Source organism: Ixodes scapularis, unplaced genomic scaffold (assembly GCF_016920785.2).
Source record: "Ixodes scapularis isolate PalLabHiFi unplaced genomic scaffold, ASM1692078v2 PGA_scaffold7__128_contigs__length_106722199, whole genome shotgun sequence".
NCBI lineage: Eukaryota > Metazoa > Arthropoda > Arachnida > Ixodida > Ixodidae > Ixodes > Ixodes scapularis.
Genome location: NW_024609882.1, coordinates 49,743,292 through 50,031,649, shown reverse-complemented (window position 1 = coordinate 50,031,649; position 288,358 = coordinate 49,743,292). Strand labels below are relative to the sequence as shown.

General features: G+C 44.3%; 1 protein-coding gene and 1 non-coding gene across 2 annotated transcripts; both read left to right on the top strand.

Moving 5' to 3' along the window:
* Positions 1-68,313: 68,313 nt before the first annotated feature.
* On the top strand, positions 68,314-266,811 carry LOC115324113 (Down syndrome cell adhesion molecule homolog). The gene is made up of 25 exons (XM_042286225.1): positions 68,314-68,317; positions 70,857-71,027; positions 101,924-102,061; positions 128,481-128,598; positions 130,459-130,649; positions 142,187-142,465; positions 151,537-151,956; positions 171,985-172,146; positions 196,741-197,019; positions 199,601-199,720; positions 219,925-220,098; positions 225,557-225,704; positions 227,210-227,358; positions 230,453-230,584; positions 235,645-235,803; positions 237,341-237,411; positions 238,515-238,728; positions 242,293-242,397; positions 243,165-243,359; positions 251,936-252,238; positions 258,068-258,244; positions 258,872-259,012; positions 261,444-261,492; positions 262,934-263,018; positions 266,738-266,811. Exons 1-24 carry the CDS (start codon positions 68,314-68,316, stop codon positions 263,010-263,012), a joined length of 3,978 nt encoding a protein of 1,325 aa, XP_042142159.1. The 3' UTR covers positions 263,013-263,018; positions 266,738-266,811.
* Positions 233,165-233,237, top strand: Trnaa-ugc. Its single transcript has one exon. It is a non-coding gene; the product is annotated as a tRNA-Ala (tRNA).
* Positions 266,812-288,358: the final 21,547 nt, after the last annotated feature.

Genomic DNA, 288,358 nt, shown 5'->3' with positions numbered 1-288,358 from the left:
ATAAACGAATACCAGCGCCCCTCTATATAAGCAGACCGTGGCTTAATACCCTCGCGCTGCTTGTATTTTTTCAGGGGCCTTTTTATTGGGTAACACAGCAATCTAAAGACCTGTGGAGCGATAATAATGCGATTGGGAGTACATTTTAATGCGAAAGCATTAACTCTTTCATGGAGCAAAGGCGTCGTTGTCTCTAACCGTCTGTAGCAGCGAAACGGCACCTAAATTCCCATTTACCAGAGCTCAGTAACGCAGACGCTTCGATACGGAGTCTTAGAACCAAAGTTTTAAGCGATTAGTTTTCAACAAAGTTATACGGAACGCTGAAAAAAAAAAGATTTGTTTCTATATTTTTCTCTGCCATACAGATTGTTTCTAATCATTTAAATTCTTTTCTTTAAAAAGCCGTGGAATCCGCACTAATGAGGTCTGTGGAAGCAAATTATACGGCCAGGGGGACTTAATAAAAGGGGCTAATCGTCACGATAAGCCAAATAACCAGCAAACATTTGCTAATCAACTTCTTAATTAGTGCAGATGAAGCGATAGTTTCAGTTACGAACTTGCTGAGCGTAATAGAAAACCACGAAATCAGTAATCTTTAGATAGGCTTCGAGCGTCTGGGAAGCGCACACTCATGCGCTAAAGTTAGCACTCGTACAAGCGCAAAATACTAACTAAAAACAAAAGCGGAAAAAAAAAAAAACGCTTGGGCACGTTATAGCACCGGTAGCCGTCTACCTGCTGCACGAGCTGTAAATTTGGCGGTCCACCGTGTTTCTCACGTTTTTTCAAATCCTTGAAAATTTGCTGATTTAGTCTTTTGCGATGACGCACTGCAAATTTCCAATACTAACCATATGTTTATATTCACAAATTATAAAGCTAATTAGCATGCTTTATTTAATTATTCGACAGATCGTGACAAATATCCCGTCAGCATTACGTCCCCAGGCCTTATAACTCACCTACACAAACCGCATTAGTGTAGATTTCACGGCGTTTCAATTTATTAGCATTAAAAATATCGTTTTTAAGAAAACTCGTCTGTGTCAGTTCGTGCGTACGTTTATTATCGCCATGCATTATGTCGTGACGTGAGGAGGGTGGTGCGAAGGGCGTGTTTCCAGATTCAATGCCTCACCATGACGGAGGGGAGAGAGAAAAAGAGAGACGCTGTCTGACGTCAGCGCTTTCAACCAATACGAGCGTCACACAGCTGACGCGGAGCCAGAGACGAGCAAGCGCCCCACCGCTTTGGAATGCTGCCCAGCTCAGTTGCTTTTCATGACTGATACAGGGGATGTAAAAAAGATTGAAAACTGGTTATGCACGATTCCAAAGGCGTCATAAACAAATGGGTAGAGGTAATAAACGACAGAGAAGCCTTGATAAACGAATGGCAAGTGGCCCTAAACGAATGAGAAGGGGTAAAAAGGGGCTGAGAAAGAACCAATGCTACCAAATTTTTGATGGGTTGATTCCTATTGACCTTCAACAATTTTATAACCAAATCTCTGAAGCAAAAAAACAAACAAAAAACACTAGGTAGCATCGAAACGTTGGGTGTTTCCTATCGGATCATGAGACTGAGATACAGGTGCTGTCGTCGCGACGCCCTTCATCAACAAGAGGTGGCCGTGAAGTTCACCAAACACATAATAACAATATTTGCCAGATTTTTTTTAAATACAAGTATATATTAGATATATTTAAATCTGGAGAACACGATACAAGGCAACCACTAGTACAGTTTTATTTAGGAGCAATGCAAGTTTATTTAGACGACATTAAGAGTTGTTATTGTTTCGAGAATCAAGAAATAATGATTAATGTAATTAAAATATCCAATCAAAATTTAGCAAACTGAAAATCTCAATTTTAATTAAGTGAAGATGGCTGGTAATATAGTTAGTTTTAGCCGGTGATGTAAACTGTGAAGAATCAAACACCACTCTTTACAATAATCGCATCGCCCCTCTCTTCCAAAATGCACTAAGAAATCTAGGACCGCCTAAGACGTTGATGTTCAGTCTCAGATTTATTTGTGGCGATTAAAAATTAGGGCCTACATAATTGTGACATTATGAATATGTCAGTGTTAAGTGGTGCAAATTATTTCGAAAAATGTCGATTGCCTGTCTATAAAAATTAGGTTTCTCAAGCTTTGGTCTTTAGCCGAGGTTTTTTAAATGTGCTAATTTAAAAATAATTTAATATTTCTTTAAATGTGTAATTCCGCTTTAAAAAAATAACACTTGTTTTTGTTTTTATATGGATTTTGTTAAAGCAACGAAAAACATATCATCAATGTTTTGTAAGCATTACTCCACGGCATGATGTACATTTTGTTGTTAGTTGAGAGGAGAGGTCACACAAAAAATGAAAGATGTTTACGATCCCCTGTAACGCCGAATTAAGGCGCACCTCTTGAGGAGTAGGAGGGGAACGTACGGAGAGGAGGTTATGCCGGTCCTCCCCTCCTGCTTGCCTCCCATCTAGGGGAAAGCTTTCGCTCTAAATTTGGCGGAGTTTCTGCCGCTAAATTCAGCGGGGAAATTTTTTGCAATAAATTTAGCGGGAAGTTTTTTTCGACAACTTTAGTGCAGAAATTTTTTCCGCTAAGTTTAGCGGGCAATTTTTCCACTAAATTTAGTGGCGAAAATTTGGTGCTAAGCTTAGCGGGGAAATGTTCCCCGCTAAATTTAACGGGAAAATATACCCATAATGCAACGCGCTGTGACGTCATCTATGACGTCAGTTGTGACCCTAGTGAAGTCACACGTGACGTCGCGTATGACGTCATTATGGGAAACGTCCCAGAATGCGCCGCGCGGTTACGCCGACGCCGCTCAAGCCGTAAAGGGGCGCCTAAGAGCTGCGCTCTAAAACAACAACCGCGCCTTTAGAAAGAGCTACACATATTCGCTATGGGTAAATACGGGACACTCGGCACGAATACGAAGGCTGCCTTCCAGATGAGATGTCAAAAGAACACGTAAAATAGTCCCTGAAAAGATTGAAACGGAAGGTCATCGTAAGCTTCGTATACCTTCGATTACTCTTCGGCGTCTGCGCCGTCAAGGGACGTGTGAATTTTATGATCACGCGTGCTGCAGGCCGGGCATCGGAAAGAGAAACCCTGCCCTTCTCATAGTGACAGTGACCATACGAGAAGCAACTCTGATAGAAAAAGACGAAAGTACGCGGGGGCACAAGAACACCGAGCTTCTGTTAGAATGGTTGGGTGCAGAGGCCAACCTAGCTGCCCCTGTCTCTCTATTCTCAATCTCCGAACACGTTCGAAGGCGAATAGAACGCGATCGAAAAGTGAGTAAACATAAGGTGGCTAGCCTTTTAGTTCTATCCACTAATCGATCCAGTCGGAGTTGGACGCTCTGGCGTCCCCCTGCTGCCTCGTCTCCTCCTCCCCCTCGGTTTCTACCCGCATGACTTCTGGCGAACGCGTCTTCGACCTGGAGTGTATAGAGCCTTGCCATATGCGGAGCGGCATTGAATATGCGCCCTCTTTTACGTCCTCTCCGGCCAAATACCAGACATGTATGTATTAGCCTTTCCATAAAGCTTTTCTTTATATATTTTTTATCAGTGATACTGCCGGCCCGTTGATCCTAACAGGAAAAAAATGTTTATCGCATAAATATACTTTTTACAGCTTCAAATACGAATTATCAGTGAAGAAAATCATTCTTAAATAAAACGGAAGAAGTGCCAAAGGCGACCAAAGACAGCGTGCAAGAAGGAAAGAAGGAAGGACGTAGAAAAAGTAAAGGAGATATGAAGGAGAGTAACGAGGGAACTTCCAGGCGTGCATCACTTTGAAACTTCAAAAAGGGAGAGACAGAAATCCGGCAAGAAATGTATTTTAGAAACTCCCACTCTGCGCTTAAAGGAAAATGCACGGAAAAACTCATGCTCACCATCGCGGGAGTCACGCGGCAGAATACAACACACGTAGTCTTTCGCCGAAAACACGCGTAGTATTTTTTCCCTTTTAGTCATGATAACGATCAAATGATATCTGAATGTTGACACGTCAGTACGGCAAACAGTACCTTCTAAAAGCTTGTTAAATACATTTATTATAAGAAAATGTATTGAAACACGGCAATTGTGGTCACAGGTTGTCGCGAAGACAGTAAATGCAACAATTGCTTTGCGAGCCCGATAAGATAATCCGGCTCGGAGCTTCGGGCTCACATTTTCTTTTTGGTTTTGTCGTGCCAGATATGCCGAAAATGAATCGCGTGAAATTAAAAGACATTTAATCGCAAAATACACAGACCGTTCTTCCGGCCGGTCATGCATCGTTTATTTCTGTTGGTAGTTCGCCAAGATTGTAATTTAATTTAACTTGGCTTATTTGTTGTTTACAATATAAAAATGAATGTAGGCTTTATCCTTAGTTATTTGCAATGAATGGAAAAATAATTTAAGCCGCGTTTTTTTATTCTAATCACCGATGATTCTAAGTCGCAAATACGCGAAATTTTCATAACATCGAAAGTTCTTGTATACTCATGTGTCAAACGCGTGCTGCCTACCTCTGTGCACGCTCTAGTTTATTAATATCAGTGTTAGGCACAGGATTCCAAACAACCAAGACACATTGTACAGTCGGTTGTATTAAATGTGTGTTAATTTGCAGCGAGTCTTATTTCCCCATAGAGTTATTATTGTCAAAGTGCTTCCAATAAAACTAAAGCAGTCGCCAGATTAACCTTTATATGCCTATTCTTGTTTCAATTAATTTCCCGTGAGTACCAGTTGTAAGTACTGATTTTCCCAAAAACGCGAAAACAATTGAAAGGGAAAGCGTCAGTTCTTAAAGGGGAGGCGGAGGTATTTTTAATGGGAAATCAATTTGCTGTTAGTATTTTTATATCGTTTATTTAGGCCCACGTGAGAAAAAAAAACAAAAAAAAACGCGCCAACTTGGTCCCCCAATACTGATATTCTGCTGCAAAATCGCGAATGAAAAATCTAATTTTCTGCAAAATCTCCAGCAGTGTTTCGGGGACTGCGGCGAAACGTCTCTAGGGGACACGCGGAAGCCAACAAAACCTGTCCACCTCCGGCGCTACATTCGCCGTCAGTGCCCTGGCAAACCGTCCTTTGTGTCGATCGCTCGGCGCGAATTTGGTCGACACTAATCCGTGAAAAGTCGACAATCGCGGAGGAAGCTGGTGTGGGATAGACAAAACCCAACGGGAAACCAGGTTTTCTCTCAAAGCACGTCACTCCAAAGGCGACGTGAGAGTTGAGGGGCACTTTGACCTTCGATTTCTTTCATTTTTTGTTTTAAAAATGAAAAACGTGTACGCTGTAACGCTGAATTAGAGCGCAGCTCTTGAGGAGGAGGAGGGAGGGGTACATCCTCCCTGCTACTCCTCCTCCCCTCCCTCCTCTTCCTCCTCCCCTCCTCCTCCCTCCTCATCCCCCTCCCCTCCCTGCTCATCCCCTCCCCCTCCTCCTTCTCCCTCCTCCCTCCTCATCCCCTTCTCTCCTCCCCCCTCCCACTTCCCTCCCCTTCGTCCTCCTTCCTCCTCCTCCCCCTCCCCTCCTCCTCTCCCTCCTACTTCACACCCCTCGTCCTCGTTGTCCCTCCTCCTCCTCCTCGCGCGTTGCATCATGGGAAATGCCCTATAAGGCACCACGCGGGACCCTCGTGACGTCACGTGTGACGGCACGAGTCCCGAGATTTGCATTATGGGACAATTCCCCTAATGCACCGCGCGGTTACGCCGATGGCGACGGCGACGGCGAGGGCGACGGCGACGCCGCTCAAGCCGGAAACAGGCGCCTAAGAGCTGCGCTCTAAAACCAGAGCGCGTAACAAACCCCGTTTTCTGTTCATCGTTCCATAGGTGACGCAGACTAATTCCCCAGTTCAGTGGCCAAAGTCCGAAAATCATTGCACCACCCCTTTAAACTATGTTCTACTTTATATTAAAATATAAACCAAAAGGTTTCCTTTTCAAACACATGACCACCGCGATACCTCAGCCTTCAAATAAAAGTAAACAAGCTTGATGCGACAAGGATAAGCCAAGTGGTTCTGTTTAAGCAAAACTTTTAGGCAGTTTCATATTTACGTATAAAAAAAAAAAAAAAAGCGCGCCATGGCTAAGAAAAAAACACGCTTTCCCTGTAAAGCTCGTCGAGCTATGACGTGCATGCTGAGGCCCTTCCCACATGCTTTTCAATGTGCGGAACGCAAACAAAGAGAGTTCGAAATAAGGACTTAACGCAGAACGCTGGTTTTCCTTCTCGAGCGCCTCATAATTTGAAAAGCATTACACGAAAAGCATGTTTTTAGACCGGAGTTTGGAGATTGTGTTCTTTACAAGAACATGGGTCTAAAGTTTTATATATAAATTTAATATAACAAAACAATTCACGGAAGACATTAAAAAACAATACATTTTTAAACAAAAACTATCCCAATAATATGAAGAAGACCAATTCGCTTACAAAAAGATAAAAACAAAACAAGCATAAAATGATTAGAATATTTGCAATTTCAGAGAAGCACAATGAGCAATTCCTAGGCAAAGTGCCAGATTCTAGACTACCTTCTCCTCGACCTTAAATGTTTCAGAACCCATTCCCTCATACGATCAACACCATACCACAGCTTCAAACGAGAGTCCGCAAGACTCCTACGAAAAAACACTACGTGTCACTGTATTGTTTAAGATCATTCGTGCTATGCTGAAGAAGTTATTTAAAAATAATAAAGAGTACTGAATTAAAAACTAGATTCCATAACGCCAATCCTAAGAATGTTGTACCCGAAAGAGCTGAACAAAATTAATCTCGTAAAAAAATTCCAAAATAATCAAGAAAAAGCGAAGCGTTACAACGACAGTACGAACACTTTATTGGGCCGCATAAAGTAATAACCAAAACTCTCATGGCCGTCACTTTAAGAGCACCTCAAGCAGCTTCTGTATAAACATAGGCCCTTTTTCACAACTGTTCAAACAAAAGGGACATCAACGGCGCGTTCGGTGCCCTCAAACCCTGCAATTCGAGAGACCATTTTTGCCCGGACTGAGCCCAGGACGATAGAGGGGCTGGGAAGGAGAGGAAGGAGAGTGAGAGCTCGGAGGACTGCGAAAGCAATTTCCTATTAATTATCTCCCAAGCAGATTCAACATGTTCGTTCACATCCTTTCCGGATTGCTATATGTATAGAGTTTGCCCAACGTCCGTTCTTCTGGCGTCACTGTTTGAAGCGCGACATTGCGGCGGCTCTCGAAGCGCTGCGCCCGGCTGTCTTTCCTTTTTGTGCGTTTTGACGTCAGAGTTGTTTTATTGAAACGTTTTTCCCCCTACGTTTCAAATTAGATCAAGATGCAGCCTGGCGAATGTAATTAACTATTCAACCAAACTAGATGACAACAAACCCAACCATGCCCATGGAATAAAGACATGGTTTCTAGTCATATTAACTTTGGAAATCCATGCGTTGGACATAGGTACATCAGCCATTTCTTTCTGTTTCGCATTTGATAAGAATACTTTCAAATCGTGAAGTTGCCATTGAACAAGACCTCTACGAAACACTATTGTTTTGAGCACCCGGATTACCCGATAGGTTTAACCCCCAATGAAATCCTTGGTCGACATATATACGTTAATTACGAAAAAAAAAGGTTAGAATATTACCTAATAGTACGTAATTTCAGAAAGACAGCGGCACCTCGGTTTGCGGTCACGGAGAGTTTTTAAGAAACACAGCGTATGACTTATTATCTTCACTCTTCTTTTTTCGTAATTCGTGCTTTGGGAAAACCAACAAGCCCGGCTCGGTACACTTGTTCGTTTTTTTTTCTTTGCTATTGGCGTAATAAGTTTGTCGAGGCTCACCTCGCACTGCGTTTCTTAAACATTCAGCGCTTGGAGTGTATTTGCAACGCTGAGAGTCTGAGGTCACGTGCCAAGCAGCTCTAATTTCAAGTGGTTCGGATCTCTCGTAGCTTCCACAGGGGTCCACTTTGAAACTGAGATGAAGTCGACGTAACCGGGAGGAAACCCACACGCCGCCCCCGGACAGATAAGGAAATAGACGCGTTTGCAAACGGCCTGCGGGTGGGTGGTGCGCCGCTTATGCAAATTAAATTACGACCGCTGGAATTGCCGCCCAAGCGTAGAATGACTGCACAGAAAAGGAGATGTTCAGGCTCCGTGCGCGGGGCAACTTCGTGCGCGATGCGGGGTCGAGGTTCCTAGTTATATAAATAAACAAAAAGTGAATGTGAGTGCGCGGGAGCTTTATTATCATGCGGTACGCTGCACCGAAGGAGAACGAGTTTCTCCATATTGCCGACTCGAAAGGTGCCGCTCTCCTTTGTGTAATTATGTGTGTTTCCGCTAGGATGTATGAAATTGAGTGCGCGAAAGTAAAAAAAAGAAAACAAGAAGATAAATAAATGTGCCTCGTAATCCGATGCAGCTCTTTCAATGCTAAGATACGAGTGTCCGACGTGATGTTTTATGGTCGGAATTTCGTACAAGTTTAAAATGTTAAGTCCTCGTGTTTTTTTTTTTTGTTTTTTTTGTTTCTCTTTCTCAATGGTTGTCTGCTATATTAAGACTTACTGACAATTTAGATACTTCTTCAAGTGGAGATTACGTATAGATTCCTGCTGATGCATTAAATGGCATATATTTTTTAAATAAGTAAACGTGCCTCGCGTATTAATTTAATTGCTATGTTTACATTGTGTAAAGAGTTATATGGACATATAATGGCCTTCTTATGCGCCGCAAGTAGTGTTTTGTTCAGAACAAGCAATAATCACGCTAATATAATTTAATCCCTTAAAGCTTATTTTGTTTTACATGGTCAGCGTAATCTTAGACTAATGTGACGAGGTTCAAAATATTGAACACAAAAAAATTAGCATCATTTTTGAACCTTGAATACTTCTTGCATTTTTGTTCGTTTAACTTCAATTTATCTTTACAAAATGGCTTATCCAAATAATTCAATAAAAAAATATTATTTCTCTAGTTTCTCTGTTACCTAAAATACATCAATCGACCTAAAATATAAGGCAGTACTAATGGACATTATTTCAGGTATCTAACCCATTTAAAGGGAGAAAAAAAAAACTAAGCGATTTTGCTGTCAAAGCATTGCTCTTCATTATGAACGGAGAAAATGAATTAGATTATCAAAAAAGTAATTTAATTTTACACACACACACACACACACATATATATATATATATATATATATATATATATATATATATATATATATATATATATATATATATATATATATATATATATATATATATATATATATATATACACACATACAAGAAAGATCCATGAACTGAACAAACACAAGAAAAGGTTTATTGACGTGTCGAGAGGAGGGCTGTCTTCTTCAGAATGACGACCGAGGGAACTTTGTACAATTTTTCTGTACTCCTGCAAAGTAAAAAAAAAGGAGTTAGGCGCCTCGTCCTGTCTGCTTCACTCCTTGTGTCCTCGTTGTTTTGGCGCTCACTTCAAGCAATTAGGCGATGGCATGACATAGGATAATACCCTCCAGATGTGTGCATATATATATACATATATATATATATATATATATATATATATATATATATATATATATACGGTACATTACATACTTGCAAAGTGCACACATGTACGATCAATATGCTGACCGAGATTGTTTTAAAATATTTTTAGTAGTATAGGCAAATGCAAAATAAATAATTTCTTCATGTTTGAGATGACGCCTTATAACCGCGCCAATGAAAATTGGTGTGGAGCAGATGTACGGGCAAACACATGCACCCGTTTTCATCGTTATCAAACTTATCCTCTTCCATCTGGATTGGGTGCTTTATATTTAGTCTCATTGTAATTCTCGGATACTCTTTGTTCTTCTCAGCTTTTTTTTTTTTGTAAAAGAAAATAGCGGAAAGTATGTTGATTCCCCCAAAACTCAGATGGTTTAGGTAATAAAAGAAGGGTGCTTATGTATGCTCTAAATGCGCGCAGGGAACAGGAGAAAACTTTGCACGAAGCGGCTTGTGAAATTCCTGCCCCCCCCCCCCCCCCCCCCCCCAGTCACTAGCTGATATGTTATAGAAGACACAGCGGTACCTTCACTGTTACACTTAGGCTCTCGTGTTCTCCTCGATAAAAGAAAAAAGAAAAAACAGGTCAAGCAAGTTCTAGATATTGTTATTCTTTCATTTGTTTATTTTATGCGCTTATGAATACGCTACGACGTATTAATTATTCAAAAACAAGATAATTACACAAGTAAAAAAAATCTCAGATAGATAAGTTGCAAACGTTATATATCCGCACCATCGAGTGCTTTACAAGTTTGTCATGCGGGTAAAACAGCTAATATATGATGCAACAAAATCGGGATTTCTGAGTGTATCGTCAGATCACCGGTTCAGCAGTCATGAAGAGACGTCTCGCCAGCCTCCTTTCTAATCTGAAAAAGAATAATACCATCATTCCTTTAAACATCCATATTAATGTGACTACGTCATTTGGGCGTTTTAGAGAAAAAAGAATAGAGCCTGTGTTGAAAATTAAGATTAAAACGATCCTTCCTCGCGCGCGGGATGGGAGCGGATAGAGAGAAAAGGAGGAAGTCGAAGTAAACCATTCACCGGAGCTGGGTCGTCCTGTTCCCTTTCCCTACGAGCGCTTTCAAGGCGCAACATTTGGTGCTGAAACCCGGGAATATAACGAAATTGGACGCCGCATTGGTGAATATGGATCGACTAAAAAAGAAACGAACGGTTCGACGAAGCCGGAACACCAAGCTCGTAAATGAGATGCGAGCTGCGCTACCGTCCGACCTCATGGACACCAAGGGACTTGACATGTTGCGTGACAGACTGCTTGCTAGCAACGACGAGCTTCGGAAAGTCAATGAGGAGAAAAAGTCCCTCGTCGATGAAAACAACTTGGAGGAGGACTACAACACCATGGCTGACTTCGAGAACGAGGTTGCAAGGATCGTCGGCGAGGTGCGAGCCCAGACGACACCGCAACCGCCACGCTAGGGAGGCAACAATGGCAGCAGCTCTCACATGACTGGAGTGAATCTCCCGAAACTACAACTGCTGCAGTTGCAAAGTGAACTTACACCATGGCAACCCTTTTGGGAACAATTCGACGTCGCGGTACACCGCAGCACAAGTCTTTCTGAGCCGGAAAAGTTCCAGTACTTGCGCTCTGTTCTCGTTGGACCAGCAGCCCGTATGATCTCTGGATTACGAGCCACCGCATCATGTTACCAATATGCAGTAGAGATGCTGACCGAGCTCTTCGGTGATAAACACCGAATCGAACGTGAATATCTGGGAAGACTGCGTAAGCTACCAGCCGTGAAATTTGAGCACGACGTACAGGGACTGCGGAACGTTTACGACCACGTGCAAACAAAACTCCGTGGCTTGCGTTCATGACGTATTTCGTGTGCTACATACGCAACTATGCTGGTTGATATACTTCTGTCCAGCTTGACACCAAATATCGTAGTGGAGTACTACCGCATCAAGAGCTACATGCCACAACTGGCTTCTCATACTCTCACCGAACAGACTACAGCCACTTCCAGTGGTGGGACACGTTGTGGGGATATGGTTGATACATTGACGAATACCGGAGAAGAGCTGGATAAGCTGCTGCAAATTCTACGGGTGGAAATCGAGAGCCGCGAGGAATCCTCACGTGACGAGCGTCCATCGGCGAGTGTGTCCCCATTGGCTTTCAGACCTCGACAGACTATCTCAATTCCTTCAACAAGGGGGCTGCAAACCTCAAGTCGTCTAGATGAAGCTTGCTTCTTCTGTGGAAAAGAGGATCATGGTGCCAGCACATGCTCTTTCGGGAGCTCAATAGATGAAAAGAAAAGGCGGCTTGCACAGTATAGCCGATGTTTCCGATGCACAAAAAGAGGCCATCGCTCAAAGGACTGTCACAGCAAGGCTCGATGTAGCACCTGTAGCGGGAGACATGCCGTCTCTATGTGCAACCCAGAGTGGCGGCTACAATCACTTCTTCGTAGACCTCTGGCCGAAAGTCGAGAAACTGCCGACGTCTTAACGGCGGGTTCCACATCTTCACCTGGAGGCAACAGCGTTCTCCTGCCGACTTTCAGGGGCTGGATTGTGACTGACAAGAAATCTGCTTACATTCGCGCCATCGTAGACGGTGGAAGCCAGAAAACGTTCATCCGTGAGGATGGGGCAAAAAGGCTTAAACTGGGCACTATAGGGTACCTTGACCTGAAATTTAACACCTTCTCAAGCACAGAAACAAACAATCCCAGCCAAAGATTAAAGGTCGTGCGTCTCCATCTGCGAAGCCAGTACGCTACGGCGAGCTATATGTTGGATGCCGTAATTGTCCCGTTCATATGTAAGAAGCTTACAGAAACGCCGGTCGATCACTCGTTCATACGAACCATCTCAGTTGAGCTCGCGGACGAGTTGATGTTCCCCTCAGTGAAACCAGAAGCTGGTATAAGCCTTCTGATAGGCGCTGACCAGATGTGGCGACTTCTCATGGGAGAGTTGACGCGCTGAAATCGCCACTGAGCTGGTGGCCATTTCAACTCTGCTGGGACGGACTTTCCAAGGGCCTACCAGTGCTGCGCAGGCGCTATCATATTCCATGAATGCGGTTGTGTGTGTTCTCAGCGTTAAGGATAATCACGAAGACGACTCCACCGCTTTGCGAAAATTTTGGGATTTAGACAGCCTTGGGATCATGGATGAGCCAAGAACTACACTGCAGCATCATAAGAGCGTAATGGGACACTTCAACGAAAACATCCCGATGAAAAGAGGGCGCTATCAAGTGGGTCTCCCTTGGAAGGACACCTCATCAATCCTTTGAAACAACTGTGATGTAGCGCACACAAGACTAACATCCTGATCAGACGACTGAAGTGGGATAGCGCCGTCGCAGTGTCGAACGAGGCAGTCCCGCGCTATATGGATGATGGGCAAGCAGAAGGAGTCGAGGAGAACTCCCAGAGCAGCGGACCAGTCTGCTACCTGCCCTATCGAGCGGTGGTTCTTGCGGAGTCAGCGATAACGAAGCTTCGAGTCGTCTTCGACGCCGCAGCTCACGGGCAAAACACTGGATCCCTGAACGACCACCCTGAAACGGACCCGAAGATGAAGACGAAACTCTTGCCAGCAGGTCTGACTTTAATTATTGCTAAAGCCATAGTTGCTCCTCTCAAGACGCTATCCCTGCTGCACCTCGAATTGAGGGGAGCACGAGTGGGAGCACGACTTGATGTATTCTTGCGAACAAACGTATTTTACACTGGCATCGAAGTATGGTAGTGGTCGGACTCCATGATAGCGCTGGGTCGGACCACGGGATCTGCGACCGATTGCAAACCATTAGTATACAACCGGGTTATGAAAATTCAAGCCAAGGCTGATCCCTCCAGGTGGCACCACTGCCCTGGTTACATGAATCCACCTGACTTGATGACTACAGGAAAGACCGCGAGGCAGGTAAGTGCTGGCGATGAATGCTGGTTGGGACAAGATTGGCTTACGCGTGACAGGATAGACTGGCCCCCTGCGGCTCCTCCAGCCAATGGACTGTCCAGCGGTATCGAAGCGGAAAGACGGCGCAATCTGAATGTCTTGCTCAACGATGCAAATATGCCAACCGTGCTTCTGACTTTGGAGAAATTCGGAAGCTACACGAAGACGCTGTGGGTCACGGCTTGGGCCCTGCCCTTCGTTCAAAATTGTCGGCCACCGAGAGGGCTAACGGAGCTCTCCTTGTCGGCAGCGGAAATTCGAGAGGCAGAGCACATGGGGGTCAGACATGCCCAGTATAAATGCTTTGACGCCGAGATTCGGGCTCTGTCCCGAAGTGAAGACATCTCGGCGAGATCAACGATAATGGGTATGCAACCTTTCATTGACGAAGCTGGTTTTATGCGGATCCGTGGCCGACTGCAGCATGCCTTGCTTCCGGAGGGTGCGGGGCATCCTATTATTCTACCGAAAGATCATCACCTGAGCAATCTGGTTGCCGCCTCGGCCCATCAGCGCACCTTGCATGGAGGCGTTCAAGCGATGATGACGGAGTTACGTGAGATGCTTTGGCTACCCAGCGTCCGGAGGACGGTAAAGGCGGGGATCGGAGGGTGCAGGGTATGCCAACGCTTTTCTGCGCAGCTAGCCACTGCACTAGTCGCACCGCCACCGCAGAACAAAGTCCACGAGGGCCACACCTTCCAAGTCGTATCAGTCGATTTTGCGGGACCTTAGTTCGTCAAGACCGACGGTGGCGACGTAAAGGCGTACATTGCCCTCTTCACTTGCCCAACCACTCGAGCTGTAGACCAAGAACTTGTCTCTTCCATAGCCACAACGCCCTCTCTTCTGGCCCTTCGAGGTTTTGTGGCTCGTAGAGGAATCTAAAGCATGATTTACGAGGATAATGTCCTTACATTCAAGACGGCTGCGAGAGACTTGAGGACTCTATGGGAAATAATGTGCAGTCGAGCGTCGCAGGATAACTGCAGCGCTCCAATAATCACGTGGAAGTTCATCGTGGAGAGAACGGCATGTTGGGAACGACTGGTGCCTTCGGTAAAGGTCTGCCTCCAAACAATACTTGGACGAGAGAGCCTATCGTTCGAGGAGCTCACGACTACCTTGATTGATGGTGAGGACTACAGTAAACTCGCGGCCCTCGACATACCGTGAAGCAGATGCTGCGAGCCAGCAGTCTTAACGCCAGCACAAATGCTTATCGGGAGAAGACTGACCACACTGTCCGAAGTCAAGCCGCTCAGGCGTCGTCTCAACAAACCCTTTCCCGGCGCTGGAAGTAGCCGCAGCGCCTCGTGGAACAATTCTGCAGACGTTGGAAGCAAGATCTCCAAGAGCTTCGCTCAGCACATCTCGCCCGAACCGCTGGCAGCTGCCCACCGAAAGTTAGGGACGTGGTTTTACTGCGCGATCACCGCACCCCACGTCACCTGTGGAGAACCGTCTGCGTCACCGAGGTTTTTCTTTGTAGAGACAGGCACGTACGAGCATGCGCCATCAGGTTGTCCTCGGGTAAATCCACACTAAGACCCATGCAGCCGCTCTACCCACCTGAGACCTGGTGATTCAATGAGCGGCTTGCTAATTTTTTTTTTTTTTAGTGGGGGGGGGGGGGGGGGGGGGGGTAGGGGGATATTGAAAATTAAGATTAAAACGATTCATTCTCGCGCGCGGGCATGGAGCGGATAGAGGGATAGAAGGAAGTTGAAGTAAACCATTCACCAGAGCTGGGTCGTCCTGTTCCTTTCCCCTACGAGCGCTCTCAAGGCGCCAATGGCATCTTTATAACTTTTAGAAAAATTTAAATATTAATTGAACGAACATTCGAAAAAAGATAGAGCCTTTAACTGGAAGTTTAAAAGAATGACGCTATTTATACGTTTATTTAAATATAAATATATGAAACACCTTCTGAATTTTTGAATGCAACTCCTGAAATACGCGTATTTATACCATATTGACAAAAATTATTTTATCTTGACTATCGTTGTCTACTTTATAACGCGCATTTTACTTTGTTCAAAACACATGTGTCTTTCTGTTCTTTCAGTCAACAAAAGTTCATGTGCTGTCCTTATCCTGCTTCGATGAAGCTATCGCCAGCATCACAATGTCAGCGATGGATTTCGGTCAGATTGATCACATTCTCTTCTTTCCTTTTTTTTTTTTACAACATAACGTGTCTTGTTTTTCGTAATATTTAAATAACAAATCCTAGATTTGTTCAAATCGCGTCTGTGCTGGAATTTACCTTTTGACTATGAGATTGATTTTGCTTTGTTAGGCATTTTTCCATCCACATGTTGATGACGTGGTCGGGACAACTCTACCTGTGGTCACGAAATTGTTTAAGTTTTGGGTTTGCTGCCTATGGGTGTACATAGATGCTAGTGGGAAACATTGCAGCTGCGGAGAACTTTTGTTTGTTCCTTTTCGCAGGCCATGCGTCTCGCAAAAAGAGAAAGGCGTTTCGTTAAAAAATGGACCCCCCCCCCCCCGCCTCCCCCCCCCCCCTCCCTACGCTCGCACACGCACACCTGGGTGTGCGCAAGAGAGTTGCAACGATTTATGAACCCACCAACGCAAAACGGCCTTATAAAGAAAGTAAATTACGAATAGCTCACAGTACACTATTTACTGTAAAACTATTTCACAGTACATTATTTACTGTAAAGTATGCACTTGGGCTTGTTGGTGATACATATTTCCGAGGGTAAAAGCGTCAAAAACAACGGACAAGTAAAAAAGGCGAACAACACAGAGCGCTTTGTGTTGCTCGTTTCTTTTACTTGTCCACTGTTTTTAGCGCTTTTACCCTCGGAAACACTAGTTATTGGTTGGGTTGTCAAAACTCCGGTTTATTCTGTTGTATTGTTGAATTTTTCTCAAAAGAAAAGTATAAGCTCTAAAACCACATCGCTACTTTTTGTGATCACGTCATAGGACCAGATACTAATTTTAGTTAATCAGTTATATTTAAAATTGATCGAATATAATTTATTATCACCTACAGTGCTCCCTATGTGTTTGTTTACACCAATGACCCCTACTAAATATTATCAGAGTAGTGTCTCCCGGGGAAATTTCAAACAACCTTCAATTTATAACCCACACGGTGTGCAGTCGATCCCTTCTCTTGTGCATCGTCCTTCGAATGGCGAACCGCGCCAAGTTTCACTGCGCTCTTGGATAGGCGGAAGCACGGGTGCGGTGCATTATTTGGAGTTCCGAATGGTACACAAACACCAAAGACGCCACCGCTTTCCAGTTTTTTTTTTAGAAACTCCATGCTCGTCGCTGCTGTAAGACATCATCCTTCTCTTGAAAGCAAAAACGAAAATAAAATAAATTAGGTCTCACCAAAACCGTCAGCAGCCCCTAGCAGCGAAGCTTCGTAAAGAGAGCGCCATGCGGGTCGTGTGTTTCCCGCTGCTTTTTGTATATCGCATTCCACCGTTACATCGACAGCGTTCCGAACCCGTTTTACGGCATTCTTATGCTCGCTTTTATGGCCACCATAGGCGAAAAGAGGGAGGGAAAGGACATCTATGATTCCGCCTTCTACGGTCCACCCTCATGGATGGCAGCGCATGGATCCTTTATATCCGTGAAGGGCACTTGAGCAGGCGACGCCGAGCCTTGCTCCCTTCCCAACAGGAGCCCGCTTCGGCGTCGTTCAGTTGGGCAATTCAATCAGGTTTCCACTCCCAAGTTACCGAACGCGAGGGAGGCGCTTCATGGCTTTAGGTTTAACGATACACTAGGTTCCCCCCCCACCCAAACGCAGCGAGTACACACTCGAAGCGAACCGCGGCGAACTCTACTCTGGACCACTGGCCAGTGAAACAGCCTATGCGAGTCACGTGATCGTCCACGCCCTGTGTCGTTACTTAGATTGTGAGGGAGGTTGGGCTACATACCCTTTCTCTGTAATTGGCTCGGATTTGATACTAGCAGTTGTAGTGGTCCAAGTGATGGCACCAGACACAGTTGAAGACGTTGGCAACGCTGCGCCCAATCGGTCGAAACGTTTTTCTTTTTTTTTATTTATTTATTTTGTTTGGGTGTGTGCAAGTGTCGCGTGACCTCCCGGAGGAACGTCGCGACACCCTTGCCGTGTAAGCACGTGACACGTTTACAGCGCTGGATTGACTTGGAAGGCTCATGGCGTTCCCGGCGGTCTATGGTAAAGTGCAACGGAGTATACGGCAGGTGGCCTGTTCGCGTTCCTGTTTCTGCCTTGTTTTGTGAGTGTCGCTCCTCGTACTTTCATTGATAGTTTTATTGTTTGTTATTTCTATTAAAGAAAAAACAAACAAGACAGGAAAGATGTTGGACGATAAAGGCGTAGCTGTGTGCGTCTGTACGCGTTGCCTGGCATTCTGTGGGAAATTTCAAAGGTGCCGAGGCTTCCTCGGTTGTCTCTTCTTTTAATTTTCCCTTCGGCCGTTCACTCGTGAAAATAAGAAAAGAGACGCGGCTGCCTGCCGCATCTTAGTGTGAGCCCAAATAGGTGGTTCCTAGCTCGCGTTTTACGCCCCGTGCTTTTCTTGCCTTTCCACGCTTTATTTTTCTTTTTTTCGGAAGCCTCTCAAATGTCCACGGTTTTCCCTTTATGGGAGTACCTCGATGAAAGCGTTCGAGGATTCTGCTGCCGCCGTTACTGCGGGCGGAGCGCCGAAGCGAGCCAATCGGCGTTTCCGGGCAGCTAATAAAGAAAGTTGAATGTGGCGGTTTAACGCGTAACTGGAGGCCGACGGGGGCTTCGTTTATGAGACTCTGCAGCAAGAAAGGGTTCTCTGGCACGAATATATTGGCAATAACTTCGCTGCACACCATGCAATTTGTTTCTTTTTTTTTTCTTTACATGCCGACATCTTTTTTTTTTGGCATGGCTGCAGAGATTAAATTAAATTCTCTGCATGCTTAAATTTGTTTGTATTTTTTGTATGGGAACAAATGATATCTCATCAAAATTTGAAGAAAATGGGCGCCCCCTACTTACATTCGAAAGAATGGCTATATAATGACGTTTCAACGAGTTTTGAATATGGCTGAATAGCGAGAAATTATTTTCGAAGTGCATTGAGCTCTTTTTTTTTTTCTGAACACGATTATTACGAAAAAAGTGCATGAAAGGATTCGTGCGTCTGTGGAAACTTTGGCCCCTGCGCCATGCGTGCTCTCTTTATTGTTAAGGGCGTATTTGGATGGTCGCTATGCATTATAGTGGATGTTGGGAGCGTCGGATATGCTGTACAAAAATGAACGGTTATGAATGGATTTTGAGAGTCCTTATTGAAAAGCAAAGAATAAGAACATACGATAGCTGAGAAAATGAAATTAAAAGCTACCTTAATTACTTAGCATGCTATTACGCACATATCGATGCGCTTTTTTATTAAGAAAACTATCTACTATTTTGTAAAGCTACTAATACTTGCACAGAGTTGGAAGTACGGGAGCATAGCATAATAATGCTGCACTACTAGGAAATCAGTGCATCTAATTTTCTGCGTAGCGCATCAAGAAGCTAATCGAAGCAGTTTGCGTAGGGACTACAACCTCAAGTGACGAAGCTGACAATAAGTTTAGACTAAATCTGGCTGTCTGCGTTGTTACAGAGCGCAATAGGTTTTGAGTACGCAGCTCATACTCAGCGACACAGCGCAACTGGTATTTTAGGTATATACATATATTCACCTTCGTCGTTCGCCCAGCGCCTCCCATAGATTTTAAATTTTGACTATCTAAAGTGTTATCGTAAAAGTAGGTGCACCACGTTTTTTAAAGCAAAGAAACCAATTACTTCCCGGAAATTAGAGTCCCAGGAAGAAGCGTATACACCCTATTGATAATAACCTACCAGACCTGATGTGTCACGGGAAGTTCTCAGCCCTTCAAACATCATCAGCTCATGAAACCGCCCAGTCTATCAAACCGGTTCAGCACTTCAAACCCCCTCATCCCTTCAAACCCCTTTAGCCCTTCACACCTTTCAGCCTTTCAAACCCTTACCGCTTCAACAATTTAAAAATTTGTGTTTATTTAATTACTGATAGTGCGACTTCTATGAGGTCATTGTAGAAGTGGCATAAATACAGACAGAAAATAACAGTCGAACAATGCAATATTCAGTTGAACATAACAGAAATTAAAAATGATTACGTCAAGTATTAGTGAAAATACATAGGCAAAACCGCGCTTATAAAATCACGATAGGGAATGGTACGTATTTGCCGATCAAAATTATTTCAAATTTGAATACTACGTGGAAAAAACGAATATTCAAAGCAGTTAGTATGAGTCTGAAACGGAACAACATTTAATGAATGAGATCGTCTGGTGCGTGTACTAGTAGAGGAGGAATTATATTTACTTCGTTCAATTTCACAGTCCTCATTAATAATTCTGTGTAGCATTTTATTTCTATCGCTTGTTCGCCTCGAGGAAAATGCTCCAGCCGCAGAGATGAAAAGGCCGAGGAGGGAGATAAATTACGGTCATACATATTGAAAACAAACATTACAGCCATGACCTGAACAGATTCAATGAGATTAATGTCTTTCTTAAGATAAGTATCCTAAACAACAGATGCGTACTCTAAGATTGGCCTAACAAGGGTATATAGGTCCATAGTTTAACCTCTTTAGTAGAGCGCATAAGAGTAGGTTTAATATAGCCTAATTTTTAAAGAGCGCGAGAACAATTAAAGTTGACGTGCTTGTCCCATTGGATGTTGGTTGGGAAGAAAACACTTAAATATTTGAATTTGAACCGCCCTTAGGGCTCCAAACCATGAACCAAAACTTAGTTTAAAGTGTTATTAGATGTTTGTTTCACGAATTAAGTTTTACATGCATGTTGTAACTTAAACATACAATAAGAACCAATATGTATTAAACGCGGGCGCAAGCTGCTGTAGACGAAAAGGAATATTTCGATGTACATACACAAAAACGTTATATGGGCAAATAATTGAGATGTGCGATATTTCAACAAAAATAACCTAGCAGATGCACCAGACACAAATACACACTATAAGTAGCACGCTTCGCGAAAATCCTGAACAGGAAACTAACGTCCGCCGCGATTGTCGAAATCCTGAGCATGGTCATGGTGTCGAAACTGGCGCCGTCGCGGTGTCGTTTCCGGCGCCTCTTTCGCTTGCCAATAGGGTTGTGAATCCGGACGGATCGCCAGGCGCAAGAAACAGGCCACTTACAGACCTTCTTTCTTATGCGCACAGCGAGCTGCTCTAGAAGAAAGATGTCACTCGTGGGACGAAAAGCAGACACTGAGCGTCACTCGCTGCGGCAACCCCAGACGAAAAAGGCCAAGCGGCTTCTCAGACGCATGCATCCTCAAGGGTCGGGTGATCTGTCCCACAGACCTGTTAAAACTAATTTTATTGTTCACGTGCTTCCCGAAAAAAAAAATAGAGACAAATCCCACAGGCCTCTTAAAAAAATATGACGGGTCTCTTACACTTTAAACAATTATTGAAGGGGACATGAGGCCCACAGGAAAACTTGACGGACATTTGAAACCCTAAAAAAAAAATTAAAGGGTGCGTCAAAAGCTCTTACAAATCCTGGTGGATTTGTAAGAGCTTTTGACGGTGTTTCAATAATATAATTATAGAAAAAAAAAGTTACATACGCGCGTTGTCTTTCGTGGTGTATATTAGAGAAGCAATAAATAAAAGCAAAGTGATCAGTAAACTAACTAAAGGTTTCCTGCCCGGGGTTATTCATTAGCGACGCGGATTTTAAGAACCTCCGCAATTGCCTGAAAAATTAGAACGCCAAGAAACAAAAAAAAATATTTCCGTGCAGTGAGAATGCATAAAAAGAAGGCTGAAGTTTGTAAGGTGAGACTTTTGCTGTGTTTCCTCTCCCTCCCCTTAAGTTGTGTCGCCTGCTGATACAGTCGTTCGAAAAGGTGCCCTCACTACAGTGGCCTACCTTAACGCGCAGAACCTGTATAGCGTGTGCAAGGCAAAAATGAACACGAAACTGCCAACATGAGTTAAAAAAAAGAAAACCTGTGTTTTTTCATTTTATATCGCCAATTGCTAATTTAAAACCAAATTCTAAAATCACTCCTCCGTGATACACGCAAAACTCCCGAGATTCAAGGCCGCACACAGTGTTCCTTGAAAACTGCAGCTCTCTATAGCCCTAAGACGCCACGTTCTTGGAACTCGCTCTCAATCTGTGCGAAGCATGACGTCTTTAACCCGATAACAATAGCCAAGGTGATAATTGCAATGTGCCTTTGTTTAGGCAGCAGGAAGTGAGTCAGCCCCAGTGAGCATTTGGGGACTCTAATGCGGATGAAAATTTTATCGAGTGCAGCACACACTGCTAGCCTCGGCTCGCCAACGAGCATCAAGGTGTAGTCGCACACACACACACACGACCGTACTACGGTACGTTGCACATCGAGATCGAATCCGGCTGGTAAAGGCCTTTAGCCCAGTGTTCTGCAGCGCGAGCTTCCGCTCCACATAGTACGCGCTGAGGTGCTCTAGGACACTTGACCATCGATCCCCGAAACGCTACAGAAGTATCTTGCCACCTGCTTCGTACAATTTCCTAAAAGTCACCGAGATCTCAAAACGAAACATTTTGTGCCATGAATGGTCAACACAAGTAGATAGATAGGGACACAAAAAATTATTCCCTTGCTTCTTACAGCGTTCCTTTGTGTAGTGGAACCCGGAATATGTTGTAGAACCTCTTCTTAGCCTCTCAACTCGACGCCTATCCTTTTGAGAATCCCCATTACGAACCATAAAGAGACGCCACTGCGACTTGGGCTTCTCCAGGCCTGAGTCGCTTTTCTAAGTGCTACCGATGAACCGGTGGCATTTCCTTTCCGCGAAATAAAACCTACTAGGAAAGAGAACGTGCTGCCCCATTCAATCAGATCCCATTGAAGCCTAGCTTCTGCTACGGTACGCGAACACTAGCGCACGTAAACCATGAAGGAGGGTAGATGCTCCGGGTTAGAACACCGGCACGGTCTGACCCGGATTGGCCTTTTCTCTATACGCGTAATTCTTCAATTTATTTTCTTGTTTTCTTTTTTCTTTTTCGCTTTGTGGCATCGGAGACCGCGGTCGGACCGTTTTCCTTCTCGGTTGTCCCAAGAGAGTTCTTTTAGTGTATCGTGTGTGTTCCGTTGCTCCGGCGTCCTCGTTTCCAGGAATTGCGTCTTCCGGCGGGAGGGGCTCTTGGGTATTGCATTCGGCCGTCGATGTGCCGCCCATGCGGCGACGGGAAGGCTTCTGCGGGCAGACGAGGAGAAAGAATCCTGCGCTCAACATCGTTGTACAAACGTTCTGTTCCGGTTATTGGAGCAAACTTGAATTACACTAGGACTCAGTCTCATGCTTCGTTCTGGCATAAGCCACGGCACAGCCAATGCATTGAACCAATGCGGCAGCGCCGGAAATGCAACGTCATGGCGCTCAGCGTCTTTATTTGCGTGCGCTATCACGGGTTTGGCGAATTAAGCTCGGAGAATGAACCGCTACCTGCCTCTGCCTTTTTTTTCTGTGTCTTATAGGTGTTGACCGCGCTCTGGAGTTGTGACAAAACGAAGCGCAATCCAAGTTGGTACGCCTGTCTTGTGTGGTACAGAGGCGTCTCTGATATTTTGATTACGATAATAGGAAATGATGTAGGACCGGTTTGCGTGAGTTATATTATATGCTAATGTTTGAGCAGGAGTTATTGTAGAGTTTAGAGAAATGTATAAGGGCTAAATATACCCTATGCCGATGACCTCAAAGCGTGGAGGTGAAGTGACGTATAAGCCACAATGCAAGTTAGTTTTCTCCACAAAGATTTCCCTTGGCCCACATTTTATTGTTGCCACTCATAAACCGATATCAGTCAAGTTTAACAGATGTGCTTCTATGTAGCATGAGTTTTGTTTTAGTTTTCTTTTTTTTTTCCTAGTCTTTTTCCTTACTAAATAATCCGTCTAACTTTTTTTTATGAATTTTGAACAAGCACTTGGAAACGTCTTGTAGATATTCTAGTCGCTTCGTAAATAATCTCACTAACATTACTACCCTGTGTTTTATTACTTGCTTCCAAATTTTCAATCAAAATAACGCACACTTAACCAGCACAATCTAGCTCTTCAAAACGCGCCCTATTTATTCCACAATCCAGCTTTGGCTATACAGCATTTCCTGCTACTGATGCAAGCTTTTCAACTGTTGCCCTGTGCCATGCCCCCGACTTCCCAGACGAAACAGCAAACAGATCCCGTCTTCCCTTCACAAAAGAACTTCAATATCGAACGAAATAAAACGACGGAGAAGGGAGCTCTTGACTTTGAAGTACCATCCCAACCGAGCTTCGATCGTCACCGCAGCTCAACTCCGTACCCTGTGCCAAAGACGAGATCCTTCGTCCAAGAACCGAAAGGGGAAGCTACTTTGCCATCAAAATACACAAAAGGCGCTTTCGAGGAGTGTTCACAGTCGGCCTCTCGAAGGAGGAACAGTGTCGGCATTATCTAAGAAGCACCAGCGCCGTCTGCGGAGCTCCCAGGAGAACATGGCCGCCTTTTCCGGCTCGAAGAATCGACGGCCGAGCCGGTCTTGTTTACACGCCTGTCCCCCATTTCCCCCCTAACATGATAGTAGTGGGAGTATTGGGGAAAAGAAAGGGAGTGGGGCAGCTAGGTCAGAGAGTTTCGGCTAATGTCACGACCGTATTTTGTACGTACCTGTTTTATGGGTTGCACAGAGCTTAAGCTGAAGAAATCGGGAAGGGAGTGTGGATTCTTGGCGTTGTATTTAAGGTTATGAACTATTATATAAAACTTATAAACATATATTAAAGCTTAAATAGACTTCTCTCCCCCCCCCCCCGCCCTCCCAGGAGAAAAAATATAAATAAACAAAAGATTGCATGGACCAATTGGATACGTACTTGACCGAATAATGTTTTTCAGAATAAAAAAATAATAAAAAAAAAAATCTTTACATTCCGAGACTCATTCTGAGAACGGGGCGATATGGAACATTCGTCAGTTTTGGAGATCGACCCCCAAAATTAAAACATGATGTGGTACTGCTCCTACAAACGTTAAACTCCCACCCCCTCCCATTTTCAAATAAAATTTAAAAAAAAATGACGGGGTATTTTATTTTAATTTGAATCACATTGCTGCCATTTTTAAATTTTGACAATGCATTTCTTTGGCTCGGCGAACATCATGATAAACTGATCATCATGCGTCATGGCAACATGCCTAATTAGCTAAAAAAAAGCAAATTCACTTCTTAATTTTCGACTTTCGTGGTTACGTTGCCATTTCGGTTTTGAAAGAAGCTAATATTAGAGTTAAAAGAATTTCAGAAATTTTATTTCTTTAATATTATTTGATTCAAGTCTCGCATTTTTAAACCTGATTAAAAACTCGTTTCATTCACGCTGTCACTAGTGTCGTCGGAGCACCTGCCAAGGGTACGCTGCCGAGAGTGTGGCGACATTATTAAAATAGCTATATTTCACCCACTTTAAATATAGAGAATTGATTTAAAATAAAATGACTGTATTTTTATGCGCCCGGATTAGATACGTGAGAAAATAAACTAAAAAAAAAGGAACTTAGCGCAGTGTTTGTTTTAGAATAGAGTGTCCCTTAAGAGCGGTGGACCGGGAATGCTTCGTGCAAGTTAAGGTTATTTTTAGCCGCACCTTTACTGAAAAGATGGTGCAGGAATTGTATCTAGCTGTAGTTCAAGGGTACAACTAGTACGCTACAAGATAACTGGACTTATCAATATTGTCACGAATGACGAGGTGAGTTAGAGAATAACTGAGGAAACTGAAACGTTTAATGGGGCGAACCTGTGGCCAACAAAAATAAAAAAGAAAGGAAAAAGAAGAAAGCGGAGCGTCGCGAGCGTCGAAGTCGGCGTGAAAGCAGAGTCGAACGCTCGGGCGAGACTGGCTCCGGCTTGCCACGCGGAGCCCCTTTTGTGCACGCGTGGGCTTCTGGGACAATGAGCGTAGAAGCTTCGACGTTTAGAACATTCTAACCTGGAATTAGAAACACTGTTCTCGAATTTACCAGAACATCACATTAGAGTCAACAAAAATGCGTATCAACGGCAAGGAATCGAACCCTGGCTTTCTGCGTGGAGGGATAGCGCAATACCGTGAGTCCACGGCCGCGCTGCCTTCTTGGCTAGCTGCGCGCACCGTGATATTACAGTGAGAAAACAGACGCGGCGGTGTGCGAGTTAAATCTCGCCAGACGTCAAGCTCTAATTGACATGACATTTTTTTCCCTACGGTACATGCGTATTCTACCTGTTTTTATATATCTCTGCATTCGTTAGGAACTGCCGTGATTTTCAGAATCGGTGTTAAATTGATTTGCTTGTGCCTCTAGAGCGCCCGGCACATGAACAGGAAAGTATAGTACAGTTGACGAATAGGCTGGTTGGTAGTTCATTTTAACGGGTGACAAACAGCGCAGGGACACGGACAGAGTTGAAGACGGAAGACAAACACGGCGTTCATTTACAACTGAAGTGCAATGGATCTGAGAGCGAGTATAAATGCAAATATTGCCCGAACCAAACTTCAAGTAGAGAAAGAACACTCAAAAAGGACTACACGTGTTCTTAGAGTCATCTGCGGGTATTGCTGTTCTCCGTTCTGCAAAGAAACATGCGCTGCTTTCCCGACAGGGCATGGCGACGTGGCTCTAACAAATTCTGACCCTTCTTGCCTGATAGCGCGCGTTTCCATAATCTCACGCGTGCGCTTATCTTTCTGTTTATTGATGAGCGTGCATCTTTCAAAGACTGAAGCACAGTCGCGGAAGTGCACACCAGTTACCCTGACATTTCCTGTGGCACATTATACCGGTGCTCTCTTTAACTCTCATTAAGACAGCGTCCTGTCCGCCCCGCGTATCTGCGGCCGCCAGACAGGGGAAGAGGACACACCACTTCCACGACGCATGCCACGAACAGGTTTTGGTGGTGTTTAATTGTGCACACTCGTTTCTCTCTTACACAAGAAGTAATTTCCTTGGACATCCTTGAATGTTTGCCGGAGCCAAGAAGACCACATGAATACCGACTCGACGTCGCACTTCTCGCGCGTTCCAGTCCCCTGTCCTCGGTCGATCGCAGAACAGAAGTGCACAGGTAACTCTTGGAACATGTGTCGTCCCTCTTAAGTGTTGTTTCCCGTCTTCGCTTTGGGTTTAGTTCGGCCAAACTTTGCACTTATGCTCGTTGTCAGATCCATTATTGCTCACTTGTAAGTCAGCGCCGTGTTTACCTCTCGTCTTTTACTCTGTCCGTGTCCCTGGGTTGTTTGTTACCCTTTAAAAAGAACAACACAACGTCAACGTATTTGTTGAACGTGTCCGAAAACTGTCCGAATCTTATTGGGTATCGGCCAATCATGGCGTCGCGCGAACGCACGGGAAACCGTGATTTTCCCGTGACCAGTCGTATTCGGACACCTTTCTGGAGTGTCGAGCAACTTGCAGAACTTTTCATCGTACATGTACCTCGTCTTCAACTCTTCTTTTTTTTTTACTGTAATGTTGCAAAGGATATCAGTGTTTTATTACCAGAAGCATGATACTTCGCCATTCATGCCATATCTTGTTTAGGTGAGTTCAGCAATAACCTACGTGTTTTCTGCCTTGAAGGGAGAGAGTGAAGAAACTCGTGTCGCAGAAAAGCCGGTGTCGTGACGGGAAAATCCTGATTGGTTGATAGGGGCATCACGTCACAGCCACGTGACCTCGCGCTGGAATTTCAAGCGACCCACGACGCTCACGTGAAACGCTACCTAACGTGTGGAATGAAAGTGATTGAAAAGCTTAACATGTATTGCGAATCCAAGGTCGACGTATGCCACATTATAAAGTAGTTCATTTGCCCTGAACAAAGATTTGACAAATTTTGGGCGGGATTCAAAGCCACGACACGTCGGTTGCGAATCGGACACATTACTTATTAGGCCATGTCCGCGGCGCTTTCTGCTCACTGGCAGGAAGAGCAAAAGGAGCGAATGAGAAGGCAAAGCAAACAGGGCCCCATAACGCTATCGCGTTCCTCTCTTAAAAGCTAGGCTTAGGTGTTCGCCTAGTTTTGTGCAACGTTACATTTTAATGAAAAGATTTACGTGGAACGTGCATCCAAAGAATGTGATTTCTCGGTTTGTCATTTCGGGACTTTTTCGTAACTTGCTTACTTTAAAACTCTTGTCTTAACTTCTTTCACAAAAGCCAATTCTTTTTATATACCTTCATTCGTACTAAATTTCTAAGATAAAACCGCTCAAAATACTAGGTTTTTGTTTACTACGCACACTTTCCCTAGATTACGTTCTCTACGCTGTGAATGAACATTTCTAATCAAAATCTTTTTTTAAGAAAAAACTTTCTTAGGATATTGTTTTTTGCCAACTGCATGTTTTGAATCCTTCGATCTTACAAAAAAACAAAGTATTCATCTGAAGCCGCGTGGTGTCACATAGAGCAGCCCGAAACTACGTATTGATTTCTGCGCTTGAAGGATGTTCTATGACAAAGCCTTATGGAAAGACCAGCAAAAAAGGAGTACCTCCGGGCAACCGAAGTTTGATTTTACGCCACTTGGGCTTTCTAGTTCCCTTCTTTCCTACATTTATCTGCGCTTTTCTGCCTTCTTGTTCTACGTTTCACCGCGCTTTCTCGCACTTTCGCGCTCTTTTCAAACACTTCCCGCGCACACAAGCCCCCTCTTTTTCTTCGATTTTTGCTGCTTCCGACTTGTCCTCCGATGGGCGACGTCTGTCATCGACAGGGTCGACGCAGCGCGCTTTTACGTCGATGGCGTTAACAAAGCCGATTGCTCGGGACTCCAGGTGATAGGCGCTGTCTGTGGTAATGGCCGACGCCGAATCTTGACATTCCTTGAGGGGTGTCGTGCGCAAGCCCACGCCCAACTAGAGCACAGCTCTTTGGGCCATACTTTTGCTGGCTCTGGCAATTTAGGGCCCAAAGAGCCCAAAGAAGGCGTAAAAAAACCAAACTTGATATTCTTTGGCAAGTTTCTGGGTATTGTGACCTTAAGTGACACAAATACAAGGGTTCTGTTGTTGATTGGCGTCTTTGGGCCTCAGTTCCCGAACAAATGGCACAGTTGGGCTTTACATCTAATTGCTCGGTCGCAGTTTGGAATCTATGAGCCTAAATTTCCAAACAAGCGCCATAGTTATGCTGACATCTGATTGTTCGGGTTTTGTTAGGCATCTTTCGCTCATGTAAGACACTACGAAAACTGTGCGGTACGCGAAAGAATAGCCAGATTTGGCATTTTTCTGGTTAGTTAAGGTCAAAGAAAAGTACTTTGTTGTAGTGTATAATTATTAGTTTTTCTTGGAAAGTAATTATGACTTTTACGGGCTAACTACAGCCTTTAAATAATTCACAAAATAACCAAAGTACAACCGTAAGGGCCAGTTTTTTGTGTTTTTTTCAGCCATGCGTTTAGGTCAGTGCACAGTACGGGCTAGATTATCTGCCTCATTTTACTTCATGCATTTCCCGCTTACTAGGTTTCTCTTGTGCGCATCGGGGAAGAAATTTGGCAGGTAAGCAAAAGTGAGCTTGGTTTTAATACTTAAAGTTGTTGAAAAATGGTAACTGCATATTCGGGCTTCTTTTATGAACAGCCATGGAGAACCATCACAGCTAATACAAGACTACCCTACAACGTCTGCTGCGGATTGCGGGTCCCGAGGGCGCGAGCTCAGGTCGCCCTCAAAGTGACGGCACGAGCTCGCTTAAAGGGGCCCTGCAATGACTTTTTGACTGGTTTTTAATTTGCACTGAACCTGAGCGTACTGAACGCAGTAACTTAATCCAACTTTTCTTTTCTCAAATTTCGCTTTATTTTAAAAGTTATAGGCAAATTAGAATTACAAAAACAAGCAAAAAATAACCTCCTTCATGACGTCGTAGGTCCTGGCGTAAGTGGCCTTGAACTAGAGGAGGAGTAGTGAACTCATCGACCGCACACGGCTGCCGCACTCCGTATCGACGGCTCGAGAGGGCGCCACTGAAGCACGTGTTGGATAGGCTGTATGAAGCGGGCGGCCAGGGCAGCTCGCATTGCATTTGCTGCGCGACTAATCACTAATTCGGCATAACACTTCATCGGCCGCAAACGACAGTAAACACGGGGTAAAGATCAGTTCAGAAAAGGGAGCCACTTCGCGCTGACGCACCGCCAAATGGCCAAATCGCCAGCAGGGCCCGCGCCGAAGGCCTTCGGAACGCTGGGAACCGGTCGGATTCTTGAGCCGGTATACGACCACAACGCCGCCGCGTACATCGGGGACCTTTCTACGCTCCTCGTTCGTCGTAGCCTCATCCCACTAGCCTTTTCTAGTATGCGCCGTTTTTTTCCGCCGCTTGGTGGCGGGTATGTCGACGGGTCATTTCTCGTTTCCGTACTTTCTAAACTGCATTTGTTTCTTTTCTGATCTAAAATAGTGAACAAAAACTACTTTCATACATAATTGAAACGGTTCGCGACACTTTCATTTTGTATCTCGACTAAAAAAAAAGCTGTTAGCGGCTTTGACCAGTGGCAAGCCCAGGACCAAAGACGTCACATTTTGCGCGCTTTCGGTACCGTGGGTCGCCCTCGTCGGTGGAGGAGGTTTCCGCGCCGTCCGGTTAAAATATGACGCACTGATATTTAGTTACTCTCTCCGTGCCCGCTGGCTTGCCCGAACCTCAAGAGACGTGGAAACCGCAAAAAAGGTAGATGCTTAAATATGATTGCAGGGCCCCTTTAAGCGAGGCAAAACTTATGCATGCACTTGCGTGGGAAGTATGAAAAGTTTGGAATACCGTGACAAGTAAGCGTTGTTTCACTATTGAATCATAAGGCAAGATAGGGAAACAATTATTAGCCGTGTCCAACGCACAGCTGGCGATTTATGCTTCTGGAGATCTTTTTTGAATCACGGCAATGGAAGCAAATATAACGTGAGAAAAATTTTCCCCTTTGTGCATAATACGATGCTGCGGCCTTCGACTGCCCAGAAATGCCTGATACCCTGCCCTATTCCCATCGGTACATTACTTGAGAAAGCGCGAGGCCAACACGGCAACTGAACGAGGCTCTAGCATCGTCTGCTCCATGAACGCCTAATGTGGGCGCTAAGGGCGCGCCTCGCCAGGGGCAAGATTGGCGCTGCTTATGCGCGGCGAAACTTCAGTAGCACAGCCCTATGAACAGTTTGGTAATGTACAAACATATTCTTCCCAAGTTATTTTGTTCCCTTTTTCTGTGGCAACACACACTCATAACGACGCACTCGGAATGATATATCGAAAAATTTCTCAGTTTTAAATCAACCAGAATGGCTTTCCACTTTTCTGGGAGTCCTAAACGCTCGAATAATTGAACTGTTTGCCTTCCTTTCTGTCTTTCAAAAAACAGTAGGACATATTTCAAATTCCTTAATGTTTGTCATTCGAACCCCGCCAGAAAAAAAACTAATAGAAAAGTGTTTTTGAGTTTTGCTTATTAACAGGCGCCGAAGGTTTCTTGCTCGTGACACACTGCCTCGCGGCTTCAAGAGCTGAACTTTTGGCATTCCGAAACGGAGCTTAAAACACCTTAGATACGACAAAACCCTGTTTTCATGGGAGGTCGACACAACAGCAAATTAGTAACACGAGGTTAGAATTAACATTATTAATTCTACTTTTTTTTTACGTACGTGTCTACTTAGACACCACCGTGTCCACCGAAGCGGTAAAAATAAAGAAAAAAAATCGAGGGTGATATGTTTTTGTTCTCGCGGAACATGGACGATGGAACCGCACCCAAGGCTGCGACACCCTCCCGGTGAGAAATTTGAGGCAGAACAGGGCGTGGGCGGGGCTTGAATCGGGCCGATATATATTCTCCAAAGCCCGGGGCTTGAACCTGAAGCGCGGATATCGATTACGCTTCCCGGTTTCGCCGTTTCTCGGGGCTTCCAAAACGAAATTCTTGTTCCGACGCCCCAAAACGAGCGCAAGAGCACTGTCCCGTGAACACTACTTTTTCTTCTTCTTTTTTTTTAGATTTGTTTCTTCTTTATATTTTTTGGTTCATTTTATTTTCTTTTGTTTCCCTCCCAGACGCCCGGTTCTCATCTCTTAGAATTAAAGTTCCCTTTATTTTGTTCTTCGGAATTTTCTTTTTTCTTAATTTTTGTTTAAGCTGGTTACCTTAGGAGCAAGGAATCATTGCTGCACTTTCTATTGTTCCCGAAAACAAATAATTTATGAAAAAAAAACGTATATTTTAAAATCTTTTTAAAGGCTTTTGGTCTTTTAGTTTATACCGGAATTAAACACATGGGGTTGGGGGGGGGGGGGGGAGGTTATTTCACTGGAAGAAAACTTCATGGAATGTTTTGTTCTAATTCGATATGGAATGTTTCGTCTGATTTCCAATTCGTTGCGAACTTCAGATATTGCGTAGTGCTTCCTGACCTTTACGGGAATCGAATGGGAGGATGAGATGAAAGCGCGTGGATAAGTCATAGCGCCAAGCCTTGACGGGAATGAGTAGCGGGTTAACGCAAAGCTGGTTGCCTTTGTCTCGTAGTCACTGCTCGAAGTGACTCGTTCGACAGCTTTGGAGGGGCGATTAGAGAAAAGGACAGCAAGTTTTTGCGACTGTCCACTAATCATTTCAACAAAAGCTTGGTGCTCGGACATCCCCGTTCGCTCTCGCCTCCTTCTCTCCCTTAGTGTCTACCCGATCTGTGAGACTTGGTTTCTAAACGGTAGGACAGATCTCCACACCAGACCGTTCCAGTAATAGCTTTGTTTGTGCGCTTCCATCTTTGCCTATTGGGCTGTCAAGCGCGTTCTGACCAGGCGCACAGGCTCGGTTCTGCCAAACGTCAGACTCCGCCCCCCGCACAGTGACTGGGCGTTTTTCGTGTGCCGAACAAGTGGTGGAAAGGTCTCTAGAGTCATTCAGAATTTGAGAAACATAGGGCATCACAAGTATTGAGCGTCTTATTTTTGACTCCTCTGCATACGAGATCGAGGCCTTAGGCAACAAGAATGCCGGAAGACGAATCACAAAGCGAGAGGCGTAGCCATAAATGCTTCTCTGAATATGTCACTGATTGCAATTCACTTCAATTCCACATAGGTGCTATGTGTAGGTTGCTTTATTCTCTAATCAGCATTTGGAACCTTCATTGTTTTGCAGATCTGCAAAATGTAGAGGTCTCCGATTCCAAGTTACGGAGACTTGTATTTAATGAAGTACCATGAATCAATATTGAAGTAAAGCAAATCATTACCCTCCAATTTGTTGTACAAATTGCATTAACAATACTTTGCCCATATGCACTAAAGATATATATCTAGACGCGGATTTAATGTTAAAAACAACATAGGACATAACGTTAAATTTTCCACATAGCCACGTTCAGCGTAAAAGAGTCAACATACACAAATATGAAGGTACTATATTCCTGTTCAGTATTAGGAAAACCCCTGCGGCTCGGAGCCCAGAAGTGGACACATCTTTGGCGGCACGATTGCTCACACACTTCGCGGCACTTTATGATATCATTCGCTGGTATTTATGCGTCTTTTTTTAAATGACCACCACACTCCCAGACAAGTATCGTCAAAAAAAAAAAAAAAAAACGCTCAAATGTAAGTGCACTGCAGGCTTTTAATATATAAAGTGGGTGCAAATCATTTGCAACGAAACAAAACTCACATTACAAACTTTCTGCACGCATGACCGTATAATTTTTAATATGACTAAAGTTCCAAAGATTCGGGGAGGGACTAATGTATCTGCCATGTTTCCTAAATGCCTTTGTGTACAAGGTAACTCCTGTACAGTTACCTGATTTCCAGCTCGGACAAATAGACTGTATCGAAATTAGTTTCGCCTGTACTGTCAAGCCGAATCAAACAAGTATGGCGAATGACACGCGTATGATCCCTCGCAGATTTTGAGATTCGCACACAGTAAAACACAAAGTTTATGTTTCTTTGCCAGAAAATTATTGTTTCAAACTAAGGAAATTATTAAATGGCATGTATACGCGTTATGTCTTTCGCGTGTTTCTTTCTAATATCTGTAGTAATCGTGATCGTCTTCTGAAGGCTTTATTACAAAACAGCTGTCGACGCAGTGTACCAGCCAAACCTTCGTTTTCTTTTAAAAATGTGTACCTTGTTCTTCAAGATATATTTTTGTTAGAAAAGCCCTTTTTATTTTAAAGTGATTGGTCATTGTGATTTGTTACCGAATTAAAAACGAAGCCATAAAATATAACGAGGACTACCTTATAATTTGAAAATATCTCGTAATTCAATTATTGTAGATATTATTTTCTCAAAAATTCAACATATTCAATATAAAATCACCAGAAAATCTAGAGAATTATATAAAAATGTGATCACACCTAAAGAAGTAGTGGCGGATTGAAAAAAAAAAAACACAGTTGGTGAGTAAGTAATCAATTATTTTTGAGGTCATTTCGCATATAGGAAAGGGCACATACTGCATCCAGCAAGGGCAGTAAAACCTACCTGTTCGATAACTAAGCAAATATATACGCAATTAAAGGTATCATCGAGTCCAGTGGCGTTAAGAGATTAAGTCCTGTACTAAAGGCAGCTTCTTTACAAATCAATACTTCTTCAAGATTTGGTTTAAATTTATTAACTATAACCTACGCTGTGAATTAAATCACAAAAATTAACGTCTACCAGTCTGCTGTGTCAGATGTTATACCCTATCTATAGTAACCAGGGTTGTAGAGTACTTATGTACTAGTAACTGCAAATTGGTAATTAGATACTTTTTTTCTAAGATACAAACATAGGTTGCTTTTATTACTCTGTATCTGTATTTGAACCTAGGTACCTTTATTACTTTGTATATGTACGTGTATCTTAGGTACGATTTCGAGTGGCTTGTAGCTTAGTCAATGTTTTTTTTTTGTTTTTTTTGAAGTGAATGTTTTTGCAATATTTTAGAAAATAAGAACAGGGAAATTATAGCGCACTATATGCAGCCGAAGGGCATATTCGGCCTAAGAAAACGGACATCGAATTAAATTCAAAAGGTCTTATTTGCTTGCCGTGTTCTACACATAAACGCATTAATTTTCATAGAATGAGACGGCATGGTGATTGTCGACTGCGCACTACGTTGTAGACGCTACCGAAAATAGCTAACGAAATATTCTCCTCTTTACTTGCAAACAAAAGTGATATCTTGGCGCCCCTACGTAACTTCAGATGAAAAGGAACACGTTACAGATAACAATAAAATTAAATGCACGTTACTTCGACATTAAGTTTCTGGTATAAGACTATATAACCATCTAAATGGTGTGTTCACGACGCCTTAGGCTTTTTTCTTTTTTTTTGTCTCTCCTGAGGGCACGTTTTCTTCTGTTGAGGGAGGCCTTGCAGGTTAGAAAGGTATCGTTAACTTTTAGGAAATCTCTTGCAAGATTTTTGGCCAGAAAACGTCCTAACGCCGAGCAGAACAGTGATAACCTATGGCGCGATCTTTCCTTCGCTGGGATCGTGCACAGATAAATTCTATCAGCCGTTTCTTATTACCATGGTTTGAAAAGCGTGGGAGAGACAGTTGCCAATAAGCTGCGATCGAGGATGTCAGACAAACCCTTAAAGGGGGCACTGGTCTTAAAGACGAATAGAGCAGCGAAATGACAAAATGTAACATGCTGCTAAAGGTACATGAATGACGGCGTTTTTTTTTACTTATGTCGCTGACAAAGCAATAAAGCAGTTGTTCCGAAGTTGTGCATCCCCATAAAAAAAATTCGGCCTTATTGCGACACTTTTCTCATAATTTGGAAAGACACATTTGGATATAGAGACGGCATGTTTTATGATATTTAACAGTTTGTTTATTTTTCACAAACTTATGAGAGAAGGAATGCATAGATATGGCTCCGCACGTCAGGTGGTTATTTTTTCCGATCACAGCGTACGGCTTTCTGCTTCGCCCATTTTTCTTCTACTGTGGTGCCTTTAGTTCTCTCAACTGTGACTTTGACCTCCAAACGACACATTTTTTTTTCTCGCTGTCTCTCTTTATATATATATATATATATATATATATATATATATATATATATATATATATATATATATATATATATATATATATTGTTAGCATATTTGGACATTTCATTACGGCTGTTGCAAACCAGTTTTAATTTTGGTTAATTCTATGATTAATCATGTGCTAAATTTTTGTTTTCTGTCAACCGACGACTTTTTTTTCCAATCTTCAAAACTAGAATTTGTAGGCCATGGGGATCTCCGTCAAACTAACTTCCGCACGACATTTTTTTGGTCAAAGTCTTCTTACCGTTCGCAAGTATTTGCCGTTTTTCTGAAAATAGAAAGCATAATTTCAGCAACTATATTTGTACTCAAGTACATTCTTCAACATGCATCTACATCCGCACCTCAGGTACCGCTTGCATGAGTAAGTGTAACTGTATCTTAGGTACGTTTCTGAGGTAACTTTTACAACGCTGATAGTAAGCGACAGCGAAAAAGAATGGCCAGACTCGAGCATATTATAATAGCTTTGAATCCAAATATATTACGGTATTCGCCTATAAGAAAGCGAAAGGACAAATCACAAAGCAAGTATAGCGAACGCGCTGAACCACGTCCTGCATTTGTTAGACTGTCACTGACTCTAGACAAAAGACAACCGGTCGTATCACTTCGTGTGTTGATCATGCGACCGCGAGCAATTGAAAGCACTTAAACCTGAGCCGAATAGGCTAATATTATTAAATAAAGTTGACTTATTTTTATTATACCCATTACAAGTATATACTTATATATAAATAAGATTCACAATCACAAGGGAAGAAACCTTGTGGATCCTTTGATCGCCCGCTTTCCTGCAGGAGATGCAAATATCTTATCAGAGATTGATGAAGGGAACGAAGAAATGGAACTGGACACCTAAAATTGATTCTTAGCCAAACTTTTAAATGGTGTTAAATCCTTACTGCGCGTACCACATTAAATGGTGCAAAATGGTGCAACATACTGCACCATCTTGGTCCAATATCTTGAACCAAGGTAGTGCACGAACTTGCACCGATTTTGGCGCAAGATAACACCAGGATACAATTTCGTGTAGATCGCACCAATATTGCAGCTTAGTGCGATCTGCTTGCGTGAGAACATTTGATATATCTTTCTTTCGTGCTCTGTTGTGTCTTACAGATTGAAAGAACACTGATTTAAAATGGACAATCTTAAAAGGCTACTTACGGCATGTATTTTTATAACAAAAAATAACTAATAATAACAATTTTTATAACAGAAAATAAAATTCCTGGGCGGGGCCTAGATCGGGCCCCTGGGCGGGGCCTGACCTAGGCGCCGCCCAGGAACGTAGTGAACAACGCTCCATTTCGCGGCTCTCATTGCTTAGTAACTTGATTAACGTGGGGATTGTTCGTTGTATTTTTTTTCACCGTGCCGCAATAGTATTTTTATTTACAATATAAGATATGTTAGGGGAAAAATTAATCTAGAGAGTTATTATAGTTTTCAAGAGTATCAAACGATTAGCTCTATGGAATTAGTGTGAAACAATAACAAACATGGCTCCCGGCGTCTGCGGAGCGCTCTTTGAGCGCAGCTCTGCAAGCATGTCCATTTTCATGATGGAGAGTTGTTTTGCATTCACCGATTTGTCTAGAGGAAAATATCCTTAACCGACCTAGTTTGCTACAAACAACTGTTGCACGTAGACGTTTTCAGAAGTGCTGTGTGGGTGTTTTTGTTCGTAGCGGGACTGGCCTAAGCCTAGAGTCCCACGTCAACTTTGTTGCTCGACCTGGCTTGATTTTCTTTTTGTCCGTATGTTGATGCTGAATAAAAAGGTTGGTTCACGTAAAAGTGGCCCCTCTGCTCTGTGAAGTGTGAAACCATCGTGATTGCAACCATGGTTTCAATGCCAAGAAAATAACTACACAGGTAAGAATTTGCGAGCCATTTGTTTATTTAACGGTAAAGCGAAAAAACAAACAAAGAAACTCACCGATGCACGCAGACTAAAAAATTACACAGTCACTCAGCGCTGACTCAAAACTCTTGGTTTGTATTGGTTATATTCTTCGTCCACTTACAATAAACAACTCTTTTTCTATGCACACAAATATAGTCTCATTTATACTGAAAATGCCTGCCCACTTTTTGGCTTTCCAATGGTTTGGCGCCGTTGCGCCGGCGTCGCCTTATCACAGCCAGGGGCACAATAAAGATAAGGATTGTCTGCTGCGCGCTGCTACTGCCGCAACGTACGTTATAACAGTAGTTAGGAACGTATATTTTGATAGCGGGCGAACAGCAGTATATTATTGTGGAACACGAACGCTCGCATCGCATAAAAAGTGGTGTGCAAGACGGAGGCTCACACCGCAATGAGCATAGTGTAAACAATGGGGGTGTGAAGGAATGGACACCATTAGGGCTTGACGATGGAACCTGACGAAACAAGGTCTTCGGATTGCGTTCTGCCATAATGTTATGCGGTTTCCAAAAATAGTAAATTTGAGAAATCAGTAGGTATGACCCAGGGCTGATTACAGATACTCCAAAATGTATTTGGGAATACAAATACTGAGATAGATGTAATTTAAGGCCCAAAATACAGATAGCGAGATATGTTTGTCTTTTGTGTAAAGGGATATTCCTGAGATATTTCTGCAAAAACAGCGAAAAAGTATTCCACAATAGAGATACAGATACTTATAGAAATACATCTGTTCCCGAAAGGTGCTAGGTGAGGAGGGTGTAGTTCGTGGCGAGTATGAGTGGCAAATTATGCTTGTGCTCCTTTTCGGTGCCATTTTATGCTGTTTCTCTTACTTCGAATTCTTTATTTATCAATAATGCTGCTAAAGAACCCATGTCACCCCCGTTGAACCACATAGTTACAGAACGGTAAAGACTGCGTGCAAAGTTTGACAAAAGGTGTCTGCCCGAAATTAATCATGTTTTGCCGTGAGGGTGCATCTTAAACTATCATAGTATAAACTTCTAATTCACCCATAGTGTGGGGAAGCTCAAACCAGGGAGGCGACAGGGAGGCCCAAACCAAGCTGAGCTTTGAGTGAAGCTTCAGCCGAAGGCTGAGGTTCCACTCAAATGTGCTTAAGGAAATGCCTGTCGGGACGGGCAATTCAAAATAGAGAAGCCATTTCAGTCCCAAAAAAGCTCTATAGCATGTGCAAAAAGCTTAGCTCACCTTCAAGTAATGCAGTATGCAGTAAGCTGTTCCAAGAAGCACAGAGCGAGATTTGTTTCCTGTGCAGAACGTGCTATTTATTCCTTCCTACATTCCTGTGGGGAAATGTAAATAAGGCAGACTGGACGGTGTCTAAATGACCGCCTTCGAGAGCATGGCAACAACATCGTAAATGGCTACTGGGGACATTTAGAAGTTCACTGTAGAGTCTGCGGCTGTTTGGCGCTTTTAAAAAAGTGTATGCTGCTGTGCAAGAATCCCAAGGAACTCACCAGGGTAGTTGTATAAGCAGCAAGCATTGAACGACGGGATGACAGGTGTGTCAGCAGCAGTGTTGCGGAATGGGCACCCGCATTCCATTCAAATTCCATTCCGGGAATTAGAGTTTCCGATAATTTAATTCCTTTCAACTCCTACGATTGGGGACACTGGGCCCATTCCCACTCCTGAAATGGCTGAATCGTTCCATTCCATTCCTCCAATTCCTAAACGTAAAAATTGGGACTTGACAGCTACATTTCGCAATGTTTCCGGCATAAAGCATAAACAATTGCAAAAAGAAAAAAAAAAAGCTAAATGCTTTAAAAAAAAACACTAATTTTACTAGGCTCACGGTGCTGGATGGCCTGGAGCGAAGCGTCCGCAGCGGTCCATCACAGGTGAAACAAAGTATGCAGAGACTAAACTCAAAGGAAATGAGCGGGCATCCGCTAGCTTGTTTGTAACCCCAACCCACTAAAACATATAACACAGAAAACAAGCATTGGAACAAACACCAAGTAAAAGATAGACTTACACGTAAAATGCAGTATAAAAAAATAAGCGTCGGAGCAAAGCGCAAGAGAAGTGAGAAGTGAAGCTCGCCTTTTTCGCACTTCAAAGGAGTGCGGGCGAATCAACGTGGAAGGCAGCAAGGTTGGCCACCTGCTAAACAACGCTCCTCGAACTACAAGAAAACAATAACTGATAATCTTTCTGCGGCGGCGTGCGAGTCAACGAGTTATCAGACCTCTGCGGGTTATGAGTCGCCCCCCGCTCCCAGATCTCAGTCTGTGCGCGCGCGTGCATCCTCCATGCCGTCGCAAAAAAAAATAAAAAATAAAGTAGTACAAGAAGCACGTTGAGGAGCCGCGCATGGCGGCTTCTTTCTTTGCCGCTTTCTTCGCTTGGTGCTTGGTTTCTCGTTTCGCTCTCGTGTAATACCAGTAAAGCCCGCCGTCTGCGCGTCCGTGAAATCCGCCACCGCCACCCCCTCCCCTTCCCCCCCCCCCCCCCTCCCTCATTTGGGCATTGCTCTGATGCTTGTTTTTTTGTATTGCTAGCAGTTTCCCGCACATTTTTTTTCTGAGCAACTGAATCCCTGACTGGCTCCATTTAGCTGAACGTAACCCCCCCCCCCCCCCTTCCCTCAAAGAAATAATAAAAAAAAAATATTAATACAGACCGGGCCCATTCCATTCCGGGCAAATGACATCTAATTCCATTCCCATTCCATTCCCCTCATCGTTGCCGCCATTCCATTCCCATTCCATTCCGAGGTCGCGAAAATGCGGAATGATTCCGGGAATCATTCCAACTCCGATGTGGCAACTCCGCAACATTGGTCAGCAGCTCATATATAACCCTTTCGAAATAGGGACTATAATATTTGGCCGAAGGGTCTCTCAGGCAGCAACAGTGAAAATTCTTTTTGCTTTTTCATTTTTCAATTTTTATTTTTCAACTTTCATTTTTGTTTTTACTTTTATTTTTTTATTATTTCTGTGAAGAAATTTTGTAATTTTTGAATATTTAAAACTTTGGATTGGCATCTTGTTTTTAGTGCAGAGAAAAAGAGCTGTTTATTCTAAGTAGAAGGAAAAGGTAGCCAATAGAAACCAACAGTTGTCGGACAACCAGCACAAGTATTCCTACGATAACTGTCCTTACCTTAAATACATTATGAGCGCCGCTCTACGTGCCATATATGCACCGACGCGTCCAGAACATTTCACCAGTCTCTATCGATATTGTGATCCCCGTAGTCTCACTTAATACTGGTTATCAACTTTCTCATAGGATGCACTCGACAGCTGCTGAGCTAGTAGCTATTTTCAAAGCGTTAAGAAACATTCAGGCAATTTCTTCTCGTTCTTGGACAATAGTCACTGACTCTATATCATCCCTTGAATCACTCCAGCTCTCAGATCTGAAGAGCTCAAACAGTCAACTATTATTGGACATCATCAAACTGCACTGGCACGGAATACGCAACGGTCATTCGGGATGCCTCCAGTGGTCGACATGTCACTGCGTCCCCGTCCCAGGAAATAAATTAGCCAACACTGTAGCAACAGGTGCCCATAACTTCATCACCGAAGTACAAGTCCCATATACAAGATAAGATATAAAAGCAACAGTGAAATCCTCGGGATGACCATGAACGAACGACTACGGGACAGCGCTACCGATCAAGGGACACTGCTACCCATTATCGACCGGGACATGTTTCACGTATCTCGAGGTCTTACCCGTCGGCGTCAAGCCGTGCTACATCGAATACGCCTAAACACGGCATACACAAACAAGTACTTGCTCCTTATAGGAAGAGTTCATTCGCCAGTCTGCGCTAACTGCAACACTTTGGAAGATTTAACACACATGTGCTGGATTGTGGCAACTATGAAACTGAACGGACACAACTAAGAATGTAAATTGAGTCGTACCCTCAAAAAGACCTAACCCTCGACCAAATACTGGCACCGTGGAGAAACGAAGCCACCGTCACACTTGCGACAAATAACGTCCCTTCTGCAGTTCCAGACCACGACAGGTCTCATCCAGAAACTCTAATGTAAAATAAGTGTATGTTTTTTTTGTGTGACTTTAATTTCACGACATTTTCCCGTTTCCCCACCCTTACCAGAGAAGCCAGTCAGGAGATACCTCCCGGTTAATTTCTGTGGTTTCTCCTTTATTCCATCAATAAATAAATAACCAAGAGTTGTGAGTCAGCGCAGAGCGACTCTGGTAGTTTTTAATGTGGCTGTTTCCGTGAGTTTTTTTTTTTTTTTTTTGAGCTGTAACGTTAAATAAAATGACCCACCAACTTATCCAGTCAGCCGTCCTAACAGAGACCTTTGTATCGAGGCAATTCAAAGGTTGACACAGCGAAAACAAAGAACTTATCGTGCATTTAAGAAAAACCCGATTGCTGTTAATCTCAACAAATTGAAAGCAATATCCAGCGAATTAAAAACTAAAATAGCCGAAGCGAAATGTGTTTACTTTGAATCATTTCAGGGTAAAGTTAAAGAAAATCCGAAAGAACTTTGGAAGTACATTAAGAAAAATAAAAAAAGATAACGTATCGGTTCCTACCCTTCTAGATAGTGACAATATCATTAACAAACCTATTGATAAAGCGGAATGTTTCAACAGCTATTTCAGCTCCGTATTTTCGTTACTTGTGGCAGATAATGTCCGAACTGAAAGGCCTGTTTGGGGTGGAGTAGCGCCCATGGAAGACATATTGTTTGATTCACATGGGATAAACATTTTACTGGGGCGATCAAGTGTTTCAAAGGCTGCAGGCCCGGATGGCTTACCAAATGCCCTGCTAAAATCCTGTGCACGTTCGATTACTCCATATTTGAAAGTGATTTTTGAGAAGTCTTTGCATGAATGCGCTCTTCCTAATGACTGGAAAATAGCGTCTGTTGTTCCCGCTCACAAATCAGGTGCTCGTAATGTTATTTCAAATTACCGTCCTATTTCTTTAACTTCCGTTTGTTGCAAAATTCTGGAACATATTTTATATACGTCTATTCTAAAGCACATTGATGGTCATTCTTTGTTTAACCCATTCTAACACGGCTTCCGGAAAGGGCTGTCGTGCGTGACACAGTTAACAGAATTCACCCACGATATTGCACAAGCACTGGACAACCGTGCAACTGTAGACTGTGTTTTTATAGACTTTCGGAAAGCATTCGACTTGGTTCCCCATACATTATTGGTGCAAAAATTATCGAATTTTAATATTAACCCTAAAGTTATTTCCTGGATTGCTGAGTATCTCCGTGAAAGGCGTCAGTACGTCGTAGTTAGTGGTGCAGCATCGACAATCGCTGATGTGACATCAGGGGTGCCACAGGGATCAGTCTTAGGACCTTTACTTTTCTTAATTTATATAAATGTTATTAATGAAAACGTTACGTCGTGTATGAGAATGTTTGCCGATGATTGCGTACTGTATAAAAAAATAACCTGTGAAAGTGATAATCAGATAGTACAGAATTATTTAGATGCAATTTACACCTGGTGCGAAAAATGGGGGATGAAACTGAATCTAGATAAAACTGTGTCCATGACGTTTTCGAGAAAGCAATTTAAAACTAATTTTCGTTATGTAGTCAACAATATTATTTTACAAACAGTGTCTGAATATAAGTATTTAGGCGTCTACTTCACAACCTCGCTGAGTTGGCATCGACATGTGGATTTCACTATTGCAAAAGCTAGCAGATCTTTAGGGTTCATAAAGCGCAACACTAGACAGTTTCCGCATGACATCCGAGAACTCTTGTATAAAACTAATGTGCGCTCCATACTAGAATATGCCTGCACGGTATGGGACCCTCCGACAAACACCGACAAAGAGAAAATAGAGAAAGTGCAAAACCTAGCCGCTCGGTATGTGTTAGGAAAACCAAAACGGGGTGGTGATTTTAGCGCGACGCTTGCAAGACAAACATTAAAATGGGACACACTCGAGCACCGTCGAGCAAAGCTTCGTTTAAAGCTTTTCCATAGCATATATCATTCACAATCTGGTATTCCATGCGAAACCTATATTTCTTCACCACATTATGTATCTGCTCGTGTGGATCATGCCCACAAAGTGCGTGAGCTTAGATGCAAGACTGTAGCATACAGTAGCTCTTTTTTCGCTAAAACGATTTCCCAATGGAATCGGTTGCCTTCAACCATAGCGTCTGTTATAGACAATGATGCTTTTTATGCTGCCCTGGAAACAGTCACGTCATTCGATTGAATAGGTTCATAGCATGATTCTAATAATGTTTTTGTAAAACTTGTTGCAATCTGCTCCGTGTGTCGCGATAATTGTGACTTTGTTGTTTCATGTTCGCGAAATCCTTTTTGTTCGATTGGTTGTCTTTTTATGAATGTTTCCAATGTAGTACCTGTGACTTCATACTTGATTTTTTGTGTATAACCCCCCCCACTGTAATGCCGAAAGGCGCTGTGGGTATCAAATAAATAAATAAATAAATAAATAATCCGCACGCATCGGGTTTGTCCAAGTATTTACCCGTCATTTCGCGTCGAAAGTTAAGTAACTCAAGTTCTGCAGTGCACCTGGCCTGCCAAAGAGTAATATTTGTTGGTAGGGGTTTGATTGTGCATTATGACGGACACTATCCTTTCTCGCAGATGTCATGAGAACAAAATAACAAGAATAGAAAAGCTGAAATGGCATATGTTTGTCCTCTAAGAAGTTTTTAACGCAAATAGCCGCTGATAGCCCCTTTTATGTAACCGTGCCTCGTGCATGAGGGAACGCTTGAACGCCGCTTTTATGGACGCGTCTAGTGAGCGTTGCAGAAGTTTTTAGACAGGGTCGGAATGGCAGACTGATGGAGACGAAGACGGACGCCGACGCACAGATTTCGTGTCCGCGCCTCACGGGTATAGCAGACGACGATAGACAGTGGTGGAAGAGCAGACGATGCAGGAGACTGACGCACATCCCCTCGCGCGACTAGCAAATTACATCAGACGCCAGGCTAGACGCAACAGATGTCCTGAAAGGGAGACACCAGGCTTAATTATTGCCGCGTTCTGCCAAGCAACCAAGCCAATCCAGGAGTAATGGGCGAGCCAACTGATCTGTGGACAAGGCTTAGCGCGTGTTGTGACATCCAACTAAATTGGATTTAACAACGTATATGCTGCGCAAACAGAAATTGTGTTTCGTGAAACAAAAACTGGTCGCGTGTATGTTGTTAAAAAAGAAAAAAAAGAAATTTCAGCCTTTTTACTTTTGCGAAGACGGAAGACCAACCAAGCTGTACTATGGTGTGAACGAAGTAATGGCCGGCCGCAAGTCAGCAAGCCAGACTGCAAAGGCTAGAAAGGTTTCCGCCATCTCGGAGCGACGGCGGCAGCCAGACAGCCGGGAAGCCGGCTGTCTGGTTGCCACCATCGCTCATAGATGGCGGTAGCTGTCCGGAGTGTTGTGCGGAAATTTATTTGCTGTCGGACACGATCCTAGGGAAAATGGCTTTCAACCGCTCCGCTGTAAAGGACGTTTGTTCTTTTTTTTTTTTTTTTTTTTTTTATATCAGTTATATATTTCTTTTTAAGAAACGCAGGGCGTGGTTAAGTATGTTCAAACTTTTTGCATTCCAATTCGTTTTTCATCGGTCTCAATGGCCAATGCAGCCATCACATTCACAGCGGATTGATAACAAGATGTTGGAGACTCAGCGTGCCTTGCGTTTCTGAATTCGTGAGTGACCACGGTGTGATCGACCCTCTTCACGGTGTGCCGAAATGTAGACGCATATTCACGATGAGAAAGTGCACACGGTGAGGCTCCGCTATCCCCGGTTCCTCGCTGGACCTAAGCAAGCGCCTATGGAGGCGTAGAATTGATCTCCTAGATTGGGCGTTATCGCGCGGTTCCTGCCGTGTCAGTCACACATTACCTCCGATGAATATCGATTCTCTAATCCGGGGCGGCGGCGGCAGCGCTTCGGTTCGCAACCTATCTTTTTGGGGTTATATCTTGCGACCACACGCGAGCCCGCCTGTCTGCCTACCAGAAGCGACCCTAATCTGCAAACAAGAAACATGGCGTGCTAGCAAATGTTCTCGTGTTCATACATCTTTTATTTTTTGTCATATTGATTTTATTTACGGGTTTCTTCTAGTGGTGTGCTAGAATGTCATCTATATATTAATTTTGATGTGTTTTTTACAGAATTATTTTTCTATTCAGCCCATTAACACGCCACAGACACAGAACTTAACAGATCGCATATCTACGTGATACTTTCTGTGTTTCTTTGCCCACGAGTTTCGCTTCAACCATTTATTGTTTCTCGGAGACACCGAGTATTCAACATAACGTTAGAGATTAGGTGGATGTTTTTTTTATGTTATATGATAGCAATACATGTATGATTATCAAATGCCTACACAATGTATGGTAATACAATGTACAAAGCATGAACATGAGCGACAATGGAGTATTGGTTATTTTTAAAAGAATTAAAAAATAAAGGTCTAGCCAAACTCGGAGTTATATCGTCGCGGAATCTGAAGTGCATTTCATCGACTTGTACAAAGAAGTTTCACTACGCCTCATCTCTATTATTCAAACGAGAGCTTAGTTTCAAAATTATTCTAATGAACCTCTGCATGTTCAGTTGGTGAATTTTATGCAAAGGAAGTATCCGACAAATGAGGGCACGTCGTGCGCGATAAACAAAAGAGAGGAAACAAACACATAACAAAAAGATTCGTGCCCTCCTATAGCCCCCCCCCCCCCCCCCTTCCAATCCTTTCACCACCCCGAAAAGGACGAAGACGGCAAAGAAAGGGAAGGTTTCGTGGGTACGCCCTTTGCCGAAGAACCCTCCTTCCACTTCATGCGATGAACTAAATGCAAGGACACATACGAAAACACACGAACCTACCTTTTCATGTATCGAGGTGTCCGGGCCTTATTCTGTATAAGGTTGCATATATCTCAATACCTAGAATTTGAATGCACTAACCTTATTGCACACTCGTTCTCGCATTTATTTCAAACTGCAGGGTGTTCCCGAGAAAAGAGAACCCTGTTTTTAGGCCGGGAAACTAAACTATGAATAGCAGAGAGATTAAATTTTTGTGAGAATGGGACACTAGTTGTTAGGGTAGAAGGGGAAAGTTTGTGAACATGACGTTACCTGAATCAAATGATAAGTGAGCGTGACAAAACTTTTCTATCCGCCTTCGTCCACCTCAGCCTAATGAAGTAAAACAAGAAGTGACAGTGTGGGCTCCTATAACATTTATATCAGTGGAAACAGAAAATGCTATAAACAAGAAAGCAACATTTTCTTCCTTGCTGACAACATGTTCTTTAGTGGTATATATCCCACATGCGATCAGAACCCGAGTTCTTGTCTGGACGACATTACACTAAGCTGCTCTTCGCCTCAAAGATAAATTCGCTCGTTCTCAATTATCTTTTGATCAAGATAACGTTATGTTCTTAAACATTCTTGTTCTAGTCCAACCGGCAGAGACGAATTCAAACGGAGTTTGAGTATTCTGCGATGCATCGTATAGTCATGCGGGACAAAAAAACACTGCTCTCTTTCCTCGCAAGCGCTCTGTATGATCACCCATATCTTAAGAGATGCAGGGCATGGCAAGTGGAAAGCATATATTATTGCACCTCGTCCAATGAAATTTCGGCCTTCGCCGATAAGAACGACTAAAACTAATTGCAAAGCAATGAATTTAAATATAATAAGATATATGTGACAATTGTAGACGATGTCTTATAAGGGCACTAGGACTCTCACGTTACACAGATAGGGAACGGAAAACGCGGATTTCTTGGGCATCGCAACAAATATTTTTTTCATCGTGAAAAGTGTTTTTTTGGCAAAATCTTTAATAGCTTCTTTTTATTTAATTTACGTGGTCCCAACGAAGCATTCTTTTTCTAATATTTTTTGTCTTGTTTGATAAATCACTTATGTCAATCATATTACAGGTTACCATACGCGGAAAATTACTAAGCCGTACGCTAGATCAAATATGTTATTACGATAGGCGAAAGCATTGTACAGGGATTTCCAGAGAAACGAGAACCGCTTTTCTTGACTCTGGTAAAAGAACTAAGCATTGCAGAAGGCTCAAATTTTGTATGTGCTGCCAGCGTCTGGGATAGGACGCGAAAGTTTGAAAACATGCTTTTATCTTTAATGAAAAGGTGATTGAGAAAAAAAAAATTCTATGAGTCGACGTCCAGCTAAGCTTAATATCTTCAACACAAGAAATGACACAGTGGGCGGCTGTAATACATATTTCAGTAGAAAAACAAAATATCAGCAAGAGAGAGGCTATTGTTTTCTTTCTTGCTGACAAGTATATTTTCACTGAAGTAAATACTGCAGGCGCCCCTAGTGTCATTTCTTGAATGATCGACATTAGGCTTATCTGCTCGTCGGTTCAAAGAAATATTTCGTATTTCTCAATAACTTTTGATCCACGTGACGTCATGTTCTCAAACTCCCACGTTCCATCTGAACCGCTAGCGTCACATTCTCTTTTTTTTTTTTTTTTTTTTTGCTTTCTGCGATGCTTAGTTTATTTACCCGAACAAAAAAACACAGTTCTCGTTTCAAGGAAACTTCTTGTACTACTAAATACATCAACTTGGAGATAAAGGTAATAGAAATATTAAAGGGCTACACTGATATAATCGAATAATATTAAAAATTAGAGTCTACATGGTGTTGGAAATTCGCAATCACTAAACATCTGTAACCTACAGTCACTAAACATGGTAAAAACACCAGGCTTCGTAAGTCTCTAGAGTCATTTATATCATCCAATAAGAGGATTGCGGCATTAAGTAGTAAGATATCCGAAGAACAAAATAAGAAAGAAAACAAATCGCGAAAAGAATATTTTACGTCCTGTCCTTCTTGAGCTGTCTGTGGCTCAGTAACTTAATGAAGGAAATACCCCTTAACGAAACCTTCTAACACCCCCCCCCCCCCCCCCAGAAAAAAAAAGGCCGATTATCCGTTCATCCGTGCTTTTCTTCAATAAATGTAGGGCGTTAAATTGACGGCACGTGACTTGATGTTGCGCGATGTAAACTCTAACCCACTTTTCCCCGCTAAATTTAAAGGGGGAATTTACGCCCTTTGACCGAAGCATAAATGCAGGTTTTAAATAAGAAATAGCCGGGAAATTTACGTCATATGACCTGATGCCAAAGTTGGCCTCGCGCGACCTATGCACCAAGCCAGTTTTCTTTGTGAATCTTACAGGAAGATAGGCGTTACGTGACCAATACACCAAGCCAGCTTCCTTGGTAAAATTTATCGTGTAGGTTGGCGTCCATTACATTTACACCAATGTAGGTCCCGTGATAAATTTAATAGAGAAATTGAGAAAAACATAGATTGTTCTTCAATCTCCCAAACAATTTTAATAGCTTTTCGGAGAATTTATACGACTGCCCTAAACGCTGCATCAAATGCTGTATCGTACTTTAAACAAAAAATGTATTCGCCAATTTGAAGAAGTATCAAGCTTCGCATATGGGCGATTTTATTTCAAATTGCGCAGAAAAAAGGGATCATATCTCAAAAACTTAAATATATATATATATATATATATATATATATATATATATATATATAAAGAGATAGATATGGATGCATGGAAATTGCTTCACAGGAGCAAAATTAAAAACCGTTTTTACCTCATATCTTTAGTTTTCGAGTCCTCGACTTCTAAAGGGCCAAAGACAATATGGGGATTATGGCCTTCAGCAAACGTCGCGTATTTAGGAGCTTCTCCGGGTTCAGATACCTTTCACGCAACGAATAAACGTTTACATGGCTTTTTGAACTACTATACAAGCACAAAATATTCAGAACAAATTTTTTGTTAATTTTATTGATAAAAAAAAAGCCGAGAACCGGGCCTATTGACGATAATGTACCAGGTTTGGAGGATGATAACTTTTGGAAAAATAAATTTTATGACAGAAATTTTAAAACACATAAAACACTTGGCATGGTCTAAAAAAGCCATAAACTTCATATTCAATAAAGTTTGGATGTATAGATCCGTACATTAAACAGAGGAATTCTTTCAAGTTCTATTTTACGATCCTATCTTGGTCGCCGTCATTTATAGGAATATAAGTTAATTAAATATCTGCAACTTGTTACAGTATCCGTTAGCTTCGATTTTACACAAAATAAAAAAAAATAAAGCGGATGCGGAGACTGATTCCAATGTTTAATATATGAGGTTTTTCCAACATATGTACTATATTAACTTAAAAAAATATAAAATTGCAATTACATAAATGCCTCAAATTCGCTAGAGAGAATGAAGAGCTTATGAACACTTCCGTGAATATTTTTACGCAGAAAGATGGTGTAATTGGGTGAAACAAAATATTTTCGATGAGCCGACAGCCCCAGAACGAGAGATCTTGTTTTGCATACTCCCGCTCCCCTACGAACACTGAGACTTGTAAATGTAGGCTTGGTTCAAGCTACTGGTATTCAATTGTTTTCTTGTATTTTGTTTTACAAAAAGAAAGCTTGCATAGACTTCGGGATAGAAAATGTGGTTGCAAAAAATATTTGGTAACGCAAGTACACGATATCGGTTAATGCAAGCGAAAGGCGTCGTTAAAGCGGGGTTACAACATTAGTCGCAATGGTTAGGTATTTGTTCAACATAGCTTTATGGCACCAGTCATTGTATTCAGCTTTCGTTCATAAGAGCCATGACCAAATGGTTTTGAGAAAACTTACAGCATTACGTTTCTTTTTCTTAGCTTCAAATTAGTGAGCCCTATGTGCTGTGAGGGTATGTCGGGAGTGCCAGATGCGTGTCGCCGAATGTGGGAGCCACTCAACCACCAAGCATGCTTGTGGAGCGGCAGATCTACAGAACTTAAACCGACTGGACATGCTGACGATTTATTTCGAATGGTCGCCCCAGAAGCCTGGAATAATTCTTCCGAAAGTGATGCAGAACATCTAACCCGCCACTTGTGATGCAAAAAAAGGAGAGGAGCAGGAGGTTTTTAGTTTTGTCAACAGCATCGGAACTCCACTTGTGGATGAAAACTCGAGATAAGGATGGCCCCTGAATTTTATGTTAAAACGAGTTGCTAAGCCTTAATAACCCTTAGCAAAAAGAGGCCATACTTAATTGAAGTTGACATATATTGAATATGAATATTCACTTTGTATTCATTATGTATTATTTTGTCCACATTGGGGGGGGGGGGGAATACGCGCGTAAGGTATTCAAAGTAAACCATATAAAATAGCACATATATTTTACTAAGATGAACCAACTAGCCCAACAACGTACCCTACCAAGGTATTCAAAATATATCATAAAAATCAATAAAAAAGTAGATACACAAATATTTTATTTTATTTTGAATTTTTTTACTAAAAGGTGTCCCTGGTATTTGAAGGTAACACAACCGATAACTACACATTACAAACGAACGCAAACAGAAACGCCATGACGCACTGACCACCCGAATCACAGTTCCGTACACTGCCCTAGAGCCTTATATAGCTTACATATTGAAGATAATCGTTTGCCCGGTGACCACCTCTGCACGTATTAAGGTTCCAAGTATTCGATCTTCTCCTCCGGAGTTTCTCAAGGGGACACAGTGTTTTGAGGTTTGTGGACAATATCTCTTACTAAAAGCATTGGTACAACTAATAATAATTCGGCGCAGTCGCTAAAACAGTATCTACAAAAACGTCTCCTAGAAGAGATGTTATTTCTTCTCTGCATAGCATCACACAGGAAGAAGCGAGTAAAGGAAGTTTCTTTACTTTAAAATAGTTATTTCGCCTTTCTTTACTAGTTGGCTATTTAATATGGTAGTTAACGTCACTATATTAAAGTCACTACTCGCATCACGTACAATGGTGAGTATACACATTCAGTGAAATAACATTGTGCTAACACAACCTCGCCAAACATATCTGCTCACAGCACTTAATTGCTGAAGCTCTCCAACATCAGCAAGTGTTGCGGTTATATTTCCCGAACCCCGTTTGTAATTGGTGTGCAAGAAACTCATCAGGTGTGCTCTTGATAGAAAAAAAGGGAACAATAACATAAAATGGGCTGATTTATCAATGCGATGATGCACAACTCAATTGACAAACTAATCAAATGTTGTATTTAAGCACTTAAGTGTACTCCACATTTGCTTGAAGTGAACTTCTCTAAGGCGAGCTTTACAATACTTTGGTAGTAAGTCAAACTACCAAAGTATTGCAGTCAAAAGGTACTTAGAGTATAACACAAAAGTATTTACGATTTCCACGTATTTTAAGAGTATTCTGCACATATTTCTGACCACTGTATTTTTATTAGGGTTGGAGCATATTTTTCCTGAAATAAATAAATATTTTAAGAAATCAATGTGAAAGGTATTTTGTGCCTACTAATTTAGTATTGACGTATTTCAGAACGCGTAAAAGGAACTTCAAATGTAATTTAAATGCAGGTAGTTTAAAAAAAATTTAGAACTATATTTTAGTACTAAGTAAAAACAAAAAGATGTGGATATTTTCGGTCTATTTTTCGTGCACTTACAATTATAAACTGCACTTCAAGTACACTCAAATTAGAATGTGGTATATTTCAAACGTATTAGTTTTCGGTAAGGGAAGGAACATTAAAATCATTTTAACGTCGTTTTGTAGTCGCAATAAAGGTTCTCGTGAACTTGTATTGTTAGATAGTCTATATACTTGTATGTACTCTGCACTTCAAACTTAACGCCGCCACTCTGTTAAAAAATATTGATCCATTGCCGGCGAATTCAGACCTAAATTGGTCACTGCAGCAGCTGGAATGTCTTCACCTGCTAGGTTGTCATCCGGGATCAGAACAAACGTCGTAGTTAAACCGTTAGGTCCACGAAGAGCACAAAAGGTGACCAAAACTGTCGATTTTATAAAGGCGTCCATTTTAGGGAATAATGTACTTCCTCATGACCTGTGCAAGGAGTCTCCAAACGTTTTGGCTAGGGGGCGGGATTCGGCACCTATTGCAGTCGTAAGGGTTCGAAATGAGATAAAACAATATAAACGAGGAAATAATAAAACAATCGATACAAAAGCCTATGTAAGCATTTAAATACAGATATATAAACTAGAAGAAAAGTTCGAAAAGGAATGTAAGGTGAACAAGCACGTATGCTTTATTTTTAAGTGCATTTTTACTGTATATGACATTACACAATTATATTGTCGCCAAGAACCTACACGATGTAAATCAGAGTAAATTGGAACTTTGGCATATTCACATAGGACAGCAGACTAATAGCATTGGTAGATCAGATCATATCACTATGCACGATTCACCCGAGAACGCAAAGGAATTTGTTTCTTAGCTGCACAGATCTGACGCAAAGAGATATGAATAATAATGTTGGTTATCACAATGTTCAATCAAAAATATTTCGGTAGAATCGACATTTCGATGCAGTTTTCTAGGAGTGTGCAGAAAGTGGACTTTGATTTCGAAGCAAGTTCGAAGAGAATAGTGGGTATGGCCCAAGACTTTCGAATCGAATATCGAATAGTTTTTCCAGGCTTTTGGCTACTGCAATATGCTTAGACGAAAACCCGCTTCGACTGGTAGAGGTTGCTCCTAGGCTTCCACTTGTCCATATCTTAGTTAAGGTAATTTTGTTCTAGCTATATTTGTGGACTGTGAACTCAGAACGTCGATTGCCTAAATGGAAATGGCAATAGAACGATGCTTATGACAGAACATTGAATCTATAGAGATGCCCAGTTATGCATAATCAAGGAGATTAATAAACATTCTTGTTATAAGCATATATTATTTCTATAATCTAGAATGGGACAAAAAAACTGTTAATTATGAACGTTGGCTGTCAGAACATCTCAGCCTAGCAGATGCCCCTTCATAGTAGCTGCAGTGTAGTTTTGAAACTTTTGCTGTAGTGTAGACATCGACATTGACAATGTTTCTGTTTCTTTTAACATACACCACGTGCGCGCGTGCAGCATGCCTCTTTGGAAGTAGGCTTTTCTCTTACGAACGTGACTGAAATATTTGTAGTTTCCCAAGTTTCGATCGTGCCCGGAAAGCCCCGTTGATTGTGCCTCTTAGCGAGCACCAATGCTTTACGGAAAGCACCACCCAAGAAAGCGAGCTCCGCTGGTGTGCCTTTTTCGCAGTACAGTGGTGCTCGGTAAGATGCGAACAAAACCGGGCGCACGCGGCGCGGTCACGACTTAAAAAATGCGAATATCAGGGTTCTCCTGGAAGCGAGTATCGAATAGTGTATTATTCGAAGCTATTCTTTAAGAATATGAATATTTGCACAACACTAGACTGGTCTGTCATTCTTTCTGGTGCCTTCAATTGCGCGTTTATAACGTGTTGCAGCGCCCGTTTTTTTTTTGTTTTTTTTTTTTTATGAGCGTTTACTTTTTGCGTTTTAGCAGCGGGTTTCGAGCAGGGCGTCATTGGAAAGACCGCAGCCACACGAGTCTTCGGTCCAAATCTGGCCCGCGTGCCGTGCGGGTCGTTGTCTATGAGAGATCTTCATATATTTTCCGTGATGAAAAGAAAAAAAATTACGAAGATAGAAAAGCTTAAAATAGCCCAGCTTCTCTTTAGGCTTTGCCTACGTGGCGAGCGGAAATGGGAAATGGGTGAAATTTCGCGCTACGCCTTTTGGTCCAACAGTAACAAAATTTATTTTTGCGTCCCTAGTTCCAGAGTTTGCCGGATTAGACTTGAACTGGGTAATATTTCTACACTTGATTTTTCTCACTCAATTTAGAAAAGTGTCCTTTTACTAGCGAATTCTTTGATTTTTGAAGTAAACAAGCTAGACGTGTGTATGAAAACCTGCTTATATTAAGATAACGTGAATATTAATTTGCTCAGTTGACGTAAACCAGCACCATGACTAAGTGGCAAAAAATATTAAACAGTTTGGCCCAAACAAATTGCCATGACCAAGCTCCGTAATTTAAAATACACGTTTAGATATCTTGCAATTTCGAAGGTACGAATTTATATGACTAGACCTTTGATTTTATGAAATACTTTAGATCATAGGTAGGGCTCTTCATACGAAAGAACAATATTTCGAAATTTTGTCTTTCAAGAAATTGGTGTTGAAATTTTACTTTTAGTGTTTCTTCTTGTATCTAATAGCGCTTTTCGCCAAAAAGACTTTATCCGCTTTTAACGATATTGTGCTTGTTAAATACGCATTTGTTCACGCACTGATTTGATAAATAATTTGTCATACAATTGATTGTTACAAACATTTTCGTCATTCAAACCTGTTAAATTATTGTCCATGGGGCCAAATTATGAACAAAGATAAAAAAAGGACAAAACAGTTTTTTTTAAATATTTTTCGCTCTTAAGCTAGTAAAACGCTTAGGTCAACAGTATGTTTTGTGATTTTTTCTGCGGAAGGCATCTGAGCCTGGAGAATCTCCCAAATACGCGATATGCGACGATCGCCTTAATCCCAAGGTCAGTCTTTTGTTCTCTAGAAGTTATAAGAACGAAAACGAAAATAATATGACGACATATTACAATAACAATATGACAAAAAAGTACATTGGTTATTCTGAATTTTTGAGACATGACCACTTTTTCCTGCACGATTTGAAATAAATTGTACATATGAGTATTGCGTTTCTTATTTACCTCACCGCAAAACGTACGCACACTTCACATATTATTATAATACAATTTTTTTTTGGGGGGTGCATGTTTTGTTTTTTAACCCAGTCTTCTGACGGCGCTTGAATTCAGGAAAACTGTAGATTGCTGCTTCACCTTGATAATTTTATTATGATATCACGTATCAATCGAGGCGCGAAGCTTTGGAGAAGGCCCAACGAAAGTTTTGTGAAGTACTTGATGTTAATGATGCAAACAAATCCCATCACGTACAGTAAGTCAAGGCGAGGTAGACATACAATGTTCACGTTATCTGTATTAAACAAAAAAAAAAAAAAACAGTAAGAGCTTTGCTCTTCCAATTGACCGATCAGAAATTTCTCGATTGTTAATTCCATCACTGAATTTATTGTCCTATATGAAAGTAACTCCTTATTTCGGAGCAGTGTACGGTTAACTGCAGTAATGCCAATAACGCGCTGAATGATGTTTGCGTCTAAAATGTATTGCAGAAAAATATGTATTCGATTGAAAGTGTATAGCACAACCAATTTCGTCATAAATTTACTCAAACACGTACAGCATATTTTAAAACCAAACATTGACGCTTAATTTCCAACACAACCTTCAGACCAATGTGTTTTTGAGGCACCGAATGCGCCAAGCTATTGACAAAATTAAGCAAATGGCTTAACCTAGAAAAAAGAAAAGCTGCATTGTATTCTGTATTTGTGATATATAATGACCAGTGATATCACTTTCGTTAATTGTTTATTTAAACGTTGGTGGGCTATTTTGAAGAAGTTGGCAAATTTTGTTGATCTCACTTATTTGCTTCGTGGCACCTAATAAAAATTAAAAAAGGCAAAATAAATATCAGTTATAGATTACGTTTGAGCAAATATGACACTTTTATTGGAAACGCTCATATAATTCGGGTTTTAAAATTAATTTCAAAGCGTTGCATACGTCGCACCCGGGTATGACTTAAAGTGAACTTACCATAAACAAATATTTCTAAATAAAAAAAATAATTAATCCAGACTCTTTTTACTTCGTCATTATATATTTTCAGAATCTGTCTCGACAGATCTTCCCACACCCCAAAAAAATAGTAAAGAAGAAAAACAAAAGTGTGCGAAACACACACAAAAAAATGGAAGATATAACTACCTTTATTCGATCCTTTTTTTAACGAGGAAACTCGGATGTCATTTGCATTTTCCATTAATCTTAGCAAAGGACGTCGCCCCCAGCCGTGATCGAAATCCAAACTCGACATGCGGCGTCGACATTTTTCACACCCAAAGAGTCGTATCGTATATTTTTACGCCTGAGCAACTCTTCATAAATAGAAATTTTACGTTAAAAACGTACACATCGCGACACTGTTAGCGCGAACACGACATCGGTGCGTTTTCGCATTTTACTTCTAAAAAGTATTAGCGAGCACGAAATTTTATCGCCTATATTATAGAACTAAATGAGCTCTTTCCGTAGCAATAATAACTTGGATCACACCTCTTAGTTTCCAAGGGAAAACTGGAAAAACCGCCGATCGCTTGTTCGCGCTAACAGTGTCGCGCTCTGTACCTCATGCTAAAGGCACTTCAACATTTAATTATGTTATTTTCAACTGTTTTTTTTTTACAGCGCGATAAAGTGTAGTCCGACAAATTGTATTGTATTGTTCATGAGCTTTGTTCCGAGAAATAAAAATATTTGTTGAAAAAATTTTTTGTTTATTTATTTTGTTATCTCGTTTTACAGGTAAATGTCGTCGCCAGCATGTGATATTGCCTTGTCACTACCTGAATTGCAAGCTTAGGGTATCTACGGGTGATTTCAGATAAGATCGACCAAAGGATGGCTAGTCGACATTTTCAAATCAACTGATGTTTTTATATGTTATTGTCTAGTGTCTGGTATGAACGAATCCAAACTTAGTTTTGACTAGAAAAAATACTTGGGGACAGGAAAAATCGTAAGGCATGAGGTGGTGGACAGTTGCATTAACGCGCACTGATGGAGGGGGCCCGTTTGAGAGTGAATAACTAAAGCGATAACATTAGAAGAACTCTAATACGTTTTAGGCGCAAACTATGGATATAGCTTGCTTGTAATATAAAGTAATCATATTTATTTAAAATATATTTATTTTTCTAAAAATTGACAAACATGCCTGCTCGAACGACAAATGGCAAACTTTGGAGGTCTGTATCTCATGAAATAATTTAATCATTATGATATAATTTGCAGATATTATTCTACTAATATATAGCTAATATTTAAAAAATAACTAAGGTATCTGTGTGATACAATAGTTAGGATATATTTAGTCAAACATGGAAAAAAAATCAAACAAAGAAAAATTCCGATGCGAATAAAAAAAAACACCACCCTCGATTTTTTTAAAATTTAGGTAACCTGTTATACTTTATTTCGGCATTCATTTCCATTAAAAACATGTTGCATCATTTTATTGAGAAAGAAGATACAACTCCCCAAAATAGGGTCCTTTTTCAAAGCCTACACTTAGCAGTGTTTTATACAAGAACTGACTCTGAGTTCCAGTTTCATGAAACCAACACACATCTTTTATATATTTTTATTCAGATGAGGCCAATGATAACTAAAGAAATCGTTCACACACTTAAATTAAGGAGAAACTACTGTGTACAAAGAGGTATCATATTACGGACTAGTGATCCGAGAAAAGATCATGCAGCCATCGGCCACTAGGAACTTTGTTTACTTTATTCTCCTGCGACACTATATGCTATTCCCTCTTCCGCTCTACCTTCATCTCTCTCTCTCTCTCTCATATATATCCCTGATATATATCCAGAACAAAAACATGTTCAAGCATTCTCTTTCTGCGTGGTAGTGTTCTGTGGCTAGCAAAAATCATTTCCTCGCTAAGCTCACGATTATGGCAAAATAGTTGCCGGAAACCGCAGACGACACTCGTCGCTAGTTCTGGCAAAACGGCCGATACAATCTTTTTTTCGCATTTCCCCGCTCGCTGTCAAGGACAAGGGGGTTCGCTTCAACCAGCAAAACATGGCCGCCGACGCCTGTTTTCGGAGCAGTCATGCCTGTCGCCATCTCACTCGCTGGCGTCACGGGCGATAATATCAGGCACGAAGGGGCACACCAACCGGCAGCATTATCCCCAAATACTCGACCCTCGCGTAAATACATAGAGTGTAAACGCTGTCGCCATGTTATCGTAGTAAGACCGCCCCCCCCCCCCTCCCCCAACGGGGGGCTGCAGTACGCGACGGAGTACTAACACAACGGCGACGATATCGACATCGGGGGCTCCGAATTTTCCCATAGTTCTACTCCACGGGCATTTCTCGAAACGCTTGATATTGTGTACGCCCGCCTGGAAGGATTTCAGGCGCGTAGTTAAGATAAGGCGGTTCTCCGCGGCAAAAGAAAGCAATTTCACAAAAGCTTAAAAGCGGCGGCGACGCGTGTGCGGTGAACGCTTGTAGTTTTGGTGTAGACAGGGTGTGTGTGTTCTCGTTGTTGACACCAGCCGGCGATAAGGCACTGCAGGCGGTAGCTCAGTACAGCAAGGGCTAATCCGAGTGACCATCAACGTAACCCCACCGCCAACCCCTCGCGAACCGGTCGCCGACATGGCTCAGGCTGTGTCATGAACCACGTGGTAGAAGCTCGGGTGCTTTCATATCAGCGCGTGGAGGGACGACAGTGCGATTCCGGAAAGTCTTTTTCGAAGGCCGCTGACCACAATCTTTTGTCTGGAGACTTTCCCTCTTTCTTCCTTTGACGTGGATCAAGCTTTGCCGACAGCCTCAGTTGTGACCTCTCTTTTCAAATGTACGTTTGCAGTGAGTGAGCTCCTCAGCCTCGGACTTGTCACTTGTGCACCCAGTAGTTCTTTCACTTGGCAATTATATGCCATCAGTTGGGGGTTAATTTCTATTATATATGTATACATTATGAAGACGTCCTGGAGCTCCGAACGAGTGTTTTCTGCATATTACTTTTGCAAACACAAAAAGACTATACCAAAGCAGCGGAATTTTCGAAGTGTTGGCGAGTCGGACCTAAACTCGTTGAAGCAAATTCTTCCGCCTGACTGTTCCAGCAAAGTGAGTGCGACGGACTACCTGTGCTACCATTGCTTCATGCACATCACTAAGGAGATCTCGATGCGAAGCTCAGAGCAGTGCCCTGACATATTTGTGCCAGCTGAAGAAGCAATTGAAGATCTAAATCGCAGCATACTACCTACAGGTGTGTCGCCGCTGAGACAACCAAGCGTCGTAAGAAGTCGGGACAGGCCTGCCTATGTCAAGAGAAACCAGACAGAACTGGAGCAGGTTGCTGTCAAGAATATACGCTCAAGGCTACGTATTGCGTACGACAGGGACGCACCATCGGGGTCGTCCGAACCAACATGCTCCACATGCACTGAGTGGGTGGACAACTTTCGGCAGGCCTTTGAAACCGCCACCTCTCTCCGGGAACGTTGTCAACTGCTTACACTCCTGCCGTCAACACTGACGAAGAATGAGGTTCAAAAGATGATTCCACAGGCCTCAATGTACCTCATCAGTAAATCCCGAAAACTCAAGGAAAAGCATGGCGTGTGGTATGAGCCGGATCCTTACACGAGGTGCAAGGTGAGCCCTGAGAACCTGTCTGCTGCCCTAGAGTACTTCACGAAAGACGAGCTACAATGTTCGCGCCAAAGTCCCAACCAGAAGGACGTCATCTCTGTCATGCTCAACGGAGAGAAAACGTTCGTGCCAAAGCGCTTCATGACACGCTCAATACGAGAGGCCTTCCGTATATACAAAGACAAGCATCCCGATTCCGGCGTTGGGCTAACGAAATTTTATTCGTTGCGCCCTAGATGGGTTCAATGTATTCCACACCAGGAAGTGTGCGTTTGTGTGCGCTGCGCCAATTATTATCTTTGTATTGCCGCTCTAGAGAACGTTACAGGCTCAACATTCAACACTGGTGAAATGAACTCGGCATTTCTGTGCGACCCAGCAACAGAACTGTGCCTTCAAGGAGACTGTGATCACTGCCCAAAAGGCCAGTTTCTTACACTCCAGGAACTTAATATCCCGGAGGATGAAGAGATTGTGCTTGCAACATGGGAGTCCGGCGACCTTGTGAAAAAAACTTTGGAACCTGAGACTTTCCTAAAAGTCATCCAAGTGACGGTTGGAAGTTGGGTACCTCACAACCATATCCGGCAAACGCAAGGTAAAGCGATCTACGATGAAAAACAGTGCATGCAACGCGGGAGCATTGTCTTTCATTTTGACTTTGCTGAAAACTGGACCATCGTGCTTCCTGACGAAGTGCAAGCATATCACTGGAAAAAAAAAAAACAAGTTTCGATATTTACATGTGTAGTGACGACAAGAAAATCTACAAACAGCTTTGCCATCATCAGTGAGGACCTGTGTCACGACGCCGCTCACGCTTGCTTGGCTCTAGAAAAAGTGAAGGAGTGGGTTGAAGACAACGTTGCGGTATACTCGTACGTGACGTACGTAAGTGACGGCGCCGCCAGTCATTTCAAGAATCGCTACCAGCTTCACCAATTTGCAAAGGACGATTGCCCACAAGCCCAGTGGTTATTTTCTGCATCTGGACATGGGGAAAATGCATGTGACGGAGTTGGCGGACTCGTGAAGCACCAGGCCACGCTGAACAACCTGAGAGAACGTTCAGTAAGCGCAATTCAGACGGCCAGGACAATGGTGAGCGTTCTATCAAAGAAACTGAAAGGCGTGCATCTTGTATATCTGGACGAAAATGAGGTTGTTCGGTATCGTGAACAAAAAAAAAGAAGAGTGGCTGACGGTGCGCGCCTTCCCTGGCATTCAGTCTTGGCACGCGTGGCGGCTCAGCAAGTCATCAACAGAAGGGACCTGTGACGTATATGTTGCACGGACAGTCGGATCTGCTTGGAAGCAACTTTATTAAATGGGTACAGCGAGGAAAACCTTAGCGTAAAGTGCCGAATTTGATTTCCCAAGGACTGCTCATTTTGAATGCAGGGACATCTTATTTATCACATTTTTCTTCACGGGGTATTTAACCTACTGTTTTTGTTGGTGGTTACTAATAATTTTTATCTGATCACTATAAAAAAAATCCCAAAATGTTATCCTCGAGCAGGATAAAATATATCGGCTTGCCACGATTCATTCATACACCGAGAGCATCGAAGCTGCTCCAGTTAGGCACTATGGCATCCGTCACCTGAAATTGTTTGTAATCGTAAATACACAGCCAACCTAAATATCTTACTATTATATCTTTGTTTTTGTGTGTGGAAGTAAAGTTATTTATTTTACTCTAGATGTAAAATATACCGGAAGGTACAACTTCACACTGCATCATCTTTTCTCAAATCATTAGTCTCTAATATGATACCACTTTGTACGCTTATGTAAAATGCTGTATATAGTTTCTCCTCCCTTTTACTGTGTGACCGATCGCTCTTTTTATCAATGACCTCCTCTGAATAAATGTATATAAAAGATTTGTGCAAGTTTCATGAAACTGGAACTCAGAGTCACTTCTTTTATAGGACACTGCTAAGTGTAGGCTTTGAAAAAGGACCCTACTTTGGGGAGTTGTTTCTTCTTTAACAGTGCAATGATGCAACATGTTTTAATAGAAATGAATGCCGAAATAGAGTATAACAGGGTACCCAAATTTAAAAAAAATCGAAGGTGGTGTTTTTTTTTTATTCGCATTGGAATTTTTTTGTTTGATTTTTTCCCCATGTTTGCCTAAATATATTGTAACTATTGTGTCACTCAGATACCTTATTTATTTTTCAATAATAGCCATATATTAGTAAAATAATGTCTGCAAGTTATGTAATAATGATTAAATTATTTCATGAGATACAGATTTCCAAAGTTTGCCATTTGTCGTTCGAGCAGGCATGTTTGGCAATTTTTGGAAAACTAAATCAATTTTTAACAAATATTATTACTTTATATTACAAGCAAGTTGTACCCAAAGTTTGTTTGTAAAAAGTTTTAAAATTCTCCTAATTTTATTGTTTTAATTATTCACTTTCAAACTTGCCCCCTCCATCAGTGCGCGTTATTGCAACTGTCCACCTCTCCCTGCCTTACGATTTTTCTTGTCTCCAAATTTTTTTTCTGGTCAAACCTAAGTGTGGATTTGTTTATACCAGACACTAGACAATGTCATATAAAAACATCAGTTGATTTAAAAATGTCGACCAGCCACCCTTTGGTCGATCTTATCTGAAATCACCCCTACACATATTGTTTATCGCTTCAAGTGTGCTGTTGATGAACACAGAAAAGCCCGGCATTCTACAATTGTTAACATCAGCCCTGTTAATAAGCATAAGGTGCCAATTGGACGTAGAACCCAGAAACTGCAGGATTAATGACCACCCTGCCTGATTCGGATGAGCAGCGCACTTGAGTGTTTTCGTGAGTCACTATAGTTCAGTACCTCTGGCGAACATTCGTACTTCCAAAGCTACATATGTCACACACTGCGAAAACCAGTGTCGTCGTGCATTGGCATTTCAACCTAATGCTATGCAATCGCTTACTGTGCTTTGTTATACATAGAGCCCTATGTGAACCGTTTGTGACGCTCCGAGAACATGTAAGGCCAGGTAATTCTACCCACAAAAAAAAAATGAGACATTTACAATTTTCTGTGACCCCGAATTAGAGCTAAGCTCCGGAGAAGGAGGAGTGGAGGGTATGACCCTCTTTCTTCCCCGCTAAATTTAGAGGGGAAATGTTTCATCTATATTTAGAGGTAAAATATTGCCATCGTGACGTCACACGTGACGTCACAAGAGTAAATTTAGCGGAAATATTTTTCCGCAAAGTTTAGCGAAAAACTTTTCCCGCTAAATTTAGTGGGAATATTGACAATGTTAGACGCATGGGACGTCACGTGATTTCGCACGTGACGTCATACATCACATGTTTCCTTCAATAACGTCACACGTGACGTCACGAGGGTTACCCTCGTGAGGGTTACCGTAACGAGAGTTGGGAGGGTCACCCTTACGAGGGTCGTGAGGGGAACCCTCAAGACCCTCGTAAGGTACGAGGGTTACGCTCACAAGGGTTTACCCTTATGGGGGTCACGAGTTTTACACTCAGGAGGGTCATGAGGGTTACCCTTGTGACCCTCGTGAGGGTAACCCTCGTAATCCTCGTGAGGGTAACCCTCGTGATCTTTGTGAGGATAACCGTCCTAATCCCTGTGAGGGTAACCCTAGTAACCCTCACGAGGGTAACCCTAGCAACCCTCACGAGGGAAACCCTCGTAACGTCACGCGTGACGTCATTATGGGAAACGTTATATAATGCACCGCGAGGTTCCGCCGAAGTCGACGCCGACGACGGCGACGCCGCTCATGCCGGAAACGGACGAGTAAAAGCTGCTATCTAAAAAGCAAAAAAAAAAAAAAATGAATAATGCTTATAATATTGTCGAATTAATTCGATAAATAAATACCAAAAGCTCTGGGCCACGAAAGCTACGGTGCTTGTTTGTCTGGTTTGCAAACCTACGAAACTCCGTAAAAAATAAATAATTACTCTTCCAACACCAACTGAGCATTTGTACAGCAGTCCATAAAACAAATCCTACTAAAAAAAACACTTGATTCTCGTATAAAGGGTGAACATTCCAAACTAGTACGTTAAACGCAAATTTACATCATCGTTTCAAAGTTGGTCAAACATTTATTTTAATGGTAATTTCAATGTTTGAAAGCTTTCGTTTGGAAAACCCCCGTTGAAAATGTCACTAACTCGCGGTAAATAGTCAATAAATAAAACAAATCATCATCTTATACTTTTTGATATAGTGTGAAACATGGCATACCAGTGTTAAGATTGCCATGCATAACGCGCCATTAACTCCCACAACTACTTATTCGAATGCCATGGGCACTAGCGGTGTGGGAACAGCAAGAATGAGCCTCAGGTGTCCTGCTCCACTGATCGCTTCCTACCTTTGACAAGCCTAGGGCGGCTAGTGCATCTCGAGTGCACGCGGGAGACCAAAGCACGGCGGAAGGCATGGAGCGCCTGCTCAAGGCAGGACGTTCAAAGGACACGCCCTGCTGCTCTCTCTCTGGAAGTCGCTTAAGTATCGGAATGCACTAATTAAGCAACAACGGCATGACACCCGCGCGTATATTCCACCTGCGCTCAGGAAGGGATACAAGTTTGCGCCATTTAAAAGAAGTTCTCAAGTTTTTCCGTGAACAGTACTGCATTTGCTTTATTTTAATGATTAAGAAAATGGGGAAATGTTTCCATATAAAGGTGCAATACTTGCACTAATCGCAGCCGACCTTTTTAACACTGACTCCAAACTCAAATTCGATACCTATTTTAAGTAATTACTGATGAGTGCGATGTACCGGTGCAGGGATTATGATGTGTTCATGAAAAAAAAGACAGCTCGTCCCTATGTTTATTCTTTTTGTTTTATTTAACTTCACCAACGCGCTCACGTTGAACTAAGCCTCATATATAGGAACATATTTTCTGAAAGGATAAAATACGATTGTCTAGATTTCTAGTGAATAAACGCGTAAATAGTCCTCACGGTGTGACGCTCCTGCGTCACACCGTCAGGACTATTTACCGCCTTGGAGGAGTCCGTCAGGACTCCTCCAAGGCGTTCGAACAGGGTGCCCGGATGTGTTAAATTGTCACTGTACATTTCCCCGCTGGGTTTCACAGCGCAATCGGCAACGCGAGTGGCGCTCCGCCGCAGATAAAAAGTCGACGCAAAAATATGCGCAAAGTTTTCTTTCTTTTTTTTTTTTTTTTGAGGGAGGGAGGGAGGTGGAGGGGGTTTGTAACGGGCAGCGATAAGAGTCAATATATGACTTCTTTTTATTGAACTAGTCCGCCGTGCTATTCTTCGAGGAGGGTAGCAGCAATGAAAATCCCACAGCATAAAGCATCTGTCCCATCTTTAACTCGGCTGCATAAATATGAATGCAAAAAAAAAAAAAAACATTATCTCAAGTTGTATCGTCTGTTTGCGTCCCGAATTTGTGTTTATTCTTTCCGGTTGTTTAAGTATTTACCAACAGGCTTCTTTTTTAACGTTTTCTCCAAGTTTCGTTTTCTTTAAATGGGAGCTATGTTTGATTCATGCAATCACCCGGAAATATTCTTGCGTTTCAAAATACCATGCAAACGTGCCGCAATTATTTACAGGTTGAGAAGGGCAGAAAGGTGTTATAGATGTATGCCTCCAGCGTGAACTTTGTACATCCGAAAACGCTTTGTGCGCCTCGAGCGTCCACGAGCAGTCGAAGCTTTGAGAAAGGCTATGTGCGCGTGTCGTAGGCGGGTCGAAAAACACGCCCTGTTCTCCCTTTCTCAGTTACGAAATCAGTAAATGCAATTCTCTTTGGAACGCGAAGGAAGAAACTTGATCGCCTCACTCGTTTATCGATTCGACGGTCATATCGTTAAATTGACATCAAACATGCTTATTTCACTCGTAAGTGACGCAAGAGGAGGGTAAAACAGAGATGAAAAAATTGCAAAGACGTTTAGCCCAAGCTATAGCATTTAAGTAATCAGATGCTCCCGAGTTAGCGTGTACTCTTATCATTTCCGTTCCCGGCCGTTTTTATTTATTTATTTTTGGGCTTGGGGGGGGGGGGGGGGGGGGGGGACACCTGCATTGATCGCAGAGCTAGAGTCTTCCCACTTTTCTGCCGGTAATAGGTGCACGGCCACGTTTCGTTTAATGAACAGGTCCATCCATATTTTAGGTTGTGCCTGGCCGTGGAAGCATTAGCTTCAATTCTAGAGAATATTTACGAGAGGCTATATTATTGGTCGTTGTTCCAGCGCATGCTTATAACTAGAAAACTAGAACCTATTCATCTTCCGCCAAGAAGAATGAGTCTGATCAGATGAAAAGAATTTTGAACATGCCTAGTAGCGCATTCTTCCTAATCGAAAATATTTTTTTTTTTTTGCAGGAGGCAAAAGGGTAGTTTTAGCAAGCGCTACGAACAAAGAACAACAACATGGCGCCCCATGGCAGGAATGCCTGGTCAAAATGAGTTTTCGTTCACATATATAAAATGAACTGGCATGCGCATAGCAGTTCAAATCAAATAACAATGCACCATCGTCAAGGCAAGGGCGAATCGCACTATATCGTCCCTCAAGTGGAAGCCATCAGCAACATATACTCAAGCAATTCAATCGCTTTGTTCTGAGATTTATACACCGTATGACTATAAGAAGCATTTTGTTCGCCATATATCGTAAGTTCACAGTGTGCTGAAAACGGCCTCCTATGTATCGCCTGCCTATACTTCGTCTCACCCTACGATGGACTAAAAGCAAAAGCTACGGACCGCCAGATCCAATTCGAGCCACTTAGAAATTGTGCGGTTCTTCGCTTCGATGCACGTTTCGGTGCCCGCGTCTCGAATCACTGATGAGGGGACGGGTGGACAGTAGTTCGAATCGAAGAGCACTGAGTGACTCAACAATTTCACATCTCAAAGAAAGCCACGACATATAGACTCTTTGCAGCGTCGAAGCTATAGAAATGATGCGGTACTTTTGGATTCGAGCATTATTCGTCTACCCCTAATCAATGTTAAGCGTGTAATAGTATAGCGTGGAACGTGATTGGACCTGGCGGCCTATGGCTTTGGCCTTTATTCCATCGTAGGATGAAACAAAGTATAGTAAAACATTCCTCAAGGGGCGTGATGCGCATTGTAATGCACAAACATATATTACAGCCTATGAAGATAGTGTAACGGGCAAAACGGAAGATTATCTTGAGGTAGAGACAAAACAAGTTCAATAGAACGACGGTACCTAGAACACCGATATGATTTTGAAGACAACGATGGGATGCCAAATATTCACCGCACAACCCCACCCGACGTTCGCGCTGGCAAGTGTATCACTTTCGAATTCTGCAGTGGCACATATTACGGATTAACTGTTCTGCCGATTTGCACAGAAAAGTGCTCCTCTTAGAGTTAATCTACGGATGGTTATTTATTGACGCGTCATTTGTAGTTTCTCTCACCTCGAGACAAAAATGAAGTCCCGGTGTGACAATTTGAGTTTTCATCTAGACAAAGGTCTTACGTCCGTCGAATCATACTTACATCAAGTAAACAGACGTTAATCAGTTGAGGCTCAAGTGGGTTGTCCGAGTGATGTTAGAATGTACTCGAATATTGCAGCGATACCAAACTAGAGACAACGTGTGCCGGAGACTGTGTTTTTCCCTATGGTGGCGCCCACTTTTGAATGGGTCTCATTCTGGTGGATTTTCTTCAATTTGTGTGAAGCACTGACTGAACGCAACGAATGATAACTCTTGTGTAAAGTGTGAGCGTTATTAAATCAGCTGTGATATTGGCCTGCAGACCACCGTGGACAGTGTCAGAGTGTCGTACCCGTCGCGAATTGTATCATCCGCTCCTTCAAACTCTCGAAGTCTGTTTCGGCCATGCCCATCTTCAAGAGTGCCACCTGACGTATTTCAGTCGCCACCGTGAAAGAAGAAAAGAAAATACTGAAAGAACTTGTCTCGGTGTATGATTTATATAACAATGAGCACTGCTCGGGTGTCCCTGAATAACAGAAACCAGCTGCGCGACTGCAGTCCACCATAGACACCATTGCCAAGCCTGAAATTTCGCGCGTCGTTCGACACCAATTTCAGCACATTTAAGTGAGTGCCTGCTAAGCACTTCAGCTGTTTACGTTCAAAAATACTATCGCTTGAGCACATGCATCCAAGATGAGTGAGCGCAGCCATCACTCAATGAACACATGGCCCCAGCACGTCGGATGTAAATTGTGCTCGAGTAAATTTTACCCATGCATTTTGTAATGTGAAAAATATCAATCTTCTTTATAAAAATTGTTTGTTCTAAAAACAAAAAAGTTCAGCATTGATGCTGAAAAATTTATAAGGCTGTATATACGCCAGATAACGCTGTACATAGGCCGTATATAATCATATAACGTTTGATATGGACAGATATTCCAAAGATATAAGATTTCTATACGGGTTACCGCTTATTTCGTTAAGGTCCATTCAGGACAAACGGGCCGGCCTTTTAGAAGGAGCGTCTTAGCTAAGACCGGGTGAAAAAAAGCACTGCCAAGCCTAGCGCACGAGCGGAGTGGTGTCTCAAGTCGAGTCTCAAGCGCTCGTGTGCCACAGGCTTGGCAGGCTTTCTTTCACCCTGTCTTAGCTCAGACGCAGTTTCTAGCAAGCCGGCCCAGGTCATTGTACTTTTGAGTCCAGACAAATAGTCTGTTTTGGTTTATAGTTTGGGCCATACTATTTGGGATTTTGTTGAAGGAGAGGTTGTGTTCTTGTAAGAGTGAAAACTAAGGACCATAGATATCGTATCAAATGTGGAAGGGTGCCAGTTTAAACTTCTATATTACATCCTTTGCCACTCCACCTCCTGCGGCCGCGGGGTAGGTTAGTAGAATAGGATGAGATGAATGCGAGCTTCCCAAGGACACGTTCCAGGAGTTTATTGAATTTAAAGGGGTCAAATACGCTTTTCCAACTTTTTCCTGTTAGGTTTCCTCCTCAACTCATAAATCGCGCATTCTGGCGAACAGTTCAAGAAGACGAAAAGAGGGGAGTTCCCCTTTGCTTGGAATCTCGTTTGTATACCCGTACTGAGCCATTGTCCCCCTAGAAGATTAGCCCGTCGCTCAAAATTCACACAAAAGTTGCTTTCCCAACTCCGTTCACCTCGAAGCTGACAGTGCCGGGGAAGCTACGTACTCGTTGGGCTAGCCACACTTTTGTCACGTGATCACGCTCTCTCGCGCAGAGAATGAGGTCAGGTGATGAAAGGGAGGCGGCTGATTGGTCGGGCAAGCGCTTAGTTTCCACCACAATGTCAGCTTAGGGGTGAAGGGAACAAGGGATGTCCGGTATCGTGTGACGTGCGTTTGGACCCGGTGACGGGCTTTTGGAACCGCGGATGCATCACAGTGAAAGGGCAGAGAGCATACGAAGGGGAGGAGGTACGAAATAGTCCGTTGTGTTTTCAGATTTTCGCACTGAAAGTCAGGCTTTTGACTTTGTACCTTTTTTTCTTTTGGCCCACTGAACGAAGTGCTATTAGGAAAATTTCAATCTAAAGTGATTTATACCAGCCCAAAATTCGTTTCATGGGCCTTTTACAGTTTCAACGTTCATCAAAGCGACGCTTTCGTGAAACTTTTTAGTGGGACAAATTGTATGGCCGATATTAATGGCACCATTGCCAAGTCCAAAGGAATAAAATTTGATTGATACAAGCGCGCTTCATCGGTTTATTTAGCATACGTTAACTCATGGATATTATTTCTTTATCTTTTTAATTTTAGAGAAAACACCGCGAAATTAAGCGCTCAATTTCTGGGAATCGGGAATCAAACAAAAATGAACTATTACAAATTGCAAATTTTCGGCAAAATATAAACTCCGAGGAACAGACTCCGAATATGACGAATAATGAAGCCCGAAACACGGAATCCCCGCTATAAGGCAGAGAACAAACAAAATAGAATACTTAGCCCTGTGGGCTCCTCGCGTCGTCTCCGCTGTGATTCGTCGTGAGGCAAATAATTCGCGACTCTACGCCAACGTAACCCAGCAGAGAAATATTACTTTTAAGCGCCAAACACATGGACGACGAATGCCGTCGTCGCGCGGCGATTTGCATAGCAACCGCCGTTGATTCTGTGACGTGGCGGTGCGTCATAGGGCTACGTCACCGCGTGAGCGTCAGTTGCTACAGTAACCGCAGCGCGGCACCCGTTTTTCGTCGTTCACCTGTAGGGGGTTGTAAAAACAGCAAACTCGCGCGTGTCGAAATGTTCAGCGGAAACTTCCGCGGACTGGGGCGTTAGAATGTAACACAAAACAAAAGCGATTACATTTAGCTGTTTGAAGTTGGGAACGAACCAACGCGTGTCGTTGACCCAGTGTCGAAGTAATACAGCTGTTGATGACACAGCTCATCTACGTACGCTTCAGGTCTTGCAAATCTGGTTCCCGCGCGCTAGCGGGGCCGACACCTGATGTCGCCGAGATCCATTCTTTTAATACAGGGTGCGAGGGCACATTAAAATTCGAGGCTGTGACCTCACGTCATGGTGGAGGCGCTGCTATTTCCTTCAGGCGTATCGAGATCTTGCGCACGCGCAGTGTGAACAGCTGGTGGGAGAAAAAACAACAACAAAAAAAAAAAGCGGACTTGTTCGTAACCAGCGAGTCGGCTTATGGGACGAAGGGTAATATTCATAATGGCACTGGTTTTTTCGCAGTTGTCGCTCAAGACTGGGAACTTCGAATGTGGCCCGGTCCTGGTTCGGTGACTCGGGGTGGAGCCTTATTGGTCCGCTGTCCTGTTCCAAGTCACGTGGCGCATCACGTGATTGTGACGGCTTGGGAGGAGCACGACACGCCCGGTCTCATCACCCCACGTTCGCCAACTGGTGAGAACGAGTTATATTTTTATCGTGGTCTTAAGTTTCCAACATTGCCACGTCAACGTTTTTAACACAACAGAAAGACCATGTTAGCTAAAGAACTTTTTTTTTAATAAAAAATGCGTTTATGGGTTGGTTTTTTTTTATGCGACCGCCCTAGAGTGTGAAAAAAAGCCTTACACGCAAGCCAAGGTAATAAAAAACATATATAGTCCATGGAAGGCAGTGCCTAAGCATTCCAAGGATACAGAAGCCATACTTAGTCATAATAATTTCTACATACTCAAAACTATGCACGATTCATCGCAACCGGCGTGATTCATCACAGGACTCAGCGGCAATCGATCCCCGGATCATAAAATCTGGACTCCGACGCATTTGCTTCGTTCCACATGAGGAAGATAAATAGTGCGCAAAAAGATGACTAAGTATCGTTCACCGCAGATGGTCGCCTGCTGTAGCACACGTCCCTAAACGGCGAATGGGACATACGGCCGGTTGCACCAACGTCGCTTTCCTTAAAAAGGAAATCTTCTCAAAGTCGACTTACCGTCCTAAACACAGCTCGGCTAAGCACGGGCTTAAATTCAGTTTGCCACAATATTAAGTTGGGTTTACAGACGTGCCCCTAACGGAACGCTGGTTTTGCATAAATAAAGAAGGAAAAGGCAAAGCGAAATATGGAACGCTCAGAGGAACGTATACGATTGGCGGGGAGGAACATTCACGCTATGTAAACAAACTTTTTCCCGCGGTAGTCGGAGCCGGCGGCTGCTTTTTGCTGTGTTTCTTCGGTGAGTAACGAAGGAAGTATCTCCAATTCTATCATTTTCATGCTTGCCTTTCAAAAACAGGTGTCAAAGCTTTAACTAAACTCGAAATATATTCAACTATGTGATTGCGTGTTTAACATATAATTATGGGGGAATATTTTGACACTGACTTTAAATTTTCATGCTCACATTTTATATTTCTGTGCTGACATATCAGTCAGCTTTGATATTAGACTGTTTGCGTCTCCGCTCTAAAGGGAACACTTTCCATATGCAGCATGACTGCTAACTTGAGGTCTTTACATGTAACCTCCTAACCTAACCTACTGACTATCTGTATACTAGATCAGTCAGTGTGGTTCTGCTAGCTCATAGAATAAAGTATAGTTAATTCTAGATCAGATAGTTCAAAAAGTGGACTGTTTTAGGCTCTGTGTTTCTTACATGTTTTAAATACTTACTCAGTGTTGTTGAGTAAAGTTTCCGCATATCGATAAAGTTCCACCTTTTTGTGGAAGTCGTGTGTTTTATTATTTTGGTTGAATTAGGCTATTCTGATTTCAATGCGTGGGCGTTGAGGGTTTCTATTTCTAACCATACGTTAGTTCTGCCGTTTAGCGAATGAATACAAGTTGTGCTTTACACCGAGACCCTTACATAGTTTACTTTCTAATGATTCACCTGTTCTGTCTCAGATCTAAATTATGAAGAGCAACACTGAGATTATCACATCGTGCTTATGATCTTTATTACCTACAATCCTTTAAAATAAATAATTCGGATTACCAAGTCAGCCTCTATTATTATTTCATGTTTGCGTTAGTACCTGAATTATTTTCTTAATAAATTCGATAAACAAATGTTTGAACAAGCAAGAAACGACGCTAGGGCTGGGGCCCAGTTGTTTGACAGGAATAATTTCACCCTAAATATTACTAAATTGTGTAGAGCAACCCAAAACAAAAATCCTAGTTTTTTTATGCTAACTTCACCCCACAACACAAGTGCACTGCAAGAGAGCTACTTCAAAAATAAAAGTGAATATTGCATTTAATTCTGATAATGACATTGAATATATCGAAATACAGATATGATTATATCACGATTTTTAGAACCTACCATATTACACAACGTCTGGTAATATGTGTACCTAGAAGGGCATGACCTATATGGCACAGTACACTGCGTGCGTACCTATGTGAACAAACAGACGGCGGCGGTCTTCGAAGCACAAAAACTTTCACTAGTTCATCACATCGTGCCGACGAAAACAGTGGTCTCTTCGCACTAACCGCCGAAGTCTGCCCCAATACAGTGCTGAACGAATCTCGCATCGTAGTTGTTATGATATGTCGTCGCCACGAAGGAAGGTATACAGCCAAATTTATCTACAACGCGCGCTCACCAGAAAAGTTACAATTCTAGAACGACACAGTTTAGAAAGCTAAAATTCTACTTGGGAGAAAAGGAACTTTACTGTAGATTGCCCAAAAGTTCTAAAAACGGAAGAAATTGCATTTTCGTTGTTTTATTATTTAGAAAATTCGTTCGCCGCAATATGATGCGAACCGCAGAAGATTTGACAATCAGCAGATCGCCAAGATCATGGACTACCGCTATTCAACACGCCGATCAGAATAAAGGATGTGCTTTGAAATTTAAAATACACGAGCTTGTATATAGCAATACCTTACAGGTATGCGAAAATAACTACATACAAATAAGCACATTGCCAAAAAAAAACTAACGAGAAGGCAAATGTGAACGCCACAGCTGCGTACCTGGCCTAGTTAGTGCTAACACGCACTCAAGTGGAAAGTCAGCTTAAAATCGAGGGTCGATACGATAAACACTTCACACGACAATGTTTTCCATCCTTGTCACTATCGAAAGTCACTATGTGAAGACTCTTACGCTGCTGGAGCCTAAAGCACTTTTTACAACCACTTTTGTCCACAGCGTTTACCGCCACAAACAAGTCGCCATGCTTTCACTTCGGGATCCAAGCACAATTAAAAGCAAAGCGCCTAAAGTTGAGAGCTCACAATAGGCATGGTCTAGTGCTAGATTTAGCGATAAGTGATTTTTGTGCAACAGGACTAAACCAAAACTCAGGTTAGGTTAAGAAGGAAGCTTCAATTTGCAGTAAGCGGTGTTAGTGCAACCGACCCTTTGTCGAGCATATTTCGTACAACGGTGACCGTCGACTACGAGTCATACTTTGTCCACCCTACTTAGTCCGCAAGCGCCCGTTGGCGGCGAGTAATACTGAGTCAAACCTACCCAGTCCATGGGCAACCTTCGGCGGACATAGCTGACTACCGAAGGCCCAATCGTAGGTCCCCAAGTAGACTCCCGACATATCGGGTTGAATAATAACGGCCCAAGGAATAGTGAAGTAGGCCTATAACGTCACAAGTTTAGACAACGCTCAACACATAGCGTAGAGGACACAATACACCTCTTGCCCCGTGATTACTTCAATTTCCATAACATTTTATTCACGCCACGACAGCACGAAGGACCCAATGTCCTACAATCACCAACGAAAGGAGTGAAATCCGCGGACCTTCTTATTAGAACATGCTTGTAACACGCTCCACTCCCAAAGAAAAATTAAACTTGTCTTAATTATTCTGAAAAACCCAGTGGGCACATGAGCGTGCCGTGTGTCCAACGCGTTCTAAACTACCCGGAGTTTCACTGTAACCAAGGTTAGCAAAATATAACGCACGCATACTTCACGAACGACACGTTCTGTGCTATTCTGTGTTATGCCCTTGGTCCCGAATTACATAGCTGTAATTAGGTGGTACGAATAACTCCTGGAAGGGTGCTTCCCGGGACACTACAAAACCCCCTCCCGCCCCCTTCTCCCCCCCCCCCCCCCAACCTCCAAAAAAGTACATAAAAACAGCGTTTGTTTTACTGCAAAAATACATACACATCGCCTAACGCCCATTTTTTATCAACTCTAGCGCTACCTGTCTGTACCAGGTGCCACAGCTCAAGAAGCAACCGTTTTTGAAATCAAAAGCTACAAGTGATTCCTCCTAAAACAAATTATGGGGAAAGTAGGCCCGTTTTCGCCCGTTTTCGGTAACTGACACCATTAAACACCATATACTTGCCGCCATTTTCTCAATGAAAAATTCAGAAACTGACATAGATATTTTGAGTAGCATAACGATTCTTTCCTAATCATTGGCATCTAGTCGGTACCTCTAGCTCTACATTTGGGCGGAGAATGAGTTTCTGTGATGTGTAGTTTATTTTTTAGGTGAAAAACCCCTTAAATGTTTTTGTTTTTGTTTTTTTTGGGGACATCTTGTTCAATATCTAGCAATACTTCGTTATCCACATTGTTTTGGCTGAAACTCGTGCAATTTTTCCTTCCTTCAGAAAATCGGAGTATATTCAGAATCGGAATGTAATGTATTTATCTTTTTATCACAATTTAGATAGTTTTCCTCCTCCGTTTTACTTTCAACGTTTGTTTACGAATTCTGGACGCAAATATTTTCACTCAAGCGCTGGTAAAGAAATTACAAAAATACATATAAATTTGAACAAGACGATCTCAGATACTGTTCTATCTTAAATGACAATTTTTCGTAAACCTTAGCACAAAACCAAGAAATGACAACTTGCATGTGTCAGCTGGCGAAAGAGCAATGAAGTAAACAATGTGGCGGTCTTTATGAAACCAGTCAGTGAAAAAAAAATTACTTCCAACTTTCAAAAGTGCTAAGCAGGATAGAAAAAAAAGTCTGACTTCGGCTGTTCACGCTGGTGTATACGAGTCAGACACCATCCACAAGAGACCCTTTTTCAAGGACCCTATCGAGCAGTATTGGGAGGCCCCATTTCGGCTGCACAAACTGCGTGATTGGATCCGAGTAAACATCAAACTCTTACGCAACGCGCGTTCTCTGTACTGGCAGAGACCGAACGCCGACGTAATCATCGTGTTTAATAATTGCTCTGAGTGCGGGCCCAAAAATCGGCAAAGTGTGGCAATTGCCGAAGCAGCCACAAGATGTCGTACATTTCTAGAAGGGCGTATTGATTTGAATCTTTAAAATATCTTGGAGTTGCTTTCATATTCTGGAATTATACCGATTCCCGAGCAATGAATAAACCACGTAGGACGCTTTAACTAAAGCAATCTGTTTTGTACCTGATATAGATTAAATTTACATTTCAAATTAAAGGTTTTCCTAAGATTGCTGGAAGCATTCAAGTATTTCTTCACGCTTGAAATTGCATATTTATTTTATATTGCAAGACGTTTTGGACTTTACTGCATGGCGTGCTTTCACATATTTCCAAAGTAATTTATTTGCAAGTGGTGTGAAAATAGTGAAAAGAATAAAGGATGGTAATTTTACTGATTAAGTTGAGAGCACTCTGCTTTCCATCTCAAATCATTTGACTCAGCTTTTGAGGCACCTTTAAAATATTATTGGCTCGAGTTACAAAAGCTGTGCTGTTTTAAAAAAAGAATAGAAATAAAAGCTTTTTCTAACCTAGAAACGCATAAGAAGGAATACAAATTTTCCTTAAGACAGATTGATCGCTCAAGCACTTCCTTTTTTTTCGCTCCCTCTTGAGTGACAACCACTTGTAGTATCTTCGGTGGATCTTGGAGGTCAATAAATAAGACTGCCATTCATGCACATACTTTTTTTAACGAACGAAAAGTCTGAATAGAGGCTCAGCTCAGGAATTAAAAAAATAATGTTTACCGGGAGCAGGGCTTCATTTGGTTATATTTTTTTAGATGACACAGGAAAACTTTATTATTTTGCTGTTTTCTAGGTTCATTTAGATAAAATATAACTTAAGCCTGCAAATAAAAAAGAATAAAAAAGTAGTAGCAGCACAAAACTTCTATAGATGAAACAAAAAAAGAAATCGATACCCTAGGTAATAAAACAACTATTTAATAATTTCTTTAAGAAAACGCAAAAAATGGGCCAGGCACAATAGCCTGCCTTGCGTGAACCCCGAAGAAATTCTAAAGGTTTACCTTTCTCCGCTGCTTCTGCCATTTTAAAATCATCCTGCAAAAAAGCATCGAAAACGTATTTCAAAAGAGCGATCGACAAAGACTCGGGGGAAAGTGACAATTTAATTAACTGCCACGTGCCGTCAAAAAAGAAGGGTCGCCAGAAACTTAACGACTTTCGGCCGATAAGAAATGCGCCCCTTGGTTTTTGGAAGCCGTGGTTGGCAACCGGTATTTGTTGGATACACTGCCCTCTCCTAGATATTCCATCTTTTTGTTCGTCTTTTTTTTTTGTGCTGAGCAGGCGACTTTTTTTATGGTTATCAGGAGGCAAGTTTTGTTCTTTAGTAAAATGTCTTGGAAATGAAAATAAGAAAAAAACAAAAATGATGGAGCCGAAGGTAGCTTACTTTGGGACGTATCAATTCATTGTTTAGTCTGCCGGAGCAACTATAGCACGATGAACTACTATAAGAGGGGAAGGTGTCATAAGAACTGTTCTTCTTCTTTAAGAAGACCAGAGATCAAGTTGATTATAAAAAGAAATCTAGTCAGCAACTACTAGAGTTTTGTTACAAAGCTCAGCAATAACAATTGGGATTCTTGGAGACAAGTTCCTTTGCATTTTTTATGCTATCGCCAGATCTTCTCATCTGAGGTTCAAAGAAAACTCGGAGATTTTGTTCATACTTCTACTGAATTCGCATTGATCGAAAAGTTAAGTAAACACGCGAGCTTGTTGATGTTATGCATGTTTGTAGAAACTGCAGATATACGGACGAAGAAGGGGCAAATTCAAACCTATCAATTTGAGACGTTTTGTCTTTGTCCCCTGCTTGGTCCGTCGTCTCCGGTGTTTTCTTTCCAGATATGTGCATGTGCATATTTATTGTGTATGTTAAATTCACAAAATATTTATTCGGTTCGATTTTGTATTTTCTGTAAAAATTGGCACTGTGTCGTTCATATTCCTGCCCGGCCGTGTCCATTGAATCCAGCCCCAGTCAAGCTGTTGAAACTCAATAGTTTTAGACTTTATCCAGAGCGTATAGAGAAAAACAAAAGACAAGGCCATTATTCGTTAATTGACTGAACAAATGTTGCTCTAAACTGGACTTTCCCTTTTCACGTGGAATAGTTTATAGTTTCTTACGCAATAAAATGCAGCATTTTGAGCTTTACAGAACACGTAGACATATAAAAAAATTAATTTAAATATCATATTCCAAAAAGAGACACAAGCCGTGTTTATTTTCTATATTGCAGAGTATTTTAGCGGGTTTTGCTTTAGTTACGGACCAGTTACGTTGCTTCGGCTTTTCTTAATGTTGCATAAAATCGGGGAGTGCATGCTGCAAAAGTCTCGATGATAAGTGTATGGAATAAATGTGATTACCCACTCATAATTATCCAGGTGTACAAAGGGCTGTAGGAGTTCATTGTTACACCCGTGTTCGGCAACTAAACAAGCCCCAAGTCAGTCAAATTTGAATGTGGATCGGTTCAGTTCCTTTCAGATTAATAATACTCAAATGCGGGTAAATATTGTGCATTTCATGATGTCGAATATAATACAAATAATTAAGAAGAGATGTTGGAGAAATATAGTTTGGTTAATTATGAAAAATATACATAATTACTGATAATATGAAATACAAAATTAAAGATGTAAATGATCGTGAAGAAACATTTTAAGTAACGAACTGGCCCCTGTGAGGTGTGCTTCGCAATTATCCTATAACTTAGCCTGATTAATATCAAGTATACTTTTTCACGAATGTAATTTGATTCAAAAATAACTAAAAAAACTGAATATTAAAATTTATTTGTTCTTGAGAATATAATATTTTCTTTTACGTATAGGTAATGAAGAAATTAATGTGAAATGGTAGTTGATAGCAATTCTTTCGAAAAGAAATGGATTGGTAGTTATCAATTTAGTTACATTTATAGCTTGATCGAGGCCTAAATGCCCGCCAGATATTACCGCACCGCAAAGTAAAAGCAATATTAAGCTGTATATTTTAGTGTTGACCCGTCTAATGGGACAACACTAAATATAAAACTTAATATTGGTTTGAAACAAATCTACCGAAGATAAACCAGAAACGCGCAATCCCATACAATATATCTAGGCTTACTACTGATTTTATCCAAAAAAGAAAGCTGGGAAGGATTCATTTTAAATAGCATCACAAACAATGCTTATAGAGTTTAAATACCTGAAACTGACCATTTTATTTATAGGAACATCGTACCGGCGTACCGTCACGCAATCGCTAGATTCACTACTGCCTAATTAATTTTAAAGACGCCAGGCTAGCAATCGTATTGCACTGGCTAAAACTCTCGACTTCACGTCTGTAAACCATTTAACTTTTCTTTTATTTCTTGAATTTTTGTGATAACATTTCTTATTACATGTTAGGTTTTCACAGTTGAATTCGTGCAATTTTGGCCTTATGCGCTTTCGTTAATATGAAGCATAGAGAGTTTTCTCGTTAGAGTTTTATCAACTCCCATTTTAACTATGCTTCAACTTGTAGTATTACTGCTCATGAGATAAATAACTGATGTTACCTTTACTTAATTCAACCATCTCCGCATTATAAAATCAAAACAAATAAGACCTATAATATTAGGCAGGGACAGGTTGGCCTTCCTGTGCTACATGGTGACACTGGTTCATGCTTTTGATGTTAAATTTATATTACTATCCTGGTGTATTTAACGTGTATCTCTACCTATGTCCACACGCCGGTGAGATGCTCATTCGGAATGAACTTGCCGAGAGCGGGAATCTAGCTCTGTGTTTTATACATGTTTTAATATGCTAATTTATTTGATAAACATTCACCTTTTCTCTAAATAAATATTGCTGCACTTCGTATGCTGACCCGGAATGTATTTGGGTTCATTATAGAGTACGGTCTAGGATTTTACAAATCTTAGTGACACTCTCAATCGCACCAACGTAAATTCTAAACTCTCAGTGTTTACGACCTTTCGTGTGCTTGTTGCTGACCTAGTTAAATAAAAAAAAAAGAACGCAGCACGGTGTCTAGGCGAAAAAAGTGGATGCTTGACAATTGGTTGGACCACGTTTAAACCGAACGCAGCAAGCACTTCGATAAATCATACCGACGTCTAGCTGTCAACAAAAGGAGCACTAATAGAAGGGCAGGCTAGATAATGCTAACTATGTTAATATGTGATTTTAAAGAAAACGTGGGTTTGCAGGTAAAAAAGCTTCAATACTCACCTTGACCAGCAATGAGCGCCATCGGCAGTGTTACAAATCATGTTGTGCAAGCAATAAACAATGCACAGAAAACATTATATTACATCAATGAGCATTCCATATCAACAACGCAAAAATAATCAAAAAGATGTAACGTAAAGTGTACCAGTGCTTTGAGCCCTGGGTTATGACAAAATAGAAATCGGCGCTATGGAAACGCGCGAGACAGCTCCAGAGGACACTCGTAAAATCGACTTTGAACTGCTCATACCCGGGCGTTGCCACCAAAATAAAGAGTGAAAATAACGATATCCCACCAAACTAAAACTAAGTCTAGTCATTAAAACAGTAACGCTGCTCCATAAAGTTAAAAAAAGAGTCATCTAGATTGACAACATTTCAAAAAGAAACCTGAGAACCACAATTTACACGGAACCCGCCCCCCCCCCCCCCCCCCCCCCAGGAGAGCAACCAGGCCAGGCTTTGTTCCCTCAGCTTCATTCGGTGGAAGGCACGACGTTCGAAGGCTTGCTTCAGTGCGAAGCAAAATAGGGGAACGTGAGAACAAACAGAAACGAAACAGGACGGAAGGCGAAGGAAAGGCAGGGGTTGTGGGGTTGCACGGATATTGATTCTTACCGTTACCCGCACACGCACCGGTTCGTTTCCTTCCAACAGCCCCTTCCCATTCAATTCGAACCTCCTCGCCCATTTTTGTCTCGTCCTCCTCGCCCGTGCTTCTATTTGCGGCCGCCGCCAACGCAACACCAGTGGTCTCGCACGCTCGCCTGGGATAGAGATGTTGGTGTTGGCAAAAACACAAAGTTAAAGCGCTCGGGTTGTTCCGAATACTCTGTAAGGGCACGAGAGAGCGAGACCATACCCAATACGAGTTTGCGGGCATGCGGGCGGTGCAGACACGGAGAATAAATAAGCCGCGTGTTTTGAACGAATCATTTGGCGACGCGCTCGATGTTATTGCTTTTTCCATTTTTTCGTTCGTGTACCCCTTGCCTATACTCGGGGGAGAATGCCGATGTTCGATATCGGCATCACTGCGACAGATTTTTTTTTTTTTAACTTTGATCTACGCTGCGTAGCATTTTCGGAGATAGCTCGATCAGTTAAACTCTTTTGCAAATTTCTGTTTTATTCTCAGATTTTAGTTCGGCCTCCAGAGATCGCGTGTCCACGTTTGTTTTGTTTTATTGCTTCTAACACGAGGAGCTGAGCTCGGTTCTTGTTTGAGGTGGTTTTTTTCTTACAGTCGTATCCTATTTCCACGCTGGTGGTGTTTACATTCCTCGTAGCTTGAAATAACCTCCCAAAAATATTCGTGATAAATTACAACAAAATGCGAAATACATATATATCCCTTGCTTTGCCCTACCCGCAGACCATCTCAAACCGCGAAAATCGTCCCAAAGGATGGATAGAAAATTGTGTCTATGAAATCAATTTAGGATACCTTCTACCAATGAAAATAAAACAACAAAAAACGACGCCACAAAGAAGGAAGGGACAAAATCCATTGTATCTTCCTATGCGGAGAAGGAAGTGAAGGAAAGGTAAGGAACGAAGGGAAACACTTGAACCGATATTGAAATGGGGGCTGCTGCAAGTGCGGAAAGTAATTGTTGCGTTTTAGGGTTTGGTTGATTCGGGACATTGGAAATCAAATATATTTAAAGACGACCACCGTTTGTTTCGGGAGCTGCTGGGTTTCCGTCGAAATTAATATCGAGTTTACGAGAAGCCGCTATACAAAGTTCGATCTGTCTCGGGAATGCTTTTTTCCTCGAGCAAAACGACGAGGGGCGCGCACAGGGGGTCGACGGGAAATTCACTCAAAGCTTGGAGCCGTGGCGACATCTGTTCTGCGATTCTCCAAAATAATTGCTTTGTTCCATTTTAAAAACACAAAAGAAAAAGAAATGTTGCTATAATAATAATAAAAAAAATTCATCTGTAAATCTCCGCACAAAAAGAAAAATTTTAATATGCCAGGTACGCATCATTATGAATTTATGTCTAATTTGCAAATTAGTAAAATAGGAATTTATAACGATCCAAAACAGGGTATAGAAATTGGTGCGTGAACAATCATCTGTCATCTGTCAATACATCTGTTTGCACGTGACACCCGACGAGGTTCAACAGGGTAATTCTAGAAGAATTGTAAAGAATGAAATAAAACAAAGCAATATTAATTGTACCATGATCTGGGAAAATTGAGTCTATGCAATATTTCATATTGGGGCTCATGTTTACTGCAGACTAACACACCCAAACAAAATTTGCATCTTTTTTTTAATTGCAAGAATAAATTACGCATTGCTGAACGCTCATCTATGTAGCGCTTGCGCTTGGAACCATATGCAAAAGTTTTAGCACTAGCAGTTATCTTATTCAAAAGTTACGTGATTTTGTAAACTTTTCATTCTGAAAATGGCGGCCGACCCAGCTCTCGAAAACAGGCAGCTCTATTGCGTAGATTATCGAAAAGAGACGAAATGGGCCCCATTTTTTTCATTGAAAATTTTTAAAATCATTTATAACTTTCGAGCAAGATGACGATTAGTTCTGAAACTTTGGCATCTGGTTCGGAGCTCTAACGCTACGTTTAGGCGAATAATAAGCGTTCAGTGATGCATAATTTATTTTTGCTTAAAAGAAGAACAACAATTGTAAATTAGTTTTGGCATGGACACGCTGTAATAGACTACTTCCATAAAGCCCTGCATGCAACACGGCGCGCGTTGCACTCTGGGAACTAGTTGGCCAGGGAGGAGGGTGGCATGGTTTCGGTTTCGATCGACACGTCGACAAGAGATTGTTTTCTGGTCCCGATAGCGTCATTTGTGGTCTCTAAACTAACCTAAATGGCCAGACCTCGAAGCTTTAGCACAAGCCCGAGACGTATAGCTTGTCTTAACACATGCTTGTTGTATTTTTGTACTTGAGCCTTCCTGTTAGCGCTCCAATCGAGGTATATGTGGACGAGCCAGTGCTGGGAGTCTCGACGCTGCGAAGCTCGGGTGCTCGGGGATCTTGCTTGTGTACGAATCAACAAGCTGTAGCAAACAATAAGTATGCATACATCGAGCTCGCGCCTTTACATTAGTGTTGTTGATCAGGAAGTTTGTTTGCTTCGTGCGTCCATAGACGAAATATTTCTTTTTGCAATTACTGTTTTTCTTAATGCGCCTGAGTATGTGAGGTAAAACTCGGAGGTGCCATTGAAAAGCTCAATTTTAACACACTTCTTATCTCTTATCTGCACTGACCCACAGCACTGCACGAAGTGAAGTCCCCACCCGCTTGCATTTCACTAATATTCAACATCGCGTAAGCGCATAAAGATATAGGCACATTCGCGCATACAGACCGTTTTAAGAATGCAAAAGTCGAGCACTTGTGTGAAGAATGTCGCACCGTTCACCGGAAGTGCGTCAGACGGGCATGAACCCCTATGCGCATCGCATTGGGGTTCATGCCCGTCCGGCGCACGGTGCGACATTCTTCAGACAAGTGCTCGAACGAATTCAAAGCGCATTTGACGGTTGCTAATGGCCATAATATTTGTTATGTGTTTGCTTTCTTCCTGCCTGAGTATGTCGAGATAATTTCAGACACACCGTTCCCGGCACAGATCTCGGGCGTCAGTAAAAGCTCGTCCAAAAAGGCTTAGCGAGGAGTAGGGGACGCTTGTTAGGGCCTCCGTCGTAGCTAGCCGATCTCAGCGTTTGCGAAAAGTTAATCTTCTATCAGCATAAAATTTGAGTCGGAGATATATGATGACACGAGGAAGACATCATAGTAACTTTTGTGCAGTAGTGAGGTCGAATTTATTGCGTTTCCTTGAAAGTTCATGCGTGAACGCTGGCCTCAACTTTGATACCCTGTGAGGATGCGGCTTGCTTTTCGCCCAATGAAGTAACAAGAAGCGGACGTTTGGCAAACAAAATGCGTGTAAGGCTCCAGACGAACAAATTTCAGTTGTAGTTCACTGGTACTAGACGGTGTTATTGGCATTGAGCTCAAAGATGCACTCGTGGGGTGAGGTGACTAAGCCACGACTTACTACGTTCGCATACGCACGCACAATATCCGGTGTTTCGGGAACCAAGGAAAGTGCCCCGGTCTTCGTTTTGTATCGCTCGAGTATGAGTGTATTGTACGTTCGTGAAAAGTCAGATAATCGAAAACGCAAGCAGCGCGTTCTGTCGCGGCGTGATAGCATGATATGAAGCTGCTCAGTCGAAACCGAAACTGAGTGGCCAACTAGTTCCCAGAGTGCACTGCGTGGTATTTCGCCGCGATGGGGCGCGTCGGTTTTGGAAGAAGTCCATTGTTAGGCGTTAGAAGCAAGTCAATTTGGCCTCAATACGAACAAAACTTCAGACTGCATGTATTCAATATTTCTCTTGAATTTCGAATAACATATCCAACTGTACAGCTTGGAAGCTATAGGGTACGTAAATTGAATTACGCGTCCTTTTGGAGTACCCGGTCTTGAGCTCAATCGTTCTTCAGCTGATACCAACTGGGGCGATAACTCTTTATTGTTCAACTCGTAAAAGTTTGCAATTGTATCACTATAATGTGGAGGTGCGAAACGTGTAATCCTGCTTACCCAAAGCTGCCTTTAATCAATGGTATGAACATCGCTGTTAGCGAGTTCCCAAAGATCAGTCGTATCCATTATTTCGAAATACCTTGTGAAGAGCGCAAAGTTATCGTCCTATTGATTTATAAATGGAATTCCACGTAAGAGTGACAGCATTTAAAACAAAGCGAACTTGAAAGAAACACGATTTTTTAGTATTACTTTGTCCGCGGCAGCGGACGTAAGGAAGCAAGTATGGCATTAATTACATACCCAATTAACAAATGTCAACAATTAACCTTTTAGCTCTTTGTTCTAGCTACCATATTTAATCTAAAGATTTGCAGCCCGACGTTTAGTAGGGCTTAAGTAGTTCAAAGATATAATAAAAAAAAGTATACTTCGAGTCATTGCGTCGTGAAGTTTTGCAAATCCTGGCAGCAGGAAATCGAAAACTATGAAAATGCGCGCCAGAAGCGAAAACAGTTTCGCTGCCGAAGAAGCAGCGCTGCCATCCTTCAAGGCCATCGCTTCCCCAAATTTTACCCGACAATTCTCTAGATTTCCTGAACTTGCCTTTTTTCACTCAGTTATTGGGATAATCATTATGTTTTAGCTTCAAGAGAGATGTTGGCACTTCTGTGGCCATTTAAAATTTGACATTGTTTTGCTTGTGCATTTTACAAAATAAAATTGTATAATACAGTGGAATGCGCTAGACAACCAACAGTGACTCATAGCAATAAATTTGTATTCAAGTATCTAAAGCAAATGGCACATTGCTACATAGTCAAAACGTAACTTTATTTAATTTAAAACATTTTTTTTTCGACTGCAAATATGTGTACCCCAGCATGACACATTGGTGTTCAAATCGTTCCTTTAAACTTTATGTAAAATATGCACAGCTGTAACACCTTTTCTGATATGTCACAAAGAAATCGCTCACATTTTCTACAAATTTTGAAAGCCAAATTACATTTCCCTGGAGATAAAATTTCTATATCTGAACAAATTTTCTTTTTTCTTTAAATAATGTTCAATTTCTAGAACTAGGGAAAGATCTCCAGAGTCGACAACACTGCAAAGAGGCATCAGAGTGGGACATGTAATAAAGCATTTTTGCTTAGGACACTTGACAAAAATCTTTGGGCCAAGAACAAATCGGCTCGTGGGAGCAAGCCGCAAGCCGAATTGAGATTCGGCTAAAGCTTTTGTTCACGAGTACACAGCAACTTAGGCGAAACCCGCATGTCTCACTCTGACGCTTCTTTGGCAGAGAAGCTGTTTCTTTTCCTGGCGCGTTGTTACCGTATCAGTTTTGATTTCCCACTGCTTAATTACCAAAATTCCTCACGGAATAGCGTTAGGTTTTTTATAGATATCTCAACTGCTTTAGTTTCACTCAGTAAAATACGGGGATAAAAAATTCAAACTGAAACTAGCTAGCTAGAACAAAAGGCTAAAGTGTTAAGTAGTGTTTTTGTTATTTATCTAACGAAGTGTAAGCTTCTTACACTTGCGCCCTTACGTCCTCCGCAGTTTACAATGTATTTCGAAAAAAGAGTGTCCTTACTTCAAGTTCCCTTAAAAATTATATTGTAACGTTTACGTGAAACTCCTTCTACACACGTCTGCTCTAGAGCCACAAAATGATCTACGCTTAAAGTATCGGCACTCTGCTCCCCGATATTATTGTGTGCGCCCCCATCTTGATGGTTAGTACAGACCAGACGCAACTGCCGATCGTCAGGATTCAAAAGTGCGACTTTCTCATCGTTAGATTTAATGTTATATTGCTTGGATCTGTCGCGCACTGTTTAAACATTTATGGAGGACGCAAAAGCATTTTCTGTCATTTCAGATAAGCTTCCCATAACTGGCAACCATGATTTCAGGCAGTCTTGTGTTCGTTACTTGAAACATGCAATGGATTACAATTACAAATTACCGAGCCTCGAACGTAATAAATTACCATCACAATTTACTTTAGCTGAAAAGTAACACATTACGCTACTCATTGCATTACAAATTACTTTTTCGTTACTTTTTCGGTACACTTATCCAGAGAACAATCAAAACAATTTGTGATATTTCTTTTTTTTTCAGAAATGTTCTGCAACACGTTTTCTTTATTTCTCATACGCCCGCATTATGGTAGTCATTGTAAAATAAAATAGTGTATTGAAGAGAAAAAGTTAAGGTGCACTCCTTTCACCTGTAAGCTGACAAGGCACCGAGAGCTGCAACAACACCCGACATCCCGCTAGCTTACGACCTCCGGAAATGATCCCTCGAATTGTGCAGACAAGACTAGCAGTGAGCATGCTCAGTAGCATCCTCTGCCTCCGCTACAAGATTCGGAGTTAAAAACGTTATCTACGAAAGCTCCCTTTTGACTCGGGTGTTCCGCCTGTTATTCACATGAAAAGAAAAACTTAGTTCTAACGTTGCAATGTATAGCCAATGCAGAATGGACGTGTCCCAGCTTGCCTTGATGTCTTTCCGTAGATTAGAGTTTGTTTTTCTTGCTGGTGACAACGTGTTCTCTTTTGGCAAGCGAAGTATGCACTAACACTTTAAGTTTCCGTTCTCCTTAATGCCCTGAATTTCGAACATCTCATTAAGAGAGGTGACCGAAAACTCGATCAGTAAAAGAAAAAGTGGTGGTTACGGGTTATCGATCGTTCATCAATTCTCAGTTGCATACCGATATTCGTGGAGGCCAGGGGAGAAGAGGGCATAGAGAGCGAGAGAACCGGTGGCCGTCGGTTTCAGAATACAATAGAGGATCACACCTCACTTTTACGCGTTCTGGCTCTCTCTCTGTCAGCACTCTTTAGATGGACTAACCCCCCCCCCCCCCCCCTTTGTGTGGACAGTTCACTGTAAAGTGAGGAGTGGACTCCACCACCATGCACCTATAAGTAAACCTAAAGAAGTATCGTCCGTCCCATTGAAGACGGTGCTCTTAGCCTCGCGCAGGGCGCTTTTGAGCCGTGCCTCAAGAGCGCGCTAGAATACAGTGACATCAGACCACGGCCAAACTGGAAGCGCGCGCTCTCTTTCTCTTCTTACGGCCTTTGCAATTGGGCCAATCGCCACTTCCCGCCGCAATTCGCGGGGGGCGCTGTCACCTCACCCCTGGGCTAAACTTTGCCGTTTGCACGGAGCGTGTCTGACAGTGTATCTCAGCGCTGTCGCAACTTGCGGCCGAGATTTTTATAGCCTTTGACACCTGATCATTACGTTTAGACCCTCAGCCACCACCTAATGCGCTTCTGATGAGCCCAAAACTTTGAATATTTAACGCACATCTTCGAGAGATTCGGGAGTAAAAAGTAGTAAGTAGAGACAGCGAATGCAATTGCGGAAAAACTATACTCGTCTTTACCTCCAGGACTTCCGTTGCAACCCAAGAACAGGAGGAGACGGACCCCTTCTACGTGGAGGAACTTTAAATGATAAATATTCCGTACGCTCTCGTGAAATTTAAACAGGCCCAATCTGTCTAGTGCCGTAGTCTGCATCATCGCTTTATAGGTCGCACATGAAGTCGGTCAGCTGCTTTAGACGAAGGCATAGTAGTCTATACAATTTTCGCACAGTGCATATTACAGCATAAAGTGCTTCCTCGAGGGCTTGTGCACATATTCAGCTGATTGTTCGTCACAGGGGAACGCAGTTTGCTGACGACACTGCCTGTCGGTAGAGTGACTTAAATCGAAGCGAAGTTCAATAAGCTGTCGCCAAAACAACAACCTACGAAGCTCAAACACCAGCGCAAAGCAGCTCGAAGAGACTCTCCGAGTGGGGTTAGGTGGGGTGAGGTGGTTGCGCCCCTGGCGGCAAGCAAGTGAAGTAGATACGGAGAAAAATTGCCATTGACTCCCGCGCAATTGCAAAGGCCATAAGAAGAGAAAGTGAGCGCGAGCTTCCAGTCCGGCCGTGATCAGACAAAGAGAATTCGGCTTCTTAGCGCGAGGCTACATCGTCTGTTACGCGAGTTTTGATGCTGCGAATGGAGGGGGTACGGACCCGCATTTGATATCTGATCAGGTGGCGGGAGACGTCGAATGACTTTGAAAAGGTGAAACGGGGTAAAAGACAAAAAAAAAACATACAGAGGAACCGGGAACCCTGCCTTAGGAGGAGTAATGGCTGCTTTCGCTCGCGCACCCCATCTCGGCTAGTCCCGGTCGAGGTCATTTAGTCCCGAGCTTTTGGTCACGGTAACTAGTTCGAACCAGATAATCTCTTCGGGCAGCGAATGGGAGCAGACAGGACCAACTGTTGATGTTCGTACTTTGAGGCTATCTTTATTTTCTTAGAGGGATGGGCTGTGAATTTGGAGTAAACACAAAGGTTCAGTCAAAACACTCTAAGCAATATACGGATTTATCGGAGTAATAAAAGTTGTGGTGCTTCCTAGGATGTAGCACTTTAAAACTACGTTGTGTTTGGGGTCGGCTTCTACTTTTCAGCGTTTCTGTTGCTTTAAATGAACCGTAAAACTGAATTCAACGTCGCTCTGATGTTATCTTAAAATGGCTTTGTAACAACAACACATAGTTTTTTTTTTTTTTTTTTTTCTTTTTCGGATGACGGGTTTAGTGACGGAAGCGAATATTGGCGGCCAACTTTTGAGGTTATTCTTCCGACGTCTTGTCGCGTTATCGCTTGCAGGGTCTGTTGCGTGCATGTGCTCCAAGGCAAACTTTACTATCCTTGTTTTCCTTTTTGCGTCTATCATTAACAAGTTTTAACTCTACCCTACCGAAAAATCCGGTATAACTTTCCCTATCCGGAATATGGAACCGGAAATTTGTTACTGGAAACCCGAAATCCAGATTGAGAACAAAGGAATAATTTCTGAAAACCTAAATTCCAGATAGAGTCCAGATAGAATCCAGATAGATTTCCGGTTCCATAATCCGGATAGCGAAAAGTTATACCGGAATTTTCGGTAGGGTAATCACTAAATGCTTAATTAACGCAGGGAGTGGCAAAAACAGAGCATCTTATAATAGCCCCACAACTGATGAGATTACGGCAATGGTCAATAAGATCGCCGAAGAACCAGTCAGGAAGCAAAAAGTGAAAGCTGTTTACAACTTCCTGTAACGCCGAATTGGAGCGCAGCTCTTGAGGAGGAGGAGTGGAGGGTATATTCCTCCTCCTCCCTCGTGATCATGCCTGCTAGTCCTCCTCCCCTCCTGCTCCCCCTCCCTCTCCTTTACCACCTCCTCGTCCTTCAAGCTCCTCCCCTCCCCTCGCCTCCGCCTCCTCGTCTCTCCTCCCCCCCTCCTCCACCTTCGTACTGCTTTCCTCCTCGCCGCTGAAGTCATGTGACCCCCTCCCCCCGAGGTCACGTGACCCCCCGAACCAGACAATGAGGGGAGGAGGAGGAGGGGGAGGAGGAGGAGGGCAGAGGTCCGGGGGGTCACGTGACCTCGAGGGGACGGGTTCACATGACCTTGGGCGGGCCGTCACGTGACTTCGGCGGGGGGAGGGGAGTCACCCCCCGGGGTCACGTTACCTGGGCGGGGGAGGAGGGGTGAGGAGGAGGAGCGGAGGGGGAGGAGGAGGAGGGGGAGAGGCGACGCCGACGCCGACGCCAACGCCGACGCCGCACAGGCTGGAAACGGGTCATGTGACCCCCTCCCCCCGAGGTCACGTGACCCGCCCGGACCATACTACACAATGAGGGGAGGAGGAGAAGGAGGGGGAGGAAGAGGAGGAGGAGGGGAGGAGGAGAGGGAGGGGCGTGGTTACGCCGACGCCGACGCCGACGCCGACGGCGACGGCGACGGCGACGCCGACGGCGACGCCAACGGCGACGCCAACGGCGACGCCGACGCCGCTCAGGCTGGAAACGGGCCCCTAAGAGCTGCGCTCTAAAAAAAAATAACCAGGAGGAGCTTTCTCGTGCCCGGGAGAAAAATACGATGGAAAGCGACGGAGAGCCCAATCGGCGTTGTCTTACTTGATCTCTGTCTTTAGTATATTTGTACTGGCCTTGCCCATTTTTATAGTAGTTCTAGTTACCGGTCATACACGAAATCGTATTTTCTTTTCGGCAATTCTCCACTTGGTGATGTTTTCTATTGTGTCGAACTTGCTCTGTTTATGCTGCTGAATATTTCGCTTGTATTGCGCCAGTTACTGCATTATGATCACGTCGTTTAAAAAGTAACGAGTAATTAAATAATCCGTTACCAACATTTTGTAACGAAATTAATCTACAAATGACTTCCGAAAAAAAGTAGCGTGGCATTTATAAAATTACTTGAAGAAGTAATGAATTACAAGTAATCCGTTACTTGTAACGGATTACTTCCCAAGTCTGATTTCAGGTACCAGGATGAATAAGTGTCGTTAGACCGAAGCGTAGCTTATTTAGTGGCTCTAGTATGCTCCACTAAGAATTTGGTGCTGTTCCGGGCGCCTTGTGCCAGTTCCCCTGTCTCCTTCTCTTTCTTTTCATTTGTCTTGCAGCCGGTTGCTACAGGTACTGCCCCTCCAGCAAGCAGGCCGATGAAATACGCATAGTTGAAATGATAAAGGTGCCCAATGTGACAGGGCGTGTTGGCAGCCGGTCAGCTTGCACCTGCCAGATGTGGTGAAGCGCCCTTGTGGACGTTGTAGGATTGGGAAGTGTCAATGCAAGCGATGTTACGCCGTCACTGGTTGTAGCTCCAAAGCTTGAGTAAGTGTGTCAAGATAAGCCTGCTAAAAATCGACTCAGGTGGCGTCTTTCCGACTCTTTAGGCTCAAAAGAAAATACTTTTTGTGGCGCTCAAATATTCTGAATGGGTCGTCGCAAGTTTGCTGGAGAGACTTGCGCTCGGCGTCATGTTGTGCGAACACGTTAGTGCAGTCGAGCTTCTCAAAATTTCGCGACAAATTAGAAGTAGGGGGCTCGTGACCTTCGTGAGTTGTGCAGCGTAGCTGGTGGAGTCGGTAATGCGGTTGGTCGTCGCAACGACCTACGATTTCGTCCGGGAGGCGGACTCCCACCATATAAACGTTGGGCAGGACTACAGCATGTCTTATTTGGGAGTGGCCGGAGGTTCGAAGGCACCACGGAGAAATGGATACTTCAGAAAATACGGGCATCATATGCCTTGAGTGAAGTCCAGAGTGTGCGGTGATATCTCTTTACGAAGTCGTTAGTCATATGGTGATATGCAGTGGCGCAGATACGGGAGAAACCCAGTAGTGCCGTGAGTTCCCTGAATAAGGCAGATTCAAATTATCTGCTTCGGTCCGTGGTGACAGATGGAGGCACACCAAACCAAGCAATTCATCCTGCAACGAATGTGTTTGTGATTGTTTCGGTGGTGATGTTTGGAATGGGGATCGCTTTAGGCCAAAGCGTAAAATGGTCGATTCATATTAGCATTTACGTATTTCTACCAGATTGGGGAAGGGGACCGACGTTATCTAAATAAATTGTATCAAAGCGCGCCTTCATTGTTGGGAAGACATGGTGTGATTCTAATGTGCGACGGGGAATCTTGGACCGGTGGCAAGACAGACAAGAGCAGGACCAACTTCTCACCTCTTGTTAATCTCAGGCCTTATGAAGCGTTCAGCGAACGAGTTCATCGAATGACACTGTGCACCAAGCGCTGCAAGGAGCCGAAACCTTCGCGTCGGAAACGTAGAAGAGCGAATAAGCTTCATGTGGAGGCAAAGTGGCAAAGTCCATATTGGCATACTGACCTTACGTTGACCCACGAGACATCGTGAGGAACAAAGTTGTTGAACCTCAGCGTATTGTCCTTGTGCACAGGCTATTAGTTCAAAGTCAATTGCTATTGCTACGATGTTAGGTTACAACAGGGTGTGCTGAGGACTCGCGAAAGCGCATAAGTCGACATGTTTCCTGCGCCTTTGACTATGCGAATATCTGTTGTAAGTTCTGATGTGTATATATAAATATATATATATATATATATATGACATCTGACGAATTTCACGGGAAGTGAATTTTTCTGATACCGACTTGAGTGTGTATGTTAGAGGTTTGCTTGTCGGTGAGGATGAAGAAATTGCTGAAGAGCTTGATGCCACTATATGAATCACCAAGAGTTATTTTACCAAATAGGCTATACGTTACTTTGCTGGGGTCAGCTTGCGGGAGTAGAGAGCGATTAGCATCCAGGCTTGGTCGCACATTTGCTGCATTGCAGCTTCAACAGCGGTGTGCAAGGCGTCTGCCGTGACGCCTACGGAAGGTCATGCCGAAGGTGAATAAGGAGAGTCGTGCTGGTGACATTCTCTTTCATATGTCTGAAAGTTTGAATAGAAGTGGTGGTGCATTTCAAGTGAGCTGATTTTTTTCTGGTAACTGAGGATATGGTATAGGGTGTTGAAGCACAATTAGGAATGAAATTCCGGTAAAATTTTGAGGCCGAAAAATGCTCGAAGCTTTCGAATCGTCATCGGTTGTGGAACAGCCTTAATTCAGGCGGCTCTTTTGGGGAGTGTGTAGACACCTGCGTGGTACACGTGATGCCCCCAAAAAGCTTGGAGTCGATACTTCGAAATCACTTTTTCCTTTGTTAATAAAAAGTCATGTTCTTTTAGGCGTTTAAACGTTGTCGTAGGTACTGAAGATGCTTGTTGACAGTACTTTATATCAAAGGATCAACATAAGTATAGACAAATGGAAGTCCTCGAATGACATGGCCAAAGAAACCCTAAAATTGTTTTCAGCGTTTCTCAACACAAAAGACATTCGTAGATATTCGAATAGGCCATATGGGGTAAAATTGCTGCCTTGAGGATATCACTGGCTCGATTAAAATTTGATGGAATGCTTTCACCAGGTTTATTTCAGAGAAAACTTTCAAGTCGTCGAGGGAAGTTGTGAAATCTGCGATGCCTACACAAGGTGTCCAGTCTCCGGGAACCTTCTTCAGTACCATGTGCAATGGCGATGCTCATGGGCTTGATAGTGTTAGAAAGATGCCAGCATATGCAATATTGTCAAATTAGTCACGGCTATATTCAGTAGAACTGGTGGAAAGCACTTGGTCGGGCATGATTGGGAGGCGCAGTGGTAGCAGTGTGGGGGAAAACATTATGGTTAAACTGCTCGTTTGAAGCTCCTAAGGTAGGTGATGGAGGGAAATTTTTGCATGAAAGCTTCGTGCAGTGAAGAAACTTTAAAGGCCGCGAAGGTGTGCATTTTAGGTGAACACCAAGGTGTGTAGTTCCATCCACCAATCGTTCGTGCTGCATGGCGACCTTCAGGTTAAAATGTCGCAAGAGGTCTGCGCCGATAATAATGTAAGACACGTCTGCGACGAGAAAAACTCAACGGGGCACTTGCCGCTGCCTGATGCTGAGGGTCAAAGCGTGTTCATGGTAGGTAGCAATCTGAGTATCGTTGGCTGCTTGGGGGGAGGGGGGGGGGGGGCAAGTATCTGTGAATTTGGAGTTGACGGCCAAAACCGGTAGTACGCTCACCTCTTCGATCGCCAGCCTCAGTCTGTTAGGAAGAATAGGCGACTTAGTTAATTTTTCCCCAATCACAGTCTCTAGTGGTGGGTTCTGGAATTTCTAGATGAAGAGCATGCCTCTGCGCCATAGCAGCATCGGGTGCAGTCACTGAAGGTCTTTTAGTACAAGCATTGGTGTTCTAGTATAACCCGTGCTTCAACGGGCGAACGATTTCGGGTGGGAAACATAGAGTTGGTGCAGTGACGGAATCTAATCAGAAGTCAACGCAGCTATTGGAGTGGTTGGCCCCTTGATCACTTGCCGGGAGCCTTCGAGAGAGGTATCTGAAACAATTTCGGCAGTTGAGACATTTGAAGATGCATCATGCCGTTGTGTTATGTCGCACTTGATGACAGAAACTTGAGGTGCAGCTACTCCTATGACGGCATCTGCCAGTTGGGCGAACCGGACTAAATCGAGTCTCTGCAAGGGGGTGAGAACCATAATCACGTTATTGGGAAGTCTTTGCAGAAATATTTCCCGCAACATGTCGGCATCAAAAGTCGGTGCTGGCTGTACGAGAAGTCGTTTAAGGCGGCGCACAAGCTGACACGGTGTGTCACGGTGTACCATCGCCCAGATCTTTTAACGATAGGAACTGCTAAAGCCGCTGATGTATGGATTCCGACGTTTGTCTAATCAGCTCTGCTTTTAAAGTGGTGTGTGAGGTGATAGCTGGTGGCTCAAACATGACGTATTCAATGTCTGTGGCCATTTTGGAAGGCAGTACTGCCGCAACGCGGTGAAACCTTTCTGTTTGCCATGTTACTCAACTACTAGTAAGTTGGCTCTTTTGGCTTGTTCGAATTATGGTTGCGGTGAAGCTAGCCAGAATTGCGGAAGTTGCAGCAGGTTTGCAACGGCGACATTTAAAGGGGTTACCTTACTGGTTTTCATGCTGAAGACAGCTGAGAGTCCTTCTCCGGTTCACCAGTCGTCGAGAGCGCCTAGTTCACGTCATATTTGCTTATGAATATATGTACAGGTCTGTTCCATTCGGAATCTCCTGCTGCACCTGGGTCGTCCTGCGAGTTTGATCTGTTTCATGATTTGTTGTCTTCATTTTGGCAGCAAGGTTCTACACCGTCAACGTATGAATCAAGATTATGTTGCAGAATAGGAAAGTCTTTAAACAAAGGAAGATAATATAATTAAAACAAAGTATATCATATAAAACGCTCTCGTGTTGTTAAAATAAAAGAATAAAAAAATTACCTTCAGGAACGTAGCCGAAAGCTTAACCAAGAGGAAGACTTAGCTTGTCTGTGCTTGAAAGGGTGTGCGGCACAGTACCTTGTAATCCAAGGATTGTGAAAGGCAAAATCTTCGCATCTGCGGTTTTTACCCCTCGAAAGAATTAGAAACCTCCGCGGCCTATAGGAAGCGCGCTAGTTCCTATCAATATGGCTGTCATTTGGATGATTGTCAGAGAACAGTAGTACGAGGTTGGGTCTACGACGCGTAAGTAACTATCATTTCGCTAAATACAAACGATATAAGAGTCGTCTCTGATATTTTCACTGGAAGAAGGGGAAGCTAACCCTTCCAGAATTAGAATGTGCGATTATCACATCGCGAAACCACCTTCGCTGAAAGTTGCGAATAACAGATACGGGGATGCAGCGGTTCACCTCAAACAGGGTGCAACACGTCGACTTTCAAGGGTACGTGAGAGGTTGGTACATTGAAATAGGGGTGTATGAATCCCCCTTCGAATACAAGCGGTACTCAGCACTGTCATTGGCACCGTCTCCAGCTTCACCACTGAAAAGCGACGGCATGAGGGTTTTCCCTCGCATCAGAAGGCTGTAAATGACTCGGTGATATGCAATTGCTACAACTCTTTCCACGTCCCTACATGAAAGCCATCAGGGTCTAAACACTCGTAAAACGCAAAGTTGTCGGCCAACCTTCACGGAACGCGCCGAGTGAACACTCGCGACGATGAACCCGCACTTTTTACGTTGAAGTGCAATTGGTGCGCTTTACGAAATTTAGGCTCAACTTTGTATTTGACAAGTCTAGAAGTTTGGGAATCTCACATCACTGCCACTAACACCTTCTCTAAAAAAGCAGCCCTAAAGATTTTAAATAGTTTGTGCTTGAGTATGATATACTGAAGTATGCTAAACCCTAAGAACCACGGGAGTTGAGAGGTGACCTAACTCATACAGCGAAATTGCGTCTCTGCTCCACTTAGAACGACTCAATCATATTCTTGATATTACAGAAAAAGGAGAAACATTCGTTAGCACGCTTCCTCAAAATTCCTGCTGGTGGAAAGAACGTCAGGGCTCATGCGCAATGCCGTCAAGGAACTTTGGGCGTTCACTTCAGCGCTGCTCATTTTAAGCGGAGATGATATGCAGTCCGCACCATACAACAGCGTAGATTCACAAGTTGAACGAAGCTAATTGTTTAACTGGGAATTTAGTAGGGTTGTGCAAATGTTAGCTCGAATCAAAGAGTGCATTTCAAACTATAACAGTGTTGAAATAACGAGAATTCGTGACTTTCTCTTAGAGTTTCAAAAATATGAACGCAGCAGCTTTATCGATTAAAAGCATTATTCGCCCACAATGTGTCGAAAGACGATCGAGAGTATATTTTTTGTTTTATCAAATTAGAATAATGTGCGTATACTGTAAATAGCAGCGGGGAAACGAATGAAAATAAATCTATAAAGGTAGAGACCGCGAAGACCCTTGTTCGTACTGCATTCACTCACTTCCACACGTTAGGTTTCACCTTTCGTCCATCCGTCTATTAGCAATATCTTCAGCGTGCCTCATTTTCTGTAAGCTCACATAACATCAACTCCCCAAAAGTGTCCATGTTTGCATTCAGGAGGTAGAAGGTCGTAAACCTGAGGCATTTCCACAACAACAACCAAACGAAGCCACACCTCACACCAACCACCCGCCCGCGCTTCGTCTTCTTCCCCAACGCAAACACAGACGGTAACACTACACTCGCTCTGCTAGCCACACGGTCCCGCTTTATCGCCCGAACAAACAGCACACGATGCGACAGCTATAACCCGCCGAATAAGAGAGTGCGCCGACACCACTCCCGCCGCGAAAGCACTCCCTTAGCACCCATACACCAAGCTCGCTCCACAGCTAAAACGGGGTGGCGTGGCGATCGGTTTTCCGGGGGGAGGCGCTAGATTAATGGCATCGAGCCCATAGGTCTCCGGTAACGTATCCGGCCGATCTTGGGATAAGAGCTGTCAACATCTTGGGCCTCCATTAAGCATCCGGACGACGTGACTGAGAGTCTAATGCGACGGCGCTGAAAAGGGAAACGACTCCAACAAAACGCACGGCCCACCGGGCACGTCTATCACGCGCAAAGCCGCCGTGGGCGAAGACACACCACGTCTCGGCTCGAGTTGGACCTGTGAGAAGGCTGAAGGCGCGTATGCATAGCTCACGAGAGGATGGGCAACTTTGATTGCTAACGCTTGATTGAGGTACGTCTGGCTAGGGACTTAATTGGGGCGACTCGTACATTCGGCACTTCATTGGTTCATCCGGCCAAACAGCGATCTGACGTATAACATTGTGCGATACATGATTTGTTCTAGCAGTTCCGCGGGCTCCGCTTGGGTCCATGTTGGGGTGGTACGAAATATAGTGTGTCTACGTGATCGCGTCTTGATTTGAGCCTGTCACGTGTTCGCAATGGCCCATTCATAGACGCATTTTGGGTGGCAGCGGCGGCGTGTTGCATGGAGAGGAAGTTGATGCTCTATTAAGGTCTTTGCCTTTTGTTTTTTGTTTTACTTCGTCACGGGTATTGCGTGCCAAACTGCGCGAGGACCGAGATCACGTATTCGGATCCCGAAATATTCGTTGGCCAGGGTACATGGGCCCGGCCTCCTTTATTGTGATAAATTCTGTCGGACGGGCACATAAAATAGAGCAGTACATGAGCCTCTAACGGAACACGAAGGTTCATGTGTTTTTTTCTTTGGATACTCGGCTGAGTCCATCGCTTCGCCGTTTATAAGGGAATATCCCAGCTTTCTTCTTTTTCTTTTGTTATCAGCGTAAACGTAAGGAATCCATGTACGAACGAAGCCGAATATGGCGAGAAACGTGACAGCTCTCACGTAATCCGAAGATTTGTTTTGCGGTTGAACTGGAAAAAAAGATTATTTTGGTGTAACTAAATGTATATTATTAAACAGCAATATTTATTGTAGCAATCATTATAGTCCCAAGTCGAACTCTGAGACAACCATTTTGTATGCAATGCACTGGATGAAGATATCAGCACTAGGCTTCTTAATTCGTTATTTGTGGTTCTAACATGATCTACCTTCCAAACCAGATCTTGCAAGATTAAAATGCGTAACCCACACAAATATAAAAAAGTCGCGATTTTTTTTGTTTGTTATTAAGTGCATGTACGTAGTTGAATATGCCTCCGAATAACTTCTTTATATTCTGTGCACCTCAATAGAGTTTCATATTCATTGTGAAAAAAGATTATCGATTCAGAGACGTCAGATAAATTCCAAGTGTAATCCCCTGCCCACTTCCTTTTTGAAATTAACATCGCACCGACATTTGTCATTTTATGAACATCTTGTTACACCTTAATGACCCTTGGTTAGTAGCGGTATTCCACGTGCAATATTGGCCACCTAGAACGTTAAACTGAGGGCGCTAATGGGGAGGAGGAGCGACCGTGACGCCCCAAGCGGTTAACTTTAGAACTACACGAATGCAAACAACAAATACAATGACTCAGCACACGGCCGACATAACCGAACGCGGAGTCAGCGTTCGGCTGGAGTTCGTGTTCTCCGGTGAGGGGGAGGAGGGGCTCTTTTGTCTCCATTCCGGACTGCATAAACAATGCACCATGCATTGCGCCCAGCTCAGCACAAAAGCCGAAGTGGGTCAAGCTCGCATTCTCGAACGACTGCTTTCGGGGTAGATCCGGCACTTAACGTCTCTTCGTCGATTGTTAGTATTTTTTACATTACACTCTGCCCCGCGCTCTATTGCAGAAGATGATATGGACATGCCCATAAGGCTTTAGGACATGTGCACAGGCTTTGTGTTGAGTAAACACCGAGGTGTGGGAAAGAAACGGGTCAGAGCGCCCCCCATAGTTCGATCTCCTGCCCAATATCGCAAGGGTATTTTGAATTTTGTTTGTAAAGTCATTCACAACGTCCAATTTTGTTGGATTAGATTGTTAAAGCCCACGTGTTGGCTATCTTATAACTCGACTGACTGCAAAAAAAAAAAAAAAAAACGCTCGCCAAACAAGATAGTCAACTTATTGTGCTGTGAAGTAAATTACCACAGCCACTTTTTTGCCGATTTCTTCTCGAAGGAGTAGTTTTATCGTCATTTTTAATGCAATAACATTATTAGTCTCCTTATCATAGGTTTCTGTACACGTATGTAGCCTCTAATGTAGGCGATTTTCCGCTCCATTCAGCAGAAAATTGACTATACCTGACCTATACACCGATTCGGGTTCCCCGCTAAATTTAGCGGAAACAGGTTTCCCGTTATATTGAGCGGAAAACTGACTTCTCACAACGTACGAGGGGGGACCCAAAAAAAACCGAACTTATTCTTTTTTAAGCAGAGCTTTTGCAGTACCGCGTTTTGCCGCCAGGAGTTGATAGAGCGAACATTGCTGAGTCATTAGGCCTAATTCCGTCCTCGAAAAAGGTTAGGACTAGTTGCGGCTGGGTTTATAGTGACATGTGTTTCGTGTGGGCGTCGTTTTTGCAATGTCCGATTTCTGTGAACAGCGTGCAACGGTTAAATTCTGTTTTTTGCTCGGAAAAAGTGGAACAGAAACTATTGAACTGTTAAAAACGGCGTACAAGAACGATTCCATGGGGAAAACTCAAGTGTTTGAGTCGTTTTCCCGTTTCAAGAATGGCGACATGTCAATTGATGACAAACCTCGTTCCGGTCGTCCTTCCACGGCACGAACACATGAAAACGTTCAAAAAATTCGTGCAATCATCAACGAAGATCGACGACGGACCATTGACGAAATTGTGGAGCTGTCGGGAGTGAGTTGGAGTTCATTGCAGCGAATTCTGACAGAAGATTTGGGAATGAAAAGGGTGGCTGCCAAATTCGTGCCACGACTGCTGACTGCTGAACAAAAGCAAGGTCGCGTGGAAGCATGCTGTGCTTTGAAAGAAGAGTCCCGAAGTGACCCAAACATTTTTTTCAAAAGTTATTTCAGGTGACGAAACTTGGTGCTATGGTTACGATCCTGAATCAAAGCAACAATCAAGCCAGTGGAAGACCTCAGGTTCGCCTCGCCCCAAGAAAGCTCGTCAGGTGAAATCAAACATCAAAACAATGCTGATTAGTTTTTTCCGATGTGAAAGGAGTCGTCCATTCAGAGTTTGTTTCGCAGGGTCAGACAGTTAACCAAGCTTTCTACTTGGAGGTTTTGAAAAGATTGCGCAACAGTGTGCGGCGGAAGCGGCCCGATTTGTGGAAGTCGTGTGACTGGTTTTTCCATCATGACAATGCCCCGGCTCACACTGCCTTGTCTTTACGACAATTCTTGACCACAAATGGTATGACCCCTGTTCCTCACCCCCCATACTCACCCGACCTTGCCCCGTGCGACTTTTTTTTTTTTTGTTTCCTAGAATGAAAAGAGAAATGAAAGGAAAGCGTTTTGCTGACGTTGCTGAGGTGAAGAAAAAAACGACGGAGGCGCTGTCAAGCATCATAAAAGATGAATTTAAACAATGTTTCGACACATGGATTAAAAGATTAGACAAGTGTATTAGTGCAAGTGGACAGTACTTTGAAAGAGATTGAACGTTTGTACTTGAAATGGGAATAAATAAGTGCAAAAAAATTTAGTTCGGTTTCTTTTGGGTCCCCCCTCGTATATAGCAATTCAGGTTGCCCGTGAAATTTAGAGGAAAACTGACATCACGTGAAATAAAAATCATTTCAGGTTCCCCGCTAAATGTAGTGCTAAATTGAACAATTCAGTTTCCCCATAAATATTAGCGGAAAATTTACTTCACGTGACCTATGCGGAAACTCAGGTTCCCCGCAATATTTTGTGGTAAACCGAACCCCTGCCCGTGTGTGCCACAACACATGCTATCGCATTCAGAGATAATCCCCCATGTGCTTATGCGCTCGGCCATCTTTGTCCGCTGGGCTGTGCGACACCTCCTGAGCCTGTGCTGTTGATCTGATGTGCGCGATATCGGAGGCTCCTCATGCGTACCGAGCACAGTGACTCAGCAATTTTCGCCCGGCTGATAAGCGATGCAGACGTTTATATGGTCGCCACCATTTCAGTAAGGGCGGTGGGCTTTATAACTCATGAACACCCCCCCCCCCCCCTTTTTGACTGCGCCACCCATTCGTAGTTTTCTATGTTTAGCGCGCACAGAAGATACGGTTTCTATATGCTTCGCTCAAGAAGAAGTCTGCAATTGTTTGCTGAAAACGTCAGCGCCGAAAAAACATTTATAAATGAACGGATCTACTGTTGCTCACAATTCTTGGCCTCTAAAGTCGTCAAGCACAAAGTGGGGGCCGAAGTTGAGGGAGCGCCCCGATTCGTCTATCACGACGATGACCTCACGTTTTTTTTTTTTTTTTTTTTTTTTTGCGCCGACGTCCAATCGGCGGCTCCGCAAGCTTTTGCCTCCAATTTGTGTTTGACAAGTTTGGGGCCCCAGGTTGCTCTTATGCTCGCTCCATCTTTTGTTTCCGCCTTTTCCAGACCGGTACTTGATGACGTCACTGGGGGACCTCTACGTGCGCAGTCTGAACCAGCCAGCACGTTTCCGGTGCCATACGGAGGACTTCCTAACAAGGAGGAACAAGACAAGCGCCAACTACGCTCACTACCACACCACCGGTGAGCGTCCTCAACTCGACGTATACGCCTAAACTCCGTTTCACTCCTAGTTCGTCGGCGGCCGACGCCACGATGCGAATGGGGCCGACCAAGCAGCGCCAAAAGTGCCTCCCTCGTCCAGGCCGTTCGTCGCTTTTGCGCGTTTGCTGTGGCCGACGAATCTAATCGTGCTCATTGGACGCGCCGTCACCTTGTGCTTACTTCTGTGCGTGACCGGTTGAGCCATAGCCGCCTATATACTGACAAAGCCTGGCAGATCGTCACGAGAAGCGGCATCCGCAATGCAAAAGGTGAAGGGGCAGACAACGGATGACAGAAGAGCCAAGTGACTGCCGCCCCGCTTCGACGAGAAGCTGAAACACACTTCTCCCAAGCGTACAAGTGTGTTTCGGGTCCTCGCCGCTGCAAAAGCTGTGCGCTGACGTCCAGGTTCCCCAACAAATGGCTCTTTGCTGCTCTGTACTACTAGAACCTCGCGCTAGAAATCTGATACCGGGCATCCACTAGTTCCGTCGTCGAACTGCCAGGCATTGTGAGTATAGAGGAGGCTATCGTTGAGCCGGTGAGAGCAAAACGCACATTGACGACGAGAGTAATGATGATGCGCTCTTGGTGCAGTGCGATTGCCTCCACCAGATGGTAGTGTCGGCTGCGTTGTCGGGACTAATGTCAGGAGTATGCGCTGAGAACCTGAGAGAGATGAGGAGACGAGAGCTCGCGTGCTGCGCCACGCGGCGCCACGCTTCGACACGCTACGCTACGCTTGCGCTCTACGTCGGGAAATAGCAGAGCCTTAACACGTTCGACGACTGCAGCACAGGTAAAGGCAGCTAGCTTTAGGCCTACCCGCGACGTGTACGTAACGAGTGACGAGTGACTGATTACATACATGTAATCAATTACATGTTATTTTAAATGTTTTACGCTTCAATTACTATTTTTTCTGCGGTAAAGTTCGCTGCGATTCAAGTACTGTTTTTTGTTATCAATTACAAGTAATCAATTACAAGTAATCAACAATATGTTTCCAACAGAGCTCAAATTATTGAGTTGTTTTTTACCTAAAAAATTGCGCTGTCTGCCCGTGCGTCACTCATCTATGTCGCATCAATGTTGGATCTTTTTGACCCTCGAACAACTTAAAGAATCATACCGATAAAACAGAAATAGAATGTCAACGCGCTCAGCGACGTTTCGACTGTCCAGCTCTCGAGAGTGCCTCGTTTCCTCAGTCAGGACAAAGACACCCCCCCCCCCCCCCCCTTCCTTCCCCAAACTTCCCTCCCATCTCCAATTCCATCTCGAATAAGTTCACCAGCGCGTGCTTCTATATAACCTACTAAGAACTGAAGGTTATCTTATCTACGTTTTTTTTACTAGCTTAGGCTGTGGCTCTTTATTTATCATTGTCTATCACTCACTTTTTATATCTGTCTCTATTACTGAATGAAGTTATGAATTCCATTAGCAATAGTTCATTTTGTCTCCAATGCGCCCGCGAAGGTCACGTGCTCGCTCTGGATGTATAGAATGGAACATCTTTACTATGCTTTGGTACTCCCTAACGTCTTGTTTACAGGCAACCACTTTGAACATATATGTTTGCTTTCTTGATTTTGTAATAGCACGTAAAAAAGTAACGGGGAAAGTAATCAATTACTTTCTGGTATTTTTAACTAATTTTGTGATGCAGTAATTGATCACTGTAATCCTTTACATGTTTCTATAAACTCACTATAATTGTAATCGTTCACTTTTTTTTTCAGTGACACTTAAAAGACTGTCCCATGAAGCGAGCCTACGTCATCAGCCGCGCCGGCCCTTACAAAAAGGGTCAATGAGTTTCAATTGAGTTTCTATACAATTGAATGACTTTCAATTGAAACTCGTTTCATATTTTTGTAAGGGGGACGGCAGATAAATTCGTGAAACCGCGATTTGAGGCATCCCAGCTTTGAAGCCGCACAAAACGCAACTCAAATCGGCAAGTAAATGAAGCCGAAGGAGGCCGCCGCGCGTCAGTTTCAATCAGCGCCACTCTATGGCGCTGCGTGCCCGCGTGCCGGCAAAAGGAGTCTGCTGTCGAGCTCGGGCGGCGGCACGGCTGCCCGAGTGAGCCAAGGCGGATTGCTGCAGCTGATTCCGTGCCGCCGACAGAGCGGCGGCAAGGCCGATGTCAGTGAGGCGCGGCTACTTCACGAGGACGCGCGCAAGAACAACATTGATGCTTTCGCATTCACAACACATAACAAGTGCTTAGGTGTATCTCGAACCTTTTTCTAACTTTTTCCCAAAACTTCGACAAAACAAATGTTCCACTCGTACGCGCATCCACAGAAATCTAAACAAAAACCTACCCTAACGAAACCAGGCAGAAAAGGTTGCAATATTTATTGGGTGAATTGTTTCACATCAATTAACATAGTAATAACAAACATCTGGCGTCGGCTTTTTATACCGTGTAAAAAAAACTGCTCTATGAAATGTTGAACTTGAAGTTTCTTCGTTTGACATAGTCGGGGATCTTTGTTGAAAAATTCGAACTTCCTCGAATTTCGTCGAAACCTCGAAGGCTCGCAGAACGAGTCCAGCGGCGACTTTGGTCGGGCTTTGATTTGTTGGCCGCTTTTAGCGGGTCCGGGATCCACTAACGATTACGTCATTGGCAGGCCTTGTCTTCTAGGTGGTGTTCGTAGCACACACCACCTCCCCGCCGAAGATTCTGCTGATCCCATTTAATTTGTCGGGAAATTAGTCGTTAAGCTCATGCAGCTTTGTGACGTTAATGATGCATTACGAATTAAAACACCCTCGGTAGCCCACCTGGTACTGGAAATAATATTTTTTATTGTATCGACGTGAGCCAGGGTGCAGTAGAATCCTACAACATCGTCAGAGTGCGATGTTCTTTAGTTGTTCTAAACAAGCGCCGTATATGCGCTCGTGTGTATTTTTTATACAGAACTTACCATACTAGTCAGTGACCCCCCCCCCCCCCCCCCCCCGCTTTCTTCCCATTATTACGCATGATAATGATGATATGAAGAATAATCATACATTTATTTTTGTATATTTTTAAAACAAATGATCGAGCCCGTAAGGGACTGTAAAACTTTTATGACGTGACCTTGCAGCAGCAAGGGCTATAATTTCGTTCCAACAATTAACTTGCGGCGAGAAAAATAAAGACACTTAACATACGTAATGTATCTGCTTAAACAGCCACCTTAAAACAATAAATCGCGAATATGACTAAAATATAGCAAAATACTGTGCTACCGCGATATCTGAATTAGCATATACTATCGCCACAATACAACATAAAATTGCATATGTTCGTTGGTAGAATGAGTACAAACTGAAATGTACTCAAAGAAATGCTCACTGAATTGTGCACACGTTTACAAAAAAAAAGAAAAAAAAACTCTTCCTTAAGATAGTTTTTGTAGGCCGAAAACGGTGTAACATTATATAAATGCAACACTCATAACCGAAAAATAGGAATATCGAGCGGGATGATAATAGGCAGTAGAACGCATTCTCGCAATATGAGGTGTGTAGGGAAGCCGATACAAAAAACCAGGTTCTATAAGCATAAAGACATAAAAAGCGACTGTACAGAAAAAGAATCCTTCAAATATCATTTTGTAGGCACTGTATTTTCAATTAATTTTTAGCATCTTTGTGAAACACGCTTAAAAATCATCCGGTACATCGTTAAATGTACGAGCAATGTAAAAACTGCTTACTTGTTTTTTTTATATATATGATGTATGTTTGGTAAGAAAAACCTATCTGTAACACTAGACGGTATTTTCTGTTCTGGTAGTTGAAATCGATCGATCATTGAGGAAAAGCTGTAATTGCTAATTGTTGGACCTCAGCATCTAACGATTATTTTAAACCCAGAAAATCATCAGGTTGTAACAATCTGCCCGCATCATCAGCATCAATACCCCCAATAGATTTGTTTAAAACTGCTGTTAAGAACTATGTTTGCGTAAGTGTTCAGTGACTAATGTTTGGTAATATTTTGTCTTTGATGATTTGTCTAGTTGCGCGTTCCATTATTTAATGTCCTCTGGGGTCCTAGCGCAGAGTAACCGATAAATAAATAAATAAATATGCAAGCACGGACACACAAAGTAAATGTGCAAGATTGCATGACAGTTATCTCCCTTGGCTAGTTTCGTCGATGATAGCACGTGCACACTCAGTCTGCGAACGCCGAGCCAATGCATTTTTAATATCACTTGATTGTCCCTAAGCATTGCATTTGAACTTACCAAAGTTGGTGCCCCAAATTTAAATATGCATGCCGGTCAACTATAGAATAATATAAAATCATCTGTCACCGGTCTTGTCTTCGACGGATCAAGCGTCATTACTGTGACGGTCCACATTGTGATGACAGCAAAAGATTTAAGCAGTAGCGAGCTTATACTAATGACAGGCCCAGAAATCTCCGACAACCATCAATAAGCCAAATATATACAACCGGACCGATATCATTTTGTCATAGTAGACTCCTCATTATACCAGATATAGAGAAGCCCCTCCGGTTTAGAATATAATTTGACGGCATTAGTCATTACGGGAGGTCACGATCGATTGGAACCCGGTGTGCCTCCTGGGACATTAATGTCGATAACACGATGAACACGGATAGACAGCTGGTGACCAGACGCTCAATTGAATCGGCTATAATAACCGATAAGGTGACTGCCGTGTTCTACGTGCGTGTCCGCCGTGCATAGCGAACACGAACTATTGAGCGCAAACAACGACGGATGCCACCCGAGACACTGGCAGGGGAAAACTGAGCAGCTGGCCATGGAGAGGCACGGGACCCCTGGAAGCCGCAGCAGACTGGGCGTGGTCGCAGACCAGAAAAGATGCTTCTTGTAACACCAACCGATTGGAACTTAAACAGTTAAATAAATGTATCCTTGCACTATCCCGAATTAACCGGTACATCACAATGACGACGAGGATGGGATCCATGCAACAAGGACGGGTATAAGCAACTGAGCGACATCAGAACAAAGGAGACGGCGGTAAGGTCAGTGACGCCCCATCTCAAACCTAAAGAACGTCTCGGATCGAAAAAATTAAAGAATTCGACCAGAAATTGGAATAATTGCCTTCGTACATCGAAGGATCGAAGCGTTCTTCGCTGCGAACGACATTCCAGAATCAAAGCTAGCCGGTGTTCTTCTCTCTATTGTCGACAGAGAAATGTACGGACTAATACGAAACTAGGCTGCACAGACCAAACCAAGCACCAAGACGTGCGTACAGAAAGTTCAACTATTGCAGAACCGCGTCAACCCGACACCCAAGGAAACGGTTGAACGCTACAAATTCCATGAACGTAAGAAGCTGGAATCTGAAAGCATCGCAGACTAATTAGCTGCGCTCAAACAGCTTACACTTGAATGTAACTTCGGTGTTTCCCTCAACGACCGACTTCTTGGCCAGCTCATTGAAGGCATTAAGAATGGAAACATTCTAGGAAAGCTGCTGGCTGAACTGATGCTGGCGTTCAAGGCAACGGTGGATCTTTCCACTTCGATGGAGGTAGCCACGAAGGGTGCGGAGGAAATAAGGAGCGAGACCGAGACCCCATAAGATGTCAATTGCTTTGTGCAAGGGTCGAAATACAAGACGTATGATAAAAGGTAATCGAGGAAAAGCGAAAATATCGCACTAACAGGACCACATGTCGCCGTTGGGGCAAAAATAATCACGACCCTGAAAACTGCTTTGCAAAGAACAAGAATTGTAAAATATTGGCAAGAACAGGACGCTTCCAAATAGTTTGCCGTGACAGGAAATTATATCAACTAGAATTTAAAAAAAAGGATAAACCAAACATAACCAACCATGCCACTACACTTGACTCCGGAGAAGAAGCTCCGTTTTATTTTATCGACACCAGCTACCCGAAGCCAATCGGGTAGCTGGTATTTCAAGGATGTTTTTTTCCGAGAACCAGTTTCCACTACCAGACTTTGATTCAGACCATAGTAGTTACGAAGAAATGGCCCCTTTAACTATTGTAGGGTTCGGTGCCACTGCTCACCCGCAAGAAGGACCAACGAGGCAGATCTCATAAAACACAACTTTACTTGTTCGTGGCAGTGAAGATGTTCTTTCTTTGAGATTGCGCCGGGACCCGACGACGGAGGCAGCAGATGGTCGCTGACGGAAGAGAAAACCAGACAGGACTCCGCGGATAGGAGAAAAAAAAACACGTCTATTTACAAGCCAAGCTAATTTTCGAATGTCTCTGCCAAAGGTTACCGCACGTGCTGTCCTTGTCTTCTTCTCTTCTCCAAGCCGTCCACTGTCCCAGCTCGCACGAGCGTCGCCAGTTCACCCACACACCGGGGCACACGTGCAAATGCCAACACGCAAAGGAAAGAAAATGAAGCTCGGTCCTGTTCCCGCGTCCACTCACGGTGATGGCGGGGCCGATTCTCACAGCTCCCGACTAAGTATATTTTTTAGACCCAAATGTCAAAAATAACATTAACAACTAAACTCAAACGTGTACACATATCAGACACACCTTACACAGAGTTTGTGACTCAACCCGTCAGAATCCAAACTATAAAAAAAAAAATTTACACTAAAATGCAAATCATATGCTACTAAAGTGATTCTTACTGTGCCCGCCACGGCTCCAAAGGAGTGACAAATGTCGTGCTAAAACTCGCGTGGCATCTAGCCTCCTAGCCTCGGTCTCTTTGCTGACAAGTTATCCAAGCCATCCAGATTTCGACGGGGCTTGAATCGGATGGTGCATAGCCGGTTCCGGAACATCGCCGCGCAAGAGCAACGACAGTTTATGCTCTGTCCTGACTTACGAATCGGGAATAGGCCTCGCAGGCGGTCGTCGTTGTCGATGTCTTTTGCAATCTCAGCTCTCTCACACGTGGCCGGCTGGTAGTTGGTCGAGTCTTCATCGGCGTCCTTAGTTATATTCTGGGACGACATCTCCACCGGCCCGCTGTGACGTCAGCCGCTCTAACAAGTTGTCCGACTTCTTGTCAACACCCACGTCCTTGCCGTGGTCGTCATCAGCTTGCCAGAACGTCTGCCACCAAAGCAAAATATCCGGTTCTTTATTGTCGTCGACGTTCACGTTCTCGTCATGGTCATCCTGTCGCCCAGGCGATAAGCTCGGTCCTTCGACGTCGTCCACGTTCTCGCCGTCGTCGTCCTCGGCTTGCCGGAACGCCCACCTCCCAGGAGATACTCTAGGTACTTCCTTGCAATTGACGCCAATGTTCTCAACTTGGTCGTCATTGGCTTGCCGGAACTTGTGCAACCCAGATAAGAAGTCGGGACCGGCCTTGACGTTGTCGAAGTTCACACATGGGTCGTCCTCAGATTGCCGGGACGCCTGCCGCCCAGGCAAAGTGTGGGGCCTTTCGTCGTCGACGTTCACCTGCTCGTCGTGGTCATCCTCGGCTCGCTGGGACGTCCTCCAGGCACGGGAGACATTCAGCTCATTTCTGTCGTCAACGTCCGCCTGCACAGACACGCATCTGCGATTGTTCTTTGACGACCGCTTCGTATCATCGGCCTGTAACCTAATCTGAGGCGCCTCGCGGACTGATGAGTCTGGCATCTTCTGACCTTGGTGGTCCAAGTTGTTACCGTCGGTCTTGCCCACATCGGTCGTCACCTTGCCGGGCTCACGGCTGGAGTCTTCCTCCACAGTGACATTCTCGGCGTCCACTCTTTTCTTGAGAAACAAAAGATCTCCGTCTGGTGTCTTCGTCCGGGGACATTCGCGGGAAAGGTGCCCCAATTCCTTGCATTTAAAACACTTCACCCGACAATGTTCAGGCATAATGCCCTGCCTTGGGTTCTCGTGTTTTTTTCTTGAGAGAAGTGGTGGTTTCAATAAAGGACCTCGAGACCTCAGCTCGCAACACTCCGAGCTCTAACAAGACCGATTCTTTGACCGCACCATACCCACTTCTCTCACCCATGTTCAGCCTATTCACTAGTGCACGCATGCTCTCCGTGAAATAAGGTCGCACAAGATATCTCTGAGCCGCTCAGGGACTTCATATGTCTCGAAGACGTTTTCTACGCCATCAAACCAGCTCGGCACTAATATGTCGGACGACGGCATGGGAGTCAGCACTCCCTTCATCAATCTCGAAAAGCGAAAAACTTCATCTCGGAGGTTGAACTCCATGCCGCCTCCACTGGCTCGCCTTCGGTTTTCTGAGCGTAGATGTTCTAGTTCTAGCTCGAGGCGTAACAGCCGTTCTTTCTCCCTCACTAGTTCTATCTCCTTTTCAATTAAGCTGTCTGATCGGATTCCTCCGTTCCCCTCCCCCTGTGTCTGCGAGTTTGCCCCTAATCCACTCGAAGGTGACGATTCACCTGGCCCGTCAACATCCCTATTCCGACCCCTATTCTGCTCGGGCATTAGAACCGGCATCCGCCGCTCTGCACTGTCTGTATCCATGGCGGGCACACGTCAAAGAATCACCTTACCGTAAGGTCAACGACTGCCGCCGGATCACAGACGCAGCCCGCTGCTCAGAATAGTCAGGCACGAAAATGATGTCCGAGCTGTAGACTCAGGCGTTCCTCGCTGGAGTTGGACGGCATCAGGTCCGATGTAGCTCTGTCACCACCACGAAGTAGGTCGGTGGTCCAGTCTTCAAGGAGCTCGGTGGTCCAATCTTCTCTTTAGAAGGCTCCACCAGTGCCACGTCAAGTCGCTGTCCGCCGATTCCGTTGTGAAGATCACGCCGCCGGGGTCCGCCGACGCAATCCTGTCGACTGCGCCAGTGAAGATGTTCTTTCTTTGAGATGGCGCCGGGACCCGACGACGGAGGCAGCAGATGGTCGCTGACGGAAGAGAAAACCAGACAGGACTCCGCGGATAGGAGAAAAAAAAAACACGTCTATTTACAAGCCAAGCTAATTTTCGAATGTCTCTTCCAAAGGTTACCGCACGTGCTGTCCTTGTCTTCTCTTCTCCAAGCCGTCCACTGTCCCAGCTCGCACGAGCGTCGCCAGTTCACCCACACACCGGGGCACACGTGCAAACACCAACACGCAAAGGAAAGAAAATGAAGCTCGGTCCTGTTCCCGCGTCCACTCACGGTGATGGCGGGGCCGATTCTCACAGTGGCAGCGAACGGACTGAGCCCCCCGAGCCTCCACGTTGGCTCGCGCGCACGTTGCGCGCCGGCCGCGGAGCGCGAATTCTTTTTTTCTGTTCACGACGACGGGCCGCAAACACCACAAACTCCCCCCCCCCCCCCCCCCCCTCCCGCGAGTTCGTTGTAGTTGTGGGGGGTGGGGGCGGTTAGAAAGGTTCGTCGTTGTCATCAAGGTTGATGGCGATGTCGGCCGGCGAGTGGGGGCGGAGGAGGGCGGGTCTGAGGCGCCGGACGACCGCCAGGGCCCTCTGGAGGTTGTCCTCGTCAATGGCCGCGAGGCGCAAGACGGCGGCCCTGGCGGCGGTGGCCGACTCCCGGGCACGGTGGAGAGCGCCGGCTTGGTGGGTGCCCCTGTGTATCTCGGGCACCCCACAAATGGGGCACAGGAGCCGGCGCTCCTCCTCGTTGTAGAGCTGCACGGGGTCGTTGGGGTGCCGGTCGGTCAGGGATAGTCCCGGAAACGGCTCCGGGACTTCGGCCGGGGGGTCCGTGGTGAGGGGCCGGGGCTGGACCTCCCAGGGCAGATTTGATGTCCATGAGATTGGTAGGCCCTGGGGTCCAAGTACGGTTAAGTTTACGGAGTTGCCCCGGCGTCGGTAAAAGGGCCGACGGCGACGTTGTCCCGGAGCCGGGAGTCGACGGCCATGGTGCTCCCAGGGTGGCGGTGGTGGGGGGGAGAAGGTGAACGACTCCGTCTGAAGTACCGTGGCGTCTTGGAGAGCAGAAAAAAAAAGGGGACCCATGAGTGGTCTTCTACAAGAGTTTCTTCTACGAGAAAGCGTTGATAACGTTGAGCGCGGCAATAGACAACTTAAATTTGCGAGTACGCTATCGGTGAATATCGCACAGAACTACGCGCACAATCTGTATGGTGCGGAAACTAGTTCTCGCCAACACCTATTGCAACGCGCATCTTCTAAGTCTTCGTCTTCGTCACCAACATCAGGAAAAGTCCTCGCAGAATTAAGTATAACCAGGATCGGCATCACTCTCCACCTGCGAGAGAAGTTCGTCATCTGATTCATAATACCGTTTGAGGTTGGCGATATGAACAGGTCCAGCGGGTCGTCCAGACACGCAAAGAACGAGCGTGTACGTGAGGCGTGAGACCTTGTCTCGCACTCGATACGGACCATCCCACCTGTTCGCCAGGGAAGCTGTGAAACCTTTGGAGGCGTCACTAAGTGGGTGTGTCCGTCGGAGCACAAGGTCTCCAACTTCAAATTGCACTTCCCGATGGCCGCGAATGTACTGCTCAGCCTGCTGAAGCCGTGCGACGTCCAAGCTCTCCCGGGCATCACGAACGATGTCCCTGAGTCTGCGTCGTAGGCTTCCTGCAAACTGACCGTAGGAGCGAGCAGCGCCACGGTTGTTGGTCGTGCAAGTGCTTTCCAGTGGGAAAGTCAGCTCTTTTCCGAAATTAAGGCAACCTGGCGTAAAACCTGTAGACCGGTTAACGGTTGTGCGTGTTGCGAACGCGAGCTCTGGGAGCTTTGCGTCGCAGTCAGTGTGACGTTCGGTGTGAGCTATCAACATCGATTTCAGGTTTTGGTTCACCCGTATGTGATGTTTGCCTGTGGGTGATAGGCAGACGTCCGCTTGTGTTGTATGCCCAATGCTGCACAAGAGTCTCGGAACACTTTTCTGGCAAAGTAGGTAGCTTTGTCGCTAATCAATTTCACCGAAAATCCGAAGCGTGTGAACGTCTCCATCAGACACGACCAGATTTTCTTGGACGTCAGCGATCGCAATGCAAATAGCGCCACCCACTTGCTAAAGTGATCGGTGACAACCAACAAGTACTGGTTGCCACGCGGACTGCGTGGGAAAGGGCCCATGACGTCGACAGCAACGCATTCCCATGGAAATCGACTCACGGCTGGCTGCATGACACCAGGGGGCTGACCACCGCGCGGTTTGGCTTTCTGACGAACCGGGCATGAACGAGCGTACCTCAGCACGTCCTGACGAATTCCTCTCCAAGTTGCACTACGGCTTAACCTTTCAAATGTCTTGCAGCCACTACTGTTACCAGCCAAAGCAGAGTCATGGTAGTATCTAATGAAGGACGTGCGAAGTTGGCGAGGTATCACGGCTCGAAATGGAGTGTCTGTGGAGCCACCCTCCTCATCGTCGATCTGAGGTATGTACCGGAGGAGCAGACCGTCTTCGGCCAGCAAGTACGAGTCAAAACCCATCTCAACGTCTCTGTTGCCACGTCGGTCACGTGAAGACAACCACTCAGAGACCCTGCGACAAAGTCCATCGTTCTGCTGTACAGCACGAAGCTCATTTTGGCTAATCAAAGTACCTCAGCGCGAGCCAGCATCTATCGCAGCCACGACATTGGCATCCTCGGGCACGTGCACTTCGCCGAGCGGAGCGCGCGACAAAGCGTCTGCGACTTTGTTTTGTGAACCTCGCTTGTGCACAATTGTGTAGTCATATTTTTGAAGCGTCAGTGCCCAGCGTCATAATCGTCCTGCCGGATTTTTCAGCCGCTGAAACCAAGACAAGGCGGCATTATCCGACTGGATCACAGAGCGCTCGCCATCAAGGTACATGTTGAATTTCTGCAGGGCGAATATGATGGCTAGGTACTCGAGCTCGCAAACATTGTAATTTCGTTGAGCTACTGTCAAAGTATGGCTAGCAAACGCAATGGGTCGTAAGACACCATCGAAGACTTGAAGGAGCACAGCACCTAAACCGTAGCCGCTCGCATCGGTTTGCAGTAGAAACGGACGGTTGAGGCCTGGGAGCTTCAAAGATGCTGTCTCAGCAATAGCTCTGGACAGTTGAAGGAAAGCATTTTGCTGTGCCTCCGTCCAACGCCACTTGACGCCTTTGCGCAGCAGTTCGTTCAGAGGCCGCGTTATCTCTGCACAGTGGGGAATAAACTGGCGGTAAAATCCAACCATGCCAAGAAATCGCTGCAAACTCTTTGCATCATGTGGGGGAGGAAACTCAGTTATGGCCCTCAGCTTGTCCTCGTTAGGGCGAAGCGATCCATCGTCGATTACACAACCGAGCAGGTTAATCTTAGATGTTGCCAGTTGCATTTTCCCGGGTGAACTGTCAAACCAGCATTCTGCATGCGCTCGAGTATAGTCCGAAGGTGCACAAGATGTTCTTCGAACGAGCGTGAGAAGACTAGTACGTCATCCATATATGCCATGGCGTAGTTGTGCCGTGCGTCTCTAAGCACAATATCCATAAGACGCTGGAATGTGGCAGGAGAGTTGCTGAAGCCGAAAGGCATGCGCACAAACTCGTACAACCCTCTGTAGCATGTAAATGCTGCTTTCTCGATGTCAGCGGGTTCGACCTCTATCTGGAGGAAACCGCGACTGCAGTTAAGAGTCGTGAAAAAGCTCGCGTTTCCCAAGTTGTACATGATCGAGTCATTCAAGGGGTATGGGTACGCGTCACGAACGGTTACCGCATTCAGGCGCCGATAGTCAACGCAAAGCCGCAGATGTTTCCGCATCGCAGAAACAACCGCAGAAAAACAGCCCAACACAAAAACAGAACAAAACACGCAAGAACAGAAGAACACGCAATATACTACAATATGCACACTATTCACAACGGCCAAGCCCCAATGGCAAAGATGGCGTCCGGTGGCCGAAGCCTCGTCGAACGACCACGCGAGGCCTACTGCTCCCCCGCGGGTTGGACCGCAGTCTTTTAGCTCGTTTTAGGCGTGTTAGCCCGGTTTTTCTCGCTTTTGCCATCCCCGATAGGCCTACGTGGTCGTTCGACTAGGCTTCGGCCACCGGACGCCATCTTTGCCATTGGGGCTTGGCCGTTGTGAATAGTGTGCATATTGTAGTATATTGCGTGTTCTTCTGTTCTTGCATGTTTTGTTCTGTTTTTGTGTTGGGGCTGTTTTTCTGCGGTTGTTTCTGCGATGCAGACTCGCCAAAGAGCCGCCGCAGACCAAGACGAGACCGGAGAGGGACCTGACCCGACGTCCCTGGACCTGATGACTCGGGTGGCCAACCTCTGCGACACGGTCGCGCAACGCCCGGTCCTGGCTAACCACGGACGCCAAGGGCAAGGTCCACGGCCCCAGGTGCCGGTTCCGTCGTACACGGGCTACGACGACCGGAAGTCCGTGGCCGACTTCCTGGCCGAGCTGGCGGCCTATAAGCTCGCCACGGGAGCCTCGGACGAGTACGTCCTTGCGCGGGTTCTGCCCGTGGCGCTCCAGGCGAGCGCCGCGCGCTGGTGGCGCATCGTGGCCCCCTTCCTCAACTGGGAAGACTTTCGTCGGAAGTTTCAAGATGAATTTCTTTCACCTGGGTACCAGTCTCGAGTCCAGCGGGAACTGGAGCACCGGACCCAGCACCCGGACGAGACCCTCGCCGAATATGTACGGGTGATGCAGGAGCTCTATGACAGAGCCTGCCCAACGACGTCGGAGTCGGACACGGTTACTCGGGTGATGCAGCAGAGCCACCCAAGATTCCGGCCCTACCTGCATGGCCGCACGTATTCCACCCTGGAGCAACTGGCCCGGGACGCTCACAGCATACAAGAGAGGCTCCTGGCCGAGCTGCAGTATCGGCCCCCGCCACCGCCTGAAGAAGCTCTTGAGCCGTCCTGTGCCTGGCGAGCTCCCGGGACCAGAAGAGGTCCGACTCAGCGCCAAACCCTAGATGGCGCGGTCTTTCCCGCCCGTGCGCTGGACTCCTACGCCTTCGGGCAATGGGAGCGCGGGAGACCACTCGATGGTTCGGACCCCCGGCTACGTGCCCGGCCGGCTGGATCGAGACCACGGCAGGGTGAAAGCCGTTTAAGGTCCTTCCCCCGTAATGCCAACCGGGGCGCCGATCGCTGTTCCATCGAGGGACACCAAGAAGGACCAACGAGGCAGACCTTTACTTGTTCGTGGCAGCGAGCGGACTGAGCCCCCCGAGCCTTGACCGTGGCTCGCGCGCACGTTGCGCGCCGGGCGCGGAGCGCGAGTTCTTTTTTTCTGTTCACGACGACGGGCCGCAAACACCACACTATCTGCGCATCTGGCGTTACGTAACTGATTGACGACCTACCATCGAACTCGGCACCAGGCCCTGACTAAATAACATCAAAGCTGCTCAAACTTTGTAAAAATGAGTATTCATCTCTTCTTTCCTTGATTTGTCAACAATCGCTAGACTCCGGCGAAATACCCGATGACTGGAAGCATGCTCAAGTGATTCCAATCTATAAGAGTGGTTCAAAGAATGAATTCTCTAACTACAGGCCAATATCTCTAACAAGTGTACCATGTAAACTCATGGAACACACAATATTTCCAAAGATAATGAACCACTTATGCTCGCACAACTGCTTCTTTGTAAACCAGCACGGTTTCGGGAGGTCTCACTCTTGCGAAACGCAGCTTTTTGAGTTCACTAATGATATCCATGGAAGCTTGCACTCTCGCACTGAAACACATGTCACCTTCATTGATTTTCAGAAAGCGTTTGACAAAGTGCCTTGTCCCCGCCTCATGTTAAAGATACGTTCATTGAAAATAAATCATTTTGTTATCGAATGAATTTCAACTTTTATTTATAACCGTACAGAAAGCTTTCATTATAACAGTAAAAATTCTTCACAACAAAATGTCAAATCGGGTGTGCCCCAGGGAACCGTGCTGGGTCCTTTGCTGTTTCTAATATATGTAAATCACTTGCCAAATTGCATTCGTTCCACAATTAGGCTATATGCCGATGATTGCGTGATCTATCGAAAAATAGAAAGGCTAGATCACTGTGCACTTTTGCAGGGCGACTTGACATGTCTCGAAACATGATGTGAAGAGTGGCAAGTGAAAATTAATGTTTCCGAAACAAAATTTCTCAACTTTAATACCAAACGTACATCAACCCAGTTCCACTACACTATATTCAACTCGTCTATTGAAAATGCTCGAACATACAAATATCTTGGGGTTCACTTCACTTGCAATCTTTCATGAGAGCCTCACATAAATTACATGACTGCAAAGGCTAACCAAACCCTCGGTTTCCTGAAGCGACACCTCTACCTTGCAACAAGGGACACTAAACTAATCGCTTATTCATCCGTCATTCAACCCAAGCTTGAATAAGCATCTGTCATCTGGAATCTGCATCAGTCATATTTAATCGATAAGTTAGAAGCCATACGAAACCGAGCTACTCGCTTCATACATCGTAACTACACCCGCACAAGCATTACAGCATTAAAACAGCACCTTAAGGTTACACTTCTTGCAGAGCGTCCAAAAGTGTCACGGTTGATTGCCCTGCACCAGCTGTACTATCATTCACCATCCAAAAAAGTTAAGTATATTAGAGCCGCCATCCACATCTCCTCACACACAGACAACACGCGGAAATTTCACGTCACCACTCCTAGGACTAACATCTATAAGTTTTCCCCTTTACAGCTGTCTATTACCGACGAAAATTAAATCCCTGATAACATTGTAACAATAGAAGAGCCCAGCATGTTTCGAGCCGCACTTGCCGCTCTTTACACGTAATTAACCTAAACTGTGTGCGTGTGTGTGTGTTTTCTTTGTGAGTTTTAATATATATTGCTCTTTGTCCTCCCTTATGTAAAGCCCCCTGAGGGCGATATAAGTGTACAATAAATGAAATGAAATGAAATGAAATCACGGTAATTCTGGAGATTTGCAACAAACCGTTTCAGATAAACATCGACACAGCATCACCCGTGAGTGTGATGAACCTGGAGACGTTTCAAAAAATACTTCCAGATATCTAGTTGAAACCTTCGGGAATAACGCTGGATCCCTACGCCGGCGAGCCCATCGTTCCAGTGGGAATGGCTGAAGTGGAGATGCGGCACAACGGGCAAGTCAAGCGTAATGAAATCCAAGTGATGAATAATGGGGGACCCCGCATACCGGGAGGGGCATAGCTTCCGAACTTTCAAGTGAACTAGAAGGAAGTGCTCAGCGTGCGTGCAGAAGTCTTAACTGTAAGTGTGCTACAAAAACACGGTTTCATTTTTGAAGGTCCGGGAGAACTGAAGGACTACGCCGTGAAACTAGCGTTAATGAAGATGCTCAACAAAAGTTTCTCAGACCAAGGTCTGTTCTATACGCCCTCTGACAAAATATCGAGGACGAGGTGAGCGTCTTGAGAAAGAGCAGATAATCACTCCTGTGATGAGGAGTGAGAGAGCGACTCCAATAGTTCCAGTGATGAAGGCAAATGGACAGATGCACGGATTGTAATGTTACACTCAACCCGGCCTTGAAGCCAGAAAGGTTCCCGCTACCGAAGACTGAAGATCTCTTGGTGAAGATTGCCCATGGAGAGAAGTTCACCAAGCTGGATTGCAAACAGGCCTACTTCCCGGTCCCCTTAGCAGGAAAAATTTTAAAAAAATCTCACTGTGGTCACCACACACAAAGCGCTCTATCGGATGAAGAGAGTGCCATTTGGAATAACCTCGCATCAGCTATCTTCGAACGCGTCATCGAATAACTCGTTGGGAACTTGCTGTAAACCGGTGCTTTTCAGGCTGACATCGTGGTAACTGGCAAGAACGATCGACATCTCCTGCGGCACCTGGATATCGTACCGCAAACAGTCAAGTAAAATGGCCTTCGCTTGGGAACTAAATTGCTGTTTCATACAGCACTCTATCGAATACCTAGTACATGTCATAGACAAGCAGGGCATCCACACAAACCCCAGTATTGTTCACGTTTTTTTCAAATAGAGGTACGCTCGTTCTTTGGTCCTTCTGATTCTTTGAGTGAGTTCCCGTTACAAGTTCCATCTATGAGAAAGGAATTCGTTCCCTTCACAGTTAAAAAATAAAACTTATCGTTACATATACGTTACTTTTCTGTTTTACTAACTACCATATTTAGTTGGATCCAACAACGTTTTATTATATATCCCATACAATGGCAACATACACATTTGAAAGCCGTGATCGAAGGACTCCATAAAAAGAAAACGACAGGAACCAAGGTTTCATTTGTTGATATATTCACATTTAAAAATCTCAGCATTTCACCATATCCATGTTTGTGGTGGGTGATTCAGACGAGCCAAATGTACTGTGAGCCGGGAAGGAGGAGTGGGGTTTATTTTATTATTCTTTATTAAAGGGCCCCCCACATTACACAAACTTCTTACAGAAACCTCAAACATTTTAATTTCACGAAGTCCTTTGATTGAACTTCACGACAGTTGCTTCTCGATCTTGCTGTGGAAGAGAGGGTTGTGCTTTTCAAAGCTCAGTTTTGAAAACTGCCAGTTCCTCTTCGTGAAGGTATAATTCGTTGTTCATTTTGAAGGTGGGGGAGAAGGGAACAGGGAATAAAGGTTCATTTTTGTGTATCTCTTAAGTGTGGAATGCTTGAGCTGCAAGAGTGTGTTCCATGTCCGGTTACCTCTTATTTTGTTGTGGCTGTAGATCTCTTATTGGACGCTCGGTGATGGCTGTAGTCGGCCTTAGCTTTCTGGGTGTATGAAGATTCTGGGAAGCAAAAAAAGTGCCTAGCTGAATTTGAGACGACTTCCCTCTTTCTCTATCTTTTCCTTTGACTACAAGTTTTAATTTTTGTGCCGCAGTCTCGGGCACCGAAAAAACGCATCCATATCCAATAAACCTTTGGTTGGGGCTAGTTGGTTCATATCGATTAAAAGGTTAAAAGGCGCAAACAGACAGGACGAAAAGAGAGACACGTACGACACGGACAGGCGCCAACTTCCAACTGATTTATTGAAACACGAATCATTGTCAAACTCGATCCCAATCGCCTAAACACATGCAACTGATAAAAAATTCCTATCGCTCATTACACACATCCTTCAAGAAACACAATCTCTTTGGTTAACAGATAAAGAGATGGCAAGCTTACGCATCTGTCAGCCGCTTTGTGTATACAAAAAGCCTCGATTAGTTCTCTTCCCATTTCTTCATTCCCTTTCTTGATAAACCTTGTGCGCTCAAACAAAGGTTCCCACCCCCATCGTTTGCAGTGCTCCGCAAGATGCCCACCCAAATTATTGCGTACGGCAAGCTTATGTTCGCGCGCCCTTTCATTAAAGCATCGGCGGGTCTGACCGGTGTAAAGTGTAGACATTTATCTTTCTGCCATGGACAAGCGCATATTGAGGAATCTTGACGGGATGAATGTGGTCAAGATCTTCCGCTATGTGGATGATTTTTTGTTTATCTTGGGGGAATGTTCAGCGAATTGTATGGATAATGACGTGGCAGAAATTGTTAAGCTGTTTAAGTCACTGTCCGGAGGACTGAACTTCACTTGAACTTCACTGAACTTCACTGAACTTCACTAATGAAGGCAGTTTTCAGTTTCTAGATTTACAGCTCTTTTTTACTAAGGATCATTTGTGCTGGAGTTATCAACGAACTAGGGAAAGCCTACTTTCTTTTGGCAGTGCCCACTCAAAGCTCTTAAAACGGCGGATTGCATCCTCCCGCCTTCACGCAGCCATTACAAAAAGCTGCCAGCATAGACTGCCGGTCAGCTTTGATCAGCAGGTTGCACGCTTGACGAGGGCCGGTTACCCGAAGAGCTTAGTGACGAGTGTGCGTGAAAGGCTATTACAGAAAATTAAACGAGATGGTGCTGACAAATGTCGTGAAAGACAGACAAGATGCCAGTGCAGGAGATACCATATTTGCACAAAGTGTCCCACAATTTAAAAAAGATGACTGTTAGACGTAGGGTTAACGTCGTCTTCTCATCCCCGTGCAAACTTTCAAAGATGTGCTCCGCGATGACAAAACGAAAGCATGTAGTGTGCTCAAAGAAACATGTAACAAGATACACCGAATGCGTGACTAAGGTGGTGTATGAGATTCATTTTAGTTGCGGCCAAATTTACATCGGTCAGACCGGCCGATGTTTTAATGAAAGGGCGCGCGAACATAAGCTTGCCGTACGGAATAATTCGGGTGGACATCTTGCGGAGCACTGCAAACGATGTGTGTGCGAACCTTTCTGTGGGCGCACAAGGTTTATCAAGAAAGGGAATGAAAAAATGGAAAGAGAACTAATCGAGGCTTTCTGTATACACAAGGCGGCTGACAGGTGTGTAAGCATGCCATCTCTTTATCTGTTAACCAAAGCGATTGCGTTTCTTGAAGGATGTGTGTAATGAGCGATAGAAATTTTTTATCAGTTGCATGTGTTTAGGCGATTGGGATCGAGTTTGACGATGATTCGTGTTTCAATAAATCAGTTGGAAGTTGGCGGCTGTCCGTGTCGTACGTGTCTCTTTTTTCGTCCTGTTTGTTCGAGCCTTTTAACCTTTTAATCCATATCCACCAGCTCCCTGACCCAATATGTTCTTACAAAATAAGTAACAAAAGCTTTAATGAGATCCTGCTCTTTGTGAAGATATTGTTATACTTTCCAGATTCTCCCCCTTATAAATAAAATGAAAATTGCCTCACAAAACGAAAGAACGGCATTTCATTTTTTCCCCGTTCCCGTAAAAACGTAACGAGTTCTCGTTGCAGTTCCACCGATGCAAGATGGAACGGCGGCGTTCCTTCGTTTTTCCTAAAATGAGCGCGTTTCAGGAACGCCGTTCCTTACGACGCTGTTCCGCACAGCACCGTCAAATCCCAAGAAGGTGACTGCGATCCTACAAGCGAAGACGCCGAGAAACCGAAACGAGCTTGTAGCATTTATCGGACTGCTGAACTACTACGCAAAGTTCGTCAGCAACAGACCCGTCATCCTACATCCGCTCTATGTACTGCTGCGAAAAGATAAAAGGATGGAATGGCCGAAATCATGCTAGAGGAACTTGATGAAAGGGAAGAAGCCACTCAGCAAAAAGAGTCTGGTAGCGCACTAGGGCTCTGCATTTCCTCTGCAACTGCACTGTGACAGATCGAGCCATGACAGCAGTGCAGTGCTTCAACACGTACTACGCAACAAACAACGAAGGTCGATCGCTTTCATGTCAAGTGCGCTCTCTGAAGGTGAGCGAAGCTACTCTGAGATTACTAAAGCGCTAAGTCTAGTTGGAGGCTTAAGGGAATTTCACCAGTATTTGTTTGGGCGCCATTTCACGCTGTGAACGGACCATGAACCCCTGGTGTCGATTTTCAATCCCAGAAAGGAAATTCCAAGGTACGGTTGTAGCAAGAAAGCAGCAATGGGCGATCACCTTGTCAGGGTATGATTTCAACTTAAAGCATCTGTCAACCGATAAGAACGTTGTCGCAGACAAACTTTCAAGACTCTTTATGACTGACAAAGACGCTAAAAAATCAGAATCTACAAGAATACACGAAATGAAACGTCTTCATCCAGAAAAGTTTCACGTACTCCCACTGACAGATAGACACGAAAGAACACCGTGTTGTCAAGGGTGTTAAGACTCACGATCGAAGGATGGCCGGAATAAGTAAAGGCCGATGACCTCAAGCCTTACTTCCGTCGCGAAACGGAACTAAGCGTGGAGCTCGACTGCTTAGTGTAGGGAACACGCGTCATGGTACCCTCGGCGTACCCAAAACGCGTTTTGAACGACTTGCATCAAGGACATGCGGGAATGACAAAGGTGAAGGGACTGGCAGGACACTATGTGTGCTGGCCGCTTTTGGATTATGACATCGAAACGATGGTCCGAAGTTGCCGGCCTTGCCAGGAAGTGAGCGACGAGGCACCCAAAGTTCTATACACCCGTTGTAATACCCAAAATAAAAATGGCAACGCCTGCATGCAGGCTTCAAGGGCATTTTCCAGGATGAAATTTCTTGCTGATGATTCATGCATACTTGAAATGGCCCGAGATAGTGCCCATGACCTCGACGACTTCGGCAGCCGCTATAAGAGTGTTTCTCTCCTTTGAAGATATGGACTGCAGAAAGGATTGTGACAGGCAATAGGCCACAATTTTGATCTAGCGAATTCCGGGATTTCATTACAAGAAACGAAGCGCACCTATAATTTTCAACCCGGATCTATCCCGCAACGGACGGTGCGGCAGAAAATATTTTGGGAACATTCAAGAAATCTTTCAACGCAAGCCTGAAGTCCGGGCTGACCATGAAAGAGGCATGCTGTGGCGGCACGTGGCCTTGTCCAAAACAACATTCGCCGAAGCTCCTGCAGGCCACTGGAATTGACAGGTTGAAGACGAAAAAAAGGGGGTACCCCAGCTCGGTGGATGCGCGAGGATCGAAGGAACAGGCAGAAGGCTCGAGACATCACCTTCAATTCCTGCTGACCGACGGACGTCCACGTTCTTTGTCTAGTTAGATTGGTTTGGTTTTAAGTAAATGTTTTAGTAACGTTCCTGGTTCTCTGGGTTATTACCCGTCGCGCACGCGAGCCCAATGGGAACGTAACAGTGGTGACCCGGTAAAGAACTTCAACGCAACCAACCGAACCAGCCATCATGACGGACAACGATGCGACGAGCTCCACTGGGGGCATTTCGACGGTCACGTTGAAGTTGCCTCCCTTCTGGCCAGCTGATCCGCAGCTCTGGTTTGTGCAGGTTGATTCACAATTTGTGACTCGGCACATCACAGGAAACATGACAAAGTACCACCACGTCGTGTCAAGCCTACCACCTGCCATTGCCACAGAGGTGCGGGACTTGCTTATTTCACCTCCAGAAGAGGATGCCTACAACACCCCCAAGGCCCAGCTTATCGGACGGACAAGTGCCTCAGAGCAAAAGCGTCTTACAGCTCTTGACAGCCGAAGAACTGGGCGACCGGACCCCCACCCAGCTACTGCGCCGACTGGAGCAGCTCCTCGGGGAAAATGCGACCACCATTGACCAGCCCCTACTTTGTGAGTTGTTTCTGCAGCGGATGCCTTGCAATGTGAGGATGGTCCTCGCGTCCGTAGAAGACATTGGTCTGGCTAAGATTGCTGAGCTTGTGGATAAAATCATTGAGGTCTCGGCACCGTCAACCAGCATCTCAGCGATCCAAAGTAGAAGCATTCCGGATGAGATGAGCGAGCTGCGAGCGGAGGCCCGCCGTCTCGCCGACATGATGGCGAAGCTGCAAGCTTCACGCGGCCGCAGCACGTCACGCGGACGCCCACGACGCAAGCCTCGTTCATCGTCATCGCATTAACGGTGGCAAGCGCTCCCACCAACGCAGACAGCCGCCGAACTTTGTTCTTCTTGTCGGATTGCAGCACTGGTGTTCGTTTCTTGGTAGACACGGAAGCAGAAGTCAGTGTCATCCCAGCAACCGCGGAAGAGCACCGGCGCCCCAACACGTCACAGCTCTGCGCCGTCAACAACACGGCCATTGCAGGGTACGGTGAGCGCTCCTTGGCCCTTGACTTCGGACTGCGGCGCACCTTTCGTTGGGTTTTTGTCTGCGCGGATCTTCCCCACTCCATCATCGGGGCGGACTTTCTGACGCACTTTGGACTGCTTGCGGACGTCAAAGGCCGACGCCTCCGCGACAAAACAACTCGTCTGACGGTAAAAGGAATTGCCTCGTCTATTGCTTCCATCAGTACCACGTTCGCAGTTCCAACGGATGAGACGCCGTACACCAAGCTACTGGCAGAGTTCCCGGAGCTGACGCGTGTTGGACCCAATCAGCGTCCCATCAAGCACACCGTGACACACCACATCGAGACGGCGGGTGCTCCGGTCCACGCGCGTCCACGCCGACTGCCACCAGACAAGCTACGAATCGCCCGACAAGAGTTCGAGCATATGCTCGTGCTGGGCATTGTCCGCCAGTCAGAGAGCTTTTGGTCCTCACCCCTTCACATGGTTCCGACGTCCACACCAGGGGACTGGCGCCCATGTGGAGACTACAGAGCCCTCAACCGGAACACAACCGAAGACCGGCACCCGATACCCCACATCCACGACTTTACAGCATCGCTGGATGGCGCTACTATCTTTTCGAAGGTTGACTTAGTACGCGCCTACCATCAAATTCCCGTTGAGCCCCCGGACATCCCCAAGACAGCAGTTACCACGCCCTTTGGATTGTTCGAGTTTCTCCGGATGCCCCTTGGGTTGAAGAATGCAGCACAAACGTTCCAGCGTTTCATGGACCAGGTGGTGCGTGGGCTGCCGTTTTCCTACGTTTACATCGACGACATACTCGTGGCAAGCACATCTGCCGAGGAACACGTCGCACACATAAGACTGCTCTTCGCACGCCTCGTCGAGTATGGACTCGTCGTCAATGTGAGCAAGTGTGCTTTAGGGAAGCTGGAGCTTGATTATTTGGGACTTACGAACAACTCTTCGGAGATCCGCCCACTTTCCATCAAGGTGCAAGCCATCCAGGAGTTCCCGAGGCCGTCCACCAAGAAGCAACTCCGGGAGTTTCTGGGGTTGGTAAATTTTACCGCCGTTTTTTCCCGGGCTGCGCCACCAAGCTTGCACCTTACACAGCATGCTTTCGGGCAACACTAGCTCAGAAAACCGAACTCGCATGGGATGCCTGCACCACATCGGCATTTGATCAGTCCGACAGCTCCTTGCAACCAACACCATGCTCTCTCACCCAAAGGAAGGAGCCCCACTCTCAGTTGTCACCGACGCTTCAGATATCGCTGTTGGTGCGGTGCTTCAGCAGAACGTGAACGGACACTGGCAGGAGCTTTCCTTCTCTCGGAAGCTGACACCCACAGAACAGCGGTATCGTACGTTTGGTCGAGAGCTCCTTGGGGTATATTTGGCACTACGGCACTTCCAGCACATGGTGGAAGGTCGGCAATTTTTGTATACTGACTGACCACAAGTCTCGTCCACGCGTTCCGGTCTTTGAGACCAGACGGAGGAAGTCATTCTCAGAGAGAACTACGACAGATGTCCAGCTTCTCTGAGCTCACAAATGACATCCGGCACATCCATGGTGCTGAGAACGTTGTACCGGATGCCCTTTCACGAATAGGTTCCTGCACGGTTGAACATTCAGCCGCCATCGACTTCGCCAAGCTGACTGCAGCGCAGCGCGAGGACGCAGAACTAAAAGAGCTGCGCACATCTCCCGGCCGGCTTGTGTTCGACGAGATTCCACTTCCCATGTGTCCCACCAACATCATTTGTGATACTTCGACAGGATCGCCGCGCCCGTACGTCCCGGAACAATTTCGTCGGCAGATTTTCGACGCCTTTCATGGGCTATCCCATCCTGGCATAAAAGTCACACAACACCTTATAACATCCCGGTACATCTGGCCCAGTATCAACAAAGATGTGCGTCACTGGGCCCGCACCTGCTTACAATGCCAGCGCGCAAAGATCCACCGTCACACGGCAACGCCATTAGGAACCTTCGCCCACCCAAACGCGCGGTTCGACAATATCCACATAGATATTGTCGGACCGCTGCCACCATCACAGGGGCAAGCCTATCTGTTGACGTCCGTGGACCACTGTACACGCTGGCCTGAAGCGATTCCGCTGCCCCACATCAACGCGGAGACCGTGGCGCGTGTGCTCGTGGCGCAATGGATTTCAAGGTTTGGTTCGCCGTCCACGATCACCACGGACCGAGGCCGGTAGTTTGAATCCAACCTTTTTTCCAACCTCATGGAGCTGCTTGGGTCAAGAAGGATTCGAACCTTAGCATACCACCCCGCGAGCAACGGTATGGTGGAGCGTTTTCACCGTCAGTTGAAGGCTGCTCTCAAGGCTCACCAACGACATGTCTGGGTGGATGTGCTGCCTCTCGTGTTCCTCGGCATCCGCACGTCAATCAAGAGTGACATCGGCTGCAGCGTGGCTGAGTTGGTATACGGGACCACCCTTCCGCTCCAAGGTGAATTCTTTGCGTCAACTCCATCCGACACCTGACAGGATCCCGCAAGCTTCGCCACCATACTCCGAGAGGCCATGAAGCAGCTTCGCGTCACAGCTCCTCGCTTAAGCCGTGGCCAGTTCACTTTCATCAGCGAAAAACTGGAAACTGGAACCCATGTTTTCTTGCGGCATGACGCCGTACGAAAACCTCTCCAACCACCCTACGACGGCCCGTACAAGGTAGTGCGGCGAGGGTCAAAAACAATGACATTGGACATCCGAGGACAGTAGGAGGTTGTTAGTTTGGATCGTGTGAATGCAGCTCATATGGACAGTCTGACATTTGGGCGCACATACGGTCACCCGTGAAGAAGGAGACGAGCAGACTAGAAACGTCAGGCACGACGAAGAAATTCGTTAGAATTAGACTTCAGAAGTTTTTGAAGAGTCCGTTTTTCGGCAAACAAGTATGAATAAACATTCGCCGATCTCGAACATACGAGTAAACGTTTTTTGATGTCAAACATACAAAAATTGGTGGAAATAAAAGCGCGGATTTATGTAAATGTTTGCTCACAGCGGAGGCCTGACGAATGTTTAAAAATGTAGAAAAAAACCTCGTTTCTTAGGTGTTCGTCGGACGCTTGCTCTTAGCTGGGAATCACCACCCCACCAGTTCTGAATAAGTGGAAGCATCGACCTCGGCAACCAGTTGCAGCCGGGTTTTGTCTGTTGGTAGATCAACACCGCAATTACGTTGTTCTACTCGGGTGAGAACTGGACGACAGTGTTCGAAACTATACTGGTGGTTTCCGTTGGTTTACATTGATAAAGAAGCCATTAAGATAAAATTACCTTCCTCGTTCAACACACGCTTTGCTTAATGTCAGTTCGATATTTGTAACTGTATAGAGCAGTGTGGTCTCAAGATACAATGTAGACAAAGGCTCCTGATGATTACGTAATGGCTACCCGAACATAGACCGAGGTTGGGCCTCGTTTGCCGCGATTGGTAAGCACTATTGCATTATGATAACCATGAAGTGCTATAAAATTTTACACAAATTGTAAATTAAACTTGATATCTTAGCCCTTTATTGCGTTTTTTTTTTTTTTGTTCATAGAAATTCTTTTTTTTTTTGGCCTGCGTACAATAGAAGTTAGCAAAATACACCTATATCATTAAAATAAATTAATACCGAGAAGCGTCCGCCGGCATTTTCTTATAATAATCAGTGGAAAATCTACGGCCTAATTATGCCGAACTGACGACATGAATTCATGTACATACTAGGAAACGTTCAACGGAGAACCTCGAGTAATTTTTGTTTTTCCCATCGTAAATGAAGGCATCGTGCCAGCTGCCATTTTGGTTGGCTACACTTACCAACCGCTTATTTGCTTCCTTTGCAGAAGTCTGCAGTGCAGTAAATTAATTATCGCATTTCTTTTTTTTTCCCCTTGTAGATGCAACTTCAAGTCAGACACCGTCGGTCACCTTTCACTCTGGCCACGTGACCGTCGACAAAGGAAGCTCTGCAGACCTTGTCTGCCTCGCTCAGGGATCTCCGCCGCCCAAGTTCAAGTGAGTGGCCACCTCCGGATGTTTTCGTTCCATAGTTGCAGCACGTCCTATGCAACATTGCTTGCAACAATGAATCAAATTAAACGGCTCCCAGGTACGAAAAAGGCCAATTATACTTTTTTTTTTACATCAAGTTGGAGCCCAGCCGTAGGTACAATCGAATGCTACCGAAATTCGTCGTCATGCACACGTCGTCTTTGCGGGTTTGGTCTCGCCGGCTAAACCAATCCTGAGTAGTAAATGCAACGTAATACTTCGGCTCCTTTTTTTTTTCTTTGCGCGTGGCTGATTTGGTTGGCGATAGCGAACACGCAAAAAACACGAACACCGTGACAATGAACTTTTGGCGCTGTTGATTGACTCCGCCGATTCGTAACTTTGACTGCCGATCGGACTTGACGTGAAACATAGTTTAAAAGTAGAAAAAAAAGTTAAGAAAAGTTACGATCGGAAAGAGGCGCAACGAATCTGGACACGGCGCAGGTGGAGGAACTCCCTTTCCAGGATCGTCCTATGCAGCGTCTTAAACCAGCGCCCCCGCACTTGCACGATATCACAAACACCAATCAGCGTCACAACTTAACTAGGGCCACAGAACTTTGTTTTTTTCCCGCCGCCTACAGGAAGTCAATGGTGACCGGAGATTGAGCACCAGTAATGAATCAGGACGCGTGCTCTCATGGTTTGAACACGAGTCCAAGCCAAACGTGGATGAAGCACTTGCTTTATTTATTTATTTCGAAATACTATGAGTCCCACCTCGGACAATGGTAGGGAGGACAGTTTTATACATTACGTTAAAAAATGAAACAACAAAAAAAGCACTATACATCTTGGAGAAAAAAAAACACTGAAACAGGAGCAAACAAAACCTTAACTAGATTAAGGCCGTCGATGTTATACAGCTTCTTCTGGCTTACAGTACAAACATTACAATGACGGATCCTACAGGAGCGCAAGTGGGTCACAATCGCGGTCACTGTAAAGTCGTTTGAAGCCACGCTCTAAAAAAACGAAATAGACGTAGCTGCAATATAAACACTATTTCACCCTGCTTTCCGGTTAGTGATGTGGAAAATTTGAAACTATGGGCTTGCTGTATAGGAGGTCTTGGATGGTGTCAACACATCTAAGCGGGTCTATGATTGAGCGGTGTTTTGTTTCAGACCACATGGAACTACGATGGCGTGGTGGTTTCTCTCTGAAGGCTAAAATTTGTTGTCTACTTTGCGATGATCCCCATAAAGAATAAATAAGCATCTGTAGAGGCTATATTTCGCCGACTAAATTGTGACTATCCTTATAGCAAGTAAATAAACATCGAATTTCCGACGTTTTCTTGTAATGTAGATGGTCATGATCAGCACGGATAGCCACTTCTGTTCAGGTCTCCGCCGTGGAGGCCACTCCTTGCTCCTGTGGGGCGTTGTGAAACGTTTGGCGCAGTGATTGAGCGCTTCGTCCCGCCACCTTCGCATGCACGGGATAAACAGCGGAGAAAGGCACAAAATATTTATTCCTTCACAAGTCCTTCCATTTTCACAGTGTTTTAGCGTCAAGCTCAAAAGCTTCGGGTCTTGGGTTTGGTTCTTTTTCGAAGATGTGTTGAATTTCGTTCTTTCTTCGCAATTGATCCAGTTTCCCCTCGCACCGGCATACGCGGGAGTTTCGTGTTACAGATAAGCATTTCCAGAGGTCGGCTAAAAAAATGCTATCTCTTAAAAAAAAAAAAAAAAATGAAAAACACGTAAACGCATACTTACAATTTCCGTGATAACATTGCCAATTTTCTTCGGATCAAAGCAAATTTCAGCGAGGTAAAAGGTTTCTTTGGAATTACGTTATCTATATTTGTTTCAGGTGGTACAAGCGGCAAGGGCAGCGTCTGTTGCCGGTCGCGACGACTCCTTCGACGTCGGCATCTCCTACACAGATGGACGGAGTCCTCCATTGGAGCGGAAGCGTGCAGCTAGATGATGCTGGACAGTACGTGTGTGTTGCGTCCAACAACTTCGGGGAAGCACGAGCCAGTCTACAACTCTCTGTTCACGGTAATAATGCTGAATACACGCGTACCTTACATGGCAAAGGCAGATAGTACCTACCCTAAAACGTTTGCTCTTTTTTCTACTACTACTAATACTAGCCGGTATGCGTTCAATTTGAACCCATTCCAACTAGTCCAGTTATATTGTCTATTAATACTAGCTGTTTTAATGATATGATCTCAGATGTAGGTGTGTGACGTGACGCGCAACGAATGAAACACATTGTAGAAGAATCTGGAGTTGGGCAAGTTGGTACATCTTAGATTAGAAAAGCGCCAGAAAACAAAGACAACAGAAAGAATACACGAAACGATGCGCTACTGTCAACTGAATTTTTATTCGGAAAAACAAACCTATATATACACAGCCAAGCAACCATTTGCTTTTATTTATCAATTCATCTCACGAGAAGTTTCACGCTCACAAATAACGTGTTTACCGATGGACAGGACACGGACATACACATTAGCAAGAGTCGACATTCGAAGAATATATCGTACGTACCACACGATGCAGCGTTATCTGAAAATAAATTATTTGAAAAAGGTCTCAAATAACACAGTCACAGTCGATGACAGTTATATCTTGACGATCGGACGGAATGCAAGATGAGTTCGTTTTGGGGCAGGTTGTGGGGAGAGCTTCCTTTTTTCACAACAGCACCAAGGCATAGGAACTAACGCGACTCACCCGTTTCCCGCCCCAACCCGGACAACTATTTTTGGAGATGACTGACGATTCTACGTGGATTATATCTGAGAGGGGGGAGAACAATGTTCGGAAAACCGCGTCGAGGGCCGTTCGATGTGCTTCACCACCTTTGTTTCCCGTAAATGTCTAGCAGAAAAGCTTGAATGGCAGGCATTTACCGGCCCTATTTCTCACAATGGAAGGTAACACAGAAATGGTACGCAGCACGCATAAAAAAATAAGTGGAAACTTTCAAGATGGGGCGAGAAAACGTCGAATGCAAAACCACAAAAGCGTAGGTAGAGAACCGCGCTGAGCGGGTCTTCACAGCTCAAGAGAGTGGCAGACAATTTCTAGCTGATAGAGGGCGCGCGAGTTGCACCAGCCGCAACAGCATCAGCAACATGGCGGATGCCTAGGAGCGTTTTTTTTTTGTTTTTTTTTAAACGTGTATACCTAATTACATTTTACAGCGGCAGCTGCTACGGGCCCGTCTCCCGGTTGTGCGACGGCGTGAGCGTAAACGCATTCAGTTTCCCCGCTAAATTTAGAGGAAAAATTGAGGATAGGTGACCTATGCACCAATTCAGTTGCCCCACTAAATATGGTCGGAAAATTGTTGACACGTGACCTGACGTCACGGGACTTAGACAAATTCAAGTTCCCCGTTAAATATAGCCGAAAAATTTACCTCACGTGACCAGTGCACTAATTCAAATTCCCCGCTTAATTTAGCGGGAGAATGACGTCACGTGACCTCACCAATCCAGTTTCCCCGCTAAATTTGGCGGGAAACGTGATGCCACGTGTGCTCTACACCAACTCAGTTTCCCGACTAAATTTCGCGGAAAAATTTAGCGACGGCTTGAGCGTAAACGAAAGTAAACAAAAACAAAAAAACGCATATTTACAAAGGTACTGGCCATCCCATACGCACGTTCAAAACTTTCCACTTGTACGCTGCCACCTCGTCTAAGTTACAAAAAAACAAAATACAGGTACTTGAGACCAATTTCCATATCTTCGAGTAATAATATCAGTGATTAGAACATTTCAGTTCACTTCCGCTTGCCCAGAAGTATAGGATACCTCTGATGCCACGTGATAATGGCCGCTCTGTTTCGTGAAAACAATTCAGAAATACAAAATTGCTGCTCACTTTCTTATTGATCTAAGGCGTTTATTCTCTCTCTCCAGCGCAGGAAAAAGGCTTTATAATCCCTGGGAGGATGAGAACGACCGTGAGCTTCTTCAGTTGTCCCACCTCCAGCGCGAAGTTCCTATGAAACACACTTCGGCGTCTTGTGAGCGTCGAGCATGCTGGCGCAGCCAAAACAGGGCGGAAGGCACAAAGTGTGTGTGGGTCCGGGCATTCGAAAAAAGCGTCCTGTTGTCCTCATTCTGTCAGGGTCTATAGTGCGTGCACTGTCTGCACACGCGATCGTGCTGAAGAGTAGCATTTTTTTTTTCTTCTTAGAAGGCGTTCGCGCCTAATATTCGCAATTTCGTTTGCGTTTTGTTTGTCCCAGATTTCGTGGGAGTCTTCGTCTGACCTAAAGAAATAATCACTGTAAAGAATACTACTTTCACTTTATTTCAATGAACTACTGCAGCGATTTGTAATTTCTATGATCGTTTTGTGGAAACCACGCTTTAATGAAACAATTGGGTAATCATAAAGAATGGTATTAGAAGTGAGATTCCTGGCACTAAGTTTTCAATTATATTATATTTGATAAATAAACAAAGCAAAGTGATTGTCACTACGTTGCAAACTCACCAAAAAAAAATGTGTCGGTACTGACAGTATACTGCTCCCCCCCCCCCCCCCCCCTCGAAAAAAAAAATAGAGACAGCAGATATGTTTTACCGCTCATGAATGATTTCCAATCCTTAGAGAAATACGAAAGCGGAAAAACAAAATCTAAGATTTACGCTGACATGACTGGGTCAGTGGTGGCCGCTGGAACGCTACTTCGGCCCCGGACAACGCAAAGGACTCATTATTCGCAGATCCCCTCATTGTGTCTGCCTCATGTTATATCTGTCGTCCGTTCATATCAGTTTATTTCCTCAGCTGAAGGCCACAGAAAATACATCCCTTCCTCATTGCCTTTTTTGACATTTCATCCTTGTTTTAACTGGACAGACAGATTCCTGCCGTCGATATCTTTTTGGGGTTGGAAATACCCTTTCCGAGTCATTGTCGAACGTTGAAGCAGCGCTCGTTTCTGGTACGAGCTGAGAGGAGTTTACACTGAATGCTGACGCAGTCATCGTATCCGGTGCAAGCTCAGTGCACGTGACGAAACAATGGCCGACTGGGATGACTGACGCATTAGCTACAGTATGGCTAGCCCTTTCTGATATGATAAAATCTATGAAGGGGAGGCTTATTTAATATACCCTTTCAGTTTTGCTTGGTTAGGGTTGTAGGCCACAACCGACCTGGTTGCAGCAGGTTTACCAACAAACTGGTAATCCTATAAATTACCTTTAATTACCTTATTGAAAAATCCACTATATCTTTTCACTATCCGGATTATGGAACCGGAAATTTGTTTCTCGAAGCCCGAAATCAAGATTACAGACAAAGGAATAATTTCTAAAAAACCTAAACTCCAGATAGAGTCCGGATAGAATCCAGATAAATTTCCGGTTCCATAATCCGGATAGCGAAAAGTTACACCGGGCTTTTCGGTAGGGTAACGAATGTTACTTGCTCAGGTTTGTTAAAACATTCCGGTCGGCATTGTTAAGTAATTGAGTTTCCTCTTTGAGCATGACTACCTAAGCTTTCTAATCTGTACCAGCATGTTCTCCTCTATTTTAGCGGTGTTTGTGTCACCAGGAGGAACACTTCGTTTTTTCCAATCAAACTTGATGCCAGCAGGGCCTACGCGAAGCAGGGAAGGGGCTGTGCTTAAGGGGCCCTGGAAGGACTTTTTTACTCTTTTTTATTTGCACCGAAATTGAGAGCACTGAACGTAGTAACTTAGTGAAACTTTTCTTTTCTCGAAATTTGCTTTATTTTAAAAGTTATAGGCAAATTAAAATTACAAAAACAAGCAAAAAATAACCTCCCTTATGACGTCCTTGGTTGCTTGAGTGGCCGTGAACTAGAGGAGGGGTAGTGAGCTCATCAAGCTCTCACGGCTGCCGCACTCCGCGTCGACGGCGCGAGAGGGCGCCACTAAAGCGTGTTCTGGATAGGCTGTATGCAGCGGGCAGCCAGAGCGGCTCTCAATGCGTTTGCTGCGTGATTTAACACTAATTCGGCATGACACTTGATTGGTCGCAAACGACAGCAGACGCGGGGTAAAGATCAGTTCAGGATGGGAGCCACTTCGTGCTGCCATACCGCGAAATGGCCAAACCGCAAGACAAAGCTTCTCGCCGAAGGCCTTCGGAACGCTCGGAGCCGGCCGCGTCCTCCTGTCCATACGACCGCAGCGCCGCCGCGTACATCCCGGACCTTTCTGTGTCAGCGCCTGATCCCACTACTCTTTTTTAGTATGCGCCGCCTTTTCCTCCGCTTGGTGGCGGGTATGTCGACGGGTCATTTCTTGTTTCCGTACTTTATAATCTGCATTCGTCTGTTTTCTGATCTAAAATACTGAACAAAAACTACTTTTATAAACAATTAAAACGGTTCGCGCCACTTATATTTTGTATTTCGACTAAAAATAAGCTTTTAGCGGCTCTGACCAGTAGTAAGCCCAGGACCAAAGACGTCACATTTTGCGCGCTTTCAGTACCGCGGGTCGCCCGCGTCGGTGGAGGAGGTTTCCGCGCCATCCGGTTAAAATATGACGCAGTGATATTTAGTTTTTTTCTCCGTGCCCGCTGGCTTGCCCGAACCCTAAGAGACGTGGAAACCGCAAAAAAGGTTGACGGTAAAATATGATTACAAGGCCCCTTTAACATTGTAACTTCTTACTAGTAACTGTATCACTTTAAAACTGCGCTTGTGTTAGTCTGTCAGAAGACTTTAAACGATAAGGAAATTGATCTAGAACTTATTAATTAAGTAAGTAGCAACAACTTTTAACCAAATAGGTACAAGTCTAATGCTGCCCCGCTATACACTCTGAATATAAACAGTCATCTTTACTGAATGTGCTACAGTCAACTGACAAATCAAGGACGACAGGGGTGCGTGTTTCAAACACCCGGCTTCCAGCACGCGCTCCATGCCTTCCGTCATGATTTGCCTCCGCGCGCGCGCGCAGGAAATTTACGACACGCCGAAGCCTTTCTAGGATACCTTGGGAGCTCGAGCTGTATACAGAGCTTCCTAAGCTTCTCCCTCCCGTTCTCACCTTGTAAATGCGTATAGAATACGAATGCTAAACTACATCGCGACCCAGTGCCCATGCCGTTGCTGTGACAAAAAGTTTACAGCTTTCACATATGAAACTTCGCTCATTATAGCATGCTACCGATGACCTTTTTTTAATTCGCTAAGACAGCCTGATGAATAGTGTTCCAGACTCACCGATATAGAGCATGTGCTCACAAACTTCCAGGAACGCAGTTTTCGAGAATTCCCCTTTATTCGCCTGGCAATCGTCCGTTCAATGCGAGGGAGACGTTGCTCATGAAAATAGTCTCCTAATGTCACAGTAGCTTTTTTGACATCTTGATGGCACGTCTTTGCTGGGGTATCTCAGACTAATAGCTACTGTGCAGTAGCAGCCAACTCACGGCCTACACAACCGTTTTTGGCCAACGTCTCTAAACAGATCGCTCATTTGCGAGCAGTTTGCCTCTTACGCCTACGACCCGCGACGTGTTAAACTACTTAACACGGGCGTCTTTCAAACGCCTAATCTCATTTCCGTCTTGTCTAATTGGGCACGGCATACATTACGTCTCTTCCTTCCGCTCCAGACGCCGACACAGACTCTAAACCATCCTGCCGCGCGGGTCACAATTTGAGGGCCAACCCCAAGCCACTTTCGTAGACCGGCGCATTAGCCCTGCGGTCGTGATCGATTCTTGCAGGCACCCTTTTGAATTCGAGAGGATTTGGGGAAATTGCAGAGGCAATTAGTTCTGCGCTGGGCTTTCCCCCTCGACATCCAATGAATTCAGATGCTTCTTTAGAAACGGGAGGCGGCATCTCGAGGCGTATTGATTTGTAAACAGACGCGTTTCCAGAAACTGCAACAATCGAAGTTAGAAACGAAACTACGCTTGAGTTGTTTCCAACTTTTTCGTTCCTTGTTTGGCGCGTTTATTTGACAGATAAAATTACGTTAATTATAAGTGCGAGCTGAACAGGTATTGAATATTCATTCAACCATTTGTTAATGCATTTATACATTGGTTTGTGTTAAACGATCTTGAGCGGCAGTTGCCGTGGTAACGATGCACAGCATAACGGTAAGAGATTAGTGAGTAGCAACTTACATATTACGAAATTAAACTTAAATACTGCAGTATCCGTGGCCCCTGAGGTTAAAAAAGGGATATGTGCGGTTCATGGGAATAATACGGAATGTTTGAAAATAAAAGGAAAGCAGAGGAAACGCAAAATGTGTAACTCAGATCACGAGAATAAATAGCGGTTGTGAAATAGGGGATATCTTTCAGTTTATACTTATATATAAAATCTTGCTTACATTTGTTTGGGCTAATTGCAGTAACTGATAGCTTACGAAAGCTGTGTGCAACGAGTTTTCAACTTCGTTTCGTCGTTCTTCAGTCAATGAGGTATTAGCCGATAAGAACACCGAAAAACGAATCCTAAAGCCAGCGCATCGAAAAGCCAGGCCCGGCCTTTGCGGTGTTGCCAAGTGACAATAAAGGCTACGATTCGCAATCTATCGGGAGGGGTAATTAATATAAAAAGAAGGTGAACCAAAGAGCGATAGTTTACTGAGGTGTTTTTGGTGTGGCTGAATTCATAACGAGTATTCGCTTAATGATGTAGCAGCCTGGACGTGCTAAAAGAGATGTATATTAGGATTCGGTATTTGGCGTATTTTTTTAAATTTCATTGTTTCGATCAATGAACTCGTCCCAGGTTATCGTAGTAAAGTGCCGTGTTTTGATATCCGCTTACGGAAAGCGGGATCCTCGAAAACGCATTGCCACTGTCCCAATACGCATTTTACCAAAACGCGTTGTCCCAAAACGGATTGTACCTTTCTACAAATCTGCGAAGGTGACTCCCCTTGCTCTTACCAGTACTGCTTCAAACAGCTTCTGTATCAAACTGAACTCCGCTTACACCCTTCCCTTTTTTCTATTGAAAATGAATTGCCCAGTGTGTGCTCAGTTCCCGATCCGGTAGGTTCTCCAGAATCCAGTACGCGGAAAATGCTCCTGCCAATGCGTAGCAGAAAAGCTGTTTTCCACAGTCGCTCTAATTTTGGCCCGTAACCGCATATGACGTTTACTATAGGCACCCAAAGCTTAACAAACCCAGCGCTTGGCCTATTCTGTTTAAGTGTATTGACGCTTGATCTGTTCTTCGATGGTTTTATCGGTCAGGTACGCCATCCCATTGGCTGTGGACCGATGACAAAGCGCTCGGCAGTCGCCGCGGCCTGCATTACTTAAGATGGTCACTAACTACACACGCGCACTCAATTTTTAAGAACGACCGTGCGATGCAGTAGATATCATTGCAGCTTCCAATAAATGGGAGAAACCAAATTCGTTGAGTTGCATGCATTGTCTGGCCGTAGGCCGTAACTACAGACGCGATGTTTACGCTACGATCCCGTGGAGCCAATCAATCAGCTTTAAAAGTGCATCGCTGCGGATATCATTGTATTTGACCGTTTTATTTTCTTTTTTTAACTGAATAAAAGAATCACGCACCGTAAATGCGCCGCGTACTGGCGCTTTTATTTTGTGCTCGAATGGTTTAGCGACTTCTAGCTAACCCTCAGAGAGAACAAGCGCCGTGATGATGGATTTTTTTCGCTGCTTGATTCGTATCATCTGGTTGTAGCGTCTGCTGTATTCGGACTGAATGTAAGACAATGACAATGTCTATGTTAGGTTGTAATGACACCTGATGTTTGTGCTCTCCTCCTCGAGAGAATAAACTTAATGCGTTATGGGAACAAGGGATCAACTGCCTGATGACCTTATGAAGGAACCTGTGCTTATGTGTTAACCGAATAACCACACCGTCATATTTACCAGTGTAAAGCTTCTGTCTACCTAGAAAAAAACAATATCCTCAACCTTATCTTAAGAGATATACTGAAATGAAAATTAACATATACATCTCGCACTCAGAGATAGGTTTAACATGATCAACCATATAGGGTAATGAGAATAGGACGTTTGTATATTCAACGATTGTCTATATTTTTTGTTTCAAATCGCCTATCCTAGGAAAGCGCTCAAGGAGCACGCATTGGTGAACGCGATGCTTCACGGTAGACTGCGGCGTCAATTGTTTCCAGAACGGGAGAGCTTACAGGAGTGCTAGCGAGGTTATGACCTTCCCCACTTGGGGGCACTAACGCGTTACAGCCTAGCAGCACGAGATGCCCCAGTCCGGTTGTTTAATGCCAGCAGAGGTGAAAAAGGGAATTACCTACGCTTCAAACTTCATTCCCATCCTCCCTTTCTTAGTCTTATCCCATATCCCAGCAGGAGTGGAGTAGGCGCGGAAAAAAAGGGAAATCTGGTTCGGCCAATTTGTACAAAGAGTGCGAGCGTTTAGCTTGCAGCCGTACTTCCGTGGAGTGTCGCTGCTTTTATGGAAAGACGGTTGTAGCAACAGTTGAAATAGTTTTGAGATTATCCACCAGGTTCAGTCTGAGAATGAATTTCTTTTTCGATTTAAATGCCGCTGTGGTTAATTTTCGAACAAAATATTGGTGTGCTTGTGTTGTTGCCAAACACTATAGAGTACAGTTGACATCTAGACAATGAAATTGGCGCTAGAATGTTATGCCACGTTGATGTGGCAAAGTGCATTGGCACCTCACGGCATAGAAAACATATTTAGGCGCGACACAGTAAAAGCTAGCAGTCGCCACTGGCCAATGTGCAAATTCCCTTTAGCGAGTTTTAGCCAATTGTATTTAACTACGCCGTAACGTATAGAGCCGTAACTAACAGGAACTAATCGTTAACTTCGGTTATGGCACAGCTATGGCTACATTTTTAACAACATCATGTACACGGGCGGCTATTGTGCCAAGTTAGTCTGACGACCATCCCTGTATACAACGGTCATATTTCGTTAATATGGATCCCGTTAATACGAATACCCACTCCGCGATATGGACATCATTTTCGGGGACAAACTGGGAAAATACGTGCATTTTTGCTTTGTTATTATGAACAACTCATATTAGGGACGAATTTTCGAGGGAACGAAGGCGTCCATATGAACGAGACATCGCTGTAATACAATGACACTGGTATTTCTAACTGAAGTTCTTATTGACCCTTCCAAAATTATTTTCCTGCGCGTCGTCCTGTTTGTCTATTGGACTGTACTACATGTTAAAACTGCCATAGAGCCTACTTGGAAAAAGTGGCTTCAATCTGTACTCGAGCACCGAACTAATGGCGATCGCAACGCCGCCATTTTTCCCGCAGCGGCCACTCCGGAAACTGCGCGTCTGCATGTATCGGTTCAGGTCCAGTCAAGTAAGGGCCAGTGGCTCAACCTCGCATTGCCATTTCGCTGTGGCAATATAAATGAACTTTCATGTTTTGACTAGATGCTAAAGGGTGGCGCTGTTACCGTATTTAGTTTGGTCTCGATGGACGTGAGCGGTCCGGGTTCCAAGTGTGAGTTTCACAACGGAGTGTTTTAGTAACGCTGGAGCATGCGTTACCTACTGCGGAGTTATCGGTCTCTCGCATGTGCATGCAACGAGAAACTGAAGACGAGAAAAAGACGAAAGCGCGCGGAGACACCAGAACGCCGCGCTCTGGTACGACTGATCGGTGGGTGTACCTAAAGTATAGTTGCCTGGAAGGCGTCTCCGACAGGTGTGTTTATCCACTCCGCGATATGGACACCATTTTCGGGGACAAACTGGGAAAATACGTGCATTCTTGTGGCAGACGCCTGTTCTGCTGCTGGTCGCTCTCCAGTGTGGCAGTCCACGGAAGCTTTGCAACCAGACGTTCGAACGTCGCGACGACAGCGACACTGTCGCGCGTTCGGGCTTTTCGCCAGCATTTCTACGACCAAGCGCCAGGATCGCGACATCCCACAGCAGAGCACTCCAACCTTTGTGACGTCATTTGGTGACAAATTAGGACCACTTTTGACGAATGGGCGGGCAGGACGCTAACCAGTCCAGTACGAAACGCGCTCGAGGCATCTTACCTAAAGCTAGTTTCCCTTGTCTCCACTACACTCGTTGAACGCGTTCGAATGAGAACGCCGAACGCCGGACGCCGGTGTTACGCTCTCTAGCGCGTTCGACGAGTGCAGTGGAAACAAAGGCAGCTAGCGTTCGGTAAACCCACTAATCATTCCAACCAGAGCTCGGCGTTCTGACGTCCTCGCGCACTCTCGTATCGTTCTTTCTCTCCGTTTCTTAGCGCATGTCCCTGTGACTTCATTGGCCCCCTTTTTTTTTTTTTTTTTTCCTAGTTGATAAGCGCTGCGAAGGAGTGTAGGGCTTTCTGTCTCCGTTGAGGTGAGGCAGACGTTATGAAAATCAACATAAAATCTTTACGCGGACGCTAAATATAGCGGTCTTACGTTCCGGTAAATTAAGCCAAATTGAATAACTCGAGCTAATTACTCATTCTTTTTAGATATAATAATTATTTGCCATAATTTACAAAGTGTAAAACAGGTTTTTTTTATGTTTTAGTCGGCACGCTTTATTGAACCTTGCGAATTACAAAACATTTAGAAAATTGCTACGGGAGATAGATTTGTATATCGATTTCATGACGAGAATATTGAAACCAGCACTACGCATATGCGGGCTTTTCATTGCAGTTTCACAGCGCCAAATGTACAAATATAGGTTCGAAATATACTTGAGTCGCTGATTGCTTCCAGAGCACCGAATTATATTCAGTCCGCTTACCGGAAGTATATCCCCGCAGAATCCAGTACTGATTGGTTGGTGGAACCCGTGACGGAAGTTATCAGTCGCAGATTTTGCAAATATGCCGAAAACGACAAAAAATGTATATAAAACGTTTCCGCGTTACCACGGCTACTGCGGGCACGCACGGGTGGGACCTCCGGGCATCGATGAGTTAGGACAAAACGGAAGGTGCATCGATTTTCCCTACCTCTTTGCATACCATCCGCTAATCCGGTTCGCCAAAGAAGATTGCCGGCTCATTTCCTCGCTCCTGTTGAGCTGGTGCTGCGTTTCAAACTCTACAGCTCAGACGCGAAGCCTAACACTCTACTTAAAAATGTTTCGAGGCGAGAGAGATAGAGAGATAGAGGAGACAGCGAGAAGCCTGTCTTGCACTGCACGCAAAGAAAGAACAAACTTTAATAAACACAAACCAGCGTCACCACGGGCCAGGAACGTGGATTGGGAAGCTCACACGAGAACGAACGCTACACTGTACGCGCTTCCCTTCGACCGCACTGGGTAGCGCCATGTTGGTGATAGCGACGGCTGCGCCACGACTCGGTAATGAAGCGAAGCTGGGGAGTTTTGGTACTCTGGGAACATTCAGTGACTCTAGTATACACATGTAAGTGGATCCGTTTACAGGGGGCGTAAATCATACAAATGTTCGATTTATGGACCGGACCATACGATAAAAAAGGTATACCCGTCCACCCGCTGCACTTTAGGTTTCCCAACTTAATACCTTGGATAAAAACTTTTTTTTGGACCTAGAATAACTTCACTTTTATTTTGAAAACGCAGATGAGCTGTCAGCTGCCCTTCGACCCATCCTGGTGCGAGCCGAGGCCGGGGATTCGGTGGCCTTCCAGTGCAACACGAGCTCCTCGCTGCCAGACAACGACGTGTCCCTGGACTGGACCCTGAATGGGTCCCCGCTCCCGCTGGGCTTCGAGCGCCTCGAACGGGGGTTTGTGCGGGTCAGCTCCGTGGCCAGGCACCAGGGAGGCATGCTGCAGTGCTTCGTATCCTCCAGGGACGGTCGTCGATCGGCCCAAGCGACCGCCGAACTCGTGGTCGGAGGTACTTTCGCTCAAATGTCTTCTTTGAAGAGCGCAATTTGAAGCGGATATTACAGAAGACGGGACGATGCATTTCCTATGTCAAGTTATTTGTCGTTAGCATCATCAACTACTGAGCCCATTGGCGCAGCATGGTTGTATTAGGAATATAATAAAATACTTATCAAGTTCGTGGATTTACATTTTTTTATTTTCCATTCGTTATTGTTTTACGGAGCCTCATTTCTTTTTTCGATTAATCTTTTAGCTTTAACCTGTAGCTTTCCAGAAATTAAATTAAAATGTAAGTACAAATAGTAGTACCGAGTTGTAGTGCACAATGTATGACCGCGAGTGCGTTACCTTGGAAAGATTCTTTTCTGCGCGAAATCTTGTGCAAGCAAAAGCATTTGGCAGAGCTATAGGCTCACGGGCTCGTGCCCTGCCATGTAAATACGAAGAGTGGTCAATGAGCTTTGTCTCCCAGGTTGTGGCTTTTTTATTCAGTGATGGAATTCAAAAGATGTTACATTCGAATCAAAGTTCGGAATGTCCTCTTTCCAAAGAGCACATAAAGTTTCGATATAAGCTGCAGCGGTGGCGGTGCACTTGCGCTACTAGTGTACCCCTCTCCGCATGCTGTCGCAGATGATTCAGGACGGCTGTCGACGGCACCAACGGCGCACTGCATCGGTAACCTCCTCCTTGAACCCAAATTATGTTCCCTTCAGATATTTATTTATTTTGGAAAACAGTCAAAAAAGATTGTCAAGTGAACGAGGCAAAACATCTTGGAACGGCAGCTCCTCCAGCGCTACTGCGTTTGTTTCGTCAACAATCCCCCTCAATCTTCTATGACGGCAAGCGAAAAATAGTACATCGGTAGCGGAAGTGGCTCTCCGCCGAAGGGGACTATATTGCGAAGTTATGTGTTCCTTGAAAAGAGGATAATCTAAATTTCATTTGAATGTAACACAGTCCATGACTGGCTAAAAAAGTCAGAGGCGAGGACGCAAAACTTATTGATCAACCCTCGTATTACTGTATTTTATTTTGCCACATCACCTGGGGCTGAGCTCAAACCTACGAGCACGAGCATGTTTCCCTGAACGATGGATGCACTGAACGAGTGAGCGTGCTTGGCAGAGGCCGGAGCTCGCTCTTGTCACTTTTGCTACACTTATCTGTCAAATCCGCTCCGTTCTTTTAATATTTTTTTTTCCTTTCTTTATTGCTATGCAGAACTAAGACAACTAGCGCGCGGTCAATGCATCAAAAATTATATTCACGCTGCGTGCAAGAACACACATTGGAGAGAGAAAAAGAATGTTATTTTATGCGTATCAATGACCTTGATCTTTAGAAGCAGCTTTAAAAATCTTAAGCTCGTTGCCTTTTTGGCTCCGAACGGGAACTGGAGTATCAGCAGCGTGAAAGAATTAACTACAGGTTTTTGTGTATGCAAACAGAAACAATCCACCCGACGTCTCCTAGGAATTTAGAAATAAGCTGGACTTGGTGCCTACAATACTGCCTATGGCTCCCGGTGCCAAGATCAGTGAGAATAAGTTGGCGAAGGAACAGCGGAAGGCACTTCTCTCGCCGCATCATTAAGGGCTTGTATAACCACCGCATGACTTCAAAAGAGATACAGGGTCATATTGTAAAACCCTCATTCCCTCAGGTGTCAGTGAGTGGGCGCAACTGAAGAGAGCTCAGTTAACGTCTACTTTTTATTATTCTACTAACCTAAGAAAAGTTCACACTGGGGAGATTCCTCGGTGAACATACGACTTAAAAAGGTTATCGGCGCATGTCGTACCTAAATGACAAAAATATTTCACTCTGCCAGAGTTGTCTCGAACAAAGCGCTTCTGTTCACTTATATTTACAAAAATTGGAAAGCCTGTGACATATTCTTTACCTCACGATGTGTTAATGATTAGCATTCATGAGATAAAATATGTCAAATTTATTTGTTAAATGAGACACGGTCACAGAATCGTAATTAATTATTTAAATCCAATTATTTTTTTATAAATTTATATTATTTTACTTACTTTACCGACGATATTGCCATTTGTTACTGATGATTTTTGAAGATAGAATATGGATTGTTTAATATTCCGATTCACTAAAGACACCATACAAAATATATTTACTGTAACTGTATTTATGCAGTACGGTGTCTGATTAATTAAGGAATTTCTAGTCCGAATGTTATACGTCTCGTTGGAACTGAAGGGGATTATTGATAATTATTGATAATTTTTTAGCTATTAAACACTCCTTATTTGCTATAATACATTGTCAAATGTAAACATGAGCCAAACAGCCTCTAACCATACTTCCATCCTTCTATTGAAAGCTCCCGGCCAAAATGTTTTCTGCCAGATTCCTGCACATTGGGCCACCGTGGTCATAGCTTGTCCAGTGGGCTTCACGTGAACTGGGAGCAGCTCAGCAGTCTCTTGGCCGGAACAGGAGTGTAAATGAACAAAAGAAAATCTTCAACAATTGATAATGGCCTCTGAACTTAGGTTGAGCTTGAAATTTGAAATTTCATTTAAACTTTAGATGAACTTTCGAATTTTATCTAAAGTTTAAGATGATATAAAAATATTCTAAGAGGCGATTTCCATACTTTAGAATCTAAAGTATGGAAATCGCCTCTTAGAAGGCTGAGACGGCTGTTACGGTCTCGGTTACGGCGGTCACAGGTAGTTTGCACACTAAAGTCCCTTGAACTGGCTGCAACAAATTATGAGCCATTTGCCGCAGGTTGTTCGTTCTTATCTTCAAACATAAGCCCTGACATTCTACGTCTGATGACCATCCGAAAAAGTCAATGCGAACTCTTATCTGCACTTCTACGAAGTTCCAAACGACGGTACCAAGCTCTTTTGCAATAGCTTGCCAGCCTACGCAAAAGGCTTGGATATTTTCCCTTCAAAATGAACCAACAGTCTAGGTTCAGCCACATGGGCGATTTGAGCTGACGAACGAAAAAGACATCCTTTGCAAAAAATATTGTAAATTCGAAAGCATTTCTTTCGGCCCGTGAGGTCGGTCTGTCCCAGTGTTATGGCTTCACCAGTTCACGTGTTAATTGGGCGCTCAAGTGCTCCTTCGGGAAGTTTTATTTTGACGGCGTATTTTTTCATTGGCTTTAGTTAACAGAATAGGCAGTTCCAGATTCCAAGATTTCAAGTAAACTCAGAGCACTAGAAATAAATGAGCACTATTTTCTCTTCGACAATTTTTTTTTTTTTAGAGGAAGGGGGGGGGGGGGGGGTTCACTAGTGTCATAAAATTTGACCAATGAAAATATTTTATATTATGGAGATTCAGAATGTTAGAAATAACGGTATTGTTAAGAGTGTTGTGCATTGTATCAAGGAAACAAATCGTTAAATATTTGGGTTTATGAGGCGTAATACAGTAATTATTCTAAAGCGCCGCCTTACAGAGCTTCCTGGTGTCTTTTATAAGTATGAGAACGAGGGATGCGTAACAATCATTTATTAGAGTTTTCATATGGGAATCGAGAGTCAGTGAGTGTGCTCTCCCTTTTTTAGGGTAATTAGAGACTGTAGATTGAGTTATCACAATTATTAGATGATCTCAATATCTACTTCAGTGCTCTTTTAAGATAACAATTTAGCCATTGAGATATAATTTCTAGCCTTTACTAAAACGACCCACGTCGAGATATGCTCATAAATGATACGCCAGCATGCAATTCCCACTTCCAAGAACGCTCGTGTTAATCGCTTCGGAAAACAAGTAAAGCGACCCCTGAGAATGGCACCGAACCGAAGCTCAATCGGCACTCGGAGACACGTTTTTGGAACAGCAGAGCAAGCTACTGCCACCCAGCGCAGATACATCTCGAGCGCGGATCGAGGCCATGAACCCACCACCTCTACTTGTGCACTCGGACTGTAAGTTGCCCGCGGGCATAGTGCGCCGTCACACCATTAAAAAAGAGCACCAAGCCTAAAGGCCCATACGCACATTCGCGTTTGAGCGCGGTGCGTTCCGTAGCGGCAAGCGAACGCGTTGCGTTGCGAAGACCGCTTGCGCCAAGCTTGTACGCACAGTTGCGTTGACACGCAGTCAACCGCAGTCAAGAGCCAATAAGAACTCGCTATCGTCGCTAGTGGCTCACCAATAGTAAGCGAAATCCAAGGCAACATGGCGGCGCACGGCGACGGCGTCGGTGTTCGATCTTGGGACAATCTCGCCGGCTTCCCCGACGTTTTGTCAAGCTTGAACCATCGCAGCCTTGGAAAATACAGTCCCCACCGCTCCCCAAAACGAAAAAGCAAGCGCTGCGACCGGCGAACCGGATACGTCTCACCGAGTCGGCCGGGTGGGGCGAGCGAACACGTCACCCCCTCTCCTCTTTCGACTTCTGATTGGTCGAACGCACCCGAACGCACCGCAACGCTTCGGAAAGTTGAGCGAGTCTCTACTCGCTTGCGTCGCGCTACCGAGCGTTGCGGGAAGGCGCGCGTCGCTCTGCAAGCGACCGCGCCTGGCCGCAAAGACTCCGCAACGCACTCAAACGTGTTCAAACGCGAATGTGCGTATGGCCCTTAAGAGGGGGTTACTTGATGCAGACAAGAATTCGGCGAAACTTCAAAAAAGTCATATCATATTGGCTTTGCATCCCAAAGCGTCTCTTGCCGCGCCAGAGCGGTGGCGCCATCTAGATTCCTAAGTATCTCGAATCTGAGACGAAATTCTACCGTGATGCGCTCTTAGGATGGCACTGCATCCTAATTACAGGGTGCATCATTTCGACGAAACATATTTATAAAAAAAAACACAAAAATATGCATTCCATTGCGGTCCGAGGAGGTGAGTTATGCTAACAGTACATTGAATACAAGATATGAGCATTACGTCATTATTAGGAGAAGCCTGCGCGCCCCAAGCGGGAAACATACTGAAGCTTGGCGAAAGTACTAAAGCCACTGAATCTTCTCACAGTACTGAAACTCCCAAACTTCGCTTTAGAACCGAGTCGTGAGGGGGCAGTTGCGATCCCCAACATGGCGCTGCCCTTTACGGTCAAAGCGAATAGCATACACTGTAGCGTTCGTTCTTGAGTGAGCTCTTCTATCATTGTTCCTGGCCTGTGGCGACATGACACTTGTTTGTTTAAGAGCGCAGCTCTTAGGTGCCCGTTTTTGTGTGTCGCGGCATCGGCATCGCCATTGCCGTCGGCATAACTGCGCTAAATTTAGCAAGAAACTTGACGTCACATGACCTGAACACTAATTCAAATCCGCTCTAAATTTAGCGGGGAATCGAATTGCTGTTGACGTCACGTGACGTCAATTTTCTCGCTAAATCTAGCAGAGAAACTGAATTAGTTCATAGGTGATGTGACACCAAGTAATGTGACGTCATTTTTCCCGCTAAATTTAGCATGGAAACTAAATTGGTCTTGAGGTCACGTGCCGTTAATGTTTCAGCTAAATTTAGGGGGAAGTGTGTGGAGCTGGGAGTATCGAGGAGGAGCAGGAAAGGAGGAGGGGAGGAAAGGAGAAGAAGGAGATGAAGGCACGGAGAAGGGGGAGGAGGCGGAAGGCAGGTAGAGGAGGATTAGAATGGAAGAAGGACGAAGAGAGGAAGAGATTCGAGGATCATGAGGGGAAAGGAGGTGGAGAGGAGGAAGAGGGGGAAAGAAGGTCTTTAGAGAAGGACGAGAGGAGAAGAGGAAAAGGGGAGGAGGGGAGGAAGGGAGGAGGAGGAGGAGCATACCCTCCTGTACCCTCCCTCCTCCTCTTCCAGAGCTCTGCCCTATTTTCGTGTTACAGAGATGTGTAAACGCCTTTCACTTTTTTTATTGAAGTTGTTTCCCTCGTTGCGAGCAGTGCGTGACTTGTACCTCGCTGTCTCGTCGCGCTCTCTCGCCTCGAAACACACATAAGTCGAGTTCATCGAGTAGCGTCTGAGGCGTAGAGTTCGAGACGCGGCACCGGCGCAACTGCAGCCAGCAAACGAGCCGGAAATCGTCTTTGGCGAACAAGGTTAGCGTCTACTTGATATACAAAAATCTAGCGGAAATCAACGCACCTTCCGTTCGGTCCTAACTCATCAATGCCCGCCGTAGCCGTGGTAACGCGGAAACGTTTTATATAAGTTTTTTCTTGTTTTGTGCCTATCTCCCAACTGGCCGACTAATAACTTCCGTTACGGGTAACACCAGACAATCAGAACACTTTTCTGCGGGGATCGACTTTCAGTAAGTGGACTGAATAGAATTCGGAACTTTGAAAACATTTTATGACTCTGGAGAGTGTGATGCAAATCGGCAGCAGTGGGCGTCTTGGCGTTGCCGCGTGCGAACCTATTGTGAGGCTCTGCATGACGCACTAGCCGCGAGTTCAAACAAGCCTGGTGGCGCGGCTTGAATGAACTAATGATGCGGTTTGGTGGAGAACGGTCCAGACCTTGTCTTCCAGGTTGTATTGGTTATTCGGGCAGGAGGGGGGGGGGGGGGGGGAGGAGGCTAAGACTCGTGATCAGTCAAATAATTTACTAATGCCTTTCACAAACGTTTTATTTTGTTAAAATAAGTATTTTCTATGAAAAAAAAAGCCATGCTGAGCGTCATTGAAAACCACTGATTATGTCAACTGTAGAACGATTTGTTTCGCGTGCTGCGTTTTTTCTGAGTCCCGAAAATGCATCCAAATTCGGCGTGCCAAGACGGTTGTTCCGTTTCTTATTGGGGATGCTTTAGCAATCCGTTAACGTGTTCCGCGTACCGCACAACCGGAGGCTTTGAAGCATGCGTTTTAAGCATGGGCCCTGCGGTAACTTTATCACCCGGGCGCGCGCTTAAACGCTTCCTTCAAAGGCTCCGGTAATGCCGTACGTGGAACATGGTAAAGGTTTGCTAGAAGTCCTTATAATTCTTTTTTTCGTTCCGCCAGACTTGAAACTGTAACACGAGTGATAACTGCAGCCTTCCACTGCGCTTTCACACGCTCTAGATATCTCTCAAATTTACTGACGTAGTTGTTTTGAATGCTCCTCAGAAAATTGTGATTTGCGACCATATGCTTATTTTCACAAATTAAAAACTTATTCAAAGATTTTATATTTTAATATTCGCCATATCATGGCGAACCTGCACAGGCGGCGTTTGCGTGTTTCTCGCGACTTTATTTATACAAATATGAAATAGCTCGTAAACCTTGCTGCAGCATAACAACTACGAAATAAGGCGCCACCGCTAAAAAAAAAAAAAAAAACTACGTCCCGTTCAGTTACGAACCCGCCGAAGCGCGTTGGGCATTCGAAGACTGTTTTGGTTTTCTTTTTGGTGGGTGGCAATTAAAAAAAAAAAAATTCGCTGACAGCTGTCCTCTTCACACCACACAAAATTGGGCGTTTGTAATTATAATAGTATTGAAATTATTTTTTTTTTTACTGTGAATTCATTGATAAACTCTTTATTGGAGTTCCTTTAGTATACTCAAGGAATAGTTGTGTCGGAACTCTGCTGGCGCACTTTACAATGTGTCGCAGTGAAGGTTAGACTTTGAAGTTACATAAAAACTATATATCCAATGCTTAGTTTCGCTGGCATTGGTGAGCAATATGGATGTTTTAGCTCGAGTGCTAGCATGGGGTTTTATAGGTTGCCATGAAGGTTCCAGTACACTGCAGGATTTTGAGAACCCTTAAAAAAAGTGTTTTAAATAAGTGAATCAAATGAATAACTGACTGCGACAGATGATTAGAAGGAAGTGAAGGTTGGTTGCACTGCAGAATTCCTTATACTTGGCGGCGTCCCTTCGACAAGATATTTTGGTGGCGCTCTCTCCTGGTTCCCACCCGTCAGTTTACAACCGTGATTATCAGTTGAGAATGACGTCAGTAAAAATCACTTTGGAAGCTTGGAATGATCGTGTTCTTAAGCCTCAATCACCCCAATGGACAGTCTGCCATTAACCTCATTCACGCATGGATGGAAGCACCATTAGGTTTACCAATGACGTCGTCGCTAGTCTTTCACTTTTGACAAAAGTCCGATCACAGCGACGCTCCTCTTCGCTCACACCCCGTTAGAGATCTGTCTAATCGAAGTTACTCATTGATTTACATTTCGTCGAACACATTATAAACGAACAATCCTTATTGTTATCGCTACCCCTGAACGTGTAGCACTTTTTAGTGTATAGCCACTGTCAGGAGACTAATTGCAGGGCGTCTGGTTGGCCTTCATGTTTTTCTGACAGCGCATGCTCCCTCCAGGCTGACGAGACTCCTAGTCGCTATTGAAGGTAGGAAGCTTTGAAATGGGGTGAAAGGGTAACTTCGTCCCAATGTGAAACCAAAATAAATTACTGATATCGATATACGGGGACTTAATACTAGCACTGCCAGAATTCTACACCAATAGGAAGCTGCGTTCCACTATGATGCCGATATGAAGAATGCTACCGCCGGCATCTTAGCGGGCATTCAGCGGGTTTGTTGTTTGTCAGACAACCATGTTTTGCGATGTTATATTCGTACTCAAAAAGGTTACTTGTTCATACTGAGTCTTTCACCGAGTTTTTCAGCCGCATTTTCAGCCGTCCTGTCGGATGAATTCTGCGTGTTATGTTATATATTAGCATCCTTCGTTTGTAAGTGCTCGTCCCCGACCGCACACGGGGATTATTGACGAGCTGCTCGCTCAAGCATGTCGTGGTGTTACGGGCGGCACAGTGTCATGTGACGTCACAGTCTCGCGTGACATCATGGTCTCACGTTACTTCGATGTGCCATGATATGCCATTGCGTTACGTGACGTCATTACCTCGTTTCATGACGTGGCGGCACAATTTCGCTTCTAAATTCAGCGGAACGATATCTCCTCTAAATTCCGATAGAAAGTCCTGCTTTTCAAAACTCGTATCAAACGCTATCGCGCCTTCATTGCATTTTACGAAACATCTAATCCAGGTGACTTTTTTTTCTTGACATCTGTCTTATGAGTATATACACCTCCCCGCCGTTCTCATCCTGCCAGTGACTATAAACCACAACTTATGTTCTGGCTCTTTTTAAAACCTGACGCAGAACGGGCTCCCCGGCTGGAGCAGACGTTCGAGACTCCTGGCGCCGTGTCGCCGAAATCTTCGGCGAGCCTCGGATGCCGCGTGTCCGGAGACCCTCCGCCCAGCGTGTCCTGGACTCTGGACAGCGCCTGGCCCATCGTCAGCGGTGGCCCCAGGCTCCGTCTCTGGTCCACGAGCGACGGCGTGACCGGCGACGTCATCAGCTTCCTCAACTGGACCTCGGTCGAGGCCGGGGACAGCGGTCAGTACGTGTGCCGTGCGACCAATGCGGCCGGCCGTGTGCAGCACGCGTTCAGGCTGAACGTGCGTGCCCCGCTCTTTGTACGGCCTGCGTACAACGAGACGGCGCTGGTGGGCGCCACAACCAGGCTGCAGTGTCCCTTCGGAGGATACCCCTTTGACCGCGTCCTCTGGTACAAAGGTGAGCCCGTGGATATTTACCCTTTAGCTGCTACGATAACCGCTAGACCACCTTGGTCTTCTGCGTGGAAGACGTTCTTACTACCGATCACATCTCGTTAAGAGCTAGACGTGTGGTGTTGAGACAAATAGAAAGATGAAGAGGATATGGTAAAGGAGGAAGCGAGGATAAGTGGAAAGCGCAAAATTTGTGTCGGCCTTTTTCAGTGTCCCACTGGTAGTACGCCATTCAAAATGTAGTCTGCAGACGCAGCCCGAGCAGTGTTTCTTCCTTGAACGGCCGTCCCGTTACAATCATACAAAAACCATCTGGAGACATTTTCTAATCCTACATATTGTGAGGAAAGAAGAAGAGCTGCGACGCTCCGGATCTCATGCAAAGGGCCCGGCTCTTCGAACCGTTCCATGCTTAGGCCCGCCTGCCTAGCACCTGAACGTTCACCACCTCTCCTGCCTCTTGATTAGCTCGTAAAACCACACATCATCATCTCACAACATGTACGAAGCGAACATGTTTGGAACTTGCGTGCGGCATGTCCGCAGATATCTCTGTCATCCTGTCTGTAGCGATCACCGTGTATTTTTTTTTTTTATGCTTAAGCAAAACGAGCACCTCTTTACTCGTAACGTCCTATAGATGGCAGGGTGGTATAGTTCCAAGATGGACGAAGAGATGAAAACAGAATATCCGGGGATTTTCAGTGCGCCTCCTCGTTGATGGTGGTCAGTGTGCTGAGATAATTTACTTGAATACGAAGCGGTACGCGCAGGGGCATATCAAATATGACGGAGATGCTGATGTGTATTATGAAGATCACGCTTGTTTTGAAAAGTTTCGAAAAAGGAACGCAACAATCCTGTTTTAACGCACTGTCTCTTCCGGCTGAAAACTGCCTGACACATTAACTGACCGATCAAAGTCATGCGATTGCAGCAGCACAAACGGCGACAGGCCCTGCCAGCGTCTCCACCGCCGTCCCCGTTCCTCTGGTTCTTTGTTCGTCCGGGAGAGCGCGAGCGGCGGATATGAGTTACGAATCCGCCGCTCGCGTCACCTCACACTAAAGGCGCGTTCCCACCGGCGATGCGATCTAGTCGCGCGATAACTTTCATCGCAAAAGCGACCATCGCGGGCAAAAAGCGACGCGATTTGAGCAGTTGCTACTCGACCCGACTTTTTTGCGATGCGATCTAGTCGCGGAGCGGCTGAGCCAATCAACGGCGTTCGGAGCGAGAGTTTTCGAGAAACGACTCGCCAACGAAGGCGTTGGACTCGCTCATCGCGCACGCCGGTGTGACCATCTAACTTTTTTTGCGATGCGACCCAGTCGCATCGCGCGACTACTTACATCGCCGGTGGGAATGCGCCTTTACATCACCAAGCATTTATATATACTTGGTGATGTTAAATAAACTTTGATTTGATTTGATTTGAATGGGGGAGGTTTGGTAATGAATTCCGTGTGTGTTTCATGTTACACAGCGCTAGACTGATAGTGAAAGCACATGAGCATTTTTTTTTATAAATTATTTTCATAAATGTACACCGAGGCACCAGATATTACCTACCATGATGATGCACTCAGTGAGAACTTTCCGACCCATATAATACATTTGATGACAGCCCCAATATTTCGGAAGGAAAGCATAAAAATAGAGTCATTGCTCTTTGTCCTAACAGTGTCGTGCAGTGTACGTACTCTCTAAGACACTGTTAGCGCGAACAGGGCATCGTCGGATTTCTCTCTCGTTTTTTTGCTCTGGATCGAAAGACTGTCATCAAATATTCCATAGTAGTGCGAACTGCCCTATTGGAATGCTACCCTAAGTGGTAAATGTTTGATGCTGGCCAGTACAGTTTCAAAGTAAAATGCAATAAAGCGGCGGTGGCACGTTCGCACTAGCAGTGTCTTGAAGTGTACAGTACGTCGTGGCCTTCCAGGTTTAGAGGAAAACCGATATCCGCTAAATTCCGCCGGGAATCGCAATGTCGTAACATGGCGAAAACACAGTGTTACCTGACGCCACGTGAAATGAGTACAGAAGATTTCCTATAAATTGAGAGCGAATTAAGTGTCGCGTGATGTGACAGTGCCACTTGACATCAAAGAGTCGCGTGATGTCGTTTCGTCACTTAACGTCAAAGTGTCGCATGATCACCACCCGCTAAGTTTAGCGGCACGTAATTTGTCTATATTTGAATATGATCGTTTAATTGAGGTCAGCAGTTTCTACCGTCTCTGCAATCGCCACAGTTCATTGGCAGAACCTGCAAAAACCAAACATAATTTATTTTTGAACTATAGAAGGAATTTTTGGTGATTTCAAAGTCTGCTGCGCGGTGCAGGTAGTTGTGTGGTGGTGCCGATCGTTTTGATTATGTGGTAAGTTTGAAGAAATGTACCATTACATGTTCGTAAAGAACGGATGCGAACAATGCTCACATGTGTAAGCCATCGTGTTCCCTCGTTCCAGGGGTGGCGGAAATAAAATACTGGATTGGAATTACGGTTCTTTAATTGGTGTTAGAATAAATCAGGACCGTGTTATTACTTTTCAGCGTAGATAATTACACAAAGTAATAAATTAATTTAGTGCTGTAATGGTAATGAAAATATCAATATATATATATATATATATATATATATATATATTTATTACGGGTACATTTTTGTCTCGAAAAATATCACGGGCAAATAAAAAGTCAGCTTGGACATTACTAAAAACAAAATAACATTCGAGAGAAAAGGGCCATGTAAGACTCAGAGAACGGCAGTTAGGCTGTGCCGCATTACGATTTTGTCAATTCGGACGCTTCAAGATCATATTCTGGAAGCGGCACGATCCACCCATTCGCGTTAGTTTGAGCTTAGAACAGAAGTAAAATGGAATAAGCTCGAAACACTCTGTGGATACGATATAGTCTCGTTTAATTCCGTCCATTACTTTTATACGTTTGAAGCCTAGAAAATGTTTGACAAACAAAAACTTCCATTTATTGATAATCGTTCAGGGCACACGTCGGATTGCCGTAATGCACCAGGAACTAGGGAGGGGGAAGCAAGTATTACTCGAATACTCCGTTTAAGCCGGACCAAAGGCAGTCTAAGTGCGGCCACCGTCAATGTGGCTTAAAGAGACACTGAAATGAAAAATAATATTTTGAACCGCCTAAATGAGACACATTTCATTGCTCTAAATTTCCCGCGGAAAAAGAATGGCGTGATATGGTGTGCCGTAAACGCAGTTTGAGTTAGCACTTCTCTAAGCTCCGCTCTTTAGCAAAAGGAGCAAAGCGACCTACGCTCCTTTTCTCGGCTCTGAGTGGTTGGTGGGATCATTGAGGTGTCGATTTTTTTTTTCGAATATTGTTTTCCGTGCTTTTATTGTTTTAATATTTTATACGGCATATCTTTTTAGTTTTAACAAAAACCATATATATCTATATCTATATATATACAAAAACCATATATATACACATATATATATATATATATATATATATATATATATATATATATATATATATATATATATATATATATATATGTGTGTGTATGTGTGTGTGTGTGTGTAAAGTCACTACTGTCTTTAGAAATATCACTAGATCGGAACTTCCCCTTTAATCTCAAATGATAAACATCGGTGTCGGCGTTTACGGCGAGCAGTTCCACCCTCGCCTAACTGGTTGGATCGTCCATTTCTTCTTTCTTTTTTATGAGTGTGAGTCGTTTTACGTTTACCGAGATGTTTAAAATGATATCCTTAACCGACGTAGTTTACAGCGAACAACTCATGGAAGGCAGGCCTTCGCATTCGCTGTGCGGGTGCTTGTTTATGTTCCTGGACTAGCGTATGCCATGCGTTCTACGTCAACTAAGTATTTTGTTTGGTCTGACTTTCTTACCTTATTTTTTCGTTTATGCGTGTGCATGCCGAATGAAGGAGTCGGTTCCCGTAAAATCAGCCCCGCATCTCTGTGAATGGTGTAACCGTCATGATTGCGACAGTGGTTTTAGCAGTGAGACGAAACCTACACATGGGCGTATTTGCGAGCCATTTGTCTCAAAGCCATCGGGTGTTCTTTTACCATCAGGTTATTCGAGAGTAAATGAGGAGTCCAACTAACTTATATACCAGTTTAATGATTACGAATGGAAGACGAGTTGGCGATTGAGGTTTATTAGTTCGCCGGCTGGCGGGGTCGCCATCAGGAGTCCACATTTTTGTATGCGCTTGCGGTCTGTCGCTCTGTGACTGGTCTGGGAGGCGAACTGGTGAAATTTCGCGGTCAAACTCTGAGTCGAAGGAAAATTCCCCGCTCCAGTGCTGCGATGACTGTTGCATTGAGGGCAGACACCTTGCAGCTGTGTCGTGGAGGCAGCTGCTGTCTTTTTCTTCTAAGCTCGCAGGCTTGTCGACGCCGTGCAATTCGCCGTTTGTTGTCGGTCTCTTTGTGTCTTCCCCCGGGGCCGGGCCACCGGGCATTTCGCTTTTGCTGCGGCCTGTCTTTTTTTCTTTTCCCCCAGTTTTCCTCCGAGAGTCCTCCTCGATCCTGGCCCCCTTCTCTTCTTGTTCGCAATGCCACGGGACGTACCCCTCCCTCTCTCTTTCTTCGCCTGTCCTGCGCTTCTGCTTTTGATTGCGGAATTCCGGAGAAGCGGCCCAAGTAGCCTGATCAGGGTAATGAGAACCGTCTTGTTGCACAACCAGATTTGTCTCCCTTGGCATACGCGACCCTCCTCACTCCGGCACCGTGTTCGCTCATGAAGGTCTATAGTGGTTATAAAACAAATCTCCCTAACTTCCGATTCGGCCAAGTTCGGCACTTGCCGAACTTTTGCCGAACTTTTGAAGGAAAGTTCAGTAAAGATTCGGTAAAAATTCGGAGCCGTGGATTGCAAATGGACGCCGCGCGGTCGTGTTAGCATCGTAAAGTGTAGTGGTTACGGCGAGGTGCGGAGACGGCGACATGGTAATTGTTTTTGTGAGCCTTTCTCAGTGTGGTTTTCTAATATTTTCTGGCTCAAGAAGAGAAGGTCGACCTAGAGTTGACGCAGTCCACTGCGCAAGGGACAAATGATGCGATATATTCTACATAACGTGATTTTCATTTGGGGGGATCGATGGCCGAGTGGGCTAAAGCACACACCCAGCTCGACGCGCGTGGAGCGAAAGCTCGTGCTGCAGAACCCAGAGATTCTGGGCTCGAGCCCTACCCCTGCCCGTTTCGATCTGGATGAGCATCGTACCGGCGTACGGTCGTGTATCACTATTGCGTGAGCACGTGAAAGACCCCTTAGCAAAAAGAGGCCGTACTTCAAACGAAGTTGAAATATATTTAGTACGAATATTCATTTTGTATTTATTCTGTATTATTTTGGCCGCATTCGAAATACGCGCGTAATGTATTCAAAATACATTATAAATATGAATCAAAAAATATTTTAAACATACCAAAAATATTATCCCTTCACACTCAAGATGCCATTTGTGCATTAAAAACCGGTTACACAAGTTTTTTTTTTTATTTTCGATTTTGTCAGCATATGGTGTCCCTGTGATATTTGAAGGCACTGCTAAATACATCTCATAAAGCTACATTAGAAACGAACACAAACACAAACACCATGACGCACTGAACAGCTTATTCACAGTCCCGTTGACTGCTCTAGACCCTTATATAGCCTACATATTGAAGGTAATCATTTTTTCGGTGACCACCTCTGCGCTTATTAAGATTCCAAGTATTCGATCTTCTCCTCGGGAGTCTGTCAAAGGGGAAACAGTGTTTTGAAGCTCGTGTACGATATCTCTTAGTAAAAGGCATTCATACAACTAATAACAATTCGGCGCAGTCCTTAAAACAATATCCACACAAACGGCTCATGAAATACATGTTATTGCTTCTCTGCGTAGCACCACTCAGGACGAAGCGAATTAAGGCAGTATCTTTGCTTTAAAATACTGTAAACGACTTTATTTTCGTGAGGACCTAATTCTCGCAAAGTTCGCGAATCGCCTACAATTCCGAAAAATAGGTCCCGTGAACAATTCCGGCAAAATGTAAAAAACATTAAAATCTATAATACGATCCCAGCGCGTCGCGAAAATTAGAATTTGCGAATTATTCCAAAACTCCAACTTTGACCTAAATCGCGAAATATTGAGCCCGCGAAAAAAAAATTTTTTTACAGTAGTTGTTTTGCCTTTCTATTTTAGTAGTTGACTATTTAATATGGCAGTTAATATCACTATATTAAAGTCACTATTCGCATCGCGTACAATGGTGAGTATACGCGTTCAGTGAACTAACATTGTGCTAACAAAACCACGCCAAACGTATATGTTCACAGCACCTGGTGAAGCTTTCCAGCATCAGCAAATGTTGTGGTTGTAGTTCCCGAACCCCGTTTGTGATTGGTGTGCAAGGAACTGATCAGGTGTGTTCTTGATAGAAAAAAGGAAACAATAACATAAACTGGGCTGATTTATCAGTGCGATGCTCCGCAATTCAGTTGACGAACTAATCAAATGCTGTATTTAGGCGCTTCAGTGTACTCCATATCTGCTTGAAGCGAACTTCTAGAAGGGGACCTTTTCAATATTTTGGTAGTTTAAGTCAAACTACCAAAGTATTGCAGTCAAAAGGTACTTAGAGTATAACACAACAGTATTTACAATTTTCAAGTATTTTAAGAGTATTCTGCACGTATTTTTGATTGCTCCATTTTTTTAGGGTTGGAGTATATTTTGCATGAATTAAATAAATATTTCAAGAAATATATGTGAAAGGCATTTTGTGTCTATTAATTTAGTATTTACATATTTCAAAACGCATGAAGGGAACTTCAAATGCAGTTTAAGTAGAGGTATTTTAAAATCATTTTTAGAAGTATATTTTAGTACTAAGTAAAAAAAAAAGAAGTTTATATTTTCGGTCTATTTTTCGTGTACTTAAAATTATGAACTGTATTTCAAATACACTCAAATTAGAATGTGGTATATTTCAAACGTATTAGTTTTCGCTAAGGGACCCCAGGTTACCAGTCGTACTGCACTGGCATAATTGCTCATCCATAGTGTAAACCAGTGTCGTGGTCCCATCCTGGCAGACCGACCTTACGCTGTATAAATCACTTACGTCCAATTTGACTTTTCTTTTTTCAATTTTCATTTGATATTTCCAGTGATGCTTTTGAGACTGGAGCATAGAGCAGCGTTTTCGTGTATTTCGGGTTTAATTTCGTATTATCTATACTCCAAATTATACTTAATCAACAACGCTGTCAAAACTTGTAGCACAGGTGCGTCGGTTCCAGGCTTCCTCTTTCATTTTCAACGCTGACAACAACCAGAGTGCAAGCTGATGGTTTTCGAAAGCGCTTTGCATGCGCCAGCGCACTTGTATAACAAGCATAGCTATGCTCTCATGACAGTGCTCTACCTTTGATAGCCTTTCACACAACATGCTAAACCACTCGCTCACGCCTTTAGCTTTAATAGTGTTGTAGACTATGTATGAAATGGAGCATACGAAGGTCTCCATAATATGGCAAAACTAAAGAATGTGCTGATGTCGGAATACTCGTCCGTGTGGCGGGATTCATATCGGGATTTCTGCACTCTCAAGAAAAAAGGGTGTCAAGAGGTGTATTCTTACACCCTTTGTCCCATATAATACACCCACAAACTTCAATTCGACATACAGCGCCCTACAGTCGAACAGACGGCCCGAAAATTTACGATTGGCTTGATAGCCGTGTGGTACAACTTATTAAAATAGCTAATGCACGTTTTACTGAACAGGAAAAAAATAATTCGGGTATTCTTGACCCTACTGTAAAAACTCGGTGTTTTCTTTATGTGGTCTTTGACACGCACTTTAGCTATTTACAATGTTGTACCACACGGCTATCAAGCCCCTCGTAAATTTTCGGGCCGTCTGTTCGACTTTAGGGCACTGTACGTCGAATTGATATTCTGGGGTGTATTATATGGGACAAAGGGTGTAAGAATACACCTTTTGACACCCTTTTTTCTTGAGAGTGTGTTTATCACACCTACTACACCTCGTGAGGGTTATGTCCGGAGGTATATGAACTAGCAATATAGATCCCCTCATTCCGGATTCAATGTTGTCAATTATTCTAAGCATTTGAAGCATATTTCTATTGAACCTGGAGGGTAACAAAATAATTATGTCCTTGCAATACGGTCTTATAAAATATAATTCAGAGAAGTAAGGCAAGACACAATGACTAGATAAGACAACAAACAAAACTTTCATCGCAAGTGGGAGCGTTAGAGTATGGCATGACATGTTTCCCTTTAAAACATATTTAAAGGAACTTAAAACTGAGTTTTAGCTCTTTCTTGAGGGCCTCACAAATTGCTCCGTCAAGAGAAGAAAAAAAAAAAGAGGAAGCAAAGCATTTCCTTCCAGGAATCTTCCATTTAAACATTCAGCAGTGCATGAACCTGAGAATGCTGGTTGTTCCGTTATAAAAAATGGGTTCATGCTGACAGCCAAAAATTCGGCCAGCTTTTGACAGTATTGACTGCGCATGAGTGGACTCCCAGATTTTTTTCCGGTCCAATTCTTCCTGAATTACCGATTGCACTTTATTATGTTTTTTTACCCAGAGGTTGGCGGCGATGATGGTCAGGCGGCGGTCTTTACAAAAGCTAGTCTTGGAGTTTCCCAGCTTTCGGTCCATCTTGTAACTGAGCAGCGTGAGCAGCCTGTCGATCGAAGACATGGTTTGTGCGACTGGTTCGGCTGGCTCTCTGACGATCGAAAAGACAAGTCTTAAGCCCAGCTGGCTTCTTCTTCCTTGGTTCGGCAGTGCCTTCTTTTCCCCCGTCTCAGCTCAGACGCGGTTTCTAGCAAGTCGGCCCTGGTTTGGACCGTGTGGGATTTACTATTAGCTACCAACAGAGGTACCGATAGAGTAACCAAAGGGTTATCTCAACAGCGGCGGCAATCTCAAAGGAGTGTCAAACGTAGTAGCGCAGTCCCCACATCTCCGCAGCAATATAGACGACGTTTAGGGCCACATTACCGCGGGTCGGTTCGATAGATACCTCCGTCGGTGCCAATTATCGACTACTACATGCGATAGGCGGAGACTGGGCCTAAGAAAATCAAGCTGACAACAACCATCGATTGGAATTTGATACAGTGACAGAGATTCCAGACCCGGTTGTAGTTGTATGTGTGGTGGACGTGGTTGAGAATGACGCAGAATCAGGCGTAGCTGAAACAGAATTTGCGAAACACAAAGTGACGACAGCTCTCTGAAAATCTCTTGGGAACAGGCCCACCATAAAACGCATTGCATGTTGCTTGACGATAATCTGTTGTTTGAAAGAGAAAATTAACTGAACAAAAATTTAAACGGCTCCTGCCCCGGAGCATCTAGAGCAGAGGTGCTTTAATTGGAAAATGACATGCGATGTGAAGGACATTTCTCTAAAAGTAAAACAAAACCACGAATTAGAAGTGCATTTTTTTTTTTTGCCGACTATTGCGGCCGACGTCAAGAGGCATTGTCGAGCACGTCGTGAGTGCCAGATTTTATCACGGGGATAGGCTAGAAACGAAGTTAAAATAAGTCTATTGGCAAGGCTTCAACGACCTTTCGAGACTGTCCTCATTGACTGCATTGGTCCACTGGAGCATTACTCAGAGCGCGGTCACCGGTATGCGCTGGCTGTCGTAGATCTCTGCACGCGATGGCCTGAAGTGGTACCTCTTTGATTTCTCACAGCCAGAGCCACGTGTCAGGCACTCATTGAGATATTATAGCGACACGGTGTGGCGGAGCTTATATGCCGTGATCAGGTAACAAACTTCACGTCCTATCTCACGAAGGAACTACTCAATCGCTTGGGGGTAAAGATCAGATTCTCGACACCAGATAATCCTCAAATCAATGTAATTGCAGAGCGTTACAACGGCACTTTCAAGGCCATGCTTTGCCATGTAGTGGACGAGCATAAAGGGTGCTGGGACTTCTAGGTGACGCCTTCCCTGGGCATACCTTGAAGTCCCGAACGATATCACAGGTGCGTCACCATTTGAACTAATGTATGGAAGGGAGGCTCAAGGCCCGCTGTCTATACTAAAAAGAGCATGGACTGTATGTATACGCAACTTTTGGGTCTTGTAAACCACAAAAAAATACCTAAAAAATCTCAGAGAGAGGACGGCAGAGTCCTCGGCGTTGTTGACAAGCATTTTGAATCAAAACTACAAGCGTACAAGCAGCGGTATATAGCATGCGAACGCGACCAAAGCATTTCACATTGGGAGAGAAAGTCCTCGTGCTTGAAACGGGGCTGTCTTGCGAAATTAAGCCTAACTGGGTAGGGCATGTAGTGACTAAAGAACAGAAACGGGAGGAAAGTTATATTGTTAGGAGCCCTGAAAATGGTGACAGGTCGGTGCAGGGAAGCGAACTGCGCAAGTAGTTCACGCGCGCTCATAACGTCGGGGTTATCTTCGAAGCGGACAATGAGTTCGGGGATGTAGAAAGTGCTCCCACATGCAGTGCTGCCAATGCCACGATAGGGCAGGTCACCCTTGACTTGCACCATCTTAGTGGGAGTCAGCGAATAAACCAGAGACTGGAAGAGAGCTACAGGGTCGTGTTCTCTGCGAAGCCAGGGAGGTTTACTGTCACCTCACATAATAAGATAAGGCATGTTGCCGGAACAAAACCGAGGAGGGCGTTCCCATACAAGGTACTGATTACTCTCAGGAGAGATGTTGAAGCGCAGGTGCCACAGCTTCTCGATTAGGACATTATTTATCTGGTAAAACTCACCTTCGAGCACCCTTTCGTGTGTATCGCTAAGAAGGATGGCTCAATCCGAATGTGCATAGACTACGGGCAGTTAAACGCTTTACCAAAGACGGACAGCTTCCTGGTGGAAAGTGTCAGAGAAACTCTATAACATTGCAAAGGCGAGGTATATATCACTGTTGGACGTGACATGGGGCTATTGGCAAGTGCCAATGGATGAAGACTAGCGGGGTTACACGGCTTTCGCGAGACGGAGCGGCCTGTACTCATGGAAAGTAATGCCTTACGGACTTCGAAATTACGCTGCAACATAGGTTGGGTGGTGGGTGTGACTCGTCACCCAAGTGCATGTAGTTGCCCCAGAAACTACTACCCGAATAAGAGCGGGGATATTTCCAGGTGTCTCTTAGAAACATGAATGCAACGAAGCATTCAGCAAGGGGAAGCATGTCGCATTTCGTCACGCGTTACCGAGGCGCAGGCGGCGGATGTGACCCCGGTCCAGACCTAGATGGAGGGCAGAACGATCACTGCCTCGAACGTCCGGCTCTCGGTCCCAGCTGATGTGGACACCGCCAAGCCACCATGGCTGGTCGGGAAAAGAGGGACAAATATGCATGTAGGCAGAACGACGTGTTGTCATGTGTGGGGCATATTAAAAGCACGAATTGAGCGTTTGCAAAAGTGTTCATCCCAAGTTGGCATCGTGCGCTGCTAGAGTTCTAACGCCAAGTCATATGCAGAATATTAATGTCACTCGCAACCAAAACCGTGCAGCCAGGTTAGGTTTTCGGAGATGGCGCGTATAACCTAGGCGGAGTCGATCCACTCTCCCACTGTAGGGCCGCACATAATACGACACTAGAATAACCTCCGTTTAAGGCACGCGTACAAGTACAGCACCAGTTCCTGCCACTAGGTACACACGAAGCCAGAAGAATAGGTCTCTGAGGGTACTTAGTGTCCACATACACTCCTGCCTTGCCTGCGGTTGCTGAGGAATCGGTTCAGCGATGATCCAGCATGAATGGGGGGGTGCTTTAGGACGTAAAACCAAAAAGGCGTGTAAGCGAGTTAGTTTTTTTTTTTTTTTTTTTTTTAAAAAACAGTGCCCAAGTAAAGCATTTTCCGAAGAAAATCCGCTGATTACGTTCCCCAACCTTAACTCGCAAGTCTCGACAGGATCCGTTGCAGAACTCCCGGGAGCGCCATGGGAGGGGTGGAAGATGTCTTCGGCGAAGGTTAGCTTACAGTACTGTCGACAGATTCTTCAGGAAGATTGGGAAACATATTAGAGAAGTTCCGTCGGAGACATAGGAGGAGAAGGGGCAGGCAGGGATCAAGCTGGAGAAAAAAGTTGTTTAATTCCTATATTTCTCACGGGTCGGGAGGCTCGTTGGCAAAGGAGACGCCAAGCTACGAGCAGGCATGCAGCTCTGATCGAAAGCACTCTCCTTCTTTGTTTTCAAAGTCGCGTATCAGACGGGTTTTCTCAGACAAGCAAAGCAAATACTTCGATCGCTACACACTTCAGAACGTTGATGTCACGCGACCTGAAATCCAATTCAGTTTCCTCGATAACTTTAGCAAGAAAAATCAGGCCTATGGCTTGATGTTACGTGACCTACACGCAAATAGGGTTTAACCGCTAAATATAGCGGTAAAATTGACTCGTGACCACCCACCGGTCTTTCCAATTTGTCTGCAACTAATCGCTTAATTGAGCAACAACCTATCTGATTCTGTCCGAATTTTTTTCTTTTATCGTCTGCATTTAGGGACCAAAAGGAGAGAGAGCTAGACCAACTTTCTTAATCGTTGCTTTTCATCTAGAAGAAGCCCTGAGACTTACTGGCACTCAGCCATGTTTTTTTCCTCACTTGACAGAGGATCACGTGTTAACACATCCACCGAGCCATTACATCCATGTATGGATGTAATGACATGGTGGATATACTAGCTCGTTGGATGTGTTGACATGTGTATGGGTGTAGTTGCTCGTTGGATGTAGTTGCTCGTTGGATGTAGTTGCTTGATGGACGCAGTATCTCGATGGATGTAATTGCTCATCCTATCTGTTACGACGCCTAGCGTGCCATTATATCCATCGTGCTAGTGCATCCATAAAAGCCAAGATGGCCCTCACTGGGCGTTCTCCGTTCTTCACATTCTTATGCGGAGAACAAGTTCATCTCCTTCTTTTGCGAGGGCTGTGGTGACCTCAGGACGCCGAGCTCTGACTGGTTCTGAATGAAGGATAGTGGGTAGACCTCAAGGCAGGTTGCTTTGAAGTCTACGGACTATCCTTCATTCAGAGCCAATAAAAGCTCGGCGTCTTTCTGACGTCACCGCAACCGCTGCGCAAGAAGTAGACGACTTACTCTCCCCATTGGTTCGGGAGTCACAGGGAACAAACGGTAAGCCAGAGAACGTTAGTATATCACACTGAAATTCTCTAAGACATTCCGATTTTTTTTTTCTTAGTGGCGAATGGAAGGTGTGATAGTGTGACTGTCCTAATTCTATAATGAAGTTTAAATTTAGTTAATTTTATGGGTGAAAAAAGCAGAAACCAATCTATAATCACTGTGGAAACAACAAACAACGAGCCGACGATGCCTGTTCGACTATGGATACGCTGAGGGCCGCAGAAAGCGCATAACCCACAAAGGGTCCTTTGACTCGCTTTTCTACATTCAATTTAGCGTATAAACCGACACGCGGCGCGGCTTTGCTTACCAACACGGCCGGAAGGCCGCGCATGCGCAGCAGCTATGTGGGCCAAAGCGACCAGGCTCTCCATGATCTCGCCATTGTGTTCTATGGCGTGCGCTCGTTGTTAACGTTATAGAGACGCTTCTAGCTTCATTTGTGCGTCGCATTTTCTGCCAACGTATGTCGTATGTTATGCCCGACTATTTGAGCTCGCTACCCGAGCCTGAACGGCAGCGGTATCGAGACAAACTGTGCGTGGACGGCGTTGCCTTCGACAATCCTTACGCCGTAAAGAAGACCTGGTACAGTTCCGACTCGAAGTTGCTGCCGCCGACGTCGACGGCTCACGTCGTCGTTTATTTAGTTTTAGCGTCAAGCCAGTTCACCACCGACACGGTGCAGGTGTGCAGGTCACTTGAGGTCTACGATTACTTCGAGCCGGTTTCCTCACTGCCGGCGTGATCAGCAGACTTAGGGTCGGCTGAAGTGTATTTATTAATTGATTATATACACACAGCGTCTTCGAGTCAAGGCATGATATTTTTCCTCTCTCATGACCACAAGGCATGACAAGTGGTAGCGCTTTGTTCGTTCCGCAGTCTTGGCGGTAACACGTCACGAGTAACGGCGATACCACTAACGCGCGTTACTTTTTTCGCTAACGCAGTACCGTAAATGTTACCTTTTCAAAACAGTAAAGGGGAACGTATCTACGTTACTATTTCAAGTAACGTGTAATGTAGTTATGTTACTCGTTGCTTCTTCTTCTCAAGTCTTAAAGGAATTACACTTAAATTTTTCCGTGTTTTTAGACGTCAAGTCACGTGAATTTATGAGCTTTCTTCATTTTTTTTTTGCATTTTTTCTTGTAAGTATTTAGGCGAAACTGTAAAAAAAGATAAAGAAATTATGTTCAGTTTCTGCATGAACATAATGTTCCTTGAAATATGGCTCTTCTGCATACCTGTACTGTCAAAACAGTAATACGAGTTAAATCATAATTAAAAAAGTAACGCAAATGTAACGTGCGTCACTTCTTATCGATAAAGGTAACGCGTTCCTTTTATCTGGAAGTAACGAGTAACGTATCTCGTTAATTTTTTTCGGTAATGCCTACAGCACTGACGTTCTGTCGCGGATCTTCTTCCGCCTATAGCGCGGGCGTAGTGAGCCACGGACGAGCTCTGGGCCGGTGCTTTGTGCTCGAACACCGTGGGAACAAAATCCCGGTGGTCTCGATCAGACGACGATTTTCCTGCACATAAGCACGCCTCAGGACGGAGATTAAAATGGGAGCCACACTTGCCTTCAAGAAAGTGCTTGCCGCACGAACGGTCGTCCACGTGAGGCGACCATTAGTTTGGAGCCACGGATATTATTCACCTCCTGCGCCTTTCAGAGTCAGCCGGGAACTCGTGGAAACTCAACCCGGTACTTTTTTTCTACCTTTGGGTGCAATTAACGGCTAGCTTTGCGACATACTGAAATGCTATGACGCCCATGCAAAACGTGCGCCCTTTTGCCCACACCACCCGGCTCCGGCGCGATCGCAGCGCCGCCGCAGCTCCGTGACGTAGAGTCCGCGTGTCGGTCTATACAACGTGCACTTTTATACAGCATAGTTAAACAAAGAAATACACCTGCGTGACTGATGGATGTAATGGCATGTTTCTGGAAGAAGCTGCTCGATGGATGTAACGACACGCTTTTGGACGAAGTTGCTCGATGGATGTGATGACGCGGTGGATGTAATGGGCACGATGGATGTAACAGCATGATGGATGTAATGGCATGTTGAATGAAGTTGCCAAAAAGGAATGTAATGGCACGTTGGAGGTGCTGGCACTATGGATGTACGGGCACGATGGATCTAATGGCACGAAATTGGACGTAAGTGCCCAATGGATGTAATGGCACGATGGATGTGTAACTATGGATGTGATATCTAACGTACGATAAATGCAGTCAGTATTTGTTGTTGTTTCATCTTTACTTGGTGTTTGTGAATGGCATTTATCCAAAGCATTGAGTATCCCGTCTTTATCTGCTTATTGTTTGCTTTCTACTACCAACATCAGTCAACTTAGTGCGTTTTTTTTGCAAACTTAGTAGAGCGAACAGTCGTATCACGCTTTTTTCTTTCTTTAATATACATAGTGTTTCAGCTAACTTATGGCTATACTTTAAACAAAGCTTGTATACACGACGGACTTTGAACCAATGCAATATTCGTAATCAGTTAAAGTTAGCCAGAAAACATAAATGAATAGCTCATTAAAGAAAGCTAAAATGTTGCGAACTTTCTTTGAAGCTCTAAATATACATAGTGTTTCAGCTAACTTATGGCTATACTTTAAACAAAGCTTGTATACACGACGGACTTTGAACCAATGCAATATTCTTGATCAGTTAAAGTTAGCCAGAAAACATAAATGAATAGCTCATTAAAGAAAGCTAAAATGTTGCGAACTTTCTTTGAAGCTCTACAAAGTGAGACACGCGAAGCCTATCTTGATTGATACAACACAGTGTGACGTTTCATAGTACGCTTTATAATTTTGCCTTTAAGTTTTTGCGCGCAAAAAAAAAAAAAAAACTACTTTGCTAACTTTGTGTGTTGTGTCGTCCTTCGTCGTTTCCCCAATCTGGAGATTTGTCTAAAATTATGTTAAAACTTCACCATCTCGTTTGCGCTCTAACTTTTTGTTCGTTAATTCTACAAGAGGCAAGCTTAGTCCTCTTCACGTTTCCTTTTGTTATCGAGACTTTGTGTTCTGTTGTCCTTCGTCTTTTCCCTAGTCTCGGGTGTTTGTTTAAAATAACGTTAAACCTACACAAGCCCGTTTTCGCCATAACGTTTTGTTCGTTATATAAATACCTCTGTTAATTAAGTAGTTTGCCTCATTGCAAAAAAAAAATTAAAACATTGACTTGCGCTATGGAACTGTTAAATAACTCTCCATTGGTTTGACACGCTTAGCGTCTGCCAGAATTTTTTAAAGTCATATCACAAGTTAGCTGAATCTACCGGAAACCGAAACCCACAGCCCGATTGGTTGTCTTTGAAATGTCCATTTTTGCACCACCTGGTCTCTAGATTTACAAAGTGCAGTTTCGAGTTCTTTGTGCTTTATGTCACTACTTATGGAGGCATCTCTGAAAATACGATATATACATAATAACCAAGCAGACAATGTACCGTTTTTATTTAAATCGCATGTTAATGGGGCCCTGCAATCATATTTAAGCGTCTGCCGTTTTTGCGGTTTCCACGTCTCTTGGGGTTCGGGCGAGTCGGGCACGGAGAGAGTAACTAAATATCCCAGAGTCATATTTAACCGGACGACGCGGAAACCTCCTCCACCTACGGGAGCGACCCACGATGCCGAAAGCGCGCGAAATGTGAGGTATTTGGTACTGGGCGTACTACTGGTCAGAGCCCCTAAAAAGCTTCTTTTTAGTCAAATGCAAAATATAAATGCCGCGAACCGTTTCAATTATCTATGAAAGTAGTTTTTATTCAGTATTTTAGATCAGAAAAGAAACAAATGCAGTTTATAAAGTCCTGAAACCAGAAATGACCCGTCGACATACCCGCCACCAAGTGGGAAAAAAGGCGGTGCATACAAGAAAGGGGTAGTCGAATCAGGCGCCGACGAGCGGCGAGTGTAGAAAGGTCCCGGATGTGCGCGGCGGCGCTGCGGTCGTTTACGGACTCGAGGACCCGACCGGTTCCGAGCGTTCCGAATGCCTTCGGCGCAAGTTTGCCTTGCTGTTTAGCCATTTCGCGGTATGGAAGCGCAAAGTGGCTCCCGTTCTAAACTGATATTTATCCCGTTTTTGCTGTCGTTTGTGGCCAATGAAGTTTCATGCCGAATTAGTGTTTAATCGCGCAGCAAATGCAATGCGAGCCGCCCTGGCTACCCGCTTCATACAGCCTATCCAGAACATGCCTTAGTGGTGCCCTCTCGAGCCGTCGACACGGAGTGCGGCAGCCGTGAGCGCTCGCTGCGTTCACTACCCCTCCTTTAGTTCACGGCCACTCAATCGGCCAAAAACGTCACGAAGAAGGTTATTTTTTGCTTGTTTTTGTAAACTTAATTTGCCGATAACTTCTATAATAAAGCAAAATTCGAGAAAAGGAATGTTTCATTAAGTTGCTACGTTTAGTGCACTCAGGTTTGGTGCAAATTAAAAACCAGTAAAAAAGTCCTTGCAGTGCTCCTTTAAGTCGCTCCTCATTTACATCTCTTTTTATGAACATAATCCACTAGAATCAGATTTGCACGTGTCATGCTCTGAGAGACTCTCTATCAGCGCAAAACGTCTCACTAATTATTATATTCGAAAATCTAAGCAAAACGTAGTTTTCCCCCTTTAAGAAAAAAAAAAATGTCCCGACTAGAATAATTTGGAGACTTATGTGACAGAACTGACATTCCTTTCGTTAGCTTTAATTAATATATGAAATATTAATGAAGAACACGATGATCAAATATATTCTAGACATGGTGAAGTCATTGACGAAGGAGGGTAGAAAAGGTATACATGCGACATAGCTCAAGCAGTTTGCGTTGATACATGTCGCGTGTGCGCCTTTCTTAGCCTTTTTCTCGTTATTTAGTATCACCTTCTTTAATCAACTCGGTTAACTAAAGCTTCTTTTGAAAATATGAAACGCTTTGTTACTGTAGTCGCATCAGCTTTGGATGTAAAAAAAAAAATCGTTTAACTTTGATTTAAAAAAAAAAAAGCATTTCCAACTACTGCAAAGCTGACCAGCTAGCTCCGAAGTTTACTTTGCATTTCTGTCCAGCTGCGTTGTGACACTACTGAAGGGAACAATTCCGTATCGCTTTCTTGCACTCCTCTCTCCAGCTGCGTCGCCCGCAATGCCGTAAATACTTGTGCCATATACTCTATTCCAGAGCAGGTTAAGAAATGCAGGGCAAGATCCTCCCTCGAAGCGATGCACTCTTTCGACATTACTTTGCAAGAGGAGGTTGTCCCGGTTTTATTTCTGGCAAAACAGCATGGGTGGGCATGGTTGTGATGTATTTATTGTCTGCTACGTTCACAATCGGGATGTCGCGAAACAACCGAGGTTTGAGTTTATCCGGCTTTGACCGCTTAAGACTTTTAACGGAAGCTTGGACAAGCGTGTGACTATTCTACGGTGCCTGGAGCGCCACTCTGACGGGTATGTTTCGCGGCCTTTTCCGCGGATGTTCCAAAAGTCGTCCTAAAGGGACAACAAATGACTCCTCCAAAGCCAACGTGTTACACTGCCGGATGACCCGATGCAGCTGGTAGGTCGTAGAACTTCTTGCGCAAAGCACGAGCAAACGCGAGTGTCGCTGTCGTCACGGAGTCCCGACTCATAACAGCGGAAGCTCCCGTGTACTGTCAGACTGGAGACCAAGATGCGGCAGCACAGGCGTCTGCCAATGCCGCATCCACCACCGCTGCTGTCACACCGCCAGAATCGCACCGGCGACAGCATGACACTTCTATGGCGTTATCCAGACACCACATTTTTGGACGCGGTAAACGCACCATTTGGAGACGCGTCCCACCTAAGAGAAAATAAAGCACGTCTGTTTTTCACATGCGCGGAAAGTGAGAACGAGCTGACGCCACATGGCGGAGGAGCTTAGAAAACTAACCAAACCGTTAAACGATGATCCTGCTGCCTACATTTTACTTATCATTATTACTGTAATAAAATGTGTTGCAGAGCTGTTGGTGTATATTTAGGTAGCAAATAGCATAGAGAAAAACTGACAGCGACAAGTGTGTAGATAGGACATGACTAAAATTTAAAATAATCTCCTACGTAGATTATCTTTTAAAAATGCTCAAAGTATTTGTTTAGAACTATGTGGGCAACAGCGTTTTGCCATAAATACGGTGCGGGGAAATCGCCTCCGACTGGTATTTAACCTCTTTAAAAAAAAGTGGTCACTCTATTTGCCTTTGGGTATGTGATAAAAGTGTCATACTGTTGCCGGCCGCGACCCTGCCGGTGTCATAGCAGCCGTCGGACGTGTGGCAGAAGTCTGTTTTCATGCAAGTCACTCTCCAGGTTGATAGCCCACGGAAGCTTCAGCATTTTGGAGTTTGGACGCCGTTTATGACGACGGCGACACTCGGTTTCTCTCGTGCTTTTCCCCCAGAACTTATACGCCCAACCGCCAGGATCGCCGCATTCAACAGCATGATATTCAACTTTTGTGACGTCATTTGATGCCACTTTGTGACCACTTGCGATGCACGAACGGAACATGACGCTAAATTTGCCAGTCAGGGACACGTTCTAGGCACTGTCCCAAAACTTTGGAGGTTCGGGAAACATTACATATCACATCTCAGGTTCCACAAACGTTTGGAATATTTTTCTTCTTTAATGAAGCTATTTCTTGTTTCCGGCCAAACTTTGTTTCTGAGAAAAGGCGGTGACTGTTTCTTCGCTGTTTTTTTCTCTCCTCTCCCGGCCCCCCTAGACGGAAGCGAGTTGCCAGTAAACCAGCGGCAGAGCGTCTTCCCCAATGGCACCCTCCTGCTGGAGACCGTGGACAAGGCGAAGGACCAGGGCGAATACACCTGCTCCGTGGACAGCGGCACCGGCACCACCGTTCAGCAGACCGTGAGGGTCATCGTACGCAGTAAGGACGGCGCAACATCTCTTCCGTTTTCGACACTCCGAATAGTCCAAACAAAGAAATAGTTCCCTGTGTATTCCACACATATACAGATTTTTTTTTTTTTCACTCTTGCCTCGAGCCACCGGGTAGACGTATCTGGTGTCGGCGACGGAAAAAAAATAAAGCATTTCACCCTGAAAATAATAAAGAAGTAGAGCTGAGGCAAAATGAGAATAGCTGACGGTTACGCTAATATCCTAAATGTCTTCTTTTTCCGTAGCGACCGCCCAACAATGTTTTCTGCGATCTCGGAAGTGACGACATTCAAGATGGCGGCGCTCTTATGAAAAAGTTGTATACACCAACACGTGGCTCTGAAGCTGTCGGTATGGCACATACGCAGACGCATCACCTCTTGCAAATGCGGGCAAAAGAGGGCTTCTTTGTATACTGCGCGTTGTAAACAGCGTGCTTTCACACTGAAAAAGACAGTCTGTATATTAGTAACACTTTATGTTAGTCGCAATTGTACATTTGTGCCAGTTGGTGTCTCGAAACTGTATTGAAAAGCCCGCATGTCTGTATTGCGATCTCGGTAAATGCACAAGCGGGAGCCAGTTTCAACGTTCTTGTCAACGAATCGAGCGACGAATAGATCCCGCGCTGAATATTTACGTAGTTAAAGTCCATTCTTGAAGAACAAAAGCGCACATAATTCCCACCTTAGTACAAAACGCACGGACGTAAATTTTGTAACAAAAGATCTGTGACTTATACAGCGGAAATTATTATAATCCAGTTGATTAAGTTCTCAAATTCAGAATTACACAAAATACAAACCCCGGAGTTGTTTTGAGGCGAGATGGTGCTCACGTTACGCCATCAGAATGACATGGTCACGTGACACCAACTTTGTGACCAGGTCACGTGACGTAATGGCTTCACGCTGCGGTGTCATGTGTCCTAACTTTATGTTACCACGTAACCCCATCGGGGCACCAACCACCTAATCTTCATACGCATGTGACACCGTGCTTTTTAGGAACTTTTCGTGGTGATAAACTTGGAAAGCTGGCAATAAAAGCATTTGGATTTTCAGTACAAAAACAACTGGGGAAACGCGGCGTGCACACGAACATAAAAGTGACCACAATGAGGTTCATATTTTACACTAGTATGCTCATTACTGTACAAGGGGACTCTTAATACGATCCTGATATCGGAACACATTACCGCCATTATTGAAAAAAACCCTTGTATTGGAACCTCCTCACCAGAGGATTTTCTCGATGTGGATGTAGTACGTTGATTGCGGTAATTGGCTCGCAGAGTGCTGTGCTGAAGTACGAACACCGGTATTGTTTAGGATACGTGTACGTGTCATTATCTGCGGTTTTCAAAAGCCTGCTTTGATTGCTGCATCGGATGAAGTACCCTATAGTGTAGTAATTTAAAGGCATAGCTTACGTGGCTAAGAAAGACACCTTATATTGTTAATGCAAAAAAATTCAAAGGTTTAGGCGAGCTATATGAAATAAACGAGAAACAGGATATGGATAGGTCCCTGGTTTGATACCAGGGCCAGGCGGAGTTTTTCAACGCACACCAGTCAACTAACTGTGTTTGGAGTTTTGTGTTTTTCCTTTTCCCATCTGTTCCCCTTCTGCAGGGCTCATTATCACTTACGCCTTATCTCCCCAAGAAAAAAAAAACAACTAGACACTTAGACGTGCTGATCGGAGGACGTCGGAACCTTCGGTGTCATTTGCTACAATCTTCGCTGATTTCCAGACATTCCTGACTATTCGAAAATTTCGCGTTAAGAAATAAGAAGTACATATGCACGACTCTACACCTTCGTGGTTTCTGGAAATCTGAAGATTATTGGTGCAATGCTGCGTAAGATAAGGTCGAAGCCGCGTCCAAAACGTCGGATGTGGTTCTAACCAAAGTAAAAGTTATTTTGGTCGCATGAATAGAGCACAATATACGTAGTCGAAATAATTCTCGCCCAAAGCCGATGTTGTCTTTTGTCGTTCATATTTTGCGGTCAGCCAATTTATTCGCATCTCCATATCCAGCATCTATAGGTAGAGTATTTTCCGTCTGTACCACACAGAGTGGTCAGCTACAGATGCTAAAAAATGTACGAATACGGCATCGAGACTCAATTCAAAACCTGTCCTGTTTACGCCGCCATTTTTTTTTCTTCTTGCCTTGTGCAAGGCGGGTTGCATGGAGCTTTCACAAAAATACCAAAAAGCCTCGCGCGAGGTGCTGTACGCTCCTCCTCGCCTCCACGGAATTCATCCCGTGACAAAAAAGAGATCGAAAGAAAGACAGAGAGAGAGGGAGAGTGGGTGTCGGAATTCCCGTATTTTCCAGACTGAGGTCCGCGGAATACACTTGTTTGAAACTTTGTACTTTACGTGGACTACATGTGCGGACTGTACATGAATTTTGTTCTTCAAGATCGATCAATATGACGTGAAGAATTTTGCCAGTGAAAGAGTATGTTTAAAATTATTTGATATGTGATGCTATAGCTTCTCTGCGAGCTAATAAATCAGACATTCGGCAAGGTTTACCGTGTATGAGAATATTTTTTTCTGTCGACTAAACATCAGGAATGGACTGTGCACGGTGGACGGACTATCAAACAACCACCTTTGTTTTTGACTCCAAATTTGCCCGGTGAGCTATAGACACGGTGGGGGCAATAGTCCTGAAATCCGGAACTCGCCTGCTCTCGCCCACTTGCCTGCGTTTCCTCCGTTCCCTACGTCGTTTGATACAACTAAATCTTACCCGGTTAAAAGTTTGATCATTCGCATCCGAACCGCATCCGAAGACTTCGTACCCGCATCCGAACCGCATCCGGAAAATTCTTAACAAATTATTTCCGCATCTGATGCCCTTCCGCAGATTTTGTATCCGCCTCCTAACCGCATCTGGAATGTTCTGAAACGCATCCAACCCTCAATTTGCGCATTCATTTTGCGTCATAAAATCAAGAATGGATAAAAGAAAAAAGACGCGTGGATGGTATTTTATAAGCCCTCTGCTTGCATTTGTACAATCACCTCTTGTCAAAATACCGTCAAAGTCATTGCGTCGTATTTTGCTTTATCAGATATATTAAATAAGCGATCGTCCTTCCAGAGACACTTCGTATCGATGGAAAATGATCGTAGCTACGAAAGCGTCTGGGAGTCCGTGACACTGACATTCTGTCCAGAAGATGCGCTTAAAAGGAAGGAAATTTTAATATTTATATAATTTCACGTTTGTACAACCTAGCTCAACCAGATGCACATTTCACAGACAAGAAAATTAACAAACTACAGACTAATAAAATTGTGTAATTTTGTTTAGGCAAAACATTATAAAAGTGTGATAGCAAAGGCGCTCACTCAGCGCAGCAAAGTACTCGCGTGTGTGTTTTGTACACCACTTCGAAAAAAGCCCAATATTCAATAATGGCAACACCTCCTATCAGTTTCAGCTTTAAACACGAAGCCTCAACTGCATGCTCGGAACCATATAGTTAAAAACATTTCAAGGCCAACTGTCAAAAAAAAATAATAACGCACTCACACACAATGGCTTACTTGTAAAAGTTGTTGTGTAGATGAAACAAAATATCGCCAACATAGACGGGTTCCGACTTGCTCGCCTCTCTTAAATTAATAACCGCTAATGAGAAGACTCTCTCCCTTGATGCACTTGATGCTCGCCTGGCATGCACGAACTGCGCTACAAGAATGAGGTGCCGAAACTCGCGCTGGCGCAAGTTCAACCATTCCAGAGGATACAATTCAGTCTCCTAGATCTACTTGTAGGCGAAGAAGCCACTTGCAGACATCTACATTCCTTTCCATTGTATGTCTTTGGTTTTCCTTGCCAAAAGACCGTGTTGCGGTCTTCCTCTGCCAGACAAAAACACTTTCAGCCTTTCCATTTTGGAGAAGAAGGAAGAGCAGCGGAGCTGTAACTTTTGTTCTCGGTGGTGGCTTTTCAGACGAGCGATCTGCTCTTCTTTCGCAAGGAAATCTGAAGCCCTCGACGCAGTGTAACTTTAGGCGATGGCGGCCTCGCGGCGATTACGAAACCATTCGCGCTGCTGCGCATTTCGCCGCTCATTCCATTCCCGCTCTTCTTCCCCCGAAGAAATGTTGCCGCGATCTCCGAGCGAAAGCGGCAAGCGGACAACCGGCAACCACAACACTCTGGACAGCTACCGCCATCTATGAGCGACGGCGGCAACCAGAGTTTTGTGTCGACATTTCTTTGCGGGGGACACGATCCTGGGGAAACTAGCCCTCAACAGCTCCGCTGTAAAAAGTACGCCTTCCCGGAACGACTGATACTCCTGGATACTTATTTTTTTTTCTAGGGACTGCATTAATGGCGAGATAGAACTTTATAAAGCGATGTTGTATGGTAATCAAATCTTTCTTAAGATAAATAACAATGTTCTCCCCGATTGGGACCTCTTTTCTCACAGCGTAGTTTGCCCCTGCAATACGTTCGATGATGCACTTACGGTATCACACTTTTTTTTTTTTTCACTCTACACTGTGCGGTCGTACACGTTTGTGGGCCGCCTCGGTAACAAATGTAGATCCGAACCCGCAATTATTCGCATCCGATCCGGATCCGCAGCCCAAGTCATCCGCATCCATCCGCATTCTGGTATTTCTGATTCATTTTCATCCGCATCGGCCAGTTATCCGCGGATAATCCGCGAATATGCCGCTATAACCGGTTGGGTACTTACCGTTCCGGCATCTCTAGTGAGCAAGTCAACTCACTGATGTCGCGCCACTGTGGTGGTGCTGCTGTCAAAACTGCGCGTGCGCAGACGCTTCACTCGTCAGAAATTTCGGTTTCTGCGCATGCCCAGTGCGCACACCTGGTGTGGGCAAAGCGGGCGTGCTTATAAACAGTCTGTTGATGTATTAGCGACGTGCGCGACCAAAAGCGTCGCTGTGGTCGAAGTTCGTGATTGGCCAAACCTTGGCTTGCTGTAGCATGATATGATAAGGCCGGCCCAATCGCCGGTTCGCGGCGAAGAAAATTGTGCCAATCACGGCAAGGCAAATTCTGGTCGTTACGTCACCAAAGGAAAGAATAAGGGGGCGCCACCGAAATCTATCGGCGTTAATTGGTGCTGTGGACGGCGGTGAACGTTTTGCAGCACGTCCAATGGCGATAGCCACGACTCGAATTCCGATTCCGAGCTTTGCATACATTTCTGGAAGGCGGAAAATCGTTTCTTTGAATATCACAGAATGCTTTCAATGACTGGAGCCGCAATGATGTTAGGCAACGACGTGGCTGGAATGTCGTTACTTTCTAGGGTAGCCTATTTCGTGGCTCAAGTCAAACTCGCAGATGGTCGACATTCTAACGCGTGAGTACAGGCTTCGATAGAAGAAATATGGCCAGGTTCATTGGTGCGTGTAAAAGAACCACGCGCCGCAGATTTTTTTAAACGTTATCAGAATGTGATGCTCGCAAAAGCCGATAGGAGCTCGAAAGTTTGAGAGAGTGACGTTAACTGGATCAGAAGGTACACGGAAGAGAACGCATTTCTCTACGACTCAATGTCACCAAAATCTTTTTTTCGTCGAGACAAGAAATCATACAGGTGGAAACTGTGGCATGTAATTCAGTCGAACAAATTAGTCGTCGAGAAAGAAAACAATATTGTTGTTCTTGGTAAAAGTTTGTTTTACTAAAATAAATTACACAGGCGGGCACAATATTTTTTTCTTGTATTGGTGGAAGCACGGTTTGATGAAAATTGGCTCAGAAAAATGTGGTATTTTCCTTTTATATTTTCATCTAGATAACGTCATGTTCTTAAACTTTCAGGTATTCTTTCCACTGCTAGCGTCTGATTCTCACCAATACTCAGCTTTCTGAAGGGGTTGTTTAATTCTGCGGGCCGAAAACAGGCTTTATTTCCTTGATTGAACACGATATGAACATGCCGCCTAACATATATACTGAACACAATCTGCAATACCTTTTGCTGAAGGGGAAAAAAAGAGAAATTTACAGTCTTATTCAGATCTCCGTGATATCAGTTCTGAGGCCCTCCTTAGGCATGACGGCGTACGCGAAGCTGTCCTTAATTTAAGGGCTTTTCTATTGAAGGCGCTTAGTTCAACAAAAATCATTAAAACGGCACAAATGTTTTACTAAGACACCAGCGAAAGTCGGTAGTTTTGTATGGGTATAGCTGTTTTTCATCATGTTGTATAGGTGTCTTCGCGGATTAATTACTTACCTTAATCTCACGTCATATGGTTCATCCACAGGTTCCAAAGCAAGTTTTGCGAGTTTCTTCTGTTTTTGTTGTTAATTAAATGATCTTAATTAGTCCTCTGACCCGCATACAGCATTCGAATGACACCTTCGGTCCAGCGGATATTGACGTTTTTAACAAGAATTTGTTAGCATTTAAATTGTTTCTCGGTAATCTGGGATCTCCATGGTTGTGCATTGTTTTTTGTCTTTGTCTTTATGTAGGTACGTATTGCTTTCATTTGCATATTCGTGCACTCTATAGGTACGTTTACACCTGAGAATAAATCCGCGTCCGCGGGAGCGGATTCGCATCTGGCAGCGGCGGCGACGAGTGGGTTGTGTTGACATCTATTTTCTTCGAGTGGCGGCGCCGGCTGCGGCAGCTGTTCTCATAACATCCCGCCGAATATGACGAGAATGCGCGACAGTTCCCACTTCGGCTGTCTCTCCCGGGTGTTGCTGCTCCCGGAAGAACGCGTACTCGTGACGTAGGCAGCGTCGCGCTGCGCAAGCATGTCACTTCCGGTCAGCGAAACGCATTGTTCGGCGGCAGAAAAAGGTCCTGAACCTATACACCTTTTCAAGAAACATTCGACCCCAGGGGCAGTGAACCGTGTTCGAACCCAGTCACTGGGTTTGAGGCTAGACTTCCTCCGTCGTCCCTGCTAACCCTAACCGAGTGAACTGTGATTTCGATAGGCGCAGCCTGCGTAGGCGCAGTTTCAAACACTGCGTGCGGCTAAATTCTCGACTTTTCCCGCTGTATTTTGTGTTTCATGATGCATGCATTTTCCTGAGGTCGTTAAGAAAGTATTGTACCACATTTGGAAAAAGAACCAATAAAATCCTATAAACCATTTTTGTTGGGTACGCGCGCGACAGAACGAATGCGACTGGAATTAGTTATTTGTTTTTTTTGTTTTTACGATAAGTTTTTGACGGCGCCGCGCGATTAGCCGTATGTCAAAAGACAAATCGTTTAGCTGTCCAAAATAAATTACAACAGAGGATAGCCGAGAGGCATGCAATTTTCACGCTCACAAATAACGAGTTTACCGATGGACAGGACACGGACATACAATTTAGCAATTATTAACATTCGAACAATATATTGTTCGTACCACACGATGCAGCGTTATCTGAAAATAAATTATTTGAAAAAGATCTCAAATAACACAGTCACAGTCGATGACAGTTATATCTTGACGATCGGACGGAATCCAAGTTGACTTCGTTTTGGGGCACGTTGCAGGGAGAGCTTCCTTTTTTCACAAAAGCACCAATGCAAAGAAACGAACGCGACTGGCTTGTTTCCCACCCCAACCTGGGCAACTATTTTTGGAAATGACTGAGGATTCTGCGCGGATTATCTCTGGGACGCGGGAGAACAATGTTCGCAAAATTACGTCGAGGGTCGTTTGACGTCCTTCACCTCCTTCGTTTCCCTTGAATGTCAAGCAGAAAAGCTTGAATGGCAGGTACTTACCAGCCCTATTTCTCACAATGGAAGATAACAAAGAATGGGTACTCAGCACGCATAAAAAAATTAGGGTGGTAACTTTCAAGAGGGGTTAGAAAACGTGGAATGGAAAACCGCAAAAACGTAGGTAGAGAACCGCGCTGAGCGGGTCTTCAGAGTTCAAGAGAGTGGCAGAAAATTTCCAGCTGATAGAGGGCGCGAGAGTAGCACCAGCCGCATCAGCTTCATAAACATGGCGGCGGCGTAGAAGCGTTTTTTTGGAAATGTGTATACGGCTCGCCGCCTCGATTTCCGCCCAGCGTTTAGCCCCCGGGGCAAAAGCTGGGCGGATTCGCTAGCGGATTTGCAAGTGTAAACGTACCATAAGACACGGCGAGGGCACTGAAGGAAGCGAAGGGGTGCAGACAGGGGGATGGGGTGTTTAGGAGAGTTAACTATAATACGGAACAAAACCAAAGAAGATTCCCCTTACATAAATACGGGTGCTATCTAAACTTGCAGAGATAATTCGGTTACATAACAGCTGGGCCCGTACAAAACAAGCGGCATTTTGCGTGACGAGAAGGGAAGGCGGCCAGTGTACACCGTTAAGGAAATTTAAATATCACCGCTGTGTACACCCTCCCGGAACTCATTGCATCCGATTAATACAAAAGAGGCGCAAGCCCATTTATCTTAGAAACGAACATTGAAGCCCACGTGCATTTGGTATTTGTAATAGCGATAAAACATGCTTTCAACAAACACTTTCAGTGATGAGGTTACCTCAATCAACATTTTAAGAACACAAAGACACACACACACACAGGAGAAATCAGCTGGATCTTAAAACTGAATTAATGTTTTTTTTTTCGTGTGCTCGCATGACTGTTGATTAAGATTTCTTCTGCCACGAAGGGATACGTACGGGTGCTCAGCACTGCCGATTAATTATAGCATAAAAATAAGCTTGGGGTTCGCAAATATTCGAACTTTCCATGTCTTTCTGGTGGGTGAGCACGGCGTTCGTTTTAAAACCAAGAGAGACGGAGTACAGCACGTTTATTTATTGAAAACAGAAAAGTTTGTTTATTCAAGAGCCACAATATTACATTCAACAAATTTAAGATAACAAAACGGGTTACTTAAAAATATAAACCAATATTTGAGTAATACACTGAGCATGAGTGGGCGCTCGGAGAAACTAAGTTCCTGTTTTGCGATGAATTCTAAAGAACCTTTATATCTCTTTACACCACGAAATCTGTCCTTTATTTTTTGTACAAGGAACTTTCAATACAACCTACCCAAAGTAGCTCAAAGTGGGCACTAAAAAGAGAAGGCTGACGTGCAATCCTCGTGGATCCTACCTGGTGTTTCAAGTCAGGCAGATGTAGGGCCCACTTGGTAGCCCACCTGAGCTTCCCTTTGTGGATTCTCAGGGGGCATACTTGGGCAACGCACATGGACTTCCCTCTTGAGACGCAGAGTGGGCCTAGTTGTGCAGCCAAGATGGGCATATCTCGTAAAACACAGTCGGGGCCTAGGCGGGCAGCCCGCAAGGGCTTCCTTCATGCGATCCAAAGTGAGCCCACGTTAAAATCCACATAAGGTACGGCTGGGAACATCCTCCTATTCTGGGTCATTTCATCATCCGTCTGATGAATTGAGATGATTTATCATTCAATATTTCTACAGAAAATGTGGTATATATTATCACATGTGGGTATTGCAGTGAATCCCGAAATGTGCATGCCTCACTTTGCCCATAAACATTATCACCATTTGTTTTACATGAATGTGAGTGATTTGATTGATCAGAAATAATTATGAGCAAGTCCATAGAAAATAATAATTTCAAGCGTACGAAATGGAAGAGAAAACTGAGTTCATTTCCATTTAATTCCTGTTGGAAAGTAATCGTGATATATATATATAGTAAGCTTGAGCCGGCTACATACGCCGAGTTTAGAAGAGATATCAACATTCCGGTGAGCGCAATGTCAGCGCAGATTATTTCACGCTATAACCGCTTTTTACTTTGATATCAGAATTCCGTTGCGCTCATTGCATGCATTAGCAGAAGCAAATGTATTATGATATTGAAGGATTCTGAAAATACTCCCGCTTTCTGTCGTTTATTCGTCACACTTTCTCTTTCTCTCTCTATCTGCTTCTCTGAATTACGCTTTCATTTATTCGGAAGCCCCGAGTGCAAGCACGTTCCCTCCTGACATACTCCAGAGGATGGCACTCGGCCTGGTCAAGTCATAGTATCCATGTAACTTGCAGATGCGTGTTAGAACACTATTACCTGATTTTTCCTGACTATACTTTCTGCTTCTGCAGACCTCAGAAATAAACCAAAATATTGTGGCAAGGTAAAACATAAAGAAAACAAAATCGCATGCGAACACCACTTTCATAAATATGCGACGGAACTAAAAGCAAAACTGCAGCTTCGCCACATGTATAGCCAGAAACAGAAAAACAATCCGTCGGTACCTATGTCATTCATGAGCAGATATCATGCATCCGAAACACTGCGTGGCCGCAACAACCCTGTAAAAAAACATAAAATAAAAGAACAAGTGCACAGCTTGGCGTAAAAGTCCCGTTAATATTCAAAAGTATTTAACGAGTGGGAGCTCCATATCCCGGCAGGGAAAACAACTAATCTAACAGGCATATTGTGCAATCGATCGGTAAACCCCCAAGCAAATAAAGGGAAAAAAAACACAAAAAAAAAACACAAGGATAAGAACAACAAGAATGATGAACCACCCAATATAAACAAAATCGTTACACAGCAATACGGGGCTTGAAAAGACTACAAGCCGCGCGGTCGCTGGGTGCATTCATATTTGATGCCCTACACCGCCACCAAATGGCAATTTCGAGCCCCAAAATAAAAAAATGCGTATCGGCCTTGCGATACGGGCGACCTGCGATAGTGCGCGTGACTCCTTGGCCCTTACACCGGGCGCGTTCTATCGATTTATCCTAAGATACGGCAAATTGCGTAGCGAAAAAAAAAATGCGGGCCTCGGTTAGACCGTAAATTGTCCATTAGCTTGCCGTGTGCTCAGATGTGCGGTGCCCCCGTCAGCTGCTGAATTGCTCGAGCCTGCGGCACTCCCCGTGGGAAGCCCCTAAGTGTTGCGGTTTGTTTATGAGGGGGAATTATTGAGCGGAAAAGGGGGTTGGGGAAGGGGCGGGGGGGGGGGGGGGCGTGCGTGAGTGTAGGGTTACTTTATTCATAACAAGGCGTCCTACTTGTGTGTTTATTAGTTTTTTATAGGCCAGGAGGGGAAATTGTGTGCTCGAAGTTGTGGCACAGAGGTACACGTGAGGTAGACACGTGCGGCAAGGAGGTTGCTTGAGGATGTAGGAAAGCGGTTCAATGCAGTCACAATGTTGCTAAGCTCATGAAGGCCTGAGCAGGGACCGTAGTTGCGGCTGAAGCTCAACAGCTGAAGAGTCAGGGTTATATACCTACTCCAAATCACAAGTCCCTGGCCCACAGGGGGAGACCAAGTGGGTCATAATTACACCGCAAGTCGAGCACGATTAACAGTCAAAGTCGCTGACAAATTAAAAAATCGCGGGGGGGGGGGGGGGGGGCGGGGGGGGGGGGGGGCAGTACAGGGAATATTTTTGACTCGAGTTAGCCAATAATATCAGAGAATTATCAGATTAGATGGCTGAAGAAGGAATGATGAAACACGAAGCGTCAATATAATGAGACAAGCCTGGCGTTACTTAAGTTGTCGGTTAATATAGAAAATATTATACACGAACGCACATACTAATAGCAAACTGCTTGGGGCCAACTTTGTCGTCTTTCAGTGGACCCGCGCAGAATGACAACGAAAGTGGCGATGTCGCACTGTCAGTGCTGCTTTATCGGCCTTACGACATCGTCGGGCCACCTGTGCTCTGACTAGGTAACACATAGTTTATGGTATCCTAAGGCTTCACAGCCTATTACGGGACATGGTGACTGCCACATAGCTTGAGCGAAGCTCGCCGCCGATTGAACGGAGCGGCTTAGTTGCGAGGTAGTAAATGTACAGTGCTCCCCAAACTTAACGCCAACACTGGGTTCCCAACCATTGAGCTGGTGTTGGCCACACTGTTAAATTTGACACTAAACGTTCGGGATGCCTTCTCAGGATGGTATAGTAATTGGGAACCAAAACATTCTTCAGATAGTTCAAACGGCCGCCGCAGGGACTGTCAGAAACGGCAAATGCCGTGGCGGCGTTAAGTTTGAGGCAATCTGTACCTGTGAAACATCCCACAGCACTGAGAAGAGGGCGCGAATATTCTTTCTCTCGTGTTGTCGAACCTGAGGAGAGGACATGACTCTACCTTTTTTCCATGGCATCTCCATGCGTTACTGGTAAAACGGGGCAATCACTGCTAACCCTAAATACCTTCCGACTGCTGGCAACGACACAATTTAACAAGGGCGCCGGCTTTCACTAATAAATCAATAGAAATTTGAAGGCGTCGCGTTATTACGCACTTTTAATTTATTAGGGTCAGCAGAGAAGCAGACGGCGAGCGGTGAAGCAGCGCAGTGGCGAAATCACTCGATCATCTCGCTCATCGTACGCGTACCGTATCGATAGTGGTGACCACAAACTTTTCGAGTCGCCTCACTCAGACTACCATGAATAAATTTCCATACCGCACAGTCTTATACTCTAAAAAAAGGAAAAGTACTTCCTCCCTTAGAGGAGGAACGTTGCTCCCCCAAAAGGGGAGAAAAAGTTCCTCCCCTAAGAAAGCAGGAAGCTTGCCACGTATTTTTGCCTATGGAGGAAAAGTCACTCCCCTAAAAAGGGAGGAATATAGTCACCTTTTTACGCCCAATGGAGGAAACTTTCTCCCCTCGTGTAATTCATATAGCTTCTACCAGATGGCGCTCAAAACAGAAAAAATATGTTGGTGAAGCGCCAAGTTGTTTTTCAATGACCGCCGAATTTTGAACGCGACATGGTAAATACACATATATCACTGAACACACAGAATACACGAAACACCAACAGAACACCTTACAACACCAACAACGCAAGGACACCGAGCCCCCCCCCCCCCCCTAGCATCGCGCTGGGCAGTAGTGGGATTGCTCTAGCCGTCAAGTTGCCGTCGCCGCCATTGAACATGTTCGCAACGGTAGCGGCGGTCCGACCGCCGCTGCCGCCGCGAACATGGGGGAAGAATTTTCGTTCCTTTTTCAAGCGCCACCAGGTGGCGCTGCATCGAAATCGGTGAAATGGAGGAGCGGGTGCGATTTCCCCCCTTCAGTCGGCAACAGGGAGGAACATCGCTTTTCGATCGCAGCTCTTAGGCGCCCGTTTCCGGCTTGAGCGGCGTCAGCGTCGGCTTCGGTGTGGCCGTCACCGTCGGCGTAAGCGCGGGGGGCATGATGGGTAAATTTCCCCGCTAAATTTAGCAGAAAATTTTTCCCGCTAAATTTATTTGTAAAATTTCCCCGCTAAATCTAGCGGAAAATTTTCCCCGCTCAATCTAGCGGAAAAATTTCCCCGCTAAACTTAGTGGGTAATTTTCTCCGCTGAATCTAGCGGAAGATTTCCCCCGATAAATTTAGCGAAAACATTTCCCCGCTAAATATAGCGGAAAATTTTCCCCGCTAAATTTAGCGGAAAAATTTTCCCGCTAAATTTAGCGGAAAATTTTCCCAGCTAAATCTAGCGGATAACTTTCCGCCTTAATCTAGCTGAGAAATTTCCCCGCTACCTTTAGGGGGGAATTTTCTCCGCTGAATTAGCGGAAACACTTTTCTTAAATGGGGCGAGCAGGAGAGGAGGAGGGGCATAGCTACCTCACCGTACCTTCCCCTTATCCTCCTGAGCTGCGCTGTAATTCTACATTACAGGGAGTGTAAACGGCTTTCATTTTTTTTTTCCTCCATTTCTCCTTCCGTTTTTTTTTTTTTTTTTTTTTTTGAGTGCGCGAAGTAACTTGACTTAAGTGCGATCAGCAAACGACCGAAGAAAATCCATCGCCGCCGCGGAAGCGTGTCGTCCGCGAGAGGAAAGAGGGAACCTACAGTGGGGGGCCCCGTTTAGGGCGGCGAGGGGTATGAAGCAGCATTTTGTAGTCTTGGCCCTTGATGTCCAACAATGCAAGGCACACGATGCATTAGCGGATGTCACAGAGCTATACACTAATTCATTTTCTAGGCTAGATTTAGCGAGGAAATTGAAATATTGTATAGGTCTGTGACGTCCCATAATGCAACGCGCGCAGTGTATCATGGAACTTTTAAACGCCCGTTCCCGCATTGAATTGCATTTTTTTTTAAAATTAAACAGAGGATGGCGCTATGACCTAGAAGGGTTAGTAGCCTAAAGTGGTTACGTCGAGGGCCACGCCGACACCGCTGTATGCGGGAGCGGCCGCCTAAACGCTCTGTTATACTCCGGTGTCGAGTGAGCGTGTGTGTGTGTGTGTGTGTGCTTTCTAAGACGAGAATAAGGGGGAAAGTGAGAGCCAATCGTGTACAAGCACTGGGCAGGAAACGCGGCGTTACGCAGAGCTCGCAGATACTGATTAGACGCGCATATCGAGTTCTGCTGGTCGGCCAATGAAAGGTGCCCTTTCTGCGCTTCGCGGCGTTCGCTACGCAGAACGTCGTAGTATGACATCTTATGAGCTGCGCTCTAAGATCACATAGGGAAACCGGAGCCGCGTCCCTCAGCGCCGCCTCGCAAGCGGAGCGCTGACAAATAAAAATAAAACCGCACGTAATGCCATGACGTCAGTGACGTCAGAAGGACGGGGGGAAGCGATTTACTGGCAGTGCGATATGAATTTCTTTGAGGGGCATTGCAACGGCACTCCTAATGTGCCCCCGACTATTGAAGCAGGAAACTGTTGTAATCCAGTCCAGATTCTTCGGAGGAGCAGTAAAGCAATGCTTCGTTTTGCCCCAAATTAAGAGCACAGTCAAATGCTGCATGACAGTAAAAAGAAGAACACACAGACATTAAAAAAGGGCACGGCGAATGCCCGTGCGTTTTATTGGTTTAGCCGGTGATGACATGTCGGCTAAACGACGAGGAATGACGCAACAAAGGTTGCATTTTTATCGGTAATAAATTGGCCGTGTAAAAAAAAAAAAAAAAAAGTGCTATCGCTTTTTTTTATGGTAAAATACGCTACATAAATATTAGAGACCTTTAGATCAGCGAACGCGAAAAAATATCGTCATCACCACGCGAAAATCGAAATCACGGTTTCGGGAAGGCGCATGCGCAGTGGTAACGACCCTATTTCTTTTTGTACGCAAATATTTTGTGTACGCAGTTCTTAAAGGGATGCTGAACCGAAATCTTGATTCCACAAAACACACGGCAAAAGCGTGCAACGGGATGCTACATCCACCAAAACATCACTCAATCAGCGGATATCTTAAACGGATGACCGAATTTTTTTTTTAAAAAAAGAGGCGCTTTTGGCAGGAATGTTGACGTAATGTTTTTCCGAGAAGGAGAGGGAACGGCCTCGCGTCTTCTCCGCCTCGCGGCCTTGAGGGAGCGAAGCGAAGAAAGGAGGAAACTAGGTATCTTGACGGTCACGCGCCTCGTCGGCCTGGTTCAATCTCGACTTCTTTTTCCAGAAATACGGCCGTCCATTTGAGATATCGCCTTACTAGTAGTGTTGTAGGGATAGTAGCGTCCCGCCTGCATCTCCAGCATTGTTTTTTTTGAAGTCCAAATTTCGGTTCACCATCCCTTTAAACTTCCTATTGGGAAAGAGCGCTTTTCATTGAAGAACGTCTCGATAAAGTTCTATCATAAGACGAGCATCCAAATAAATAATGATATGGTGAATAGGCGTTGAGCGGGAAAAGGGTTTTATTAGAGCTCACCTTTGCTACATTCGGTGTACTACCAGCTCATTTTCGCATCATTTTCGGTTTGAATATTGTCGGTGTACTACTAGCTTATCAGCTAGCTGGGGGAGTTCTTTAAATTATTTTTGATTTATTACACTCTATAGGTACAATAGGTATCGGGAAACAATACAAATGTAAATGCAAGTCGTATGTATAATGCAATGGTGTTTAGAAGGGTTCTAGACTGTGTGAGATCTTGTGCATCCGTTGGTAAGCGGCTCGATAACACGCCCGCTCATTGGTTGAGACGCGGGGGCAGGCACGAAGCCAGGGGGGTGGCCCATGGAACCCGCCCCCCCCCCCCCCCCCCCCCGAAATCTTCAATTTTGCTGGAACCTCCTCTCCCCCTCCCCCTCATACAGCATTTTGTCATGGGCGGCCCCCCCGCCCCCCGAAACAAAATTCTTGCTACGTGCCTGCGCGGGGGAAGAGGAGAGCTCTCGTGGGTCGAGGAGAAGGGCGCGGCGATCAGTGAAATATTTTTCAGCGAGACAGGTGACGTCAGCGCAAACCAGTTGCGCACATAGACAGCAGACGTTGTGGCGTAATCTAGGTTAGGCAGCAGGAGCGATCAGCGGCCCAGTCTTTACAATGTTTTTTTGAGAAAGAGACCGCTTCATCCCGAACAAACTCTGCCGCAAAAACGGCGCCCCTTTGAGAGAGACCGAAATGACTGAGAGCACCGAGCTCCAGAAACGTCCGAAATAGCGCTGTAGATTTGCATAAGCAATGCACCAAGAAAGATATACTTAATGTGTGCAGTAACGGGGAAGGCAGCGGCAGACATTGTAGGTACTACTGTACTATAGTTCTTCAAATCTCGCAAAGAAGCCCAAATGCTATCGTATCACTCATTGTTTGGCGGCATCCCAAAGTTGGTCTCTCGATTTAAGAGCACTTTTAACATACTCCGGAATAATGGCTCCACCAGGAATGCACAACTACTCGTCATTTTCTTTTTTTTCATAAAGTTTATTAAATCATTTTTGTTTAACATACGCGAGAAGGAAGAACGCTATTACCTGCGCGAGCGGCACCATACCATTGAAATATCACTAAGTGACTTTTCCCGTTTTTATTTCTTATATAATTGTAATCCGGTTTCTTCTTCTCAATTGGTACAGGCTCTACATTGTGTGTCAACAAAACCATTTGGAAATTTTCAACCAATAGAGTGGTTGAAATTAAAAAAAAAAAAACTTATTTTTGGGATCAACTTGCCAGCCACTGCTAACGTCAGTGTTTAACAAAAAATGCTAATTATCTATTCATATAAAATTTACTAATTAGCGCTTTATTTTTTGAAGCGGAACATAGGGTAGAAAGTGGAAGCTTGCTGAGCGTCTTCAAAAAACCCTAAATAAGTAAATATAAGTAAGTACACTCTTAGAAAAAGGGTATCGATAGTCCTCCGTAATGTTAGGAACTGTCTTGTAACCTATGTCCCTTTAGAAAGGGACACACGTTCGTCCCTGAAGCAAGGGAGCAAATAGCTCCTGCGTCGCCTGCATCTCATTATTGGCGGCCCTGAATCGAGCAAATCGAGCTCAATAAGGCTTAATGAGGACGCTACGTCTCTTGTACGGGACGAGAGGAGCAGCAAATAAAAGCGCAACACGAGCTTTCCGCGAAATGTGTTTATTTCCGAAGCCAGATTTGCCCCGCAGGGACGGAAACTTGCGTTTCGAAAGAAGTTACTCAGTCTTCTCGTCGTCAGCACTGCGATGTTAAACGGAGACAGCCGATACCCAGTTACTTCGCGCACTTTACGTATTACATTTGATGTTCCTCAAGTCACAATGCCTTCGTCAACCGTACATCACGGAGGAAGGACAAACCAATCCGCGAAACCAAAAGCCGCCGAAGCCGCTCTGAAAGGAACAAACTCAAAGCCGCTGTTTATCGCGTAGCGTGAAAGAAGGTTAAATCGCTTGCCACTAGATGGAAGGGTCAAGCATAGCAATTGCAAGTAGCTAGGATAGGTGGCGCTAGGTACCGCCCAATTCATGCTCTACAGAAATATTTTTATATTCTCAGGCCATCTTATTTGCGCTTCGAAATTATCGGGAACCTCTACTATACGCACTTGCAGACACATTACGCATACTACTTGACACCGGGTGAACATACAATGACCGTATACACATACATGGCACATACAGACATCAATACAACGACACACTAACACGAACACTACAACCAAGCTCTGCGTTTCCGTCTTTTTTGCTGGTCGCTTTGAACGCACGAAATTTCTCGGTGTTTGACTAAGCGATAAAAAATATTGCCACCATGTTAATTTTTTTCCACCAATGTCATACCTTTGAGAGTATTTTGAATGGCTCCGGGGATGAATTTCTTATAAAAGTAAACGCTCGATCATGCCGTAATTGTTTGAAATCCAATAAATTAAGCCGCTCCAATGCGGTTAGAAGCCATGAGTTTGTTTCCCCGCACGGCACGCCGTAGCCTGTATTTCTATTGTAGTGTTTGTTTTTCTGTTTCTGTTGTTCGCGCACGGCTGCAATTGCAGTCTTGAATTCATTTCTGTCGGGCGAATACTCACTCAGCTGGAAGTGATGCTTCACGGGCAGAGAAATCGCTTTTCGATCAACTTGAATGCAGTCAAAGCCGCGACTTGCGGCAGGTGTTAGGTGTACAGAGCTACGCCGTGGCGAGCTCGAAAACTTCTAGCGCTCATTTCAGCGCGCCACTTGGAGGGCAGTTTATCCAAAAACCATAGTATATTTAAACAGCAAAATAAAGGGTAGCTTTTTTTTTTCGATTTTACCTAGTGTTCTTTTTTAATGCTAAAATTCCATACTGCAAATATACGTACTTTCCGTCATAATTTCGTAGTTCAGTCCTTTCCCCAGAGCGCAATCGCACTCGGAGAGGAGACAACCAACAGTCACATTCGCCACTGTACGACAGGAGCTTACTATTCAGACCAGCGTTCCAACATGACTATCTTCACGTCGATCGATTGCACCTAATCCCACAAGTGGTCTTAATATCTTTAATGTAAAGCGGAATGTCAACCTGCTACACTCCGCCCCCTCCCTTCACGGCCCGTCCAGCGGCATCAATGTCTGACAGCTTACGTCATCTCATCTCGTTGTTACACCACTGATACGCAAACACACGGTCACATCGGCGATAATTCCAGTCTCCTGCTCACAATGCACAATACTGCCATCACGATGTTATTGCTATGCTGCTGACACGCAGAAATACAGAAATACAGAGCCACGTTGATTGCCGCTACGCACTCGGCATCGGAAAACAAATCCGAACACAGCACGGAAGGCACCCAGGCAGCCGGCTGCAAAACCTGCCTGTTTTGGACGCAGTTGCTGCGATTTCGATAACGTCGAAAACGTCGACACAGTTCCGCATGGTTCCGCTACTGTAGTTCCACGTGGGCCCCGTCGCAATCTGTAGACTGCCATCTTACCCAGTGTACGTAAAGCTGCTGGCCGTAGAGTAATATACACAAGGTAAAGAGCGGACACTCCCATAGGCCCCAGCGGCCCAGATAGACCAGTGACAGGTAGAGCGTCTAGCGGGCGGCATTAAGCATAATTTGATTCCGGTTCCGGTCAAGTTAGTTTCGGTTTCGGTTTGGGCGTTTCTGCTCCGGTTCTCCAGTACCCTTCTCTCTTTCTTTCCTCCCCACCTCGCTCCTCGCTCGGCTCTCGGGAGCTCGTCGACTCCCAAAGCCGCTGTTTCTTTGGTGTGCTTTTTTTTTTAATACTGACGCACTTTTATTTTAATTTTTACGATAGAATCCGTGCCAAATGTGTCAAACAATATTTCAACTTACTCCACGAAACAGAGGCGTATTTCTTGTTCTTTTCCTATTGTAAAACATTCAAGTTATACAATCGCCACATTGACTCCTGGCTGGTGGAGGATTTTTGGGGTCAACAACCCTAAGTGGTTCGAAAACGTTTTATTGGGCCACATTCATGTATACATGACATATTTCAGAAGTTTTGTATGTTTTGTACGAAACAGATACTCGCAAAAATAAATTAATACGAAGGAGTTCGGCATATCGTACACTTCGTAATGGATTCTGAGCGGAACCAAGTTAAGAAAAAACTTTCCACAGAGAACATGCTGAATCGGTCGGCGTGAAAGTGAATGGATCATTCACTTTCACGCCGACTCGGGCAGGGGAAGTAAGTGCAGAAATAAGTAAGACATCGCTATCATTACCAGTCATAAGAGTATATATAATAAGAGTGCGAAGCACAGACCGGATAGTGCAAATTCCCAATTTTCGGCTAATATAAAAAAACTCAAAATTGCATAGCCTCAAACAAACGGCGGGCAAGCTATTACAAAACAATGAGAGCTCTATTCGACATTTGGCAAGACTCAACGTCCCTAAACATCCACTAAATTTTTCAGGAAAGAAGTATGGCTTTAGAAAAAAGCGGCTAAAAAACTATGGACAGTGGATACAAAAGTGTGTACATTTTATTTCGAATATTTAGGCCTCTATTCACTATTTGCTATAGAAATTCTGTAGAAAATGAATAAATATTTTTGTTACGGAGCCTTGATACACATTTGCTGGAAAAGGGGGAAAGAAATGTTAGGAGTGCAAGCATCCCCGCCCAATTAATAAGCACTTTCTGTTTTTGGTTAGGAAACAACCTCCGTTAATACACAATTAACAGTTAATCCTGTCTAGCTGCTTACCAGCCACTGAATAGTGCAACCGAACTTTGTCCAAGTTCCGGTTAAGTAATCGAACATGCCAACATAGGTGTATTCTGCAAAACATTTTTAAAAACCTTTTGTGGCACTCCTCTGAGCAAAGGCTAAAACCACCCAGACCTCAAAGTGCGTGATACAAGGTGGCATACACCCCTCAAACATGTGCCACACTCTCTTTTATAGAAAGAAAGTGATTTTCTAGTTGCTGAATGAAATTAAAGGCAGCCTGTGATGCTGCTACAAAGTTCCCGAAGAGTTTTCCTGGCACGTGGTACGCTTTAAGCAGAAGAAAGCACTTGTGAGGCCTGGTCAAGTTATCAGACACATGCCATAGCAGCTGAGAACAGCCACAGCTGTTGGTCGTCTGTTCAAGCACGAACTTTATCAAATAGCCTCAAACGTAATAAGTGGACGACTCATCAATTACGTTAGACTTGATGTCTGATGCCAGCTCAGAAATATCCTCTAGTGGCGGGAAGTTATCAATTGGAAGGCATTCCACATTGTCTGAAATTGAACTTTCATGGTGCGAAGATATTGGCAACTTTTTGAGGAGGTCAACCTTGTCATCTTGTACGTTTCCATTGTTCGACAGTTTGAACAGTTTCTTTATCCCTATGTGTTTTAGTCTAAGGTGAACTGATGCACATTTGGGTTTGTGTTGCAGCCCAGCATTTGTCGTATATAGCTCCAAACAGTTTCTCGCGTGAGTCTTGCTGCAGGCGTCGTGTAAGTAAGAACTTAAAGTCATGACTGTTTGAAAGCTCATTCCAGAGCACGAGGACAGTTTTTATAGTAACTTGCCACCCTACGATGGCATGTGGCCGCCTTCTACTTTGAAACTGCCATGCTGAAATCCATCCGTGTTGCTGGTGAAGGAAATCGAGTATTTCAGATTCTCCCTTCAGAATGGCATGACGCAACTTCTGCATTGTCTTCTTGAATTGTGAGCTAGTAAGACAATCAAAATGTATGTACCTCCTATCACAGAAATAAGCTGTAGCCATGGCTGCCTCACGAAGCTCCTTGGTATAAACAAGGGACATGATTGCAAGAAAGAGTGAGGCACTCAGAACCTGTGCGGCACGATTTACTTCCATGTTACTGAAATTAAAAAAAAAAAAAAAAACGTGTCTCTCAGTAAGTTTCGGAGCCAATTGAAAGCTCGTGTCATGGGTAGAACGATAAAGCTCCACAACATGGGACCACTCAATGACTTCGTTTCAAATGCAAAGTTTGTGTGATCGGAGATTGCTCTTGGTTGTTTTGGGGAGGTGCGGGACATCAAAGATAAAATAAACATATCCGTTGTCAACTTCAAACAACGGTTTATCAACACACACACACCAAGTTGGTTGGCCAAGCTTAAGTTTGGAACCCCCTAATGACAGACCACAGCCTTTACTGTCAAGCCAACAGTGTTAAGTCCAGAATGAGAGAACTGAGGAGACTGCGTTTAACAGAAGAAGTTGTTGTAGTGAGCCCAACAGTGTATGCAAATGGCCAAGCACACCCCACCTCCTGGAAATTCCAAAGAACACAACAACCAAGGCTCTATCTGCAATGTTAGAGATTCGTTCAACTTCTGTAAATTTATGGACAATGTCGTGTGCAGGGTCGTGAGTTAAGCTCTTTTTTAAACAATCTCATCGAAAATCAAGATACACAAACGATCAAGGGCAGCCCGACAGCCCGGCGGAAACAACAGCGTGAGAAACACAAACCGATCGGCTCCACAAATTCACGCCGAGCATGCGAGCACGCGGGCTGTCATGTGTCACCTTGTTTGATTGAAAGTCGACCGAACATGATGCAACAGAGAGCACAGACGGACGGCACGCACGGCACGAACGAACGACGAACGGACGAGCAGAGCCCATGCAGAATGATGCATGCTGAGGTGACGCGGCGTGCAGGCAGGCAGGCCATGGCGGGCGCCATTCATCACGTGGTGTTTGTGGCGTATTTGATTAACACTATTTAGTCGTTTTAAATACTTTAAATAATTCTAAAGCAAAACAATTAAAAAAAAGTGAAAGCCGTTTACCACTCCCTGTAACGCCGAATTGGAGCGCAGCTCTTGAGGAGGAGGAGGGGAGGGTACTGAGGGCCACGTGTTCTCGGGGGGGGGGGGGGGGGGGTCACGTGACCTCGGGGGTCACGTGACCTGGGGAGTCACGTGACCCCCTCCCGAGGTCACGTGACCTCTGAAGGGGCACGTGACCAAAATTTTTCCGCTAGATTTAGCGGGGAAATTTTTTCCGCTAGATTTAGCGGGGAAAGTTTTCCGCTAGATTTAGCGGGGAAATTTTTTCCGCTAGATTTAGCGGGGAAATTTTTTCCGCTAGATTTAGCGGGGAAATTTTCCCGCTAGATTTAGCGGGGAAATTTTTTCCGCTAGATTTAGCGGGGAAAGTTTTCCGCTAGATTTAGCGGGGAAATTTTTTCCGCTACATTTAGCGGGGAAATTTTTTCCGCTAGGATTTAGCGGTGAAAGTTTTCCGCTAGATTTAGCGGGAAAATTTTTTCCGCTAGATTTGACGGGGAAATTTTCCCGCTAGATTTAGCGGGGAAATTTTTTCGCTAGATTTAGCGGGGAAATTTTTTCCGCTAGATTTAGCGGGGAAAGTTTTCCGCTAGATTTAGCGGGAAAATTTTTTCCGCTAGATTTGACGGGGAAATTTTTCCGCTAGATTTAGCGGGGAAATTTTTTCCGCTAGATTTAGCGGGGAAATTTTTTCCGCTAGATTTAGCGGGGAAATTTTTCCGCTAGATTTAGCGGGGAAATTTTTTCCGCTAGATTTAGCGGGGAAATTTACCCATAATGCACCGCGCGGTTACGCCGACGGCGACGCCGACGGCGACGGCGACGGCGACGGCGACGCCGCTCAAGCCGGGAACGGGCCCCTAAGAGCTGCGCTCTAAAATAGGCGCTTCTCGTAGACAGAGTTCTAATTAATATTAACCAAATTACAAAAAAGCGCCACATAGCGGAGGGCATTGAACGCACTATCTGGGCCGCGAATCGGCTTCTGTGTCTTCTCTTTACGTTTACTATATTACTCTATGCATGGCACTGCTCCGGAACTTCGCTGTTTCTAGCGGCTTTGTTTGCTCGTTTGATAAAATTAGTGATATAAACGTCAATGGAACCGAAATGTTCTGCACGTTTGGATTAGAAGTCGGAATTACAGGCGGCCCTCGCTGCCGCTGAAGCTCAATCAAGTCAACAATATTTTTTAAACAATGTGCGCGACGTGCTCGTAAAACGAAACTCAAAGAAAATGAGTCGGGAGGGCGAAAGCTTTCTCCTGTCTGCCTGGAGAAGAAGAAAAAGTCTCGTTCCTCTCTTCCTCTCGTGTCCGCTTGAGGGCGCGTCAGTAGAAGGGAGGAAGACGCGCCGTTGCTACCTCTTTCCTCCATTTCTTCTTAGAGTGTAGGTAGTAAATTTTAGGAACACATAAAGCACCCCTGAAGCGAATGAGTGCGCTAAAGTTACCACTCATGCAGCAGACACAAGGCTGGCAATGTGAAAACACCGGTGACAACCATATACTCCCCGTTTAGCATCGACAGCCTTATGCCTGCTGGTTGTCGAACGCTGACGAAGCACTCCTGTCCCATTTGCGTCTTCGCTTAATCTCACTTCCATGACGCTTCAATTTTAGTGCACAGGCTTTGAATCTTATGTAGTCACCGACAAAATGAAAACGGCAGGGAGGGAGTGTCAATCGTCTTGCGTTCAGCGCGAGCTTTGTTCCTTCGATAACGCTTCAGAGCACGGCGGCAGTCAATGGGAGCCTGCTGCAGGGCGGGTGTTCAAAAGAAACGCACTGCCCATCTTACCTTGTCTGCGACGATAGGTGGTGCTTAGTAGTGGCGTAGCAAGGAATTGTTTTCGGGGGGGGGGGGGGGGGGGCGGAGAGGACGAGGGCGAGGGCGGGACAAAATGCATATGTATATTATAGGGTCGGCTGGATTTCCCGAAGGGGGGGAGTGGGAGGGGGGTTGAAGCCCGTAGCCCATTGTACCAGGGGCGTAGCCAAAAGGGGAGGGGCTAAAGCCCCATAAGCACACCTTCCCCCCTTTTGGCACGCCCCTTGTGCTGACTACACCCACAAGATCTTCTGAAATCGGTGTACAGAGAGTATCTCAGCCTTCGTTTTTTTCTGTGCAGCCGGGCCCCAGATCACACCGTTCCGCTGGCTGGACGAGCTTCAGGAAGGCATGCGCGCCGGGCTCTCGTGCTTCGTGCACTCCGGGGACGCCCCCATTTCGCTGGAGTGGCTCAAGGATGGGCTGCCCCTGCGCCACGCGCACGTGCACAGTCCTCAGGGCGGCTTTATGTCGGCGCTGTCCCTGGCCTCGCTCACACCCCAGGATGACGGCAACTACACCTGCAGGGCGTCCAACGCCTGGGCTTCGGCGAGTTACAGCGCCGTGCTCAGGGTCAAAGGTGAAGGTCACGGCCTGTACATGACGTGCAACGGCGACAAAACAGCTGACATCGCGGTCGCCTTGTTATGAAGTGCGTACCTCCTGCAGCATACGTTTGGCCACAACGAACCTGTTTTATTGGCAAGAACGAGCAAACGTGACCACCAGCAAGATTCGAAGAAAGTCACATGCTGCAAGTCTTAGATTCAGTAAACTGTTTCTGAAGTAAAAAATATATGACTCAAAGTTGGGATTTATATTTGGACCTGTCAGTGAAACGGTCATTTGCGAAATTGCGCTGTACGAGAACCTTTGAGTTTTTATGAGTTTCATGTTAGTGACACGCTGATTAAATCAGCGATATCACGTAAGGTGACATCACACAATGTGCTCACGCGATATTATCGTGTTATGTCTTGGTGTCATGTGACTCGCTTAAGGTGGCACAGTGATACATGGCACCGTGGGGTCATGTCACCTCACGCGGCACAGCTTGACGTCACACCGCGACGTCACGGAACCTTACGTCGCACGATGCGTTCACGTGACATGGCTTCACGTTAAACCACAACTTGACAACCAACGTTACTATATTCAAAAACGTTCTGGACACCGCAACGGCACATGTCACGATGACTTAGCGCCGTAATTCACGTGACACTGTGACATAGGTCATGTCACATGCCAAGCGCGCCGCGTTGCATGAAGAATTCTGATGTAATCTAGCGTAATCCAAGCTTCGGCTAGAATAATAGCCTGCAATAATACATTGGAACATTACCTTGGCAAATTGGTTAGCTTTCCTGCGGGCACGTTACTTGCTGATTGTTTGTTATAACCGTACAGTGATGTAAGGGTTTATTCATGATTTCCGTAGGGTGTTCGCAATCTGTGAAACGTTTGTGAATTAAGCCGCAGTAATTCCCTAAATAATTTAACCCTGCAATGTTGGTCATTTGGTGAGATCGAAATCCGTATTGACATGTTCAGAGAGCATGAAACTGCCCATAAGATGTCTTATACCGCATGCTGTACATCAGACGAACTTAACTTTCTAAGCAGTACCAGCATTTTTTTGGGTCCCCCAGTCTCATTCTTTACCAAACGTTCAATCAGAAATTTCGAAACGTTTGCAGCAGTGAAATACTTTACAAAATGAATCTTTGTACTATTGCGATAAGAATGGCCTGAAATATATTACGCTACTCATTTTACTTGTCACACTTCTTACACTCTAAAAAAAGTATGTGCGTCTACTTTCACGCGCAACACTCGGAGAGCCAATCACCGCAACTTACAGAGGCAGCTCAGCGAATGACACTGCCGAAACATATGTTTAGACCAAAAAAGGGAGTCTGAGTTGTCACATTAAGCAATGAAAAACGTCACGATTGCATTGCTTAATGTCACAACTCAGACTGCATTTTTTGGTCTAAACATATGTTTCGGCATTGTCATTCGCTGAGCTCCCTCCGTAAGTTGCGGTGATTGGCTCTCCGAGTGTTGTGCGGGAAAGCAGACGCACGGGCTTTTTTAGAGTGTATAGCTCGCCCCACCGGTGGTCTGACAGAATGGACTTATGTATATGTCTAATTTGCGTTAACATTGTTTGGTGTCGCAGGACACGTCCAAAGACGTCGAAGTAAACCCAGTTTTAGGTGTTTATGGCTATATTGTTTTATAGACAGTTCTAAAAAGCAACAAAGAACCAATTGTGTTTATAGCGAGAATTGTCGCCCTTTCCCAGATGTTAGGACCATCTGGCAAAACGCATTGTGTGTTTGATGGATAAAGAGCGAATTCAAATTATTTGACTGCGCAAAAAAAAAATCTATAAACAATGGTTCTATGTAATACCCATGTAGCGCAATCCTTTGGACACACATTTAGCTTTCGTCTGGCAAAATACCCTTTTCAAAGTTTATCAAGCAACATTGGCGGTCGCCATTTTATGTGCATGTAGAGTTTGATTAAATATGTATGTTGGCTTAACCCTCAGTTAACGCCCGTTCTCGATAGGAGACGATTGAAGATCGCGCCGTATGCTGACGCAGAAACTCGTGTTCAATGGATGCTCGGATTGCACAAAACTATTACTAAGTTGAATACTAGGCGCAGGTGCTGCTAAATGCTCGCCCTTTTGAAAGTGGTCTATTTAAGGTCGTGAAAGTGGCCATATTCCAAGGTACATACAAACTTGATATATCGTTGGCCACAGTTTCAGTATTTTGCCTTCTAGTTGCCATACAGATGCCAGCCTTGGACTTCGATGCCTACAGCTGATTCGTTGGCACGCAGAATTTTTGGTTCATGCCTGGCGTTTTTGCAATTATTAGAAAGAACCTGTGAAAACCGATAGCTAATCCAAAGAAAGCAACCTTGCCACTAACACTAACGCCTCAGTGCGAAGCATTATTAGGTCAAAGTTACACGTCACTCCTAGATTGCCGAACTTGGGCCAAGTTAGGCGTTTCTCTGACGTGCTATCCCGGTCATGAAAGAGGTTGAATTTAGGAGCGCTAAAGGCCCTTCCATCTACCATGATTTCTGAGTTTGAAAAATTGTTTTCATATAAAGCGAATTTCTTTTTTCCACTGTAGTTGCTCCAACATGGAGGACAGAGCCGAAGGATGTCGTGGCTGTAACCGGTCACTCGGTGGTCGTGGACTGCCAGGCACATGGCGAGCCGCCGCCACACATTCGATGGAAAACCGCCTCAGGTGAGTGGATAGCGGAACGTCATACAAGCATCACTAAAATAAATGCCTCAGGTGCAGTTCTTGAGCCGCAGATGTCATTCTACACTCTCTTTTTTGCGGTGAGAATCTAAAGATGTGGTCGTACTTCATAAGTCATAGGATAATCTTTAAGGTAAACGCGTCAAGACCTGTCACAGATCAAGAAGATAAAAAATGTCCAGTGGTAAATTCTTAGGAAATGTTTTATCATGACCTTTCAGAACCGCCGCACAGGCCAACCTTTGAAAAATGCTAATGCATTTTTCAAAGGTTGGCCCCCTTCATATTTCTGTATATATGCAATAACCCCCTTCATATTTCTGTTTTTTGCTTTTTCTTTTTTTGCTTTCTTCATTTATTTCTGCCTCTTCTTAACCTCATTACGGGGTCAGTATCAGCGTTTCCCAAAACCCATGCTAACGCATTCCCTGAGAATACACCAATAAACCTTCTCTCAAGTTTGTTTCACTCGTTTCTTTTACTGTGCCTGTAAGAGTACGTCGACGCCCCTTGAATGGGATTGTCCGTATTACTAGTGGAAAGATCCTCATTCATACCACTCGTGGAAGGAACCGCATTCATATCACTCGTGGAGGGAACCTCATCCGTCGTTTTAGCTACACACGCGCATCATAGCCTACGCACCGCTACTACGGAAACCCATAGAAAAGAACATTCGGCGATGACAGAACGGCAACAGAGCACGCCCGCTTCCACCGCGCCGCGGCGCCTCCTCCTCTCTGGTTCCGCGACGACTGTGCGACTCTTCTTTGACGAAAACGAAAACGCTCTTTTTGAGGACAAACTCGGCGGTGTCTGTCAGTTTCTCTGCGTCGTGTAGACGGGGAGAGGGAGAGGGTGACGCGTGTTAACGACAGCGCTTCGGACTAATGAGCGTCGCACATGACACCCTCTCCCCCTCCTTCACCCTCTCTCCCCTGCGCTTACAGACTGACAGACGCCACCGGGTTTTCGCCAAAACGAGTGATCTAATATTAACGCAGTAGAAGTATATTTTTACACTCGCTGGGAGCTTAAGAAACGCAGGGCGTGGCTGGTCCCGATCATCGTACTGTCTCTATGCAGCCTATATGAAATAGCAATATTAATCGATAATAACCCAGCAGAAGGAGTCACGGGGTAAGAAGCGTGGACGTGTCTCAAATTGCCAGCTTCTATAACTGCAATTTGTGAAAATCCTCTTACGTTCCTGAACCAGGGGATCCCCAAGGACGATGAAAAAGATTAAATGAAACAACGTTTTCTTTTAAGCGCTAATGAGTGATTTGCGCCTGTCACAAAATATCACCATCTATCATGCTTATGAGAAATGGTAACTGGGCTTATTCAAACACCGCGAACGTTACACAGACGCAGGAAAGAGGTGTATGGTACGAGCGCGGACTAACAACTGAGGGTTTTGTTCGTGATAATTCCCGAAAAAACATTCTTAAACACACGACTCTATAATCTTAATGGAATGGCACCTGCGCATCACAGAATTGGGTGCTATCAGTTACACAATTCTAAACGCGATCTTTCCCGATAAAAAAATGGCCTCACTGTATATCAAAGAACCCTAGCTGACTTACGCAGGTTGTACCCTCCTTTTTTTATTATGTCAGCCTCTACAATATAGCGAGCATTTGGTCCCAGTGTTTACACAACAGGACGGTACTTTCTAGTCAGAATGTACACCAGCAGCCTCGGCAGTGCAGTGCCCAATGTGAGCACGCGTATCCCGTTAACGAATCACGCTGCTCCCTCAGGCGAATTTTCAGACATCTCCCCGTTTGCCCGTTGCCCGTTTGCCCGTCCGTTCAAAGTTAAACCATCTATTATCGCGCCCAAAAAAGTGTAAATAGACAAAACTAGGTATAGTCACCTACAGCCCCCCCCCCCCCTTGGTCGTGCCAAGTCCCCAGCAAATTATAGTTGCCTACAGACCCCCCCCCCCCCCCTGGTCGCGTCAAGCCCCCAGCAAATTATAGTGCTCCCGCAGACATCTCCCCGTTTGCCCGTTGCCCGTTGCCCGCTGTCCGTTTGCCCGTTTGTTCAAAGGTTAAATCGTCTATTATAACGCCCCTCAAAAAGTGTAAATAGACAAAACTAGGTATAGTCACCTAAAGCCCCTTCTGGTCGTTTCAAGTCTCCAGCAAATTATTATCACTCGCGTTCTAGTGAGTTGGTGGCATTAGCCCAGACGAATGCCGGAGAGGGTATCAATGAAAGAAGCATGAACGAAATAAACCACGTCCGGCGCTTCTTTAGCTGTTAGTTACTATACTCCAGAGCCTAGAATAGTAGGCTCGCCCGTAATTTTATAAAGGCTATTGCAACAAGCCCTTAAAGACACACGTCGTACTCCTTCGCCGTGTCGAGAAACGTTATGCGCTGAGAAGCCGAAAAAGAAGAGGAGGCGAGAGGGCACTGGGACGTCAGAACCTAAAGCCAGCCGCCTTTGTCGGTCTCCACAACCACTCGTCGAACCCGTTCGGACGTGAACTCCAAACGCCGGACGCCGGCGTTGCGCGTCATAAGGCGTTCGACGAGTGCAGTGGACACAACGGCTGTTACCTTTAGGTCTGCCCACTAATCACTCGAACCGGACCTTGGCGTTCTCACGTCCCAGACCACTCAAGTTTCCTGCTGTCCCTCAGTTTTAGGAGTAAAGAATTTTTATTGGGCGCTTAAAAGCAGACAAAAAATCTTGAGATCAGTTGGATTGCTCCAAGTTTTGTATACGTTTCACGCAACCTTCATTGCTACGTCAGTGCTTTTAACGTGCGTATACGTCCGGCTGTTTAGCATTTAGGTTCAATTTTATGCCGGCCGTGACGAATTTTTTGTATCTGTATTTGCGACAGACTTCTGTCGCGTTTTCTTTCTCTGCAAGTGACCTCGTGCAATCTTTTCTGACGGGACATTAAGATTTAAATTTATTGTTTTCGCCTTCTCGCGTGGTGATGAGTTCTTTCTAATTTACCCCCGCTTCTGGTCTAAAATTGGCACCCCCCTTTCAAACGGCAATTTTCACGGTAAATTTGGAATAAATGGTGTTTTTTGTAACTACAGATGTGGAAAAAAAGCCGTGAAATCTACAATATAGAGGTCTGCTTAAACGGATACTGAACCAAACATGTTAGTGTCCGTAATAACTGGCCCACGATATTTCCACGAGCCAGCAGCCGCCGGCGTGCTCGAGCAGAGACAACGAAATTGACGTCATAGTCTTCCATTGACGCTTAAGGTGAAAGCGAATTGTATGCGCTCTGGACATAAAAGGAAACCAATACAGGATTTTCATCTTCACAAGTGAAGGCTAATAGCTGTTGGAACAATTCATCGCCTACGTTTTACACCACACCCCACTCTGGGGATGAAAAACCTGCATTTATTCTCCTTTTCGCCGGATCCCACAAATTTCACTCTCATCTTGAAGGGGCGGTGTTACGATATTAAATCTGAATGTTTCTTAACTTTACTCAAATTTACGTGCACGAGTGGGACCCATGTATACTCGCACGCGACCATATTTGCAAAAGGCACCTCTTAGTTGCGGCCTAAGTTCAGTTTCTCCGTCGCAAAACTTAATGACGTAGCGTAGGTGTCGCAGTGTCGGCATAATTCATCAGTGACGATACTTCTATGCTGCTCATAGATTGAACCCTAGCACTGCGTGAGCACTCGATTTGGGCTTGTGATAATCAATAGGTCCACAAGCATTCGGGTAGTGGCTCGTGTCCAATCGCCACAATGACGGCAATAGCCAAACTTTAGCCATGTCTCGAACTCAGCGCGTGTCCTGTGCTTCGCCAAACTCAGCGGGTGTCTACGATCAATATTGGCGGTGTATAATCGTCTCTAAATCACGTGACCGTTTGTTCTGGCCACAACCAACTCTATTTTACTTACGACCACTTCACCCGCGAGTGGCACTGCGCCCGTTTTCGTTGAGCCCTGCTTTGCAGTCCTCGCTATAGATGGCGGTGCATCTCAGCAGCTCCTTCGCTGTTCGCGGCTGTTGAATGCTCTTTGGAGGCCCTTTATAGACATCGTATGCTGCGTTCTCTTCCGGGTTTGGCTTCGTTTTACCAAGTTGTGTGTTGCTTTAATACTGTTAAAAGACGGGCATCCTCCGACCACGGCACTTGTTTTAAGTTGTGGGGCTCTTTATGGAGATCCCTCTACAAATAATCGCCGCCCGATTGGTATGCGCTCCGCCCGTCATCCGGGGAGTGACACAACACAACGAGAAGACAGCGAATGGGCTTACTGTACCTCCCGGTTGCCCGTCGTCGAGAGTCGGAATTCCAGGCACGCCGACCCTTGTTGTCACCCGTCGAGAAGAGCTTACTGTAGGAGTCCGTGTCCAGGCCTGTGGATCGCCTTTCCCACGCCAGCGCTGCGTTGGCTTGCTCTCCCGGGCTGTCAATGCCCGAGTCTCGCTGCGGAACCACCCCGAGATCATCGTGGCCTAGGCCAGATGGCCAGGGCTCGCCGTTTCCACCAATCTTGCTCCTGACCCTGCTGGTGGACCGCTCCGGGGTTCGCCATGGGCCAGGCCTGGCTCCGACGTTATTGCCCAGCTCCAGCCTCGCTCAGCACGCACTGTCTCGCGCAGGCTTGTGTCTTCTCCGCCGACCGCCTGTCACGTGCCCCCTGCCTCGTCTTTTACCCTCGGCTCCCACTAAGTATATCTTGTGCTGGGGAGAAATGTTGACCGTTGTTTCCTTACTGTCCAAATAATATAGGCGTGACGGAACGCTCGTTCTCTCGTTGGGAGCGGACGGCAGTGTATCAGAGCTTGTGGTTATATAATCCAAATGTTATAAATATTTCGTGCACATTTTGAACTCGGAAATTGCGGCTAGCGGACTCCGCACATGCATGGATGTGAGGCGTCGGCTTCCGGGAACGCGCCCCAATCATCATTGGAAATGTCAGAAAATCGCTTATACCTTAAAAATCAGAAAACGGCGAGTCGAGAAGCTGCGGCATCTGGTTCCAGTCGCTAGCGCGTATTTTATGTCCTCGATGGGAATTTCGGCAGAGTTCTATTTCCATCCTCGTGCGTTTCGTAGCTGTGTCTGTCTTCCGTCGGGTTCATCATGAATCTGAAGAATGCTTCATATGTTGCATCTAGTGTACACCTCCAAAGTAGCCAGTCATGCTGTACAGCTGTAATAAATACTTTGTCCCTTCCCCCCCCCCCCCCCCACCGAAACGAACGCATGACCAGTTCATCAGCTGAGTTCATTAGTCTAAGTAAACCAGACATCCTTAGGAAGCCACAGAGTGATACGTTTTGAAGTCATTCACAGTTTTTATTACAAATCACCTGTTCGAGGTGTCTGGGCAGAGAACGCTCATGCACTACGAGTGCTGGCTGACATGGGCCTCTCGCTTCAAAGTCTGCCTTTGTCTCTGGTCAGTCCACAGAAGGTGATCATGGGTTTTTATTGAAGAATCTCAAGAACACTGATTTAATAAGATGTGGACTCAACAATCTTAGAGACGTGATTTATTGTTTTTTTTTTCATCCACCACTTACAGGCTGTTCTTGAGATGAGCAGAGTGCCATCGAACTTTTTACAAAGGTGTTAATGCGCGGCAGGGCGAATGAAAGCAAACCGTCTTCTTGACGCTGCTACTTACATATGGCACCACATGATACAAAAACTGAAATATTCGTAGAGATTAACACTTTAAAGCAAACTGAGAAGATCCGTGCGTGTGTGGTACCACGCACCAATAGCAGCGTTAACCTGACGCTTTGTTTCCGTTTTTCTCCCGCACATTTATTCATTCATTTGACTGTCACGTGGCCAGTGTGGCGAGGAAACTGGGCGGAGAGGGGGACACGTTTGCAGAAGGTGAATGCTTTTAAGTGTTGACTCCTTGCAGTCTGAAGCCTTATTGCTGAAGCCTCATAAGCCTCCCCGCCTGTCTTCGCCACCGACGTAAAGGGACCGTGAAGTGCGCACTAACCTATGCGGGTAGGAAATAAGAGAGTGGAGATGGGACCGAGCAGGCACGAGAGAGAGCCGAGCTCTGACTAAAATGATCAGTGGGGACACGCAAAGGTAGCAGCCTGTGTCTCTCTCTTCGAACGCCTCCAAACGCAAACGCCGAAAGCTGGACGTCAGCTTTCGTCATTCGAACGCGTTCGAAGAGTGAGTATAGATAGAGAAAGGCAGCTAGCTTTGCGTCTACTCGCTGATCATTCCAGTCATGCTTGGCCCTCTGGGGTGCCCGCGCACTCTCGCCGCCTCCTCTCTCTTTCTCTCTGCACTTAACCCAATTGACTTTTACACCACTTTAGAGGCTCAACAATGGAAAGATGGTCATTCCCTTGTGACCGCCTCAGCAATTACGCAGGTTATAGGCCTCCTGGTTTGTTCTCGTCAATATTTATTATAATTTATCGTTCATTAAAGTTCAAAGGACGTAACTCCAAGTAAAAAGCATTGATACATAAAAGAAGCATTTCTTTTTGTCGCTGAATTGACCTCGCTAAATCTGTGTGAAGCTAGTGTAAGGTCGCATCGCGACATAGCACCGCATCACCCTTTTCTACGCTCTTTTCACACTCTTTAAAAGTGAAGGATGTTGAATGAACCCGCACTGTATTTTGCGATTAAAAGGGTGCCTTACTCGTAGCTAAAGCGCTAAAGGGGTGCAGCCATTGCGTACCTCAGAGACACCTATCTTTGCACACTTTGGAGTATAAAATTGTTTAGTATCTACGTATATATAATTCTGAAACACAAAGTTCCGACATACCGACTGTCGGCACGTGTCCTCCAAACCACCTGGCGACCCTCCTTCAAATTCAAACCAGAGAGACCGTTAGATTCATTTTTTTAATCCCATGTTTAAGTTTATTTGTTCGTCACTTCTCTCACCCTCTCGTCTCTATTCGTCATTCGAGCGCATTCGACGTTGAAAGCTGTGACAACCTTTCAATTTCACCCTAAGACGCTTGGATACTGACGCAAAATGCAAACAGGTTTAACATTAAAAGCACATCAAGCTGGAGCCGGATCGTTTGAGATACAATCGAGCTAGAATATAAAGAAAAAAGAAAGTATTGGGAAACTATAAACAACAAAACATTTACGTTTTATCGAGCTTCGCTTGGTGACACCACGCAACTTTGAGGACCCTGCCATTACGCAGGAAAGTGGGAGTGTCGCGTGGCGCTTCTGAAAAATTTTCGGTTCTAGTGAAAGAGAGTAGGAGGGGAAAAGGGGGGGGGGGGGTGAGAGAATCAGTCAAAGCTTCGCTGCAATGCCGATGGCACGAACGAAGGCATAAAATCAAGAACGGTGGAGTAGGGGAGGTCGGAAGACAGGAGGCACGCTGCGAAAAGGCGGCCCCATCTTGGCAGCAGCGAGAAATAAGGGGTGCAACCTTCGAGCCATCGATTTGTCCTTAAGATATGCGCATATAAATCACTGTTTCCTACCCTACCCTCTCCTCAGCGGCTTTGCTTTCACTTGCTTCCTTCTCCGCCTCTATATTCGTGGGTCCGTTTTTGTAGCTGAGTGTTTGACACCAGCGAAAATCATTTTTATATGTCCTTTATCAATATCGTTCGTTGCTGAGAGGTGGCATTGTCGATATGTCGGTAGGAATCAGCATAAAAAAGAAAAAGAGAAGGATGGTTTGCCGGCAATCTGTCCCACCGGGTACTCAGGATTTAATATTTTCATAAGCGGGAAGGAGAGCAAACGAATCGACGAATATTCAGCGATTCCACAAAATGCTTCCTCCAAGCGTGTCCAATTGCTTGAGCTTTTTGTCAATTTTACTCCCTTGGCGTTATCGTTTTTTCCCTGTTTTGCCAAGGAAGCAGCTGTGTAGCTTTGAGAGGAATTTTTTCTTTCATTACCTTAGAACAGTTAGCTGCAATTTAAATATTGCTGCAAATTTTAGCGTTTCGTTAATAATTTTAACCGGCAACTTGCAGTGGTGCTAACCCAATGGTCTTTAGACCATTGGGTTAGCTTTACTGCAAACCAGTGAAACCGCGGTATGAAAGAGTAATGCATCGTTTTATGGCGCACCAGTACCGTATTTAACAAACATTTGATATTGCATTTTTTTTTGTGTAAAACAAAGTGTCTCGCAAACTTATGGATATCCTATTTCCGAATGGAAATATGTCGAAGTCCTTTAAGATGTTTTAACAGGCCTTGGACTTTCGTTTTTCGTGTAATATTCCCAGCAGGGTCATTCCATGACAAAGAAGACGCGGGCATGTTCTTATGTCTGGGATGTCTATAAAAATTAATTTGGATAACGAAGCCTTTTAACTCAAAGAAATGTTTTTTTTATATATCACGTTTTATATCTCTAGAATTTGTATAACAACCATGTGGTTAAGAAAAGCAATGTAAAAAAAAAAGTTTCTTACAGAACAAACCTAGGTGGGTGCTTAATTACTTAACAACATGCCCTATCTTACACTGAAAAACAAAGAGATGGGAGCTCGAAAAAGAAGAGATTTGCGAGAATACTTTATTACTTTATTTTGTTTAGTCAACCTGAATTTAGGTGTTAGCTACAATACTTCATTTTGTTTGTTCTCTTGAGACTAATGCTTTAATTGCTTGTACTAAATTTTCAAAGCCTCTTTTGTTGCGTTTTAATTGAATGACAAAATCTCCAAGTTTAGTAAGAAACGGCCATATTGAGAGGCATAAAATGCAATGTGGGCAGCGGTGCCCGGAACTTACGAAATAGGCAAAAGTTAAATTGACCTCACTGTTCAACATATGACACAAATCAGAAAAGAAACTTTTTTTCTTGCTGAGAACTTGTTTTTTTAAAGGTGAGCCTCCCTGACCGTTGCTCCAAGCGCCCGCTTCGTAGGCGACGCATGCCGGCGTTCGCCAGCCAAGTGTAAACGGTGTGACATGCCGGCGGTAGGTCGGCAGTTACCTGGACTGAAGCAGAGTAAATTAAGACGCAAGTATGATCACGCGACACAAACAGGATACGTATGAGTGGCGTATCCAAGGGAGGGGGTGCGGGCGCTTATTGGCCTACAGCCCCCTCCTCGAAATCCCAGTCGACCCTATATAATACACATACACTTTAACCCATCCCCCCCCACTTCGCACCCCAAATCCGTGACATCCAAATGACCTCCCCCCCCCCCCCCCCCCCCTCCGACCCCCCGAAAAATTCCGGGCTACGCCACTGATACGAATGCATGGAAGTCATGATTACGTCCACTTCAACTGAATGAAACGCGTTTTCAGCAGCGTTGAAGGCCTCACGCCGGCGACTCCCACGGCTGACGCTTCCCTTGAGAAAGCCGCCGTGCGTCGCCTACGAGGAGGCGCTTAAAAACTAATCAAAGAAGCTCATAAAAAAAAAAAAAATCTTTAGCGATATTGAAAAGAACTTTTTTAAACTTTTTGTAAGTGGAACAGATGAATTAACTTAAACTTTTGGCTATTTCGATAGTTCCGGGCACCGCTGCTCACGCTCATTTTGTGGCTCTCAATATGACCGTTTCTGCATAAACTGGGGATTTATTCATTTAATTAAAACGCAACAAAACGAGGCTTTGAAAATTTAATACAAGCTATTCAATTATTGGTCTGAAGCGCTTAAGCGCAGAGCTAAAACAATTTGTTGGTATCACTCCAATCCAAGTTGACTAAAAATAAGGAAATATGAGGAAGTTTCTTCCTTTTGGAATCAAAATGGCTTCTTTCAATAGTTGTATTTTGATATAAGATAGGGCATATTATGCAAATTCCAGAAATTTCAAGCATTATATCAGAAAAAAATAACACAAACAATTATATTTTTAGCTTAGAGCTTTTTATTCAAATAATTTTTTTTTTATATATATCTAAAACATAAACATATTGCCGTGTCCTCTTTGGCATAGAATGGCCCCAGTCTTCTAGGCAATGTCAACTGAAATACCTTTATACAAGAAATACATAAAGCCAAAGCCCGGAAGAAGAAAAATGCATTAGATGTAGCATAAGTTTAACCATTTTCAGGGTAATAGTAGTCATAATATTTGGCATTCTTCAGGATAGTCGCGGCCGGCGGCGACGCGCCTATACACTCCGTGCGGCGCGACTGGCGCGGCGCCGCGCGGCCGGTACCGAAAGTAGGCAGCGAGAACCCCAGAGAAAACGAAACCGAAACCACGCCGCGTACGTTAGTACGTATTGAAGTCGGAGTGGTGCGGTTGCGCTGGGTTCACAGCATGAAGTGCTGCCTGTGCTGCGTCATTAAGTGCTTCAATAGTTATGCGTCGTATCTCGTGGAGACAAAGTTTCACAGTTTTTCACCTCGCCGATGTTTTGTGGGACAGCGACAACGAAGGACCCGTGCCGTACGACGCGAGAAATTTGGTCTCCCGATCATGTCTGCCACTGTGTCAGCACGGCTGACATATTCTACACTGCCGCTTTGCGCTCTGCGTTTGTTTTCGTACCAGTAACGCCTACATGTGTCAGCGCCGATGGGACGAACCCACACTCGCAGGTATGCAGTTTCAATTTTGTTGGAGGAATGCCCTCCAAAGAAGTTTCGTCCCCATCGTACGTGTCGATGATATTTCCGGGCAAGTATGGCACGCAATCTGTACTTCATGAAGAAAGATTCGAAAGGTAAATAAAGTGAAAAATATAAATCTAAAGAAAACAACAATGCAACTCGGAATCACTGGAGAATCGACGTTTGAGTATGGAAGTTTATGTGGTGTGCTTTCTTTCTTGACCAGCCTCCTTTTGGATGTGGAAACGCTGACACCCCGAGTTCTGTAGACAACATTTTTTTTTCTCGGCTTTAGAGCCACCTATCGCAAAGTGGTTCGAACTGGAAGTACCGTCCACTGGTCCCTTCCTACCTGTAAAGTGTGCACCTCCCACGATGAGTGGTATTATCTCTCAGTCTTTGACGGTCAAAGCCAGTTCCCATTTAGTTACGCCGCCCAAACCAAATTTCCACCTAATTTCGCTATGCCAACTCTTTTTGTTATCATAAGTGTTGTGCCAAGTGACGGTCATGTCAAAGTACCTGTGCGCCGAAAATCAGCACCTGGCACAACAGGTTATTGCACAACAGCTGACCGCAAAAGCCCTTGGCGGCCAAACCGTGCGTTGGCCGACAACTTTCTTTTCTCGGCTTTGGAACCACCTTTCGTAAAGTTGTTTCAATTGGAAGTACAGTCCACTAGTCCTTTCCTACCTCTAAAGTCTCCACCTCCCCTGACCAGTGGTATTCTCTTGACAGCATTTTCATGATCAAAACCGGTTCTCATTGAGTTACGCCGCCCAAACCAAATTTTCACCTGGTTTCCCTATGCCACCTTTTTTTTAATAATAAGTGCTGTGTCATGTTACTGTCAAGTCCAAGCACCTGTGTGCCCAAATCTGCGCTTTGCACAGCCCGCTATAACACAACATTTTGGGTCCAATATTGGATATCCCGTACAGCTTTATTTCTTTATTCTTTAGAAACATAACTTTCACACCTGCTGTCTTAAAGAAACTTGGCTCTCTTCGTTCACAAACTTAGTGAACCTCTCACTCGCCTCCAAATATCATCGTTCCAGCAGTCCTAGGTTTACAGCGACGAGCGAAATAAATTTCCCACTCAGAGCAATTAAGGTGGCGGCTGTCTTGTTTTTCGGAAAATTACTCCAACTCCTTTTTTGGCCGCAACTAGAGAAATTACCCCTAATTACGACTCAAACTCAATATATAAGAGGTGGAGAACAGCTAAATGCCCTTCTGCCTCAGCACTCATGCAACGTCACCCTCAACTTATCGGCTCAAAAAGCCAGTTTCGTCCGTGCGCGCTTCTGCCGCCACAGTTTGGCATGCGAAAAGGCGCCGCAGGCTGCTGAACGCGCCCCACAGTTGAACGCCAGCTCTTCCGCTAGCGGCGCTGCGCGCGTTTTTCAAAGCGCCCCCTATAGTTCCCGCACGGAGTGTATAGTGAAATGGTACCTTCCACATTTCCTCAGGAAATAAACTGTTCTTTTTGTTGTTAAAATGTCCTTAATAGAGCTTTTGCAATCGCGCACGCATGCTGTCGGCACGAGTCTGCGATTGCGAACAGCATGCGCGCGTGATTGCTAAGCGTATCAGTAAAATGTTCCCGCTAAATTTAGCGGAAAGATGATCTATCTGCTAATTTCAGTGTAAAAATTTATCCGCTAAATATAGCGAAAAACTTTTCATGTTAAATTTAGTAGGCAAGATTTTCTGATATATTTAGCCGGGAAATTTCCCGCTAAATTTAGCGTGTTAAGTTTCCCCGTCAAATTTAGCGGGGAAGTTGACGTAACGTGACGTAAGCACCAATTCAGTTTCTTCGTGAAATTTGGCGGGGAAAATAACGTCACGACTTCGTGTCGTCACCCATGAACAAATGCAGCGGCAGGGGGCGAGGAGCACTCTAGGAGGAGGAGGGAAGGAGGTGGAAGAGAAGAAGAGGTGGAGAGAAGAATACGAAGGAGGAGGAGGGGCGTACCCTCCCCTGCGTACCCTCCTTTCCTCCTCAAGAGCTGCGCTCTAGCTTCGCATTAGAGATTTGTAAACGTCTTTCATCTTTTTTTTGTTGTTGTTGTGACCCGAGCCTTCCACTGATCTACATGTATAACATAGCGCGCTACACCGGACTGCATAAGATGAAGGCAACAATGGGAGCGATATCTGAGGAGAAAAGAGGGCGCATAGGAGACGATTTTTGTATGGGGATTCAGAGACACGGAAGAGCAGCCGTGACAAGAGTGGCCAGGCTCTGTGGCGACAGTATTTGGCGGTCCTGAAAGGGCCTTTTTCAGGGCATTAAAATTAATAAACCGTACACTTGACGGGAAGCGTTAAGTTCGTTTCGTAGACTGTTGTCACATCAGTACTAGGCGGTGCCCTACGGTTCTACTTCGGACGGAACAAGGGCTTCGACGAGTCCTCCTAGGCGCCAAGTGCAGAGGTAAATCCTGGTCTCGTACTCTGACAATGCCGCAGCTCGCAGCACGTTCGTGATGACAGCGAACGCTGCTTCGATGCGTTCTTTAAGGCGTCGAGTGTGTGGATGTGGCGCTTGTTCACCTGCGCCTTCACAAACCCCCAAACTAAAAGTCGCACATTGTGAGGTCTGGCGATCGGGCGGCCACGTCATGTTCGGCGATCCCCGGCCCATTTAGCCTCCTTGGAAGATGGTGTCCAGCCAGTGCCTTACGATTGTCGTCCGGTGGGGTGGCGCTCCATATTGCATAAAAAAGCATAAGTCCGGCTGCATGTCTAGCGCTTCAAACTCGGGAAGAAACTCCTCTATCACCTGCGGGTAGGTGTCTCCAGGTCGTTGCCGTCGAAGAAAGAGAGGAAAACGACGCCCGATACCGCACGAGACTGTTACTTTCGGCGACTGCACAGCCCTCTCGAACGTCCAGTGGGGATGCGTCAAACTCCAATAATGGCAATTCATGGTGTTGACCCGCCCGTCCAGGTGAAATGTCGGTTCGTCACTATACAGTAAAAAGGGCAGATGTGATGGATCTTGTGCAATCCTGAAGAGCTCGTCCGGCCAAAGTCGAGTCGCTTCTCGTAGTCATCAGTTAACAACTCATGAATCAGACCAGGCTTGTACGAGCCTATTTCACGGATAGATTTGCGCACTGTCTGCGCACTGCGTCCTTGGGTGAACGAACAGACGTGCGGCACATCGCAAAGACCAATGGGGGTCTGCCTCAAAGGCACCGACGATGGTGAAGCGGCGATCGTCGTTTTGAAGAGGAACGTGGAAGACGTGCGTTTCGTTCTTGAGGCTAATTTATTCTCCAAATTGACGGGCCGACATTCAGATCGCCAACTTGGAAGGGGCCACGGTTCGGCCGGAGACGTTGCGAATGCGATAGAAGCGAGGCCGAAAACGAAAAGTTTACAACTCATTATATATACAAAATGAAGACGAAGATATAACGGAGAGCAAAGGAGTATGTACACAGTAAAAGGGGAAATAATACACACACGCTTAAGCACATCTGCAGTTCCAAGAAATGGAGCTGTTCGGAGCAGGCCTTACAGTTTGAGTTCGTTGCGTCGACGAACCGAAGCGACTTGCCCAAGGCAGCGAAGGCATCTGTCTCCTAGGCGTCTGAAGGGGAGTGTGGAACTCTCGCCGCGACACCTTGTGCACAGCAAGGGCCGGGTGCGTCCTGGAGCGTAGCCTTGGACCCCATCCGCCGCTTCCTCCCGGTCTCAGTCTTCGATTATTCCTGCGTCGCCATCCTTTTTTTTCTTCTTCCCCTCCTAAAATTGTTGTATCACGTGGCATCATCTTCTTCCTTCTTGCCCCTTCAACTTCATTTTATGTCATTTCTTAGAATCATGACAGAAGGTAGCCGTAAGCCGAACTCCGAAGAACTTACGCTTGACGTTTTTTTTAAAGCTCCCCAGTGCGGTGTACCATATATTAAGCGCTGACTCTGTTGCTTGAGCGTTAACCGCCGCATAAGAAAAACCAGGTGGTAATAAAATAAAAGTGGACATAAACAATCATTGCAGGTGCGCGTAGATGACTGCCGGCGTTCATAAAATAGAAGCAGACGACCTCTGCTCCGGTATTTGTCGGGATGCCTTAAAAAAAAAAAATAGGCCGAGTGACTACAATTTTAGATGCTTTATTTAGTTTTGTTTCCTTCTATTGCCAACCGACCAAATTGGGCACAAGATACGGTAGTTTGGTCAGTTATTCTAACTTTGCCGCCAGTCGTTCGGAGTAGACAAGCAAGAAAGCGTAGAGAGCCTCGAAGGCAAGTGGCACCATCTGTGAAATACGGTCGCGAACAGCGGCATTCTTCACGGCTTCTCACGGACTGCGTCCCCTCATAGACGAAAACTGTTTTACACTTCCAACTTTTTATTCCAGTAATGGTAAGTGTTGAAACTTCCCCTCCTGAATAATGAAAATGACTGCAAGGTCAACGTCAAAACCGGCCGCGAAATCTTGGAACGATAGAAAGGGCGAGCTCTCAAGTTAAAATAACTGTACAATTTTTTCGTGGCGGTCGTCATGTTTATTTATGACGTAGCCGAGTAAAAAAAAAAAAAAAAACAGAAAATCACTGTGGCCGATTAAAAGGCGTAGAATTCAAAGGGTGTGTACCAATAGTTATACTTTTTTCTTGGCTGTAATTTCGTATTGTAGTTATGGCGTTAAGCTATTTACTTTCGATTTTGCGCTAAACTCCTCTACGTTATATTTCAATGTAGCACCTGTCACGGAAAAAAGGCTATATATGCTTGCGTAGCAGGGTATCGTAACAGTCTTAAATATTGAACTCTATGTGTTGCGGGAGAAGCGACTTCCGATCCTTCAGAGAAGCCACCAGGTGCTACGACATGAGGCGGCGGTTCACCGCACATGCGCTGTCTTGCGCCTGCTGAGTCCCCTGGAAGCGCAAGCGCGTTGCGTCCTTGGTTTCTCGTGTTGTCGTCTTGTACAAGTCCACTTTGAAAGAGAACATGCGTTTTAAAACGAACGCATTTACACATGTCTAGGTGGCACACAGAGTGTCCGATTGTTCAAGATGCTACCACTTAATCAGACTTAGTTAAATTTTTTATTTTTTTTTATTTATAAAATACTGCAGATGGTTTTTCCCCATCCAAGCAGGAAAGGGTTACATACGGTTTCAAACAGAGCAGTCAGAACAGTCAACATTTGGGTCATGCACACAATCGGTTACATAAGGTTTCGAACACAACAGTCAAAACAGTCAATATTTGGGGCATGCACACAATCGGAGGGCAGTGAATTCCAGTCGTTAATCGTACGTACAAAAAAGGAGTATTTAAACGTGTTATTTTTAGGAGCATATGGTCTCACATTTTTTGCGTGATTCAATCTTGCAGAGCGCTGGGGAGGTGGCAAAAGGTATAAGGTTTTGTCCAGGCCGGACTCATTATTGTAGACTTTATAAAAAAAAACCCAGCCTAGCAATCTTCCGCCTAGACTCGAGCGATTCGAGTCCGCAATTACGTATCATGTCCGACACTGATGATAGGCGCCTAAAATTGGAAGAAATAAATCGTGCACTGAGGAGCTGGATTCTCTCGACTTTTCCAATATCTTTTATTAAGTACGGGTCCCACACAATGGACGCGTATTCTAGCACTGGCCGAATCAAACTTTTATATGCCGAAAGTTTTACCGACGAGTCACATGGTCCCAGCTTCCGTCTTAAGTAACACAACTTTTTGTAAGCCTTTGCGGTTGTACTATCTATATGGGTTTCCCAATTTAATTTTGAATTAAGATGTAGGCCCAGATACTTTACCTCGTTTACAGTTTTTATGCATTTGTCTTTAACGTGGTATGCAAAGCTAAGAGGGTATTTCTTGTGCGTTACTGTGAGAGCGCACGTTTTAGAGTAATTAATAACCATTCGCCACCTCTCACACCATTCGGCAATTTTGCAAAAGTTTTCGTTAAGCGATACTTGATCGCACGTGTTTCTGACAGTTCTATAAACAACGCAGTCGTCAGCAAACATTTTCACGGTCACACTTGTATCAGTGTTGTCGGCTATGTCCTTGACATAAACTAAAAATAAGAGAGGTCCTAAGACCGACCCCTGTGGAACGCCAGATAGCACGTCAAGATGTACTGATTGACATCCGTTGATTTCAACAAATTGTACCCTATTTTTTAAGTAAGCAGCGATCCATGTCACAAGGCGAGGAGCAATGCCAACCTGTTGCAATTTTATTAGTAGTAGGTGATGCGGTACCCTGTCAAAGGCCTTGGATAGGTCTAAAACTATTGCATCAATTTGTTCTCTGTTATTAATCGCATGGCCGAAATCGTGTACTACTGAGAGCAGTTGAGTAGTAGTAGACAATCTTTTTCTGAACCCGTGCTGAAAGTTGGCTAATATGTTATGGCTATCTAGAAAAAAACTTATGTGACTGGCGATGACGTGTTCTAGCAATTTACAGCAGGTGCTAATTAATGATATCGGTCTGTAATTTTCAGCAAGCAGTTTGCTCCCATCCTTATGTACGGGTACAACTTTTCCACAAAGCCAGTCAGGTGGAAGACATCCCTGATCCAAAGAGGTTTTGAAAATGACATATAAATATTGTGAAATCATCTCTGCGTAACGTTTCAAAAGAGCATTTGGGATGCCATCAGGACCACATGATTTTTTTACATCTAGGTTTAAAAGTAGATGACGTATACCGTGGATGTTCAAGTCTATATCTCGCATTATTGGGAAAAGAGGTACTGAGTCAATAGTTTCTTCAGAAGTGCATCTTGAACTAAAAACACCATGAAAGGTGCTGTTAAACTCGTTCGCAATTTGGTAGGAGTCATTAACAGCATTTCCATCCACATGAAGCTGTTCAATAGATTTCTTGTTGCCCGACAGGTACCCCCAAAACTTTTGAGGCGCTTCTTTCATAAAGTTTACTAACGTTGTTCCAAAAAAATGATCACGCGCCGTCTTTATTTTTTGTTTCAACGTCTCTGTGAGGGAAGATATGACATCAGCATTTTTACGATTTCCTCTCCGTTTCCTAGATAATGTCCTTTTAAGATGTATTATCTCTCTTGTTATCCAGGGGTTCTGATGTTTCTTTTTTACTATTTTTGGTACATATTTATGAAGGCACTTTCCAGTAATATGTTTAAAGGCATTCCATAATGTTGTAATGTCACCCTCCGTCTCAAAGTCGCTGAAGTTCAAATCAAGAGTATCAATAATAGCTTCGTCATCTGCAGCAGCGAAGTTAAAGACAAGTTTACCATCGTGACTCTTTTTTACTGGGCAAAAATTAGTCGTAAGGAAAACAAGCTTGTGGTCAGAAATTCCATCGTAAACCTTAACCTCAGTGTCCTCTGGAAAGTTTCCAACAAAAATTAGGTCCAGTGTGTTATTGCTATTTTGGGAGATACGAGTACCTTCAGTAACAAGCTGACTTAGATTAAAATTGAGCATTAATTCGAGTAGCAAGTGGCAGCTTTTTTCTTCAGTTGAGCCAGGCTGGAAAGTCGACCAGTTAATTGACGGTAGATTAAAATCACCCGCCAGTATGATTTTTTGAATGGGTTTGTATATTTGTTTCATGTGAAGTTGAATATTCTCTAGAAATGACTCGGGAGAAGATGGGGGCCTATAGACAACACCTACGAGAGTCGAAAACCCATAATAGTCGATTTGAAACCATACACTTTCATTGTCGGTTATTTCGCTTAAGATGACGCATGAGATTTCCTTTTTTACTATCAAGGCAACTCCCCCTCCTCGAGAGCCACGATCACGTCTGATTATTTTGTGAGTGGGGGGAGTAACTTCGGCATCAAGTATATCTGCTGATAACCATGTTTCCGTGATTGCAATTATCTGCGGATTATATGTAAGTATAATTTCTTCGAGCTGGTGGACTTTATTGACGATACTTCTGGCATTTAGTAGTACAAAACGTAACTGTTTCGATTCAAGTCAGTCGACGTCATTCCGTCGCTCCTGAGAGCGGATGCACTTCAGGCAGTCATTCTGCTCGTCCCATTCATATAGGTCGTCATCAACCCGTAGTTTATCATAGTCCAGCACTACCTTACGTCCTCTGGCTTTGAAGTCCCCAGATTTGGACCAAAGTTTGCTTCTTTTGGCAAGTGTACCCTTACAAAAGTCGTGGTTGATTGAGATTGTAGTTCCTTTTAATTTATTACAATTTTTTAGTACTTTCAGTTTTTCGTTATAGTCAAAGAAGTTTATTATCACAGGCCGCGGTTTGTCTGGTTGTTTTTTTCCTATCCTGTGGACTCTTTCCACCGAGCTAACAGTTACTCCAAGCTTCTGTCCTATTAAGTCCTGGATTATTTGGCTTCTTAATGCTTCGGTGTTTTCACGGTCGGGCTCAGGAAACCCGAAAATGACAAGGTTGCGGCGTCTACTCCTATTCTCTAAGTCGTCGAGGCGCTTTTGTTGGAGCTGGAGGTCATTTCTAAAGGATGTGACTTCCCCCTGCAATACAAGAATCTCTCCCTTGTGCTCCTGTAAAGCTGTCATAACTTCGTTCATCCTAGCGTTCACTGTTGATTCTAGCTTTTCCTGGGAAGCCGCCAGGTTAACAATTCGCGTTTTAAGGTCGTTCTGCGAAGTAAGCATGGCGTTCATCATCACTTTCAGTTCCTCTATCCCTTGAGGCCCAGGGTTTTGCTCGACATCTCCAGATAGAAGGATCAAAATGACACTCCATGCATCCACAATAAGACACTCAATTGTGGCCGGGCACGGCAGGACAACAATACATCTATAATTGCTTCGAAAGCAAGAAGCATGTTTGTCACAAACCTGAACAAAGAAGATAGACGGGCTTAGCGTTGTTGCCATTGCGGTCCCGCCGTGCCCTCTGAGGAATTCCATGGCGCGATCCTCTTTATATGCCTCCACTGGCGGCGCCGTCTTCAAACCGTGATGTGTTGGTGACGTTTCATGGTGCGCTCCGGGGTGTGCGCAGTTGATGCTCACTGCCGGCGGGTTCAAGATGCTGACTTCATTCTTGGGTGGGGTCGGCACGTGGTGAGTCAGAACACACAGCGTGACCTGAACAAAGAAGATAGACGGGCTTAGCGTTGTTGCCATTGCGGTCCCGCCGTGCCCTCCGAATTTCGTGAACGCAATGCGAATATAATGTCCCGCCCCAAAGCCGGCGCTTTAAAAGACCGCTTTTCCTGAAGCACTGTAGTCAAATATGGCTCTCATGACCCTTCCTCCGCCAATAAGGAGTTGGTTGCTAAAGGAAAACGTAGGCGATACTCTGGCTCCTCCATTTGTTTTTACTAAGTCGGACAGGGACACGAATCCACAATTGCGGTTTTGAGAAGCGCCCTGTGTGTTAAAGCCCGCGATTGTTGTCATGTGGTCGTGTGTCATAGCGAGGCGTTTAGCTTCGTATTTTATCGCCGCACCTCCCCTAGCGCTGTGTGTGTTGTCTCACGTTTTTCTCCCCTCTTTACGGCGGCCACGTGGGATGTCCTGGTGCTGAACTTTCAGGCTTTCCCCAAGTAGAGGTGGCTGTGTTAATGCATGTGGATATTTCTTCTCATTAGACCATATCCAATGTGGCTTAACTGCGTAACATACGATCGCTCAAAACATTGATCATATTTCATGCTCCCCCAAGGTTGGGAGCCGGGACCCTACCGAGCCATGGTGAGCAGTTCCCGGGTGCACATCCTCGTGAACGGTTCGCTGAGCGTTCGGAGCATTGAGACAAGGGACGCTGGCCTGTACCTCTGCGAGGCGTCCAACGGCGTCGGAGCCGAACTCTCCAAGGTGGTCCGAATCACCGTCAGAAGTGAGCGCCAAAGAAACATTGCCATTTTTTTCTAGCTGTTGGTTGCAGAGTAGTGTCAGCCTTAAATTATTTATTCAACCCAGTTTGTTTATAAAGGTATAAAAAAGAGTTGCAACGATTTTTGTTTAAATGATTCTCGCTTTACACAACCTTACATGCAGAAAGATTAATCAGGTGTACTTGCAAGCGACTTGTTTGAACAAGAAGCTTCTTTGGCGCTGTGCATTTTCAAGACTAATAGCGGCCTTCTTTGCGTTTCCTTCGCGAAACTCGATGATGTAATCTTGAGTACCGCAGTGTTGACATATTCATGAGAGTACCACATAGTGACGCAAGTCAAAGATTGGACAGGAGCACTACGCGTGAAGTCTCTTGGTCTCTAGGCAAATCAACGCCTCTGAAAACTTTCACGTCGCGAATATAAAGCTTATCGCATGTCCGCGCTTTAATGCCCCGTGTAACAATTTCAGTGCTTTGCTTAAATAATTTGAGAGTAGGTGTCTCGACCTTGCTGAAGTAAAGAACAAGATACCGCTCTTGCCTGCATGTCCTAGTTTTTATTTTTAAAATAGACAAAGATTCAGGTTTTCAGCACTTCTCAACTCTTTCCCCATCTTCCGTGTCACGTGAGCTATGCAGTCAATGGGGGACGCGCGGGGTCAGGTGAAGCTCTCTTTCAGAGCCATCAGTGAGCAGCGAGAACTCACCCGCTCGCGACCACGTAATCACGTGCTTGCGCAGCCTGATCAACAGGGTGAAAGGAGGAAAGTCTCATTTGGGTCCGGCCATCCCCGTCCGGCTCTGCCCCCGTCCCTCTCAGGCTTCTGGCGGCTGTTTGCGGTAGGAGATAAAGCTGACGGTTTTGTTGACCTCGGACAGATGGCGTCACTAAAACTTCGTATAAGAAAACTTTTATCGGTGATACTAAGTTTTTGACACATTTATATATATATATGTTGGATCGACAAGATTTATATAAAAATTACCCTTTATCGAGCAGATATTTGCGCAAATTCCTATATTTGTACAAGTCCCCCATTGATGTCATACCGCTTGGTCCTCATGGCCGCCACTCGCGGCTGCAGGTCGGAAAATATTCTAATTTTTCCTCGCGATTACGTGGCGGAATCGCAACATTTTGAAGGAAGGAGATGTGTTTCCTGTCCGTTGTCACAAGATAAACAATGTCAAAAGTAGAAGATGCGAATTCTTTCAACGTTAAAATCGTTGCGCAGCTCCTTTGAGCAACCCGAGCGAATGGCTATGATTGGTGTGGGTAGATAATGTGATCAATTTTCTGGATGTTGGGGTAAACTCTGCTCGTTTTATTTGTTTTTGTCCTGACTGCAGCTTCGTTGAGGAAAACAAAGCGGTTTCATGCTTTGTATGTAAGGAATAATAAGGATAATTTCTGCCGGGTATTTGCTCATATTACAAAGGAAAAGTATATTGTGCGGTCCGTTTAAAGGCCCTTTACAGCTATAAGTAATCTTTGTAGGTTGCGAGACTGGCAGCTATAAATATAGGGCTATTCTTCACCGACATTCCAAACAGAGGTGTTGTCGTGTGCACGAAGCGGAGGTGTGATAATCGCAGGGGGGTCAGTGGTCCCATAATTTGTGCCTCTGAAGCGCAGCCTAATCAGTGTGCTAAACGCTGCGCCACCTTGCACTCCTTACTTTGAAAAGAAGAGAATGCTAAAAAATGGTCGTTAAGCATTTTAGCACACTCCGCAGCGGTATTGTTCAGCCGTAAATAGGAGCACGAATAACTATATGTTTAGGCTGTGCGCCTGCTCCATTTTATTTAAAACAGATTTTAAAATAACTTCCCTTCTTTTTGTCATTGTTGCGCTGCTGCTAGCTTAAAAAATGTACAATGATAATAGGGACGCGTGAAGAGTGGAACCGGTCTTAGCTGCTAGTTGAAACAAGTGATCGCGACCTTCCCTTCTAGAGTCAGATACAAGTTCACAACGCAGCAGAAGCTCCTTGCTATCAAAAATAAACCTGCACCCCTGACGAGTTATAAGACCCCTCTCAGCCCTTCAAGCCCCTTCATCCTTTCAAATTCTTCAGGTCTTCAGCCTTTCGGACCCCCACATCACTTCACTTTTTTGTTGCCCAAATGACAGCACCATAAACAAAACGCAGTTTAAAAAGTTACTGAAACTATTTCATGTTAAGTTTTTTTTGTGAATGTTGTAACTCAAGCTTACGATAAGAACCAACGTGTATTATAACCCGAGCGTAAGTATCTTTAAACAAAAGGGGTCATACACGATAGGAACACCCGAGTTCTTTGTCGCAAAAAATATATTTCTAGGGACTCACAATGCCGCTGGGTACGCTCCTGAGAGGTGCGGTAGTTCAACAAATAAAACTGAGTAGGCGCACCACACGCACTCATACAAACTATCAGTAGCATGCTTTGAAACATCCAAGGCCACGAACCTAACATCCGCCACCATTCACAAAATTTTGTGCACGACCATTGTATCGTCCCTAGTGCCGTCGTGGTGGCTCTCCGGCGCCTTCTTCGCTCGCTGGATGAGCATTTGAAGCCAGATGGACGAACATTCTCTTTTGTCTGGACACTGAAGTGCTCTAGAAGATAGGTCCATGGACGGAACAAGAAGCCAACGCTGAGTGTAGGCTCGTTACGGCCGCCTGATACAAATCGGCCAACCGGCTTCCCCGAGGCGTAAATCTTGAAATTTCCCGTGATCTCTCCCACAGACCAGTAAAAGGTCATCTTGATAAGTCACGTGCTTTCCCACGAAAGAGTTGGATGGGCACCACAGGCCTCTAAAAATTATGGTAGGTCTATTACAGCCCTTAGATATTCGTGAAGGATACGTCACGCCCATTCGAAAAACATCGACGGGCATCTCAAACCCCTGAAATATATTTGGAGTATGCGTTCAGGCCTTTCAGAAATCCTGGTGGGTCGTTAGCTGCAGCCACCCTTCCTCTGCAATGCTTAAATAGTGCGCTACCGAAGCGCACGTCGCAGTACGTCTCTGGATATTGCGGCATGATGCTCAACCGCATGAAGCACAATAGAGGCAGGGCACTTCATTTTATTAGGCGCAGCAGCGTAGTGCTCCACCCTCGGGAGCTTTACGCCGATCCAGTGTCTTTTTTTTTTTACTTTACCACACGTCACCTACCTTGTAGTTGCTACAGCATTTTGTGGTTGTTTCACGAAGCGATACGACGCCGTGGCTGGTACAAAGTTTCGCTCACTTCGCACATTCTTGTAACCGACTATAGGCGCTCATTATGCTACAGGGCTGTAGATAGCCGTTATTGATAGCTTTTTGTATTGCTTGGATCCATGGTCAGGCCATCAACATCGGCCAGAGGAACCACACTAAATCGTAAGGTTCGAACAGTTATAGCGCTTGCAGAACTTCTTAGTCAACCCAAGTTTTTGGGGAGTATGGTCTTAGCCGACTGTATGTAGAAAAGTTAGCTCAAAAAACGCCGCCCGAGGCGAGCGACTGTCAACAATATCAGACAAACGTACTACGACTTCCAACGTTGGATACACGCATGTTGACAACAGTTGATCTTGCTACCTTCCGGCTTTCGACAAAAGAGGTTCTTTTTGCCGCCGGTATGACGGGCGCCTGATCTAAGGATGGCCCCTCCGGTGGCATTGTTGTCGTTCTCGAGTGCTCCACTTTTATGTTCGTATTTAGTAGGCGCGTTGTAATTATTTTATTACTAAAACACGTGGGCATAAAGACTTTCAAAAATTGGACGAAGACAGGAACTTGTGCGACTCTTTTACACTATTTCCTACAACCGAGGAATTTTTTTTACACATATACTGCATGCATACAAGGAGCGCTCATAAAGTTCTCAGACTGCTTCTGTAGCGTGAAAAAAGAGAGAAGGACTGTGATGCGTGCGCTGCACTCGAGGATAGGGACCTTTCTGCGTAGTTATGCATAAATAGCGTTATTTTATGAATTGTTTGGAACTGCACTACGTGATGTTTTTTGTGTCCAATTGAACGAGCAGAACGGCGATTTCAACATATACTGCAAACAAGAGCGCCAGCGATTAGGAGTTCTGTGTGAAATTCGCCAGATCTATAACACTGATATTCGAAATTATTCAGCAGGCTTATGCCAAAAATCAGTGAATTCCGCGAAGTGTTTTAGTGACACTCGCGTTTCAAGAAAGACAGAACATGAATGGAAGAGAAAGCCGGGTCGGAGAAAATCACCCTATATTTCTTCGACTTCCACTGATGTTCAGTCGTTCTTGAAGCGTGAGTGCAAACCAAAACACTTCGTACAATTCACTTGTCTTTGACATAAGACTTCAGAATGGTTTTAGTTGTCGAGTTCGACGCAAAATTGATGTTTGTTCTCGCTTTGAAAATCGCCAATAGTCGTGCAGGTGGTCACAGAAACGCGTCTAGTGCAGCCCCAAATGTTCACAAAACGACGCCTTTTGACATGATTAGACACGGAGGTACCTTTCCTCGACTGCTGTGTGCACTTCACTATGACTACCTTTCTTTTTACGCTACAAAATGGGTATCGGTACGTTTTGATCTCATCTTATGCTATCTTGGAAAGTATATTCGCGATTTTCTACAGTAAATATTTTCTTCAAAAACCACTGTCGAACTATCGTTTTAAGCAGAAATTTGTGTGCCTTTTTTAGATATATGATTTGCGCACCTCTTGCAACATTGAAACAGGTATCTGGGAGACCCATGCCCTTTCGTCACTCATACATATCTAGGGTCTTTAGACTGCACGCAGTTGAATACATTACGAAACAATTCTTGCCGAACGGAAAGCACAAAGCCGCCATTGCGATGTAATCCGTCAAAGGCTCCAATTTAATTTTGGTAAGGGCTATTTCAAATGCGCTTTAGAGAGCGGTATGTAGACTTGACTATTAACGCCGACAGGAGGGGGCTTTGTGTAGAAATAATAACTTTGCATTATATTGTTAATTCTATTTTTGCTCCCATATGGTATAGGATAAGTGGTACGACAATACCTTTTCTCATATTATTAGAGTAGGATAAACTGCATTTTCTGCGGGAACGTATTTTTATTTTTAAAGTTAACTAAATGAGCATATTTTCTGCGTATACAGTATACCGTATTAAATATGTATTAACGAAGACGGCTTGGATAAACTTTAGCGGTTTTTTTTTGGTGGAAATAAGAACACATAAAATTTATTTAAAGTGTTTAACGGTAATAACTAGCTTTTCTGGATCTGTGATGTTAACTTTCTTAGTGCAGCATCATAAATGGTTGCTGGATGGGAAACAAATTAACACCCTTGAAAGTCTGTCTGTTTTTTCTTCTAAACATGGCTGAAACCCATTACCTGCGACATATGCATCGGCTAAATATTTGAACAGTATCCGGTTGAAGCTATGTTTTGATTCTACAAGCGATCTACAAACGTCTGACCAGGTAGCCCGCGGCTGGCGAGCAAAGAATCTACGAGCACAGCCAAGAGAGGCAGTACGGTGCACCTGGATTGTGAACCACAAGGCGACACTCCGATGAGATTTTGGTGGCTCAAAGACGGAGTACCGGTGGCCGCTGTGAACGATCGCAGGTACGACAATGTTTAAGTTGCTCATGCGAAATTTAAAAAGACGCGGTGATGCGGTCAGAAATACAAGCCAAACTTTATAAATTCTTTTCGGATTAGTGAACAATTTCTTCTGTAAAAAGAACACCACTCTCAGCTGACCGGTGCCTATACATCATATGCAACCGTATGTTTTTTAGTAACGGTGATGGAGAGGATGGCACATTGGGGTCTCTCTATGTGCTTCATAAATAGGATTACGTGTTTTCAAGCTCATTTTTTTGTGAAATTCGGGGAGTGTTTTTCGCTGGCTCCTCGGGGTTTATCGAAGTTTCTTTTTATGATACTCAAACTTGTTCGAAATTCGAGTTTTCTTTTTACTGTGTTATTTTTTCAATATAAATATAGATAATGTTCGGATGAAAACGTACACTAAATTCATAAAAAAAACATCACCGGTATCGAAATGTCTTTCTGCAGCTGCATTTTACATTGTCGCCCTGGCGATTGGCAGTACTAAGTGTCCCACGACAAATTGTGAAAAGAACCGTTACTTCAATGAACGTCAGTAATTTGAAATTTCGAAACCTCAAGCTGGACGCATAAAACCTTCAGCCACCCTCCCCATCCTATGAAATCTACAGTTTCACATCTTTAACAGTTATAAAAACACAGCCCCTCCTCCCTTTAAGAAACCCCAATGGTATGTTCAAAACTCGAAATTCGGAGGTTTTCAGATTAATCCGAACTGTCGAAAATTATACTGACGAGGATTTTTCGGAGCTTTCCAAACTTGTTCATAAACACAGAACCCTATTCATAATGCATAGTGCATGCTGGTGAAGATCTTGGTTACTGAGTGGGGATAGATGTATAAAACGTTCTAACGCCTATCGCCCACCCTAGTATATGTCTTGTTACTGCTCTGTACGGCGCAGGCACGGCGTACAATATTTCGGAGACAGGGGCATCTCCGCATGCTCAGAGTGATGCCATCGTTGCTCAGTTGCTAAGGATAGGAGCTCTTAAGTGGCGACTACTAGAACAGCCCATAAAATTAAGGAACTCAGTGTTAGGAACACTGAGTTCCCTAAAACGTGCCTGTTCAATACCTTAGAGTTAAGGAGGGCGAGGCGCTGAATTTGCCGCGTCACTTGCGGGACTGCAGCCTCAGCGTTTGGCTGAGACTGGCGAAAGCTGACGCATCAGTTTACTTTGAACTGCGCCCTGCAAAGGCAACCGATAGGCTACGTAGGAGATCGAACATTATGACATTGTTTGTTTGGAGGTGATGTTCGTTTGGAGGTGATGTTCCATCCTGCAATAAACTGAGAACGAAATCATTATTCATCTAGCTATCACCTGTGCCAACGTTAAGGGTATGAGCTATTCTATATTACCCCTCTGGGTGGTTGAACTGCTTAAAGAGAGGTCAAATATTGGTATTCCGCTGCGGCGCTGTGGACTCGCACCCTGGGGATTGTGATGCTGAAGAGAAAAACGGATGGAACTTGTGAAATGTGACGCAGGTATTCTCAGAGGGAACACGAGGAGTTGAAGAGGCCAAGGTCAAGGCTTACAATTGTTGATGTGCAAAAGACAGATAACGCCATGTTCACGTGCCATGCCTCCAACGACTACGGGGAGGATACAACGAGTATCCAAGTGGTTGTTCAAGGTAGGTGAATGTCGAAAATCTGCGTTTTTCTAAGGTACGCTCTGCTTTATATGGCAGGTATCACATATACATCACAACGATTAGTGTTCCTGGAGAATGACCGACAAAGAGGGAGAGAGAGAGAAAAATAGAAAGAGAGACCGACGGTTCTGTATCTTTGTACTGAAATCTTTCTGAGTACCATGCTAAACAAAGTTGCTTTTCGAACTTCTGGGAAGGGTACGATGTCAACTATTTTATGCTAATGGGATGAAAAAATACTTGGAAATAACGAACACGACAACCGTTAAGGCTCTTTTTTTTCTTCATTAAATTAGCTGATGTTTGTAGACTGACGGAAAGTTAGTGTGCTTTTTGAACTCACCAACGTTTCGCGAAATAGTAAAACGCTTTATTTTGTCCTTTATGAATTTATTAATACTCTCACCCCACTATCGAGCTTTTACGGGATTAAAAAGCTGTTTAAAGAAAACAAAAGAAAGTACCAATAATCTGAAAACACAGTTCAGACAAGACTGGGACTACATATGAAAATTACGTACATGATAGCGGGAAAAAACCTGACTGTAGTATAGCTGGTTTCTTGCTTAGCAGTGCCTATGACACAATGACCTCCAAAACTAAACGGTTTGAAAAGCAATCATTTGCAGAAAATGTAGTACGACGTGAATCATCAACAGTGTACGCAGAAAACAGCAGCAACACGACAGGGTTCAGATAAAATACCCGAGGTTAGCCACTGAGCACTAAGATTTCCACTTTTGAGTAAGTCACGGATTGAAAAAAAAAAGAGTCAAAGTAACAATATCTTGCCAATTCTAGCTTTTCCAATAAGAATCATTCCCCTTCTTTTATTTTGTTTTTCCTCTCTCTAGTGTTAACAATTCAATATCGTCTGTCTCGTATTCTTCCTCGTTCCCCTCGCCGAATGTGACATCTGATCTTTTATAGTACAGGAAACCACACGCCGTTCCTTGTTTCCACACGTAATTAGTTCGCCTTCTCTTGCTCTCAACCTTAATAACTTTAAAAACAAGCTTTTATTGAACTGCACATCAATGAACTACCATCTGTTTAACCTTACTACAGTCAGTTTTCCATCTGAAGCCTTTTTCTTTTGCTGTAGTCTGGGGCAAATATTGTTGATTTATAATATTTTATACATTTACTTATATTCTAGAAACTCTCCTGGTTTAGGAAAGTTGTTACAATAGGTAAAAAAACTAAAATAACGAACTAAACAAACCTCGTCACAAATGACGAGGAAACAAAGTTGACCTAATGCGAAACGCCAAAAACAATCATCTTAAGATATGCAAAATGGATAGTTTGGATTTACTGGAAGTCTGTTTTTGCAAACTTTTTAGGAATGCACTAGAAAGATTTAATGTTTGTTATTTAAGCGGCCAGGTAATTGTAATTGTTCTTTTCTACTCTAAACGTCGGGTGTGCATCAGCAAAGTAAATTTGGCCCGCTAATATTCAATGTTTACATTAATGATAAAGTTTATGTTTGCCAACAGTCACGTGTTGTCATGAATGCTGACGACACTTGTATGATTCTCTCTGGGACGAATATGAATGAACTTAGAGTTAACGCAAATGCTGTCTTGACATTACTTTTAGAGAGAGAAGAGAATGGACTGAAAATAAATTAGGCCAATTCAAAATATATTGTATTTATATCCATAAATAAGTGCACTGATATCAGTTAGACTGTAAATATTGGTAGGAGCCGGATTGAAATAGTAAATCAGCTTAAAATGCTAGGTATCATTTGCTGTTGGAACATATGCAGTGGGATGATCACGACGAATGCTTAGCATATTAACTATGATAATAAAGCTTATTAGCTGAGATAAAAAAAACAGAATTGCTCTCTCAGGTTAATATGCTAGAACCTCCGAAATAAAAAGCTCAAAAATGTATTTATACTGTTTCCATTCAGTTGGTATTATATATATATATAATATATCCAAAATTACACTTGCGCACTACGGGGCAAAAATAAACCGTTTTTTTGTTGCTTTTAGATAACAACTTGGGATCACACCTGTCGTAATGAAAATCTTTCATACGGCATAGTCGTCTAGGTACATGATAGACATCAATGTAATACGTTTTTCAATTTTTTTTTTCCGATTAAATACGTATGGCTGAATATTATTTATCAACCAAGGCAGTGGATTTGATATCCTGTTATCGGTAGGGTTCCGTGTTTAGGATGAATACAAAAAACACTCGTCGGTAAAAATAATTTTTTTGCATTCGTATTTATACTAAGATCACGGAATTTGAAGCTCAGGATGGCAAAATAAAAGCAAAATAAGACGGTATTGAATCAATTGCGTGATAGCACAAGGTAACTGTTCTTGAGAAGAGACATTTCAGCTTTCCTTGAAATTTCAGACTATCAAAGGGAGTTCGCCGTTAATCTCGTCAAGGTTCATTCAGAACGATTCATTGCACTTCTGGGTCACGACAAAAGCCACTTTACAGCTTCCAAACTATTTGCGCTTTTTAGAGGAAGGAGAAGTTGCCTTTGTATTGAAGTAAAATTTATTAACTTGTAGATTTTAATAGGAGGAGGGCAGGGTGGGGCAGCAGGATCTTACTTGCTTCCCAGTTACTACTTCCAGAAGTTTATATTTTTCGAACTATTGAGGTTAATTAGAGCAACACCTATTTATAATGTTTGTCATGGAACGGTTGGGCAAAACTGTCAAAGCCGATGCAGACATAGCATTCGATACAGGTGAGTTCTTGTGAATTTGGCGTACGTTTGCGTCCGGATGTGAGTAGGGAACAAATAAAGTCGTTTGGAGAAAATCCTATCCGAACATTTTCTTCACCTTATGTGTTTGATGAACCCGATAAAATGACATCTGGACCACGCTTTTTTGTTTACATTATACAGTCTAATTAATGCACACGTACGTCTACTTTCCCCTATATTATATTAGTCGCGTAAGCACAGCCCTTACAGCTCTAGCGGACGTTTTGCCTCTGCCGGCTTGGATGCGTGTTCCACCCCGCTACTTGGGTCATTATCTCCGTTCCTCAGCTCCTTCTTTTGTTCAACTATTTCTTCCAGATGTTCCGGACGTTCCGGCAGACGTCGAGGTGGGCGAGGCTTCTAGTCGATATGTTCGTCTGAGTTGGATCGAGCCATTCGGAGGAAACCTGCCCATCACACAGTACCTGCTACGCTGGACCAACAAAGAAGGTGGGCATAAAAGGAGAGCCAAAAAGCGTCGTTTAGAGAGCTACCGTAAAAACGGAGTGAGGTAATGGCTGTTGTTCGTTTTGCCTTTACCAAGTTCAAGCTTTCCATGGAGTTTGTCGTTGCTTTGAGTATATTCGGCAATTAAAAATAACTCTGTTTTGTTATAGTGAATTATTTGAAGTAGTAACTAAAAGCTCTGTATCTGCTAAGTTTATTTCGGGTATCATGTTTATTAGTAATCACAATGCTTCAGAGTGCTAGATATCTGACCATTTTTTCATTTTGTTTTATAATACAGAGGTTTTTTATCACACTTTCATTTCGGCTATATCACGTTTACTTTGTACCATTTCTGTAAAAAAAAAATATTATAAAAGTGTTTCCAGACATACGTCCTGGAATGTTCGATTTATTCGATATTGTAATGCATAGAACGTGGTTCGGCCTACTGCTCTTCGCCAAGAGTATCCTATATATGTAGGCGTTTTCTTTGTTTGTATCTCAACTCCTCACATCTCGTCTGGGCACGACCACGGTGACAGACCTAAACGAAATTTATCGCTTCAAACACTAAAAGTTGCGCGTGATCTATAGTGTCCCATACGACTCATGTACGGAGGAATTGTTTAGACGGCTTGATTTATTAACAGTTTATAACTTGTATAGCTATAAACTTATCTCCGGCTACGGAAATCAAACATGCGAGGGCTTACCCAAATGTAGCTGAATGGATTTCTGGAGCGCGGTCCGTTCATAGTACCAGTGTCCGCCGTTAGCAACGGTTAGCGGCACCCATTCCGAGTTAGTTTGCAGACCGCTGTTCTCTGCTTAAGTTCAAGCGGCATGCTGTGGATTTCTGTCCCAAGCTAAAATCATTCATCGGTTTTTTTGTTTTTGCAAGGTATGATTTTAGAGGAACTTTAGGAGTTGAAAAGCCTGTGAGCTGCTTACTTCCAGGAAAAGTTGCTTTCTTCCGGTGGCTTCATACCTGTCTGCTCAATGCGCCATCCAGCCCCCTATAGCGGAGATCAGTGTTCAACACGTCCTAGACTCCGCCATCTTTGCCTCCCGACACCCAAGCACTGAGGCCTTCCCAGTCTAGGAGGTGTCGCTACGGTGCCCTCTCTTTCTCTCGCCGCCCGTCTGCTTCAGCGGCCGCGTGATGCCTTATGTACGAGAAGCGTTGGAGCGATAAAAAGAAAGAAAAAAAAAATGTTAGCTAATTGCGGTCAATAGGGGAAACATCGTAGAACAAAACAGAAAGGGGAAAGAAAACACTTCTCTGGGAAACCACATTCATTCTACCGGGTGATTCAAGGAGACGGCCGGCTCTTTAAATCGACCGGAAAATTCGGTTTCTTAAACTATCGCGCTACGACTTTGTGCAGCGTTGCCCACAGATGGTGCATTTTCTTTTTTTTTTTAATTTGCAAAGAGCGAACTTACCTGAAAAAAAAGTAAAGTAAGAAAAAGGCTTAGCTCCTATGGAAACGCAGCGACGCCACCGGTCTGCAAACAACACGGGGCCGTTTCGCACGGGAGAGAAGAGATGGCGCAAGCGGTCGCGACGCCAACTACCGCAAACGAACGAGCAGACGACGCCGAGAGCCGGCGTATTTAGCAGACAAGATACTGCAGTTCTTTGCTGTTACCGCGCCTGTTTTTGTTTCTGTGACTGTCGCCGCCCGCGAAACGCGCGCCGTTTTTCAGTCGAAAAGGTTGTCTGCTAAAGACGCTGGCTCTCGGCGCCGTATGCTCGTTCGTTTGCGGCGTTCGTTGCGCCATCTCTTGTGTCCCGTGCGAAACGGCGCCGTGTTGTTTGAAGACCGGTGGCGTCGCTGCGTTTGCATAGGAGCTAAGCCTTTATCTTTCTTTACTTTTTCCTCACGTAAGTTCGCTTTTTGCAAATTTTACAAAAAAAAAAAGCACCATCTGTGGGCAACGCTGCACAAAGTCGTAGCGCGATAGGTTAGGAAACCGAATTTTCCGGTCGATTTAAAGAGCCTGCCGTCTCCTTGAATCACCCGGTAGAAGCCTATTTCTCAGTTGTGTCTAACCAGGGGCTCTAGCATGGAAACTTGGAGAAAGCGTCGGCGAGGAATTCAGCAGCTGCGACTGGCCAGAGCCGCATTTGACCTTGGCGTTGAGCAGTAGCGGAGGTTGAATTCCTCGTCGACTTTTTCGCCAACAGTCTAGATGAGGGCCCAAAGGGCCGTAATCTACACGGCGGGACCAAGGAACTGGGACATCGAAACTCGCTAATATTAGTCAGCGGTGCAGAGTTGGCCAATCGCAACAGGGGCCATGTCCCGGTACATTTCTCTCGTTCTTAATTTGGTTGTCTGCAGGCCACCCACCATGGGTCTTCGGCCCCTCTGCGGTTTGGCTGCAGATTAATGTTTCTCCTTTGTCCCTCCTGTTCGTCTTCTCCAGGGATTATTTTCGTCATTCTTGTGGAGCTCGCTTGCACCTTTGCTTTTAATTGCATTATAATTATAACCTTAAATTTGCAAGCTTCATTCTTGTTGGTGTGAGTCTGGTGGCGGTTGATAAAACCCGTTTGCTCTAGTGACGTCTAACCCCTGGTTAGCTCAGTTGGTAGAGCGCTCCACCTGCACTGGAGAGGTCCCGGGTTCGATACCCGGACCAGGCGGTGGCTTTTCGGTCGCTCACAAGTCCCCTAGCTGTGTTTGGAGATTTATGTTTGTCCTTTGTCCCTCTTGTTCTTCTTCGCCAGGGATTAATTTCGCCATTCTTGTACAGTTCGCTTGCACCTTTGCATTTCATTGCATTATAATTATAAATATTAGAAGCGTTGGCGAATGGCCCGTGCTATCTGTATGACGAGGCCTGCAAAGGTAGCGGTCGCGAATAGTCTTCCAGTTCGGTGCGCTGCCGCCTTTGCTGTGGCTTCTTTCTATTCTCCCATATGAAAAAAAATGTTTTGAAAAGAAATCGTTTTGGGAATGTAAAAGGTCCTTCAAATCAGACATTTAAAAAAAATGAATGATCTTGAGGCGTTTGGGAAAAATCACAACATGCAGACAGAACTTTAGCAGATGACGCCGGTCGGCAAACTTACTCGGAGAGATGCCGCTAAGTATTACTGGCGGCGGAAGCTGGTACTACGAACACCCCGCCCTCCAGAAATTCATCCCGGTTACTTTTGGGTTCCCCCTCGTACATGCATGCTGAAACGATTTCAGAATTATGAAACTTGACAAAATATAATCCAAGGAGGGGAATGCTGGTGAATGACCACTAATAAAACATCATACGGAAATCAGATTCTGACTCCCACTTTACCACAACTGTTAAATCACCTTGCAAGTAACTACCAAGATACATATAGAGCTTTCCTTAAATGAATAAGAAGCTTCACACAAACATAAATTTTGACATGAACAAAACAAGGCGAAATTGAGGCCGACGTAGGGCGTTGGTGTTGTTTGTTATTTGTTGTTGGATATAAATTATGTACTTTATTTTGCCTTTACCCTTACGGTACTTTTTCTTAGTTGCTGCACTTTAATATAATTTCTTTTTAATAGTATCACTTTACACAAAATAATTTATGTTTCTGTGCATCTTTTTTAATATATACTACTCAGCAAATGATTTATATGGGAATATTTCGAAACAACACATAATATTTTGTGCGTGATTTATTTTTCTTCATGTTCTTAGCTCCTGGCACACTATGTATAGTCTGAAAGTATTAATTATAAACTACTTAATTTTTTTTTCCTGCTGCCACTGTCTTCTAAAGGGGGGGGGGGGGCGATGACGATGTCAAGCTCCGCGATCAGCTCTTTCTCCTAAACTCTTTTCTAGTTTCATGTTGAAATGAGAATATAAAATGAATTTGAATGAAAATTTTATATCAAAATACAGCTTGACATCTGAAGTATTTGTGGCGCAAGAAGATCTACAAATATTAGGCATATCTAGTTGCAGTTTATTACACAGAAAGGTTTATTTCTTACCAAAGGTTACAGGGTGCAATATGTTCAGATGTTATAGAAGGTCGCGTTGCAAACTACCTAAGATGTTTGGCATGGATTTGTTCTTATATTATCTAGGAAGTACTTCTTTATGTGAAGAAATTATAAATACAACTAAGCAAAAGATTGCGGAAGTACAATCACAGGAACCCTAATATAGCATAAATTGAGGCCATAAATTGTCGAAAATTGAGCAACATAAGCTTTATTATTGTGCGTAACAACAGATTTTATGATATACGTGTGTCCCTCTCAGTGTTGTAGGCGGTACCGAAAAAAACTAACAAAATACGTTACTCGTTACTTGCAAATTAAAGCGACGAATTACCGACCTACGCAAATATAAAAGGGAACACGTTACCGTTACCATTGCCGTTACCGTTAAAAAGTAACGCATGGTACTTTTGCGTTACTTTTTTAAATTATGAATTCACAAGTTTCATTTTTTCGACGTTGCAGGTATTTATTAGCGCCATATGTCAAGAAATATTATGCCCATTCAGAAACTGAACATGATTACCTTGACGTTCTTACGGTTTCACCAAAATACTCACAAGAAAAAACGCAACGAAAAACCCAAAACATACATTTATATGACTTGGCGCCTAAAAGCAAGAAAAACATTGAACTGATATATATATATATATATATATATATATATATATATATATATATATATTTAGTCACGCACGTTACTCATCAGGCACGTTACTATATTTAGTCACGCACGTTACATCAATCAGGCACGTTACTTCAAAATAAGTAACGCTAGTACCTTACCCTTTACCATTTTGAAAAAAGTAACGAGTACGCTAAAACGTTACCGGAAAAAGTAACCTTTTCCCGGTAATGCCGTTGCTAGTAACCTGTTACCAGCGACACTGGTTTACTTCCTTCCTTTTTTATTTGTTACATTTTACTGTTATACATGGTATATATGCTAGTGGTAACCACAAAAGTAATTAGATTGCAGGTTCCCGAAAATGCGAAGCCTTTATACCGATTCCAAACCTCTGAAACAAGCACTCACATTTAAAATACGCCTCCTTCTTCCAGGTTCCTGGGAAGACAGCGTCTCCGTATCCGGGACGGAGACCAAGGTTACGGTACGAGGTCTGGAGCCGTCCACGTCCTACCTGTTTCAGCTGAGGGCAGAAAATAGACTTGGAGCTGGCCGCTACACCGGAACCTTGGAAGTACAAACCGATGATGAACGTAAGAAAATGAATGAAGCCTGCTTTTTCTGGAACATTTTAGGGCAGAATACTAAAACAGAAATAAGCAAATGAATTATTTAGTGTATTATGTTCAACTGTTCCACTACAACACAATTAATTCCATTCAATTCAAACTTCATTTTTTCAGGTATACACTAGAGGGACCTCCAGACAAAAACCTGCTATATAAGCAGCTGTGGTCCCGTAACAAGGACAGCAGCAACTTCACGAAACAAATATAATGCAGTCTGTTAAGTATAATATTACAAATTAATACATATTTTCACACTATAGAGTTTACCACAACGTCAAGCCAAAATGTAAATTTCCAAAAAGAAATTTATGACTTTAAGCAAAGCGTGCGCGAAGTTTATTTTTAGGAAGAGTGAAAACAATGCTACTATGAAGATGCCATTAATTTAAGAATGTTGGAATGTTGTAGGTGAAGTGAATGAAGACTATAGTTGGTCCGATTTCGAGAAACCAACCGTTTCTCTGGATAACATGAATTGATAGTGGTTTCATGTAAAGTTAGTTCGGAAGTGCGTTATAAAAAATTCACAAACGAATAAAATCAGAAGCGCATTGAATGAAGTATAAGGAACTCATAGGAGTGTTCGACACGAATTACTTTATAGTTATGAAATAAGGATTCAGTAGGAAAGTTATGAGAAACATCCGCAATATAACTCAATATTTTTTTAAAGTAATCGAATGCTATTTAATTTTGTCTCTGTAGTTGCTCCCCATACAAAGTGACAGTATTTCAAATGGGGATCGAATAAGACGCGTATTATATTTTTAGCTTCATGTTTAGTGGCAAAAAACTTCGGCACCTAGCAACTGCCCCCACAACTTGAGAAAGGTTTTTCGTTAAATATTCAATGTTGTAATTCCATGTGGTAGAGTGGTAAATGTGTTTTAAGTGAATTCATTATTGTCATAACTATTGTGTTTCTACGGGGAAGAGCAAGTGTTTAGTACTTGTGTTTCATTCACGTTGAATTAGGATTGGTGTCCAAAGCTAAGTTTCATGAGTATACATACATTGAGAACTGCAGCAATAGTTTTTGTGCGTTGTGGCTCATAAAAACACGCATGAACAAAAAATTAATTTTTTTTAATTATTATGGAAAGAAAGCGTCGGCGTAAGAAATAGAAAAATGCAATGCAGAAAAACAAAAATGACACGCAATATATTTATCTTCAATCTAAGTTAACCGCCCCGGAAGTGTTTAGGTTTCATATATCCAGCTCTAAACACCTGTAATCCCGGAGAAAAAAAACAATACAAAAGTATTATTTTCAGCCTAAATCCCCGCTCTATACCTCAAACCACAGCTACCTTTAAATTCTACTGCTAAGGTGTAAATCACGTGAAAGCTGCTGGGGTATGCCAGAATTTGACTGCGTGCAAATTGCTATAGCAAAGATCGTAACTTAATAGAAACTTCATTTTTTGTTTCGGTGCCCATATGCTATAAAACGAGCGCGTGGAAGCCGGTTTTGAGCGATATTTCATATTTGTTTTCTAGCGCCTCGGAATGCCCCCACGAACGTTCAACTTACTGCTGTAGACTCCCGGACATTTGAAGTAAAGTTCGAGGTAAGCAGCTTTGGAACTCCACAATCTTATTAAAAACAGACGCAAACAGACACACATACTTTAAGTTAACAATATATTATGAGAATTATATAAGCCAGTACTTTCTAAACTTTGCTACCTTACGACGCATCAAAATATAATGCACTAGTCCCCGAGACAACGAAAAAAGGACACCTTTTACATAGGACTTTCCAAAGCAGATACAATGCTGCAACATATGGAACGATTTGCACGTTTTTCTTTGTCCGCCAATCTTGACGTTTTCGAGGTGCATGAGCCCGTTTACGCTTCTTACGGCAATTTTGTTTCTAAATGTATTCCGTGAATAATAATTTTTCTGTTTTATAAAATGAGAGCAAGGTTCGCTCTAAATTTTGAAGGAACATTTAATTGGTGTAAATTTTACACCAATCATGGTTTTACAAATAGATATAGCGGGGGAACACTTCGTGCTAAATTTAGCAGCGATATTTAATTGATCTCTTTACATCGAATTCATATTTTTCCACTAAGCTCAGAAATTGAGCCGCGAGAGGCGGACGCACGGAGTTCCATGATTTTTTGGCCAGGAAAAATACAGTTCCATTTATTAAGGCAAAAGCCTTAATGTCTCATCGTTTACTCGACCTTTAAATTTATTGGGCGAAAACACGTCGAGACACTAAAGGTACGAAAACCGGCGACAGGAAAGTTACCGAAACCCATGGTTCGCCACTGGACCACGAGGTGGTGGTACTTGTTCCCGAATCGGCGGACGCTCTATATTCCTCTGAAAAGATTTTTCGCTCTTGTCCCTCGGCTGGCGTCGAACCAGCGACCTTTCCTGCAGTAGTCCGGCACGGTACCCCTCCGCGTTAGACTGCTGAACTATTTATGGAGGGGTACCACCACATCCATAAATCATGTGTCTGTCTTTAATGCATCGGCGCTCGGGCTTTCGCCGTTCAGTCGTCTTAGTGATAACATAAGAGATTCTGTGCTTTTACTGAATCAAACGACGCAAAATCAGTCTGAAGGGTTAGTATACGAGGCTTCCTGACCAGCTCGTGCTTGTACTTTCCACTGTTTTAATGTCCTGTCGCGTCTCAATCCGATGTCCCCAGGATGTGTCCGGTGCCGGCCGCGTGGATGGCTACTACGTGGCGTACCGGCGAGACGGGTCGCCGGAACCGCTGCGCTACCAGACTCTGCACGAGCGCGTGGGCGTCGTGTCCGGTCTGGACAGGGACACGCTCTACGAGGTTCAGGTGCAGGCCTACAACGCCAAGGGCCCCGGACCACCTTCCAGGACCCACGCCGTCCGCACACTGGTCGCAGGTCTGTACGCCCAACAGCCGACATCGGACGGACGAGCAAGCTGCTGCAGTGTTTGAGCAATACCAAATAGAAGACAAGGCCTGCACCTCTCCTTCCCATATGTCATAACTAGCGGACCCACGCAGCTACGCCTAGCTCGCGTCAGTGTCAACGCCAGTGCGGCTTGCAGCGTCTTACAACGATCGCGACGGTAGCACGTAGCGACACCTGTGGAATGCATCCTCTACTTTGCGGCGTACTCTAGTCATGCTTAAACCTGTTCCCCGCTTCTCGAGCATCCACTAATGAGGACGTCATGCACTGACCTTTTCTTCTCAGTATTGTTAGTTTGAAACGACGCGAGCAGTTTATTCACACCATGTGGTAGGGATAAGGCTTTAAACACAGATGTCACGCCAAAAGTGTAACAAAAAAGTGCATTCCGCAAATTATCCCCTAAATATAGCGGCGAAACGTAAAATTACCGGCAAGACGTAACAAGTATAGAGAGGCTGCCTCATGTTATGTGTGCCCCAGCTAAATTATGGAATTTAAGCACTCTCAATGTTTCCAAGACCCGAGACCTGGGAACAAAACTAAGTGGACAAGACACACAGAAATCTGAAGTCTCTGCAGTTGAAGACGTTGAAAGTTCTCTAGCTCGCCGGAATGTCTTGTTTTTCCATGCACCCTCACTTATCTTAGTTTTTTTTTTTGTATACATCCTTTATGTGTTCTGACATTACACAAAAGCAATTGTCCGTGCGTCAACGTGCCGGTTAGGAGCTCTAGCAACCAGGCATTATCATCAACGGAGGGGACATGGGGAAAGACGCGGATGGAAGTACGTTTGGACCTATAAATAAGCTTTTCAATCTGATACTAAGCCATATGAAGACAAGCTTGATGTTTTAACAATATATCACATCGCTGGCCTCTTCTTTGTGTACACGCTTATTTTTGGCCTTGTTAGCCAGGGGGCTCACTCCATACATTTTGCAGTGATTAAACGCCCCCTGAGTGTTCTGTTTGCAGAAAGGTAGCAACTCTATTTAATTTCATCCGGGGGATGTCGAAACTAAAAGCACGAGTTGGTTACTCTGAACACTAAGCCGTGTATAAAGACAGTTTGGTCAAAGAGAGGAGCCGGCGAAAGTCGGTGGTGGAGCGGCGAAAGTCGGGGCGCCGCTAGCGCCGCATATTTCCCCCCGGGATTAGCTTGCGAAGTAAGAATTCCCTGGGATGGGCCTTGAAGAATTCGCCTAGCGCGTTGCAGGTATTTTTTTTATTTGTGGATGCGGCTCAGACTGCATAAATGTATAATTGTGAGAAATTCGTGAAAAAGTTGAGTTTCAATGTGCTGAGTGCGTTTACAGTGCCAGAAAAGGTGACATTGGCGCGAAAAATATTCTGAAGCATGAAGCGACACTGCGACTGTGGGGTGCCCGTTCCTGGTTTGGGCCACAAATCCCACGGAGCCAAATCTCCAGCTTTTACTGCCCACCCCGTCGTGGCCGCAGGACGTGACGACAGCGTCACGTGCGTTGCAATTTCATTTACGAAAAGTCGCGAATTTCAACTTAGTGTGCTGAAATGAAACATTTTAATACGTCCTTACCTAGAAATTGTAATTGGAAGGTATTTGTTAAGCTAATTTCCTCCGCAAGGGTGAGATTTGATGCTAGTAGTTGGTCATAAGAGCTGTTAATTATCGCATCCAAGGTCATTGAAACAATTTCGGCCAATGACGTACCCAATTTTTGCCCTTTTCTTACCAATTCTTGATCAAATTCTCTACATATACAACTCTGCCTTGAACAAAGCCTGTACTGCGCGAGCAGGCCGGCTGGCTATTGTAGCTTCTGCTACCCTCAAACTTAAACTTTAAAATAAGGAGTTTTTAATTATAGGCATTTTGGAAAGCGTACGCTCAATCGCTGCCTCTCCGGGAGTTTGCGGAACCTGGTTTCAATGATATCAATTTGTAAAAGACAACCGTTTAATGAGGACGAATGCATAAGGTGAAGCCCTACCGTCTTGCAATTGGCATTACCGCTGCGTCATAATGTACTCAATATAAGATAATTATTTTAAAATTAGATTAGCCGCGGTATAGGCGGGCGGTATTTCGCCCTAATGGGTATACATTCTCAGAGACAAAAAAAAAAAAAAAGAAGTTCTCCTCCTCAACCGATGAGGCCTCACAATTTCAGAAATACATCAGTTGCGCTTCAAAATGAATTAGGTTTTTAAGGACAGATTCATGACTGGTGATGAGGATGCACCGTGGCATGGTATGCATTAAAGAAGCTCTGAAAGTGTACAATGGCAGAGAAGCCTGCAGGCATACTGTTCTGCCTTAGAGTGGCTGTGCGAATGACGGATCTCATTTTATACACCTTCACCAGTGGCGTACCAATTTGTTTCTTGAATGGGGGGGGGGGGGGGCAAACCAGATCCCCCCCTTCCCCCCCCCCCCCCCCAAAAGCCCGGGGACGGTGCCCTAGGCATCCCTTGGGCGCCGCCGGCCAGTGCTTGCCCTGCCCAGTGGCGGCTGTTTCAGGGGGGGGGGGGGGTGCAAACATATGCCTTGATCCCCCCCTCCCCCCCCCCCCCCTTATTAGAACTGGGGGGAAGGCGGGGCAAGTGCCGCCCTTGCCCCCCGATTGGTACGCCCATGGTCTTGGCAGTATCGAAGGTGAGAGCTCCTGCGCTTTAATGAACGTGTCGACTGAGTAGCCTTGGGTATTCGAATGTAAGACCGTTCGTCGTTCGCAATGAACACATCACCTTAGCCATCACGGAGACCGCGCGGATTTCCGAAATAACAATCAGTCTGAGCTAGAACTGCGGGTACGTAAAGCTTTATGGTGAGATATTCGGCACAGTGTGCCGTTTTCAGTTAAATGGCTTGGTGTGTGTGTCATCTGAAGTCAGTAACTGACGAAAAGATGCGGGTCGTTGCTTGACAAGTTCACGCATCTCAATTCGATATCCTTTCTTGAGAGTCATCGTTTCCCAATGCCGTGCCCTTATTGGCCGCAAATGTTCCTTACGTTTCTTAAGCTGTCTCTACAAAGTTTTAGAATACAAGGCCTCCACGCTTTCGGAACAGTATCCAGCTTTGGGCTTAGCACTGCTCTTGCGCAGAAATTCTGCGCTTGCGCAGTTTGACTCGGAAGATCTCTGCAGGATACAGGACGTTGGGGTCCCTATTCTAAAGCTCCCTGTTGGCTCTATATGGTACGAGTGGCCTCCCACGTCGTTTTTTTCTTGTTTTAGTTGCTTTTGGGAGGGGTTGCGGCTTACTCCGGAACAACTGTCAACTAATATTTGGTCTTTGTTTAAAGGCCAACCTACAGAATACTCTTTTTTTGGACGCAAACCGTTTCCAGTTTCCTTCTCCCCACTCCTACTCGGACTCCTTTCCCCTCCTCTCCTTATAAGAGCGGATTTTTGCGCTGCTCCTAGCAGAAAGGAAGAGGGTTTCCCTCTTACTCAAAGGAAAATAAGGAATTGTGGGAGAGTTTCCTCCTTTCCGGTGGTTCGTGGGCCTTTAAGTACACTTCGTTTCTCTGATTTCAGATCCCCCACCGCCACCAACCTACCGCGTCGCTGGCACCTCAGCGCGGACCATCTCACTCGTTTGGGAGCACCCCACAATCAGCTTGGACGACCCACCCATTCGAAGTGAGCAAGCTTGAACCATTATACCTTTTTTTAATAACATGAATGGAGGAGCTGGCTGCCGAAACGAGCAAATTAGATTAATCAAGCGGAGCAACATGCGTAACATTTTCAGGCCGACCCCAAACCAAAGACGACGACTGATTGCCCGAGAAGCGGGCTCGCTGCGCCATCTCGTGATAGGTTACAAAAGCAGGCGACGTCTTTGAGCATGTGCGGCATGCTGCTTGCTGTGCCCATGGAGAGATGGCGCCACAATCACAAGTCTCGTGCGACAGCGTCATTTGACTTTAAGCCAGCTCTTGAAAATCTTACACATTGTTAAAATATGTCACAGACACGAAGCTACGCGGCAAATATCACAAAGTAAAATTCAATCTAAAAAAAAGGGGGGGTGGGAGTTCAATTCAAGAGGATTGGAGTGGCTCGCAATATAGGTCTACCTGCAATGCTCAAGCAATGATTGACATGAGCGATCAAAATAACACATAAAATGCGTTTGATATGTCACTTGATACACTACTCGCGTATCATCATCAGTGTTATTCATCCTTCTATGTGACATAATATAGGTATTCACCGTTTTGCACCATACTCTTCGTTCAAATTAAATCTTTGTTTTTGCGCCTGTTATATAAAATATCCGATTGACTATTTTAAGTTGAGGAGGGCTTTAAATCTTCTTATAGGCATACTGAGTGTACCACTGGGAGCATGATAAAGAAAAACAGTATACTATGTTGCAGAAGTTGTTGGCTTCTCTCGCACAGCTTACTACATCTTGTGGAGAGTCGACGGCGCAGCGGAGGAGCAGTGGCGAGAGCAATCCGTCGGCTCGGACCGCAATGGCTTCGCCCTTTCTGGTCTGGCATGTGGCACGCGGCATCAGCTACGCATGCGCGCTGCGAGCGACGTCGGTAGGGGACCCGAGGGACACCTCCTGACCGCTTCCACCGAAGGCGGTCGTAAGTTGGGCGGAACCTTGTTTCCTCTTTTTTGTAGCAAATTATGGCTGACAACTGTCCTGTTATTTCGTTTTGTTTTTACAGTGAGCAGCATAAGTAGCTCGTGTATGATGCTGTCACTTTTTTTTTTTTTTTGCCGTTTGCCCATACGAATTGATGTTAGCAACTATTTGTACGACTTTATTTGGTGAAATCTACTTCGTTACCTTTTTAAGTACTGCGACAGCCGACACTAAGCACATCATCAACTCAATCGAGCTGCGCAAATAATGCCTCGTCACGGCGCTCTTTGTTTTCGTGAGATTGCTCTTCTCGGTTAAACCAATCGCTTAAAATAAAAATCGCAGAATAGCGACTGAACCAATGGACCTTTTCCACATACCGACGGCACCAGGCGGTGGCTGCAAGAACTAAAAATCGAGGAAGTGACCTACCTGCGTTACCAATCGATAATGGGAGCTACGCTACCAGTTTTTTCGCTCTCTGAGCAGCGGCGCCAGCCCAACGCGAGTTTAAAGAGGAGCATCCGTGGCGTCCACCCAAACGTCGTGTTTTCCTTTCCGTCGACGGTCGACGTTCTTTTTTTTTTTGTGTGTGTGTGTAACACAATTATATATATGCTGCAGTTACGTGTTCTACTCGCTGATATACAGCCTCCTTCCGAATTTCCTCGATTTTTCGTTCCGACTTCCGCCGCTTGGCATCGGGCGCCCGCGCGTGCGCAGAACGCTTCTCGGAAAAGGTCCATTGGTTCATTCGATGAGAGCAAACGCAGAAACGGAATGAGCGCCGTGACGATGCGCTTTTTGCGCTGCTTGATTGGCACCGTCGGATAGTGTCGCCTGCTTCGGTCGGACTTAAAATGGAAGAGAGCACAGAGAAGTACAGAAAAAATAATTTCAAACTGTGTTTGTAAAAACGATAAAAATAAGTTTCGGTTGCTTATATTTATGTGGTTCGTGCACACGTATGAAAGTTTACGCGGTCTAAAACGTCAAACGAGCTGCGTAGGGTTTTCAGGCAAATGTCAATCAATCTGCGTTACAAAAAAAAAATGGTATCAATCTTTATGTTTAATATTTTGCCATGCATGGAACATAGATTCTAATAAGCGATCGTTTACCTTTTACATTCCTGCGTGATATTAAAAAGTCGTTTTGAAGAAATCAAGAAAAAAACTGATGTTTAATGATGTACATCACCTTCTTACAATTGGACATAACCATGCATCACGGAGAGTATCGGCATGCGGTAACTGCATCGCGAAACGGGGGACATTATTTTAGCCGGCGCAGAGGTTGGTTCGATTCCAGGAGCGGTTTGCTATCAATACGTGTATTTCTCCCGGTGGCTAAGTCACCCGTACGAATTTATTTTTTAATGTTTAATATGAGGTTTTTTGGAGAGAAGAAACTACTGTCCCAGCCTATTCCGCTCAGCAGCATAGGTTTTCCACGCTTAATACATTTTTCTCCCATAAATAACTTTCCATGCCGCTCCTAAAGTATTATCCGACGGAATGCAACGAGAAGGCCGGAACGCGTAGCTTTCGATGCATGCTGCTTTACCTAGACGCTGATAAAACTGCAGAGTGGAGAGGGGGCTGAGAGAATGTACAATTTCTTCGATGTGCCCTGCACCTCCACAAACCGCATTAGTGTAGCTTACACGGATTCTTTTAAACAAATCTAAGAATAAAAACAAACACCCTGTATAACGGAAATCCATTCCATCTAACAAAACAATGCAACATGATAGAAACTTTTATAGAACTGAGACACAGATACATAACACATATGCAACAATAAAAGCCACATCATTAGGGATAAAAATGTCTACTGAATGCAAAAACAAGCACTCTAAGGACTACACAAACAACAAGCATCATCATATCTTACTTTACGGAAACAGAACAGTATATACCCAAGAAAATATAACAAGGCGAGTCACGCACATCAAATAAAACAAGGATGAATTTTGATGGTATAAAGTATAATACAACGCTTTATTGTGATTAGAAAGCTTAGAGAAAGTTTATATCGCTGCCTACCAGTGGTGCTCTACATTCTTTTTTATTTTAAATAAAGGGAACGATTTTGCATAGTTCATAGAGGGCATGTCATGTAATAGACCAATTATTTGATAGTGTATACTCTGCCTTCCTTAATTTGTCCTTGTTTAACGTAAGGCTTCTTTTAACATGACGGAACAGGTACAATTCTTCTGCTGCAACTGGGGTGGCGTATAACCTTTTTCGAGAAATGGATTGAAATGATTTGAATAGCATACTTGATTTGCCTTTAAGATCTTGTATTTAATAAAAGTGGTTCCGTCCGCAGTGCCATTATTCTCTCCCCCCCCCCCCCTCTTCCCCCCTAATTTTCGAGTATGCGTAGAACCTTTTCTTGTATGATTAGTAATTTATGGTAACCGGATAGTGTAGTTGTGCTCCGTATAAAAATTCAATAACACATTTTGAAAAAAAAGGAGCAATACAATGTTTCAACCAGACTTGTACACGTTACTGAAAAATAGTAAGGAATTACATTTACAATTACTCAAGGATCAATTGTAATTTATTACAATTACAATTACCCTCCCATAAAAGTAACTGACCATTACCCCAAAAAGTAATCCGTTACTTTCGTGGCGTTACTTTTAACATTATTGTCCTCAAGTAAGAAACAAAGGGAAGGGGGTTATTCAAGCTCTTATTGTTGCTACCTGTTCCATTTAATGACCTTGAGTATTTTGAGCAACAGCTGGCGCTCGAAAGTCTCATCAGACATTTTGCGTTATTTCTTATTCAATATGTCGAGTGCTACGCTGGACGCCATTCGAGCTGAGGCACTGGATGGGAGTACCATATTGTTCCTTACGAACGCTTCATGCATTCGTGAGCTTTGAGCATTGAGCTTTTCCAGCGAAGCAAGGGAAGTACTATTTACCCCGAATGTAGAGCAAAGTTTTGTCGTTGCAGCCGTAGCCTGCTATTCGAGAGAATTAGTAGATCTTTCCGATACCCGCGATAACTGTACCCGATAACGATATGATGCATACGCAAAGACGGCGGCAAAGTATCGGATATCGTTATGGGAGTCATCGGACCGATCTATTAAAATTCTACATTGTCTAAATCGCGAAGCAGTAGAAGTCATCAATAGCAAAACATAGTTGTAACAGTAAGATGATAATTAAATAATAAATAAGAGTTGGCTCGATATTTTTTTTTTCCTTTGGTTCTGAACAGTTTGAGCCTCACTTGAGACGTTGTTGATTAAAAAAAGTTTCCAGTATATAAATATAAGTAATAAAAAAAGGACACCCATAACAACAATTAATTAGAACGTAGGTTAAAACAGGGAAATGTAAACGCACGTTTGCCGTGTGTACCTTTCTTGGTGCCGTTCAAGAACGCACGGAGCACGGACCGACTGCAGTTTACGCAGATAGACGTCCGCTGATGCCACTGGCATCAAAGGGTAGAGTACTAAGTAGGCCGCGCCATGGCCCCACCCACGAATTCCACTCGCTCCTCCCCAAGCCCAGAATATCAAGTCTACACCAGCCACCATTATGTTTTATTTGTAAAATATCTGCTTGAGATAAGACGCGTCCTGCTGGGGCAAAACAGGAAGAAGAAAGGAAGACTATTACCATTTTCTAAGTGCCTGCAAAAAGCTGACTCACAAAAACGGTAGGGTAGACGGAGCGTTGTCTCGTGTTGTGACATTAGGGAATTGTAGTAGACCGTTCCCGCAGCCCGCTAAGCACCAGGATAGCGCTCCGTAATCCGCCGCAAGACCTTGAACTATGCAGAGAATGCTGGCGGCGCGCATGCGCAGCTGCGGCATTTTCTTCGGGGACACCGTAGCGGAGGAGAAAAACGATCTACTACAATTCCCTAATATGAAACCATAACTGAGAAGGACATTGTTAATTCTTTTCAGTGCACTTACCGCCTCGAGCTTCTCGAAGAGGCGCACAATCACTTGGTGTCCTCCTCTCTCCTTCTTCGATCGCAAACAAAAACCAAACGGACTAAAAATAGCGGAAATAACTTGCCCCCTCCCCCTTTTTTGTGTGTAGAATGGTTCATTTAGATTTTTTTGACATTGGTGTTAGGGTCTAAAAAAAAAATACAGTCAGGGGCTTGGTGTTGCAAAAAAAAAAAAAAAAAGGCTTTGCGGAACTGAAGAGTGTTAAGTCTCCCTTTGCGCTGGTCGATTCGCGTGACAGTGTCACTGTGCTCGACTTTGCAAAAATGAAAACAAAAAGCTTTATTTAGATTGGGGGGGTTGGTTTTGACAAAAAAAATGTAACGGATTACAAGGAATCCGTTACGTCAAAAATGTAAGGGAATTACTTTAAAATTACTCTAGAAAATATGTAATTATTCCGTTACTAAATTACTGATAAATGTAACGGATTACAAGTAATTTCGTTACTTGTAACGGATTACGTACAAGTCTGGTTTCAACTAACCAGATCGGAACAAGGCTTGTCACTGCATAAATACCTGCTGCCAAGAAATCGTGAAAATTCTGAGTTTAGTTTGCTTACGCGTGTATTCCATTTTGACTCTTGGATAAACCACACACCCAGATATTTTTTGTCGGTTACTTGTTCTATTAAATCACCTGCAAACCTAATCTTAAGGGAGTTTGTAAGACGCTTTGTTGCTGGTTTAAAAATCACATACTTTGTTTTGCGTGTGTATAATTGTAACCCATTGGAACTCAGCTATTTCGAAAGCTTTACAAGATAGGCGTTTGCCCTTTTCTCCAGGCATTCGAAAGTTACTTCACAAAAAAAAAAATAAAAAAATATTAGCGTCATCCGCATAAATACTCCGGGAAACCAGACATGCTTTCGATATAATTTATATAAACTTGGAAAAGTAACGGGCCTAAATGGAGCCCTGCGGGACATCATGACTTGTTTTTTTTTAATCTTATTTGATTCAAGATTGTAAACTTTCACGTATTGCAGAAAATTTGTTAAATAGCTTTTTAGTAATGCGAGCACGACCCCGCGGAGGCCGTAATGTTCTAGTTTCCGGACTAAAATTGTATGCTGAACGGTGTCGAATGCTTTCCTCAAATCTAAAAACAGTACGAGTGTAATTAACTTGTCTTCAATATTTTCAAGCAATTTCTCCTTTATGTCCATAAGAACTTTCACGATAGATTTTTCCTTTTGGAATTCGTATTGGGCAAGAAATATTACACTATAATTTGTACCAAAAAAAAAATATATATATATATATATTAGGCGTTTTTTTATACACCAACTCAACTCTCCTACGTCACGCCGCGGTGGTGGCGCGCCGGACGCACTTCCGGTCTGGGGCGGTGGGCAGAAGTCGCCGTGCCAGACATGCATTCCTGTGTTCCTTTGGAAGAAACGAGACAAAAAACCTGCCTTCTCGTCAAAATGCTGCGATGGGGGCTTTACAAAGAGTGTCTGGGAAGGTTTGAAGATCAGTTTTCATGTGTTTTTGCACCCTCCGTTCGTCCGAGAACGTCGATAGCAGCCGTGAAAAGGGCAAACCTGACGCTGTCGAACTACGATTGCGTGTGCGGGCCACAATTTGTAGTCGCCAGATGTATTTGCTTTGTTCCAACATGACCGAGAGAAAACCCCCAAGTTGTCCGGACCACCCACGGATTCAGTGCGTCTTCAAATTCACACGGCCGCCTGATCGTTCGAACTTTCGTCTGCTCTTTCAAAGTTGTCTGCTTTTTGTCGTCTGCTCGTTCAAACAAAAGCGGCCCGTAGACCAAACTTTGACCCAGTGATTGCAATAAGAAGTAATTGCAGGCCTCAAAAGACTTAAGTAGGCTCAGTGTAAGCAGTAGATACAAGATGTTGATCATTGGTACCGGTGGCCATCACCTACTTGTTACGCTTTGTCTGTTCCCGCTTCCGATTTTCAGTATCGACGTCGATCATCGCCGCTACCTTCTACACTTTTGCAGCACGAGGGTCGTCGCGACCGAAAATAGCTAGAAGAGTCTCATCATGGTTTTGTACGTCCATTCTGCGGCGGTCATGCAAATACATCGCCGCACGTCAAATTATTTATGCAAAGTTTAGCAGCGTAACGAGCCTTGATGATTTCGCTCAGGCGATTAAAGTGGTAAGACATTGCGATGAGGACGTCGAATCGACAACTCCAACGCGAAAAAGAGTATGCAGACTCACACAGACGCTGACAACGTGACATTTGAATGGTTTGTTGACGCGGGACCCGGTGCTTCTTGCCCGTACTCCACTGCGCGTGCGTTCCAACTGTCGTCTGCTCTTTCAAACTTGGCTGCTTTTTGTCGTCAGTTCGTTCAAACAGCGGCTCGTAAACCAAACATTGACCCGGTAATTGCGATAAGAACTAAGTGCAGGCCTCAAAACACTTTTGAAGGTTGGTTGGAGTAAGTCGGCTAAGTGTAAACAGATACAAGAAGTTGTTGATCATTGTTACCAGTGGCCATCACCGACTTGTAATGCCCGATTCTACTTGAGGTTTTCAGTATCGATGTCCACCATCTCAGCTACGGTCCACGCTTTTGCAGTCCGAGCGACGTCGCGACTGAAAATAGCGAGCAGAATCTCGACGTGGGAGTCAGGTTTTATAGCGCCCATTCTGCGGCGTCCACGTGAAATGAATCGCCGCAAGTCACATTATTCACGCAAAGTTTTGCCTCGATAGTTTTGCTGAAGCCGCTCAAGTAGTCAGACATTGTTAGGAGGACGTAGAATCAACAATTCCAACGCGAAAAAGAGCACGGGGACTCCCACCGACGCCGACAACAACGCAATTCAATGGTTTGTTTATGGGCGACGGCGGGCTTCTTGCCCACCATCCACGGCGCATGCGCGGCGCCAGTGACGTCCACTAGGGGCGCTCCGGTTTGTTTGCAAACATGAGTTGGTGTATACTTTTAAATATTTTACAGATATATTTTGCAGTACAGAAATGGGCCTATAATTTTCGATACTTATTTTACTATCGCCCTTGTGAATAGGAGTAACTTTAGCCAGCTTTGGATCAGTGGGGAAAGTACCGCTCTCTAATATGCTATTCACGAGGTGTGATAGTATGGGGCAAATAATGCTAGCGGCGTGCTTGAGTGGATGAGTCTCAAATGGAGTACGGACCTACGACAGACATTGGCTACTAACGCTAGTTTATTTTAGTTTCACGTGACCTTGAAATACCCGTGGCAGGCAAGGTAACCGCCGGGTGTGATACTAGCAGCAAAGCGGCCTTGATGGGGGACGGGTTTATATTGGGTTAATTCTTGGAATGTTTTTAAGCGAATTGTTTTTCTTATGCTTCCTGATAAGGTTACTGGCATGCCGTAGAATGGCGCTTCTAATGTCGTGTGTTGAGGGCGCATCGCAGTTTAATAATCCCAAAAAACTGAGATTTATATATTTTTAAAATATGAGCCGGGAGTTCAGCAAGCGTTTTTGCTCTGATAGCGGTCTAGACGCGTTACATTTCCTTCATTCAGTCAATAACATCTGAAGAAAGCCTACGTTCACTGTTTGCGCTAATTGAATCGTCGTTATTAGTACTATTTAAGGCAATATAATCAAAGTTCTGAAAACATAAATGAATAACAACACGTATCCTAACCTGAATTGTTGACAAATATAAAACTATACAACGTATCGAGGACCGTGTCAGGAACAATACAAAACACAAAATATACACCATCAAATTTTGTTCACCAATCCGTAATGCAAGTAAAAATATTCAGGCGAATCATGAAGCACCAAGAAAGCGTTTCAACTGGAAACTTCGCCCTGCACCGTCGTAATGGAGACGACTTTCTTTTTTCTTCCTCCAACTCATATGCTAAATTAGCTTCTTAAACGAAAGTAAATACCTTGCCGTTTGCTCTAAAAAAACAGTATAATCACTGTCATTTTAAGGAACGGAGGGTGTGACGAATTGCGAGCCTCTTATTAATGCTCGGTTGCTATTGACATTGTGGCTTTAGCCAACAAGAACGCCTAAGAGCGAATCGCACACCGAGGAGCGAGAATATATCTGGCCACAACTTTTTCTTTGAAGCTGTGATCGAAAAGTGACGCACAGATAGGGTTAAATGTGTGGACGGACATTATTCTAAAAGAAAAACGACAAAAATTTCGTCCATAAAGCGTGACAGGTATTGCCGCAAGAGCCGAGAGTGGATGGAATCAGCTGAGTCAGTGGTTGTCAACTAATGATGCTTCGCGGACCCCTTGTGGATCGGCGGAGATGATGGAACACCCCGTTTTTGGTGATGTGAGGGGAAATGTACAGGTTAACTATAATAATGACATAATAAGTTAAAATAACTAAGTGCTAGTGTAAAGTAGACTTCTCTCATTGACATACGCACCAGAAAACTCACCCAGAATTTAAAAGGTCTCTGCTCATTCTGAAAAAAATACAACTTTTATCGCCGTGCTTGACTGATGATGCAGGGCTTCGCAGACCCCTAGAATACCATCGCGGATCCCAAAGGGTCCGTGGACCCCCATTTGAGAACGACTGAGCTAAATAATCCGGATTTGCGCAGGTCCGGTCCTCCAGCAACCAGACAGACTAGTGGAGGCCAACTCCACGGCCGCGTGGCTGCGGCTAGATGCCTGGTGGAACGGGGGCTGCCCCATCAGCCACTTCGCCGTGCACTACCGGAGTGCAGCCTCCGGAGACGCCGACTGGACACTGGTGTCAAGTCACGTGCCCACCAGGCTCGACGAACCCGTTGTGCTGGTGGACCTGACTCCGGGCTCCTGGTACGTGCTACTCATGGTGGCGCACAATGACGCCGGAACCACGAGGTCGCAGGTCAACTTCGCCACGCTCACGCCAAGTGGAGGTGAGGGAGCCAACATGTGTCAAAAACAGAGCGCGCTACTTTCATTTAATTTATTATTTTTATTTTGTGTCCTCATGAAGAGCTGATGCATTGAAAACAGTGGGAGCAGTGAGGTAAAACATTAACCCGAAAAACTTAAATTTTCAGAAATATCTAATTTCAACTATCAACATCTGGTGCACCGCGGGTCTTATACGGGTGTTTCATGCGTTCCATGGCGTTTATTCGGACGATATTGTCCGAGAAAGAAGGGCAGAGAAGCTACGAAAACTCGTCTTCGAACGAGGAGGTTGATATATGATGTGGAATCAGGAAAATAAAGTAAATCATTCAGCCATTTAAAAAAAAAAAATGGAAAAGCTCTTTTTCATCATTTTGAAAACAAAGTAGGGCAGTTGAATCGTTTTATATGCCTTCTATATTCATAATAAACTGCACATCCAGTATAATGATCGGAAATAATTCGGAAGATATGGTTTTAAACACTTTCTAGTATAACTTAGCTCCTAGGCCCAATACATTCCGAGACAACAGAAAAAACTCCAACGTAAACCGAATTAGCAAACAAAAAAAAATCTCGAGGTACACCTAAGCACTTTTTATGAGTTGTGAATGCGAAAGCATGCAAGCCGCTCGTCCGCTCCCTTTGTCGTCTGCTGAGTTCTAGCTCGTGCGCGCTTCGGGATCTCGGAGGCCATGGCGCAGCTGCCAATGGGAGCCCCGTAGACGGGCGCCAGCAAATGGAACCGAAGGCGAATCGCTCCAATATGGATCGCGGAAACTAGGAGCCGTTTTCACGCTTCAAACTGATGACGTCAGCTTACTCCACGAGACAGTTAATGATTTCGCATTAATATACTCGTAATTTTGAAGTTTAACTACTTTCAAAGTCACTGACAAAATGAGAACGGCAGGGGGGAGCCTCACTTGTCCTGCCTCCAGCGCTGGCTTTCTACCTTCGAGAACGCGTCGGCATCTCTATCGAGGCATGGAGCGTGTGATGCGGTCCAGGTGATCGAAAGACACACCATGCCGCACTGGAGGCCTAAAGGTGGCGGCCGACATTTCGCTTATAGACTTAGCTAAGTCTGTTGGCGAAACGTCGGCCGCTACTCTGAGGACTCGTGGAGTCTGCTAGTTTTAATGCTCTTTATGATGCAATTCTCAAGCGTACTTTATATGCTGTGACTCGTGCTTACATCAGAAATTATAGTTGTGGGGCCCAGTGGCCATGCTGATGTGGAATACTGGCAAAATATCCGACATTACAGTTATTGTGGCATGTCTAGTATTTCGTCCAAATGAAGGCTGCGATATTCGGTGTGACGCGTTATATGAAGTGAGAAGAAGCATTTGATAAAAGTTAAGGCGGCGTCTCTCGGAGGTCAGACGATTTGTTGCGTCACCACATTTTCCGTATAGTCGCTGCCTTTTGTCAAAGAGTACACGCTTAAGCCTGGTTCAGACAGTTGCGTTTGACTGCGTTTGACTGCGCTGCGGCAGCGAGAAACCAGGACATCCCTGCTACTTATATCCCGTGCTAAGATGATTCTTTGAATTGGATTGCACGCTTCACACGAAGCACAGATGTGCCGGTGACTCGCTTTCGGTTCTCGACGCAACGCAGTCAAACGCACTCAAACGCAAGTGTCTGAACCGGCCTTTAGGGCGTGCCGAGAAGCGGTTTAAATATCCAGACAGGAAGTAACTGCGATATTATTTTATATTATTTGCACCGATATTATTTTATATTAATTCAAAAAATAACTTCACCGGACACGGAGTGTCCGACTGGTATCTTTTTCAGAGGCTCCAACGCGGGTGGCCTCTGATTGTGATTCTCTTGGCGATCTTGCAGCTTGGTCTGAGCGATGTGGAAATGGGGAGAAAGAAGAGGGGGAACGCAGCGAAGCGTTTGCCTTGTCGTAAGGAATTTGAACTGGCGCTGTAGCGACGCGGTAGAGCACGAGAGAAGTTTAGAATTATTCACCTCGGGCAGGTGGTATAACCCACCTTGCCACGTTGTTACAATGCACCCAGGTTGACGTCGCGCCTTAGTTCCCATGACCGCCACGCCGCGGCTGCAAATCGCGAAATATTGCTATTCATTGCTTTGCTATTGCCCAGCGGAGCGGGGATACTTGAAACGAATGATGCGGTTTCACCATCTTTTTGGTAAGATAAAGAATGTAACAATTAAAAGCTGCAAATTATTTCGAGGTTAAAATTGTTGCATCGCCATTTTAAAGGGACCATGAAATTACTTCCTTTAGGTTTTTGACCGAATAATTTTTACATTAATCCTTCAATGTTCACTGAACACCGAACAGGCACCCCTTCTAGCTTCGGTTTATTAACTTCTACGCAAAAAATTAATCAGATATTGCCGCGTGCATGGTCGAAAAGCTACGCTTTTCCATTCTTCAAGAAGGTTCGCATATACTCATACCCCGAGCGTAAACGATAAGGAAGACAAATATCCTCGCCTAGTCAGTGCGCCCTAGCTCTTTTCGGAACATCCTAGGTTGAATAGTCGAGATAACGAGCATAGTAGATAAAGAGCTCAGCGCCGTATTGCCGATTCATTCACTGATTCTCTCTCGCGATAGCAAGCTGTTATGCCGACGCACCGTCGCTTGAAGCTGCCGCCATCGACGTTCGCTGCTGCTTTCTCGACTTCTGTTATTCTTTTTTTCTTGTTTCCGTCACAAGTTCGCCTCCACTAGATATTTTGGTTCATTCCGTTTTTTCCTGCCTTTTCATTCGTCCTACGTGACAAAATCGAGTTTTTCTTCCTCTCCAACTCACCGTAAAACAAGCCGCTGCGTACTTTTGACAGCCGTGACGTTCTCTGGCACCAGAACCGGACGTACTCTCGTCTGTAGGAGAATGGAAGCGTTAGTGGCGAGCTGGCAGTGTGCCGGTAGGTTTCATCACAGGATTTTACTGCACTGATGGCGCCGATGCCACCGACATATTTTCTGAATTGGCGCCTCTCATCACCGCGATAGCCATAGACACATCGCAGCTGAGCGAAATTCAATTAGGTATGTTGCACTACTCCGGCAGCATGGGACTGGTCCCACACGCCGTTACACCGGTTGGAAAGTGCGCCAGGCCTTCCCACTAAGACTTCAGTTCCTCGTCGGAATCGGACGAGAAGGAGTGGTGACTTTAATGTTAGGAATGTTCCGAGAATTCATGGAAGGCCTTAGACCTGGGGTCCCTCAAACCGATGAGCTTCCATCAAGTGCTTCGACGTGGTTCCTGCTGTGGCAAGCGGTGAAACTGCAGCTGAACTTTTTTAAGCTCCGGGCTGCACAAAGTGTAATTCGGGCACTTGCGACAAGCGCGTCAGCTACGACTGCGTCCGTTGTGACCGTAGAGGCCAGAACAACCGCTTTGCCTCGCGTGTACTTACACACCCCTGCAATCAATGCGACAAACGCAGCAGGTCGTCAGCACGACGGCCGCTTCTCCGCCGACGTCCCCTGTTTCCGCGGTGCCTCTAAAAAGAAGGGCACACGCTGCCACTCACTGGCGCAGCAGAAAATGAACAGAGCTTTCTATTGTTAATGATTTTTATGTCATGATAGGCTCGCAGAGCAGAGCGGATCAAAAACGAAACAAGAAAAAGATGCAGTACGCCGTCTTATATGATTACGACTTTAACACACGACTTTACCGATAGTACAAGCCTCGCCACACGCCTCTTCTGCGATTGAAAACGACGATGTAATCTTCGCAGCGATATATGAACGTAGAAATATAATTTTGTGATCCCATAGACGTTGCGAGCATTCGGGAATGCTAACAGTAGTCAATTTCCTCAGCTAATGAAAACACACAAAACTTTGCATCCATCATACACGCCTTTAATTACCAGTACATATCAGAAATACCTTCAACTTGAGCACACGCATGGAATGCGCGAAATAAGAAATTCGGGTGATGTTTCAGGACACAAATGCTAAAAAAGAACCACTGTAGTTTATGGGCACCCTGGTGGCCACCCAGCCCAGTTGCCCAACTGCGTGGCACAGGTGGCGAAGTTTTCCCGCGTGGCGGCGCCGTCACGCCGGCCACGCGCGCATCGCGTGCGCCGCCTTGATAAGGAGGATCAGGGGCGGCGCACAGGGAGTTGCTGCCTGCACTCAGGCGCCGCCGGTAACAATGTTAATTGTCTTGTCCATGTCCTATTAATTGTAGTTTCTTGTTGTTGAAACCGTTGGCTCCGTCTTATTCCTCCGGCTCGGGTATGCAGCAAGGCAAACCGACCAAAATGGCGCCCAACGTGGGGCCCGAGCCCACGACCCTGAGGTTAAGAGTCTCATGCTCTACCGACTACGCTAGCCGGGCCCCTCCTTTCGACGTCGACAACATTGTCATTGACATGCCCGACTGTTAAGGGGGTTGAGGCTGGGAGGGGGGGGGGGTGTTGGTGGCCCGATCTACACGGTTGCCCGGTCCCCAAAAATACCGTGGCCATCATTCGGCTGCAAGGTGGCAGCAAGCAGCCGGCCAGGCGCGGCTCGCGCCGCTCGCCTAGATAAGCTGAGGCAGAAGCGACGCGAAGGCAGTCGGCCGATTACTGCCGAGAGGTGACAACTATGTTAGTATTGTGATCGTCTTTGTCCTATTAATTTTAGTGTCTTTTCGTTGAAACCGTTGGCTCCGTGTTATTCCTCCGGGTCGGGTATGCAGCAAGGCAAACCGACCACAAGTTTAAGTAAACTAAGACGGCGGCGTAAGCGTTTCCGCTGTATTGAGGGTGCTGCCACAACATCGCCGCATGAGTAGATGGATCTTCCCTTCTAGGACGTGTTGGGTTATCATCGCGACAGAGGACGAGAACTAGGTCACGGATAGCGGAACTATGAGCGTCCACCATGCCGACCACGTCGACGATCATCGCCTACGCATGTTTTTCAGCAGATAGTAGGAGCCGCGAAGGGCATACAACGCGCGCGGTCGAGCTCTCTTCGCTCTCCTCAGCAGTCGACTCCCGTGGGCTGACACTGCAGACGCAATCTGATCTTTCTTTTGCTTCCTTTATCCCGCGACAGGTGGCGGATGGCTTCGAGCAACTTAAAATTTGGGAACTACCGTCACATCGCTAATTATGCTACGAAATGCAAACCAGAATATTCTTCAACAGAACTTTTAAGCAATATCCTCCGGTTATTTACTGTTCATGATGACGGTGATGGTGAGGTAGGCTCATATCCAATAGGGGACGTGGTTTTGGCTGACGTGTTTTGGCACGCGGATGCATCGCAGTGAAAAGGTACAGAACTTTTGAAGGAAAGAACATAGAAAAGAGTCCTCTTCTTTAAGAATTTCAATGGCGGAAAAAAACATTTTTGTGCCTATATTTTTGTTTTTTGGTTTTCTTTTCACATCTTTTACGACGTGCGGTAGATGAAATTCGATTTCAAAATGGTTTTATGGTTCCTTTAAGTACATGACTATGACGCGTGTGTCGCAAAATTAACTGCCGCTACGCTCCCTCTCTTCTCTCGCTCCCCCTTTCCACATCGCTCAAACCAATCTTCAAATTCGTTATGTGATTCGCAAGCAGAGGCCGCGCGCTGGAGGCTCTGAAAGAGAACCCAACCGGAGGTTGGCTCTCCTGAGGAGCCAACCTACTGCGGCGGATCCTCACGTGGTTTGTTTGGCTGCTCTCTACCACACAGGGTCTACGATTTGCCTTATGTTCACTCCTAAAAAAAATGTTTAGTGTAATTTCAAGGGCATGTTTTTTGACCCTACATTTTGGTTTTTCTTTACCTGGACTTTCCCTAACTTTTTTGTATACCCTCCATGCAGATGTGCCTTCGCAGAAGTCCCACCTGCTGAACTCCAAGATGGCGTCCTTCTATCGGCACCTAACTGTTACGTTACCCATCGGCAGCTCTGTGCTTGTTTTGGTGGTGGTGCTCGCCGTCCTGTGGTGTGTACTTCACCGGCACGCCGAAGACGCCGCCGCGCGAGGAACTCCTCAAGGCAAGATGTAGATCCACCTATTTTTCTTATATATCTGACTTATGCAGGGGATGATATTTCGGATGTATCTGTATTTCTTTCACTTTTTGGTTTCTGAGCTGGTATATGTTAGCTATGTATACCATGTGGCGGACAGAAGAGGAATAAAAACACGTGAGTGCGGTCAATGCGTACAGTGTAGGTTCTATCGGGTAACAGGTAAAACTCTTTCTGTGCAATACATACAAAAAATTAGGCGTCCACATTTGTGCGATTGAAAATAAAATGTATAGACATTCGTAGGCAACGTAAAGGCCAAGGGAGGCAATATTATCTTAATCTATTTTCAAAAACATGTGGATGTTTTTTTGTTTTTTTTTTGCATATTTAGAATATTTGACTGTTGCTTAATAATTGAACTTTGACGTACTATATATTCATTTCAATATTAAGGAACGATAGTTTTTTTTAATTTTTGTATGACAATGAATTATTTATTGTGCTTTATGTTCGCGACACCTTGTTGTTGAATAATATCTAAAATTCGAAGATCACCACAGTGATCTAACATAGCGGTTTAAGCGGGATATACAAATTATTTAAATTTTTCGACGGCAGCACAATAAAACAGAATAATTTCGCACGCAGGTAGCGTGTCAGGAGAACGCTACAAGAGCGACGTTCTCGGCTCCCCTGAGCCAACCTACTGCGGCGGATCATCACGGGGTTCGTCTGGCTACGCTGTGCCACACAGGGTCTACGATGTGCCTTATGCCCTTAAAAGACCAGGTGAGAAGGCCATCTCACATTTTATGCCTCAATTTAGACAAAGGCAAGGTCTAGGACTGACATATACTTTTTTTTATGGAATATTGTTCATTATACGTGTCCTCAAGACGAATATTACGCTGTCTGAATGCCGAAACTCGGATTACGCAGTAGAATGAACTGCAGTGAAAGCGCTCGATATACCCCATTTCAGCATAACGTTCTTTAAAAGATAAACGCTACGACCCTCGTGAGTCAATCAGAACGAGAGAACGGGCGCACGTGACAGTTTTGAGCAGTGCTGTCACGTGTGTCTCTTGGATGCTCTGATTGGTTCTCATACCCTGCTCAGTCCCTAAGCTAGCAGTACGTTGGCAGGAACGTGCTCGTGAGATCAATCATACGGCTAGCTTTCGCCCCGTTATTATGTTTCCGCGTATATCCAAGCGCAGACAGCCAAGGCAAATGATGGAAGAGGGGCGGATGATTGGTCCGGTTACCGCTTCGCTCCCACCGCACTGGAGCAGCTTTCACCCTTTGCCATGGGTTGTGCTGAAACATAATGTACAGGGTGCTTATTTCTAATTCCAACTTCCTTAGTAATCGAGGGTAAAGGTGAAACGGGTAGTGTCTTCACCATGTATTTATCACACGTCTGACATTAGATGAGGTGTCAGTCACCAAGTAAAGTTGGCAATTTAACTAAAGTATCTTGATTAACGTTTAAATTATTCGTTTTAGAAATTATGTTGAAATTGGAGTGTTGTCAGAAGTTACTATTAGAGGTCAGACCAATTTAAAAAAATGCAAAAATGTTAGATAAAAAAAAAATTGGTATCTCAAATTTGGTCCTTTTTTTTCGTCAGATTAAAAATATGTCACTATAGCCCTGCTTACTATGACGCTTACAAGAGTTATATCGTCAATTCAGTCATGTCTTCCCTATTAGGGCAGCATATCTTTGGTGGGTGCGCCGTTACAACAGGTGTTGCCATCTCCTAAACGACTACGTCACTCTTCTAGGCGTCATGGAGTGATACTTAATGCTTTTTTTCGTTTGCAGGAAATTATTAATTCGAGCAAAAAAATGAGAACACTGATGGATTAATATTAATATCACATTTTAGCAAATTATTTATAATGGTCTAGCTTCTAATTGTATTTGGTGTCAATACTGCAATCCAAACGTCATCCCTAAAACGGGGAACTAGGGTGGTTACAAGGAGGGAAACAGTGCCAAAAGCACCGGGGCAAAGAACGAGGGACGCACAGACCGAGCGCTGTTCCTCGTTCTTTGTTTTCCTCCCTACTTTTGGCGCTGTTTCCCTCTTCGTAACTATGCACAACCAACTCGCCCAATTTTAAACGGAACTAAAATGGAAATGAAGATATATTAACTAAATATTTTTCTTACAGTGACGATTATTCCGTCCAATAATATCGGCAAAGCAAGATAAATACATGGCGAAGGCGGCGCTCGTCAGCTACCTGCTCTTTTTTCGTAATATCTTTGAATTGAAATCAAACACCCTGTATAGCAGTACTTCGGTTAGATGCCTCAACAACGCCAATATATTCGTGTCACTTCTTCCCGCCACTCGAACTCCATGCATTTAGCCTCATATCCTCTGTTTTGCATTTCGGCCGCTAGGACAAGACAGCGTTTGCTTCGCACTTGGATATGTGGTGGCTCCCGTCTCCGTGCCTATCATTTGCCCTGGGTGTCGTCACCTCAGCCCGACTTTCAATTAGGGCAAGGCCGCCATATGTCTGTCCGGTGGTGCACTATCTTACTTTTTTTAAGAAGCAATGTAAAATGTGTTCACGAAGCACTTCATACATCTGCTTAAAATTACTGTCGCATACGAGTCGTTATGGCACCTACGTGTTCTGATAGAAAGGATGCTTGATGCTAGATCATGAGCACGTAAAACCGTGTTGGCAGGAAGGGTCGGTGGAGGTACAACAGCATCCCCCTGATAGTAAAGCTCCAGCATTCTTGGAACTGAGGCTTTAAAGCTTTATTTCAGGCATCTGCCTGCCCTGAGTCGCCGCGGGGTTCTTTTGCTGCTTGTGGTGTGGCTAACTTCTCGGAAACTAGGACAGGAAAACTAAAAAGAATGCCGAATGAAAGAACTTATGATCGTGGAAACAACCACAACTAAATCACGTTTTGCAGGCAGTTGTGCCATATCTCTTAATTTTGGTGGCTATGAGATTATCAGGATGTGAAAATTTATCTTCACTTTTAGTGCACACTAAACTTTCCCGTACATTTTGGCACGTAAAAATTAACTCACCTTGAGGTTCTGGCAGTTACATTTTTTTTATTAGTGAAATTAAAATAACATATTTACTATTTTTTAAAGTGAGTAAATTGGTCAAAACTTACGTAATTCAAAGTTTTTGTGCATCTGCTATTTTATTCTACCGTACTATTATTTTTTTTCAGGGGAACAAATAGCTGTGCAATCCAGAAATTCTCAGACGGCAACAGGCCTGTAAGTATTCTGACAGATTAGTCATGAGTCGCTTTCTACTTTATATCATGATCAATTGATTTGCGAGTTTTATCTTCAATGTAAATTTTGCTTTCAAGTTCTCCACTTGAGGCGCTTCCGGGAATAAAAAATTGGCCCTCTATCCTTTCGAAAACCTGGAAGATATACGAAAGTATATAAATATTTCATCTTACAAAATTGCCCAATTCTTTCATGCATCTGAAACATATTTGAAATACTGAAAATACCAGTTATGAATATTTCTGTCTAAATGACAGAAAATTACATTAACACAGCAATTTCCCAATAAGATGAGAAAACGATCAATATTTCGCTTCTTATTTTAAATTTAGTATTGTGTTAGTCGCTGCTAATATTCTCATTGGATTTTTGGTTAAAATTTATATATTCTCGACTCTCCTGCAGCGCATATATGGCCTAGAATTTTTCTGAAGGTGAAGCCACCTCACCATGCATGGTATAAATCTTAGGATAAATACATTGGGCTTTACTTCAAAAATATGTCAAGGCGCTCTCATTAAAACAGAGCCTGATAAACGGATGACATGGGACGGTCTATCAGTAAACACACTTTTTTTAACGTACCAAACCAATTCAATAAATCTAGATGAAGTCTGAAAATTGGTTTTACTAAAATATTGTTTTATTATGCAACCTAAACGGTATAAAGAGGGCGCCCTTAAAACCCAACATTCACTAGTCAGGTTACCACGACGGAAAAAGAAGCGCAGCGTCAAACAGCCTGATCAAATCGTTACTTTTCAAAGCAACACGGCGACAAAGCAGGCAAGCGACTAATTATCACTTGTCATAACAAGCACGTGTCGAAAGAACACAGCTTCGAAGATGTAAGCGCCAAAGTATGACAGCTACAAGGTTGTTGATGATATGGTGCCTGAACAGGTTCTATCAGCTCAGTTATATTTGTTTCAAGATAATATTTTTAGCGACTTGAATTAAATCACTAAACATAGTCCTCGGTATATTTTGAGTAACAACGGAATTTATGCCGTTGTTAGGTAGACCTAGACCTCAAGTCAGCTTGCCTTAAGGTCTACTCCTCCTTCAATCACAGTCAACCAGAGCTTGCCGTTCTCATGTCACCACAACTTCATGAAATGAAGCAGACGAACTTGATCTCCGCATTCCGTTTTTGTCCTTTTAGTTTATAAGAGTTCAGTTTTGATTATATTAAACACATTGGATTTTAAAGTATGGATATAAACCGCGGGAAGCACCTTTGTTTTTTGTTCTGCCGTCGATTATAGGTTAATGTTGAAATGCATCACTTTTCTCAAGAACACCACCAAATGTTGTGTTATTTCTGATAAGTCGAAGACAATGTACCATAGTAATTTTTTAGAAACACGACCAGTGTATTTTACAATGAATCCGTTGTTTTTTAATTTTTTTTTTTCAGAAGCAGGGACGGATCTCAACTTTTCTACGTGTCAAGCAAGTCAAAAGTGTTTGACGAGGACGAAATGCACAGGTTATGACGCGTGGTAAGAGCATCCCTATACCTGGCCTTTAGCCAATTAATAATGACACCTCAAGTGTGTTTGAACTTTTGGGAGGGTGAAAACTCCTGTTCGTGAGAATTAATCATTGTTTAGGAGGAAATCATATGACAATGCGCCAACATAAAAATTTTTGAGGAGCGCTACCACATGCCTTCTTATCGCTTTCTTAACTCCATAAGGTCAATAAAGCTACGAAGTTAAGCTAAAACAGCTGTATTTCCCATTACTGCCTGTCGTGATACAGTGTGTGTATTAAATTATTTTTAGATTATTAAACAATGTCTCCTGAAATTACCGCACAAATAGGTTATAAAGTTAAAGGTAGTCCCTCAGTATCGTTTTTCTGTCACGACTTTAGGAAATAAACTAACGTAATATTTTTCAAGGAATTCGTAAGATACAAGCAGACTTGTACACGTTACTGAAAAATAGTAAGGAATTACATTTACAATTACTCGAGGCTAAATTGTAATTTATTACAATTACAATTACCCTCCAATGAAAGTAACTGACCGTTACCCCAAAAAGTAATCCGTTACTTTCGTGGCGTTACTTTCAACATTATTGTCCTCAAGTAAGAAACAAATGGAAGAGGGTTATTCAATTTCTTATTGTTGCCGCCTGTTCCATTTAATGACCTTCAGTATTTTGAGAAACAGCTGGCTCTCAAAAGTCTCGTCAGACATTTTGCTTTATTTCTTACTCAATATGTCGACTGCTGCGCTGAACACCATTTGATCTGAGGCACTGCATGGGAGTGCCATATTCTTCCTCGCGAATGCTTCATGCTCTGCATGAAGCATTCGTGCAAAGCATTTGTGCGAAGCAAGGGAAGTACTATTTACCTCGAATGTAGAGCAAAGCTTTGTCGTTGCAGCCGTTGCCTGCTATTCGAGAGATTTAGTAGATCTTTCCGATACCTCCGATACCCGCAATAACGGTACCCAATAACGATATGATGCATACGCAAAGACGGAGGCGAAGTATCGGATATCGTTATCGGAGTCATCGGACCGATCTGCTAAAATTCTCCATTGTCTAAATGGCGAAGCTGTAGAAGTCATCAATAGCAAAACATAGTTGTAACAGTAAGGGGATAATTAAATAATAAATAAGGTTTTGCTCGATATTCTTCTTCCTTTGGTTCTGAACAGTTCGAGCCTCACTTGAGACGTTGGTCAATAAAAAAAAGTTTCCAGTATATAAATATAAATAATAAAATAAAAAAGAAGGACACTCATAACAGCAATTAATTAGAACGTCAGTTAAAACAAGGAATTGTAGACGCACGTTTGCCGTGTGTACCTTTCTTGGTGCCGTTCAAAAACGCACGGAGCACGAACCGACTGCAGCTTACTCCGGTGTTCTCCAGATATACGTCCGCTGATGCCACGGGCAGCAAAGGGTAGAATACTAAGTAAGCCGCGCTATGGCCCTACTCACGAATTTCACTCTCTCCTCAAGCCCAGAATATCAAGTCTACGTCAGCCATTATTATGTTTTATTTGTAAAAATATCTGCTTAAGATAAGATACGTCCTGCTGGGGCAAAACAGACAGAAGAAAGGAAGACTGTTACCATTTTCTAAGTGCTCGCAAAAAGCTGACTCACAAAAAGGGTAGGGTAGAGGGAGCGTTGTCTCGTGTTGTGACATTGTGTTGTGTTGTGACGTGGTGACACGTTGTGACACATGAAAATGGTCGTAGTCACTATATCCGAGAAGGACATTGTTAATTCTTTTCGGTGCACTTACCGCCTCGAGCTTCTCGAAGAGGCGCACAATCACTTGGTGTCCTCCTCTACCCGTCTTCGATCGCAAAGAATAAAACAAAGGCACTAAAAAAAAAAAAAACGCGGAAATAACTTGTCCCCCCCCCCCCCTTTTTTTTTTTGTAGAATTGTTTATTTGGATTTTTTTACATTAATGTTAGGGTCTAAAAAAAAAAAAAAAAAAAAAAGATAGACTCAGGGGCTTGGTGTTGCAAAAAAAAAAAGGCTTTGCGGAAGGAACTGAAGAGTGCCAAGCCTCCCTTGCGGTGGTCAATTCCCGTGACAGTGTCACTGCGCTCGATTTTACAAAAAAAAAACAACAAAAATAACTTTTTTTTTAGAATGGGGGGGGGGGGGATTGGTTTGACAAAAAAATATTGTAACGGATTACAAGGAATCCGTTACGTGAAAAATGTAAGTGAATTACTTTAAAATTACTCTAGAAAATATGTAATTATTCCGTTACTAAATTACTGATAAATGTAAGGGATTACAAGTAATTCCGTTACTTGTAACGGATTACGTACAAGTCTGGATACAAGTACCCTCATAGACGCGTTGATATCAATATTAAAAACTACTAGGTATTTAATTCGGCTTTCCTGCACAAAGCAAAGTTCGTTAACTGGAAGTTTTCATAGGACGCTTGATGCAGCCAAAGAGTGGCGGCTTTTAGAAAAAAGGTCACTAATGACAATTCTTTGTTTATTAGAAGTGTAACTGACATATTGGCTAAATGATCGATAAGTACCGACGCAAACGCGCACGCGACATTGCCTGTGCGGCATCTTCCATGCTAAGCTCACAGAAGGCCAATTACGACCACAGTTACTGTCAGCCTAAGAAAAGAAGAGCCTGCAAAATTATTAATGCACTTGATGGTTTGTGATTTGTTCTTTGGTATTCTTGCCCGTCTAATGCCGTAGTATTATTATCCGCAAGGCGATAAGAAAGTGTACGAGACTTGTTACGTCCTACGTTGTTTAAGCTACCAGTGACTACAGTAAATAACGATGTTCATAAATAAGATGTCACGCCGTGAGAAAGCAATCTGCCGAGAGAAAGTAAGCACGGGAAACGTATTATTTAGGGTAAAGAGATATACTCTCGTGTGATGCGGACAAGTGGTAAAACGGGTCTCTTTTTACAGTACAGCCTATTCCGACCTAATAAGGTAGGCCCTGTGCACGCGGGCATATTCATGAGGGAAGTATTTTAACCGTTCTCTTGCGTGAAACAAGTCGTTTTTTCTAGCCTTCTTAAAAATAATGCGCGCTTATTCTTGACAGTTTAAATAGGAACGAGGGTGTGGTGCAATTGGCACACTCGTCAACTGTGAGAGAAAAACAAAATCAGGAACGAATTGCTTGTGAACGAGCTTTGTGCCGTGCTCTCACCAGCTGAGAAAAGGAAGTTAGTGCGGCGCCAAAGCCCAGTCGGGTGCATAATTGGAAGAATTATCATCAAAAATAATTTCATTGTCCCTTTTTTAAAATTCAACTATGAAGAAAGAACTATCTTAGCGGTTTTATATTGTATTAAGTTGAATTAATTTACATTAAAACAGTTACAATTAATGCAGAGCGTCATAAAAAGTGGCGAAAGCAACGACAAACAGCAATGTTAGTTCCATGCCGTCATATTTGGGGAGAAGAGCCTACATTTATTTCATCGTTTCTCACAAATTTCATTGTGACTTATTTCTCTCCACAACTATTCCAAGTTGGGAATGTTCATGATATAAGATTTTTCTTCCTTTTAAGGCCAAACTATGACGCTTTTTAATGAAATGCGAGACTGCATAGCTATTTTGTTCAAGCGGCATTCAAAGTTGTTTCTTTGTCGAGCTGACACTGCATGCGAGCAATTTATTCCGCGGATACTACCTGAAAATTGAAAAGCTTTTCATGTTTCGTGAATATCTATTCCAGGTTTATACCTAAGCTGACGGAGCTCATAACATCATCATGAAGGAAACCCATACGATGTGTATATCAAGACGGTGCCGCTGACTACGTATGATGCCATTGCGTTTGTGAGTAACTTTTCCAATTTGTGAATAGACACCAACACCTAGTGTGATACCTGGAGCGCGTCTTTGACTGGCGTGTTTCCGGCGCCATCAAAAATGGTCTCTATTGCCGCATGGTGATGTCATGAACGTGTCATGGTGTTGCCTGCTGCGATCCTGGCGGTAACATAGTAGTCGAAGGGGATGTGGTCGACGCCTGCTCTGTTGTAGGTCACTCTGCAGCTTGAGAGCTTACAGAAAGAGGCAGGCACAAAATGGAACGCCTTGACGACAGCGTTCCTTGTGTTTTGTTATGTTTTCTGCTCTATGAGATACCACCAGGATTGTGACGTCCATGAACACGACACGCAGTCGATTTGAGGCAATTTGTTTCCACTTTGGTATCACTGGGATGCATTGGCGGGAGAGCACGCCAAACACACCAGTCGATGACACGTTCCTGAAATCGTACCCATAAAAATAGTCCATAAATCTCCTTCATAAGCAAGTCGTTATTTTTTCTTCGGGGGGCAGGGTCTAATTTCGGCAAGTCCATATATCCAAAGAAATATTTTACAAATTGACTACAATTAAGGGATGAACAATGCACAGTTAAAGTTACGTCTACATCGCTGGACTAAAAAATATAAACAATAGGACACGACATTCAAGAGCTGTGACGTTACTTCGTGTATGTCGCTCCTCGATATCCCACTGGCGTTACTTTATGAAGTAGAGAAAAAAGAAGGTCCATATTTCGGCAGAGTAAAATATAATACAATACAGTAAGTCTATTTTCTAAACAGCTAAGAAAAGGTGGCGCCGGAAAACAAATCTGCCAAACAGCTTGACAGGTCCCCGGCCGAGTATTGGCGACTGCGTCGTCTGGTATCGCTGCTTGGTACTCGAAGGCAGCATAGAAAGAAACATCGTTCCAGTAATTACTTTCATACTTCCGCCGTCTCATACCTACGCACTGACTAGAAGAAGGTTTCTACGGTCGAAAAATCGATTTGCTTCCATATGTAACACTGATTTTATGCTTCAGTGCACGAGCTTTATGGTGGCCCGCATGCTGAGCGTCAAAAACGACCTTTTTTCGTCCGCCGATTTGATTGAGAAGCGAGACTCCCGTAGTTCGCTGGAGTCGCGAATAGCTGCTTCCGCACGAAGTAAAACCATGGGGGCAAATCTTGGGCCCATGATTGGCCTCTTTGGACGCAAGTCCCAAATGCGCGCGCCAGTGTTTAGCGGGCCCACAGATGCCGCCTCGAGATATTGGGGGTTGCCGGCTGGTTGCTTGCGGCCCTATCGGGAACCGACGCCATTATCTTCACGTTTTGGACCGGAGCCAGCACCTCTTAGACAGCTTTTAAGCCTGCGCGTCACGTGACACGACGTCACTTCCCGGAGGCCTGCACGGGCGCTGATTGGAGTCGAGTGCCGCGTCAGCGTTCGCGTATTGCTATGACAGAAAACGAGTCCCACGCGAACGCTCACGCGGAACTCGCACCCAATCAGCGCCCATGCAGGCCTCCAGAACATGACGTCATGTCCCGTGACGCACAGGCTTTAAAGCAGTCTAGGAGGTGCTGCCCAAGCCGCTTTAATCGCTCTACCATGCGGTGTTGGGGGTTTCTATTCGCTGCCAAGACTAGCTTCTCTTTTCTTTATGCCCAACTATTTATAGCCAACTCAGCCCGCTTGTGTCGCCTCGTAATGTGCCGCCGGAGACTGTCGTCGCGAAGCGGTGTGAACGAGGAGGGTAGGGTGGAATAACACGCGCCCCAGTGATGCGACACTGCGCCGTCCACCACTGAACCTGCAAATAAGGCGGCGACGCCTCCGTCCTCGGTGAGAGCTCCCCTCTTATCTCAAACAACGAGCGCGAAAGGGTTGTTGCCGTCTCCGGCTTGCGAAGGAGCCATTTAGTGTTGCCTAAGATGTAACCAGAAAGAAAATTAATTGTTTCAAAAGTAAGCTTGATTCCAGTTGAAGCAGAAACATTGGATTTACCCTCAAGCAATGAATTAGAGACAGTAAAATGTACAGATTTTTCACTTTGTCTCAACAGCTGCAGGATTCGCTCAGGGACTGGGCTATATCGGTCATCTGTTTTATTTCCCTCTTAAGTCTTAAGCTTAAGATTCGAGACTCGATTAAAAACAGATTACGTGGACTTTCGGACGCCTCAACGATTTTATATCCTGCAGTCTGCTGCTCAGATCAACCATATAAATTCCCAGTACCACAGTTGCAAAGTGAAATTTGCGTCTTTGTTCCCCCGCTTCCCTAAAATATCCAGCTGAGAGGTGAAAGAAGATAATATATCTTACCCATTTCCTTTATTATTATACTGAACTGTTTTGTGTACGGCGATTTTATTTTCTCGTTCTCGTTGTGCAGCAAGGTTGACGCTGTGTGTGTCGTATGGTCGCGAGAAAAGACGCTTTAATGTAGGCTTTATGTGCAACGTCACGCAAATAGCCAGGGTTTATAGCAATCGCTTATGTTGTCGTTTGTTTCCAAGCGCGTAGTTTACAGCTCTTCTTGCTAGGTCTTTCGGACATGACCAAACGCGAATCCACCTGTCATCAATACTCGACTACGGGAATTCTAGGTCTTTTCACATTCACCTAACAGAAATTCACGTCTATTGCTAACCAGCCTACACGTATTAACTGCTTTGCTATATTCCGGATTGAATATCAATTCATTAAATAATACAATGAACACCTATGTTTTATATAATTAATATTGTATAGTTTATAGTATAATATCGGACCATGTCCTTCACGCGAAGGGGCACCGGGCCTAGTTAAGCTTCATATATAAAGGTTTTCGTCAGTGTCGTCGACGGAAATTTATTATTGAAACAATAATAATGCGCTGCATGCATTGATTATTCTAAATGCCCCGTGCTGCAAAATATGCCTGTGTAAGTGTCCGAAGTGCAAAGTGCGAAGATTCGTAGTGTTTATTTTCTAAATTTCGACTGTACTGAATTATGGAAAGAATGTTCGTGCAAAAATTATGAACATACCTTCATTATTTTCTCTCCTACTGAAATGGACCGAAAGAAATAGGGGACGAAATGTAGGGTACGCAAACCTCCAAGCAAAACAGAAAAAAAAAGAAAATAAACCAGCGGCCAGCCGCTGGCGACCCCCTAATGAAATATGAAGTCATGTGCAAAATAAAAGCAGGCAATGAGGTTAGAGCATTGCGTTAAATAACCTATATTTTATTCTGTATTTTGTAACACGTACTTATGGTTATATGATTGCGATTATTTTTCAACACCAGAATTCATTATATTTTTTCTCCTGATGAAGTTTCTCCTTGTTCAGAATCGTTAGACTGATGAACAACAGCAACCTTTTTTTTTAAATTCGGTATTTACTTATCGCTATTTTTTTCTACCACCGTTCGTTGTTCAAGTTCAATATGGTTCAAGTGGTGGCTATACTAATACATTTATTTATGTTCTTTTTGTTGCAGGCAATCCTGGAATTAGATGTGCACCAGCCACGACTCTATTTGGGCAGAGTGCAGTTACACCAAGACTGTATCTGAAAGTGTTTTTTTTTAATTTTTTTTATTGCGAAAGCAGGCACACCATGCGTTATTGACATGACACGAAATTTTGTCTGTACTGAGTGCTGTGAACTCACATCAGTTTTCAATGGATGGAACACTTGCTTTAAGACGTTCACTTCATTAAATTAATGTTTGCTCATTTCACCCATTAAAGTTCGTACGTTCACTCATTTCATCACTTTAAACTTTTTCTACATCATACTACACGTTGTGAAGCAATTGCATTCCATTTAAAAATGAAAACGAAGCATAACCTAGCACTTCTGCTCGCCCACTTGTATGAAGGTTTCTACACTTCTCATTAACATCATAACTACGCTTTGCACCGAATGTTTGAAAGGGATCCATCCGTTTTCGCCGCAATGAAACATCTGTCGGGATATGTACGCATAATGATGCTGGAGTTTGTACCACGAAAGCTAGGGAAGAGCAGATCTCGGCACTGATTTAGCATTGAAACTGCAAGGCACTAAATTACTTAATTACCTATGTGGTTAAAATGAACAAGGTGCAAGGTCAGATTTGAATGATCGTCTGACGACATCAAACTCCTAAAACCATTTGACGTTTGTCGCGCCTTACAATCATCCCTGAAGGTGTGCTTGGTAAAGGTAGGTGACCAGCTGCTTCACGGGGAGCTACAGGTGAATAAGCGAAATCACTTGCTCACTCTAACTCTTCCAGAAACTGACATATGTTCCGCTTTAAATACATTATTACACCGAGCTAATCGAAGGATCTTTCTTTTTTTTTTTTGCCGTAGAGGAATTCCCAGGTAGGAGGGCGAAGATCTACAGTCCCGTCAAAACGGTTTTAATATGTGCTTTTAGTTGAATTTTGTAAAATTTTCATTCAGAAATTTTAACCGAAAATGATTACCCTTAACTCCCTAGACGATCCTGTCATTATTTGAATATTGAAGCAAAAAGTGTGTGGTACAATTGATAGGAGAAACATTTATCATTCTTATTAGTCAACACAATGGTTACTGACCCCGCCTACTTTGTGTTTTTCAAATGGCGTCTCTTTTTTTCTGTCACTCTTAGTGAAACTACTATTTATTTATATGAGCCTGGGCTGAGCAGAATTAAGTGAACATTACGCAGTATTGTGCGGACTAGACCAACCAAACATGTTGCGTATTGAGTATTGGAACTCCATTCTCCGAGTTTGTCGTGGATCGTGCCATCTCGGAGTTTAGTGCAAAGCAGGCGCAATTTAAAATCCTAAGATTCGAAGATATGATTGCTTGGTATTTTTGGATACGATTTCAGGAGGCCAAAGCGATATGAATTTAATTTGTTTCGGACTGTCTAAAAGCTTCCGAAAGACGGCAACCTTTTTTTTCCCGAGTTTAGATGAATCTTGGAAAGAATGGCGGCAAAACGTTTGAACACGAGGAAGCCAACAAAGCTCCAGGCGGAAGCGGAAGTTGTAGGGAAGTCGACAGGCGAGATCCACAAATACAGTCCGATCACCAGATAGAAACGGTGTAGCATTTTAATCCAAATCCTTATACAAAATGGCCTTAGTTTCGTTACTATGGACCGAAACGAATTTAAAAGCTCTCGTGCGAACATGTTGCCTTTTATCAACGAGGTGAATATACCAATTCTAATTAGGCTATAAAGATATTTCGGTAGCATGCTACGCTCTTCAAATTGCAGAATGAACAAAACAAACGGAGGTAGCCCTTCTTTATAGTGCAAGTGCCGTGGAGTGAACATATTCACCAAACTAACTCTCTAAAATATTTGTTTCATTTTGTTTATTATAGATGATTGGACTGTTCTCAGCAAGTCGCTGAAATTCAATCGTAGCACACTCAAACCGTCTGGAAGGAACAAATAATATATCGTGATTGACCAAGGATAACACCCACGCACCAGGGTGTGTGTTATCCCACCAGCGTGAGTTCCACCAGGGGGCTACGGTTTCTACGTGAATCCGTGTGTCACATCTGAGTTTTATCAATCAGTTTGGTAAAATAATATAACAGCTTTAGCTCATGACAGCTTACTTTTGTCATTGGTTTCTGCGCATGTTTGCTCGTAGCGAAAGAGAATAATCTCTCGAATTCGCAATGTGGACAGATCTACATCTCTTAACAATCGCATGCGAGTACCTTTTTATATATAATTAAATTAAATTAAATAGAATTGGAGTTAACCGAGAGATTAATCCGTAAGTTATGCCCAAATTAGTGCGGTGAGTTCCCCATTACGCGGATAGAAATTGGGGATTACGGTCGCTCGCCTGAAATAAAAGTGGTGTATCTTATTATGCATGGAAAGCCAAGTCTGTGATGTTCCTTAAGGGTATTCACAAATAAATTGTATTAAAAAAGAGCCCGTGCACAGAACAGGCGCGTTCATCTCTCTTAGGGAGGGAAAGACGAACGTGCGTGCTTTGGTTCAACAGAAATCGCCACATATATTTGGTGTGGCGTCAGAAACACGACCTGGTGTAGGGCCAACGGCTGGGAACATGGAACTAAATCGCACGTTGTCATAATGTGAACGATCATTACTTTATCCTTTTGGAAAATGGTCTACGTCGTCATTTCACAGTGATCACCTTGGACATTTATACGGCGTTTGTTGATCAAGCGTCAAACGTATCGTGTCATATGTAAATATACTTGGCCATTGAGGGTCCTGTAATAAATATATTTTGCAAGTTGAGTCCGGAGTGTTGTTTTACCCCTCGTTTGCCCATGTCATGGCCGAAAAAAAGTATTTTTAATTTATTGTCATTGTGTAGATCGTCTCTTCACGGAAGCTTGCATACTTTTGCAAATATGTATACCGAACGTAATATTTCTTCCAAGGATATCGGCGTATTGTCGAGCAAATTAGAGTCAGGAAATATATATAACTGAATATTTGTTATCTTTGTATATGGACCTGAGGTGCATAATGTTCCCCAAGCAATTATGATAAGTAGACTTTGCGAACCATAAATCGATAACTAAAATGATCCCGGGGATTTATTCTAAAGCTTACTTTTCATTGTGCAGATAGTTAATTCTGAAAATGTTTTTGAACAAAGAGTCCAATATACTGCCTAATCTTGTTTCTATCCTGCTAATGAAAGTCAGTACTCAGCCATAGCTTAAAACGAGTTGGTCAATTCAGTTGAATTTCTTAAAAAAATGTAAGCTGCTCTTTATATAAATTGTTGATATTAACGGATAATCATTAAAGACGAACTTTCCATTTGAACATCTCAGAATACTACTCCGCGAATTATATTTTGACAGCAGTGAATCAAATGCCATGATTCTCAAAATGTTAAAAAGATGTGTACGCCCATTATGAAAACGTCGGATTAGGGCAAAGCTATTCTCATAAACGCTACAATAGAAACCTCGTCAATAACAGTGCCATTGCAATTTAACTAGTTTTGCACGCTGAACGAGAAATTACAATTATCATTTAGGTATGTATTTTTGATGTCGACTTCACCCTTGATACATTATTTTAAGGGTGTATATAATATGAAAATAAATGGAACACGTACTTCAAAAAAAAAATACAAGATACATAAATTAACTGATGCAGTGGAATTCACAATAAAACAACAGCAAAGATTATTAGGGAAACGCAGTACACTTTAAAGTCAATGACAGAAAAAAAATTGCAGGAGGACTTTTAAGCTTCGCCTTTAAGAGTGGAACGCGATAGCTAAATGTAAACCCGCGCTCCTTCCGAAGCCATGCAAGCGTGTCTTCGTGGGACGTCTTTAATGGGGGGTACTACAGCGAACTATTAAGAAAGAGCTCCCATTGTTTCCCTACGGCATTTAGTATTTATCGGTAGACAGCGAACCAACTCCATAGGGCATAATCATGCTCCTGCGACTCCACGCACTTGGAAAAGCAGAATGGCCATGTGACATGCAGATATCGATGGCCCGTGTGTCCGCGGATACTTCATTGAGTGTCTGAAATGCGTTAGGGAATGCTATATAAAAATAAAGAGCGACATCGAGTGGCTGCCAGTTCTGAATGAGCTGGCAACACTTAAGGCCTTTTTTAACCTCACCCATTACGGCTCTCAGCAAAAAATATTGGCTGGTGGTCTTTTATCCTCATTGTTTTTTGGTTGGTGTGTCAATGTGCTTGTGTGACTCTGTAGCTGATTTATTTAATCTTATTTCCGAAACTGAAGTTTATGTATTGATTGTTTCACGTAAAGCCGGCATAGAAAAGAAAGGTGTCTGTATGACCTAGTTGGTAGCGTGCCTGGCTCTCAACCAAGCGGTCGCGTTTTCGAATCCCGCCCGCGCAGAAATTCTTTTTGTTTCTTTAAGAGAAAGAAATTACTTTATGGAAGTGAAATTCTTTGAGATACGCTCGAGGTCATGGGGCTGTGGTGTCGGGACCCAATGGACTAATCCTGCATTTTCTCGTTTGCCACCGACATCGGCACCGGCTTTAGTGCGATACGAGCTCCTTTAAAGCTATCGCTTTAGAACCTGCGAGAATCGGGAAACTGTACGTGTAGTTATTATTTTCAGGGTAAGCTTTGTACCGTTAAAAAAAAAAAAGAAGAAAAGTGAGATGCAGAAACAATTTCGACTGTTGCAACTGTGAACTGTTCGCGAAAAACAAATTATATTTAAATGCGTTTATTTTGAATAACTATTTAAAAGTTTAAGAGGGTATTCTGAAATTCTGAATGTTAGGGGGAAGTGAAATTGTAAATGATCGCAAAAATACATCGAGAAGATGGTTTTAACAAAAGGCGTGTATTCAAATGTTGGATTCTTCGTGTAGGAATTTAGGCAAATCGGGTTCCAAGGGTCTTATTAACAATTTATTCGGAGAACAGTCATTAAAACTACAAAAGGATCAAACTTTATCAGCATAGATTAGTGAACTTCCGCGTTGAAGTAAGGATATCCGACTAAGAGTTCATTGAACTATTCGCGTATTTCAATCTCAAATTCCTGCTTGAGCGTTTCCTTTTCCTCATTCGCAAGAACTAAAGAAAAAGCGCGAAAGCTATGCTCATAGAAACAAAAAGAATTTATCTGTAGTATTATTTTCATTGTTTGTTTGTTTTACTCTTAAAAACACGCATCAACTCTGCTTTAGTTAATTTTGTATTTGTGTAGGACGTAAGACCAAGAACATGAAAAGTGTTGTTCCAAACAATTACGTAGAGGTCAACGATTCATAGAAGATAGTAACGAAATACATCGGCCCCTAATAGTACCGCGACACCAGGAATACGCCCAAAATTTTATTTTTGTTTAGAAATAATTAATTCAGCGGACAAATTTATCGCAATTAATGTTTAAAACTGCGTAGTATATTTTTGAAATTCTAGTCCGAGATATTCTCATCGGGATTCTGCCCAATCCTAGATAAAATAAGAATCTAGACTTTAACCGCATGAATCAGGTATTGCTCTGCGAAGTGGTCAGGACGTTCGGCAAATTTTTCCGTCCAGAATTGGTGAATCTCGTTTTTGAAATCCTTCTTGAAGGTTTCCTTGTCCCCTTCGGGAAGCTGAGACAGAAATGGCACGAACCCCATGTTGATCTCTGTAACAAACACATATTAAGTTAAAATCTTATTTTTTATTAAAAAAGAACACTTAAAATTTACTATGATGTATTACTTCAGTTAGGTATGAGTTTGCTCGATTTTTTTAGGCAGCGAGAATAGAAATCAAGCATAAAAAAAAGAAGAACGGAGTAATTACCACCGATGTGAACAAACTCTGCAAGCAACATAGACGCCTGTTTACGTTGGCACAGATTACATTCCCAAAGATTTCAATTGGTTTCAATCACTTATGTCGACAAGTCCGAGGATCTTAACTTTTGGTCATGAACGGAGGGATTAACCGACTTGCACCTGAATGACACATAAATGGAAGGATAAACAAATTGCCACTTATATACCAGCTCCCCGTTTTCTAAACTCGCACAGCCCGTCACTAGTCTAGCACAAGCCTAGGGATAAAACTCCGGAATAGGCATGATCTTTTTTCTGCGCACCTGTCGGTCACCTAGACGGCCTAAGCTCCTCTCCTTTTGAAATAAAACAATTTATTCCCTGAGATAGAGTGAGTAGACGGGCAAGCTAATTTATGTTACATACATAAAAAAAATCAGAGACGACGGACGAAGAAGGGGACAAACACAAATCGTCCCAAACGCTTCTGCTCAACTTGATTGGCGGAATCGTGCGTATACCAGATATGCCACCTCTCACACGGGTCTAGGCCGACTCGTCCAAACCCAACTAATCGGGGGCCCATTCGTTGAATAGCCCAGTTCGTCGCAGTGCAGCTCGTCGAAGAAAGCTCGTCCAAGAGGCAAACTGGTAGCCGCTTTTCAAAGCCAAAATATTTAATTTTGTCCTGAAACTTTTAAACAAGTACTTCCGGATAGTACTACGTAAAATCACCGCCTGGTGATTGACCTCCAGTGAGCTATTTGTTGTCGAAAATAGCCACTTGCCACTTTCGCCGCTTTCACGATGCAGTGGGGGACAGTCACTACGTTGCGTGTGTATCAGTGGGGCACGCGTGACGCTACTTGGTTCACCTGTTTACGCCGCTTTGCGGCGACAGGCGGCGGCGACTTATAAAAACTTTAACCCACCTGGCTCATGGCGCTTCGCCGGCAACAGTCTGTGGCGGCTTATTACAAAAAGTAATAAAGAAAAGGAACAAAAGGGCGACCCCCAAATGATACCTTTCTTAACTTTCTTTTCTCTCTACGCCTTCTTCTGATTTTCTTTGAGTCGTGTAACCTCATAAGTGCGCTGTCCCTATTCCAAACACTGCTTTTGAAGGCTATCATTCCAAGTCATGGCCGTACTGACCCCGTGTTCATAGGGGTCGATTCTCGCCACATGAACGATAGTGAGGTTGCAGCTGTGCTCACCTCGTTTCTTTCGACATCTTGTAAACCCTGAGGTGGGGAACGATAAAAAAGAAAAAGAAAAAGAACCCCCCCCCCCCCATAAAAAAAAAAAAAAAGACAAAAAAAAAAAAAAACGGACGAACACAACGAAATCTTAAACGCAGCTGAATGACCGTCTTGCGGAACATAAAAGGAGTGTAAAGAATATGGCGCAGAGTTCTGAGTTGGCAAATCATTTTAGTTATTGTAATCTTTGTTTCCTCTTTCGGATGAAACTTCCGTTCTGTGAAACAAAAAAGGATTCTTTAGAAGGCTAATTAAGGAGACTGTGCATTTGCGAGCGGGGGGAATCGTGTGAGCCAGCCGGCCTTGGTTATCAGTGATCGGATGGAAGAGTTTTTCCTTGTTTGAGGGCGGCTTTGTAAACTTGAACGGGGGGGGGGGAGGAGGAAGAAAATCGGGAACCGTTTGCTTGGAAGTAGGAAATGCAGATTAGGCTTTAGCGTTTTGGAGGCCGCCTTGTGTGTTGACCTTCGGGTTGTTGTTGTTGTTGTTGGGGGGGGGGGGGGGGGGGGGGGGAAGGCTCCCTTTCCGAAAGTGTTGGAGCCGGGGAGTGACTCAGGCTGTCTGGGGCGAACACGTATGTCGTCTTGTTTATGGGTTTGAGTTCTTTTTGGCCTTTCTCTTTTCCAATTGTCTGAAAGTATTTTTATTGGTGTGCTCATATCAATAAAATTCAGCTGTGTTTGAGATTTCGTTGTGTTCGTCCGTTATTTTTTTATCGTTCCCCATCTCAGGGTTTACAAGATGTCGATTAATTACCAAATCGCCTGCACTCTATCACTGGTTACAATTCGTTTATTTGGAGCATATTCATGGAGGAAGACTTCCCCCTTTCACCGATTTCTGAACGCCGAATTATTGCTGTGCCTCCTATTGAATTTAGTAGTGACGGCCCAATGAAGGTAAAAACAACACTCCCAACCGACAGTGGCCCGGGTGAGGATTCCATACCAGGAAAGTTTCATAAGATGATAAAAGGTTTTGTATCCCCTCTTTTTCTAAACTATTTCAACAATCTCTTGACTCGAGCAAAGTTCCACCCGTTTGACGTTCTACAATTGTTAAGCCATTTTTAAATCTGGCGACGCATCGAACCCGTCTGATAAGCGCCCAATTTCGCTCACAAGCGCCTCTTGCAAATTAATGAAACATGTTATTTTTCGAACATTATGGCACACTTAGATGAAATCAAACTTTCTAGCTATTTCCTAATCAAAATGGTGTCAGGAAAAACCACTCTTGTAACACGCAGCGTTTTGATTTTGCAAATGATTTACACTTAAAAACCCATTCTGGAGCTCAAACGGATACTACATTTATCGATTTCGCAAAAGCTTTTGATACAGTACCTCACGCGCGTTTAATTTCAAAACTTCGACACCTTCGATTTGACCCCTCGATATTTGACTGGATATGGGCTTTTTTTACCAACAGAACCCGATCAGTGATGGTTAACAATACTGTTTCTTCTCAGCTGCCTGTGATATATGGAGTGCCCCAAGGAAGCGTTCTCAGACTGTTCTCACAAAGGGGTACGGAAACAAAAATTGAAATATTCAAATTTCGTTCGGAAATAGGTCAAGCGTGAGGGATAATAACCTTGAATGATAATCGCACGTTTGTATTTTGAACGACTGGTTATATTTTTTCGTTCCAAACGGTGCACTTGAGCAAGCGCTCGAAGAGAAGCGAACGGAGAGCGCGATGCGTCATGGGATATCCGGCGCAAACAAAAACAGAAAAAGAAGATTCCCTGCATTCGTGACGTAGCAAGGCTGGTGAGGTTATGAGCTCTACCCTTGGTAGTGTTGTCAGCGTTGTGGTGGTGCCAATAGCGTCAACGCGTTACAACCGAGCCGTTCAAAGTACCCGTGTGGTGACGAGCGTGTGGCTGGCCCAAGGAGCACGTAGCTTTGACAAAACCGTCAGCTTCGGGCTGAACGGGGTGGGGAAAGCAAGTATTGTTCGAGTTTTGGGCGACGGGCTAATCTTCTAGGGGGAGAATGGCTGTGTCCGGTTGCACGAACGAGGGTCCGAGAAAGAGGGGAGTTCTTCCTTTCCGTTTTTTTCGACCGTTTGGTACAATGCGCGATTTGTGAGTTGAGCTAAAGCTAAGAAGGAAAATGTTGAAATTCCAAAGAGCGGCGCTGCTCCGAAGGAATATGCTACGTCACGACTACGTAGCAATTTCCCCAACGTTGCTAGATTACCTCCTAAATAGGCTCCGCATGCATCCACCAGGTGCACTTTGAAAGATCGTTCATTTAGCTTTAAAATTAGTTTTCTTGTGCCTTTCAACGAAAGACTGGTGTTTGTGAGGTTAGTATGCAACATGCAACACGTTCAAGCTTGAAAATGAGCGCTAGAATTTCGTTTCCTTACCCCTTTAATTTTTTCGTATATATCAGGGGTGGCCAAGCTGACAAGGCCTAAGAGCCGCAAACAAAACCACGAAACTTCCAAGAGCCGCGGGGAGGGGGGAAGGTGGGGGGGAGGGGGCGGACAAACTTTTGTTTTGAGCAATGAACGCAACTCGAACTACTTTCAATCTGTACGAGTCAAAAACAGTCCAACTGTACGTATGGAACCAGTAGCACAGGGCTACCAAACCGCAGTTCTTTCGATTTAAACCGCGTTCCATTTCTTTCTTTTTTTATTGGGGGCGGGGGGGGGGGGGGATAGGGCAGGGAGCCGCGAGCCGCACTTCAACACGCGAAGAGCCGCATGCGGCTCGCGAGCCGCAGCTTGGCCACCCCTAGTATATATTAACAACCTCAAAGAAAGCATTACGTCAACAATTAGGCTCTTTGCCGACAATTCTGCTATCTATCTAAAAATATCTTCCCAAGCCGATCACTTAATTTTCCAAAACGACCTGAACATAATCAGCGAGTGGTGTGTTACCTGGCAAATGAAAATAAATTCTAGTAAATGTCGTGTATTAACAGACACAAAAAAACGAAAAACATTGTCATCTTTCCAATATTCATTTTTAAACTAGGTTATTGAAAACGCACCATCGTATATGCACCTAGAGCTCTTTACGGGTAACTTGTCCTGGAAAACGCAAATAGAAAGAACAATCGCAAATGCATCTAAGAAACGCAACTTTCATTCCGCTCCACAAACAACGAAGCTACTAGCTAATAAATCAATCATCTTTTCCAAACCAGAATATGCCAGTATTGTATGGAATCCTCACCAAAGCTATTTAACTTTAAAACTAGAACCTCTGCAGAATAAATCTGCGTGATTCATTTGTCACGAGTACTCCACCTTCACAATTGTCACAGGCTTAACGGGGCCCTGCAATCATATTTAAGCGTCTACTTTTTTAGCGGTTTCTACGTCTCTTGGGGTTCGGGCAAGCCAGCGGGCACGGAGAGAGTAACTAAATATCAGTCAGTCATATTTTAACCGGGCGACGTGGAAACCTCCTCCACCTACGACTCCGAGGGCGACCGGCGTTGCCGAAAGCGCGCATTATGTCACGTATTTGGTCCTGGGCTTACTACTGGTCAGAGCCGCTGAAAGCTTTTTTTTAGTCGAGATACAAAATATAAGTGTCGCGAACCGTTTCAATTATGTATGAAAGTAGCTTTTGTTCAGTACTGTAGGTCAGAAAAGAAACAAACGCAGTTTATAAAGTACGGAAACAAGGAAAAACCCGTCGACAAACCCGCCACCAAGCGGCGGAAAAAACGGTGCATACTAGGAAGGGCTAGCGAGATGAGGCTCCGACGAACGACAAGCGTAGAAATGTCCCGGATGTATGCGGCGGCGCTGCGGTCGTATACCGGATCGAGGATCCGACCGGTTCCGAGCGTTCCGAAGGCTTTCGGCGCGGGCTTGGCTGGCGATTTGGCCATTTGGCGGTGTGGCAGCGCGAAGTGGCTCCCGTTCTGAACTGATCTTTACCCCGTGTTTGCTGTCGTTTGTGGCCAATGAAGTGTTATGTCGAATTAGACTTTAATCGCGCAGCAAATGCAATGCGAGCCGCCCTAGCCGCCCGCTTCATACAGCCTATCCAACACGTGCTTCAGTGGCGCCCTCTCGAGCCGTCAACACGGCGTGCGGCACCCGTGAGCGCTCGATGAGCTCACTACTTCTCCTCTAGTTCACGGCCACTCAAGCCAGGACCTACCACGTCATGAAGGAAGTTATTTCTTGCTTGTTTTCGTAATTCTAATTTGCCTATAACTTTTAAAATAAAGCGACATTTGAGATAAGAAAAGGTTCGTCGAATTACTACGTTCAGTGCGCTCACGTTTGGTGCAAATTAAACACCAGTCAAAAAAAGTTGATGCAGGGCCCCTTTAAGGAGAAGCTTGGGCTTAGACCGTTTAGAGAGACGGTAGAAAACTGCTCGTTTATGCTTTTTTCATGAAATAATTAGAACGGATCATTATTCAAAACATTTTTCTGCTCACTGGCACGGTAAATATCTGCTGGACTTGATCACTCTTTCAAAATTGAATTAATTAAATCACGTACTATCCTGTTAATGTTTTCACCACTCCCCTTAGCCATAAAGGAATGGAACAGTTTCCCCAGCGATGTTGTGGTATTATCTGACCAGATATTGTTTAAATAGACTTGCGAAGAGTTGTTTTGTTTACCTGCTACTCCATGACGATATAACTTTTCGCGCGGTCGCTGTACAGGTTTAGTTGATGCATAATCCAGTGACCGCAAGACGAAAGCAGCCACCCAATTTACCGAAGACATACTCACCTATGATACTGGAAAGATGTTCGGCCTTCATCGCTATTTTGAGCACCTCGCAAGAGCGCGGTTTTAGAGACGCAGCCTTCAGGATGTTCAACATGTGACTGATGAGAGCTGATCGATCATTCATGTCGTGAGTTTGAGGGATGAAGCTCTCTGCAAACTGCGTTAAAAATATATATATTGTCTTGAGAGACAAGGTTCTTCATTATATAAAAACAGAGAACGCTTGTATGCATCGAAGTCTGCCGGTGATGTGATGGGACTTTGTCATGTTCTACAAGACGTGCCAAGGCGCGCGCCCTCAGCTCGAGTGACGCACCATGCGATGATACTGATCGTGCTAACGACATGAACGCCGGCCTCGCAGTTCTGATCCTACAATTTCCGACTTAATCGGCCTTGTAAATACAGTATAAACAGTCCACCAGCTAACGCTGGCGATAGGGATGGGATGATATAAAAAGTCTATATCGGCGACATGAGAGGTAGGTTAGTCTGACTTCGTAAACAACGCATTTTAAAATCGCCTCAAGTTTAATGATATGCGGCTTTCGACGAGGATTGTGCTGAAATAAAAATTCTAGACGCCGCAGGACCTATATGCTCAGAGACAGACTGCACAGCGATAATCGTGTCTGGCACACCTTCGTATGAAAATGCTACACCGAGCAACATATATTAAGTCTCTGCTATACCAAACACCTTTTGGACAAGGGTAAGTGCTGCTGGACTATCTTCTGCTTCTGTTCCGGTCTCTCTAAACTCGACACACCCCAAGAGCATAACGTGGCAAACTGTATAACTTGGAAAAATTGATTAGTTTTATTCAGAGGGAGAAGTGTTATAACGCGACTTTGGCATTTTCTACTGGAAGTCATGCGGGGAGCGTCCTCTGCTCGAGTCAGGCACGACGAGCTATTGTTGATCGTGCTAGCGACTAGTTCACCAACCTTGCAGCTCTCAACCTACTCTTTCAATTTTATCGTTTTTTTTTTCTGAAGTAATGTATAAACGTTTTACCACGTATCATCCGGAAAGCAAAGCAATTTTGAGTCACAGGCTTGAGCTTAGCTAGTTGGTTCATAGTTCACTTACGGCCAGCTGAACTAGAAAAAACATACACATAAAGAAAAGACCATTCACGCCGCTGGACTAAGAACTGGTTTTCTTTTTCCTCCTCTTCTACTGCAAGCCACACTTGAGGGAACAATTCTCTTTTACTCTTTTTTGCTTTCTGATCCACCTTAAAATCTTTTTTTTCTTAATTCTCCTTAAAATGTTAACCCCGAAGAAATCTTTTTTCTTTCTCGTGAAGCACGAGAGAAGGTGCACTGACGCAGTCATCGCCTTTTTCCTCAATGGCAAGTGCCTCTAGGATTTCACGTCCCAGTTTTGTTTTGTTCCTTGCGACGATGTTTACGTCGTAGAACAGTGCCGAACATTGACACGCACGACATTGGGTTGGCAAGTGTCCTCCTGCTGACAGGGTTTTCACTGATGCAGCACGCTCCCTTGTCCGATCGTTAATGCATCGGCCGGTTTGTCCGATGTAACTTCGGCCGCATGTCAGCGGAATGTGGTATACCACCTCCTTTTCACACAGGGCGTATGGAGACTTGTGAACTGTGCCACACCTCTTCTCGTTGTCACTTCGCTCCTGGTTAACCCGGCGACACATGGAATAGGCTTTGTTTGGGACCGAACACACCACCTGAACGCCTTGCCGTCCAGCTACCTTTTTTAACTTGTGGGTCATCCCGTGAACATAGGGTGCTACCACCACCGCCTGTCGAGTCTTTTTCTTTTCCTTTGTGCTTTTATCCGTGCACCCTAATCCGCGCTTGATGGTCCTGCACAACCTGTTCGCAAATCGCTACCAGGAGCGGTTTTGGGTACCCAGCATCCTGTAGTCTCGAGACCTGAGTTTTAAAACTTCGCTCAACTTGATGGTGACAGGTCTTCTTTAGGGCGGATATCAGGGCTGTGGTGGCCACCCCTCGTTTGACATTCTTGGAGTGCCCCGAGTCAAAAGGTAGAAAGCCTTTGCACGACCTGCTTGGTATCTCCAGCACACGTGGTTACCTTTGAATTCTAAGGCAAGGTCCAGGAATCTGATGGAATTATCCACGGGGAGTTCATGGGTGAATTTGAGTCCCAAGCAGCTCTGTTCAAAGCACCGCATCACTGTGTCTCGGCACCCGTCTCTTTCTTCATCTACCTTCGTGTTGCATAGAATTAAAAAATTGTCGACGTACCTGAAGATGCCTTCAATCCTTGGATCTTTCAATCTTTCTTGAATGGCACTTCCGCACGCCGCGAGGAAAACATCGCTGAGGTACGGAGCCACGCGTGAGCCAATGCTTACTCCACTTCTTTGTACATATGATGAATTCTCGTGCGACACTACTGTTGCCGTGAGGTACACACGTAGGAGCTCCAAGAAACTGTCCAGGTTGATGCCGGCTGCGTTCTGGAACAGCAGGGTGTCATAGCTTTCCAGAACGCAGCCGGCATGAACCTGGACAGTTTCTTGGAGCTCCTACGTGTGTACCTCACGGCAAGAGTAGTGTCGCACGAGAATTTGTCATATGTACAAAGAAGTGGAGTATGCATTGGCTCACGCGTGGCTCCGTACCTCAGCGATGTTTTCCTCGCGGCGCGCGGAAGTGCCATTCAAGAAAGATTGAAAGATCCAAGGATTGAAGGCATCTTCAGGTACGTCGACAATTTTTTTAATTCTATGCAACACGAAGGTAGATGAAGAAAGAGACGGGTGCCGAGACACAGTGATGCGGTGCTTTGAACAGAGCTGCTTGGGACTCAAATTCACCCATGAACTCCCCGTGGATAATTCCATCAGATTCCTGGACCTGGCATTGGAATTCAAAGGTAACCACGTGTGCTGGAGATACCAAGCCAGGTCGTGCAAAGGCCGTCTACCTTTTGACTCGGGGCACTCCAAGAATGTCAAACGAGGGGTGGCCACCACAGCCCTGATATCCGCCCTAAAGAAGACCTGTCACCATCAAGTTGAGCGAAGTTTTAAAACTCAGGTCTCGAGACTACAGGATGCTGGGTACCCAAAACCGCTCCTGGTAGCGATTTGCGAACAGGTGTGCAGGGCCATCAAGCGCGGATTAGGGTGCACGGATAAAAGCACAAAGGAAAAGAAAAAGACAAGACTAGACAGGCGGTGGTGGTAGCACCCTATGTTCACGGGATGACCCACAAGTTAAAAAAGGTAGCTGGACGGCAAGGCGATCAGGTGGTGTGTTCGGCCCCAAACAAAGCCTATTCCATGTGTCGCCGGGTTAACCAGGAGCGAAGTGACAACGAGAAGAGGTGTGGCACAGTTCACAAGTCTCCATGCGCCCTGTGTGAAAAGGAGGTGGTACACCACATTCCGCTGACATGCGGCCGAAGTTACATCGGACAAACCGGCCGATGCATTAACGATCGGACGAGGGAGCATGCTGCATCAGTGAAAACCCTGTCAGCAGGAGGACACTTGCCAACCCATTGTCGTGCGTGTCAATGTTCGGCACTGTTCTACGACGTAAACATCGTCGCAAGGAACAAAACAAAACTGGGGACGTGAAATCCTGGAGGCACTTGCCATTGAGGAAAAAGGCGATGACTGCGTCAGTGCACCTTCTCTCGTGCTTCACGAGAAAGAAAAAAAGATTTCTTCGGGGCTAACATTTTAAGGAGAATTAAGAAAAAAAAAGATTTTAAGGTGGATTAGAAAGCAAAAAAGAGGAAAAGAGAATTGTTCCCTGAAGTGTGGCTTGTAGTAGAAGAGGAGGAAAAAGAAAATCAGTTGTTAGTCCAGCGGCGTGAATGGTCTTTTCTTTATGTGTATGTTTTTTCTAGTTTAGCTGGCCGTAAGTGCATTTTGAGTCAAAATGTTAGAGATGCTAACATAAGTCTACTCATTCGAACTTGGCGTATAAAATAAAAGCTATAGTTCATTCGGATGGCTATCACAGCCGACAAAAGAAAAAAACGCTCTTACCTCTTTGTAGGATGTCCAACGATCCTTTTTGACCATTCTTCGCCAGATGTCATAGGCGGGAATGCGTGCTCCAAACGTTAACAAGCACTCGCCCACGGGTGTCATTAGGTCAGATATGTTCTTGAAGGCACTGTATTGATCTTTAGCCCAGTGGAGTACGTAGAAGGAGTAGACACGGTCGAACTGGCCGTATTTGTTTATAAATTCAGAAACGTCTTTTCGGATGTCCAGGAAGTCATATATGATTTGCGGGTGGGCGAAGTTTGCTTCCGCGTATTGAATCATCTTTAGCGATGAGTCCACAGCCACAATTCTTTTGCAAGGCTGGCATTGCGGCAGCAGCTCTTGCTGAGTGAAGTCTCCTGTTCCGCATCCCAGATCTAAAAACTGTTGGCTCGCGTCAGGAACGCGAGTAAAGCATGGCTGAAACAGTTCGAGTGTCATCGAGTTTGAACCGCTCTGGAAGCTGTGGCATTCTGCATACTGTTCGGGGACAAATGCGGAGGCAACCTCAGTGAGTCCAACATCAGCAGAAGATAATTTCTCTTCACTCATGGCCGAGTTTGTTCGGTACGGAGCCTGAACGATGGTACAGGGAATGTTCCTGAAAGCAAAATAAGTTTGAAGGTGAGTCAAGCAGTAGTAATCCGAAAATGTTTCTCTTTCTAAAACCTTAGCATACCATTTATGGCGCGTTGAAGGTACATTTCTGAGTCAGCTTTTTGTCTGACTCACGACTTGCAGGTGATAATTTTAATGAATCATCCAAATATGCCCCCTGCATTAGTTATTTTGTTATTACTTGTCATAGTCACTGAGTCTTTAAGTAACGCAGGGTGGCTGTCTATTATGTTTGCTCTTCTTCCGTTGCGATACATTTGTCGGTGTTCTTATTGACTCGTGCGCAGACTTGGTGACCGAGGAGCGATAATCTGATGTTCGTGACTCGCCGTGCCCCGACCATCGACAACCCCACATTGGGTATTTTTTTGTTGTTGTTTCCAACGACTGAACAACTCCCCAAGAATCTCCTTCGATAATAAGGGGGCCGGAATTGCGTATTAAAAAAAAAAAAAGCAACAGAAAAAAAATATTATTTATGGTACTCACTAGTGAAACATATAAACGTGTAAATTCCGGCACGTTCCCTGGCCGAGCAAGCGTGCCTTGCGTAGCCTAGTCACTAGTGTGTCTGGCTCGCAACCAACGGGTCGTGGTTTCGATCCCCGCCTAAAATTCTTCAAATTTTGCTTTAAGGCAAATTAAATACTTGATAAAGTAAAATCATTTGAGGCATGTGGCGACTTTTAATTCGCGTTATATTACACTTTCATTCCACGCGTGGCGTCACGTTTGACGTGAGCGTTGTGACTTGTCTGAAATTTCCGTGCGAGGTCCTGTAAGCGTGACAACATGCCCTATCGACCAATCAGGATTTTAGCGATTCGCCACTGACACGGTTTTTGTCTTGTCACGCCACCGACGCCGGGGTTCTCTGCGACACGTGTTCCTTAATTCTGTCGAGTGAAAAAAGCCTTAGTTGAAACTCCCTTCCGGATCTATGGCGTAGCTTGCGAAATGGTGCACTACTTGAATTCTTGAATGACCGGAAACAGGAAGTTTCGTTTAAAGGGGCACTGACACATCAAAATCATACTTTTTTTTTTATTAACCGAAACGATTGAAAATGATGCCGGGACATTGCCCTCAAATTTCGAAACTTGGGAATTCAGTATTTCTTAATTAAAAAAAACAATTTCCAAATGCCGAATTTGATGTTCCCGCGTGATCTGCGCCAGTGCAGTGAGTCAAATTTTGCGGTCTCCTGCGACTCGACTTTCTTTGGGACCTCCGCCGGTGCCACAGCAACCCGAGGCGAGGAGGTGTGCAGGCGGGATAGAAGCCGGCGCGGGAACATCCAGTTTCTTCCCCGTCCAGAGCCGTACTGTCCCCGTCTCGCCGTTAGCGCCGCCAAGCTTTCCCGAGGGGCGATACAAATCCAGGGAAGCGACACCACACCGAAATCTGATTTTTGGTAATTTCAAAAAGAGGGGCCGTAGTGCGTTCGCAATTGCATTAAAAAACATGTTTTACTATTGATGATATTAAATGTTATAGAAATGTTGCCTACAAAGCTTCTAAATTTCCTGATTTTTGACGTCACCGATCAAAAGAAGCAAGGAGGTTAGCGCGGGGAAATATAAACGCAAAAATGAAAAGGCGCGCGCGCGCTCGGGGAAATTTTTT

Excerpts from the sequence above, each read along its gene's own strand:
- LOC115324113 (XM_042286225.1), top strand. Across the intron at positions 227,359-230,452 it reads TATCCAAGTGGTTGTTCAAG|ATGTTCCGGACGTTCCGGCA; the intron begins GTAGGTGAATGT and ends TATTTCTTCCAG. Across the intron at positions 243,360-251,935 it reads CGCTTCCACCGAAGGCGGTC|GTCCGGTCCTCCAGCAACCA; the intron begins GTAAGTTGGGCG and ends GGATTTGCGCAG.